We start from the raw sequence: 235,476 nt of genomic DNA, 5'->3' as shown, positions 1-235,476 counted from the left end.
ATGCTGAAGCAGAGGTTAGCAGCAGTCACTTTCCACTGCAGAAGGCAGCTCACTGCTGTGCTTGTCCAAACGCCTCCTCGCAGCAGGTGGCCTTCAGCCTTCTTTTCTTAGCTCTCCCTTGGCAGCAGACGGCCCTCTGAGGAAACCACCCGGGCCAGCTCTCTGCTTTTCCCCAGTAGCATCGCTTGTGTCAGACTCCCTTGGATTCTCGGCAGTGTTCTGTATCCCAGTTACCCGCCATTTATTCAGGGGGCAAATTGGAAAAAAATCAGTTCCACAACCCAAGCACCACCCACTCATAATGCTAACTTGAGCCATCGCTCACAGGAGGTTGAACAGACCTTGGAGGTATGAAGTCTCTCTCCCTTCTTGCTTACTTTGATTAGCCGTGAAATTGTTAACAATGGTAATGCAGTCATTAGGGTTCAGATTTAGCAAGTAACGTAGACAAATGCACATCTCCTTCAGACTCAGGCAGCACTGTTGCATTGGGGTACATCCGGGAGATGTTGAAAGTTATTTTCACAACCACCAGGGCTAAACACTTTATATACACAGGGATTCTAGAGCACACAATGGCAGCCTCTTCTCATTTGCTGCTCCCAGGTTTGTTTGTCTCTCTCCTGCCCTCTCCTCCCCTTCAGTAACTCACCCAGCTGTCACCCAGAGCCTCCAGAGAAAGACACACAAGGGTTTCGAGATGCACAGGCCTACCACTCAGTTCTTGTTTCCAGTTGCTCACTACTCAGAGTTTGGCATCTACACATGCTTCAGAAACTGCCTCAAAATCTCTCTAGCTGGAGTGGGCCTGGCTGCTGCTCTCATCCTTGTGGTGAGACGTCAGCTGGGCAGTGGGATGTTGTTAAGGAACTGCTGAATGTGCTCTGCCTTTGCAACCTAATCAGAGAGCTGGCAATTGGATTGTCCCTGGAATTTTGCAAATTTCTGATTTTAAAAAGTGTCCCCTGATATGTTTGTATAATCAGCAGTCAGTTGCCAGGAATATAGGGGTCAGACCAGTGGTCCATCTTCTTGTCTTAAACACTGGCTACTTCCAGATACTTCAGAGGAAAAGGAAAAGAAGTTCCTTCCTGAGTTTACAGAGTTAGTAGTTGGTTTATGTCATGATGTAAGAATGTTGATATCCCTTATAATACTTTGTTCTACCTTGTGTAACACAGATGATATTCTTATTATTCATATACACATCTAATTCTTTTGGGATACTTTTTAATATCTCTGACTCAGTGACATCTTGTGGCAGTGAGTTCTGCAGGTCAGTCATGCATTGCATAAAAGAATATTTCCCTTAACTGGGTACCCCAATGTTTTAGTATTCTGAGAGAGTAAATAAATGACTAAATAAGAACACCTGATTCCGTTTCCTTATGCCACTGACTGTTTTACAACCCTGTCATGTCCCCTGCATTTGTCTCATCTCTAACAACATTGTATACCCTCTCTCCAGGTCTTTCCCCATTTCCGGCACTGGTCTCTTCTGCTTTTGCTGTGTGGTTTGTGCAATGGGATGACTAGCTCAGGACACGTGATCAGAGCAAAGACAAGGCTGCGACTGGAGCATGCAGGCTGGATCTCAGGCTGGGGGTTAGGTTAGGTGTATGCTTTGGAACTACGTTGGATATGGAGCATTGGTGGACACTGTCAACAGGTGCTGAGCTGGCTTTGGATAGTCCCTAGGCTCTGTTTGCCAGAAGCTGGGAATGGGCAACAGGGGATGGATCACTTGATGATTCCCTGTTCTGTTTATTCCCTCTGGGGCACCTGGCACTGGCCCCTGTCGCAAGACAGGACACTGGGCTAGATGGACCTTTGATCTGACCCAGTAGGGCCGTTCTTCTGAGTAAACAGCTGGGCAGTTGGCTGGCAGAGGCACCTCTGAATAAAAGTGCCTCCAGTGAGCTACCGATACTGAAATGGAGCAGTGTTTCTTTAAGACTGAGCAGAGTAAAAGTGGGCTAGAAGGCAGCTGGGCCAGGATCTCTACTTCCCCTGCGAGGGCAGGAGTGAGCTGTGACCACAGGCAAGGAGGGGAAGTTGCTGTAGGGAGAGATAAGAAATATCAGAGCTTTCTCGGCAACCTGTCTGCACAGGCTGAGAAGAGCCCTTCCCCCGCACTGACTAATCCTTTGGCCCCTGCATTGACACCAACAGCTTTGTGCTGCCCACTGCCCTTCTTGAACCCTACCACTCATGTCCCCCCTGAGACCCATAGGAAGAGAGTGACTGGCCCACGGCCCAGTCACATGTGCTAAGAGCCATGCCATGCATTCCCTGTAGTTCAGAGGCTGCCGTGATATTATTTCACTTTAAAAATTGTCTTTAGTCCATATGCATGTGAAGAAAACTTCTGAATGGGACTGTGGTGACCTGATGCAATGCCTGTCTGCCTGAGTCTGCAGCAAGCCTAAAGCAATAGCGCTGAAAGCGGGGAGCCGTTCCACTCATCTCAGTGGGCTGGTAATTTTGGACTCTACCAAGGATAAAGGTACAAAGAACCCAGCTCACACTTACTGCACAGGAACTGAACCCACGAAAGTGGTGACTCTGAAAAGGATTTGGGGTGAAGATGGAAAGCGACTGAACGCATGCTTCCAGTGGGACGCGGCTGTAGATGTAGAGAGATGCAGCTGTACACAGCATTAGTGAGATCATAGCTGGATACTGTGTCCAGTTCTGGTGTCCAGACTTCAAAAAGGACATTGGACGACTGGAAAGGGTTCAGAGACCGGCGAAAGAATGATCTGGGGTCTGGAAAACCTGCCTTACAGTGCAACACTTAAGAAGCTTGGTCTGTTTAACTTACTGAGACAAGGTTACGTGGTGACTTGGTCACCGTGTATAAGTATCTCCATGGGGAAAAGATTTCTGATGGTAGAGGGCTCTTTAATCTAGCACACGAGGCAAAAAGACAATTGCCAATTAGAAATGAAGCTCAGAGACTAACCATCCCTTTGAGCAGCTCACTAAGGGCTGTGGTAGAGTCCCCATAAATGGGAGTCTTTACATCAGGATTGGGTGTCTTTTTCTAAAAGACATGCAGAATGTAGGGGCTTGATGTAATCACTGGGTTACAGTCTCTGGCCTGTGATCAGAATGGTCCTTTCTGGCCTTAAATATATGAATCTAAATGTAAATGGCAACACTGTTAACTGTTTCAATACTTAAGCAACTAGCTGTCATAGAATCAGAGAATCATAGAAAAGGAGGTTTGGAAGGGACCTCAGGAGGTCATCTTGTCCAACCCCCTGCTCAAAGCAGGACCAATTCCCAACTAAATCATCCCAGCCAGGGCTTTGTCAAGCCTGACCTTAAAAACCTCTAAGGATGGAGATTCCACCACCTCCCTAGGGAACCCATTCCAGTGCTTCACCACCCTCCTAGTGAAATAGTTTTTCCTAATATCCAACCTAGACCTCCCCCACTGCAACTTGAGACCATTGGTCCTTGTTCTGTCACTGCCACCACTGAGAACAGCCTGAGCTGCTGCTTTTGGGTGCAGTGGCCAACATTGGGAAGGGAGCAGTGAGGCAGACTCACTGTCAAGGGCTGCTGGGGTGGGGAACTAGGAGCTGAAGAACCCCCCCCCCCCAAATTTCAAATCACCTCTAACTCTGCCCACTAGGGCATGGGAAAGAGGAGATGCAACACTCCCCCCATTCTCTTCTTCCTGAAAATCCAAATCGACTCCCACATCCCTGTTTGCAGCGTTGTTCTAGCCGAGTGGGTCCCAGGACAGGAGAGAGACGAGGTGGGGGAGGGAACATCTTTTATTGGTCCCACTTCTGTTGGGGGCAGAGACAAGCCTTCAGGCCTGAAGAAGAGCTCAGTGGAGCTCCAAAGCTTGTCCCTGTCCCCACAGAAGTGGGTCCAATAAAAGATGTCCCCTCCCCCACATCTTTACAAGTATGAAAAGGCCCACGTGTCTCCTCCTGGGGCACTCAGCTCTCCAGCTTCCTGTCTGGCAATGCCTGCAGCGCTGTGTGGCAGCAGCACGGAGGGACAGTGACAACTCAATGGGCTGGAATGCCGTCCTATCCTGCTGGCATCGTTCAGCTGCAGTGAATGACGCCATGTTTGGATGTACTTGCCTCTGCTACTGACTGCCCAACTTGGCACAGGAACCAAGCAGGGGGGAGCTGCCCTATGGAGCGCCAGGGCACTTGGCTGGGAGCTGGGTCATCTCAGCTGAGCTACAGGGAGGCCCTTAGGCCTTCTGCCCCTCTTTGCGGGGCTGCCTGCAGTCCTTGCTCCCATTTGCACACCCATCCAGTGCACGCTCCCTCCCCAGGTCATGGACACCCTGGGCCTCCTTGGTGCAGAGCCTGCCCACCCCCAGGCTCTCGTGCCATGTGGCTTTGCCTGCCTATCAACCTCCTGGCTACACCACCAGGTTCAGTTCTGCTGCTGCTGCTGTTTTTGATCTACCTTCTCCCTCCAAGCCATCACCCCAGTAACCTTCCTTTCTGCTCTCATCTGACAGTGGCTGTCCAGAGTTTCTGGTGCCTTTGACACCACCCTCTCTAGCATCATCACCTTCAGGTGAACACCTCAGTAGGACTTGTCTCCAGAGCAAGAGGACCATCAACAAGGACATCTCCAGCTCCCCATGTGCTAGCACCATCCATCACTTCTGACTCGGAATCCCCTTCTCCTTGTGCAGTAGCTCTGCCCACTATCACTTCGATGTCACCAGTGTGCTTGACTGTCTCTAGTTGGAGCCTCACTCACATTCTCTGCCCCCAGGCTTCAGCAATTCACCAGCTCCCGTATCAGCCAGCTCAGAGCCACCCTCTTGGAGTTTAAATTAAATTGATGGAGATATCCCATCTCCTAGAACTGGAAGGGACTTTGAAAGGTGATCAAGTCCAGCCCCCTGCCTTCACTAGGCAGGACCAAGTACTGATTTTGCCCCAGATCCCTAAGTGGCTCCCTCAAGGATTGAACTCACAACCCTGGGTTTAGCAGGCCAATGCTCAAACCACTGAGCTGTCCCTCCCCTCATATCACAGCTCCTTGGCTGTCTGCTTCACGTCCTGCTACCTCCACTACAGGCTCCCCTGGCTTCTGCCCTCATCCTAGACTGCTGCCCCTCTCTCTCTTCTTTGAGCCCCAGGAGAGCTGTTCTGGATCGTCTTGTGGATACTGTGCCAGAAGTGGCCCCCTCCCCTGCTCCAGATTCCCAGCTCCCTCCAGCTGACTCAGGCCCCCTGGGGGCATTAGGCAGGGTAGGAAGCTGAGTGCTGCATGTCAGCAATCACTGTATCCGGGTCCCAGAGACTGATGCTTGGATTCCGGGCGATTTTAAGAGAAAACTGCTGGGAGGGATCAAGGTAAAGTGAAGGGCAGGAGAGGGAGGGTGGTGGCAGCAACAACAAATGGGAGGGTTTCTCCATCGCTCAGTTCATTGTGTCACTCTATTTAATTCTTTCCCCACAATGGCTACCTCCAGCCCACTGCGGGTTAGTGTTGCTATACCTGGACTCCCAGCATAAGAACAGCCATACTGGGCCAGACCAATGGTCCATCTACCCCAATGTCCTGTCTTCTGACAGTGGCAGAATGAGCAGGAATGAACAGAACAGGGCAATTATCTAGTGAGCCATCCCCTGGTGGTCAGTCCCAGCTTCTAGCAGTCAGAGGCTTAGTGACACCCAGAGCATGGGGTTGCGTCCCTGCCCATCCTAGCTAATAGCCATTGATGCACCTAGGAACTTGTCTTATTCTTTTCTGAACCCAGTTATACTTTTGGCCTTCACAACATCCTCTGGCAATGAGTTCCACAGGTTGACTGGCCATGCTGTGAAGAAATACTTTGTTTTAAACCTTCTGCCTGTTAATTTCATTGGGTGACCCCTAGTTCTCATGTTATGTGAAGGGGTAAATAACACTTCCCTATTCAATTTCTCCACCCTAGTCATGATATTATAGTTTGTTCCAGATCACATACTCCTGGATTTAATTCAGCCTAACTAATAAACACAACAGCAGCCGAGGCAGCTCTGCCAGAGCGGCTCTTTCCCCTCCTGCCCTGGGATGTGATGAACGGTCCCCCTGGCTTTTCTACACTGCCACATCACCTTGCAAAGGCGTCTGCTCAAAACTAAATGTTGGAATGTTCCATTTGGATTTGTGACCAGGGGGCGGGAGTCCGCAGTTTATCCACAGCATCAGGACTTGGCTGTGTGTTGAATAATTATGAAACTCCCAGTTGGATTGTCGTAGCAGATGCTTCACTTTCACAAAAAGTCTCCAAGGAGTAAGACTGAATCAGCTGGCCAGCCAGGCTAGCGAGAGTGACTTCCATAGGTAGGCTGAGAAGAGCTATCTGTTTAAGAGCTGGCTTTTCAAAGTGCCCCAAAATGCATCTTCTTAAGAGAACTGTCTTCACAGTGGTTAATTTAACACAGGTGCATGCTTGGTGCCAACATGTATCATGCCATGTGCAACAAATACAGATAATTAACTCTTTAGCTACTGGGCTAACATGCTGTTGAGAACACATAGTGAGCACTCATTGTCTCTGAGTTACACAGAACAAAACGCTTTTAGGTTTCCAAGTAAGGTTATAGTTATACTCTGAAAAGTCACCGGTGCTGATCTGCTCCTTACTTGTACTCAGAGGCAGAGCTGCCGATCTGAGTGACATCCATCAGTGAAGTTTTTTCCTCCTGCTATCTGGTACAGCTACGGGTAGGGCCCTACCAAAATCACAGCCATGAAAAATGTGTCAAGGACCGTTAAATCTGGTCTTCCCCCATGAAATCTGGTCTTTCTTTTGTGTGCTTTTACCCTATATTATACAGATTTCACAGGGGAGACCAGCGTTTCTCAAACTGGGGGTCCTGACCCAAAAGGGAGTTGAAGGGGGTATTGACACCCTTACTTCTGCGCTGCCTTCAAAGCTGGGTGGCCAGAGAGCAGCGGCTATTGGCCGGGCACCCACCTCTGTTGGCAGCGCCCCACCAGCAGCAGCACAGAAATAAGTGTGGCAATACCGTACCATGCCACCCCTACTTCTGAGTTGCTGCCTTCAGAGCTGGGCAGCCAGAGAGTCTTTCACTGTAAGGCCAGTTTTTCAAGAATTTTTGTAGCTCTTCTCTGAACCCTTTCCAATTTTTCAACATCCTTTTTGGAAGTGTGGACACCAGAATTGGATGTAGTATCCAGTAATGGTCTCGTCAATACCCTATACAGAGATAATACCACCTCCCTGCTCCTACTCAATACTTCTCTGTTTACACATCCAGGAATCATTTATCCTGCCTAGACACTGCATTGCACTGGGAGCTCATGTTCAATTGGTTCCCACCGTGACCCCTAAGCCCTTTCCAGTATCACTGCTTTCTAGGATACAGTCCCCATCGTGAAAGTGTGACCTACATCGTTGGTTCTTAGATATAGACATTTACTTTTGGCTGGGTTAAAATGCATATTGTTCAAATGAGCCAAGCTTACCAAGCAATTCTGATCACTCTGAAAAACTGACCTGTTCTTCTCTTTGTTTTCTACTTCACCAATTTTTGTGCCATCTGCAGTGCCATTTTACCAGTAATGATTCTACATTTTGTTTCAGATCTCAATACAAATATTGGATAGCACTGGGTCAAGCACCGATCCCTGTGGAACCCCCCACTAGAAATGTCCTTTGGATGATGAATTCTCATTTACAATTAATAGATTATAAAGCAAGAAGGGTCCAGTGAGCACCTAATCTGACCCCCTGCATAGCATAGGCCAGAAAATTTCCTTGAATGAATTCCTGTTTGAATAAAGCAGATCTTTAGAAAAAACATCCAATCTTGATTTAAAAATTGCCAGTGATGGAGAATCTATCACAATCCTTGGTAAATTGTTCTAAGGTTAATTATTCACTGTTAAAATTTTGAACCTTATTTCCTGTCTGAATTTGTCTGACTTCAGCGTCCAGCCATTGGATCTTGTAATACCTTTGTCTGTTAGATTGAAGAGTCCAGTATCAAATATTTGTTCCCCTCAGGAGGTACTTATAGACTGTGATTAAGTCACCCCTTAGTCTTCTTTTTAAGATAATAGATTGAGTTTCATGAGTATATCACTGTAAGTCACGTTTTCTAATCCTTTAATCACTCTTGTGGGTCTTCTCTGAACCTCTCCAATTTATCAACATCCTTCTTGAATTGTGAGCACCAGAACTGGACATGGGATTCCAGCAGCGGTCGCACCAGTGGCAAATGCAGAGGTAAAATAACATTCCTATTCTTACTCAAGATTCCCCGGTTTATACATCACATTAGCCCTTTTGGCCATGGCATCACACAGAGAGGTCATGTTCAGCTGATTATCCACCATGACCCCCAGATCTTTTTCAGAGTCCCTGCTTCCCAGGATAAAGCCCCCCATCTGGTAAGTATGGCCTGCATTTTTTGTTGCTAGACGTTGGCTGTATTAAAAGGCATATTGTTTGCTTGTGCCCAGTTTACCAAGCAATCCAGATTGCTATGTATCAATGACCTCTCCACATCATTATTTACCACTCATCCAGTCTGTGTGCCATCTGCAAACTTTATCAGTGATGATTTTATGTTTCCTTCCAGGTCATTGATAAAATGTTAAATTGCATAGAGTCAAGAGAACAGGAGTACTTGTGGCACCTTAGAGACTAACAAATGTATTTGAGCATAAGCTTTCGTGGGCTACAGCCCACTTCTTCGGATGCATATAGAATGGAACATACATTGAGGAGATATATATACACATACAGAGAGCATGAAAAGGTGGGAGTTGTCTTACCACCTCTGAGAGGCCAATTAAGTAAGAGAAAAAAAGTTTGAAGTGATAATCAAGATAGCCCAGTACAGACAGTCTGATAAGAAGTGTGAGAATACTTACATGGGGAGATAGATTCAATGTTTGTAATGGCTCAGCCATTCCCAGAGTCAAGACTGATCCATGTGGAACCCCACTGGAAAGACACCTGCTAGATTACACTTCCCTATTTACAATTACATTTTGAGACCTATAAGTTAGCCAGTTTTTAATTCATTTAATGTATGCCATTTAATTGATTCTGTATCATGCTAGTTTATTAAGCAAAATGTGTGGAACCAATCACATGCCTTACAGAAGTTTAAATATATTACATCAAGTTACCTCTATTACCCCTTCAGTTACTTCTTGAGATCTATTAGTTAGCTAGTTTTTAATCCATTTAGTATGTGCTGATTTTTTTTTAAATCAGTATGTTGTGCAGTGTTTACAAAAGTCTGAATATATGATGTCAAAAATTCCCTTTATCAAACACTAGTTTTAGTACATTGGTTGCAACAATACATTGTTTTGTATACCCAAGCTCTTTTAATAGCCAATAGGGACATAACCATCACTTTATGGCTTCAATGCTCATGTGCATCAAACTCAAAGATAATTAACCCTTTAGTTACTGGTGCAAAGCACATATTTAATATACAGCACAGGCAATGACAATAAAAACTTCCCCACAATGCATTTTCAATGTGCCTCAAACTTGACTTAAACAGGCCTCCTCTGGGGAAGGAAGAGTAGCTAAGTCTCCACTCCCATTCAGTCCTTGGCCTCTTTGCTGCAGATGTCAAGAAGGTTGCCAAATGGCACCAATTTTGTGATGTGGAATGTCCACTAAAATCTTAACTGAGATTATTAAACTGTCATGTGGGCTCTCCCTGTATGTCTTTCAGATGGTGACAGCTCTCAATCACTTCTAGCCTTGCATGGATTCAGATTGTGAAGTAGAAGGCTCTGTATCCCATTTCCAGTCCCCTGAACTTCCCAGTCCCTTTGCAAATCCATATCTAATTTGCTTTGTCTACTGTTGGCCCCAGGTCATTGTTCACCATTACGGGGTCCTGGATTTCATTCCTTTAGAACATCTGGGTTTTTCTATTTCCTCCTTGCTGTGTTGGTGAAAGCTCAGTCAGACAGTCTGGATCACTAGGAAATGCATTTAGGCCTTGCATTGTGCTGCTAGAAGTCTACTGAGGTGCTTCCAGCTCCCTGCCTAAATGACTATTACAGTAATTCATGTAACTGAGAGCAACAAACTCCTCCCCTTTCCCAAACATCACTCCTGCCATGTGGCTCAGAAATTCAGGAACCAGCATGGCCTCCTGACCTCTTTTGGGTGCTGGAATATCTCTCCGGTTCATCAATCATAGAACCATAGAATCACAGAAATGTAGGGTTGGAAGGGACATTAAGTGGCAGGACCAAGTATATCTAGACCATCCCAGGCAGGTGTTTGTCCAACCTGTTCTTGAAAACCTCCAGTGACAGGAATTCTACAACCTCCCTTAGAAGCTACCTTTATAGTTGAGAAGTTTTTCCTAATATCTCACCTAAATCTCCTGTGCTGAAGATTAAGCGCATTACTTCTTGTCCTATCTCCAGTGGACATGGAGAACAATTGATCCCTTTTCTCTTTATAACAGCCCTTATCATACTGGAAGACTGTTATCAGGTCCCCCCTCAGTATTCTTTTCTAAAGAATAAACACGCCCAGTTTTTTTTAATCTTTCTTCATAGGTCAGGTTTCTAAACCTTTTATCTCCAGTCCACTTCTGCCTCGGGTAGCCTGAGTACCTTTGGACACATTCAATAGGGGTCCAGTGTTGTCACCCATATTCATATTGACTAATACCTTACTCCAGAAGTACCCCATTGAAATCAGTGGAGTAAAGAATGGAGCCAGGGTGAGAGTGATAGACTGGGACCTCTGTGAGTGACATGCCATTGCAATCTACCTGCCCCATCTTCCTTGTACCCCTAAGTAATTCTGACCGCCAGCAATGGTGCAACATCCCCTTTGAGGCTGCTAGTCTGTGTTCTGGAAGATTGGTGCTCTGGCCCTCGTGCTAGCATTGCAAGCTCCTTCAGCTCTGTGCCAGGTGCACATGATTTGCAACAGGTGCATGTGCTTGAACTAGCGCTTCAAGTGCAAACTGATCTAAAGTTAACTCCAGCTCCCGGCTGGGAATGAGGAGAACTGGAGGCACCAGTGGAAAAAGGCCTTATCTCTAGCTTGCTGTGCTTCGTCTTCGTCACTGGAGGCCACACTGCAGGCTCTGCACTGCTCACCCACCTACGGGCCATGCTGCTCTGGCGAGTCATCCAGCTGGTGATTCTGTTGGGACTTCATAGGTCAAGGAAGGAGAATGCCTAGCTGGGGATACACACCCAAAAGGAAGGGGGAGTCAGTTACTAAGGGCCTGTGGAAAGCCGATGCTTGGAAAAAACATGTTTCTTGCTCTGAAAGGCAAAGTTCCAAAGAGCTTAAATGGCTGTGACTGCAACAGTGTTTCTTGCTTCCTGTGAGTCTTTTCTGCAGTAGCAGCGGTTCTGTGTAGTTGTCGCTCGAGAATACTCTGCGGTCAGACTGCTGGAGTGTCACTGGGTGGGACAGCTACACACGTTATCTTTCTAGCAGCTACGGCTCTTCCTGTGGTTGAACCCACGTGGGTAGGATGGGGTTAAAAGCAGCTCACTCTTTGGTGGGGGCGTCCATTCCTCCTGAGACACCATGAGTGCAACATGCTGCACCCTGAGCAGCAGCAGCAGAGGCAGCGGGTAGACAATTGACAGTCTTGTATTGTGGTTTTTACCCTGTACAGCTCATCCTGCACGAGGCGGAATTTGGTAATGTATTTAGAACTCTCCTAGTGACCCTGTCCACGAGGAAACTCCCTGGGCAGCGATGCTGCAGCTTCACAGGGGAAGGTCTGCCTTTCTGGGTGCTGCTCAGAGTCCAGACAATAGCCCTTGTAAGGGGTGTGTAAAGTGCGTGACTGTCTGTGTGTGCATGTATGTGCGTTTGCAGAGAGAATGAGCACACCAGAGAATGGGGACTGGGGAGCACCAATCAAGTGCAGTGTCTGGATCGCGTCTGCTCATTTACCCTTTAACTGTCAATTGTTCCCTCTGAAAGAGGCCACTTCAGTGCCCAGTTTCTGAGACCCAGATGTGAGGCAGTTGGACAGCACCTGACCAGGTAAGAAAGACCCCCCCCCCCCCCCCCCAGAGGCAGAGGCTGGCAGGCTCCCTGCTGAAACTCCGAAAGGCTTTATTTAAGTTAATGCTGTGAGCAGGTGGAATGGGGCCTGCCTAGGTGCTGCCAGGAGAGGGGCCTGCCTGGGTTGCCATGTGCCCACCAGAAGCTGCCTGGGTAGATGTGTGCCACTGGGGACTGTCTGGATGGCCATGTGCATGCCAGGAGCTGGGGCTGCCTCGTGGTCATGTGCCCGTTGGGTGTTGGGACTCAGGGGGCTCTTGGCTGAACTTATCGTACTTATCGCACTTATCCTGCACCACCTTCTTCGGTCTGGTTTAGACTGTGGGAAGGGGAGGATGGGCCCAGGGAGCAGGCAGTGAGGGAGGAAGTGTCAAAAGCAGAAGTGCAGAGTTCTGTCAGTGACTGTTGGAGACGGGTCCTAGAACCGGGGCGGAGCTGGGCTAGTGGGGGCCCCTTGCCCATGTCCCTGCCTCAGGCTCTTAATGCAGGTGCGTCCGTGAGTGAGGCTCAGCGAGGGCGTTTTCCCAGCAGCAGGGACCTGGTAACAAGCTCATTGGAGGCAGGATATTTCCCCCGAATTGATAAGGCAGAGTCTGTAGTGAAGTTAGTTCTGTCCCACGTCGTTAGGAACCCGGATTGGGGGGGAGGAGGGAGGCTGGCTGGCTGTGTGTCCTAGGTCGTTAGGAACCCGGAGCTGTCTGTTCCCCCACTGCTGGCTTCCAAAGCTCCTGCTCCAAGAGGACGCTGTGTGGGTTTGGTGCGCTAGGGCCTAGCTCCAAACACTCAGTTTGCTAATAAGGGGAATTTCCCAGTGTCGCCCCCTAGCGTAAGGGCTGCCTGGGGAAAAGGCCATCAATGAATCAGCAGAGCCTCAGCCACACCAGCTTTTTGGGGGCCATTTCCTCACGCGCAGGCAGAGCCCTGGTGGGAGCTGAGTGCGGGGCAAGCTCCGGGGCTCTTGGAAGGCCCCTCATTCCTCCCCTCCATGGAGTGGGCAGCTGCTCTGACGACCAGGTGGGTAAAAGGCTACCTGGGGCACCAACCCACGTTCCCACAACCTGCTGAGCTGACCTGGAGTTCGCATCAGTGGGAAAAGGTTTTGAAAATAGCCTTTTGCAGTCACAGCACATGAGGGGCTGGGATGGGGTGCAGGGCAGAGTCTCCTCTGGCTGGGACTGGGAGAGTGAGGGGCCAGGATGGGGGGTGAGTCAGTCTCCTGTGGCCAAGAATATCTTGATTCCTATGGGAGAATAGTTAGCCCTGGGAAAGCAGCCTCATAGACCTGTTGCTCCATTATAGAACCTAGCTGCCAACTGGAAGTGGCTGTAAATCTGCCCCTGTGATGGCCACAGGGTCTGTTTTCCTGTCTGAGTGGGGGATGGGTCCTGGCTGCCACTCAGGGCCTTGCTAAGGACCTGCTGGAGGAAGAGAGCCTGTGATGGGCTGAAGAGGAGCTGCACGGCGATTGAGAGACAGTGCAGTCACCCATAAAGTAGAAAGCACTACTAAACAGCACTGCAGGGTGTAGTGTTTCCTACTTTATGGATGAGTGTACTGTGGGCTACGGAGAAGAGAGCACTACAGTCACCAGGACACCCGACTGCCTGCACCCACCGCTGGAACGGATTGCTGCAGCCACGGCCATCATGGATTGGGAAGCCCTGTGTGCACTTGGGCTGCGCTCTGTGTGGTGCTGGGGGCTGCCACGGCCTGGAGCCTGTGTTAATAGTGCCCCAGAGTCCATGCTTAGCTCCTGAATCTTTCCACAGTCTCTTTTGCTTCCACTCCTTAAATATGGAGAGTTTGATCAGCTACAACTACTGCCCCGGGCAGAGCTGGGAGTGCACTGGAAGTGCTAGGGGAAGGGTATTCAGTTCCCTATGGGGTGGGGGGGGGGAGGTGAGGTGCACCCTGTACACACCAGGCTCCAGGAGTGAAGTGTTGCTGATGGGTTAGATCTAGGCAGACTTTAGAGATGTGAGCATAGGTGCTGCAGCTCCCAGGCAGGCTTTTGTGGGCCCAGAGCCACATCCTCCTGCTTTGACCGATGTTTTTCTTGCCCCTATTACAGTGTGACAGACTGAGGCAAACGCCTGGCTGCAATGGCAGGACACGGGCAACACACAATGTACTGCCAAGCACAGAAAGCAGAGCGATGTGTTTCCTCTGCTCTGAGCTGCAGCGTTCGTATGACTGCTCAGGGAGTACGCTGCAGGCTCCAAGGCAGGGTGGAAGCTGATTGGGTCTCTTTAAGGGCTTGTTTGATGTGTCTTTTGAATTGTTTTGAATTGTTTCATTATGCTGTACGGTGCTGGGATAGGAGGGGGTTAATCAATAAAATGATTTATTTTTTTGGTAGACTTTTTTGGCTATATTTGTATAAAACACAAAGCCAAGGTAAGATACTTACCAGCGTCAGTTCAGACACAAACGCTTGGGAATCTACCACGCAGGCAGGCACTGTGCCCCAGCTTGCACTATAAAGGGTCCAGTGTTTACGTGCCTGTTACCGAGTGTGGGCAGTTACTCTAGAGTTAAAGTTGCAATTGAGTTTCCACTAGAAGCCTGATTTTACTCCCTTTCTCTACGTCGCCCGTGAAAGGATTCTGGGCTCAGCCCTAATTAGGTTAAGTCTGGGGCAGAATTTTATTTGTAACCAAATTTGAAGTGAATTGGGCCCTCAGTGTGGACACCCTCCAGTGAGTGTTCTCCACAGGCTATTTTGCAAGAGCGTTGAAAGAAAGAGAGAGCTACAAAGTGGTTCACAGGTCGCTGCTGCCCCCCTCCACCTGCACACGCAGAGCTCCTTGGGAGCCCTGGCTGGTCTATACTGAATGGAAGCTGCTGTCACGATCTGCTCAGAGCTGCTCTTCTACCAAGAAGCCAGAGCAGAGTGGGGGGGAGTGGGGCATTCTGTGGGTGTGTTACTCTTCAAACCCTAGGGATGTGCCCCAAGAACTGTCTAGGCCTTGTCCTCTCTGGGCTTTATTCTGAGAACCCTCCCACTGTTGCTGCTCTGCCGATGACAGCCCTGTGAGAATGACTCTTCTGCCACTGTCACTATTTTGAATACAGTCTTGATTGCTCTGTAGTATTCACACGAGGCTAGAGCCACAAAGGGATGTAGACTCCCAACTGTTACTTCAGCCACCTAAGTCCAAAACGTAGATGGTAAAAGCCCCAGTTCAGCTGTTGCCTAACTCTATATTTCCAGCAGTAAAATCCCCTACATTTCTGCTGGGCATGTGCAAAATTCATTGGGCCAGACAGCAAGAGTGACTGTAGCCCAGTAGTTAGGGGACTCACCTGGGAGATTCAAATTCCACTCCCTGCTCCAATGACTCATAAGTATTTTATACAAAGTGGAACAGCCTCCACAGCGGGGATTCCCCCCCAAACACCCCGTAGCCCAGTAGTTAGGGCGGGTACATGGGAGAGCTGGGTTCAAACCTCAGGCAAAGTGGAAATTTGAACCTAGGTTTCCTACATGCCAGCCAAGGGCTTAACCTACTGGGTTTTAGGGTGTCAGTGCCTCAACAACCTGGAGTTTTCTTGAGAAAGGGCTAAGCTCCAGGAGTGTGCTTGTGGCTGTGAATCTGGCCCTCTCCCTCTGACCCAGACTTAGGTGCCAAAGTCCCTTTGAGGGGCAGGGCTTATGCCCACCCTTCTCAGCATTTTCAATTGGCTAGCTTAGACAGCTCCTTGCTCAGCCCATTGGCTTCTGTGACTCCCATTCGTAGGTGCCTAACTCTCCCCGGGTGTTGTGTAGGCACCTGGGCACCTAAACTGGAGGCTGTGGGTTCAACTAGGCAGCAGGGCACCTAACTGTTTGGTGTTCCAATTCTCAAATGCAGCCACCGTGGCTACCAGGGGCTTTTCGTGTGGCCATAGCTTCCGGGGGGCTGGGGGCAAAGCAGTGTTAACAAACATCACTTTTCACAGAAACAGACTTACTAGCTAGCAAGTCTTTTTAAAAAAGCAACCAAAAAGCATAAGAAACAACAACAAAAAAGACAAGAACATGCCAAGCACGTTATTTGTTTCTCTTCTGTTTAGGACCAGTAAAGAATAGAAACAACTGTACATTATTTTTATTATTGCGGCTGCTGTAAAAATCTACATAAAATACAATGATTTGGACATGTCTATATGCATATTTCTTTGTTTTTCCTAAAATTGATTAAGTATTTTAGGAAAAATTGTCAGAGCGGCACACTCTGAGGCCACCAAAAATTTTCTTGTGAGACCCCCAGTGGTCAAAGACCCTGACAGCTTCCTGAAGGCCGGCCTACAATACGGCGCTCAATGTTGTTGATGCAGGGGGAGCTGCATCAGAATTGTGAACAGGGAACAAAAAGACCTGACTTCTGGATCTTGCAGGGGAAGCACTGGCAGGGTTCACAGAGAACGTGAGTTTGTTACAGCCCCTTCTATGGAGTCTTTAGCTCAAGCTGTAGCAACTCATGTCTTCAGCTTTGAAGGGCTCAAGTTCAGTCCCTGCTGTGTTGGTTAACATGGTGGCTGTCACTCCACACAAGCATGGATGGGCGGAGGGGAAACCGCAGTCCCCAGCAGGGCCCTCAACTGGCAGTCCCATGTCCAGGAACACTAACTGCAGCTGGGAAAGCGAAAAGGTGGATAGGGCATTTTGGGAGGTTACGTGCACAGTGCTCGAGGGACAGGGCAGCACACTTTCATCTCCACAAGGGCAAAGGAACATGCAGCACCATCCTAGCAGTGCAACAGTGATATGACGAGTGCCTGAAGTGCAGCAAGCAGCCCCTGCAGAGTGGAATGGTGCAGCCTTTCACCAAGACACTTGCTTTATACATGGTGGTTTGGATCATTTGACAGCAGTGGCTGGCACCTGCCTGTGTGGGAAGCAGATGGGCCCTGTGTGGGAGGCCTTACGTGTTGCCCAGTAGCTGAGGCAGCAGCACAGCCCATAGACCTTGCCTATAATGTTACGTCTACATTGGAGCTGGAGGTGTAATTTCCAGCTCCAGGCCCATGCTAGCTCTGATCAAACAGGCAGCCTAAAAACAGAAGTGTGGCGGGAGCGGCTAGCCACTCCGAGTGTGTGCCTGTGGTCTCGGCTAGGGTCATAGCTGGGGCAGTTAGCTGCTCGTGACACCGCAGCCACACTGCTATTTTTAGCAGGCTAGTTAGCTCAGCGCTAGTGCAGGCATGTCTCCTTGATGTGGACGTTACACCTCCGGCCCAGCATAGTCATGCCCTCGGATGCTGAGGCCACAATGGAGGGATGCTGGGGGCACAGAGATCAGAGGATTGGGAACTGCTGGCAGCAAGGGAACTGATGTGAGGCGGGATGACCTGAGACAGGTATTAGACTCAGCCCCCTGAGCTCACTTTGTGGTGCTGTTGCCCGCAGTTAGGAGCACACGAATGGATGGAGGAATGGGGGAAGGGAGGAGGATGTTGGATTTTATGTGGTGGTGTCAAATGCTGTGAGGGACGTGGGTGGAGGTGGGGGAAGGACACTGAGGCTGGGCCCTGCACCAGACTCACAAGCAGCATGCTGGAGAGTATATCTGGGGCCAAGTTGGCCTCTACCACATCCAGGAGACGGCCAGACTATGACAAAGTGCATCTCTTTGGTTCATGATATCACAGCTGGCACCTCAGGCCATGTTCCAGGCAGCCCAGCCCCTCACACCTCCTGGGCCAGTGTGTCCACAGCCAGAGCTCATCTGTGGCTTGCATTTCCCCAGAGCACCGTGTGCTGTGTTGAGTTTTACACAAAGCACAGGGCGTGTGGCAATTTGTTGCAGACTCATCCAGCGTTGCGCAGACGTTGTCTCTGACACCGAAATGGGGAGGGGTCTCCCCACAGGGTAGTGAACTCAGTCTTGGAAGATGAGTCTGTGCACGATGGGACCCCTGTAACATTTCTGCCAATAGGCCCCCTTCACTCACTTGCTATATGGCCTGATAAACCCCCAGTTCCTGACTTGCAGGTCAAAGCAACCCTTGTTTTTCCAGTTTGCTCAGACAAATCCAACAGTCACAGGATACACCCCATCTGTGAGTGGAGGAGCTGCTACCGCAGGGCAAAGGTGGGAGAATCTACCAGGGGCTCCCCCGGCTCCAGACTCCAGCAGGGTGTGCACCACTATAAATGCTCCCTCCTGCCATGCAGGCTGGGAGAGGAGTGTCCCCGATTCCCAGGAGTGGAGCTGGACCTTAGGAGCAGGGAGCTGCTGGAAGGAAGTGGGCAGGAAAACCCAGCCACGCCCTCCACCCCCGACCCTCACATCAGCGCTCCCCGGTTTTGGAATTTGAACTTTTAGAATCTGCTGCACAATTGGACCAGGAATTCTGCAAGGATCCGCTCCACCCCCACCCTCTCCCCAGACCACCGGGCAGCAGGCCTAAGGAGAGGGCCCTGTCTGGGAGCGTGTGCCTTGGGTGGCAGCTGCCGGAAGAACAGGCAATAACAATGGCAGCCAGGGTCAGAGTCTACTGAGCAAATAAAAGTAAAAACAAACCAAAAGGAAACAGGCAAAGAGGAAAACAACAGCACAAGTCAAGGTAACTGAAAAATGAAACATGCAAGAGCAGGGGCTTCTAGACACACACTGTCTCTGCAAGCTGTGCACTGGCCTCTGCAACCACATGATCTTATCAGCCTTTCACTTCTCATCCCCTCCCTTCTCTAGCTGTTGTTTGTTAAAGCCACTTATTATGTCTTGTCTTAAAGCTGTCCGGGCAGGGCCTGTGCCTACAACACGTCTGTGCAGGGCCTGACACAGGGGGCCCTATTCCTGCTCAGGATCTCTGGGCATCACTGGAATAAAAATAATAAAAATCTGACAACAATTAGGCTGCTGCTGTGCTGAGACCACTACTCATCGTGCTGACCAATATGGGGGTTTGTTTCCTTGCATTCCTCCATCTGTCTGAACCCATCTTTGTCTCTTATACTGTGAGCTCTTTAGAAGTAAGAACGGTCTCTTTGTTCTATACAGTGCCTCGCATAATGGGGTCATGATCCATTGCTGAGATACCCAGGCACTACAATAATAATGTAACCCAAGTTAATGGGTCTGATGAAAGGGGGAACCACACTTGTTGCCGGGTAGATGAGAGATGGGGACGACTGCAGTGTGCTCATGTCGCCAAGGGTGTTGAGCCTCGTGACAGGGCAAACCCTGGGGGAAGGAAGGCTGACTAAGCCAGTCAGAGGGGGGATGAGAGGGGGACAGCTGTGCCTAAACGAGCACGGGTGACCCCCCGCCTGTCTCCCCTGCCTGAGGGGAGCACGGGCGACCCCCCCGCCTGTCTTCCCCCGGCCTGAGGGGAGCGCGGGCGATCCCCCGCCTGTCTCCCCTGCCTGAGGGGAGCGCGGGTGACCCCCTGACTGTCTCCCCTGCCTGAGGGTAGTGCGGGCGATCCCCCGACTGTCTCCCTTGTCTGAAGGGAGCGCGGGCGACCCCTCGCCTGTCTCCCCCTGCCTGAGGGGAGTGCGGGCGATCCCCTGCCTGTCTCCCCTGCCTGAGGGGAGCGTGGGTGATTCCCCGCCTGCCTCCCCCTGCCTGAGGGGAATGCGGGTGACCCCCCGACTGTCTCCTCTGCCTGAGGGGAGCGCGGGCGACCCCCCGCCTGTCTCCCCCTGCCTGAGGGGAGTGCGAGGGATCCCCCAACTGTCTCCCCTGCCTGAGGGGAGTGCGGGCGATCCCCCGACTGTCTCCCCTGCCTGGGGAGCGCAGGTGACCCCCTGCTTGTCTCCCCTGCCTGAGGGGAGCGCGGGCGACCCCCCGCCTGTCTCCCCCTGCCTGAGGGGAATGCGAGGGATCCCCCAACTGTCTCCCCTGCCTGAGGGGAGTGCGGGTGATCCCCGACTGTCTCCCCTGCCTGGGGAGCGCGGGCGACCCCTCGCCTGTCTCCCCCTGCCTGAGGGGAGTGCGGGCGATCCCCTGCCTGTCTCCCCTGCCTGAGGGGAATGCGGGTGACCCCCCGACTGTCTCCCCCTGCCTGAGGGGAGTGTGAGGGATCCCCCAACTGTCTCCCCTGCCTGAGGGGAGTGCAGGTGATCCCCCAACTGTCTTCCCCTGCCTGAGGGGAGTGCGGGCGATCCCCCGACTGTCTCCCCCTGCCTGAGGGGAGCATGGGTGATTCCCCGCCTGTCTTCCCCTGCCTGAGGGGAGCGCGGGCGACCCCCGACTGTCACCCCTGCCTGAGGGGAGCGCGGGCGACCCCCGACTGTCACCCCTGCCTGAGGGGAGCGCGGGCGACCCCCCGCCTGTCTCCCCCTGCCTGAGGGAAGTGCGGGCAACCCCCCGGACGGTCTCTCCCCCTGCCTGGGGTGTTGCCTATTTCGCCCTGAAAGGGGGTTTGCCAAACTATTCTGAGAGAGAGCAACTCATCTTAGAAACACTGAAGAGGCCCCCTACTCCATGGGGATTTTCCCCACTGAATCGCCTGTTGCTGCCGCAGAGAGGTTGGCCCCCTGAGCGAATTGGCACCCTAGTCACCTCGTCACACCCAAGCACCTTCAGGCCTGCAATGCCTCCTCAAGGTACGTGGCTTCCTCCACATCCCAGAGCCCACTGGTGTGGAATAAGCTGGATTCGTGAATCCAGGGAAATCCACGCTGGTGTTGTGCTAGTTGGGGGTTGTATGGTGTTACTGATGTACCCACTCCAAATGCATCTTCCCCTTCCCTTGATATGCTTCCTCTATATTTCCCCTTGTAAATAAAGTGGGCAGTTGTTGCTGGTTCATCCATTACAGAGCTTCAGAAGAGTGTACGTACGAGGTATCAGGCTAGTCACGGGGTAAGTACTGGGTCAGGGAGAGTGGAAACCACACAGGGAGGCAAGGTGGGTTCCTGATTCCCTTAAACAATCAGGTGAGGTGCCACCAGCTGGCAGCTAAGAACCCAGGCTGCTGAAACCCACTGCAGCCAAAGCAGAGGGACACTGAGTAAGGGCTCCTGATGATTAGCTGCCCTGGGGTATGGTGAACCCCGTGAAACCCGCTTACAATAATAATAGCAAGTAGTGTCTCTGTGGGGCCATACCATGGGATTCAATTAGCTGTTTCACTCCTCTGCCATTGGAAGCTTTGCTGATAGACTCATTTAGAGCAGCTCCTGGTACGTGGATTTCAGGGACTTTGGACCATGTTCTTCAAAGGTCTTTAGTTGTATTTTCAAAAATGCCCAAGCAGAGAAGCAAACAATCAAAACTGAAGGGTGTTCAACCAGCATGTAAAATGCCAAGATATTGGGAAGAACAAATCAGAAACATCAGTGAACTGGAGGGCTCCAGGTCTCTGCACAGAACAATCCACCTAGTAGAAACCCTCCACGGTGGTGTGCAAAGCTAAGGTTGACTCTCCCCAAACGCAGAATAGCGACTACAAGCTAGAGGTGGAAAGTGGAGACACAAAGCCTAGTCCAAATGAGCAGGGGAGAGACTGTGCAGTCACCAGGCCAGAGGAGAGACTGAGAGGATAGACTCCTTTGCGCCACTGTCCCAAGTACAAGAGAGGGCAAGGGAGAGATTTCCTCAAACTATCAGGAGCCATAAAAGACGCCTTGTTAAGGAATGAGGTGGCCTTGAGAGATGGCAGAGATGGAACTAACCTACAGAGTAATCTACCACTGAGTCAGGAATGGGCTCTCATCACAACTGGACCCCGGAGATCAGTGCTAAATGCAGCATGTGACCCCATCCTTGCGGAGTCGTACATGGGACTGACAGAGACCCGAAGGGACTGGCATTTTTCTTACACTTTTGCAATACCTGTATAGCTTTGTCCTGCCCATAAAGTTTCATTGAATTGAATTGTATTTGAAATGTATAGGTGGACAAGATAGATACAAGATCTGTCTGCTCTGCTATGTGATGTCTCTGAATAAGTGCTCAAAAATTGCAGGGACCTATTTTACTTCTGTGTTATACTGTGAGCTCCTGTCTAATTTGCAGTCCAGCATCCTCTAGGCTCTCTCTTCAGAACCCCAGCTTTCCAGGTTTCACCTTCTGAATTTCCTAATGTCGGGGGATTTCAAGCAGACCCCATGCCTTTGGTGGATGTGGGTGAATTGTGTAGCTAGCCTAGAAGACAATGGTTTAGGGTGCGTTGGTTAGTGCTGCTCTATGGTTGCCATAATTAGTACATGGGGTGGGCAGGAGTTTTAGCTTGCCAGAGGGGAAGATGAGAAGCGTCTGAATCTTCCCTCTGATTCGAGGATTAGAGCCATCAGCTTCATCAGTTTTATCAGGAGAGGCAGCTGAAGGCAGAGCTGTGCGGCTTCCTCCTGTAGGAACTGACCATTCATGCGGGAGCTGATCTGGGAATGCATTTTACTGACAACAGAGTAACTCCTGCTGTCATGCAGTGCATTCCCTGCTGAGTGATCTCTTTAAGGACTCTGTGTCCTGGACACATTCTGTACAGACTGCCAGACTGGGCTGTGGAGCTGTGACTGCTGGTCCAGTGGAGGTCTCTGTATTATTGGACTGCAGTTGCGGATACCCACACCTATCCCCCAGCTGTCAAAATGCAAAGCTGCTTCAGCCAAAGAGTTAGAAAGTGATTAAAGACTGAGATGACAGGTGGGAGGGGGTCTTTGGTTCTGAGTCCAGTAGGGATTCTGGGTGCACGCTGTCAATTTTGGTTCAGCAGAGGTAGCTGTGGATTAGAAATGCATGTTATCTGACAGCTCTGTATTGCAGTACCCTAACCTCTAATCAATAGGCAGCAAACACACCATTCCAGCATGATTTCCATGGAAACCAGAAGTCTCTTCCTATTGGAGGGCTCACAGGAGCTACACAGTCCTACTAGGTGCATGTCCCATTTTAATATTGATGACTTTGCACTATTTGTGCTGGTGATTTTGGTGATTCCACAGCTGGCAATGGAGCGTGCACTGGAAAAATCTAGCAAGCAGCACGGAAGGATTCCTTGGAGCTGTTAAGGGCTGACAACTTTACCAGCCCCTCCACTTACGTCATCGCTTCAGTGTGTGTGAGTATGAGGCAAGCACTAGATCGGACAAGGCCTCCGTAGCACAGAGCTGCCGATGAGCATCAGACCCTGAATAAATAAGCAGGCCTGCTGGATGCTGTTTGCTCTGGGAATGAGAACCGGAGACCCTGCTGAGTGATGACAGAGCCGGTGCATTGAGGATCTGCAGCTGAGAACACAGACCCTGATATTCTGCAGTTCATTTAGCAGTCTTTGTACGATGGGAAGGAGGGGGAGCTCACACCATGGATTTTCAGTCTGCAAAACCTTTGACAGGTCATAATGAGGATGATGCAAGGTAACCCTTTCCTAGCAGAGAGACTCTTCCATTTCCTTTTATCCCAGCAGTGAAGAAATGCAGCCCAAGATGTTCCCGGGATTCTCTCCGGTGCTCAGGCTGTGATGCCTTCAGGGTTTTTATCCTGTCCTCTGGAGCTTTGTGGCTGCAGAAAATTCCTAGCCATAGACAGGGTGGGCTCCGTGTTTGAGAGAAGCACATTGCCCCACAGAAAGACATGGAGAAACAGGAAGAAATGAAGCCACATGCTGACTTAATACAGCTGTCACCATGTCAGGGCTGTCCGGCATGGCACAGCAGCGTAGTCCCTGAAGCTCTTGTATGTCAGGACTCAGCCTTGGTGACAGATATGCAAGAAGGTGGAGCCCCTTTGGTGGATCCTGGCAATGGGGTAGTTCTTGAACTGACGCCTGAGGTGCCAGAGCCTGGTCTAGCGGAAGTCAGAAACCAGTCAGTCCTGGTGCAATCCCAGGAAAGCTCCCTGTGGGCCCCAGGCCAATGGGAGGTGCCAATGCAACCTCTGGAGAGCATTAGGCCTCAGTGTGCAATGGAGGGGCTCAGACACTACCAGACAGATGGATCCTCCAAGGTAAGGCCATTTGCTTTCAGGTGGGGACCTGCCGCATGCATTTCAGTTAAAGAAAGAGATTCATGTTGGTGTGTCAGCTGGGGTGCTTGTGAGATGAGACGCCAACACTGACTTGGTGTTGAGAGAGGCACAGGCTGTCTCTCCATGACTGAACCCGCTCGGTAAAGCTTTGCTGTGGGCTTGAGGTCAGTTCCAAGGAATGACTGTGTGCGTTACTTGGAGGACTGAAAGTGAAGGCACCTGTCTAGCTGGTTGCCCTTTTGCAGGGATCTCCAATTGGCTGTACTTTGGTCAGTGCTGGAGGATGGTTTGTGGAGCTTGGATGAGAGTTACCTGGGGCTGCTGACTGTGGGGGTGTGCTGGTTCTCAGCAGATGCAGTCACTGTGCGGTGCAAAGGGGAAGGTAGATCTTTTTGTCACTGCAGCCTCTCCTCGCTCCTGGCTTTCAGACTGGAGGGTGTGATGGGATTAATTGGAAGCTTCTTCCATGATATCCTTTATCTGCTGAGGTGATGCGGTGCGAGTCTAATGGCCCCAGGCACTTGCACCACAGTTTGCAGATAACCCCAGGCATCATTCAGCCAGTACAGTACCTGACTCCACCCAGCATCTCCCTGGGGACAGGGCAACAGTGTTCCACAGTTTGTAAGTTCCCTCCTCTCCCAGACAGGTCACACTCCCTCCATGTCCTCTTGGGGAATCCAGGAATTACTGTGAGAACCCCACCAATGGCAGCGCACGGGACACGGGAATGGCCCAGCCAGGCTTTCTGAAAAGGGGAAAAATAGAGTCTGGGCCCATTATTACAGTGATAGACAGAGAAGGCCTGAAAAGGGGTTGGGTGTTTTACAATAGATATTCAGGACATGTCTACCCTGTATTCCTGGAAAACTGTCTGGGGAAGTGGCAGGTTTGGCACATTAGAGAAACTGCAAGTGAAAACGAATTAAGTGCAAAGGGACATGGTTTTAGTTTAGACACTTTGAACTTGTTTGGTTTTTTTTGAATGTCCTGTTTAATGCAAACTCTTGAAAAGTTCATGTTGTTAGGGAGTCACACTCAAAATTGTAGTGTCACGAGTGTAGCACAGTACCCGTGGGGTGGGGACGGGTTTGTACTCATTCTGTCTTGCTTGTGCTACTGCTCTCTGCTGTGCAGCTATGCTACTGTTTTTAGTGCACTAGCTGAAAGAGAGAGAGTGTGAGTGTGAGAACATGAGCTGGGAATCACAAGCCCAGGTCATGCTGTAGATGTATTCTCAGAAGGGGAGAAAGGGCATTTGGAAGCTGCTGCTGGAAGCCTAGTTGCTGTGCTCACTGGAGTTGAGCACCTCTGGTGTGCTGTTGTTCCTCATTAGCCCCCGATCTGGCAAATGCAAATTGCCTGACTCCCTGAGAAGGTATTGGAGACCCTGTTTTCACAACTCACAGAGAGGTGGTTTTTACCTTGGGGTAGCTAATGCACTTGAACTATCCCAAGGTGACACATGGAGAAGAGCAGGAACTTTAGTTTACTGTGAGGTAAGATCGCTGACCATGGTGAGTTTACTTGCAGTAAAACTAAGGGTATATCTACACAGCAAAGAAAAACCCATGGCTGGCCTGTGCCAGGCGACTTGGGCTCGTGCGGCTTGGGCTGCGAGGCAGTTTCATTGCTGTGTAGACTTCTGGGCTCGGGCTGGAGCCCAGGCTCTGTGACCCTCCCACCTTGCAGGGTCCTGGAGCCCAGGCTGGAAGCAGAGGGGCAGTGAGGGTGCAGGGCTGTGTGTGAGGTGGGGAGGAGATGACTAGTTCTGATGTTGCCGTGGGTAATCCCTGTTCAGTGTATCTCACATCCATCTCGGTGCTTGCTTTATAGCGGTTCTGACTCTGCTCTGGCTCCTAGCAGGGGACTCGTTCCATTAGCTGCTGAGGAGGATCAGTGATAGCAGTCATTAAAATAAATAAATTAATGGAGGTATCCCATCTCCTAGAGCTGGAAGGAACCTTGAAAGGTCATTGAGTCCAGCCCTCTGCCTTCACCAGCAGGACCAAGTACTGATTTTGCCCCAGATCCCTAAGTGGCCCCCTTGAGGACTGAACTCACAACCCTGAATTTAGTAGGCCAATGCTCAAACCACTGAGCTATCCTCCCCCCAGACACAGTCCTGAACCCTCCCAGCCTTGTACGTTTCTGCAGACTACTTGCCTGGGTACCCCCCTAGGGATCCTGCAGACACTTGGCTGGGTGACCCCTTTAATGCCCCGTGTTCTCCTCCTCTCATGCACACCTCTCATTCTGGGAGTTGCCTCTCCTGTCCTTGGTTGTCAGTAGCCGTGGGCGCTGCTGCTGTGCAGTGAGTCAGAGTTCCAGCAGAGTTAGTGTGTCTCCCACTGGGAAAGAGTTAAACGTCTCACCCTGATGTCAAACACAAGATGGTTAAAGCTTATCAAGTGCGGCCCTGGATTGCTCCCCCGATGGCAGTCACAACTTAACATCCTAGGTCACTGGAGCTTAATTCACTATCAAGCGATAACAGATACTGATACTTGATTGGCCTGTGTGAAATGTGGTCTCTCAATCCAGTTCCTAGCAGGCAGGTGCTTGTGTCACAGAATAATGCTAGCGGAGGCTGGGAGGTGAATGGGCACAGACAGGATGCTACCCTCTTGTCTGAGGGCTGGTTCTTCCAGGTCAGGGCTGGGGCATGTGGGTGGGCATGGTGAGGTGAAGCTTATAATGCGGTTGTGTGTGCTGTGCTTGTTCTGGGAATAGAAGTTGTTTGTCCTCTAACAGGGCTGCTGTCACCAGCAGTAACCAGTGCCTTCTGCAAACCAAACATGTGCTCCTGCAGGGCAGGGTGTCCACCATCAGAGTGCCTGGCCCAGTAATGCACCCTGGGATGTTTTGTTGCTGGGGGAGCGCAGAAGTTGATTCTGTTCTGAAAACCTTGCAGTTTGGGTACCAGTTGTGGCTGGCATGGCTTCTGTGCTTGGGGGGGTGGACCTGGCCACTGTGTGCACTTCTTATTTTCTGGACGCCGACCTGAAACACCTCAGACCTGATTTTCTGACGTGCTGAGCACTCACAACTTCAGCTGAGGTCAATGGGAGCTGCAGGTACTCAGCAACGCTGTAAAATCAGAACCAAGGTCTCTCAGTCTGGACAGCCCACATCACTGGACATTGAAAAATTCTACTGAAAACTCTATTCACACTTAAGGTCTCCTAAAATCCTGCAATTACTGAATATCAAAAGATAAAAAGGTACAATTTGAAGCAGACATACCAACAGATGAATTTGAAAATGCTCTTAAAGCCTTTCCAAATGGCAAGTCTCCAGCACCAGATGGCTTTAGCAGTGAGTTGTATACATTTGTTCAGGAGTTTTTAGTGTCTCAGGTACTTCAAAAGTTCTATAATTTCCTTAAAGAGGGAAAATTGCCCACTTCACGTTAGAAAACCAGTATACCCACACTCCTGACAAAAGATAAAAGGCCAGAAGATTTACATATTGGGAGCAATATCATTAATCTAGGCAATAAGATATCAGCAAACCTCTCTCTAGCTCTGTCGTTATCCACCCACGCTGATGAAACATTTTATAAGGTTCTTTGGAACTATCTTTTTATAGTGCCGGAGACGTAATTTTGGACACCAGTTTATAACTCTTCTGCAGTTCTCCACATGAAGCTCTTTATTTGAACTTGGAGTCAGAGCGTTTATCTCTAAGGAGCAGCACAAGGGAAGGACATACTTCATCCCCTTTCTCTTTAACTTCTTGCAATAGTCATCCAGAGATTTAGGGCAACACAGTCCATGATAAAGAACATAACATTGTTCTCTTGACAGATAACATCCTGTTTTATATTGGTGAAATACATACTTCCATTCCAGATGTATGTCTCACAGGCCTTCAGCGCTGGAGGTAGTTCTTGAGTAATATGACCAGATCTAGTCAGTGGTGATTCTCCTATGAACCCAGCCAGCAAGGCTCTTGAATTAATTTGCAAAGTGGAGGATCCCCTCAGGGATTGCTGTGGGGACCAATACCCCTGTTTTAACTGAACTAACCCCAGATCTGCTCCCTAGTTACTATCCCTCATTTCAAGACCTGAGGTGGAATAACATACCAACATCTGGTAGGATTTTCACTAGCGCTGAGAGTTGGTCCCAAGCTGAGTGCTTTAGGAAATCACACCCATGTATGTTTGACTGAATCAGCGTAATAAAGAGGAACATCTGAGACCAAGAATCTGCTTGCTGAAGCTCCAGCGACAGAAAACAGGAGCAGGAGTTAACCTCCCCAAGTGGGGATGCTACAGCCGGGCAGCTGTAGTTCCGTGTTTGGAGCTGGTTATATTTTACTAAAACCAGGGGCGGCTCTATGTATTTTGCTGCCCCAAGCACGGCAGTCAGGCAGCTTTCGGTGGAGCGCCTGTGGGAGATCCGCTGGTAATGCGGATTCAGCAGCATGCCTGCGGGAGGTCCGCCGGTCCCCCATCTTCGGTGTACCTGGAGCCAAATTGCTGTTGAAACCGCGGGACCGGCGGACCTCCCACAGGCATGCTGCTGAAGGCAGCCTGAATGCCGCACTCACGGTGACCGGCAGGCCACCCCCGCGGCTTGCCGCCCCAGGCACGCGCTTGGAGCGCTGGTGCCTGGAGCCGCCCCGACTAAAACTCAGAACAACAGCCCCACATCACTGCATCTGACATAGCAGCAGATTAATGGATTAATTTCCAACCTGATTAATGGAGCAGATCCCTCAGGGGATCTGACAACACCATCCCATAGGAACCACGCTGCCAACATGGAGAAAGGTTACCAAGTACATTGGCTGTCCTAGATACATGTGCTTCCTTTGGGCCAGACTCTCCTCCAGAACAGGAAACTGCTCATTTTAAAAGATGAGCTACTAAAGGACTGTCAGTGTCATCTATGTCCAAGATATGACACTACTGAATTTTGAACAGCTCAAAACTAAATCTAATCTACCTTCTACAGATTTCCATATGTACCTAAATGCTAGACACTTCCTACGTGTGGGCACTAAACATCTCTCCCCCCCCCCCCCCCCCCCCCCCCACACACACACAACTGAGGAAGAACTGATTAGACGTAATATTTGTCTGGTGGCCTAACCCAGAGAAGTGCCTATTCTTCCTTGAAAACATTCACATGTGCATTGGCCAAGTTATATACCCTGAGCTTGAGATCATAAAATTCTTAATGTCCCCTTTCAGCTAATCAGTGGCAGAGATCACTTTAATACCCCTTTGAAGCCTCTATTGGCAACACTTGCGAGCAAATGCAGTACAACATACTGAATAGACAGTGTGATTTTTCTTAACCTTTCAACAAAATGACTCCAGCTCTACATGTAAGATGCTCGAATTCTGATTGCCCGTCACTGTCGCTCATACACTGTTATGGAGATGCCATTACATGCACAGATTTTTGAGCACTACTGCACCATTCCATACATTCCAAGTTGACAGCTGACAATGTAAATGACTCCTGGGAAGCAACCTTAGATCACTGAACACAGTGACTATGGGGGGCAAAAGGTTTACCCTGAACCTACTGGGTGTGCCAATACTCTCATATTACAGGTGAGTGTAATGTCAGTGAGTCCACACTGACCTCAGCCTGCTCAGAACAACACACTGTCTCAACACTCCTGAAAGAGGTAAACAATGGGGAGTGAAGGTGCTTGCCCCAGAGTGTTACTAAATGATAGATCTATTGACTGCCCCTGGGCTCCAGAGGATCACCCTGCACCCACTGATGCGACTAGCAACACTCCCGTTGACTTCCTTGGAGCAGTACCAGGCACTAGGTGGGAATGTCAACTCATCCTGCCGGGGGCAAGGGGGGAGAAATCTATTTTTATTGGTGGTCTGTGGGGCAGGGTGTACATTTAAGAGTCCTCAGACCACTGCGAAGCTCCCAGTGGGTCCATGGGTCAAAAGTCGGAACTAGCCTTTCAGAGCAGCACTTTACTGTGTAAAGAACCTCACTGAAGGAGGTACAGCCAACCCTTTAGCATTATTTCCTGTGTGGTAAGTAGCTCTTTGGGGCGTTAGGCATTACTCCCTGGGAAAATATTCTGCCCTTTAAAGCCCCTGCCCTTTGCTTCACTTCCTTCCCAGCCTCATCTCCCTCTGCTCTGTCTTTGAGTGTCTCTGTTCGATTCTTCCCACTCCACTCCCTTCCTCACAGTAACTCCTGTGCTATGAGGGCAAGTCTACACTTCAAATGCTGCATTGGCGCAGCTGCATCACTGTAGCACTTATGTGAAGATGCTCCTAAGCCATGACAGGAGGTAGCTCCGTCGATGGGAGAAGCTCTCCCACCAACATAGCGCTGTCTACACAAGGGTTAGGTCTGTATAACTACATTGTGCACCCCTGAGAGAGAATCATAGAAAATTAGGGTTGGAAGAGACCTCAGGAGGTCATCTAGTCCAACCCCCTGCTCACAGCAGTAGTGTAGACCTGGCCTCAGCCTCACTCCCACCTCCTTCTCCATTACATCCGCTAACAATTTAATGGTTAATGGTTACATTCAAATGTCATCAGGCCCTAGAGTTAACACTCCAATGAGATTAATGATCCGATCTCTCAGAGTCACCATTGCAGGCTGTCCGCAGACTCAGGGCTGGTCTACACTGGAAACTGACATCGGCCTAGCTACATCTCTCTGGGATGTGAAAATTACACAGCTATGTCAACCTAACCCCCTATGTAAGCAGTCCTAGGTTAGGAGAATTCTTCCTTTAACCTAGATACCACCTCTTGGGGAGGTGGATTAACTACAGCGACAGGAGAGCCCCTGCCATCACTGCAGCGAGTGGCTCCACGGAAGCGCTACAGCGGTGTAGCTAGGCTACTGTAGCGTTTGAAGTGAAAACCTACCCTAAGGGAGTGTCGCTGTGGTGGTTACACTCGGTTTGCTTTGGGAAGACTAGACAGTTGCCTGCTGTTTTAAAAAGAAACCTGAGATTCTGAAAATACGAAGCAGGCCATATAAATGCATCAAGTGAGCTGGACAGAGCCCGAAGGCCACGGATTTGATACCATTGCTCAGGGGACACCTGAGTTACACTCAATTTAATCAATCCATTGCCCAAGGTATTATCAGCAATTGGGTTTATAATGAAGATCAGCTGGAGGTGAAGAACAGTTTATTATCTATATTTATTCTGGATTAATTTTTCAAAAATAAAACAGAAAGAAACAAACAAAAAAGGAATATAATAAACCAGATATTTAGCTGATTCAACAATAGTTATTGCCAATCTCTGGATAAAGCAGAGCCAACATACAAGACTACTACTTTATGTTTTTTAGCTTCTGTTGTCTCTCTCTTTGTCTTTAAATTTTGACAGAGGAAAGGGCCAGTGTATGATCATAAGTTCCGTTTATATTACATACAAATGCAATCTGAAGAAAAAATGAGGATGTCATTTACGAATTATCTAGAATTTTTAATTCCTAAGTGTTTTTAATTTGTAAGAAGCATTCCTATTGACTGAGCATTTTAGCAGCCCTTTCCCCTTGTTACCTGATACACCATTCATATCCAGAGTTCCTACGATAGCTTAAACCTAAGGCTCTGATCCCACAAAGACTTATGTACATATTTAACTTCACACACTGCCCCTGGGAGGGTGCTTTCCAGTGTGGTAGACAGACACATGCTAGTGTACTAAAAATAGCAGCATGGCCATGGCGGCAGCTCATGGGGTCAGGCGGGATTGTACCCAGGCGGCTAGCCTGTGCCACCCCAGCCAGTGGAACTACTCACCAAACTCTGCATAATTCTTTGCATGATTGGTGCCTTAGTGGCATACGTTACTGCCCAGGCACCCAGCTGGATTTTCAGACCTTTATTATTGACCACTGTACGAGTGCTTGGAAGTGCAGTAAAACACATACTAGATATTAACTAATATGTCCAGGATTAATCTCAGATTTAAAGGCACAGCTGTTTCTGCCCTTTGGTCCTGGAAAACCCTATTGGAACAATGTTTTAAAATGGGAAAGCAATTTTTTTTGCTCACTTGGGGAGGGATAGCTCAGTGGTTTGAGCTATTGGCCTACTAAACCCAGGGTTGTGAGTTCAATCCTTGAGGGGGCCACTTAGGGATCTGGGGCAAAATCAGTACTTGGTCCTGCTAGTGAAGACAGGGGGCTGGTCTTGTTGACTTTTCAGGGTCCCTTCCAGTTCTAGGAGATAGGATATCTCCATATATTATAATTAATTATTATAACTCAAAAACTGGATAGATTTTGCTCAAATTTTACAAAAAAAACAACAACAAACAAACAAAAAAACCCACCTTGCGACAGAAACCCAACATGTAAAATTTCTGTTCAGAAGGCATTTCCAAGATGTATAACAATGTGAAAAGTGGCTATTGTAAAGGAAATTGTTTGGCATGCTTAATTATAGTATTTACTGTAATAATCCTGAGGTCATTTAAATGCTTTACTCCTCTCATCACCTCTTAATCATCCCTTCTCTAAATGAAACAATCTCAATTGGGTTCGCTTCTCCTCGTAGCTAAGTGACTTGTCCAGTGATCACATGGGAAATCTGTGGCAGAGGCAGGGGACAATCCATTTTTCCATTGCCTAAAGCATAAGACCAGCCTTGACCAAAGCAGACTTCAGCCTTTCATTACACACCTTCCAACTCTGCACTGAATTGGACAGAGGAACTGTTGGGAAAAAGCTATCTCTGATCAAACTTTCTCCTAATGGATACACACAAAGAAGTGGAATTAAGATTGTACAGGCAATGTTAATACTGGCATTTCCTAACTTTTGAGTGTTTGGCTTTGCAATGGAATTTTTTAGTGCTTTTTATTAAAGCAGACAAAGAAACAAAACCAACTGAATAGCTAAGTAGGAAGGTTTCAGATTGTAATGGTCACTGTCAGTAGTTTCTTATTGACAGGGCCGGCTCCAGGGTTTCGGCCGCCCCAAGCAGCCAAAAAAAAAAAAAAAAGCCGCGATCGCAGTCTGCGGCGGCAATTCGGCGGAAGGTCCTTCACTCCGAAGATCTGGTGTTGGAGCTAGATTGTTAACAGTCCAGGCATCTTGCTTCCTGTCAGAAGCAGCGTAGTCTACTGTGTAAAGTCCCATGAGGAGCTCACCCAAGTAGAGAGGCCTGCTCGTGTTCGGGGGTTAGGCAAAACTTGTTCCACTTGTGTGTATTCGGCTGGTAATCAGCAGTTGGAAAGAGTGTTCAAAGTACTCTCTGTCTCAGCATTGGATGACCGCAGGCTTGCCCGGTGGAGAAAGGAAACTGCTTGGGATCCTCAGGTCACCTCTTGAAATTGTTCTATTTGGGTCAGTTTGTGAGAGATGAAGCAGCACATAAAATGACACTTTAGGGAATACAGTGTGCAGTTCTGATCTGACTTTGACAGCAACCTTGAGGTGTTTCTGTGTCATTGTCTTTTTGCCTGACTGCTAAGACTTTTTCTTTTAGATTTGCTGTTCTAGTGTTTGGATGGAGAGGAATTGCTCCAATGTCAGTGAATTGGAACTGGTCATGGTTCCGGGTGAGATGTCCCTGTCTCCTAGTTCACACATTTAATCCTCCCTATTTGTCTCTCCCCCTCAGTTTTAGGGGCACATTAACTCCTCAGTCCTTTACCTGGACTCTGAACCAGCCTACCTGATCCTGAGCACGGCAAGGCCAATGTGGAAGAGGCTATCAGGTTGCCTTGCGCCCCTCTCAGGAAAGGACCCATTGATCTGTAGAAGAGGGCAGAGCAGTCTGCCTCTGTCAGCTCCCCAAGGGGCCTTTGCATCTTTACTGTGCCAGCAAAGCAGCAGGTGCTAAGGAGGCTGCTGGAGGTGATGTTTCCTGTGACCACATGTGAATAAGAAGAGCTTGTGATGCTTTTTGCAGAAGTAGGAACACAAACCCCATTGTCTTGGCTAAATGTCAGTGTAGGTTTTACTGAAATTCCCCGTTGATTCAGCTGAACAGAACTGGACCTTCCTCACTTCTGTGGCGAGCGTGACCTGGTCAGTTAGCTAGAAGGTGCTTGTGACAGGGGCACTGTGCTAGGACTCCAGGTGCACAAGGAATCTGAATTTGGGTTGCATGAGCAACCTTATGATGCGAGAATGGCAGCATTAGCCACCCCCAACTAGAGCTCTGCGACACTGGGAGTTCTGAATCAAATCGTTCCGTTTCTGACACTCAACATTTTCTGCGGAAAAAAACAGTTCTAACAATCAGTGTTTGAAGGCACCATGCTGTGTTCTTGAACGTTTCGCAACACGCCAGATTCATTTGCATATTGTTTCGCTTTTTTGTTGTTTATTGTATTGTTTGAAATCTGATTGAACTTTGTGGGGTTTTAACACAGTTATGATGATTCTTTATTTCACTGTCACCTTTCTGTTTGTTGGCTGGGTTTGTTTGGATCAGTGTATAAGGGACAGACACAGAAATACCAACTGGAAGGACCTGCTCCTACAATGTGAAGCAAGTGGACAGAGACCTGTGCCTACCTGGAGCATGGCTGAGGTTACTGGGACTCAGTATGGTTGCAGGGCTCTGCCCAGCTGTTTCACATGGCAGGAGCAGGGACTAAGATGGGGTGCTGGGATCCTTTGCAGATTTTGCGCTAACACTCCACAAATGGCTTTTAAAATTACATTGGAAATTTTGTGGGCTTTTTGGTTTTTGGCTGTAGTTAAACTATATTTTATGACCCATTTCTTGCTATAATAGGCTTCTTATATTTTTACTGATCCTTTTAGCTTTTGCTGGGCAACATTTTGCAAATGTTTCTTTAACTGAGATTTTTTTAATGACTAAATCAGAGATTTCATTTTTGGTCCTGTTTGCTGCAGAAATGGCGAAGTAACTGCATCCTGGCTTTTGTGATGAGTGGAAAAGGCCTGTGCTCCTTTTCGGGGTACACTGAATTGCTAAAGGAAGTTTCTGTTTTTGTTCCTTGCATGGCTGTGCCAGCTCTTTTGCAGAATGATTGTGATGTTTTAATTTGCTTAGAGGGCTGTGGAGAGTTTGCAGTGTGTAACTTTTGTATAGTGGTTAGTATTTTATACAATTTTGCTCTGGTTTTAGAAGAAAGGCTGAGAGAGGGTGTGTTCCTGTACTGCTGGTGATTACCCTAGAATTTCCCTGAGAACACACGCAGCTGCATTGCTGCACTCAGACACTGCTTCTTTCCCCTGCCCCTGCTGACCTGTTTAGTTCGCTGTCAAATTCTGAGACTGGGTGAACTTGAGATATATGCTCCTAACTCCCATAGGCAGATTGAAAATCCCAGCTTAATTCCTTTACGAGGCAGGGGTCTTCAAAGGAGCCTCAAGGAGGCTCTGGCTGCCTAAGTGTCTTCGGTTCCGTTGAAAAGCTTAGTCTGGAAGCATTTCTTGCCATAAACACTTAGGACTATTAGCATGGCCTGGAACGAGGCTGCATTATTGTTTGTGGTAAACAAAGGCGTGTGTAATAAAATAAAAGCCATTTCATTCTAGTAATGAATATTTAATAAGTGTAGCTTGAAGTCTAGCCAGTCCCTCCTGTCTTGGCAGGGCACACACATCCTCTTGAGAAGAGGATACGTCTGGGCCCTCTCAGCCCTGCAGTTCTATGGCAGGAAGGAGCCCCAGCCAGTGCACCCCAAAGAGGTGAATGCTCGTCTAGAACCTCCCACCCGGGCCAGCCTTAGCGGCTGCGTAGGACACCTGAAAATTTGGGGCACCTCTGGGTCTTAGTGTCCACTCCCTGCCTCTTCCTATCCCTGTTCTGACCCTTCCTGCAGGCTCCCACCACAGCTGGCTGCTGCAGCCTGGTGAGTCTTCCTTGGGAGGGGATCTAACCCTTCCAGCCTGCCTGACCTATCAGCACAACATTGAAACTGTTAAAGAGCCACTCAAGGGGCAATGAAGCCATTTCACGGGCATTTGCCAACCCCAGCTACATACTGTCAGTTTTTAACCAATTCTCCAGTAACTGAGGAACATTCCCTTAGCCCAGCTATGGACTGGCAGGGTGCTAGCTTTGTAACAACAGCAACCCAGCATTCCAAGCAACAAACAGAACCGCCTCCAAGTTCCTAGGTGCTGCTGGTAAAAGCGTTTGGGCAGATTTTCACGGGGCCTGTGCTTGCTGTGGTGAGCCAGTCAGAAGCTTGACGCTGACATGGTGACAGCTTGCATGCTCAGACGTCATTTTCAGGACATTGCTGTCTGTGGCATGCCTGCGGCTGGCTGCTTAGTAGCAGGAAGCCAAAACCACAGGGTTATCTCTATCCATATCTATACACAGATCTGCTGTTGTTTTCGACATTTTGAAATTCAAGTTATGTTTTGCAAATAATTCCTACATATTCCTTCTCTTCTTCAAGAATCCTCCAGCTACAGACCGAGCAAGGGGGCTCACCCCCACTGCTTGCCACAGACACATGCACCTTTTGCAACATGACCAGGGGCTGGGGCCAGGAAGCCAAGCTGAAGTAAAGCCTTTGCCAGCTCTCTCAATGAGCCCATGAGCTGGGACTGTCGTTTCCCAGCAGTGAGGTGGCAAGCAGAAGAGTAACAGAAAGACAGAAGATGCATTTTCTGCCTCGCATTGTCTCCCTGCTCCCCATTTTGTGTGTGTTTAGTCTGGTTTTGGTTTGAAGGGATCAACCACAGCAACTCAGGACAACGTAAACCAACTATCACTTTTCCCCAGCAACAAGAGTTAACGCCATCTTCAGTGCATCTCAGAGACTGCCGGGCACGGGGGAGTCTGAAGGGAATCACAGGCCCCAAACCAAACAAAATAAATGAGGAGTCCGGTGGCACCTTAAAGACTAGGATTTAGAATACCTTTGCCTTGCTGGGCCCAAGACACAGCCTTTCCCGTTCTTAGCAATCCCCCCCGCCCCAACAACAGCATTTCAGCTCTGCTTCCCATCGATTAAGACTGCATCTAGCCCCCCCTCAACAGCCCCAGGCCCGATTCCTGCGGGAGTGACGTTTAGAGGTCACATTGGCAGCTGGGGTCAAGCCGCTCCACTGAAGTCAAAGGAGCTGTGCCAGTTGACATCAGCTGAGGAGCTGCCCAGGCTGTTTTCATAGAAATCCCTGCTTAGCCCAACCTGGCATGGAGCTGCTGTTGGGGTCAGGAGGACATGCCCTCCAACCCAGGGCCGGCTTTAAGCCGATTCCCCGGAATGGGGCCCCGTGCCTAAGAGGGCCCCGCAACGTCCGGGGCTGCCGGCGGAGCGGGAAAAAAAAAAAAAAAGCCACGTCCAGCTTCTCCCCCCTCTCTCCCTTCAGCGTTTGCGCCGCCATACAGCTGATCAGCGCAAGCCTGGGAGGGAGGGGTGAGGAGGAGGAATGCGGTGTGTTGGGGAAGATGCGAGGCCAGGGCAGGGATTTGGGGAGGGATCCAATGGGACAGTGAGGGGCCGGGGCTGGGGGCGGGGCCAGGGCGGGATTTAGGGAGGGATCCAAAAGGGCAGGGAGGGGGCGGGGTTGGGGCAGGGCCAGGGCAGGGATTTGGGGAGGGATCCAATGGGGCAGGGAGGGGGCGGAGTTGGGGTGGGGCCGGGGTGGAGTTGGGGGGGGGCGCGAGACAATTCGCGTCCCGGTGTGGGGCCCCGCACCTGCTAAAGCCGGCCCTGCTCCCACCCCCCCGGATCGCTGCTCCCCCATGTCCTTATCCCCCATGCTCCCCATGCCAGGACTCTGCTCCCCCAGGAGTCACTGATCTCCCACCAGAGTCCGTGTCCAGGAGCCCCCACTAGAGCCCCATGCCCATCTGTGGGTCACACGGAGGGTATAACCTTCCCTCCGTCTGCCTGGCAGATCGCTGCTCCTGGGGGTGGCTCTAAGCGACCATGACAGAATTCAGGGGTGGGGATCAGGCTGTGTGGACACTGGCTGGGTTACATGGTGGAGAGAGAAGGAGCTTGTTGTGGAGCTGAGGACCCTGCTGGGCTGCTAGGAAGTCAGTGGGAGGTGCAGATGCTGCTCAAAGTGTGCTCAGCTCAGATTGGTTGAGCTGTTCCTCTGTTCTCAAGTCAGGGATGGCAGAGCCTTCCCACAAGTGGGGGGGCCAGGGCCCCCCCAAGACTCCACCCCTGCGCCGGGGGGGCAGGCTGAAAGCAACCCCCTGCCTGTGTCCCTGCCCCCGGGTCCCCCACCTAGGCCAGGTGGAGGGATCCAGGCTCCCCACAGCTGCCCACGTGGCTCTTACCATGGTGGGCATGGCTTCGAGGCCCCACCCCTCAGCTGGAGCCAGGTCGGAGTAAGAAGAGCCGCGTGGGCAGCCATGGGAAGTAGGCGTGGACCACAACTTTCCGGGCTCCCTGGCTGGGCTCCAGGGGGGAAGGGGAGGTGCAGGTAGGATGACCAGACAGCAAGTGTGAAAAATCGGGACAGAGGGTGGGGGGTAATAGGAGCCCATACTAAAAAAAGCCCCAAATATCGGCACTGTCCCTATAAAATTGGGACATCTGGTCACCCTAGGAGCAGGGGGCAGGGTCCCCCCTGCAGCCTCCCATCCCCCTCCCAGCTCCCTCTGCAGCCTCCCATTCCCTTCCCAGCTCCTCCTGCAACCTCCCATCCCCCTCCCAGCTCCCTCTGCAGCCTCCCATCCCACCTCCTCCCCCTCCCGCCTCCTATCCCCCTCCCAGCTCCTCCTGCAACCTCCCATCCCCCTCCCAGCTCCCTCTGCAGCCTCCCATCCCACCCCTTCCCCGTGCAGCCTCCCATCCTCCTCCAAGCTCCCCCTGCAGCTTCCCATCCCACCCCCTCCCCCTGCAGCCTCCCATCCCCCTCCCAGTTCCACCTGCAGCCTCCCATCCCACCCCTTCCCCCTGCAGCTTCCCATCCCCCTCCGAGCTCCCCTTGCAGCCTCCCATCCCCCTTCGAGCTCCCCCTGCAGCCTCCCATCCCACCCCCTCCCAGCTCCCTCTGCAGCCTCCCATCCCACCCCTTCCCCGTGCAGCCTCCCATCCTCCTCCAAGCTCCCCCTGCAGCCTCCCATCCCACCCCCTTCCCCTGCAGCCTCCCATCCCCCTCCCAGTTCCACCTGCAGCCTCCCATCCCACCCCTTCCCCCTGCAGCTTCCCATCCCCCTCCGAGCTCCCCTTGCAGCCTCCCATCCCCCTCCGAGCTCCCCCTGCAGCCTCCCATCCCACCCCCTCCCAGCTCCCTCTGCAGCCTCCCATCCCACCCCCTCCCTCTGCAGCCTCCCATCCCCCTCCCAGTTCCACCTGCAGCCTCCCATCCCACCCCTTCCCTCTGCAGCTTCCCATCCCCCTCCCAGCTCCCCCTGCAGCCTCCCATCCTCCCCCTCCCCCCCCTGCAGCCTCTCATTCCATCCCATCTCACCTCCCCCTACAGCAGAAGTCCCCAAACTGTGGAGCGTGGGAGGAACATTCATGGGCAGCTCTCCTTGCCCTACCCCCACCCCCAGCTGTGGCCCCAGCCTCGCCTTGGCCTCCTGACCCCTCTTTCCACATCCCCCACTCCCAGCCCCGGCTCCGGGAGGGGTGGGGGGGAAGGGCATGGACTGGAGTAAGGGAGGGCATGAGGTAAAACGTTTGGGGAACATCCCAAACAACCTCCCATCCCATCCCAGCTCCCGCTGTCCTTCCTGCCCACACCCATCATGCTATTCTTCAGCCTTTAGGAGGAATTCCTAGGACGTGAGGCTAGTGCAGGACAGTAGGGGTGGGCAGGTGTGCGTCTGAGCTGGTTGTAAAGTGGCAGTGATGTGCTAGCTTGTCTCTCCCTTCCTCCGTAGCGTTGTGCTGATTACAGCGACCTGGGGAAGCAGAACAGGAAGCTCCTGAGGGCGCTGGAGGAGTTACAGCACTGCTGCACCAGCCTGAAGGAGGAAAACTGCCTGCTGGTGAGCATGGGAGAGGGGCTTTGGGTAGAGTCTGTGGCGGCTTGGGACATTGTGCAGGGCCGAGGGTGCCTGGCTCTTGTGAACCTCCCCAGAACCAGTCAGGCCCACTGACAATCAGAGACCCAATCCCAGGCTGACAGCACTAGGGGTGGGGAGGAAGCAGCTGTTGGGAAGAGGCAATGTAGATTTGGCTGCTGACACAGCTTCCCTGAGCCAGGCTTCCGCCAGGTCAGATCCAAAGGCAACTCTCCGACCACATCAAACCATCACCCTGGGCCTGCATTGGTGCCACAGCAGCACTACAACTGCATTGTAACCCGTCTTCACACGCTCATCACCTCCTAGCTGCCTGGCAGGAGAAGTTCCACAAGAAAGTTCTTTAAGTGGTTTAACTACCGAGCATGACAAAGAGCCGCACTGTGTTAGTTCCCCATTGCGCCTGGCTAGGGAAGCTCGTCCCAAAGCTTCCGAGAACCACAGCAGTTCAAATCCCTCTCTGGGCACCATTTATAACAAGACTCGGGGGTCACCTGCAAGGACTGAACCCGAGACCTCAGGCTCCAAAAGCAGCCGCTGCTAATGCTTGAGCTGCCGAGCAGTGCCGCTAAGCCGGCTGCCGTAGTAGACTCATAAAGCTTTATAAGTGATCCAGCCACAAGAAGGAGAGAAAGAGCCACTGTGGGTTACAGTTGCCTCTTCTGAGGATTGTTAGGGACATCTGCACTGCAGCTTGGAGCCTGCTTCCCAGCTCAGGCAGACACACGTGTGCTTTCTCTGCGTGCTAAAAAGACCAGTTTGGCAGGGGTGGCAATGGGTGGCCTCTCGGGCTGGCTGACAAACCCACCCGGAACCGCTGGGTGTGTACTAGCCCAAGCAGCCACCTGGGCTACCCAAAGCCACACTGCTTTTTAAACATGCTAGCTGAAGCAGAGCTAGTGCGTGTCTAGCCGAGCTAGGAAACACGCTCCCAGCCGCAGGGTAGACGTACGGTTAGGCTCTCATCGCTAGTGCGAATATGTGTAGCTGAGTGTCAACGTCTGATCCAGTGTGTCAGCATCCAGCCTCATGAGTGCACAGCCTGCCTCAGAATCTGTATCATCTAGGGTGACCAGATGTCCCGATTTTATAGGGACAGTTCCGATTTTTCACATTTGCTGCCTGGTCACCCTAGTATCATCAGTAACATGATGTCAGCCTTGTCTACACTGCAAAGTTTTGTTGGCAAAAGGCAGCTTTTGCCGACAAAACCGGGGAGGTTTACACACTACATAGCTAATTTTGGTAGCAAAACTGCTGTTTTACCAACCAGATAAAACCACCTCAACGAGAGGCATAAAGCTTTTTGCGGTGAAGTTTGTAGATGCTGCTATTTGTATTGTTGACATAACTGGCTTCCACCAGTATCCCACAATGCCTGCCATGACCGCTCTGCTCACTGTTTTGATCTCTACGGCCCTGCAGGCATATGCCCCTCCCCTTTCAAAGCTCCAGGAATATCTGACAGCGGAGCCTGCTGCTCCTGGGGGGAACAAAGAGCAAATCACTGGAATGCTCCTGTTGTGCCTGGCACTGGGACCACAGGGGCAGGCAGCGTGGGGGGGACGGGGACTGCTGCCCTGCTTTGACCTTTCTCAGCACTGAGAGCTCACAGAGCTGCTGAGGAGGCTGTGGGAGAACTCGAAGGGAATCACAGACCCATAGGCAGGCAGAGCGGGGTGCTTTGGGAGAGACTGCTGTGCTGAGCAGAGCCGGGGACTGATGTGGGGATGTGTGTCCCCTTCCCCCTGCCTGAGGATCGGTTGGTCAGCCCTACTGTCTCCCCCGCCCCAGACACGCCACTCTCCTCTCCCCCCGCCCCACTTCAGTTGAAAAAGTGGCTGACGATCTACTTGGATGCCCCCGGAATCATGGGACTGCGAAACCTGCATCATGTGATGCTGTACTTGCCCCCGGAGGCATTGCAAACCCGTCCCAAAGCACCCTGCAGCCAGTTGCACAGTGGGATCACTACCCACAGTGCTCTGCTCTCTGTGTCCATGCAAGAGCTGCTAGTGCAGATGAGCTCTGCCAACACAAGGAGCTAGTGTGGACATGCAACAGCGCTTTAATGAAAGTGGCGTAACTTTTGCCGACAAAACTTTGTAGTGTAGACAAGGCCGTCCCTGTGTAACTCTTATGCCTGGAGCACTGTTAATGTGTCCACCCTCAACAGTCAAAAAAAAACCCTTTGCAAACCTTCAGAGGAGTAGCCTGCAATGAGCTGAAAGATTTACATTGGTCCAAACAACATGTACTAAACATTTGCTCACATTAATTTAATCCCTTATGCTGCTTTATTGTATTTTAAAAAAAGATCTGAAGAAAGCACAAACAATCCAAAATGGTGGGTTTGGGGACGATGATTAAGCCCGGGTTGTTTTTTCCCCTCAAAATGCCCTTAAAAATCAACCACTTTACAATCTTCATTAAGGATTTAAAATTAATCATCGTGTTTCAAAATACACAGATTTGGGATAGCCCTATCACCCCACCAAATAAAGAACCTGGCCAAACCCAGCTATGGTGTCACTCCTGCTCCCCCATAATGCCGGGCACGTGCACTTTAGTAAAGCATTTCTCAAAGCAGGTCTTGAGGTCTTACTCCCGACATTCATTCTGGTTTCGTCACTGAAGACCTGTGAAGGAAGGGCAACGAAAACAGTAGATATGCCGGGGAGCATCCAGTGGGGCAAGGCAGGAGTTTATTTTAGGGCTCATCTTACTTAACACTTTCTAAGAGAGGAGCAAACCGCCTGTGGCTGGCATTGCCAGATGACACTAAATCGGGAGCAGTTGCAGTTTATCGGTTTATCAGTGAGGACAGATAAATAATAAAAAAGGATTTAGAGAGAATAAAAACATGGGAAGAAAGTAAAATGAGATACAACTTGGAAAAATGGAATTAACACATGTGGAGACAAATCATTTGAAACATGGAGACTGCTTGGGATGGTGTGTTGGGAAAGCAGTGATCTCTAGAGAGACTGAGGGCAGAGGTAGATGCACATGAGAGACCCATGTGCCATGGCACAAAGCAAGGATGTGGTGTTGGAAGCTTGCAGTCGGTCCTGGGCACCATATGGTTGGAAAGCTGCAGATAAACTGCAAGGACCTCAGAGGAGAAAACCCAAATGGTTGAGGAGAATGGAAGGATTGCTATTTGAGAGGAGCTGAAAATGCTAAATCCTGGTTTGGCTAAGTGATGCTTCGGGGCACAGCGTAAGAGCCTGCAAATGGCTAAGGGATGTAAGCACAGCGGAAGGAGAATTGTGTAGGGTGGCATCCGGGGGCTTAACTGGAAGTCAATGGGATGAAATTAAGAAAGGGGCAATATTTAGGATGAATATCGGGAAAGACAAACTGACAGTGAGGCATAGGAAGCTGTGGAAGAGACTCAGGGAAACGGGGTAGAAGCCTCAATACCTGGGATGTGTAAAACTTGAGCAGACAAAATGCCAGAAAATGTAGAAATTGAAGAATCCTTCATTAGCCTCAGAGGATGGACTGGATCTTCTACTGCCAGGGCCCTCTGCCAGCTCTAGCTCTCTGAGTGTGTAGTTATAATGGGGGCCTTGCCTGGACAGGGTGAGACTGGAGATGGAGGTTTGGGGGGGGCTGGAGAGCTGTGAGCAGGGGGTGAGCAAAAGGGCCGTTAACCATTCCACTCATTATTTAGCGGAAGAACTACTTTCCCGAGACTGAGGAGAAGGTGAAGCACTTGAAGAGAAAGAACGCGGAGCTGGCCCTGATCGCAAAGCGCCTGGAGGAAAGAGCAAGAAAACTGCAGGAAGCAAACCTCAAAGTAGTAAGTGTTTAACCCTTTGCAGCAGCAGCATATGTCATGGCACTGCCTGTCCATCCCCCGCCCCCACCCCCCAGGCCTTCAGTGCCACTAGTGATTCCTAGCAATGATTGGGTAGTTGGAGGAGAACGCGAATTGGAGCAGAGTTGGCAGGTTATTTTTCCTGTACCTTTGTCTAACAGGAAGATACAGCCTGTGTCCCAGGCAGGCTTCCTTGGAGCCCCCCATGAGAGCCTTGGGGTGCCACAGACAGTTCCAGGAATGACAAAAGCCGGTATCTCACTGACCCCAGCGAAAGAGCAAATCACCACTCCGGCTGAGATTCTCCCCTCAAACTGCCCTGCTGCATTGGGTAACTCAGCTCTACACCCATCCCCATTAACACGCCAGCATCCTCCGAGTGTCTTCCCTATCTCTTTGGTGATAACTGCAGCGTGGCCATGGGATAGTGGGTGTGGGAACTGGTGGTAATTGTAACCACTGGCTGGCTGGTTTCCATGGGTTGTCTGCAGTGTGCATGTCCTCAGTGTGCTGGGGGAGGGGGAACACGTGCTGCTGGAGAGGGAGTAGGTATCAGATGGGAAATGAGAGGGGAAGTGAGGTCACGGTGGATGCCGGTGGGCGAGATTCCCATGGCGTGTGGGCATTGCCTGTCAGAACTGCCTGCCTGTTCATTACTGCGGGGCACCAGGCACTGGGCTATGTAAGTGACAGGTACAGTTGAAATGGACCCTCACCTTCTGAAGGTTCCACTGCTGCTGTAACTGGGATTTGTTCCCTCCTTCCTTAGGAGGATTAAAAAGACGGACAGGCCATTTCTGTGGGTAATAGAAGATCCCCAGTGACGTTGGAGGAGAGGAAGAGCTCAGAGCGAGATCAGCCCTTCTGCTTCAGGGCATCAGCCAGCCTGTCTGACAGGGGTAGGAAGAAACTCGTTGTCCCAGAGAGGATCAGGCACCCAGCCTCCCTGTGACAAGCTCTGCTAAGGAGAAGGAGCCAACCCAGCTCCACCTGTGGACAGGGATGTTGGAACAATGTGTATAGCAGGGGTGCTGAGAGCCATTGAACCAAGCTGCAAACCCTGTATGTGATGGAACCCCTTCAAGCCAGGGGGTGCTGCTGCACCCCCAGCCCCCCTAGTTCCAGCCCCCCTGCCCGTGGCTAGTTCACAGCCTAGGTAGCTAGGCAGCAGTTCATTAGGTGAGGGGCACCGGGGCCTAACACAGGTTTGTAGGGCTCAGTCAGGAAGCCCAGAAAAGAGGAAGGTGGGGAGGGAGAGACTCCTCAGGGGAGCTGGGCAGGAAGCTATTCCCAGTGGTGTCTCCCTAGAGAGCAGAGGCTCCCGGAGAGAGGAACAGGCCTGGAAAGAAAGTGCTCCAGAGGAATGAACTGGGTGTGGGACCTCCAGGGGAGCCACTAGGGACTGGCCTAGGGGAAGACGGGGATCTAGCTGAATGCCCACCAAGGTGCCAGGCCAGGAAGCCAGCTTTGGGGCTAAAGGGGAAAAACAGGGGTGGAAAGCTTCTGATTGAAGCTTTTGTGTTGCTCTTTCCTGTTAAATGAACAAGACCCTCTGAGAAGATGCTCTTTAGTACTGGAAAGCCTGCCTGGACTTGTTTATGCCCTGGGTGAGGGAAACTGAGGAAGGGTCTCACCTACCATGCTGCACCTGATCACAAGGGGCATGCTGGGGTGACCTCCGTGCCATTACACTTCCCTATGGGCAAGTTAGTCCAGAACTACTCACTGCAGGGTTTCTTGCACCTCTGCTGAAGCCGCTGTGGCTGCCCCCTGCTAGAGACAGGCCATTGGGTTACCTGGGCCACAAGCATGACCTGCTCTGGCAATGCCTTCCTCCCTTCCTGAGGCTGCCTGTGTGGTTTGCACCAGCCTGTGACCATGGTCAGGCTACAGCACATTCAGCCCCCACCTCAGGGTGTTCTCCAGCCCAGGGCCTTTTGCTGGGAAGAGCTTTTCTCTGACTCTGACACCCTGGCCTTGCTATAGCAAGGGGAACTCCAGAAGAGGCCAGGAAGTTAGAGTCTCTGACCAATAGGCCTGAGGTAGGCAGGTGTAATGCCTGTGCATGGGGGCCGGGCCTGGAGCCTGCCTGGGGCTGGAGGAGAGAGAGGCTGGATCCTGAATGGAGGAGAAGGACCAGGCACCAGGGGCTAGAGTCTTGCCCTGGCCAAGTGTGCCGGGGAACCGGGAGCTGGAGAGAGTGAGGGGCTGTAGGAACTGGAATGGGAAGAGATGTCCCATGCAAGCTGATGGGAGAGGACGTGATGACAGTGCTGAGCAGTGGGTGGGGTAGCCATTGGTTTGGTGTGGGGCATTAGGTGTCTGCTCCAGGTTGAATTTACTTCCTGGAACATGCACACACAAGTGGGGGTAGTGGCGTCTCTGCTGAGCATTCAAAGGCAAGCTGTGTGCTTCCTCCAGGGCCTAGCCGAGTGGGACCAGTTGCTCACAGCGTGCTAGCCCTCTGCCAGCCAGGTGACGCCTGGGGCAGGCGGGGTGGGGGAAAAGCCTTTCTCTCTGTAAGCTGCGGTGAGCTTAGTGACTCAAAGTCCTTTGCTGAGAACCTGCGCGGCAGCTCTGCCCACTTGCCAGGCAGGACACAAGGGGTATTACTACATGTCCAAGCTTCTCCGCCACTCAGAACCAGGCTTCCCCTTCCCCTCTCTCCTGGCCAGGGCCTTTCAGAGGCAGAGGTGCAGGCAGAAGCCTGGGACAGGGAGCACAAGGAGCACCGAGTCCAAATTCAGATGGTTGCACTGATGTGCTGTATGGGCCGAGGCAGGTCACTGCTCCCTCTCAGGGCCCCCGTGTCTCCCCTGGGAAATGGGTGTCACATAAGGCATCAGACACAAGCTCAGTGCTAGCCCTGCCCCTAAGCAAAACTACTGAGATCCCCTGCCAGGTCATAGCTTCGCATTAGGAGGAAGAGTCTGAGCCCTGGGCTACACTAGGCACTTACATTGGTACAGCTCTGGGAGAAATCCACCTCTGGGGAGCCTTAGCTCTACGGACCTTCTGCCCTGTGTAGACAGCACCAGTCTCCTGCTGACCTAGGGGGAGGTGGGTACCACGCTGATGGGAAAACCCCTCCTGCTCGCATATGTCGTGTCTACAGGGAAGTGCTGCAGTGGTGCCGCTGTAACTTTTAAGTGTAGATGTACCCTGAGGCCAGGTCTACACTACAGGCTTATAGCAGTATAACTACATCTCTCAGGGGTGTAAAAAATCCACCCCCCTGAGCAACACAACTACACTGCCCTAGCCCCGCGTAGACAGCGTTATGTCAGCGGGAGAGCTTCTCTTGTCGACACAGCAACCGCCTCTGGTGGGGGTGGATTAACTACACCGTCAGGGGAGCTCTTTCCCATTGGCATAGGATCGTCTGCACTTCAGTGCTACAGCGGTACAGCCGCAGCCGTGCTGATGCAGCGTTTGAAGTGTAGACTTGCACTCACTGAAAGGCAGGAGAACAGCCTTGATAGAGGGCTGCTTGGAGACCCACCTGCTCAGTCAGGGCATCTTCAGCCATTTGCAAAAGGCAACTGGCAGATGGTTATCTCCCCTGGTGTCAGTCTCCTGAGTACGCAGGAAGCCTTGGCATGGTTTGGGGGGAGAATCATAGAATCACAGGGCGGGAAGAAACCTCGAGAGGTCTTCTAGCCCAGTCCCCTGCACTCAAGGCAGGACTAAGTATTATCTTGACCATCCCTGACAGGTGTTTGTCCAACCTGCTCTTAAAAATCCCCAATGATGGAGATTCCACAACCTCCCTGGGCAATTTATTCCAGTGCTTAACCACTCTGACAGTTCGGAAGCTTTTCCTAATGTCCAACCTAAACCACCCTTGCTGCAATTTAAGCCCATTGCTTCTTGTCCTATCCTCAGAGGTTAAGAAGAACAATTCTTTTCCCTCCTGCTTGTAACAACCTTTTATGTACTTGAAAACTGTGATCAGAGAGCTCTCCTGTCGGCATAGTTAATCCAGCTCTGAAAGATGTGGCAGCTATGTCGACAGGAGAAGGCAGAACAGGCACTGTCTGGAGACCAGAATTGGGTGCTACTGGGCTTGGTGCCAGCTCTCCTTCTGCAGTCCCCACGAGAAGTGAGCCTGATCATTGCTATTGAGATAGTTGAAAAGCCCTCGTTGAACCACTCCAAGGTGCAGGTACAGTGGAGTGACGGGTTGCTGGAGCCCTCCCTGCTGTGGGGTTGTGCCCCTTCTGAAATATCCATTGTAAGCTCTCCCATGGGAGCTTTCTTTGCAAGTTCTCTGTGCAGCACCAAGCACCTTTCAGGGACTGGGCAAAGAAATCAACAGCATCTCATGGGTACTGTTGCCTGTCACTGTGGATAAAGTGGGGGATCTGAGATGCAGAAATAACATGGACCAATAAAAGTCCTCCTTTTCCTCCTACAACTGCATCAAAAATCTTCTATCAGAGGGGTAGCCGTGTTAGTCTGAATCTGTAAAAAGCAACAGAGGGTCCTGTGGCACCTTTAAGACTAACAGACATATTGGAGCATAAGCTTTTGTGGGTGAATGCCCACTTCATCAGACGCAAGTAATGGAAATTTCCAGAGGCAGGTATAAATCAGTATGGAGATAACGAGGTTAGTTCAATCAGGGAGGGTGAGGTGCTCTGCTAGCAGTTGAGGTGTGAACACCAAGGGAGGAGAAAGTGCTTCTGTAGTTGGAAAGCCATTCACAGTCTTTGTTTAATCCTGATCTGATGGTGTCAAATTTGCAAATGAACTGGAGCTCAGCAGTTTCTCTTTGGAGTCTGGTCCTGAAGTTTTTTTGCTGTAAGATGGCTACCTTTACATCTGCTATTGTGTGGCCAGGGAGGTTGAAGTGTTCTCCTACAGGTTTTTGTATATTGCCATTCCTAATATCTGACTTGTGTCCATTTATCCTCTTGCGTAGTGATTGTCCAGTTTGGCCAATGTTGGCATATATAACATTGGTGGACGTGCAGGTGAATGAGCCGGTGATGTTGTAGCTGATCTGGTTAGGTCCTGTGATGATGTTGCTGGTGTAGATATGTGGGCAGAGTTGGCATCGAGGTTTGTTGCATGGGTTGGTTCCTGAGTTAGAGTTGTTATGGTGCGGTCCGTGATTGCTGGTGAGAATATGCTTAAGGTTGGCGGGTTGTCTGTGGGAGAGGACTGGCCTGCCTCCCAAGGTCTGTGAAAGTGAGGGATCATTGTCCAGGATGGGTTGTAGATCACTGATGATGCGTTGGAGAGATTTAAGCTGAGGACTGTAGGTGATGGCCAGTGGAGTTCTGTTGGTTTCTTTTTCGGGCCTCTCTTGTAGCAGGAGGCTTCTGGGTACACGTCTGGCTCTGTTGATTTGTTTCTTTATTTCCTTGTGTGGGTATCGTAGTTTTGAGAATGCTTGGTGAAGATCTTGTAGGTGTTGATCTCTGTCTGAGGGGTTGGAGCAGATGCGGTTGTACCTCAGCGCTTGGCTGTAGACGATAGATTGTGTGGTGTGTCTGGGGTGGAAGCTGGAGGCATGAAGGTAGGCGTAGCGGTCGGTGGGTTTTCGGTATAGGGTGGTGTTAATGTGGCCATCGCTTATTTGTACTGTGGTGTCTAGGAAATGGACCTCCCGTGTAGATTGGTCCAGGCTGAGGTTGATGGTGGGGTGGAAGCTGTTGAAATCATGGTGGAATTCTTCCAGGGTCTCCTTCCCATGGGTCCAGATGATGAAGATGTCATCAATGTAGCGTAGGTAGAGAAGGGGCATGAGTGGATGAGAGCTGAGGAAGCGTTGTTCCAGGTCAGCCATAAAAATGTTGGCATATTGTGGGGCCATGCGGGTGTCCATCGCGGTGCCACTGGTCTGGGGGTATATATTGTCACCAAATTTGAAATAATTGTGCGTGAGGATAAAGTCACAGAGCTCAGCGACAAGTTGTGCTGTGTCATCATCAGGGATACTGTTCCTGACAGCTTGTATTCCATCTGTGTGTGGGATGTTTGTGTAGAGAGCCTCTACATCCATGGTGGCTAGGATGGTGTTTTCTGGGAGGTCACCAATGCATTGTAGTTTTCTCAGGAAATCAGTGGTGTCACGGAGATAGCTGGGAGTGCTAGTGGCGTTGGGTCTGAGAAGGGAGTCCACATATCCAGACAGTCCTTCAGTGAGAGTGCCAATGCCCGAGATGATGGGGCGTCCAGGATTTCCAGGTTTGTGGATCTTGGGTAGTAGATAGAATAACCCCGGTCGGGGCTCTAAGGGTATGTTGATTTGTTCCTGTGTTAGTGTAGGGAGTGTCCTGAGTAGACGGTGCAGTTTCTTAGTGTATTCCTCAGTGGGATCTGAGGAAAGCGGCCTGTAGAATTTGGTATTGGAGAGTTGTCTGGCAGCCTCCTTCTGGCAGTCAGACCTGTTCATGATGACAACAGCACCTCCTTTATCAGCCTCTTTGATGATAATGTCAGGGTGGTTTCTGAGGCTGTGGATGGCATTGCGTTCTGCACGACTTAGGTTATGAGGCAAGCGATGTTGTTTTTCCACAATTTCTGCCTGTGCTCGTTGGCGAAAGCATTCTATGTATAGGTCCAGACTGTCATTTCGACCCTCAGGAGGAGTCCATGAGGAGTTCTTCCTGTGTTGTTGGTGGGAGGGTATCTGTGTATCAGTGCGCTGTTCAGTGTTATCTTGAAAGTATTCTTTGAGTCGGAGGCGGCGAAAGTAGGCTTCCAGATCACCACAGAACTGTATCATGTTCGTGGGGGTGCTGGGGCAAAAAGAGAGTCCCCGAGATAGGACAGACTCTTCTGCTGTGTTGAGTGTGTAGCTGGATAAATTGACGATATTGCTGGGTGTGTTAGGGGTACCCCTGTTGTGGCCCCATGTGGCAGGTAGGATTTTAGACAGCTTACGGACCTTTTTCCTTTGTAGAGAGGTGAAGTGTGTAATGTAGATCTCCTGTCTTATTTTAGTAAAGTCCATTGGTGTGGAGGGTTGGTTATTTATGAAAGTCTCCAGGTTGGAGAGCTCTTTCTTGATGTTTTTCTGTTTGCTGTATAGGATGCTGATCAGGTGGTTCCTCAGTTTCTTTGATAGTGTATGGCATAATCTCCCACTGTGGTCTGTGCGGTATGTAGATAGCAATGGATTTTTCACCTTCAGTCCATTTGGTATAATGTCCACTGAAGAGAACTGAACAGCGCACTGATACACAGATACCCTCCCACCAACAACACCTAACCAGATCAGCTACAACATCACCGGCTCATTCACCTGCACGTCCACCGATGTTATATATGCCATCATGTGCCAGCAATGCCCTCTGCTACGTACATTGGCCAAACTGGACAGTCACTACACAAGAGGATAAATGGACACAAGTCAGATATTAGGAATGGCAATATACAAAAACCTGTAGGAAAACACTTCAACCTCCCTGGCCACACAATAGCAGATGTAAAGGTAGCCATCTTACAGCAAAAAAACTTCAGGACCAGACTCCAAAGAGAAACTGCTGAGCTCCAGTTCATTTGCAAATTTGACACCATCAGATCAGGATTAAACAAAGACTGTGAATGGCTTTCCAACTACAGAAGCACTTTCTCCTCCCTTGGTGTTCACACCTCAACTGCTAGCAGAGCACCTCACCCTCCCTGATTGAACTAACCTCGTTATCTCCATACTGATTTATACCTGCCTCTGGAAATTTCCATTACTTGCGTCTGATGAAGTGGGCATTCACCCACAAAAGCTTATGCTCCAATACGTCTGTTAGTCTTAAAGGTGCCACAGGACCCTCTGTTGCTTTTTAAAAATCTTCTGTATCTCTCCAGACCAGGAAAGGCTCAATGGGTTTTAGTGAGCACCAGGAACACATACCCCTGATTTCAGAGTGTTGAAACATGAAAACTCTGAGCTGCTAACCTCAGAGAAACAAAATGTATAATGGACAACTTGATTTCTAGCTGGTCTAGTTACAACACACTAGCCTTGTGTAATAAGGGAGTGTGTGGGCGGCATCTGTGCACGGTTGCCGTGGCAGGCGGATACTTACAGGGAGAGGTGCTGAGGAGTTAGCGTTTGGTTGCTAGAGGTGGCTTCAGTGCCCGGATATGCTGCAGCAACTGGGCCTGCCTAGTGATGCAAGGTCCCCTGAGCACCGAGATCCTGCTGCTGGATGATTTGCATATATGAAAAGCATTAGAAAGCAAGAGTTTGCCCTGCGTTATCTATCCCCTTTGCACTGACTGAGGAGGAAATTCACACCTGCCCAAGGAGCCAGGCTTTGTGCCGGCAGGGCACAGCTGGGGGTGGGCGTCACCCGTGAGCAGGCTTCTATTAAATCATGACCCTTGGGAACTGCCTTCATTTTGCAGTTGTGCAGAGAACTTTGGTTTTGCCAAGGCTGCCGCTTGTGTAAAGGCTGTTGAGCATCCAGAGAAGAGCAAAGGAGCCTGGCCATGACCGATGGCTGCTTTGCCAGCACTCTAGGGAATGTCACCATTGCTGACAATGGGCTCTGGGGGTGGGTGCAGTTGGGCGGGGGATGCATAGAATCATAGAATATCAGAGTTGGAAGGGACCTCAGGAGGTCATCTAGTCCAACCCCCTGCTCAAAGCAGGACCAATTCCCAGCTAAATCATCCCAGCCAGGGCTTTGTCAAGCCGGGCCTTAAAAACCTCCAAGGAAGGAGATTCCACCACCTCCCTAGGTAACGCATTCCAGTGTTTCACCACCCTCCTAGTGAAATAGTTTTTCCTGATATCCAACCTGGACCTCCCCCACTGCAACTTGAGACCATTGCTCCTTGTTCTGTCGTCTGCCACCACTGACAACAGCCGAGCTCCATCCTCTTTGGAACCCCCCTTCAGGTAGTTGAAGGCTGCTATCAAATCCCACCTCATTCTTCTCTTCTGGAGACTAAACAATCCCAGTTCCCTCAGCCTCTCCTCATAAGTCATGTGCTCCAGACCCCTAATCATTTTTGTTGCCCTCCGCTGGACTCTTTCCAATTTTTCCACATCCTTCTTGTAGTGTGGGGCCCAAAACTGGACACAGTATTCCAGATGAGGCCTCACCAATGTCGAATAAAGGGGAATGATCACGTTCCTCGATCTGCTGGCAATGCCCCTACTTATACAGCCCAAAATGCCGTTAGCCTTCTTGGCAACAAGAGCACACTGTTGACTCATATCCAGCTTCTCGTCCACTGTGACCCCTAGGTCCTTTTCTGCAGAACTGCTACCTAGCCATTCGGTCCCTAGTCTGTAGCAGTGCATGGGATTCTTCCGTCCTAAGTGCAGGACTCTGCACTTGTCCTTGTTGAACCTCATCAGGTTTTTTTCTGCCCAATCCTCTAATTTGTCTAGGTCCCTCTGTATCCGATCCCTACCCTCTAGTGTATCTACCACGCCTCCTAGTTTAGTGTCATCTGCAAACTTGCTGAGAGTGCAGTCCACACCATCCTCCAGATCATTAATAAAGATATTAAACAAAACCGGCCCCAGGACCGACCCTTGGGGCACTCCGCTTGAAACCGGCTGCCAACTAGACATGGAGCCATTGATCACTACCCGTTGAGCCCGACGATCTAGCCAGCTTTCTATCCACCTTACAGTCCATTCATCCAGCCCATACGTCTTTAACTTGGCGGCAAGAATACTGTGGGAGACCGTATCAAAAGCTTTGCTAAAGTCAAGGAATAACACATCCACTGCTTTCCCCTCATCCACAGAGCCAGTTATCTCATCATAGAAGGCAATTAGGTTAGTCAGGCACAACTTCCCCTTCGTGAATCCATGCTGACTGTTCCTGATCACTTTCCTCTCCTCTAAATGTTTCATAATTGATTCCTTGAGGACCTGCTCCATGATTTTTCCAGGGACTGAGGTGAGGCTGACTGGCCTGTAGTTCCCCGGATCCTCCTTCTTCCCTTTTTGCATGTGCAGTCAGAGCCAGACAGTGCCCAGCACTGGTTCAGCCATGCACGCACAGTTCAGCCAGGCTTCTGCATGGTGCTGGATATCGCCTGGTCCTGTCTGCGCTTACAGCTGACCTGTGCTCAGTACCACCCCAGCCACACCTGCTATTAACTCCGGCTGCGTTTCCTAGAGTAGACAGAGCTGCTGTGTCTCATGCACAGGGCATCAGACCTTCTCTCTCTGCTGCTCACTCCTATGGGCCATGGCATTTGGCCTCTTAGCAGGAAACGCAAATTAACCTCCATCTAGAGCTGATGGGTTCAAATCTCCCTCTGCCCAGCTGCCCCTCTGGTGTCTCTGGGAGCCCAGCAGTCATCTCCAGCTCACTCCCTCCAGAGTCATCTCTTCTCCCTCCACTCACAAGTTGACAGAGGAAGAGGCACCTTTAGCTCGGGGCACTTCTGGGCTGTGGGTAGACCCAGGTTCAGTTCCCCATACTGTGGAGCAGGGACTCCCCTGTGAGTGGTCTATCCCCCCGCCTCGAGTCATTTTGACTGACTAGGTGGGCACACAGTAGAACACAACCTGAGCCCAGACTACCCATAGCTCCCTGGGATGCAATGTGGGAGAACCAATTCAAATCTATCCGAAACAAGAGGCAGAGGAGGAGCCTTGAGCTTGGGTCTTTCATCTCATCCCAGGTGAGAGCCCTGGGCTAAAGCTTATAAGGGCACCACCTCCTTTGTGAAACAAGCCCTTCATTTCCTTTGCTTTTCTTTTTCCAAGTTCCCAGAGACGGAACAGAACATTTGGATATGAGTCAGCAGTGTGCCCTCGTTGCCAAGAAAGCCAATGGCATATTGGGCTGTATTAGTAGGAGCATTGCCAGCAGATCGAGGGAAGTGATTATTCCCCTCTATTCGGCACTAGTGAGGCCACACCTGGAGTATTGCATCCAGTTTTGGGCCCCCCACTACAGAAGGGATGTGGACAAATTGGAGAGAGTCCAGTGGAGGGCAACGAAAATGATTAGGGGGCTGGAGCACATGACTTATGAGGAGAGGCTGAGGGAACTGGGGTTATTTAGTCTGCAGAAGAGAAGAGTGAGGGGGAATTTGATAACAGCCTTCAACTCCTGAAGGGGGGTTCCAAAGAGGATGGATCGAGACTGTTCTCAGTGGTACCAGATGACAGAACAAGGAGTAATGGTCTCAAGTTGCAGTGGGGGAGGTTTAGGTTGGATATCAGGAAACACTATTTCACCAGGAGGGTGGTGAAGCACTGGAATGCGTTACCTAGGGAGGTGGTGGAATCTCCTTCCTTTGAGGCTTTTAAGGCCCGGCTTGACAAAGCCCTGGCTGGGATGATTTAGTTGGTGTTGGTCCTGCTTTGAGCAGGGGGTTGGACTAGATACCTCCTGAGGTCTCTTCCAACACTATCTTCTATGATTCCTTTGCTCCAAAGCACATTTTTGTTAACTTTTTTGATTCACCAAAATTTTTCAGAAGATTCAACTGATTTTTTTTCTTTCAATTTTTCGAAGCTGCCAGTGAACCAAAAAAGTCAGTAATGCCCCCACTCTGGTTATTTGCTCTGTACCTGCTGCTTAACTGTGCAATTATTAACACCACCACCACGTGTGTGGTTTCTCCCTTGCTGTTCTCTCCCTGTTGCAGGTAAATGCTCCAGTGGCTATGAAGGGCTCCAGCCTGGAGCTGTGTAAAAAAGCATGTGCCCACCAGCGTGCCAAGGACCTGACAGAACAGGCCAGTGCCCTCCTAGCGAAAGATAAACAGATTGAAGCTTTGCAGCAGGAGTGTCGGGAGCTACAGGCGAAGCTCACAGCTGGGAAGGTGAGTGTCTTTCTGGGGTTTTACTCATTGGCATGGACAGTTTTCATTTTTCAAATGTCTTCAGTATAATTCTTGGTGTCTCACTTGTTAGAGAGGGATAGCTCAGTGGTTTGAGCATTGGCCCACTAAACCCAGGGCTGTGAGTTTGAATCCTTGAGGGGGCCATTTAGGGATCTGGGGCCAAAAAAAAAACAACAGTTGGGGATTGGCCCTGCCTTGAGCAGGGGGTTGGACTAGATGACCTCTTGAAGTTCCTTCTGATGATTCTATGAATTACAAGCCTGGCTCAGACCCATGGTCCACCTAGCCCTGTCTCTGACAGTGGCCAGCCCCAGATGTGTCAGAGGAAGGTGCAAGAACCCTGCAGTGGGTAGATGTTTGATAACGTGCACCCCATAAAGTCTCTTATACTTAGAGATTGGCTTAAGCTTTGAAGCAGGAGGGTTTATTTCCCTTCCAAAATGTTTGTTAGTATTAACTAGGAGGATTTGGGATGTTGCATCTATATATATGTCCAGTCTCGCTTTGAATCTCACTAAATTGTCGGCTTCAAGAACATCTGGTGGCAGTGAGTTACATGGTCTAATTACACGCCCAGAGAAAAAGTATTTCCTTTTGCTGGTTTTGAATTTCTCACCTTTTAATTTCATTGATATTCCCCTGTTCTTGTGTTATGAGATGGGGAGAACTTCTAGAGCATTGACTATTTTATCACAACCCCTCTTATTTGTCTCCTGTCTAAGGTAAACAGCCTCAGTCTTTTCAGTCCCCCTTCAGATGAGTTTTCCAGGCCCTTGATCATTTTTGTTGCTCTTCTCTGAACTCCCTCTAATTTTGCAATTGAAGAACAGCTTGTGGTAAATATTTTCCTTTCAAAAGTCAAGCTGTTTTGTTTGGACATGTTGCTCGGCTTGTGTTCTCTGACTGAGTGAGGATAGCTCTAGAGTGGGTCTCCATCGTGCATACTCCCAGCTGCAGAGTCTACGTTTGGTTTCCATGAATATTCTGCATAACTGTTTGATAGCATTCACAGTTGTGGTTTTACCAAATGCAGCTGCCAGGGAATGTGTTTCAGTACTCTGGACAGCTTGCCCCAGAGTGAATTCCTTTCCCAAGCCAAATATTCATGGATCAGTTTTAGCTGAAGAACAAGTTAATTACTGCAAATACTTCATTTTTTACACATGATAATATTCCAGCGTTGTCAGATGTACTAGCAGTCTCTGAAGTTTGACAGTAACCCCGCTACTGCTCTGGCCCCTACTCACAGCTCGGTCGGTAATGGATTTATCTTCACAATCCCCCTGTGAGGCAGGGCAGGGCTAGTTTCCTCATTTGACAGAAAGAGAATTGACGTACCAAGAGACTAGGAGCAAGATTCACAAAGGGACTTAGGCATCATGCTGCTCATCATCACAATGCTACACTTTTAGGTGCCCAGCAGATCACTGGATCAATGGAGCCTGAGTCTGGCACCCAGGTTCCGTGTGCCATGCATGGGGAGCAACAGGTGTGGAAGAATATGATCCACAAAAGCCAGCATTCTAGGAGGGGGGGCTGCCTAATCTAGCCAGTGGGAGATGGTGACTAAGCCCTGCCCTCCCCCAGATATAGTAGATGTTTAAATCCAGGTTGCAGGGAGGCACCTATCTTTGCTAGTGATTCACAGGCAGGAACTACTCAGGCACCTAAGGTGTTTCTTGTGTGAATGAGTTGGGCAGGTGCCCAACTCCACACGAAACAGCCAGAGGAGCCACCATGCACCTGTTCAAATCCTTTCTCCCCCTCTGGCACAGAGGGGAAATGAAGCTGGGTCTCCCACATCCCAGGCCAGTGCTCTGACTGGGAGTTATAAGGTGGGCACTGCCATCTCCTCCCTCTTTGAATGGGCCCCTATCCAAAAGGGTGCCTCTGAGTGTGCCTACTGGATTGTGTCCTGCATACGAGCCAGGCAGAGGAATACCTGTCTTCCCTGGTTCATGGATCATCTTGCGGTTGGGGTTGGGGTTGGGGCTAGGGAGAGACAGGTGTCTGGACACCGAGAGGGAGGCAGCAGCGCATGTGTCCAGAGGCAGTAGGTGCTGAGGGAACTTTTACCCTGACAATGTAGGTGTCATGTGAATTTAGGTGCCTACAAGGTTTCGGTGGAAATTTTGAGTCTCAATGAAGCCTAAAATTGGGATTTAGAGGCCTAAACCCAGCTGGAGACACATAATTCTGGTGTTGAGGCACCTCAGTACCTTTGTGAATCTAGCCCTAGGTGTCTTGTGTGGGGCAGAGCAGGGAATTGACTCAAGTCCCAGGCTACTGCTCTAGTCTCTGGACTGCACTTCCTCTGAGAGACTTCATCGGACATCAGCTGTGCTGCCCACTGCTGAAAGCTAAGCACATGCTGCAGTGCTTTGATGGAACAGGGCTGGCGAGCTGAGCACCTCTCAGGATTAAGCCCTGATAGGGCCATTACTAAATCCAGAGTTCTATCATATATTAATTATTTTTTGAAACTGTATCAAAGGACCATAATTAGGGTTGCAAAGTCAAGCACTCAAAAGTTAGAAAAGGCCACAATTAAGGTTGAGCTGGCCAGAATGATACCCTGCCTTTCCTTCCGGAGTGATTAGCAGTGATTAGCATCCCAGCGAAGGGGATGAGTAATTCAAATGATTCCTTCCAGTGCATGTTACCTTGCACTTTTCTACGTGGAATTTAGTCAGGCAGAAAAAGGTAGAACAAGATTGAACAGCTGGAAGTTGAAGCTAGATAAATTCACACTAGAAATATGTTGCAAATGTTTAACAGTGAGGTGAGTTAGCCATTGCAACAACTTACTAAGGACAGTGGTGGGTTTTCTGTCATTTGAGGTCTTTAGATCAAAATTAGCACTTTCACAGCTCTGCTCTAGACCAGAAATGATGGACTTGATGCAGGAATCACTGGGTAAGATCCTCTGGCCTGTGTTACACAGGAGGTCAGACTAGATGATGAAATAGACCTTTCTGGCCTTAAAAAAATAATCTATGAATAACTTGCCCAAATCTGAATGAATTTCCATGGTGCCAGCCATAGGCAACTCCCTTAGTTCAGGACTACCCCCTTGGCAAATGTCAAGTTCATTCTGTAACCACAGAGACACTAGACTTTTCAAAAAACTGGCAGAAGAATGTTCATAATGGGAAGTTCAGGCAACATAAGCACAGGGGTCGACGGATGAGGAGGAGCTGCAGAAGAACCCAACAAAGCAAGGTGAACTGACAACACTTTGGCAGTTTAAAGTCTACGTAGATAAGTGCAAGGTAATGTACATTGGAAGTGTAGCGGGGTGGCTACCTGCTCCAGACCTGACAGGGTTAAAACCAGCCCGGGGAGAGGGCTGGAGGGCTGGGAGAACAGCCCAGGCTGAGTGGGAAGCAGGCCTAGCTGGCCCTATAAAGGCTTGAGCCTGGAGCTCAAGAAGACAGTCTCTCTCTGCTTGTAGAGAGAGAAGGGCCTGGCTGCAAGGGAGCTGAGCAGGGTACTGGGAGTGGAGCAGGGCTGGGGGAAGGCTAGAGGAGCTGGGGAGCTCTAGCCTGGAAAACCCCCAGGCTGTGGGCCTAGCTGAGGGCCTAAGACCAGTATCGGGGCTGCAGAGGGGCAGCCCAGCTATAGAGAGAGGCAGCAGGTCCAGCCCAACCTTGCCTGTGATGAGTGGCATATACTGCAGTCTGCCCCAGGGAGTGGGGCTAGATGGTGACTGGCAGTAGCCGTACACTGAGGCGAGGTGGGGTTAGTAGGTGGGGGCTCCTCTGGGGGGGGGGGAGACCCTGAGACTGAGGAGTTCTGCAAGGGGGGCAGAAACCCAGTGAAGGGGCACCGGGATCCTGGGAGGGACATGGGGGCCAGAGTGAAGTAAGGCGGATCACTGGCCTGCAGAGGGCGCTCCTGGCTGGAAAATGAGCTAATTCCCGAGGATGACCAGCAGGAGGCGCTGCAGGGGTGAGTCCAACTCCTTACAGAAGGAATAATTTGGACTACTCACACACATTGCTAAGCTCTAAAGGTGTGTCTGTGCTGGAACTGGAAAGTGTAATTTCCAGCTTGAGGAGACAAACCCATGCTAGCTCTGATAGAAGTAGCAATGCTAAAAGCAGAAGTGTAGTCACAGTGGCACAAGCTGTGGGAGCGGATAGCTGCCCCCTGTATGAGCCCATCTGAGACCAAATGTATGTACCCGGGGTGGCTAGCCCCTGCTGCTGCATGTATTGCCGTGGCTATCCTTCTGTTTTTATCATGCTAGCTTGGTCAGTGCTAACACGGGAGAACTGGGCTATAGACAAAAACATGAAATGCAACAAAGACAAATGTAAGGTGCTCATGGGTGTGGGTCCACTGCTCAGTGGAGAAGGTGAGCTGGTAATGGAAGATGATAGGAAGGCAGTGCTGCTCAATGCCTGCTTCGCTTCAGTTTTCTCACGAAAAATAACATGACTGGATGGATGACTAATGAAGTTACCATAGACAATAAAGGGGAAGGGACACATATCAGGGTATGTAAAGAACACGTCAGAGATCTTCTGATCAATTTGAATGAATTAATCAGCAGGGCCAGATGCTATTGACCCAAGGGTATTGAAGGAATCTTGGAGCCACAGGCAATAATGTTTGCAAACTCATGGATGACAGGAGAGGACTCAGAAGCCTGGAGAAGGGCTAATGTGGTGCCCATCTTTAAAAAGGGGAAAAAGGAGGAGCCGGGAAACTACAGACCAGTCAGCCTGACCTCCATACCTGGGAAGCTACTGGAACAATATATTAAACATTTAATTTACGAATACCTGGAGGCTGAAGAGGTGATCACTAGCACGCAGCATGGATTTACCAAGAACAAACCATGTCAAAGCAGCTTGATTTCCTTCTTTGATAGGGTAACTGTTTCGGTGGATAGGGGGAATGAGGTGGACATAATATACCTGGACTCTAGCAAGGCTTTGACATAGTCCCATATGACATTCTGATAAGTAAGGTGAAGAAATGCGAGTTTAGCAGAACTACTGTACCAGTAAGTGGATACGTAATTGGTTAAGCAACCTCAAACAAAGAGTCACTATGAATGGAATAATGTTGGATTGGAGGGAGGTCTCAAGTGGGGTTCCACAGGGATCTGTTCTGGATCTGGTGTTGTTTAACATCTTTATTAATGACCTGGATGTAGGACTAGAGAGCACACTGATCAAGTCTGCAGATGACACTTTGGAGGATAAAGCTAAAATTCAGAGGGGTAGTGATAAATTGGAGAACTGGGCTATAGACAACAAAATGAAAATCAGCAAAGACAAATGTAAGGTGCTACACTTAGGGAAGAAAGCCAAATGCACAAATACAGAATGGGGGGAACTGGCTTGGCAGCAGCACTGGTGAGAAGGATCTGGGAGTTGTGGTGGATCACAGCCCCAGCATGAGTCAGCAATGTGGTGCTGCTGCAAGAAAAGCAAATGCAATTTTAGGGTGCATTAGCAGAGGTACAGCATGCAAGTCACGGGAGGTGATGGTACCGCTTTACTCGGCTGGTTAGGCCTCAGCTGGAGTCCTGTGTCCAATTTTGGTCACCAGTGTATAGAAAGGATGTGGAGAAACTGGAAAGGATGCAGAGGTGAGTGACAAAGATAATCAAAGGGAGGGAACACAAGCCATATGAGCAAAGGCTGAAGGAACTGGGTCTGTTTAGTTTGGAAAAGAGGAGATCAAGGGCGGACATGATAGTGGTCTTTAAATACTTGAAAAGCTGCCATATAAAAGATGGAAAAAAGTTGTTCTCTCTTGCCACAGAGGCAGGACAGGAGGCAATGGATTCAAACTACAGCAGAGCAGATTTAGATTAAAACTCAGAAAAAAATTGCTAGCTGTAAGAACAGTAGGAAATGGAACAGATTGCACCAGGGAGGTTGTGGAAGCTCCTTCACGGGAGGATTTCAAAAGGAGGCTGTCTTGGATGGTTTAGACACAACAAATCCTGCATCTTGGCAGGGGGTTAGACTAGATGAATCTTATTGTCCCTTCTAACCCTCTGGTTCTGCGGGTATGTCTGTCTGAGTTGGAAATTACACCTTCAAGCTCCAGTGCGGGGAGAGCCTTAATTAGTTGTAATCACTCAGGAAAATAAGTGGAGGTCTCATTTTGGCCAGCTCAATGGAAATCTCTGCTCAGTGCACAGCAGCATGTCTAAAAAGCAAACCAAACCTTAGGTAGAAGCAAGAAAGGGATAGAGATTCTAAAAATATTACAATGTTGTTACATAGTAACAGCAGGCACCCTATGGGCAAGTCATTCCATACTTCCCAACTTAGGGGTTTCTTGCCCCATCCTCTGGATCATCTAGTAGCAGCTGCTTTCTAACATAGGATATTGGGTTAGCCGGACCACTGATCTGACCCAATAGGACAATTCCATGTTTTAATAAATGCATATTTAGTTATTAATTCTTCTATCTCATAGACTCGTAGACTTTAAAGGCCAGAAAGGACCATCATGAGCAACTAGTTTGACCTACGGTGACCAGGTGTACGGTTTTCAACCGGAACACCCAGTCAAAAAGGGATCCTGGGGGCTCCGTTCAGCACCACTGACCGGGCCGTTGACTGTCCGGTTGGCAGCACTGTGTAGTGGAGCTAGCAGGCTTCCTGCTAGCCTCTGCACTGCATGGCTCCTGGAAGCAGCCGGCATGTCCCTCCTCCAGCCGCCTGGAGCCTGCACACCTGACCCCCTCCTGTGCCCCACCCCCCTGCCCCAGCCCTGATCCTCCTCCCACCCTCTGAACCCCCGAACCTATCCTGGAACTCCCTCCTACACCCCAAACCCCTCAACCCCAACCCCACCCCAATGTCTGCACCCCTATCTGGATCCCTCATCCCCCCCTGCACCCCAAACCCCTCCCCAGCCTGGAGCCCCCTCCTGCACTCCGAACCCCTTGGCCCCAAATCCCTACTACATCCCAAACCCTCATCCCCAGCCCCATCCTAGAGTCTGCACCCCCAGCCAGAGCCCTCACACCCTCCCGCACCCCAACCCCCTGCCCTAGCCCAGAGTCCCCTCCTGCACTCTGAACCCCTCAGCCCTGCCCAGAGCCCCCCCTGCACCCCAATCCCTTGCCCCAGCCCAGAGCCCCCTCCCACACTCTGAACCCTCAGCTTGCTCAGAGCCCCCCCTGCACTCCCCGCCTCAGCCCAGAGTCCCCTCCCACACTCTGAACCCCTCAGCCCTGCCAAGAGCCCCCCCCCTCCGCACTCCAACTTCCTGCCCCAGCCCGGTGAAAATGAGTCAGTGAGTGAGGGTGTGGAGAGCAAGCAACAGAGGGAGGGGGGATGGAATGACTGGGGGTGGGACCTCTGAGAAGGGGCAGGCAGGAGGCGTGGCAAAGATGTTCGGTTTTGTGCAAGTAGAAAGGTGGCAACCCTAGTTTGATCTTCTGCACATTGCAGGCCACATTGCAGGCCCACCCACTCTGGCACTAGGCCCAGAATCTCTGGCTGAGTTACTGAAGTCCTCGAATCTTGCTTTAAACACTTCAAGTGGCAGGCAATCCATCATTTAATCTACTTCAAACCAGCAAGCAACCCATGCCTCATGCTGCAGAGGCAGATATTAAAAATATGCTGTGTGTAAGTGATTTGGGGGCTAATTTCACCACACTAGAAGAAACACAAGGCGACATTTGTAAGTCTCCAGTCTTCCTCTGTAACATCACAATCTCCCGAAGCGGCAAAGAGTAGTTGTCATGACCTCAGTATGGTTGTATGAGTTTCATCAGCTGCATTCAGGGCTGTGCTGGGAGGGAGCGGGAGTCTGAGCCGCCAGCAGGCAGCCCAGGGGTTCCCCGGGTCAGAGCTGCTGCACGGATCCCTGGGCCGGGGGGTGGGGAGCTGCTGCGGGGGGGTGCCTCAGGGCGGGGTGGGGTGGGGAGCTGCTGCACGGCTCCCCGGGCCAGGCAGGAGCTGCCGCGGGGGGGCACCTCAGGGCAGGGGGGAGCTGCCGCGGGGGGGGGAGGTGCCTCAGGATGGAGGGGATGCGGGGAGCTGCCGCAGGGCTGGGGGGGGGAGGGTGCAAGGTGGAAGTTTCGCCTAGGGCGCGGAACTTCCTTGCACCAACCGTGGCTGCATTACATAGCTTACTACACAGCAGCTTCCAGCCAGGTGAATGATGTCTGGAACAGAATTAGTTCTGTCCATTTCATGAACTTGCAAAGTATTATGAAAGAAAACTCCTTTCCCACAGCAGCAGATTCAGATTTAATACTGATGAAGGCCACAGCCATGTTGTAACAAGCACTCCATAGCTGGGGTGAGGGAGACCTCATCTGACACAGAGTGATAGTGCAGATCTTCTGCTGGTGAAAATTGTCATCCTTCCAAAAGCTTTGGCAATTTATATTGGCTGTGTGTCTGCTCCGTTGAGTCCACAGTGAAGAAATAAAGATGAAAACTTTTCCCCTCTATTCTTGCTTTTCCCCTCTTATCTTAAGCAATCAATTACAATCTAAAAATTCATCTCATTTGTTTGCATTAAGCTAAGTCTGTTAACTACAGTTTAAGCGCATCTATAACATCCATACTAGAGGTTTGCACCAGTGTAACTAGATAGATTTTAAATGGATTTGGTTACCCCAGTGCATGTTTTCTACTGCAGACAACCTTGGGTTCCAAATCTGTGAAATGGGACTAATAAGAGTTACCTGCTGATGGCTGGAGACATTGTGAGTCTGCTGTGATGCAGACATCACTCTCAGTACCCCCATTTTACAGAATGGCAAGGTTGGGCTCTGAGGGGTGAAGTGATTTCCCTGAGATATCCTGGTTTAGGTCAGCGGCTCCCCACAATTCTTCATCTGCAGTTAAAAACAAGTTGCAGTTTCTTGCCATGACCCAAACCCAACATTCTTTGTGATAATACAGGATTGTGGGACTGAGGTCCCAGCAAGATGGCATGGCTAGATTTGTGTGCAGAATGATGGGTGCAGGACAGGAGAGATACCCGAGGATTGGGAAAAGGTAAATATAGCACCTATCTATGAAAAGGGGAATAAGGACAACCCAGGGAAAACCAGTCAGCTTTGGTACCTGGAAAGACAATGGAGCAAATAATCAAACAATCAATTTGTAAGAACCTACAAGAAAATAAGGTGATAAGTAACAGTCAGCATGGATTTGTCAAGAACACATCATGTCAAAGCAACCTAATATCCTTCTTTGACAGGGTAACAAGTCTTGTGGATGGGGGAAGTGGTAGTTGTGATATCTCAACTTTAGTAAGACTTTTGATACTGTCTCACATGACCTTCTCATAAACAACCTAGAGAAATACAGCCTAAATGAACCTACAATAAGGTGGCGGCACAACTGGCTGGAAAACCGTACTCAGAGGATTAAAGGTTCACAATCAAGCTGGAAGGGCATATCCAGTGGGGTTTTTTAGGGATCTGTCCTGAGTCTGGTTCTGTTCAATATCTTCATTAATGATTTAGATAATGTCATAGAGAGTACACTTATAAAGTTTGTGGACGATACCAAGCTGGGAGGGGTTGCAAGTGCTTTGGAGGACAGGATTAGAATTTAAAATGATCTTAATAAACTGGAGAAATGATCTGAAATAAATAGGACTAAATTCAATAAGGACAAATGTGAAGTACTACATTTAGGAAGGAATAATCAATTGCACAAATACAAAATGGGAAATGACTGCCTATGGAAGGAGTACTATTGAAAAAGATCTTGGGGTTATAGTGGATCACAAACTAAATATCAGTCAACAATGTAATATTGTTGCAAAAACAAAAAAATCATTCTGGGCTGTATTATCAGGATTGTTGTAAGCAAGACACGAGAAGTAATTCTTCCACTCTCTGTACTCAGCACTGATAAGGCCTCAGCAGGAGTATTGTGTCCAATTCTGGGCACCACACTTTGGGAAAGATGTGGACAAATTGGAGAAAGTCCAGAGGAGAGTAACAAAAGTGACTACAGGTCTAAAATACATGACCTACAAGGAAAGATTGAAAAAATTGCATTTGTTTAGTCTGGAGAAGAGAAGCCTGAGGGGGGAACACAATAACAGTAGTCAAGTACATAAAAGGTTGTTATAAAGAGGAGGGTGATAAATTGTTCGTCTTAACCACCAAGGACAGGGCAAGAAGCAATGGGCTTAAATTGCCGCAAGGGAGGTTTAGGTTGGACATTAGGAAAAACTTCCTAACTGTCAGGGTGGTTAAGCACTGGAATAAATTGCCTAGGGAGGTTGTGGAATCTCCATCATTGGAGGTTTTTAAGAACAGGTTGGACAAACACCTGTCAGGGATAGTCTGGATAATGCTTCGTCCTGCCTCAGTTCAGGACACTGGGATAGACAACCTATCAAGGTCCCTTCCAGGGCTACATTTCTATGATGCTATGTGAGCTAGGTGGACAGACCTCTGGGCAGGGCTTGGTGGGCAGTGCTGTGGGTGGAGCTGCTCCTTCAGCTCTTTGCTTCTCCACCTGCATTGCATGCAGCACTGGGGAATTGTTGATGTTCTGGAAATAGCTAAGCACGGAGAGCATTGGGGTGCCATGCGGTCCAGGCAGCTTGTGTTATGGCATCTCCCAGTAGTGCTTTCCTGGAGCTGCATGTGGTGTAGGTAGAGAGCAGCAAGACAGCTGCAGCGAGGGTGGGGTGTAATGGCAGTAGCAACAGCCTAGCTGGGCCAGGCAGAAGGACTGAGCTTCTCCTTCCTGACGCCCCGGCCTTAGCAACTGTCCACTAGAGAGTTTGGGGGGTGGGGGGAGAGATTCTGCATAAAGCTGCAGCTGACCCATCGCTCTGCCAGCTAAAAATCACTGCCCTAGTGGACTCAACATGGGTCTAGAAGTCAGGAGAACGTGGCTTCTAATCCTGACTTCAAACCAGTTCCTGTAGTGCCAGGCCTCCCCCTTGTTGCATGGTGTAGCAAAGTCCCGCTCCACTGCACTGCCCTGTGGCAAGCTGCAATGAAGCTGAACCTCTGCCTCTGGATCCCCCACTGTCTTCTGGTCTACTCCAGCCATAGGAGTGACCAGGTCCTCTGGCTGATCACTTTATAGGGTATGTCTAGACTGCTTCTGGGAGCAGGCCTCACAGGCCAGGTCCACCTGTGTTAGTGGGGCTCCCACTAGTGCACTACAAATGGCTGTGTAGACATTGTGGCTTGGGCTGGAGCTCAGGCTCTGAAGCGTGGGGTACAGGGTGGGCACCTTGACTAGTCTAGTCTAACCCTACACCTTGTCCCAGGCTCCTGAACCTCTAACAACTCCACTGTGCAGGGTCTGGCACATTCTTCCCCTGGGTGCAGCGCATCAGGGTTCCTACCTCCAGTCAGGCTTCCAGCTCACCTGGGAGTAGCCCAGCTGGTCTTCTCAGCCTTCTCGCAGGCCGCTTTCCAGAGACACACCATTGCCCTCCTCCGGCATCACCCTCTTTCTGTTTTTTCTTAAGCCATCTCCTCATCTGACCAGACCCTCCCCAGATTAGAAGCACACTCAGGCTCCCGTAACCCTTCGGGTGCCTGACAGGATTTACTTTCCATCACACGTGGGGACAATTATATTTACCTGCTCTATAATTCAATCATGTTTATAAGGTGCAGAGTATTATCAGGGCCCTGCAGGGGAAGATGTGGGCACAGAGTCAAGATTTCCTGGCTCCCAACTTTTTGCTTAATCCAGTGGGTTATGGGCTTTTTGGAGGAATGGGCATTGCCTCCTTCAGCAACTCTTCCAAAACCCACGAGTGCAGCTTTTTACAGAACTGGCCTTTTGTGGTCGTTTTGACTGTCAGAACAATTCTGGGTCTCCTGAAATGTCATGTAAAACCCAAACTTTGACGGATGCAATATTAGGTGAATCAAACTGGAGAAGAATCTCACATGAATTTTTGTGAGAGAAAGTCTCCCTAGTTTCCCCTGGTTTAGCTGTGATAGCTGCAGGTTTTGCATCTGGAGTGTAGGGATGGGATGACCAGCCAGTGCCAGGGCTGTGGCCCAAACACACTTTCTGAGATCCAGGTTTGACCAGCTTCTAACTTTCTCTAAACATGAACAAACAAACCAGCCCTCTTGGGACAGATCCTTTCCTACCCCAGGATTTAAAATCCACATATGGAGAGCTGCCAAGAGCCAGAGCTGCTTCCTAACAAAAAGGGGTAAACAGTGAGGTGGTAAAATTTGAAAATGATACAAAACTACTCAAAGTTAAGTCCCAGGCAGACTGTGAAGAGTTACAAAGGGATCTCACAAAACTGGGTGACTGGGCAACAAAATGGCAGATGAAATTCGATGTTGATAAATGCAAAGTAATGCACATTGGAAAACATAATCACAACTCTATATACAAAATGATGGGGTCTAAATGAGCTGTTACCACGCCAGAAAGAGATCTTGGAGTCACTGTGGATAGTTCTCTGAAAACATCCATTCAATGTGCAGCCGCAGTCAAAAAGGTGAACAGAATGTTAGGAACCATTAGGAAAGAGATAGATAGTAAGACAGTAAATATCGTAATGCCACTATATAAATCCATGGTATGCCCTGTGTGCAGTTCTGGTCATCCCATCTCAAAAAAGATATATTAGAATTGGAAAAAGTACAGAGAAGGGCAAGAAAAATGATTGGAGGTATGGAATAGTGTCCATCTGATGAGAGATTAATAAGACTGGGACTTTTCAGTTTGGAAAAGTGACGACTAAGAGGGGACATGGTAGAGGTCTGTAAAATTGTGATTGGTGTGGAGAAAGTAAATCAGGAAGTGTTATTTACTCCTTCTCATAGCACAAGAATAGGGGTCACCCAATGACATTTATAGACAGCAGGTTTGAAACAAACAAAAGGAAGTACTTCTTCACACAACCTTCAGTCATCCCTCATTGCTAGGGGATGTTGTGAAGGCCAAAAGTATAACTGGGTTCAAAAATGAACTAGATAAATTCCTGGAGGACAGGTCCATCAATGACTATTAGCCAAGATGGTCAGGGAAACAACCCCAAGCTCTGGGTGTCCTTAGCCTCTGACTGCCAGAAGCTGGGAGTGGATGACGGGATGGATCACTGGATAACTGCCCTGTTCTGTTCATTCCCTCTGTAGCACCTGGCACTGGCCACTGTCGGAAGACAGGACACTGAGCTAGATGGACCATTGGCCTCACCCAGTATGACCATTCTTATGTTTTTAGTTTCTAACATTCACATTGAGTAAGTCAGACAGCCAGAATTCAAACCAGACCCTTGCTTTGCAGGGAAAATGAGGATAATTAATGTAATCCTGACTCGCTCCCTGCTGGGTGTTATCGTACATGCAGGAGTTCCCGTAAGTGCAGAATACAGGAACTTCCTTAAGGTCACATCAACAGTGAGGTGGTTGCATGGCTTCATGTGGTAGTGTTCTACCTAGGGGGAGCTGTTGTCACATATTGATGCAGGCGAATCTGAGAGTCACAGGCCTAGATTCACAAAAGTACATAGGTGACTATGTCCCAGTTTTAGGCTTCACTGTGATCCACAAAATTCTCCTGATCCCTGTAGGTGCCTAAACTCACTCAGCACCTACATTTTCAGGGTAAAAGTTCCCTTGCTGCCCATGTTTCAGCCTCTGGACATGCACACTGCTGCCTTGCTCTAGGTGTCTAAAACCTATCTCCTGTCTATGCCCCAGAGCGCGAGCTGGGTGGTGTGCTCGGAGGCTGCCTCCTGCATCAGGTTCCATTCAAAATCTGTCTGGAGGAGGTGGTGTTGCCCACCTTATAATTTCTAGCTTAGTGGTTAGAGGTGGGAGACCCAAGTTCAGTTTCTCCCAAGGCAGAGAAAGGAGTTGAACAGGGCTCTCCTACCACTCAGGAGTGTCTGCTAACCACTGGGCTATGGGCTATTCTGATGTGGGGCTCCCTCAGTCTCTTCCATTGAAACTGTTTCACTGTGGATAAATAATGAAAGAGTCCTTGGAGCAGAGGAACTAGACTGTGGGGCTCCCTCCTCCCAGCTGGGTACGCTAACCACCAGACTACAGACAACAATCTCTCTTTGGCCCAATAACTCTTTAGTTATTTATCCCAAGTGGAAAAGTGTCAATAGGAGAGATAGAGAGAGTGAGTCATTGGGTCAGAGAGAAAGGGCGAGAGAGAATGACTCTGTTGGCTGGTAGTTAGAGCAAACTTCCCCCCTCTCCAGCAGGTGCGAGACCTAGTGTCCAGCCCTCCTGCTCCAATGACTCTAATTATTTATCCACAATGGAACAGCTTCAGCAGGAGAAATTTAGAGAGCCCAACGTCAGAATATCCCAAGCTCAGTGATTAAAGCACGATGCTGAGAGGTAGAAGACCCCTTGCTTGAGTCCTGTACCCCCCTCAGGCAGAGGGGGGACTTGTACCTTAGTCTTCCCCATCTTAGAGGAGTGCCAGGCTAATAGTTATAAGGCGCATGGTTGCACCTCCTCCTCTGACTGTTTTGGGTAGAGTTGGGCACCTGCCTAAGTAATTCTAACAAGAAGTACGTTAGGCCCCTGAGCCACCCGACTCCAGGGGAGGATTCCTGGCTATGATTCAGTAGCAGAGATAGGCACTTCTATGCAGCCTGGACTCAGGCATCTATCTTGTCAAGGGAGTAGGACTTAGGGTAGGTCTACACTTACCTCCGGGTCCGGCAGTAAGCAATCGATCCCGGATCGATCCCGGAAGTGCTCGCTGTCGACGCCGGTACTCCAGCTCGGCGAGAGGAGTACGCGGCATCGAGAGGGGAGCCTGCCTGCCGCGTCTGGACCCGCGGTAAGTTTGAACTAAGGTACTTCGAATTCAGCTACGTTATTCACGTACCTGCTACCTTAGTGTGAAGTGGGGGGTTAGTGTGGACCAGGCCCAAGTCATAATTTCCCATTGGCTAGTTTAGGCAGCTTCCTGCCCAGGTGCTGGCTTTTGTGGATCATATCCTTATGTGCCTGTCTCTCCCCATGCATTGCATAGGGAGCCTGGGCACCTGACACAGGCTCTGTGAATCAGTGTGTTCTTGTGATTTTCTAGGTGCCCCAAAATTAGGCATGATAGTGAGCATCACTGGTTTGAGCATTGGCCTGCTAAACCCAGGGTTGTGAGTTCAATCCTTGAGGGGGCCACTTAGGGATCTGGGGCAAAATCAGTGCGTGGTCCTGCTAGTGAAGGCAGGGGGCTGGACTTGATGACCTTTCAAGGTCCCTTCCAATTCTAGGGGATAGGATATCTCCTTTAATTTATTTATCATGACAGCTAAGTCCCTTTGTGAATCTAGGTCACAGTCATTTTCTTCCTCCTTCCATCATGTTGGTCCTAGTGGTTTGCAAATAGAGCAGGTGTGTTTGTGCCGGTCTGTTGTCCATTGAACAACACTTTGGCACTTCATGAAAAAACCAGCAACCTCTATTTCCCATCCTTTCAACCACAGGGGCTACATCATGTTGTGTTTGCATTTCCTTAGGAGGGCCCTCATTGCCTGAACCTCCTAGACTTTGATCACCTGTTGCGGGAATCTCAGAAGGAAGTGTTACGGTTACAGAGACAGATTGCACTGAAGAATTTCAAGGAGTCTCTCCAGTCCTCTAAAACTGGTTCAAAAAGCTCTTCGTCAATTGCTGCCAATTGCTTGGGACCATCTGTGCCAACTCTAGATACCAGCATAAATTATTCATCTCTATCAAAGGGGGTGCAATTAGGAGAGCCAACACTAGCAATGGAAGCACATAGGAAGGTGAGATATCTGGGTCAATGATCTGAAGTTTTTGCTAATTAATCAGTCAATTAATGAATGTTCTTACAGAACTTTTACCACTGTGTAATTGCTAAGATTATTACAGTTATTATTATCTCTGCTAGAAATAGATATTACTGGTTTTTAAAATGACCTTTTAGATATTGAAAGACATCTATGAGTATATGATAATGTGTCAGATGTCATATAATGAAGAGAGAGAATGGTAAGTCTAGTTGCTATAGAAAGCCCAATAAGCATATCCCAGAGTGAATTCTATGGCAGTGGTTCTCAACCAGGGGTAGGTGTACCCCAGGGGTACGCAGAGGTCTTCCAGGGGGTTCATCAACTCATCTAGATATTTGCCTAGTTTTACTACAGGCTACAGAAAAAGCACCATCGAAGTCAGTGCAAACTAAAATTTCATACAAACAATGACTTGTTGATATTGCTCTATATATTATACAGTGAAATGTAAGTAAAATATTTATATTGCAATTGATTTATTTTATAAGTATATGGTAAAATGAGAAAGTAACCCATTTTTCAGCGTGCTGTGCCACTTTTGTATTTTTATGTCTGATTTTGTAAGCAAGTAGTTTTTCAGTGAGGTGAAACTTGGGGCTACACAAGACAAATCAGACTCCTAAAGAGGTATAGTAGTCTGGAAAGTTGAGAGCCACTGGTCTATGGCATCCTTAAGCCTTGCAAGGTGACAGTGGTGTAGGTAGAGATAGGCCTAGGCCAGTTCTTTTTGTGCTTTGATTTTGCAAAACTTCCATTAAAAGGTATAACTTTATGCAACATTTTTCCATTTGTGAAATTGGGCAAAACATATGTCTCACATTCTGGAAGCCTCTGAAAACTGTATTGAAGCTGGGTGAATAGGGCAGCTGTGTGTGCATGCGCACACACGAATACCTGGTATACAATAAACAGGTTAGTCTGACAAGACCTATTTTCCATAAAACCATGTTGATTGGCATTAATTATATTACCTTCCTTTAATTCTTTATTGAGTCCTGTATCGGCTGTTCCGTTATGTTGATCAGGATTAATGTGTGACTGACAGGCCTATAATTACCCAGGTTATCCTGTTTAAGTATTGGCACAATATTAGCTTTCTTCCACTACTTTGGAACTTGCACAGTGTTCCAAGACTTATTGAAAAGCAACCTTAACCAACCAGTAAGCTCCTTGGCCAGTTCTTATAAAACTCTTGGATGCAAGTTATCTGGACCTGCTGATTTAAAAATGGCCAACTTTAGTAGCTGCTGTTTTACATCCTCATTAGTCACTGTTGGAATGGAAAGTATTTCATCATCATATGATGTGAATATATCACCTGGCTTTTTCCCTAATCCAGAACAGAAATATTTACGGAATATTCTGCCTTTTCTGAATTATTACTGAAAACTACCATTTCCATCTAGTAATGGACCAATACCACATTTAGGATTCTTTTTGTTCCTAATATACTTAAAAATGCCTTCTTATTGTCCTTAACGCTGCTAGCATAGAGTTCATCTTGTGTCCTTTTGCTTCCCTTATCAGTTCTTTATAGTTCCAGGCTTCTGATTTATATTCATTACTAGAAACTTCCTCTTTCTTTCATTTGTTATATATTGTGTTTTATTTTATTTTTTATAATGGCCTTTACTTCTCCTCTAAACCAGGTTGGGTTTTTTTAACCAGTGCAGCCTTCTTTCTCAATTGTGGGATTGTGGCTTTTTGGGCATCTAGTAAAATGTTCTTAAACAATTTCCAATTATCATTCACATTTTCTGTTTAAATTCTTTTCCCCAACCGATTTGGTCAAAATTGTTTTCAGCTTTGTGAAATTGGCCCTTTAAAGGACCAAGTATGTATATATATAACTAGACTGGACTTTATTCTGTTTGCACATAACAAATGTAATCAAGTTATGATCGCTTGCACCTAAGCCTCCACTAATTTTTAATTCTGCAATCAATTCTTTTCTCTCTCAAGATGAGGTCTAATATCGAATTCCCTCTTGTTGGATGCAGCATTTTTTGAGTAAATTGTCACCTATAATTTTTAGTCATTAGTCAATTTTAGTCAGCATGAGACCTCCAGCACATCACTGAGACTGAAGCCCCCATGATAACACCGTTTTCTCCCCTACACATTACAGATAGGTGCTTAAGGAGATTTTTGTCCTATTCTCTAGTATGATTTGGTGGTCTGATCTTGTTCTTTATTTGTAAGGACTTTGATCCATAAGCATTCAAAATCATTTGTTTCCAAGTTGTCAGTGGCTGGAAACAGGTAAAGCCATTTTTGACACGGAGTGTCTCTCCCCTGCCTCTTTTGGCCACTCTGCAGAAGAGAACTGAATGTTTTATAATAGTAAAATATTGACTAACTTTTGCAGAGCAAACATTAAGACTGAGAATCTAAACGTATTTTTGCCTCCCCATAGACTCACAGTCCCCCAAAATTTCAAGCATCACACAAATGTATGCACACACACGTGCTCTCTTAAGGTCTCAGAGACAGGTTGCTTCTCAAATAAAGGCTTTTTGCCTGTTGCTGTCATGTGCTGGGACCATCTGTGCCAGTGATGGATATCTGCTGAAATGACTATCAAACGGGGTGCAACATCCTGACAATTTAGCTCAACAAATAAAAGCCAGTGAAACGGCCCAGCTCCTCCAGCTGTGTCTGTTCTCCCAAGCTGCCTCCCTGCCTCACCAGTGCCCCTGGGCAACTCCTCAGCCTAGAGAATGTTTTATCTCTATTCTTGCCACTCTGTGTACTCTATTTACCCATTCCCTGACTGATGGCAGCCTGGACCCAGAAGGCAGGCTAAGGGAATTGCCTTTACCAAGTGTCCCAGAACAGGTACCATTTTCTCCCCAAATGCCTATCACAAGAGGTCATCTTCTCTTCAAGATGCACTGCAGTGACTTCAACTCACCCTACCTCTCCATTTGTGCTGGGTCTGCATTGCAGATGATACACTGCTGTAGTGCAGACACTTACTACAGTGATGGAAGGGACTGTCATAAATCCCCTCTCCGAGAGGTGGTCAATGGAAGAATTCGTCTGTTGACCTAACTGCCTCTTTAGTGGAGGTTAGGTCGACCGAACTACATCACACAGGGCATGACATTTTTCACAGCTCTGAGCAATGTAGCTAGACCAAGCGGAGTTTTAGGTGTTGAGCAGACCTTCTGTAATTTGGGCGCCAATTTCTGTAGAAGAAGGAGAAAGAATCAGACTGAAGCAAAGGAAGCAGTTGACATGGTGCCTTAGTTTGATACTCAGTGAGAGTGAAGCTGGGGGCTGCCCCTTGGCTTGGTACCATGAAGTTACTGCCTTAGATATCTCCTGTTCTGTGCTAAGCGCACCCAGCTCAGCCTGATACACCCATCTTTATCCATCACAGCCCACATGTGTCTTTCAGGTTCCTTTGCTATGCCTGGCTGATTATCTCATAGGTAGTGCTCCCTGGGGCTGTCCCCAGATTCATTCACTATGTGGCTAACCTGTCTGTCTGTTTCACATTTGCATCCTGCCACTCGGTAAGATTCTCTACCTTGCTCCCTTCATGCCCACATTTGGAATGAGGGGCTAGGAGATGGTGGGACGGGGGAGAGGTGCATCCAAATTTCCCTGGAAAATGGAGTTTGCAGCTCTGCTAAGGGGGCAGCTTCTCTTCCTGGACATGTTCCTGTGGTGCCCCTGAGGGGAGCTCATTTCCTCTCCAGCCCTGCATGTCCTCTCTGCTGCTTCCATTTTCCCTGGTGCATTTCCTAGGTCAAACACCTCTTCTACCTCCCCTCTTCCCAGCACTGCCGCCTTCCCCCAAACACATTCTAAAAAGCCATGGAAATACCCACACAAAGAAACTGGGTAACTCGGAATTAAAGTTGCTGAACTGGGTTCAGAGGACATTGCTAGCTACCCCACCCCTCTGCCCCTCCTGCCATGGCTCACCACTGTGGTCAGATGTTGGCTGCGTGTGTGTTTATTCAGTGCGTTGTCCCAGCTCTGCGCAGGTAGCGGAAATAGCAAACCTCAATTAAACTGCCCAATAAATCCACAGACTCAGTTTTCAGCGAAGGCACCCGGCCAGGTTTACTGTCAGCGAAGCCTGGTGATAGCACCTGGCAGACTCTCCGAGGATACTAAGACATGGATGCCCGTGACAATGGACGCAGCTCAGTGAATGGCAGGACTTTCCATTCCCCCCTCGGCTGGCCAAAGATACTCCCTCTGAGATACATCTTTATACCCCGATACAAAAAAGTTAGTACTGCCCCTTTGACATAGTTACTGCCCCCTGATGTCACTAGTTATTACCCATCACCTTGTACATGTTGGTTTGATTAAAACATTTCTGTTACGTACTGTCACCCTGACCTCATCTTTAGGAGGGGTCAGTGTGTTCCTGTTATCCTTGGGGAATGGTTTTGTACCATCCTTGATATCAGGATGTTCTGGTACCACTGGATATCGGGATGTGTTTGCATGAGCACTCTGTGACTAGCACGTCTTAGGAAAGTGTATTTCTGCAATATCAGCCCTGTTCTTGCCAGATTCTGTGAGCAGGTCCTGCCTCATACCAGGCCTCTGATACAAGGGCTTATGTCTCAGGCTTTCTTCTTATTACATTCCCCTGCATTTTTTTTTTTTGTTGGGGGGAGAATGTTTACAGAAAAGCATAATGCATGGACTGAAGATCGCCCAATGGGCTAAACACTGTTATGTGGCCACCTTACTGTTCCATCCACACATTCATGCCCCATCTGTCCCTTAGTTTGCACATTCCCTTATACGACTGATGGACGGATTTTATTTTCTAATCTGTGTAGTCCCTTATGGTGGGCCTGGGAATGTTAGGCCTGGGACTTTGATTGAGGAATGTAGTTTTATGATTGAGCCTTGGAGGCACTACCAGATAATTAATACAATATGGATATGATGTGTACATTTGTAGTGTGTATGGGTATATAGGTATACATGGGCGGCAGGCGGAGCCCTCCTTTGGGGAGGCTAGCCCCTGGCTCCGCCCCTTCCACTCACACCCTCCCCACGGCCAGAGCCCCGAGACCCTCTGTCCCCCGTATGACCGGAGCCACAACACCCCCACTCGGAACACACTCCCCTGGCCACAGGACCCCTGAGTGCTCTCTGCCTTGGCTGGAGATGCCCCGGGCTGGCCACAGCCTGGAGTATGCCCCCCACTCGGCTGGAGGAGCTTTGGGCCCCTCCCCTTTGGCTGGCCAAAGCCGTGCCGTGCCTCCGCTCCCTGGACCCAGATCACCTGGGGAAAAGCTTCTGTTACAGAAAATGCTTTTGATATACCCCATGCAGGCATTATGTGACTCCGCCGCCGCCCTGGAACCCGCATGGGGATTAATAAAACAAAAACTTCACCACCAAACCCCGCAACCGGGGGTCCGGTCGCCACCATGGCAGTGCCGGGAGAGGCAGCCTCCCCTGGCCTATTATACCTGCTGCCCATGTATGTATAGGATGTATGTGTATAGATGACACCATCTTATATTGAAGCATAACAATATTTTTGAAATATGGTGTTGTAGTTTGGCCCTTTTACTTTGGTGCTGCAGATAGCAACACGCTCCTATTAGGGCAATTACAGTTATTAACTGTATGATTATTGGTAGCAGGTGGAGTGTTTTGAAATACTGGGATAGGCATTGTTATAGCGTGTCCCACAGTGCTATGTATATGAGAAGTAAAACAAATTTGTAGTAGTGACATTACAACTGAGGCCTTTATATATACATTTTCGTGTTTAGTTAGTACAGAGTACAGAGTACTAACTAAAAACCGATCATCATCGGACACCAACACACAGCTCCACAGCAAACTCCCTTTGCACGCCGCCCTACCCAACTCCTCCCCATGTGAACTCCAGATGCAGAATTTCCCAGACACAAACCAACCATCCCAAACTTTATTCTCTCTAGGGAATGTGGCACAGTGTGGCCGACGTGGGAGTCTGGGTGGTGTGACAGCAACTGCATGAGTGCAAGAGAAGAGAGTAGGTTCAAAAGCATAAGGCGAGTGGCACTGCAAAGCGGGTCGGCCATGGAAGGGGGGAGTGGGCATTGTTGGGAAGGGTGAAAGTGCTGAATCCACGGACAACATTTCGGTCACCGAACTGGAGCAGGGCCGGGGAATGGGCTGGGGGGGTGTGTCATGCCCCCGACCCTTGGAGAAGTTCCCTGTGTTTTGTGTGTTGGGGGGACACTGCCCTGGGACCTCTGGGCTAGCCAGGGGGCTACTGGGTGATACTGGCAGAAGCAGCGACGGATACAAATCTCTCGCAAGAGCCCGTTGTGTGCCAGTCCCACCGGGCGTGGCTGCGTTAGGAGAAGTTCTGGGTGTGGAACAGGACCCCCCCAGCACCGGGCCCGGGGCGGGAGGGAACAGCTGGGGGGTCACATCCAGACCCGGTCCGGGCTCGGGGTGCTGGAGCCAGGCGCTGCCCTGGCACTGGCTGGGAGCCGCTTCCCGGGCTACCCCGAGCGCGTCTCCTGGGGCCCGGGGGTCGCTGCCCGCCCGGCCCGGCCCGGCCCGGCTCTGCTCCCCCGCACTCCGGCCGCTGCCGCCGGCAACACCTGGCGGCCGGCGGGGGCCGCGCCGCGCCCGCTGCCCAGCGCCCCCTCCGCCGGGCCAGTGGTACGGCCCGCTCGGTCCCGCCGCCGGCCAGGACGCGGCTCCGGCTCAGGTAGGCGCGGGGCCCGCTCCGGGGCCAGGGGCGGGCCGGGGGCGCGGGGCCCGGGCTGGAGCAGGTGGCTCTGGGCCCGGCCCGGCCCGGCCAGCGCCCCGCTTCCCTGGGGCTGCGGCGGGCCTGGCACCGGTCCGTGCGCCCCGCTCCCTGCCGGGGCCTGGCCCGAGCGGCCCGAAACAGCCCCCGCCGCCGGCTCCTCCCCGGGCTGGGGCCCTGCGGGGCAGCGCCTTGGCCCCCCGCTCGCCCCAGCTTTGCGCCTGCAGCAGCCGAGGCACATCCCGCCGGAGCCGCCCCTTGCCGGGCCGCGGCGCTAGCAAGTGTCGGTTCTCCGCCGAGTCCCCCCGTCCCCAGGTCGGGTTATGTCTGATGGGAAGCGGGGCCCGGGCTAGGCTGGAGGGCCCCATAGATGTAGCCAGTCCAAGGCAAGCCGGGACCACCGGGCTCCCCTCGCCTGGCCTCCCGGGGGAAAAGCACTCCTAGGGGGAAATCCCATCTTGATTTCAAAACTGGCCCTTGTTAAGTTGTTCCAGTGGTTGAGTCCTCTCACTGGTAAACATTTATGCCAGATTGCCAGGCTGAATTTGCCTAACCTCCAGCCACTGGACCACGCAGATGTTGTGGAAAAAGCTGAAATACTCAATGCTTTTTTTGGCCTTGGTCTTCCCAGACAAGGTCAGCTCCCAGACTGCTGCACTGGGTAGCACTGCATGGGGAGGGTGACCAGACAGCAAGTGTGAAAAATCAGGACAGGGGGTGGGGGATAATAGGTGCCTGTATAAGACAAAGCCCCAAATATCGGGACTATAAAATCAGGACATCTGGTCACTCAAAGTATGGGGAGGAGGTGAGCAGCCCTGAGTGGTGAAAGAACAGGTTAAGGGCTATTTAGAAAAGCTGGACGAGCACAAGTCCATGGGGCCGGATGCACAAGTCCGAGGGTGCTGAGGGAGTTGGCTGATGTGATTGCAGAGCCATTGGCCATTATCTTTGAAAACTTGTGATGATCAGGGTTGGTCCCGGATGATTGGAAAAAGGTGAATGTAGTGCCCATCTTTTAAAAAGGGAAGAAGGAGATTCCAGGGAACTATAAACCGGTCAGCCTCATCTCAGTTCCCAGAAAAATCATGGAGCAGGTATTCAAGGAATCCATTTTGAAGCACTTAGAGGAGAGGAAGGTGATCAGGACCAATCAACATGGTTTCACCAAGGGCAAGTCATGCCTGACCATCTTGATTGCCTTCTATGACGAGATAACTGGCTCTGTGGATGTGGGGAAAGTGGTGGATGTGATATATCTTGACTTTAGCAAAACTTTTGATACGGTCTCTCACAGTATTCTTGCCAGCAAGTTAAAGACGTATGGGCTGGATGAATGGACTATAAGGTGGATAGAAAGCTGGCTAGATTGTTGGGCTCAACAGGTAGTGAACAATGGCTCAATGTCTAGTTGGCAGCCGGTTTCAAGCGGAGTGCCCCAGGAATCTGTCCTGGGGCCGGTTTTGTTCAATATCTTCATTAATGATCTGGATGATGGGATGGATTGCACCCTCAGCAAGTTCGCGGATGACACTAAGCTGGAGGGAGAGGTAGATATGCTGGAGGGTAGGGATAGGGTCCAGAGTGACCTAGACAAATTGGAGGATTGGGCCAAAAGAAATCTGATGAGGTTCAACAAGGACAAGTGCAGAGTCCTGCACTTAGGACAGAAGAATCCCATGCACTGCTACAGGCTGGGGACCGACTGGCTAAGCGACAGTTCTGCAGAAAAGGACCTTGGGATTACAGTGGATGAGAAGCTGGATATGAGTCAGCAGTGTAACCTTGTTGCCAAGAATGCTAACCGCATGTTGGGCTGCATTAGTAGGAGCGTTGCCAGCAGATCAAGGGAAGTGATTATTCCCCTCTATTCGGCACTGGTGAGCCACATCTGGAGTATTGCGTCCAGTTTTGGCCCCCCCCACTACAGAAAAGGATGTGGACAAATTGGAGAGAGTCCAGTGGAGGGTAATGAAAATGATTAGGGGGCTGGGGCACATGACTTATGAGGAGAGACTGAGGGAACTGGGCTTATTTAGTCTGCAGAAACGAAGAGTGAAGGGGGATTTGATAGCAGCCTTCAACTATCTGAAGGGGATGGAGCTCGGCTGTTCTCAGTGGTACCAGATGACAGAACAAGGCGCAAAAGTCTCAAGTTGCAGTGGGGGAGGTCTAGGTTGGATATTAGGAAACACTATTTCACTAGGAGGGTGGTGAAGTACTGGAATGTGCTCTTGGGTGTGCGGGGGGCAGGCAGGTATAGCACTTGTGAAACTAACAGGGAAAAGGGGTACTGTTACTTCCTTAGAAGCTGTTTTGTCTGAGTAAATGTTACATCAGCCCCAATTTCTCCCTTAAATGATACTGCAGTTCCATTTATTTAGTGACTTTATTTTATTTTGGGGTTTCCTTCTATTGCATCAGACAGCAAACAGTCTCCAGCAGAAATTCAGCTAAGTTGTTCGAGAAATCCAGCCAGACACAGACCAGAGTTGAGCTGCAGACAGCTAGCTGAAAATTAACAAACTGTGAGGGGACAGTGTAAGCTGGAGACTCCAAGCAGTAGCGGGGGAGGGTGCAGACTCTGCAGTGTGCCAAACACTCTCCCCCAGCTACTGCTTGGAGTCAGAAATAATAGTAAATGTTACATGACTGTGAATGGGATGTTGTGAAGGCTGAAAGTATAACTGGGTTCACAAAAGAAATAGGTAAGTTAATGGTGGATGGGTCCATCAATGGCTATTAGCCAGAATGGTCAGAGATGCAACCTCATGCTCCGAGTGTCCCTAAATCTCCCATCTGCCAGAAGCTGGGGCTAGATGGCAGGGGATAAATCACTCAAAATTGCCCCATTCTGTTCATTCCATCTGAAGCATCTTGCCCTGGCCCCTTGTCAGAGTCAGGACCCTGGGCTAGCTGTTGCTAGCCATGTCTAACCCAGCATGGCCGTTCCTGTGTTCTTACATACAAGATTGAGTCAATGTTTAGAAAACCTGTCGTACAATAAAGAAATTCAATGCATGTAGTGTTTCCGTAGGAACATTAAGAGGGGACTGGATAACAGCGTAGAAGTACCTACATAAGGAGGAGATTTCTGATAGGAGATGGCTCTTTAGTCTGGAAGACAGAGGCAGAATGAGATCCAGTGCTTGGAAGTTGAAGTGGACAAATTCAAACTAGAACCGAGGGGCACATTTTTAACAGGGAGGAGAATTAACCATTGGAACAGATTACCAAGGGATGTGGTGGAGTCGCTATGTTTTAGAGCCTTTAAATCAAAATTGGATGTCTTTCTAAAGCAGTGGTCTCCAACCTTTTTACGCACATGATCACTCTTTGAATTTAAGTGCAATCCAGGATCTGCCCCGCCCCTTCCCTGAAGCCCCAACTCACTCACTCCATCCCCCCTTCCCTCCGTTGCGCGCTCTCCCCCACCCTCACGCACTTTCACCGGGCTGGGGCAGGGGGTTGGGGTTTGGGAGGGGGTGCAGATTCTGGGCTGGGGCTGAGGGGTTTGGAGTGTGGGAGAGGGCTTCAGGCTGAGCCTGGGGCAGGGGGTTGGGGTGCAGGAGGGGCTGAGGGGTGCAAGCTCTGGGAGGGAGTTCGGGTGCGGGGGGGGGCCCTCCAGGCTGGGGCAGACGGTTGGAGTGCAGGAGGGGGTATGGAGTGCTGGCTCTGGGAGGGGGTTCAGGGCTGGAGTTGGGGTGCGGGCTCCCACCGGGCAGCAGTTACCTGGGGTGGCTCCTGATTGGTGGTGCAGTGGGGCTAAGGGAGGCTCCCTGCCTGCCCCGGCCCCACGCCACTCCCGGAAATGGCCAGCATGCCCCTGCAGCCCGTGGGTGGGGACGGCGGGCAGGGGTCTCCGTGCGCTGCTCCTGCCTTCGAGCACCGCCCTCCGCAGCTCCCATTGGCCGCAGTTCCCCGTTCCCGGCTGTCCCACTATGCCACTGGTCTTTTAGCGGCCAGAGATCGCGGTCGACTGGGAGAGTCTCCAGGATCGACCAGTCGATCATGATCGACCGGTTGGTGACCACTGTTCTAAAGGATATGTTGTAGCTCAGACAGAAATTATAGGCTTGATGCAGGAATCACAAGGTCTCTTGCCTGGGTTACACAGGATGTCTCCTCAGAGCTGATCATAATGCCCCATTTTAAAACGTAACCCTAAATATGGAGTGGCTCTGCGGTGTTTCCATAATTATCTATTATACTTGGTAGTGTGGTGTGAGCTGGTGGTGGTTCCACCATCGAGGGAATAGACATAAAGCTCCTAGCCTGACTTCTTTAAGGCCCTTTCCTCAGGGCTTGTTTATTAGTCACCAAACTGACACAAAAAGCAAATCAACTGAAACACGGGAAATCATTTCCCAAGGCTTCCTGCGCTTAAGCTAGTCAGGAGGGGAGAAAGCACAGCTTACCCTTAGATGCAGCTATGTGACAGGAGGCTTAAAAATGAAGTGGAAAGGAGATCACATTCTGTATTCAATTCTGTAGCTATTTAGAGTACATTTCCATCGCACTGTATTCGTTTGATCCATATTAAATGATATGGGATTTTTCCGTGATGGTAACTCAATGAGAAAAGCTCAAACCTTGGCTGGGACAGAATGGATGGATGGAAGGAGAATGTGTATATTGAACTTTGCTAAGGACAGCAAAATACCAGACACCTTTCCTGTCCCACACTGGAATCCGCTGAGGACATACTTACCTTCTGGTGAGAAATGCCAAGACCCACAGCTGTCATTAGAAAGGCCTCCTCAGCCATCACAGCATCCACTAACACCTTACTGGGGCCGTGGGGTCAGATGATTCAGAAGGAAGAGCTTCTTCTAGTGAATCACCAGCACCACTGTCTGCAACCCCTGGATTTTCTTAGGAACTCTCTCATCCATGAAAAATCTCACTAAGCTCCAGGAAGGTGTGCAATGTGATATAATAGATACACTTATTTTCCCGTATTGACATCTCTAGCATGACTCATTCTGCTGGCTGATTTCAGAGAGAAAGAAAATATTTTCCTGGGCTGTAGGTTAGACTGGGCTGGAAGCAGAGCTGCCCTTCCCTTGACAAGCAAGTTGTGCTGTTACCCTGATTCTCTCTCATATCCCTCTGGGATCACTTTCTTCCCTTCCAGGTGGAGCCAGGAGTGCTACCTTTGGGACATGCCTCTGAGGAGTATGAAAACTTTCCTCCAAAAAGTGTGGTAGCAGACCCAGAGAGCAGTCAGCAAACACAGCAATTGGTGAGTTGCAGTCCCTTTCCACAGGCTCAAAAGAGGACTCCACCTATGGGCCTTTCTCCCTCAGAGTGAAAGCCAGGCTTTCTTGGGATGAAATGCTACAACTGTTTCAGTTTTTACATCTCTGATTTCATATGTGGGATTTGGGATGAAGTCTTCCAGGTGCTTGCTGGTCTCAGAGTGAGATGTGGGGAACTGGCCTGTGCCAAGAACCAGCTGCAAAACAGGTAGTCAAGGAGTGATAGGTTCCCCGGGCTGCAACTTGGAATTGGGGTACCGCTGAGCCCTCTGTCCCACCAATCTGGGCTCCTTCTCACTCTGTGATGCTGTGACAAACGACAAACCTCTGGCAAGTACTGCACTTACACAGACATCCACAGTGTACGTTTATTACCCAGTCTGCCACTTCTACAAAGGAAAGTGGACGTGCACCAGCCCTTGCACCCTGAGCAGATTTCCCAAGCACTTCAGCCAAAACATACTGTTAGGTAAATTGTAAAACAGATTTATTAGCAACAGAAAGAGAGATTTTAAGTGATTATAAGTAAGAAGCGTACGGATCAAAGTTGGTTACCTAAGAAATAAAACAAATTTGCAGTCTTAGTTCTATAAACTAAACAGGATTTGAATCAGGCAGTGTCTCATCCTGATAGATGGTAGAGTTCCTTAATACACAGGCTGGGATTCTCCTTTCCAGCCTGGGACCGCTCTCCCGTTCAAAGTCTTTGTCCTCCAGACGTGCTTTCAGGTGTTGAGTTGGGGGTGGGGGAAGTGATGATGTCACTTCTCTTTCATAGTTTCTTCCTTCTTGCTGGAAACATCTATGTTTGTGAGGTGGGTCAAGCAGCCTCCATTGTCTATGTGCTATCTCTGAGAAGTCTCCATTGTATAGGTTCCTAGGACAGTCCTTGTGAGTGTGGATTTCCTTTAATGGGCCATCAGTTCATCTGGCTCCTCCATTGTTGCACCTGAAAGGCTGGTTGCGGGTGTTCCCAACCTCACAATATCTTTAAGTAACACACACATAGCAAAACTTCATAACTCCATATACAATGATAGCACATACAATCCAACAAGATATTAATGTTCAACAAATCAAGCCTTTTAAAATAACATAAGAACAGCCATATTGGGTCAGATCAAAGGTCCATCTAGCCCAGTATCCTGTCTTCCGACAGTGGCCATTGCCAGGTGCCACAGAGGGAATGAACAGAACAGGTAATCATCGAGTGATCCATCCCCTGTCCCCATTCCCCATGATACCTCACAAGGCATACTTTGTACAAAACAGATCATAATTATATCAGCATGGTAAATATAGGGGTGACAGGGTACTGCTTTAGAGCACAGAGTACCACACAAGGGCATAGGCACTCGTGACCTCCCTCATTCACTGATGCCCTGGATGTACACAGCTCCAAGGTGTTTTGATCACTGCTGGCTGAATGAAATATATCAGATGCATTACTGAAGCATCAACCACCTCAAAACTAATTGAAAGTGAAAAAAAGTGAACATCTGTTTTGCTATTCTAGGCTTACGCTTTTTCTAAAATGGGATAGGTACATCCTATCGGGCATAGTAACACTCATGTCCCTTATGAGTTATCCCAACAAACCAGGCTTGTTCATAGCGTATTCTAAGTTTAACAGTCTGATAACGTTCATAGTTATCCAGGGGAGCCAAAAAAGGTAGCAAGTAGCTAGAGGTGTCAACACATATTGAGCATATTTGTGCCGGCTGTTCGATACAGTCTGGATTTGAACCATAGCTGAGTTAACACATTTTTTGCAGCTCAGGTTGATCCTTCTGAATAGTGCTAGCCCGTAGCTCTGTGTTTTGCATGACGGAGCGTACAAAGCTCCCCACTTGTGCTTCATGTCATGCCATGTACTGCTTGTCATCAGCATGATGCAAGTGGGAAAGCAGAGAGCCGTGTCCGGAACTGAAAAGGTGGGAGGAGGAAAGGGGCCTGTAAAAATAGCTGGTTGGCTTATTGAGTTTTGTTTGGGCATTTCTTGTCTTCTTAAGAACTGTCATTAACTTTTTTCAAATAATTTTCACAAAGAGACTTTCATGTGGAAGAGAAAAAGCTTGTGTGGTGTTAAATCAGGGAAGCTGTTTTGAATTTCACATGCACCATGAGACATCTGGGATGCTGGTTTCTGTGTGGTCCAGTGTTTCTTCATAGCTTTCTTTGCTTTTCTTGTGTAGGAATTTGAGCTCAGGAAAAAGCGTAAAAAATGTGAAAACCTTGAACATGAAGTGAGGAAAAAGCACAAAAGATGCAAAGAATTGGTAAGCATTGTCTCTGTCTACAGCGGTGAGTTTGATGTTAGATGAATGGTTAGATTGCTGCATTCTTATATGGGATTTTTTCCTTGTTTAACTAAAGTAATTTCTTTTCCAGCTCTGATTTCTCATTTCAACAAAATCACAAATTCTGGGTTCCAACCCTTAGAGTCTAAAGATTAGTTCATTTAGTGTTTCAGCTGGTTGCAGGCCAAATGTGTAGATTCTTCTGCATTAAATTAATATTAATATATGTAGTAGGGAAAAATAATTCCCTCCACTTGAAGGATTGTTGGGTGAAATTCCCCATGTGTTATGCAGGGGGTTAGGTTAGAAGATATTATTTGCCTCTGTCTTCACGAACAAGGTCAGCTCCCAGACTGCTGCACTGGGCAGCTCAGTATGGGGAGAAGGTGACCAGCCCTCTGTGGAGAAAGAAGTGGTTCGGGACTATTTAGAAAAACTGGATGAGCACAAATCCATGGGGCCGGATGCGCTGCATCCGAGGGTGCTAAAGGAGTTGGTGGATGTGATTGCAGAGCCATTGGCCATTATCTTTGAAAACGCATGGCGATCGGGGGAGGTCCCGGATGACTGGAAAAAGGCTAATGTAGTGCCCATCTTTAAAAAAGGGAAGAAGGAGGATCCGGGGAACTACAGGCCAGTGAGCCTCACCTCAGTCCCTGGAAAAATCATGGAGCAGGTCCTCAAGGAATCAGTTCTGAAGCACTTGGAGGAGAGGAGAGAAAAGTGATCAGGAATAGTCAGCATAGATTCACCAAGGGCAAGTCATGCCTGACTAACCTAATTGCCTTCTATGATGAGATAACTGGCTCTGTGGATGAGGGGAAAGCAGTGGATGTGTTATTCCTTGACTTTAGCAAAGCTTTTGATACGGTCTCCCACAGTATTCTTGCCAGTAAGTTAAAGAAGTATGGGCTGGATGAATGGACTATAAGGTGTATAGAAAGCTGGCTAGATCGTCGGGCTCAACGGGTAGTGATCAACGTCTCCATGTCTGAGTTGGCAGCCGGTTTCAAGTGGAGTGCCCCAGGGGTCTGTCCTGGGTCCGGTTTTGTTCAATATCTTCATTAATGATCTGGAGGATGGCGTGGACTGCACTCTCAGCAAGTTTGCAGATGACACTAAACTGGGAGGAGTGGTAGATACGCTGTAGGGTAGGGACAGGATACAGAGGGACCTAGACAAATTAGAGGTTTGGGCCAAGAGAAACCTGATGAGGTTCGACAAGGGCAAGTGCAGAGTCCTGTACTTAGGATGGAAAAATCCCATGCACTGTTACAGACTAGGGACCGAATGGCTAGGAAGCAGTTCTGTAGAAAAGGACCTAGGGGTTACAGTGGACAAGAAGCTGGATATGAGTCAACAGTGTGCCCTTTTTGCCAAGAAGGCGAACGGCATTTTGGGCTGTATAAGTAGGAGCATTGCCAGCAGCTCGAGGGACGTGATCGTTCCCCTCTATTCGACATTGGTGAGGCCTCATCTGGAGTACTGTGTCCAGTTTGGGGCCCTACACTACAAGAAGGGTGTGGAAAAATTGGAAAGAGTCCAGCGGAGGGCAACAAAAATGATTGGGGGCTGGAGCACATGACTTATGCGGAGAGGCTGAGGGAACTGCGATTGTTTAGTCTGAAGAAGAGAAGAATGAGGGGGGATTTGATAGCTGATTTCAACTACCTGAAAGGGGGTTCCAAAGAAGATGGATCTAGACTGTTCTCAGTGGTACCTGATGACAGAACAAGGAGTAATGGTCTCAAGTTGCAGTTGGGGAGGTTTAGGTTGAATATTAGGAAAAACTTTTTTACTAGGAGGGTGGTGAAGCACTGGAATGGGTTACCTAGGGAGGTGGTGGAATCTCCTTCCTTAGAGGTTTTTAAGGTCAGGCTTGACAAAGCCCTGGCTGGGATGATTTAGTTGGGAATTGGTCCTGCTTTGAGCAGGAGGTTGGACTAGATGACCTCCTGAGGTCCCTTCCAACCCTGATATTCTATGATTCTATGAAAGGTCCCTTCCAGCCTTAAAAATCAGCTGGGAGGAAAAACGTTATCAGAAAAATTTGAATGATGATTCGACTTGTTTAAGAATTGTTTAAGAATTCTTTAAGAGAAGCCTAAAAAGCCACAGTAAAGGAAGAAGGCCATATTGGTTAAAAATATGACCTGGTTCAGAGAGGAAGCGAAGGCAGCTATAAAATATATATATATAAATCAGTAGCAAGGAATTGTAGGAAATTGATGAGGGAAGCAAAGAGACACAAGGAGAAATCTATGGCCAGCAGAGTTAAGGACAATACGTTTTTTCAAGTACTTTTTTTTTAAATGGAGATATACCTATCTCATAGAGCTGGAAGGGACCCTGAAAGGTCATTGAGTCCAGCCCCCTGCCTTCACTAGCAGGACCAAGTACTGATTTTGCCCCACATCTCTAGGTGGACCCCTCAAGGACTGAACTTACAACCCTGGGTTTAGCAGGCCAATGCTCAAATCACTGAGCTGTCCCTCCCACCCCTATTTTTGGGAACAAAAGGATCCTGACAATGGTATTGGTCCATTATAAGGTGTAAATGGTAGAATTATCAGTAATTATGCGGAAAAGACAGAAGTGTTTGTTAAATATTTCTGTTTTGTATTTGGGAAAAATGATGATATAATCATATCATATAATGACACTTTTTCCATTCCACTTGTTATCTCAAGAGGATGTTAAATAGCAGCTAAATAGTTAGCCATTTTTAAATCAGCAGGTCCAGATAACTTGCATCCAAGGCTGTGAGCCTTGCTGGACCATTAATGTTGATTTTCAATAAGTCTTGGAACACTGGGGAAGTTCCAGAAGACTGGAAGAAAGCTAAATGTGCCAGTATATAAAAAGAGAAATGGGATGACCTGGGTAATTATAGGACTGTCAATCTGACATCGATCCCAGGCAAGATAATGGAGTGGCTGCTATGGGACTTCATTAATAAAGAATTAAAGGAGGGTAATATAACTGATGCCAATCAACATGGTTTTATGTAAAATAGATCCTGTCAAACTAATTTGATATCATTTTTTGTATGTTATAGTGTTTTAACAGCAAATTAGCCTGGGGACAGTACGCAAAAAACAAAAGTTATTACAATAAAACTTAAAGCTAAATCCAAGGTTATAAAATGTTACAATATTTATAAGGATTAAAAAGGAGATATGTCATTAATCTGTATATGATCATAGAATATCAAGGTTGGAAGGGACCGCAAGAGGTCATCTAGTCCAACTCCCTGCTCAAAGCAGGACCAACCCCAACTAAATCATCCCAGCCAGGGCTTTGATCCCTGTGCCACCTGCCTTTTCCTTATATCAATGGCTGACCATGCCATATCCAATTACTTATTAATATCCTCTATTCTCCACCAGATTAGGGATTTCACATTTTTAAACTTAAATCTAATTTCTGATTAGACGAGTGGCTGGAGTATTATTTGGGAGACCAAGGATCTTTCTAAGAAATTTGTTTTGAATCACGTCCAGTGTCAGGGATCAGACGATCCCCACATTTCTGCTCCACACAGAATTTGAGTGCAAAACTTAGCCTCAAACATTCTAAAATGGGGGGAGAGATAGCTCAGTGGTTTGAGCATTGGCCTGCTAAACCCAGGGTTGTGAGTTCAGTCCTTGAGGGGGCCATTTAGGGAACTGGGGTAAAAATCTGTCTGGGGATTGGCCCTGCTTTGAGTAGGGGGTTGGACTAGATGACCTCCTCAGATCCCTTCCAACCCTAATATTCTATGATAAAGGCTGGTGCAACTAAGTTGCCCCCATGAGTCCAGGTAAAATATAACAGCACTTGTATTGAATTTGAGGCCTTCTCTTTTGTTACATGAATATTTGTATGCCGCAAACCATTTTGTGAGAACCAGTAGGGGAAAAGAGCTAACCTGTTCAGTATATTGTCCATTGATCCTCCATTTATGCAACCACAGTCTCTGATGAAAGATACTTTTGTTAGTTTTGGAGTAATTTATTGAAAGGCCTTTCCATTGACCATACCAAACACATTCTTATTTGATTTACAAATATGTGCCTCCTAAGGGGAGAAAATTGTACGCAGTTTTTGTTGATCTAAAATCGGCCTTTGAATCGATTGTTAAGGACCATCAGTGGGGCAAATTGGAGATTGCTGGAATAGACCCTTAATTACTTCTTCTTTTAAGAGCTCTTCACAGACAAACAGTGGATAAACCTGGATAGGGGACTAACTGATTCCATCCCAGTTAGAAAGGAGGTTTGATGGGGGTGTCTAGTAGCCCTTTTTCTTTTTCTTTTTTATGATGTGGTTTTAGCATTAAAAGGGGATCAGTATTTTCCCCCTAAGATCATGAATCACCCTGTGTCTGTCATATGATATGCAGATGATATGGTTCTAGGATCACAAGTATCTTTAGCACTGAAGTGTTTATTACATGCATTTGGTATCTTTTTTTGATGAGACTACTATTTTGGTTGATAAAGGTAAAAGTGTTGATGTTATGTACTTAGGACTTGTCTTCACATACAACACTACAGCGACACAGCTACACTGGTACAGTTGCACCGCTGTAGTGCTTTAGTGAAGATGCTACTACACTGACAGGAAAGCTTCTCACGTTGGTTTAATTAATCCACCTCAGAGAGAGGCGGTAGCCATGTTGATGTCCCACCGACATAGCGCTGTCTACCTGGGGGGTTAGGTCAGTATAACTACATTGCTCAGTGGTGTGGATTTTTCACACCCCTAAGTGATGTAGTTATACCAATATAGGTCTGTTGTGTAGACCTGGCCGTAAACATCTGTAAGGCATTTGACTTGGTACCACATACCATTTTGATTAAAAACATTAGAAAAATATAAAATTAACAGGCTGTTTGCAGTGCTGTTGTAGCCGTGTTTGTTGCAGGATATTAGAGACAAGGCGGGGGAGGGAGTATCTTTTATTGGGTCAACTTCTATTGGTGAAAGAGACTAGCTTTTGAGCTACACAGGGGGAGGGTACTTGGAGCATCACAGCTAAAGGCAAGGTGGAACAGATTGTTTAGCATAAGTAGTTAACACCTATTCTATGAGACCATTCATGGTGAAATGGCCCGTTCACATCTCTCCAGTCATAGGACAAAACAGGGGGATAGTGGGTTATATGTTGTTGTAATATTCCATAAAATTCAGTATCTTTATTGAGTCTATGATTTTTAGTGTCTAGTAAAGTCATGAATTTAAGCTCCCAAGATCTTTTGAAGGTGTTGTTCATTTTCCCTTTGAGGATGAGGACTGAGAGGTCAGATATAGAGTGATAGTTTTGTGAAGTATTCACCCACAGGTGACAGGGTATTTTTTCTTTTATCATTTTTCGGTGTGAATTCATTCGAAAGCATAGTGATTGTGGGTTTCACCCACAGAGTTGTTATTGGGACAGTTAGTGCATTGTGTTGTGATAGGTGTGTGTAGGACCCATGGAATGAAAGGTGTGTCGTGGGGGGTGTTGATTATTGTAGCAGTGGAGATATGTCTGCAGGTTTCGCATCTGTTGTTCTGACAGGGTCTGGTGCTGCTTTGAGTTGGTGGGTCCTGGTTTGCTAAACAATCTGTTCCACCTTGTATTTAGTTGTGACACTCGCAAGACCTTTCCCAGACCTGAGGAAGGGCTCTACAGAAGTTGGCCCATTAAAAGATATTCCCTCATGCACATTGTCTCTATAAAATTAACATGGCACACATTAAATGAATTAAAAGCTGGTTAACTGATAGGTCTCAACATGTAATTGTAAATGGGGAATCGTCATTGAATGGGTGTGTTTTTAATGGGGTCCCGCAGGGCTTGGTTCTTGGTCCTGCGCTGTTTAATATTTTTATCAATGATCTGGAAGAAAACATAAAATCAACCCCTGCTCCGGGCTGCTGCACTCTCCCCGGCTCTGCCTTACTCTGCCCTGGCAGCCCCAGCTCATGCAGAGCATGGGCTCTGAGCTCTTGGCTCCATCATTGACTTGCCCACCCTGACAATCTGGCTGACTTGGAGTGCTGGCCTCTCCCCATTGGCCCTGGGGACCTGTCAGTCCCAGGATTCTGACTCCTTTCAGCCCTTCCCCTTTCTCTTGGTATTGCGAGGGGACCAACCAAAAAGCCACAACGTTTCAGTAAGGGGCCAACAGCCCCCTACACATCTCCCAGCAGAGCCTTGGCTATTGCACTGCTAATGGTGTGATCGCTGGGAACGTGAAGAAAAGTGCCCTGTAGGAACAGGGATGCAGGAGCCACTGTTACCCTCATGGGGTCTATTTTGATCATGTCTTGACCACAAATTGATTTACACATTTAGGGCCAGATTCTGGTCCCCTGACTCATGTTGGGTAGCACCAAGTCACTGAAGTCAGCAGGGTTGCTTGTACATAAGAACATAAGAACGGCCGTACTGGGTCAGACCAAAGGTCCATCTAGCTCAGTATCCTGTCTACCGACAGTGGCCAATGCCAGGTGCCCCAGAGGGAGTGAACCTAACAGGTAATGATCAAGTGATCTCTCTCCTGCTGTCCATCTCCACCCTTTGACAAACAGAGGCTAGGGACACCATTCCTTACCCATCCTGGCTAATAGCCATTAATGGACTTAACCTCTATGAATTTATCCAGTTCTCTTTTAAATGCTGTTATAGTCCTAGCCTTCACAACCTCCTCAGGCAAGGAGTTCCACAAGTTGACTGTGCGCTGTGTGAAGAAGAACTTCCTTTTATTTGTTTTGAACCTGCTGCCCATTAATTTCATTTTGTGGCCCCTAGTTCTTGTATTATGGGAATAAGTAAATAACTTTTCCTTATTTACTTTCTCCACATCACTCATGATTTTATAGACCTCTATCATATCCCCCTTAGTCTCCTCTTTTCCAAGCTGAAAAGTCCTAGCCTCTTTAATCTCTCCTCATATGGGACCTGTTCCAAACCTCTAATCATTTTAGTTGCCCTTCTCTGAACCTTTTATCTGCCAGTATATATTTTTTGAGATGAGAAGACCACATCTGTACGCAGTATTCAAGATGTGGACATACCATCGATTTATATAAGGACAATAATATATTCTCCATCTTATTCTCTATCCCCTTTTTAATGATTCCTGACATCCTGTTTGCTTTTTTGACTGCCTCTGCACACTGCATGGACGTCTTCAGAGAACTATCCACGATGACTCCAAGGTCTTTTTCCTGATTTATTGTAGCTGAATAAGCCCCCATCATATTGTATGTATAGTTGGGGTTATTTTTCCCAATGTGCATTACTTTACATTTATCCACATTAAATTTCATTTGCCATTTTGTTGCCCAATCACTTAGTTTTGTGAAATCTTTTTGAAGTTCTTCATAGTTTGCTTTGGTCCTAACTATCTTGAGCAGTTTAGTATCATCTGCAAACTTTGCCACCTCAGTTTTTACTCCTTTCTCCAGAGCATTTATGAATAAGTTGAGTAGGATTGGTGCTAGGACAGACCCTTGCGGAACACCACTATTTACCCCTCTCCATTCTGAAAATTTACCATTTATTCCTACCCTTTGTTCCCTGTCTTTTAACCAGTTGTGGGATACGATGCTGTTCATTCAGTGTGCGTAAGAGTGTCAGAACCTGATCCCCAGTGATTAGGATAGGACTGGCTGACCCTAGATTATTTGGTGACTGCAGAGGAATTGGATTGTGAGTCTCTCTGCAGAGGGGATTTGTGCCGAGTGGCTGTCCAGGAGATATTTGATGGTCAATAACCTCCTGTTTCCCTTCTCTAGAGTTTTTGACATCTACCACAATGTGTGTTTGTGAGGGGGAGGGAATGAAATTCGGTAAAGTTCCTCCATTACTATAGAGACCACTCACCATTCTGTGGTGATCACCCGGCCCGGGGAAAATTTTTGTCTCCACATATTTTTGTCTCCACCACTCACAATTATGTGAGCTGCATCTCCTAGGTCTGCAACAGTGGGCATCAAGGCACAGAACTATAACCTGCAATCAGCCAGGTGCAGCTCAGCCTCCTAGTCCCCTCTTGCCTGGGGAAAGCAGTTAATCAGAGAACCTTGGGGTAGTAACAAGCTCATTCTCTCTGGACAGGAAATCCAGCTGCAGGTGGTGCAGGGTGAAAATGCACGACTGGCTCAGGAGAACACTCAGCTGAATGGGAAGGCTGAATGGGCACGACAGGTAACCAGGGAGACTCTTGTTCCCTCAATGGAGCATTAGCTTTTATTTTATGTTTATGTCGACATTGCAAAACTCCTCTACCAAGCAGAGCTTATCACAGGACTAAGACAAAGCAGTGGCCCAGATTCAAATTGTAGTTATCAATGGCTGGCTGTGAAACTGGGAGGGTGTATGTAGTGGGGTCCCATAGGTGCCAGTCCCCTGGGTCTGGTACTATGTAATAGTTTTATTAATGACTTGGATAATGGTGTGGAGAGTGTGCTTATAAAATGTGCAGGTGACACCAGGCTGGGAGGGGTTGCTAGCACTTTGGAGGACAGGATAAGAATTCAAAACGACCTTGGGAAATTGGAGAATTGGTCTGAATTCAACAAGATGAAATTCAGTAAACAAGTGCAAAGTGCTACACTTAAGAAGGAAAAAATCAAATGCACAACTACAAAAAGGGGAATAACGGATTAGGTGCTAGTACTGCAGAAAAGGATCTGGGGCTTATAGCCTTGGGCGGAAGAGGCAGGGAAGGGGGCTAGCCTCCCTGAACAGGGGGTGCACGCGCTGCCCATGGCCTCAGCTGGAATGCTGGGTCCCGTTCTGGGCACCACACTTTAGGAAAAATGTGGACAAACTGGAGAGAGCCCAGAGCAGAGCAACACAAATGTTAAAAGGTTTAGAAACCCTGACCTATGAGGAAAGGTTAAAAACAAAACAACTGGGCCTGGTTAGTCTTGAGAAAAGAAGACAGAGGGGGACCTGATACCAATCTTCAAATATGTGAAGGGCTGTTATAAAGAGGACAGTGATCAATTGTCCTCCATATCCACTGAAGAGAGGATGAGAAGTCATGGCTTAATCTACAGCAAGGGAGATTTAGGTTCGACAATAGGAAAAACTTTGTAGCTGTAAGGGTAGTTAAGCTCTGCAACAGGCTTCCAAGGGAGGTTGTGGAATCCCCGTCACTGGAAGTTTTTAAGACCAGGTTGGACAAACACCTGTCAGCGATGGTCTAGGTTTACTCGGTCCTGCCACAGCGCAGGGGCCTGGACTTGATGATCTCTTGAGATCCCTTCCAGTCCTACCTTTTTATGATTCTGTGATTCCCCATGGTGATTTCTGCTGTTGTAGTGCTTGATGAGGGGCCTTGTCCAGGGCTGGTGGAGTCCACCATGGGGTGGTTACAGTGGAGGAAAGTGGCCATAAACTTTTTTCCATAGCTGGGGCATAAGGAGGAGGGCAGTGCTGCCCCCCAAGTGGGTAGAGCTGGCTGAGGGCAGGGTGTACCCCAGGAAGCAGGGAAGAGACCCAAGTGGAATTTACAGCTGCCTTTGCCTGATGGAAACCCTGAAGCAGGACAGGAGGCAGCAACACCAGCTCACTCCTGGTGTGAATCCCCCTAAGGGTGCAGGGCCGGGTAATTATGGTGCCAACTTTGGAGACTGGCTTTTTAGGACGTGACTGCGCTCTCTGGCATTACTCCGAGTAAATAACTGCACAGTGGTCATAACAAACAGGAAAATCAAAATCATACAGATGCACAGAGCAGCAAGGAAAAAAGAAAGAAAATAATTCATCATATTGGCTGCAGGCATTAAGGTAACCATAAGGCACACACTAACGAGTAAAGGAAAGATTTAAAATGTGCATAAGTGGGTGGGAATTGTTAAAGGGGATTTGTATAGGGGGCAGGATCCCTCAAAGATGTGGTTTCTTAACTCAGCTCCTTCTCTCGGCATGAGTGAGGCAAAAAGCCAAACTTTGCACTGGGTTTCACTCTGAAGACTGGTCATTTTCCCCTGGGTAGGACTTCCTAGATCGTCACAAGCCATCTGTCAGAAAGGGAGCAATAACCTTACACTGGTGATCTTAGTTGCTCATAATACCCAAGTCATAGTTCATTCTGATTAGATCTAAAGACTAATCATCAGCACTTTATATGGTGAATGTAGGGGAGAACACAATACATCAGGTTACAGTTCCGTTCAACCCGAAGCACAAATCTCGGTGTTTATTCTTGTTGTGTCCAGGTTGTACAGCCTGGCTCTCCACAGTCTCTCCAGCATAAATCATGTTCAGAAAGCCCCACATATGAGACGGGAGATGACTTCAGTAGCAAATGCAGGCTGTGTGAATAACCATTAGTCATAATTAAGAAAGATACAAATATGTGAATATTTTCCTAATGTTATGTTTGACCACAAATGGGAGGAGCGGTGGGTTCACATGACAGCCAATTGGATGGAAGGAGATGTAGTGGTCCCGTGGTTGCCAACAGGAGAGTAAAAGGCATAGGTTCATGTCCCTGCCAATGGAAGGTGTGTCTAAGTTTAAGATGTGGTTCAAACTGTGAAAAATGATGGCCCTCTATTATTTATACAAAGTGTGCCTGAGGCTAATACACTATCCTCTCTCCACAGGTGGAATTTGAAAATGCTGACCTGAAGTTGCAGGTTGTTTTAGTTACTAAGGAACGGGATTCTGCTCTTCAGAAGAGCCAAGGACTCCAAACCAAGCTGGAGAATCTAGAGCAGGTGCTGAAGGTTAGTCAGATCCAGAGCCTTTGAAAAGGCTAAACACTGTTTTGATTGGTTTGATCAGGAAAGGACATGAAGTTCCCCCTGTCTTACAGCGTTTGGTCTATCTAAGCTAGTGATCTAGTTAATTTAATGCTATTTCAAGAGGGTCTGTTAGAGCAATGTCTAAGGTCTGCCATAAGCAGCAAGAAGAGAGACTTATGAATGTGTCTCCTTGGGTGTGGGTAATATGGGAGAGAAGTGATTGCTATAATTTCTTATTGCAGTTGGAGATTTACAATGCACCATGATTCCCTGGTGCTCCTTGGTCACCACAGACAATAGACTCTCAGGCTGGGAGCCCACCTGGGCTGAGATACAGTGGAAGGCAGCCAGGTTGGAGGGGTGGCAGTTGATTTCCTGCAGTATGTTCGCATGATTTGTTTGGGTCACCTATGTATAGTTTCATAAGAACGGCCGTACCGGGTCAGACCATAGGTCCATCTAGCCCAGTATCCTGTCTACCGACTGTGGCCAATGCCAGGTGCCCCAGAGGGAGTGAACCTAACAGGTAATGATCAAGTGATCTCTCTCCTGCCATCCTTCTCCATCCTCTGACAGACAGAGGCTAGGGACACCATTCCTTACCCGTCCTGGCTAATAGCCATTCATGGATTGAACCTCCATGAATTTTTCCAGTTCTCTTTTAAACACTGTTATAGTCCTAGCCTTCTCAACCTCCTCAGGTAAGGAGTTCGCTGTTGGTGGCTTTCCCTACTTAGGGAGTTTCTCAAACTGGGCTCCTCTGGCTTCTACAAGAAGATTCTCATTTCAGATATCTGGTTTTTGACAAGTCCCTTGTCTGTTGAGAGTGACTCTAAATTATGCTGGCTGCTGTGATCCCACAGGGACTGCTTTGCCTGCTGAGGACTGGCCAGAGTGCTGTGTGTGATGGCCCTGCCCTCTTAGCATACCTGGCATGCAACTCCTCTACATGCACTCTGCGTCTGAGGGAGAAGCTGGTGGTGTAAAGCTGCATGAGGCCGCTATGAACCCTGTTCATGTTGCTGGAGTGGCTCGGAGAGCACGTTGGGAGGCCAAGGATCTGCCCAGTCTGTGCTGGAACTCCGCCCCCTGAAAGTAACCTCCCCCTTTTTGAATTAGTCTGTGAAAAACACACGGTCTGTTAATTGCCATCAGGCAAGCATGGAGGATGAGGCCCTCAGTAGAGCTCCGAGAGGCAACGCTTCGACAATGCCTCCCCTAAATTGTGTGTGACTTCTTCTCCAGCATATGAGAGATGTGGCTGAGCGAAGGCAGCAGCTGGAGGCTGAACACGAGGAAGCCCAGCTAGCACTGCAGGAGAAACAAGAGGAAGTCAGATGGTTGCAGCAGGTATGCAGCGAGTGCGAGACAATGAGAAAATGGACACTTTAACTCTCTGAATCCCCCCTGGAAAGAGATGGAACTCCTGCATTGTCTCCTTGGCGGGACTGTGCAGGGAGGAGGTATGTGTGAGTTTACCAGATAAACTAATCCAGGGAAGTGTGTCTGTGCCAGGGGCAACTCTGATACCTGGGCACTACAAGGGGCTGTTCTCATGCATGACCATTCTAATCTGCAAAGGCTCTTTGTCCATAGAGCAAGGATGTCTCTGGTCCTGTTGTTCTATTCAGGCTTTTAAATCTATCTTGCTGCCTATTGAGATGCTGACAGCGGAAGTGAGCTTTCTGAGGGGTGTTTGATCAGTAACTCCTTGTCTCTTGTTTGACTTCAGGCCCAGGCAGAGGCAAAAAGGGAACATGAAGGAGCAGTACAGCTACTAGAGGTAAGATGGAAAGGCAAAATCAGGCAGGTGTCTGCAAACTTGGTCTCTAATAGCTTTAACACTTGGTTTCTCTGTGGGCTGATGTTCCTGGGTCAGAATGTTCCCTAGCAAACACTGCAAGTGGTAGAGCGGTCTCACTCCAGTGTGGCACACGCTTATCTGTCAGTCAGGCTGAGTAGCCATTAGGGCCAGAATTTCAAGAGCTTGACACCTGGCATCCTGATCCTCTTGGAAACTCTGCCCTAGGACTGTTTACTCAGTTCAGGTTTTCAGACAATGACCATCACTGGTGTCTGTACATCTTCCAATGATGCATTAAGCAACATAACTGTCATGTCTGCACCCTTCTCCATGACTTTCTGCATATGGGTTTTTGGTTGGTTGGTTTTTACGTTATGTGGTCTATGCTGTTATTACAGGAGACATGGCAAAGATGCGGCTTAGCTCTTGGAACGGAAAGTGGTGAGGTTTGAGGTAGTTCTTTCATCCGGCAGGAACGAATGCCACAGTCCCCCAAAGTGCCAGTCCCCCCCAGTGCTCTGCCCCCTGCACAAACAAGCTTTATCGTTGTGGTAGCCAACTCCATTATGCCAGTGGAGAGAAGTGATGACCATAGTTTTGATCCTACGCATGAGGTGATCTCTTAGATAACCTGGGCCCAAACTATTTAGAGGCATGATGACAAAGGACCAACAGTTTCAACTTGATGTGATGATTTAGGGGAATCCAGTGCAGTGAGTGAGGGTCAGGTTTGATGCCCAGGGAGTGAGCTGCTGCATTCTCCATCAGTTGTAATTTTCTCAGTGCTGAAGCTTCCAAGCCCAAGTAAGCTGCTTTCTTACAGTGCAGTTGGAGGGTAATGAAGGCATGTGCTGTTGAAGCCAGCTCTTCCTCTCCAGTGATGGAACACAATCAGAAATGGCAAAATACATTTCTTGTGACCTCGACTCTGTGAGAGCTTGGTGTCAGTGAGGAGTCTATTTGAAACTGTGAAGTCAGTTGAGCAGGTATGGGTATGTGTCTTCGACTGGTGGAGACTGCTCCATGGCTGCACCCTTCACAGAGTTCTCCTCTGCCAACCAGGAGCTTTAACTAACCCTTTTTCATCTCAGTTCTGGGGCATCTAGGTTAGCCTGGTGACAATGGCACTGTTGTCTGTTGTAAAGAGTAAACAGCTAGAGCTATGTCTCAGCTGCCTCTTGTTGACATTTGACCGTGTGATGTCTCACCAGTTCAGCAGGCTGCTGCATTTTGAGTTGAATAGATCATTGTGGAGCTCCACAAGCGAGAGGCCTGGCGGTGAAGGTGCAGGTTCACATAATGACCCTTGGGCATGTTCCTCCAGGAAGCGGTCAGACTATTCTAGTTCTTTCATTGGCCCCTGCCACCTTGCTTAGATGGGACAGCCATGTCTTGTGGCTGACTGTGTTGAATGCTGCAGAATCCAGAAGTTTGAGAATGGACATCAGCGTTCCATTGACACAAGAGACTGACCACCAGTGCTGCTGTCTGTTTCCTTACCATTTGCTGACCTGAATCTGGATTGTGGCATGTCTAGGATAAAGCTTCTTGTTTAGGGAAGAAAGGTTTAATATTTGCAATAGTTAGGTAGGTCCACTAGCTCCAAGCTGCCGTTTTTCAGTTTGGGTTAGACTATTGCATGTTTGAAGGAAGAAGGGGAGATTCATTCTTTATTTAAGATGTTGGTTATGCCTGTCAGGAGGCTCCAGCAGTTGGTGATCCTTTGTCATAGAATCGTAGAAGATTAGGGTTGGAAGAGACCCTAGAGGCCACCCCGTCCAACCCCTGCTCAAAGCAGGACCAACCCCAACTAAATCATTCCAGCCAGGGCTTTGTAAAGCCGGGCCTTAAAAGCCTCTAAGGGTATGTCCAGACTACCCGGTAATCGATCTATCAGGAATCGATATATCGCGTCTCATCTAGAGGTGATATATTGATCCCCGAACGCGACCCCATCGACTCCAGAACTCCACCAGCGCGAGTGGTGGTAGCGGAGTCGACGGAGGAGCGGCGGCCGTCGATCCCGCGCCGTGAGGACGGGAGTTCAGTCGAAATAAGATACGTCGACTTCAGCTACGCTATTTTTGTAGCTGAAGTTGCGTATCTTACATCGACCTCCCCACCCAGTGTAGCCCAGCCCTAAGGGATGGAGATTCCACCACCTCCCTAGGTAATCCATTCCAGTGCTTCACCACCCTCCTAGTGAAATAGTGTTTCCTAATATCTAACCTAGATCTCCCCCACTGCAACTTGAGACCATTTCTCCTTGTTCTGTCATCTGCCACCACTGAGAACAGCCTAGCTGCATCCCCCTTCAGATAGTTGAAGGCTGCTATCAAACCCCCCTTCACTCTTCTTTTCGGCAGACTAAATAAGCCCAGTTCCCTCAGCCTCTCCTCAGAAGTCATGTACCCCATCCCCCTAATCATTTTCATTGCCCTCCAGTGGACTCTCTCCAATTTGCCCACATCCTTTCTGTAGTGGGGGGCCCAAAACTGGATGAAATACTCCAGCTGTGGCCTCACCAGTGCCGAATAGAGGGGAATAATCACTTCCCTTGATCTGCTGGCAATGCTCCTACTAATGCAGCCCAATATGCCGTTAGCCTTCTTGTCAACAAGGGCACACTGTTGACTCATACCCAGCTTCTTGTCCACTGTAATCCCCAGGTCCTTTTCTGCAGAACTACCACTTAGCCAGTCCGTCCCCAGCCAGTAGCGGTGCATGGGATTCTTCCTTCCTAAGTGCAGGACTCTCTACTTGTCCTTGTTGAACCTCATCAGATTTCTTTTGGCCCAATCCTCCAATTTGTCTAGGTCACTCTGGACCCTATCCCTACCCTCCAGCGTATCTACCTCTCCCCCGAGCTAAGTGTCATCCACAGACTTGCTGAGGGTGCAATCCATCCCATCCTCCAGATCATTAATGAAGATGTTGAACAAAACCGGCCCCAGGACCAACCCTTGGGGCACTCCGCTTGATACCGACTGCCCCTAACTACACATCAAGCCATTGATCACTACCCATTGACCCGACGATCTAGCTAGCTTTCTATCCACCTTATAGTCCATTCATCCAGCCCATACTTCTTTAACTTGCTGGCAAGAATACTGTGGGAAACTGTATCAAAAGCTTTGCTAAAATGAAGGTATATCATGTCCACCGCTTTCCCCACATCCACAGAGCCAGTTATCTCATCATAGAAAGCAATCAGGTTGGTCCTCCAAGTGTTTCATAATTGATTCCTTGAGGACCTGCTCCATGATTTTTCCAGGGACTGAGGTGAGGCTGACTGGTCCATAGTTCCCCGGATTCTCCTCCTTCCCTTTTTTAAAGATGGGCACTACATTTGCTTTTTTCCAATTGTCCGGGACCTCCCTCGATTGCCATGAATTTTCAGAGATAATGGCCAATGGCTCTGCAATCACATCAGCCAACTCCCTCAGTACCTTTGGAAGCATTGCATCTGGCGTCATGGACTTGTGCATATCCAGCTTTTTCTAAATAGTCCTTAACCTGTTCTTTCACCACTGAGGGCTGCTCACATCCTCCCCATTCTGTGCTGCCCAGTCAGCCCCGTCCCTACCAATTATGGTGTCCTACGCAGCCCAAGCACCTGCTGCAGCCCGCTGAGGGTCTGGGCTGCGCTCAAGGTCTGCAGGGCCATGGAGGTAGGAGCTGTGGGGGGCCCCACAGGCCCAGAGCTGCCCCGGGGATTAGTGGGGGGCCTGGTGCTGGCAGCAGGAAGCGGAACGACCCAGCGCCAGCCTGCTCCGCTCCCCCCGCCCTAGCCATGTCGCTTGGGGGAGGGGTCCGTGCCCCCGCACTCACCAGCAGTGGGAAGTGGAGTGACACAACGGGGAGTCAGAGGAGTGGAGCAGGCTGGGGCTGGGTTGCTCTGCTTCCCGTCACCACCGGTGGGTGCAGGGGTAGTCCTGACTCCTGCTGCCAGTGCCAGGCCCCCCGCTGTGGGAGGGGGCTTGGGAGAAGGGGTGGAAAATGGGGACAGGGTGGGGGCAAGAAGAGGCGGGGCAGGGGTGGAGGGAGTTGTCCTGGGTCCCCCAGCCTGCCCCAGGAATGTCCCTGCCCCTTGCAGTGGGCGCACCCCATAGGGGGGCCAGCTGGGGGATGGGGGCTGTTCGCTGGCACTGCCACATGCGAAACACACAGCTGTGTAGGGCACCACGAAATTTGGGGCAATTTGATGCCCCAAATGTTGTGGGGCCCTATGCAGTTGCGTATTCTGTGTATGTCTAAGGATGTCCCCTTGCCCAGTGCAGCAGTCTGGGAGCTGACCTTGTCTGTGAAGACAGAGGCAAAAAAAGCATTGGGTACTTCAACTTTTTCCACATCGTCTGTCACTAGGTTGCCTCCCCCACTCAGTAAGGGTCCCACACTTTCCCTGACCACCTTGTTGCTAACATACCTGTAGAAACCCTTCTTGTAACCCTTCACATCCCTTGCTAGCTGCAACTCCAATTGTGCTTACACCTCTGCATGCTCGAGCAATATTTTTATATTCCTTCGTAGTCAGCTGTCCAAGTTTCCACTTCTTGTAAACTTCCTTTTTTTGTTTAAGGTCACCGAAGTTTTCACTATTAAGCCAAGCTGGTCGCTTGCCATATTTGCTATTCTTTCTGCACATCGGGATAATTTGTTCCTGCGCCCTCAATAAGGCTTCTTTAAAATACAGCCAGCTCTCCTGGACTCCTTTCCCCCTCATATTAGCTTCCCAGGGGATCCTGCCCATCAGTTCCCTGAGGGAGTCCAAGTCTGATTTTCTGAAGCCCAGGGTCCATATTCTGCTGCTTTCCTCTCTTCCTTTTGTCAGGATCCTGAACTCGACCATATCATGGTCACTGCTGCTCAGGTTGCCACCCACTTCTCCTTCCCCTACCAATTATTCCCTGTTTGTGAGCAGCAGCTCAAGAGGAGCACGGCCCCTAGTTGGTTCCTCCAGCACTTGCACCAGGAAGTTGTCCCCAACACTTTCCAAAAACGTCCTGGATTGTCTGTGCACTGCTGTATTGCTCTCCCAGCAGATGTCAGGGTGAGTGAAGTCCCCCATGTCTCTACCTGACAGATGAGGAGCTGCACTGCAATCCAGTGACTCTAGGAAGGAAAAAGAGAGAGAGAGAGAGAGAGAAAAAAATCTGTTTTAAAAAACCATTTTAATCTAATCCAGGGCCACAAACATTAAAAAGCTATAAACATAATTATCGCTATTGTCTGGTGTCACTGCAGGGCAGAGTTAATGCTGCTTGGGTGCCTTAGCAGTGTGTTCCCAAATTATAATATGTGTGTATTGCTTTTCAGCATAGCCTTAATTCTGAACAGAGATTTGTCCTCACTTCCCTGCGGTAAGCATGCGCTCACTAGTCAAATGATATTTAGAAGATGGCTCCACTGTGTAGATTATTGCCTGTCTTTACTCTTTCTCTGGCTGCTAATGAAACTTCAGTTCAATGTCTGTTCCATAAGGCCAAGATCTTGAGCTAATAATTCTTCTTTGAGTAGTGTCCTGATGGGTGCTCCACTCTAGGTGTGCTAGCACCCCCTGTGCCTGTGTTTGGAGATTTCTCATAACAGTGGCCATTTGGCCTGTACATGTGTGTACAGTCTCGAGTCCCGTGCTGCTGTTGTATAGCACTGCGCAGGAGAAATGCTTTCAGTTCCTTCTCGATCACCTTGGCCTGAGACGGAGCTCTGGCAGTTGTCCCACAGAGATTTCCTCAACTTTATCCTCTTTTCTTATTAATAGTTAGTCAGAGTATTAATGTTAGTTTCAATAGTTAGTAAATAGTAGTAGTATAGCTTCTTATCTCTTCTTTTTTTGAGAATTTTTTTCTTTTATTTTCTCTTGTATTGCATTTAGATATGTATTACTTAGTTAGTAGTATTCTTTATGGGGAGGTTATGCCCGGTTCTCCTGGCTTCAAATGTTGTCAGTCTTGTGAGGAGGAGAGCCCGGTCAGCGACTGGCACTCCCGCTGCATCTGTTGCCTCGGGGAATCACATGTTGCCTAGAAGTGCAACTGTTGTCTGGCACTGAAATCAAGAGCCAGAAAAAACAGAGAGATAAAGCTTCACCTCCTCATGATGGAGAGCTCTTTATGCCCGGCTTCTGACCCAGTCCACCGGATCCCCGCACTGTACGCCGGTCTCTGAGCAAGTCTGTTGCCTCCATGGCTTCTAAGACGAGGACACATGACTCCTCTCATTAACCCTCAAAGGAATGTGCCCCTGGCTCACCAGGTAGAGAATCTACCTCTAAATGCCGAGATTTTTGGTTTCTTCAGCTACCCCTGTGCCACTGGCTCTCCAGTTGGGTACCCACAAGGCTGCTGATTCTTCAGGTACCCAGGGCATGGCTAGACCAAAAGTTGGCAAAGCCTTGGGCCCAGAGAGATCATGGATATCGTTAATGGATGGAGGCTGCGAGAAGAGCTCTTCCTCTGCAACAAACTGCTCTGACTGCACTTCCCTCAGAGTGCGCAAGACCTTCAGTACTGTCAGCAACTGTGGTTCTCTCCAAACGCCGAGACCTACGGTACCGTTAGCGCCTTTGGCCACGATCACCTTGGGGCAGACTACAGGCTCGGTACCAATAACACTCTTGGTACCACAGGAGTTGTATTTTCCCTGGAACCTGGCTGCATCTGAGATGTCCGATTCTCTGCTGCTCAGTTGAGATGTGCTGTCAGTACAGAGAACATCAAGATTGCCTGAAGTTTGCCCAGTACCGATGGTTTAATCTCAGGTCTCTCCATGCTCTCCACCATTTCAGAGTGAGCTTGAGGAAGAGGATTCTGATGAAGATCTTACTTTGGTGTCTCAAGTGTCAATTCAGTGTTCTTCCCCTCACTCCTATAAAGGCCCCTTTCCAGAAGCCTCTGCTGAAGCTGCAACTGCTTGTGGCCCAGGATTGCCACCAATGCCTTGTTGGTATGAGCACCCTTGGGTGTCTCCTCTTATGCCTTATGCACCTCCTCATTGGCCATATTGGGACCCTTGGGTGGCTTATCGCTAACAATTTTCCAGAGCATTGAGCACCACCTGTCATTAGAGAGATGCAATCTGCATCATCTCCTCCCTCCAGGAGACCTGACACTCAAGAGGAATCCTTTGAGGAGCATGGCCAGCATCTTTTCATCTCTGGATGAAACAGTCATGCCGCCTCCTCCTCCATCCCTGGCGGATGATTTTAAGCACTTCCAGGACCTGGTCAAGAGAGTTGCAAACTCCTTGCAGATTCCTCTTGAGGAAATGAAAGAGCTTCATCATAAGCTACTTGATATCCTCCACTCACCCTCATCGGCCCACATAGCCCTGCCTGTTAACGAAGCTCTTCTGGACCCAGAGAAGATCATCTCGCACAACCCAACTTCTATTCCACCTACATACAGGAGAATGGATAAGAAGTATTATGTCCCAACAAAGGACTCAAATTTTTATTTTTCTATCCCTCACCTAACTCCTCGGTAGTTGACACAGTTAATGAACATGGAAGGCAGCATCATGCTAAAACCACACCTCATGAAAAAGATCATAAGGGTCTAGATCTACTGGGGAGGAAATCATAGAAGGTTAGGGTTGGAAGAGACCTCAGGAGGTCATCTAGTCCAACCCCCTGCTAAAAGCAGGACCAACCCCAACTAAATCATCCCAGCCAGGGCTTTGTTAAGGAAGGAGATTCGACCACCTCCCTAGGTAACCCATTCCAGTGCTTCATCACCTTCCTAGTGGAAAAGTGTTTCCTAATATCCACCCTAAACCTCCCGAACTGCAACTTGAGACCATTGCTCCTCGTTCTGTCCACTGGTAACACTGAGAACAGTCTAGATCCATCTTCTTTGGAACCCTCTTTCAGGTAGTTGAAAGCAGCTATCAAATCCCCCTCATTCTTCTCTTCTGCAGGCTAAATAATCCAAGTTCCCTCAACCTCTCCCCATAAGTCATGTGCTCCAGCCCCCTAATCATTTTTGTTGCCCTTCGCTGGACTGTTTCCAATTTTTCCACATCCTTCTTGTAGTGTGGGGACCAAAACTGGACACAGTACTCCAGATGAGGCCTCACCAATGCTGAATAGAGGGGAATGATCACGTCCCTCGATTTGCTGGCAGTGCTCCTACTTATACAGCCCAAAATGCCGTTAGCCTTCTTGGCAACAAGGACACACTGTTGACTCTTATCCAGCTTCTCGTCCACTGTGACCCCTAGGTCCTTTTCTGCAGAACTGCTACCTAGCCATTCAGTCCCTAGTCTATAGCGGTGCATGGGATTCTTCCGTCCTAAGTGCAGGACCCTGCACTTGTCCTTGTTGAACCTCATCAGATTTCTTTTGGCCCAATCCTCTAATTGGTCTAGGACCCTCTGTATCCTATCCTACCTTCCAGCGTATCTACCACGCCTCCCCATTTAGTGTCATCTGCAGTCTTGCTGAGGGTGCAATCCACGCCATCCTCCAGATTGTTAATGAAGATATAGAACAAAACCGGCCCCAGGACCGATCCTTGGGGCAGTCCGCTTGATACCGGCTGCCAACTAGACATAGAGCCATTGATCACTACCCGTTGAGCCCGATGATCTAGCCAGCTTTCTATCCACCTTATAGTCCATTCATCCAGCCCATACTTCTTTAACTTGGCGGCAAGAATACTGTGGGAGACCGTATCCAAAGCTTTGCTAAAGTCAAGGAATAACACGTCCACTGCTTTCCCCTCATCCACAGAGCCGGTTATCTCATCATAGAAGGCAGTTAGGATAGTCAGGCATGACTTGCCCTTGGTGAATCCATGCTGACTGTTCCTGATCACTTTCCTCTTCTGTAAGTGCTTTAGAATTGATTCCTTGAGGACCTGCTCCATGATTTTTCCAGGGACTGAGGTGAAGCTGACTGGCTTGTAGTTCCCTGGATCTTCCGCCTTCCCTTTTTTAAAGATGGGCACTACATTAGCCTTTTTCCAGTCTTCCGGGATCTCCCCTGATCATCACAAGTTTTCAGAGATAATAGCCAATGGCTCTGCAATCACATCTGCCAACTCCTTTAGCACCCTCAGATGCGGTGCATCCGGTCCCATGGACTTGTGCTCGTCCAGCTTTTCTAAATAGTCCTGAACCACTTCTTTCTCCGCAGAGGGCTGGTCACCTCCTCCCCATGCTGTACTGCCCAGTGCAGCAGTCTGGGAGCTGACCTTGTTCGTGAAGACAGAGGAAAAAAAGCATTGAGTACATTAGCTTTTTCCACATCCTCTGTCACTAGGTTTCCTCCCTCATTCAGTAAGGGGCCCACACTTTCTTGACCTTCTTGTTGCTAACATACCTAAAGAAACCCTTTTTCTTACTCTTAACATCCCTTGCTAGCTGCAACTCCAAGTGTGATTTGGCCTTCCTGATTTCACCCCTGTATGCATGAGCAATATTTTTATACTCTTTCCTGGTCTTTTGTCCAATCTTCCACTTCTTGTAAGTTTCCTTTTTGTGTTTAAGATCAGCAAGGATTTCACTGTTACCCTTCACCACTGTCCTAGTGAAATAGTGTTTCCTAATATCCAACCTAGAGCTCCCCCACTGCAACTTGAGACCATTGCTCCTTGTTCTGTCATCTGCCACCACTGAGAACAGCCGAGCTCCATCCTCTTTGGAACCCCCCTTCAGGTAGTTGAAGGCTGCTATCAAATCCCCCCTCACTCTTCTCTTCTGCAGATTAAATAAGCCCACTTCCCTCAGCCTGTCCTCATAAGTCATAGAATCATAGAGGTTTGGTAGGGACCTCAGGAGGTCATCTAGTTCAACCTCCTGCTTAAAGGAGGACCAATCCCCAACTAAATCATCCCAGCCAGGGCTTTGTCAAGCCTGACCTTAAAAACCTCCAAGGAAGAAGATTCCACCACCTCCCTAGGTAACTCATTCCAGTGCTTCACCACCCTCCTAGTGAAAAAGTTTTTCCTAATATCCAACCTAAACCTCCCCCAGTGCAACTTGAGACCATTGCTCCTTGTTCTGTCATCTGCCACCACTGAGAACAGTCTAGATCCATCCTCTTTGGAACCCCCTTTCAGGTAGTTGAAAGCAGCTATCAAATGTGCCCCTTAATCTTATTCCTCTGCCTCTTTCTAACTTAGAAACACCAGTTTTCAGTTGTTAATGGCAAAGTACAATCATGAATTATACCAAGCTGAACTATTTTGTGGATCACCTACTGACAGAGCCCAGAGAGCTGTTCCAGACAGTTATTGTGCAGGGCCAACTACTTGCCAGAACAGTCCTACAAGCCTCCCTTGACGCCACTGATACTGCTTCCTGTTTGATTGCTACAGTGATAGTTATATGAGTCGCTTCCTGACTCCAACTCTTTGGATTCCCAAAAGAGGTCCAGAATACAGTAGAGGGCCTTTCTTTTGATGGGTCTAAGTTGTTCGCAGATAGCACAGAAAAGTCTCTGCAAATATTAAGGCACTCTAGAGCTACCTTACGTTCTTTTGGTACAGGTCTGTGTCATCTTATGCGGGGGTTCCGTTCCACGGTTAGCGCGTAAAGCAAAAACCGCGTATAGCCAAAACCCCATTGAGTTCAATGGCGGGCGAAATCGCCTGCACTCCAGGTATAGTATTAAAACTGTTTTTCTCTCTTTTTTTTTTTTTGCCAACCGCGTAAAGTTGAAATCGCGCATGTTAAATGCACGTAAGATGCGACAGACCTGTATTTACACACTCACCTATAAGAGAAAGTTCAATAAGTCCCAGAGGACCCAGAGATCCCACCCTGCCCAATTCCTTTCCTCCCAGAGGTCGTATGAATGGCACCAGAAGAGGCAGAGATTCCAGAGAAGGAACCAGTCCACTATCCACGTCCAAGCAGCAATTTTGACGGGTTGGTCGTGGGCTTAAATTACCATCGTCATCCTCCTCAGCTGCACCAATTCACCAGCCTTCCTCCCTTCGGTGACTGCCTTCAGCACTTCAGGCGGACTTGGGAGTTGATCACTACGGACAAGTGGGGTTTTGTGATCATCTTCACAGGATACACTATCCACTTTACTACATTTCCATCAAACCTCCCTTCACTGTCCATCTTCAGGGACCCCCTCACAAGAGCTTGCTTCTTCAAGAAAGAGACACTTTGTTGCGCTTGGGAGCTATAGAACCAGTCCCCATGCAGCACAGAAGGAAGAGGGTTTATTATAGGTACTTCCTGGTACCAACACCTGTGTGAAGGCACAAAAATTCAAAATGGTGACATTTGCAGTGGTAATTCTGTCACTAGAGCAAGGGGATTGGTTCTCTGCACCTTGACCTTCAAGATGCGTATTTCCATATCGCTATCCACCCATCCCACAAACGATTCCTATATTTCACTATCGGCCAGAATCACCTTCAATACCGAGTGCTCCCCTTTGGCCTGTCATCTGTCCCGAGGCTCTTCTCGAAAATCATGTCAGTAGTACCAGCGCAGCTCTGCAGGAAAGGTATCTTAGTATTCTCTTACCTGGACAATTGGCTACTGAAAGGCCATTCCCTGGAACTGACATCTTGAGCAACCTCCAAGGCCACAGATCTCTTCTTTCACTTGGGACTGCAATTGAACATCCAAAATCCACTTTGACCCCTGTGCAAAACTTCGAGTTCATAGGGGCACACCTTTATTCGGTAACAGCGAGAGCCTACCTTCCTCTGCACAGGTTTGTGGCCATTTCCAGCATAGCCAACACAGTTCAGCTCAGCCCTCAAACTACAGTCAGGAACTGTCTTCAATCACTATAGCACATAGCAGCCACCACCTTCGTCACAGAACACACAAGACTTTGAATGCGCTGCCTTCAAGGGTGGCTCAAAACTGTTTATTCACCAAACAGAGACAGTTTAAATATGCCTCTTTCCAGACCTACCTCTGCAAAACAATCCCTCAACTGGTGGAAAGACCATCACAGTGTGTGCACAGGAGTTCTGTTTGCACATCCTTCCCCAACGGTCGTCCTAATGATGGACATCTCTCTGTTATGGAGGGGAATGCATCTAGACACTCACATGACCCAGGGCAAGTGGACATCACAAGAGGTGATGCTGTACATCAACCTCCTGGAACTCAGATTGGTCAGATATGCCTGTCTTCATTTCCTACCACTGCCCAGAGCGAACACATAAAGATCATGATGGACAATACATCATGCATGTTTTACAGCAGTCACCAAGGAGGGGCAAGATTCCCCTCCTTCTGCGCCAAGGCTGTCAAGCTTTGGAATTGGTGCATATGCAACCGGATTGTCATCACAGCAGCCTGTCTCCCAGGGGTCAGAATGTGACCGCAGATGCATTCAGCAGGCACATCTTCGAAGACCACGAGTGGGAAATAGACCCCAGTAAATTACACCTTGTGTTCTGTCAATGGGGACACCCCTCCGGAAGACTCCTTTGCCACAGAGTTAAACAAGAAATGTACCCACTTCTGCTTGAGGGACAGACTGACTCTCCAGGCCCTGTGGGATACTTTTCACATTCAGTGGTCATCAACTCTCCTGTGCGCATTCCCACTGACTCTCCTAATAGCCAAAGCTATGCTCAAAATAAAGAAAAATAAAGCCAGAGTTATCCTAATAGTTCCAACCTGGCCCAGGCAAATGTGGTTTCCTTACCGGACACAGCTGACCATTTTGCTCTCCGATCATTCTCCACGCTGCTCCTCATCTCCTGTCCCAGGAAGGCAGGCAGATTCTTCACCCCAATCTCACAGTGCTACGTCTCTGTGCATGGTTGGCTGATGGCTAACAGGACTAGAGGCAACCTGCTCAGACAACGTAAAAAGAATACTGACACATAGCAGGAAACAAGCTACTCACAGCATGTACTCTAAGAAATGGACGAGGTTTGCCAGTTGTGACCTCAGGCATGCTTCACGGATGACCTCATTGCTTCCGGATATACTGGACAACCTTCTAACTCTAAAAATCTCAGGACTATCGATGAGCTCCATAAGAGTCCACCTGGCAGCAATCACAGCTTTCCACCGCCCGAGAGGATTATTCTGTCTTTGCCACCCACAGTGAGATTTCTCAAAGAATTGGAAACAGTCCAACATCCTACTCCAGTATGGGACCTCAGTCTGGTCCTTAAATGCCTCACAAGGCCATTGCTCCATTTGTCAATGAAAATGGCATTCCTGATAGGCGTCACGTCGGCATGATGGGTTGGAGAAATGGGGACCATGGTGGCATGCCCCCCTTTCACTGTATTTTTTAAGGACGAGGTCATGCTGAGGCCCCGACCCAAATTCTTACCCAAGGTTTCTTCCGAGTTCCATATCAATCAGCCCATTCACCTGCCTATCTTCCACTCCAAACCACATCTAGGTAACCAGGAGGCACTTCTGCACACCCTTGACGTCAGGAGAGCCCATGCCTTCTGTCTGGATAGGACGGAGTCCTTCAGAAAGACCCACAGGCTGTTCGTCTTGCTAGCAGATAGAGCAGAAGGGTCTGCAACCTCTAACCAGAAGCTTTCCAAGTGGATATCTGCCTGCATTGACTTTTGTTACGAATCTCACAGTATTCAACCACTCATTCTACAAGGTCCATTGCCTTTTCTTTGGCCTTCCTTAAGAATGTGCCCATTATTGAGATCTCTAAAGCAGCTACTGGGGACTTACCTCAGTTGGGGTTGTGCTTGGAGGCCAGCCCAAGCAACCACTGCTGTGGCTCCGCTGCCATTTGTAGCGTTGTAGGCAGAGCTAGTGTGTGTACGTCTGCCCCCCTAGGGAATGATCTCTCTCAGCTGCGGTGCAGACATACCCTTGGAGCAGCCTGATAGCTGCTCTAAGTTGTGTCAGGGCTGGCTCAGCTCCAAGAATAAGGGCATTGTAACTTGCTTGCTGAACCCCTCTGTCTTTCCAGCACTGAGTGGAGCTCTGATGCAGGAGAGCAGCTAGTTAAGGGAATTGTCAGCCACCAGTGGGGGTGGGAGAAAAGGGTTTGAGATTCATAATTAAAAGGCCCTTGATGGAGGCCCTTGGAGAGTGTGAGTGTTTCTGAGGTAGCAGCAATCTGATTCATGCTTTCAATCTGTGGAATTTCTTTTAGCAGCTGGGGGGAGGGGTGTCTCAGAGGAACTCAACACTTATTGTGTACTAATTGGGAGAAGAATGTTCCCTAAACTGAGGATTTTGTTATGCTTTGCAGTGTCTTGATTTTTGGTTAATGAAAATGCTGATATGTGGTTTTAAATCTCTGTTTGCTCTTTTCCTTGCTGACAGAATACCTTGGATTGCATGCAGGTACTGAGATAACTGAGCAGGGCATTTTCCTCCTGCTGCTGCTTAACTCTGACTCTTGTGTGGGGTGTATGTTAGACATGGATTCCTGTCATGTTCGTATGGTGTCAGCTTTAACAAGTAGAGCTAAAATAATTCAAAGGGTGCTACTGCTGCTGCTTTGATAGAGCAGAGCATTTACCTTTTCTTTCTCTGACAAAAATCCTACACGATGGCTTGGTTGTTTTTCAGTTTTTGTGAGCTTTTCCAGGTTTTCTATTTTTTTCAGCTTCTCTGGCTTGGTTTACATGCAGAGTTAGGTTGACATACAGCAGCTTATGTCAACCTTTCTATGTCAGTTTCTACACTACAGCCGTGCTCCCGCCGATGTAAGTGCCCTCCTACACCAACATAACTCCACCTCCACAAGAGGCGTAGGGCTTATGTGGGTGTAGTTACCGTGATCACTGTGTTTCTTAAATCGGTTGTTGGCTGTCTTGTCAATTTCATGACTCCACTTGAGCTGTGAAATTGACAAGAAAGCCGCCTCTCTGCTCCTCAGATGGGCTGCTGCCTGGTCTCCACTCCAAGCTGGGCTGCCACCCGATTTTCCCTGCTAGGAGCCATGCTGCCTCCCGGGGTCTTGGCTCCCTGCTCCTCCAGTCTGACTCCAGGCATGGCTCTCCCTGCCTGAGTGCTGTAACTATATAGACCTATGATTTAAGTATAGATCACACCCTACAGGAGAAGGGGAATTGGTGGGATAACTTATGTTTACAGATAAGGGGTTAGCTAATGGGTGGAATGAGCAGTCTTTGTGCATGGAAGAGCAGGGAAAAGGCAGAGGTATGAATAGTTAGCAGTCTTTGGTTTGTTAGAATCTAAAAACTTCTGTAAGGTGGGCAGGGCATCAGATCACCTGGCTCAGTGCAAAGCTGACTAGCTCTCATTTGTTAGTCTTAACAGTGTTGAATAGCCTAGGGGTGGTCTCTCATGCTCACTGTATTCAGTGTGAAAGCTGTTGATCCAGTGATGTGAGGCAAGTAACAGAATGGACTCAAGTGCTGCAAATGGTTAATTCCTCGAAAGTAAAATGCAGACATTGTCAGGAGTTCATAGAATCATAGGGCGGGAAGGGACCTCGAGAGGTCATCTAGTCCAGTCCTCTGCACTCAAGGCAGGACTAAATATTATCTAGACCATCCCTGAAAGGTGTTTGTCCAACCTGCTCTTAAAAATCCCCAATGATGGAGATTCCACAACCTCCCTAAGCAATTTATTCCAGTGCTTAATCACTCTGACAGGAAGTTTTTCCTAATGTCCAACCTGAACTGCCCTTGCTGCAATTTAAGTCTGTTGCTTCTTGTCCCATCCCCAGAGGTTAAGAACAATTTTTCTCCCTCCTCCTTGTAACAACCTTTTATGTACACCTCTACCCTGATATAACGCTGTCCTCGGGAGCCAAAAAATCTTACCGCATTATAGGTGAAACCACGTTATATCAAATCTGCTTTGATCCACCGGAGTGCACAGCCCCGCCCCCCCGGAGCGCTGCTTTATCTCATTATATCCGAATTTGTGTTATATCGGGTCACGTTATATAGGGGTAGAGGTGTACTTGAAAACTGTTATCATGTTCCCTCTCAGTCTTCTCTTCTCCAGACTAAACAAACCCAATTTTTTCAATCTTCCCTCATAGTTCTTGTTTTCTAGACCTTTAATCATTTTTGTTGCTCTTCTCTGGACTTTCTCCTATTTGTCCACATCTTTCCTGAAATGTGGTGCCCAGAACTGGACACAATAATCCAGTTGAGGCCTAATCAGCGTGGAGTAGAGCGGAAGAATTACTTCTCGTGTGTTGCTTACAAAACTCCTGCTAATACATCCCAGAATGATATTTGCTTTTTTTGCAATAGCGTTCACTATTGACTCATATTTAGCTTGTGATCCATTATGACCTCCAGATCCCTTTCCGCAGTACTCCTTCCTAGGCAGTCATTTCCCATTTTGTATGTGTGCAACTGATTGTTCCTTCCTAAGTGGAGTACTTTGCATTTGTCCTTATTGAATTTCATCCTATTTACTTCAGACCATTTCTCCAGTTTGTCCAGATCATTTTGAATTTTAATCCTATCCTCCAAAGCACTTGCAACCCCTCCCAGCTTGGTATCGTCCACAAACTTTATAAGTGTACCCTCTATGCCATTATATAAATCATTGATGAAGATATTGAACAGAACCGGACCCAGAACCGATCCCTACAGGACCCCACTCGTTATGCCCTTCCAGCATGTGTGTGAACCACTGATAGTTACTCTCGGGGAACGATTTTCCAACCAGTTATGCACCCACCTTATAGTAGTTCCATCTAGGTTGCATTTCCCTAGTTTGTTTATGAGAAGGTCATGTGAGACAGTATCAAAAGCCTTACTAAAGTCATGATATACTACATCTACCGCTTCCCCCCATCCACAAGGCTTGTTACCCTGTCAAAGAAAGCTATCAGGTTGGTTTGACATGATTTGTTCTTGACAAATCCAGGTTGACTGTTACTTATCACCTTATTATCTTCTAGGTATTTGCAAACTGATTTCTTAATTATTTGCTTCATTATCTTTCCGGGTACAGAAGTTAAGCTGACTGGTCTGTAATTCCCTGGGTTATCCTTATTTCCCTTTTTATAGATGGGCACTATATTTGCCCTTTTCCAGTCTTCTGGAATGTCTTCTGTCTTCCATGATTTTTCAAAGATAATAGCTAGAGGCTCAGATATCTCCTCAGTCAGCTCCTTGAGTATTCTAGGATGCATTTCATCAGGGCCTGCTGATTTGAAGATATCTAATTTGTCTAAGCAATTTTTGACTTGTTTTTTCCCTGTTTTAGGCTTGATCGTTCCTCATTTTCACTGGCATGCACTATGTTAGATATCCAATGAGTTTTAGATCATTGAAGATCTCCTGGTTAAGCCAGGGTGGTCTCTTATCATACTGCCTATCTTTCCTACGCTGTGGGATAGTTTGCTCTTGTGCTCTTAATAATGTCTCTCTGAAAAACTGCCAACTGTCTTCAATTGTTTTTCCTCTTATACTTGCTTCCCAGGGGAGCCTACCTATCAACTTCCTGAGTTTGCTAAAGTGTGCCTTCTTGAAATCCATTGTTTTTATTTTGCTCTTTTCCCTCCTACCATTCCTTAGAATCATGAATTCTATCATTTCATGATCACTTTCACCCAAGCTGCCTTCCACTTCCAAATTCTCAACCAGGTCTTCCCTGTTTGTCAAAATCACATCTAGAACAGCCTCCCCCCAGTAGGTTTCTCCACCTTCTGAAAGAAAAAATGGTCTCCAGTGCATTCCAAGATCTTGTTGGATAATCTGTGCCCTGCTGTGTTATTTTCCCAACAGATGTCTGGGGAGTTGAAGTCCCCCATCACCACCAAGTCCCGGGCTTTGGATGATTTTGTTAGTTGTTAAGAAACTGAATGGAAAGGTCTTGTGCTCATCTGAACAAGGACAGGAGATTCAAATGTATCATTTTTAGAGTTGGTCAAAAATCAGAATTTCTTTTCTACAGAAAATTCCAGCACTTTTCATTCCAAAGTGTGATGAAAGTTTGACATATCAAAAATGTTCACGGAATGGAAAGCTTTGAAAAATATTGATTCAAAATTTTTCATTTTGATGTTTCTGATTTAAACTAAATGTTCAGAGGGGAGACTGTAGTGCCTCATACGTAAGGCTACGTTTTAGTCACAGACAGGTCACGGGCGGTGACAAAAACTCATGGCCCGTGGCCTGTCCATGACTTTTACTAAAAATACCTGTGACTAAAACTTGGGTAGAGGGGCTGTCCAGGCGCCCCGCGGGTGCTGGTGGAGGGCAGCCTGGGTGCTGGGGGGAGGGCAGTGTGCGGCCCAGGATCCCTACTGGTGCTGGAGTGGGGGTGAGCCCCGCGGCGCTAGGCCCAGGACTCCCGGTAGTCACGAAAAGTCACAGAATCTGTGACTTCCATGACCTCCATGACAAACTCGCAGCCTTCAGCCTTAATCATGAGAGACGTAGTCCCACAGGGGGGCCCAGCCCATAGAGAAGAATAGATGTAAGGCACCCAAACGACAACTCCTCCCATGAGGCACCACTGCCTCTCAGGCAGACCCAGATTAGTGTTGAACTGACCTGAAAAATTAAAAATTTGGGGGAAATTGGAGATTTTCTTGTGGAAACTACATTTTCTGTTGGAAAAGTATTTAGACGGGACATTCCTGACAGGCTCTAATACGTTTTGTTTGTTTGTTAGGAGTTAGGGGTGTTAAAGGACAGGTGGTGGTTGGTTCCTGGAAGCTGTGTGGGCTTGGGGCATTGAGGGAGTGGGGTGGGGGAGCTGCAGTAGGTTATGTTGGAGGTGGGTTATGTGTATTTTTAAACCCATTGGGGCAGGCGTACAGGAAGGGGAGGCACTCTGGGGCCAGAAGCCAGGGGAGTGCAGGTGACCCTCAAGTGATCCTCGTAGCCCCCACATCTCCCTCTGGAGAATCACCTCCTCTGCTTTCCTACTTCTGCTGCAATCCACAGTCCCCCATGGAAAACAATTCTGGGAGGTGGGTTGTGTGACATCAGTGGGGCGTGTGCAGGTTCTTGGATAGTCCAGGGGCCTTGATGCTCTGTTGCTCCCTGGAGTCTCTCACTCGTGGATGAACTTGGCCCAGGAGGGGAATGTTAGGGCTCCTGCCCCCAGTGGTTTGGCGGGGAAGCTGCTGGAGGCCTCATGTCCCAGGGAGGCTCCCTAGATTAGCTAGGTCTGGTGGAGTCCCTTTTGGAGATATGACTTTGATGTGAAAAGCCTTCCCATCTCCCCGATCTCAAAGGGCCTTGTTTGACTCGCCTCTGGCCCCTCCTACATTTTCTCCTGTATGGGAGTGAGTAGGGGAAATTGCAGGCCCAAAGCAGCTTTCCAGTGATGGCTCATCTTGGGTTTAGAGTGGAACCAATCCTAAACTTGTCTGTTGGGACTGGGATTTTCAAAGGGCCTATGACCTGGGGGCTGCCATCCCCTACTGATCATCTCTGGGATCTGGGCAACTCCATCCTTTCATCCTCTGAATATCCCAGCTCCATTACATGGAAGGACACAGCAAAGACCGCTGCTATTAGAGCCTTGTCCCAGTTCAGGCCTGTGTTTGTACCTCACTTTGCTTTGCTTCCCTGCCAGGCCCAGGTGAGAGATCTGGAGGATCAGTGCCGCAGCCACATCGAACAGTTCAGCCTCCTGTCTCAGGAACTCAAACGATTCCAGCTACAGACAGGAAAGACTGGCCCTCTGACCTCAACATTGGTGACTTCTGAGCTCCCGCTTATGCCCTGCTGTTCCATCCCTCAGTCCCAGTGCCGCCCGTGGGAGAAGGGTAACTGCTGCCAGAAGTGGATGAGTTAATACATTGTCTGTTGGCTTCCTTGAGTGCAAATAGAACCAATTAGGATCAATAACGGGAATAATTCGCTCATCTCTTTAGTTCCTTGTAAAACCCCACTAACATATGTCTGAGACTGACTTAGAGCTACACATACTTAACACTTCAGTTGTTAGAGGGAAATATTCCACGGACACTTTATATTTACAAAAGGGGTATTTAATTCCTAGCCCCAAACTACTAAACATTTGCTTGGAATAATTTCCCTGATAATTAGGTCTATGCCCAGCAGTAAATGGTGTTAGTTGGGGAGGAGGAGGGTACAATAGCTAACAATGGGGGAGGGATAGCTCAGTGGCTTGAGTATTGACCTGCTAAACCCAGGGTTGTGAGTTCAATCCTTGAGGGGGCCATTTGGGGATTTAGTTGGGGATTGGTCCTGCTTTGAGCAGCGGGTTGGACTAAATGACCTCCTGAGGTTCCTTCCAACCCTGATATTCTATGATTCTCTAAATGCAAATTTCAGCACAGCCTTGGCTCTGGAGCCACTAATGATGCCTCCATAATATTTGTGTTTAAATGCAAGGTAACATGCAAGCAGATTAAGGGAGAGCATCTGGGCCCTTTGTAAGAATTGCAGGTGCAAGCCCTGATCAAATGCTGTCCTCATCCATTGAAACAACTTACCAAGGGATGAGGTGGATTCTCCATCCCTTGGAGCTTTAAATTGAGCTTGGGTGTCTTTCTCAAGGATACTTTCTAGTTCCGCCAGCAGTTGTGGGCACTCTGGGTGACACTTTCTGGCTGGAGTCATGCAGGAGATCAAATTGAATTATCATAATGGTCCTTTCTGGCCTTGTAAATCTATGAATTTATGCACTTTAGGCAATCATCAAAGCAATTTCCTCAGCTGTGCATCTTGTGGACTCTCTCTGTGAGGGATGAAATTCACCCTTGTACAGAGGATCTTCACAATACTTGTGCACCACTTAAATCACACTTAAGGCATCATAAATTTGAGACGGGCAAAAAATCATCTTTGGTTGCTAGCAATTGAAAAAATTGAAGAAAAGCTTTATTTTGGGTCAAATGAAAATTGAACTTTTTCAAAGTTTGTAGTGAATCGAAAAAGTCCAAGAACATTTTGAGTCAGGTCTAACAAAATGTTTTGTTTGCTCTGATTTGAAAGCTTTTGTTTCAGTTTCACCATTTCACTGAGTGAGGGAGGAGGTGATGGTGCGCCTTGCAAGTCTTAGCCTGGAATGTTTCAGCATTACTGAAACATATCAATTTTTCGATGGGGTGGAAATGGTTTAGCAAACTCTGCACAAAATCACAGCTGGTTTAGGGTTGACTGAAACGGCATTTTTCTGCGAATAAACTATTTGCCAAAAATTTGCCCAGCTTTACTTCGGTCCTTGTGTTGTTCCTGTGCCTAGGGGCAAATTCATCCTAGCGGTGCAGAGTTCCATGCAAACCAACAGAAGAGAATAACACTGTCCTGGTGTCACTGATATTTTTGCTTGCATTCCTGGTGCAAAGGAAACTAGCTTGGCTCCCAGAGGAGCCACATCTGGGTATGGAAATTGAATGGTGGGCCGTGAATGCTCATGAAATTGGGGGTTGGGGTGCAGGAGGGGGTGCGGGTTCTGGCTGGGGGTGCGGGCTCTGGGGTGGGGCTGGGGATGAGGGGCTTGGTGCAGGAGGGGGCTCTGGGCTCGGGCTTAGGGGTTCGGAGGGTGGGAGGGGGCTCAGGGCTGAGGCAGGGGCTTGGGGCACAGAAGGGATTCAGGGGTGCAGCTCCCGGAAGCAGCGGCATGTCCCCCCTCCAGCTACTATACGGAGGCATGGCCAGGCAGCTCTGCCCCGTCTGCAGGTGCCGCCCCTGCAGCTCCCATTGCCTGCAGTTCCCAGCCAATGGGAGTTGTGGGGGCAGTGCTTGGGATGGGGGCAGCGTGCGGAGCCCCCTGGCTGCCCCTACGCATAGGAGCCAGAGGGGGACATGCTGCTGTTTCTGGGAGCTGCGCGGAGCTGTGGCACGCATGTGTGGAGCAGCCCCCGACCCTGCTCCCCGGCTGGAGCATGGGAGCAGGGCAAGCCCCAGACCTTGCTCTCTGGCTAGAGCTCGAGGGCCGGATTAAAATGGCTGGCAGGCTGGATGTGGCCCACGGGCTGTAGTTTGTCCCCCCCCCCGCTGACCATTGATTTATGTAGGCCAGATAGAGTCCCTAGTGCAGTGGTTCTCCCCCTCTTTACCATTGTGGGCCACATATGCTGCTCTCCATATGTTATGTGGGTCGCATCCACACAATATATATTCTTCTTTGAGTGCTTGCGCATGCCGATTCCAATTAGGTGTGTGTGCGCCACGTGCACAGTTGTTGGAAGGTTTTCCCCCTAGCAGCACCCGTCATTTTGGCCGGGGAGTCCTCTGGGTTGGCGCCTTCATGGCGGTGAATATAGGTCCCTGCCAACCTGCCGCTTCTTCAGTTCCTTCTTACTGCCAGTGACATTTGTTGGAACTGTGGTTGCTTGCCTTAGTAAGTGCTCCCCCTAGTGTTTGTATTTAGCTCTCTGTAAATAGAAGAACAGGAGTACTTGTGGCACCTTAGAGACTAACAAATTTATTAGAGCATAAGCTTTCGTGGACTACAGCCCACTTCTTATGCATCCGAAGAAGTGGGCTGTAGTCCACGAAAGCTTATGCTCTAATAAATTTGTTAGTCTCTAAGGTGCCACAAGTACTCCTGTTCTTCTTTTTGCGGATACAGACTAACACGGCTGTTACTCTGAAACTTCTCTGTAAATAGTTATTCCTTAGAGTAAGTTAGTTTAGTTGGTTTGTTTTCTAGGAGTGGAGGTCCTTCTCCCACCCTAATTTGTCTCCCCTTTGGGGTTCGGGACATGCCTCGATCCCAAAGATTTAACCCTGCGGAACCTGCCTCAAGCCCTTGCCAACGGGCGACCCCCACAACTCTTGTCTCGAGTGTCTGGGGGAGGTGCACCAAACAGAACGGTGCAAGATTTGTAAAGGGTTCCGCCCGAGGACTAAAAAAGAACGGGACTTCAGGCTGAAGTAGATCCTGATGGAAGCAGCTCTTCATCCCCAGCTGGCTCCATGCCGACAGGATCCGGCACCAAGCACCTCCGTGCAGAGCGCTCTGGCCTCTGTGCGAGAAACGGTGTCGAGGAAGGATTCTGGCCATAGAGATCCCCGGCGCCGACATTCCCCGGCGTCGAAGCTCGCAGAGGCAGCACGGCACCACTCGCACTCTCCAGTGCCGCATAAGCGGCACAAGAAGGTGGACAGGTCGCTCGCCTGAACCAAGAGCAGCTGGGTCGGACAGTGCAGGAGCACCCGGCGCCGACATCACAGAGCCGGCACTGTCGACTTTGGTCCCGCAAGGGGGTCTGTCGAGTCCGGTGCTGTTGGACTCTCCTGATTGAGAGTGCCAGGTGGATGAGCTAGAGCTCCCTTCCACCCCGGACACTTTTGAGGCAGCGAGGGAATTGGTTGCCATGACGGTTCCGCCGTTCCCCGTCAGCTGGGATAGACCTCCGATGCTGCAGCACACGGCACCATCCAGAGGCAAGCTGGCAATGATGAGGCCCCGCTCACCATCTCCGTGGCATCGCTCCCCATGGCACTGCTCCCCACAGCACCGGTCTCCAGCACTGTCCGCGCGGCACCTGTCCCCCTGGCACCGGTCCTCGGCATCGTCATCCCGGCACCAGTCCCTGGCACCGCCACAGCAGCACCGCTCTCCGGTACCGTCCCCACAGCACCGCTCTCTGGCACCGTCCTGCTCAGCGCCACTATGGTCTTTGTGCTCAAAATCCTGAACATTGGACTCAGAGGTGGAGTCCTATTACTCGATTGGACCGCCACAGACATAGGCAGGACGTGAGGCTAGTGCCGTGGTAAGTGCAGTGTCAAGGGCCCGTGCAATGGCCATTTTGGACCCCGTGGGCGTACCACCAGGCCCAGGGCATGCACTCCAGGGGTTCTCACTCTGTGGTGTTGGAAGCCTGGGTGCCTCCGCCAGCCACGGACCATCCCACCTCTTGGGGCTCCGAAACTGCGTCGCGGCACGGCATGGAGCTGCATCCAGATCCCGGGCCCACCACCAGCCCGAGCCTGCGGTCAGCGACGAGGAACATGCACCGAGCAGGACGAGTCCAGAGGGCAAGGAGGGCCCAGTGCCTCCTCTGGCCTCGTCGTTGTCCTCGCTGGATGAAGTGGTGGCGGGGTCTTCCTCCTCTGGGCCACCCCCCGTTGACAGTAGAGCACACCAGGACTGCGTAGGGTTGCTCACAATATGGGGCTTCAGGCTGAGGAGGTAGTCGAATCGGAGGACCCGATGGGTCCTAACTTCGGAGGGGCCATCTAGGGTGGCTTTGCCCCTCATGAAGACTATTCAGGCCACTACAAAAACCCTGTGGCAAACCCCTGCCTCCATTCCCCCTACAGTGAAGCGTGTGGAGAGGAAGTATTTCATCCCCTCTAAGGGGTATGAGTACTTATTTAATGATCCACAACCCTGCTCACTTGTTTTGGCCACGGTGAATGAGAGAGGCAAGGGCAGCAAGGGCCGACCCCGAAATCTAAAGACTCAGAAAAGCTGGACCTTTTCGGACGGAAAGTTTACTCGACCGGAGGGCTCCAGCTCAGGGTTGCTAACCAACAGGCAATCCTGAGTAGATCTCATTTCAACTCATGGAACTCCATGATGAAATTCAAGGAGTTGGTCCCATCTGAATCCAGGGCAGAGTTTGCGGCCATCGTGGACGAGGGCAAGGCAGTGACACAGACCTTTTTACAGGTCTCACTGGACGCTGCAGACTCGGCCACGCGAACCTTGTCCTTGAGCATAGCCATGAGGAGGAGTTCACGGCTCGAAGTGTCCGGCCTTCCTCCTGAAGTTCAACGGACAATTCAGGACCTGCCTTTTGATGGCACGGAGCAAACAGATTCCAGGCTTCACAGACTAAAAGATTCGCAGGGTACCTTAAATTTGCTGGGCCTGCACACCCCTGCTACCCAGCGAAAACATTTTAAACCTCAGCCCCTGCAGCGCTTCTACCCTCCTCGGCCCAGGCAGGACTTCTTAAGGAAGCGGAGTAGGAATGGCAGGCCTAAGCCTCCCCATCCTCCACCCAGCCAAGGCCAGGGCTCGGCAAGGCAGGCATCGGGCTCTCTAAGCAGGCCTTTTGAAGGTGCTCCTGGGGACGACGCACCAGTCTATTCACTGGATCCTTATCCCGGTTTCCTGAATCATCTGTCCCACTTTTACCGTGCTTGGTCCCAGATAACTTCAGACCGCTGGGTCTTTTGCATGGTAGAAGTGGGATATTTTCTCCAATTCTGCTCCTCTCCTCCCTCCCATCCCCCTTCCCGATCCCTCTTCAGGGACCCTTCTCATGAGCATCTCCTCATGCAGGAGGTCCAAATGCTCCTCATTGCAGGAGCAGTGGAGGAGACTCCTCAGGAGGGATAAGGGGCAAGCGGTTCTATTCCCATTATTTCCTAATACCCAAAGCCAAAGGGGGCCCCAGACCCATCCTCGATCTGCGAGGCCTCAACAAATTCATAAATAATTTGAGCTTCCTTATGGTCTCTCTAAACGCAATCATTCCGTCTCTGGATCTGGGAGACTGGTATGCCGCCCTCGACCCCAAGGACGTGTACTTCCACATAGCTATAATTCCAGCTCAGGTTCGTGGTCAACCACAACCATTACCAATTTATGGTCCTCCCCTTTGGTCTGTCAGCGGCCCCTCGAGTGTTTACCAAATACATGGCAGTCATCGCCGCCTTCCTATGATTGAGGCAGATGCAGATATTCCCATATCTTGATGACTGGCTGCTCAGGGACTGCTCCAGGGAGCAAGTGGAGGGTCAGGTCAGCCTGATAAGATACACCTTCAACAGATTGGGTCTCCTTCTCCACGAGCGCAAATCAACTCTATCCCCTTTGCAGAGAATAGAATTTATCGGAGCAGTGTTGGACTCAGGTCAGGCCAGGGCATCCCTGCTGGAATCTCAGTTTCGGACAATGACAGACATCATAGAAAACTTCAAGTGGTACCCCACCACCACAGCAAGGAACTGCTTGAAACTCCTCAGCCACGTGGCAGCACATACGTATGTGGCATACATGTGAGACAGAGGCTCAGATTTCTCCAAGCCTGGCTGGTGTCAGCCTATCAGCCAGGGCTCAACAGTCTAGACAAGGTGATCACCCTCCCGGTGCCAGTTCTCGAGTCTTTCCACTGGTGGCTCAACCCACAGAAGGTATGCATGGGAGTCCTTTTCACAAAGCCCTATCCCTCCCAATCCCTGGTGACAGATGCGCAGTGTTGGGATGGGGTGCACACCTGGGAGACCTTCAGACCCAAGGTCTCTGGTCACAAGAAGAGCTCTCACTCCACATCAGTGTGAAGGAGCTGAGAGTGGTCCTCCTGGCATGCCAGACCTTCCAGGCCCACTTGCAAGGGAAATGCGAGGAGGTGATGATGGACAACACAACTGCGATGTTTTATATAAACAAGCAGGGTGGAGCTCGTTCCTCTCCCCTATGTCGGGAAGTCTTCAAGCTTTGGGACTTCTGCATAGCCCACTCCATTCACTTGGGAGCTGTGACAGACCCAGACCAGTGGGGTACAGGAGTCTGGTAGAGGGCAAATATACTGGTCACTGGATGAGTAGTTTTCTGTTCCCTGAGTGAGCCAGAGCAGGGGCTGCACTAGAATAATCAGGAACCTACTAGAACCAGTTAAGGCAGGCAGGCTAATTAGGACACCTGGAGCCAATTAAGAAGAAGCTGCTAGAATCAATCAAGGCAGGCTAATCAGGGCACCTGGGTTTTAAAAGGAGCTCACTTCAGTTTGTGGTGCAAGGAGCTGGGAGCAAGAGGCACAAGGAGCTGAGAGTGAGAGGGTGTGCTGCTGGAGGACTGAAGAGCACAAGCGTTATCAGACACCAAGAGGAAGATCCTGTGGTGAGAATAAGGAAGGTGTTTGGAGGAGGCCATGGGGAAGTAGCCCAGGGAGTTGTAGCTGTCATGCAGCTGTTACAGGAGGCACTATAGACAGCTGCAGTCCACAGGGCCCTGGGCTGCAACCCGGAGTAGAGGGTGGGCCTGGGTTCCCCCCAAACCTCCCAATTGACCTGGACTGTGGATTCTTCCAGAGGGGAAGGTCTCTGGGCTGTTCCCCAACCCACATGGTGAATCTCTGAGGCAAGAAAATCCGCCAATAAGCGCAGGACCCACCAAGATAGAGGAGGAACTTTGTCACAGAGCATTTTACCTCCCAGGTTTCCAGAACGAGTTGGCGGACTATTTTAGCAGATCCTTCCACAATCACAAGTGGTCCAGCTGCCTGGATATGGTGTACAACATTTTCCAAAGGTGCGGGTTCCCCAAAGTGACCTGTTCGCCATGGAGAGCAACAGCAAATGTCCCCAGTTCTGTTCCTTCCAGAATCACAGTCCGGGCTCCCTCGCGAATGCGTTCCTCCTCCCCTGGACGGACCATCTGTTGTACGTGTTCCCATCGTTTCACTCATCCACAAGGTTCTGCTCAAGATCTGCAGGGACAAGACTACAGTCATACTGGTAGTGCCAGCCTGGCCTGGCCAGCACTGGTATACCATGCTCCTGGAGCTGTCAGTGGACGCTCCAGTCTCGTTGCCCCTGCTTCCGGACCTGATCACCCAAGACCACGGTCATCTTCATCATCCTGACCTCGAGTCTTGTCACCTCACCGCTTGGAAGCTTCATGGCTAAACCCAATGGAGCTGATGTGCTCGGAGCCCATTAGGGAGCTTCTGCTGGGCAGCAGGAAGCCCTCCACCAGGGCTACCTACCTGGCCAAGTGGAAAATGGTTGCAATCTGGTGTTCTCAGGGTTGTGCTCTCCCGATGCAGGCGCCTATGCCACTCATCTTAGACGACCTATTACACTAAAACAGCAGGCCTCTTGGTTTCATCTCTCCAGGTCCACCTGGCAGCCATTTCAGCTTTCCACCTGGGAGTGGCCAGCTGTTCAGTCTTTGCCAACCCGATGGTCAGTTGCTTCCTGAAAGGTCTAGACAGGCTATACCCGCAGGTTAAGCAACCAATCCCGGTGTGGGACCTTAACCTGGTCCTTTCCAGACTAATGGGGCCCCTGTTTGAACTCCTAGCAACTTGTTTATTGCTCTACCTATCATTGAAGGTGGCTTTCCTAGTCGCCATTACGTCAGCACAGAGAGTCTCTGAGCTTAAAGCCCTAACCTCCGATCCTCCTTATACCATTTTTTATACAGACAAGGTACAACTTAGGCCTCATTCAGCCTTTCTTCCAAAGGTTGTCTCCCAGTTCCATGCCAATCAGGACATTTTTCTACCCGTCTTTTACCCTAAGCCTCATGCGGATGGCTGGGAACAAAGACTACACTCCGTGGACGTTCAGAGAGCTCTGGCTTTTTACATTGAACACACAAAACCGTTCTGTAAGTCAAACCAGTTGTTTGTGGCGGTTGCGGCTAGAATGAAAGGCCTTCCGGTGTCGTCACAGAGAATTTCATTGTGGATCACGTCCTGTATCCCGGCATGCTACGATCTAGCAAAAGTTCCGGCCCCTGCACTAACGGCTCATTCAACTAGAGCGAAGGCTTCCTCGACAGCATTCCTGGCCCATGTCCCGATCCAGGAGATCTGCAGGGCAGCGACATGATCCTCGGTTCACACCTTCACCTCTCATTATGCCATTAACCAGCACGCCAGGGACGATGCTCCATTCAGCAGAGCGGTGCTTCAATCAGCGATTCCACGAGCTCCGACCCCACCTCCTAGTTAGGGCTTGGGAGTCAGATAATTGAAATCAACATGAGCAAGCACTCGAAGAAAAACGGTTACTCACCTTCTCGTAACTGTTGTTCTTTGAGATGTGTTGCTCATGTCCATTCTAAGACCCACCCGCCTTCCCCTCTGTCGGAGTAGCTGGCAAGAAGGAACTGACCAGGCGGCATGTCAGCAGGGACCTATATACACCGCCATGAAGGCGCCACCCCAGGGGGCTCCAGAGCCGACCCGACGGGTGCTGCTAGGGGAAAAGCCTTCTGACAACTGTGCATGTAGGCGCGCGCACACCTAATTGGAATGGACATGAGCAACACATCTCGAAGAACAACAGTTACAAGAAGGTGAGTAACCATTTTTACTATCTGTATGGCCCTGAGGATGTCATATGAGCTGCAGCTGTGTGCTGATTGGGCTGCAAGTGGCCCACGGGCCATGGGTTGAGAACCACTGCCCCAGAGAGACAAGGTGGGTGAGGTAATATCTTTTATTGGACCACCTTCTGCTGGTGAGAGAGACAAGCTTTCAAGCTACACAGAGCCCTTCTTCAGTCTGAGAAAGTGTCACAAGGTTGAACAGATTGTTTAGCATAACTAGTCAGCACATGTTCTAAGGAACCATTCAAGGTGAAGTGGCCTGTTAACATCCCTGTGGTGTAAGTTAATTCACAGTGGGGCTGGTGCAGACAAGCCCACAGGTTCAGCAAGCCCTAACGAGCTCCCTAATAGCTCCCCTACCTCCTGTGCAGAGTGGACCTCCGTGAAGCAGAGGATTTGGCCCACAGCAGCATGCAGGGCTGAGTATTGCATGTCAAGCGCCTGATTCTCCCTCCCTTATATCAGTTCCATCCGGTAACTTGAGTGTAACTGTTCTTGGTGTGGGTGCAAGGAGAAACAGGGCTGAACGTGTTTCCACAGCTCGAAGCTAAGCCTCTGGGTAGATCCCTGCTATAGAGTGTGTCCGCACCCTGGTGCAGCACCCTGGTGCCCACAGCAGCTCTTGTTCTGCTCTGCTGGCTGCTTGGAGTAACAAATGGAATGTTTGGTTTCAGATCCAGATGTTGCCCCTGCACGTCCTGCTCTTCAGTGCACTAAGAAGATTCACGATGAAGGGAGTAAAGAGCTGGAATCATTACCTCAGATCCCTGATCCCATGTCTAGTGTCACCAAAATTCCAGGCTCAGGTGCTGCTGCCACATCTCAGAAGCAAGTCAAGAGACTGGAGTCCCAGTCAAGCTCTTCGAAATCAGAATCCATGCAGAACAGTCCCAAGTCCTGCCCCACTCCAGAGGTCAGTGCTGTTTCTGGTGTCCCTTGTCATTACCCAGGTGGGGATAAGCACATCTTGGGATCAATGCATTTACTAGCTCTGCTTCCCTCCGCTTGCAGCTACCTCTTAAACCTGTGTCTGGGAACTAGCGAATCCTGTGGGAAAATAATAGAAAACTTGCAGAAAACTGTTGAAGGGATTTGCTCCCTCTTCACTTGGCAATACCCTGTGATGGCCATTTGTACAGATCATTGCAGTCTGAGAGGAACGCAGACAACCCGAGAAAAGCCCTAGGAAATGTATAGCAAGTTTCCTGAATGTTTTCAATTTGTGTTTAGTTCTGGATAGTCTTTTGTTGTGACTTCACAGCCCTGGGTTGCCACACGATATCTGGGTATTGCAGCTTGTAGTAGTGGTTTAGCAGCATGAAGGCATGTGCCTGTGCCCTGCTGTCCTTGGCATAGAGCCAAGAGGGGCACGTACTGGTGCAAACATCGCTGTTAGACTTATTAGCAGCTGTTGGTGCAGGAGATCATGAAGGGCTGCTGAGCTGGTGACGGCAGATGCGGACAGGTTTTATTGACTTTGCTTTCCCCTTCCTCTCAGATCTCAGAGATGTGATGGCAGCTGCTCCCTCTGCCCAGTAGGTCTCGTGTATGGATTCCTGTGAGGCTCAGTCCTGTCCCCTCCCTTATTTAATGTTCCCTTTAGAACATGAAAATCTAGGTCTGGTAAGAGAGTGCCTCTTTCTTCTTCTGATGCTATGTCCACTCTCCGATGTACTCTCTTAGCCAGCAGAGTAGGTTCAGGGCTAAGAGCCAGGAGAGCCTGAGTTGTAGGCTCCCCCTTCCTGCTGACTATCTCTCTTAGTACTGTGAACTTCACAAGCCCTCTTTAAGCTTCACAACATTCCTACAAGGTGAACAAATATCATTATACTGACAAGGTGACTGAGTCACAAACAGATCAGCTGATGTACCCAAAGTCATAACTAGGATTGGAACCCAGATTTCCCGAGTATGAACTGTATCTCAGTTTCAGGGTGATTGCACCTGACTTTCCCCCTCCATGGTCCCCGGAGGGCACTCACTTAAGGTTTCTGGCTCCCAGCCTTCACCTCTCTTGAGAGGAGACCGTGTCTCTCTCCCTGCTGACCCGGGTTTTAAGGCTGCACAGCTCCTTGCCTTACACTGTGTTATCTCCAGCAAGCCAGTCCATCTAACAGCTAGTGCTGGGCATTGCTTTCTCTCCGAGGGCTGGGAACAGTGTATTGGCAGCAGTTACAAGTGAATGCCCAGTTCTTCGTCACGTAGTGTCCCTATGGGTGCGCCACTCTAGGTGTATCTGTGCCCCTGCACCTCTAATCGGAGATTTTTGGTAGCAGTGTCCATTGAGCTTGCACATGCCCTGTCCCTCCCTTGTGGTCTGCCTCAACGCTATCTAACACTGCTTGGGTGAACCCCCCCCACCCCAGTTCCTTCTCAACCGCCTTTGGCCTCAGAAGGAGCAAGCAGTCAGCCCTTCCTTATCTGCATCATTAGCATAAGTAGTAGTTGTTTTGGGGTTTTTTTTTGTTCTCCTTAATAGCTAGTTTTTCCTTTTTACTCTGTTGGGATTAAAGGGAAAAAAAAGAAAAAGAACTTTAGTTTACGTTTCCTGCCCTGTCTGGGGGGATTGCCCCTCATCCCCCTAGGCGTTTAGAAGACTATGGGCTTGTCTACACTGGCAAGTTTTTTCAATGAAACTCATGTTGCCAAGGAAAAATGAATAAAAGCAAAGTTGCCAAAGCGTGTCTACATTTGCTCCCTCTGTCAACAGATCGTGTCCACATTCGGGGCACCTTTGTCGACAGTGAGAGCAGTGGACTGTGGGTATGTATCCCACAGTGCCTGGCGACACCATCTGTCGCTAGGTGTTGTGGGAATGCGGAAACGGAGCGCGGCGCATCCTGGGATGTGCAAAATGTACCGTCATGCACCACATGTCCCACCCCATCAAAGGTCTCTGGCTTCCTTTCGCGCCGTTTTTCCAACTCTCATTCTTTTGTAGTGTGCGCCAGCATCTGCAGTCAGAGAGCATGGGTCCTGCACTTCTCTCCTATGCGCTGTTAGCTGTCGTGAGGACATCACTCATGGCAGCACAGTTACTCGCAGAGTTACTCGCAAAGTTAGCAGAGGATGAATCGCATGCACCTGAGTGTGATATGGATGGCAGCAACTTATCAGTGCTTTGTATCAAAGGGGTAGCCGTGTTAGTCTGGATCTGTAAAAGCAGCAAAGAGTCCTGTGGCACCTTATAGACTAACAGACGTATAGGAGCATGAGCTTTTGTGGGTGAATACCCACTTCTTCAGATGCATTCATATAGATTCATAGATTCTAGGACTGGAAGGGACCTCGAGAGGTCATCGAGTCCAGTCCCCTGCCCACATGGCAGGACCAAATACTGTCTAGACCATCCCTGATAGACATTTATCTAACCTACTCTTAAATATCTCCAGAGATGGAGATTCCACAACCTCCCTAGGCAATTTATTCCAGTGTTTAACCACCCTGACAGTTAGGAACTTTTTCCTAATGTCCAACTTAGACCTCCCTTGCTGCAGTTTAAACCCATTGCTTCTTGCTCTATCCTTAGAGGCTAAGGTGAACAAGTTTTCTCCCTCCTCTTTACGACACCCTTTTAAATACCTGAAAACTGCTATCATGTCCCCTCTCAGTCTTCTCTTTTCCAAACTAAACAAACCCAATTCTTTCAGCCTTCCTTCATAGGTCATGTTCTCTAGACCTTTAATCATTCTTGTTGCTCTTCTCTGGACCCTTTCCAATTTCTCCACATCTTTTTTAAAATGCGGTGCCCAGAACTGGACACAATACTCCAGCTGAGGCCTAACCAGCGCAGAGTAGAGCGGAAGAATGACTTCTCGTGTCTTGCTCACAACACATCCCAGAATCATGTTAATACATCCCAGAATCATGTCTGCTTTATTTGCAACAGCATCACACTGTTGACTCATATTTAGCTTGTGGTCCACTATAACCCCTAGATCCCTTTCTGCCGTGCTCCTTCCTAGACAGTCTCTTCCCATTCTGTATGTGTGAAACTGATTTTTTTCTTCCTAAGTGGAGCACTTTGCATTTGTCTTTGTTAAACTTCATCCTGTTTAACTCAGACCATTTCTCCAATTTGTCCAGATCATTTTGAATTATGACCCTATCCTCCAAAGCAGTTGCAATCCCTCCCAGTTTGGTATCATCTGCAAACTTAATAAGCGTACTTTCTATGCCAATATCTAAGTCATTGATGAAGATATTGAACAGAGCCGGTCCCAAAACAGACCCCTGCGGTACCCCACTCGTTATGCCTTTCCAGCAGGATTGGGAACCATTAATAACAACTCTCTGAGTACGGTTATCCAGCCAGTTATGCACCCAACTTATAGTAGCCCCATCTAAATTGTATTTGCCTAGTTTATCAATGAGAATATCATGCGAGACCGTATCAAATGCCTTACTAAAGTCTAGGTATACCACATCCACCGCTTCTCCCTTATCCACAAGGCTCATTATCCTATCAAAGAAAGCTATCAGATTGGTTTGACATGATTTGTTCTTCACAAATCCATGCTGGCTGTTCCCTATTACCTTACCACCTTCCAAGTGTTTGCAGATGATTTCCTTAATTACTTGCTCCATTATCTTCCCTGGCACAGAAGTTAAACTAACTGGTCTGTAGTTTCCTGGGTTGTTTTTATTTCCCTTTTTATAGATGGGCACTATATTTGCCCTCTTCCAGTCTTCTGGAATCTCTCCCGTCTCCCATGATTTTCCAAAGATAATAGCTAGAGGCTCAGATACCTCCTCTATTAGCTCCTTGAGTATTCTAGGATGCATTTGATCAGGCCCTGGTGAGTTGCAGGCATCTAACTTTTCTAAGTGATTTTTAACTGGTTCTTTTTTTATTTTATTTGCTAAACCTACCCCCTTCCCATTAGCATTCACTATGTTAGGCATTCCTTCAGACTTCTCGGTGAAGATCGAAACAAAGATGTCATTAAGCATCTCTGCCATTTCCAAGTTTCCTGATACTGTTTCTCCCTCTTCACTAAGCAGTGGGCCTACTCTGTCTTTGGTCTTCCTCTTGCTTCTAATGTATTGATAAAAAGTCTTCTTGTTTCCCTTTATTCCTGTAGCTAGTTTGAGCTCATTTTGTGCCTTTGCCTTTCTAATCTTGCCCCTGCATTCCTGTGTTGTTTGCCTATATTCATCTTTTGTAATCTGTCCTAGTTTCCATTTTTTATATGACTCCTTTTTATTTTTTAGATCATGCAAGATCTCGTGGTTAAGCCAAGGTGGTCTTTTGCCACATTTTCTATCTTTCCTAACCAGCGGAATAGCTTGCTTTTGGGCCCTTAATAGTGTCCCTTTGAAAAACTGCCAACTCTCCTCAGTTGTTTTTCCCCTCAGTCTTGATTCCCATGGGACCTTACCTATCAGCTCTCTGAGCTTACCAAAATCTGCCTTCCTGAAATCCATTGTCTCTATTTTGCTGTTTTCCCTTCTACCCTTCCTTAGAATTGCAAACTCTATGATTTCATGATCACTTTCATCCAGGCTGCCTTCTACTTTCAAATTCTCAACGAGTTCCTCCTTATTTGTTAAAATCAAGTCTAGAACAGCTTCCCCCCTAGTAGCTTTTTCAACCTTCTGAAATAAAAAGTTGTCTGCAATGCAGTCCAAGAATTTGTTGGATAGTCTGTGCCCTGCTGTGTTATTTTCCCAACATATATCCGGATAGTTGAAGTCCCCCATCACCACCAAATCTTGGGCTTTGGATGATTTTGTTAGTTGCTTAAAAAAAGCCTCATCCACCTCTTCCACCTGGTTAGGTGGCCTGTAGTAGACTCCTAGCATGACATCTCCCTTGTTTTTTACCCCTTTTAGCCTAACCCAGAGACTCTCAACACTTCCATCTCCTATGTCCATCTCTACCTCAGTCCAAGTGTGCACATTTTTAATATATAAGGCAACACCTCCTCCCTTTTTCTCCGTCTATCCTTCCTGAGCAAGCTGTACCCATCCACACCAACATTCCAATCATGTGTATTATCCCACCAAGTTTCAGTGATGCCAACAATGTCATAGTTGTGTTTATTTATTAGCACTTCCAGTTCTTCCTGCTTATTCCCCATACTTTTCGCATTTGTATATAGGCATCTAAGATACTGGTTTGATCTTTCCTCCCAGTTTTGTCCTGACCCTCCTTTCTCTCTGCCAATATAGCCCACACTCCCTCTCGTTTCCGACCCATCTCCCAGGTCTCCATGTTCCCCACTTACCTGTGGGCTTTGCTCACCTGTCCCCGTCGAACCTAGTTTAAAGCCCTCCTCACTAGGTTAGCCAGTCTGTGTCCAAATAAGGTCTTTCCCCTCCTCGAAAGGTGAACGCCATCTCTACCTAGCAGTCCTTCCTCGAATAGCATCCCGTGGTCTAGGAAGCCAAAGCCCTCCTGGCGACACCATCTTCGCAGCCAGGCATTCACCTCCAGGATGCATCTGTCTCTGCCCGGACCCCTACCTTTGACCGGAAGAATCGAAGAGAATACCACCTGTGCTCCAAACTCCTTCACCCGTACTCCCAGAGCCCTGTAGTCACTCTTGATCCGCTTAGTGTCACACTTCGCAGTATCATTTGTGCCCACATGGATGAGTAGCATGGGGTAGTAGTCAGAGGGCCGGATAATCCTCGACAATGCCTCGGTAACGTCTCGGATACAGGCTCCCGGCAGGCAGCATACCTCCCGAGATGAAATGTCAGGGCGACAGATGGGCGCCTCCATCCCCCTCAGCAGAGAGTCTCCGACCACCACTACCCTACGTTTCCTATTCGCAGTGGTGGCAGCAGACCTCCCAGCCTTAGGGGTACGAGGCTTCTCCTCCTTTATTGTAGGGGGTGATTCCTTCTCTCCTGTATCAAGAAGAGCATAACGGTTACCTATTACCATGGCAGGAGGGTTAGGAGAAGGGGTGGAGCACTGTCTGCTGCCAGAAGTAACCAGCTGCTAGTGTCCACCCTGAGCCATCTCCTCCTCCACCAGTGGTGTATCAGCAGTCCTGTGTACTGGGACAGCTACCTCAGCTGTCTCCACATGGACACTGTTGAGGAATTGCTCGTGGATTCGGATGCTCCTCAACCTAGCCACCTCCTCCTGTAGCTCTCCCACCTGCTGCCTGAGAGATTCCACCAGCAGGCACCTCTCACGTTGGATGGTCCCCCCCCAGCCTGGATATCAGTAAGTGGAAATTGCAAGTTACAGTCTCTGCAAAACCACACCAAGATCTGGGTAGAAGCATCCATGCTCAGGCGCTCTGGCTGGCTACAGGCACAGGTGGAGGAGACAGAAGCAGTGCTGGCACAGGTAATGCGGGTCTTCCTAACCATCGTAAGCCTCCCTCTGTCAAACTCCCATCTGCAGCCCCCTGTCCGCTGAAAGGGTTGTTAAGCAAGAAGTTTTGAATGTAGTTGGTTTATAGGTTTTAAGGGGAATAAAGGGAAAACAGATAGAACTGGCAAGGGACCCTCGCCCCCTTCCTGCTCCCCTTCCAAATTCCCTTGCGAAACTCCCTGTTAGCAGCCCCTGTTCGCAAAAGTGAACCACGAATGCTCATGCTCCTATACGTCTGTTAGTCTATAAGGTGCCACAGGACTCTTTGTTGCTTTTATCAGTGCTTTGTGCATTCACGGAGCAGCTGCATATGGTAGAGTGTCGCTTTTGGGCTAGGGAAACAAGCCCTGGTTGGTGGGATCGCATTGGCAGGCAGGTGTGGGATGATGAGCAGTGGGTACAGAACTTTAGGATGCGTAAAGCAACCTTCCTGGAGCTATGTGCTGAGCTGGCCCCCGACCTGCGGCGCAAGGACACCAGATTGAGAGCTGCCCTTCCGGTAGAGAAGCGTGTTGCGATCGCTGTGAGGAAGCTGGCGAATCCAGCTGCTACCAGTCAGTCACAAATCAATTTGGAGTAGGAAAGTCCACTGTTGGGGCTGTATTACTCCAAGTGTGCAGGGCAATAAAACACATTCTGCTGCATAGGATCATGACTCTGGGAAATGTGCATGACATAGTGGCTGGCTTTGCAGAGATGGGTTTCCCTAACTGTGGCGGGGCGATAGATGGCGCACACATTCCAATTTTAGCGCCAGACCAGCTTGCCTCTGAGTACATCAATAGGAAGGGATACTTCTCCGTGGTGTTGCAGGCACTTGTGGTCACCGGGGGCGTTTCACGGACATCAATGCAGGCTGGTCAGGAAAGGTGCATGACACACGCATCTTCAGGAACAGTGGCCTGTACAGAAAGCTGCAGGCAGGACTTCCGTTCCAGACCACAAGATCACAGTGGGGGATGTGGAAATGCCCATAGTAATCCTGGGAGATCCGGCTAACCCCTTACAGCCCTGGCTCTTGAAACCTTACACAGGGCACCTGGACATCAGAGTGATGGGGAAACTCAGGAGTGCTGTGAAGTGAAAAGGATAGTGGGGGCATAGAGGGAGTTGGGGTTGGCAAAGAATTGTGCATCTGCGGCAGTGGCACTCGAACTCGGATTTGCTCAGTCTGCAGCTGTATCAATGACTTGCGCAGCTCTGTCTGATCCTCCATAACTTTTATCATCCGCTGCGTCGCTTGCCTAGCAAAATCAGCATTCTCTTTCTGTCCTGCCTTTCAGCTTCCCAGCGCTCTCTGTGTTCCCTGGTCTGTCTCTCATCGCGCTGTATAACCCCGCAGAACATGTCGTCTTTGCTGTGCCTAGGGTTTTTTCTTATCTGCCGCAGCCGGTCGGCGAGGGAGTGTGAAGCAAAGTCTGTGCTGAACAGAAGAGGGATTGTTACATTCCAGAAAACGATGGAAACATTTTAGTAAAAAGGGCATTTTGCTGGTAGAAATCACTTTCTCTCTGAGATTCTAGGCAGGCACACAGCTCTGCGAACACCCCAATCATGATGAGTTTCGGGAGTGGGGGGAAGGCAGTTGTGTGTACGGTCAAAACGGTCACTGCTGGCAGGGCAGCTTTGCAGGGAACTCATTCTAAAAGGATCCCACACTTTTTCACAGGTGGCCACCTGCTGGCTGACATCTCGTTGCTGAGGGTGACCAGAGAAACCAGGGCTCGGCTGCTGAATGCTTGCGTCTTTCACCCTGGTCTATATGCTGCTCAGCTATGCGCCGCTTTGGTCCCAGCTCCAGTGATTGCTAAATGGCAGGGGACAGTTTCCTACAATGGGGGAACTAACCAGGCTGCAATCCCTTGGAATCTGCGGCAGAGGATTAACAAGTACCTCTTGGAAACTTTCCAGAGCCTCTCTCTGGCGGATTCCCTGCAGGTCTCGAGGTCCATCTACACCCTGCTTGGCTGTGCAGATTAGCTACACAGGGCAATGTCCAGCTCACAAAAAACACTACCTGCCTCCCACTTTTCGATTCCCTACACAAGCCACAGCAACTTATCTGGAGTTTCATCTACTTCCTGCTCCCCGTTGAGCACTTCTGAAGTGGAGAAAAGTTGCAGTGGGGGAGGTTTAGGTTGGATATTAGGAAAAACTTTTTCACTGGGAGGGTGGTGAAGCACTGGACTGGGTTACCTAGGGAGGTGGTGGAATCTCCTTCCTTAGAGGTTTTTAAGGTCAGGCTTGACGAAGCCCTGGCTGGGATAATTTAGTTGGGGATTGGTCCTGCTTTGAGCACGGGGTTGGACTAGATGACCTCCTGAGGTCCCTACCAAACCTTCTCAAAGCAGGACCAATCCCCAACTAAATTATCCCAGCCAGGGCTTCGTCAAGCCTGACCTTAAAAACCTCTAAGGAAGGAGATTCCACCACCTCCCTAGGTAACCCAGTCCAGTGCTTCACCACCCTCCCAGTGAAAAAGTTTTTCCTAATATCCAACCTAAACCTCCCCCACTGCAACTTTAGACCATTACTCCTTGTTCTGTCATCTGAGAACAGTCTCGATCCATCGTCTTTGGAACCCCCTTTCAGGTAGTTGAAAGCAGCTATGAAATCCCCCCTCATTCTTCTCTTCTGCAGACTAAACAAGCCCAGTTCCTCAGCCTCTCCTCATAAGTCATGTGCTCCAGCCCCCTAATCATTTTTGTTGCTCTCCGCTGGACTCTTTCCAATTTGTCCACATCCTTCTTGTAGTGTGGGGCCCAAGACTGGACACAGTATTCCAGATGAGGCCTCACCAGTGCTGAATAGAGGGGAGTGATCACATCCCTCGATCTGCTGGCAATGCCCCTACTTATAGCTCTAGCTCGACTTCTTCATCCTACAATTTCAGCCTCCGGGTCATCCCCTCTTTCAGCTGCATGTGAAGTATCCACGGGGCAATCGGCGATGGAGGTGGGGTCACAACCGAGGATAGCATTCAGCTCCTTATAGAAGCGGCAGGTCTTAGGTGCACCACTGGAGTGATGGTTCGCCTCCTGCGCCTTATGGTATGTCTGCCTTATCTCCTTGATCTTTGCTCTGCACTGCTGGGTGTCCCAATCACAGCCCTTTTCGCACAAGCCTCGAGAAATTTGCCCATGCGTGTCCCGATTCCTACGGGTCACTCGCAGCTGTGACTGAACAGACTCCTCTTCCCCTATATTGATCAGATCGAACAACTCCGCAGTGGTCCAAGCGGGAGCGCGTTTGGTGCAATAGGCAGCCATGCTCACCTGGGAAGCTCCTGTGGGAAGCCAGCAAGCAGGAAATGAGATTTAAAATTCCTGGGGCTTGGAAGGGGGAGGGGTGGGTTGGCTGCAGGGCAGCGGAGTTCAAACCGCTGACCAGAGCGGCAGCATGGGAATTGTGGGATACTTTCCTGGAGGCCAGTAAAATTAAAAAAAAAACAGTGGTGTCTACACTGGCTGTTTGTCGACAATAAAGGGAGGGGAAGTTTTTTGTCGCCAAATCTAGGCGGCTTTTTTTTTTTTTAAGTGACCTTGCAGTATGTACGCTATCGCTGTTTTGGCGCCAAAAGCCAGGTGTAGGCACAGGAGTTATTTATGGTGAGGAAGACCTAGAGACTATGATGATGGGTGTGGGATAAACATCTAGACAGACAGAGAAGAAATGGAGATTGGGCAGGGGTAGAGTGCTAGAGATCTCTCCCCACCACTCCTCACTGCTTCCTGGAGGCCAGGGGAGGTAGAACAGGCGGGACCTGCCCCACTTGCAACATCCAGGAGATTCTCAAGAGGAGAGAAGAAAAGAGAAAGTTCCTCCACCCTGCCAGCAGGCAGGGGGCTACACAGGTATAAAAGACTGAGAGTGAGATGTTGGCTCAATTGAAAACAGTGGGCCAGTCTGTATTTTACCTTGGTTCCATGGCCCGCCAGAGATATTAGTTGGCAGATTCTTCATGGAGCCGTGAGCATGGATGTGTTCTTAGTGCGGTTCACCCCGTCCCTGACGCCTGCCCTTTCTGCGGCACAAGGAGGACCCTGGTGTACAACTACCTCAAGTGCGCCAGGTTGCAGTCCCTTTTCTGGCACCTCCAGAATCTTCTCCTCAGGTTTTGGCTGCCCTTTTCCCTGCACCTCCTGATCTACGCACAACCCATCTCACAAACCTCCTCATCAGACTCCTCCTGGCACTGGCCAACGTGGCTGTCTACCATACCAGGAAGAGAATGCTGAATGGGGAGGTTCTCTGTGACTGTGGGCTCTATTTCCGCTCCTCCCTTCGATCCGTGTCTGGGCTGCGTCCAGGGGCTCCCTGGATGCCTTCAAGGAGCAGTGGGCACTGTTTGGGGTTCTCTGCTCCACGTCCCTCTCTGGCTCCCTGATTTTGACCATATGACCTCATTCCCATCCCTGTTTTTCATTATTTGTCCCCAGAACTCATCTGAGCTCTGGTTTTGGTAGCTCCTCCCCTTAGGCTGGGGGGAGGGGCCTTTAGATGTGGGCTCTATAGGTGCTCAATAGGTGAAGACAGTGGCAAAACTCCTATACACTTCAATAGGGCCAGGATTTCACCCTTAATATACAGAGGTGGCTACAAAAGATGGGGCAGGGTCCAGGGGTGGCACTTGCCCAGCTGCTGGGGATGGCAGAGGTTTCAGGCTTCTTACCAGGAACTTGCCCCCTGACCTCTCTAGAGGTCCTCTGTCACCTCTTCTTTCATATCTACCTTGGACTGTAGATTTAGTCCTCTGACTACTAGGTGCATTTTTATGTCCTGGAGCCAAGAATGTGCATCTGTTACCAGTTCTAGCTCCTCAGAGCAGTTCCTACAGACAGTTTAACCATTCTTTGTTTCTATGTGTAGTATAGTACTGGTGTAATCAGACTGTACACACCAGCTCAGAAATAAGATTTCTGTTGCTGCACTGCTGTTGTGATCTTTCTGCCACTGTTCCTTTAGTCAGAGCTGTAGCTTCTCTCTCCTTATTTTTGTGTTTCTTAGGTGGACACTGCAAGTGAAATGGAAGAACTGGATGTTGATAGCATCTCTTTGATTCCAGAGTCAGAGAGCCAGGGCCCTGCAAAACTCCAAGTCTTCCTAGCTCGTTACAGGTATTGAACTACACCCAAGGGCCTTTGTGTAAAGGGAAGGAAGAATCGAGGGGATTTTTGGCTACAGGGTTGATCTGTGGATCAGGCTATCCCATAATTGTCCACTCTGGGGTTTTTGCTCCTTTTTATGAGCATCTAGCACGATCCACTGTTGGAGATGAGATACTGGAGTAGATGGAGCATGCCTCTGATACAGTTTGGGAATACCTATCTTGCTAAGGATCTATACAAACAAAAATAATGGTTGCAAACTCACAAGTTGTATAACCAGTAGGGCTGACTGAAAATTTTCCTTTGAAACTGTTTTGTTTATGAAAATTGGGTTTTTGGTTATGCATATTTTTTTTGTGAAAGTGCCTTCTTTCTGGGGAAAATGTCACATTTTCATCAAAAAACCATAAACCTAAAAGCTGAACAGTGTGTAGCTGGAAAACTAAAACTTCCAGTTTTTGACCAAAAATATTCTGGTTTTGGCGGAAGTTTCGGTTTCAATTTTTTTCAGCAAAAATTCAAAAATTTCCACAGAATAAATCACCATTTTCTGGTCAGCTCTGATAATGATTGTGAAACGTTAATTCTGACACCCAAGGCAGTTATGGGCAAGCATATGTACCCGTTTACTGTTAAGGATATGCAAGTACAGTTTTAAAGACACAAAATACTCTTAGTTGCAAATGGCTTGGGACAATTACTTGCTCACCATGAATGGATCTAATGTGTACCACGGGATCTGAGCCCTGGGCCAGGAGGTAGCCAATGGACTCAAAAAGTTTGGGTCCACGGATCCAGGAAGCAGCTATGCTTTGGCCTTCCTCGGAAGCACTAACTATGCCCAGAGGCAGGATACCAGCCTCAGTGGACCAGTGAGCTGATCTAGTGTGACCAATGCAAGTTGCTGTACAAAGTACATTTTATTGTTGCGTGTGTTTCAGCTATAATCCTTTTGATGGTCCTAATGAGAACCCGGAGTCAGAGCTCCCACTGACGGCTGGAGAATATATTTACATCTATGGAGACATGGACGAGGATGGCTTCTTTGAAGGTGGGTTTGATGGAACGAGATGTGACCAAGATGTGTATGAACCTGGCATCATGAAAGAACAGAGAGGAACTTAATGATTTGTACGGTTATAAGGAAACAAAAGATCATAAGGTCAGCAGCATAAGCGAGTGCAGCTCTCATGACTTAATGGGGAATTCATTTACTTACACCAGGGTTGACTTAAGACCCGAGGGTGACGTCCTGGCCTCACTGAAGTTAATTGGAGTTTTGCCATTAGCTTCACTGGAGCCTGGACTTCACCGAAAGTGTTTTACCTGAACTCTTTCTGACTCCTTAGCTGTAGGCATCACACTTTTCTCTCAAAGAGTTGACAGCTGGTAATGCCATGATGCAACCACTGGTGCCAAGGGTTTAAGACATTGCCTTGCACTTATCCTGGGCAAATAGCTCCCAATACACTCGTTACAGCCCTGGTGTGTTGCATAGGGGACATAGCCGCCGCGCCCCCCCCCCCCCCCGGTGGTGTTTGGCGTTCTCTGTGCACTCAGGAATAGAGCTGAGCAACTACTAGATGTTTCAGTTCTGGGGCTGAATCAAAGCATCCAGAAAAAGCTGGTTGGATTTGAACCAAAACAACATTAAAACATTTTTTTTATTGAATTGAAAACTCAAAAAAACTGTTTTGAATGGAGTTGACTAGAAATTATTGTTCATGTTTTTGATTCTTTTCAAATCGACCAAAACATTTTTGGTCAACTCAAAACAAAATTTATTTCCATTTTAAAGCGTCCTTTATCCTTATTTGTGTGTGTTTCATCCAGGTTCTGAGAGTTCCCTCTTCTAGATCAGACCAAAGAGTGATGTGAACACTGATGATTGTGGCTCCTACTAGACCCCTCCATGTCAATATGGTGTTTACATTTGCCCTTTGTTTTAGACAGATTTATATCCTCAGTATATTCCTGCAAGCCAATTTGAATGAATTTTTCAATGTTAAGGGAATAAGTGATTCAGTTAGTTCTTCGTCGAGTGCTAGCTCACGTCCATTCCACTGTTAGTGTGCATGCGCCGTGTGCACCATCGCTGGAAAGATTTTCCCCCAGTGGTATCCATCGGGTCAGCTCTTGTGCCCCCTGGATTGGCACCTTCATGGCATGGTATATAGGAACCTGCCACCCCGCCGCCCCCTCGGTTCCTTCTTATCGCTTCTGGAGGTGCTACTCCTCAGTAGACTTTTGTTCTATAACTAGATTGTAAATAGTTAGAATTAGAATAAGTTAGCACATAGTCAAGTAGCCTAGTGTAGTTAGAAGTACTCCCTGCCCTGTGGGGCTAGCCTAGCGTGGGCTCCTGGGGTATGCCTCGGTCTCAGGGTTTCAAACAGTGTGCGGTGCCACAAACTGATGCCGGCGAATGATCTGCATGATAGTTGTCTGAAGTGCCTGGGAGAGGGCCACGTGCAAGTTCGGTGCCAGATCTGTAAGAACTTTTAAGTCGAGGACAAAAAAGGAGAGGGACAATAGACTTAGATTCCTCCTCATGGAGGTAACACTTCATCCCTCCTCAGACCCACAGGTGGAATCAACACCGAGTACCTTGGTATCGGTCAGTAGTGCCCCGGCCTCCTTGAGAGAGGTACTGTGACCCCGCATCCCCGGCGCCAATGAAAGACTCTGCTCCCCAGTACCGCCACAGTTCTCTGGTGTGCAAGAAGTCAGCGCCAGCTCCGGCCTCCCGGCACTGCTCCCCATTGCCCGTGCTGAAAAAGAGACAGAAGAAGTCAGACCAGGGGCGCTCTCTGAGCCCAAGACATAAGGCCACTGAAAGAGTGCGACCTGTGCCGGGTCACTCTGAGGTGCCCATGGACCATGCAGCACCATTGACTCTGGCCATGGGAAGGGGACCATCGAGTTTGGTACCGGTGGACTCCCCGCCTAGAGAGAGCCACCAATGGGATACAGCCCTGGCTTTACAATTGATGTGGAGGCTTTTGAGGCGGCCAGGAGCCTCCTTGCTCTCCCAGTACCACCATCCCCCTCAGGTTGTGGACTGTTGATGACCGCTCCAGCACTGCGGGATGCTTCAGCATCAAAGCAAATGCTAGTAGAGGGAAAGCCAGCAATGGTGGTGCAGCACCACCATCCATTGAGATCTCCCTCACTGCACTGCTCTTTATCGCAGCACTGCTCTCCATCATGGCACCAGTCCCCATCGCAGCATCGCTCCACCGTGATCACCAAGGAGTGGGTCCTTGCGCTCTGAATTGGAGGCAGACTCATACACCTCCCGGAGGAGCAGGTACCAAGCTGACCATAGACACCCGGCAGCTATGGCACAAGGACACGTACTGATAGCATGGTCATTGGCACAATGGCAAATGCCAATGTGGTACCCTTGGGTGATCCATCCGTTCCAAGGAGGATAGAACAAGAAGCAATGGGCTTAAACTGCAGCAAGGGAGGTTTAGGTTGGACATTAGGAAAAAGTTCCTAACTGTCAGGGTGGTTAAACACTGGAATAAATTGCCTAGGGAGGTTGTGGAATCTCCATCTCTGGAGATATTTAAGAGTAGGTTAGATAAATGTCTTTCAGGGATGGTCTAGACAGTATTTGGTCCTGCCATGCGGGCAGGGGTCTGGACTCGATGACCCTTCCAGTCCTAGAATCTATGAATCTATAAGGTTTTCACTCCAGATGCTCTTGGCATCATTGGAGGTGAGAGCGCCTCCGCCTTCCCCACCTGCCTTTACATGATGCCATCTTGCAGCCCGTAAAGACTCTGTGGCAGACTCCTGCTTCCCTCCACCCCACAGCTAAGTGGATGGAAAGGAAATATTTTGTGCACCCCAGGGGATATGAGGACCTGTTTACTTACCCTCCACCGGGCTCGCTGTTTGTCCTGTCAGCTAATGAAAGGGAGAAACAGGGGCAATAAGGGCCATTGTCCAAGGTGAAAGAGGCCAAGAAACTGGACCTACTGGGCAGGAAGGTATACTCAACGCGGCGCCTCTAGCTGAGAATAGCCAACCATCAAGCCCTCTTGGGCCACTATGATTTTAATTTGTGGTCAGCCATGACAAAATTTAAGGAACTCTTACCTTCGGAGTCCAGGACTAAATTCTTGGCCCTCGTAGAGGAGGGTAAGGTGGAGGTCAAAGCATCCCTCCAAACTGCCTTGGGCACAGTGGACTTGGCAGCCTGATTCATGGCCTCAGCAGTGGTCATGAGGCGGAGCTCCTGGCTTCAGTCCTCAGGACTATCCTATGAAGTCCAACAGACTATTCAGTACCTATCCTTTGAAGGGAACTCCCTTTTCTTGGAGCAGACTGATGCTAAGCCCCATAGTCTAAAGGACTCAAGGGCTACTTTAAAAACCCCAGCCCCGGCTCAGAAACACTATGCACCCCAACCTATGGGCCATCTCTATCCTCCACAGCATCCTCAGTAGAGGCAGATTATAGCCACAGGAGGAATTAGAACTACAGGAGGAGGCCTACACCTCCCAATCCAGGACATCTAAAGAATGTGACCTGGTTGCTGATCCACAAGTTTACCTCACGCTACGCCATCACTCAGCACGCTAGAGATGATGCAGGCTTTGGTCAAGCGGTGCTAGTCTGCTTGTCAGTGAAACTCTGATCCCACCACCTGACCAATTGCTTGGGAATCACCTACATTGGAATAGACATGAGCAAACACTCCAAGAAGAAAAGACGGTTACTAACTTTTCCGTAACTATTGTTCTTCGAGATGTGTTGCTCACGTCCATTCCCAAGCCCATCGTCCTACCACTCTGTTGGAGTTGCTGTCAAGAAAGAACTGAGGGGGTGGTAGGTTCCTGTATACTGCGCCATGTAGGCGTCACTCAAGGGGGCCCCAGAGATGACCTGATGGATACCACTGGGAGGAAAAATTTCCGGCGACAGTGCGCACACCTACATTGGAAGGTTAGTAACTGTTTTTTCTCCTTCTGCACTGCCCCAGGCCATGAACTCTTGTTTTGGGTATTTGTACAAATCCTCTTATACAAAGATTCCACCCCATGCCCCAACTGATATAGATATTGGATTGGAAAGGCTGGAGAAGATGGTTTAAGGTAGTAAAAGGAGTGTGACTAGATGAAATAAAAGGAAAGAAAGCTTAGTCTATCTAGAAATCGTTCCTAGTTCCTAGGCTGTGAAATACTGGCCAAGGGAAGTAGTGGAGACCCCATCCTGTGGGACATTTAGAACCAGATGGGACAAAGTGTGAGGAAATGGAGGGCAGTCCTTTCCCGGCAGAGTGCTGTGCTCGCTGGGGCCTGACAGGGCCTCTCTCTTCTGATTACGTTGGGATAGTGATTGGCCAGGGATGCTGCTCCCTTTTCTCTCTACCACTGCCAGGTTTGGAGTCTGAAGGGCAGGTGTGGTGATAACGGGTTTCCTGTTTCTCATCTAGGGGAGCTAATGGATGGCAGGAGAGGGCTGGTCCCCTCCAATTTTGTTGAACGCGTTTCAGATGATGACCTCATGACCTTTCTGCCTCCAGAGGTAAATGATCTCACCCAGAGCTCGTGCCGCGAGAGGAGCTTTGTCGGTGCAAGCACTAGCAGTGGAGAGAGAAGTGATCGCTCTGCTGACGAGGCCAGTGTCAGTCCATTGCCTAGTAGACCAGAAGACCAGGAGGAGCCTGTCAATCACACAGCAGTGCCTTACCCGAGAAAGCTGACTGTGATCAAACAGCTCAGCAGCAGCATAGTTGTAGGCTGGGAGCCACCACTTTTGCCAGCTGGCAGTACAGACATACAGAGCTATAACGTCTACGTGGATGCAGAGTTATGCCAGAATGTGAAGAGTGGCTCTCAAACTAAAGCTGTGATCGAGAAGCTGGACCTGGAGCTGAAAGCCTATCGCATCTCCGTGCAAAGTGTGACAGAGCAAGGAAGCTCTGATAAGCTGCGGTGCACTTTCTGTGTAGGGCAAGATTTCTGCATAGCACCAATGCTGCTGAAAATCAGAAGCATGACAGCGACCTCAGCAGAGATTACCTGGCTACCATGCAACAGCAACTACGTTCATGCAGTGTACCTCAACGAGGAAGAGTGTGATACCACAAAGCCAGGTGTCTACTGGTACACTTTCCACAGCCTGCGGCCTAGCACTCAGTACGTTGCCAAGGTGGAGGCCCGGCCCCCCAGGGTGCTCTGGGAGTTGCCCCAGGAGAGGCGTGAGCAGAAATCAGCAGCGATACACTTCACTACTCCCTTAGCAGGTACTGGGGACGGAGAGGGACAGTTTTACTAGGTGGTTTCTCTGATTTCCAAAGAGTACCACTTGGAGCTGGGGCTGGGATTCCCAGTTTGAGAAGACATCGCCTCACTAGCTCTCCTTGAGTTACCCTGCTAAAACCAGCCTGTAGCGGGAGCAGTGGGAGGGCTAGCCACCCCGAGTGCCTGCCCATCAGAGACACTAACTATGGACCCAGGGTGGCTAGCCCTTCCCACAGCTCATGCTGATGCAGCTACTCTCTGTTTTTGGCACCCTAGCTTTATGGAAGCTAGCCGGAGTATGGCAGAGCCCCAGCTCCAAGTGTAGACAGACCTAAGCTGGTTTGTCATTTGGTTTTAACATTTTCTTGTTTTAGTTTTACAAGATAAACTCTTCTTGCTGCAAGTTGCTGAGTGAAAATAGCAAATGTCCACCTTCACTGAAGTGTGTAGTGTGCCTTCCTGGGGGAGAGGTGACATGTATCATCATTAAATACACGCACCATGCTGCAGGAATCACTTCACTTCACCCTCATCTACATTTGCAAAAGCCTGATTTCCACATGGGGAAATTCACAAAGCAAAAGCATTGCATTTTCACTGCTCTGATTCGGTCTGTTTTCCCCAAGTCTGGAGATGAACCGCTCGAGTGATTTCTGCTCCTGTAGCTTTCGGGTGAGAGAGCTTCACTTCCTTCCTTCTACTACTTACTTGGATTTTGTTTGGCAGTTATGCCACTGTCATGACAAATACAAGGGAAAATCTCATTGATCTCTCCTAGGAACTCCTGATGCACCACTTGATGTCCAAGCAGAGCCTGGCCCCTCAGCAGGCATTCTGGTTATCAGTTGGCTACCTGTCACCATTGATGCAGAAGGCTCATCGAATGGGGTCCGAGTTACCGGTTATGCCGTGTATGCCGATGGACAGAAGGTAATATACATGCAGTCACAGGCTGGATGCTGGGGTGCAGAGGGATGTAGGATGGGGATATTGAAGTGGAGAGTGGGTATGTTATTATAGAGGCTCCATATGGTTCAGTGAAGTCACACGGATGATGCCAATTAATTTGCTGTTGCAGTGGTGCTCAGATGCCCCCATCAGAAGTGAGGGAGTCCCTGTCATGTTAGTGATGTGCAAACACGAAGGAAGACAAGGTCTCTGCTCCAAAGAGCTTAGGGCTGAAACGTCAGCTGCAAAAAGACATTCTCTAAGGACATCATTCAGTATGGTGCATGTAGGGAAGTTCCCAAGTTAGCTGAAAGTTCCCAATTACACATTTGGCGTTTTCAGACACACCCACAACAACAGATTCAGAGGCAACATGTGGGGGAGACATGGAGGGACACGTCCCCCCTCCTGATTTGCTGCTTGGTGTGATGGGGTGCGCTCACCGCTCTGGCGCCTCCTGTTGGTTGTCTTGGGAATTAGCTCTGTGTAGTAGTGCGCCCCCTTCTGGTGGTGCCTCACTGCTGTCACTCCTGCTCTAGGACCCACGTCTCTCCAAGGACCGTGGTGGCCTCTTCAGCAACAGTGCCCTCCTGCCATGCCACACATTGTCCTCCCCCTCTTTTGGGGGACCTGCAATCTCTGTCCAGCCACTTCCCACAGTGGCAACTGCACCTCCAGCACCCTCTTCTGCCCTTACCTCAGGGCCTCAGCCCGCAGGCCCTAGCAGCCAGCCAGGAGCTCTCTCTGGCTTCTCCGGTCCCTGCTTGCAGCACTGCTCTGTCCAGGGTGCTGGCAGTTCTCTCAGCCCTCCAGAGACACAGTCCTTCCTCCCTGGGCTCCAAGCAGAGAACTGCCTTCTTCTGCCCCGCAGCTCCCTTTTTATATGGGCCTGTTTGGTCCTGGTTGGTTGCTCCTTTCAGACCTTCTCTGATTGGCTGCTCCGGTGCAGCCTCCTTAGGACTGCTTTTAACCCCTTTTCTGCCAGTGGGGGGCAGCTGCCCCATCACACTTGGCTTGCACTGAGCATGCTCACACGGACTGAGCATGCTCAGTAACACTGCTGAAGCTGGCTGCCCTCACTCTGCCTCACCTCTATCGGCAGGCATGGGTTGTCTCTGAACAGATTGAGAACTTTTGGTTGATGCTCGACACGTGATGTCCTGGGTGAATAGGATGTCCTGGAGAAATGGAATAATGTCCGCCGAGTTATTTTTGAATATTAGGACCAACGGAAATAAGAACTTGCACTATTCAGGCACTGTTAGCTCTGCCAGCTTAGAATTGTGCAGGGAATCGAGTAGCTACTCCAGACAGCACGGGCTGAGGAAGTGCGTGCAGTGCTGGGAAATGGAGTTCTCTGCCACTGGCTCTCTGTGCACCCTGTGGCAAGTCACGTCCCTCTCTGTGCCTCCCTTTCCTTGTTTGTCAAGTGGGTTAATTCCATTGGGGGTGGGAGCTTGTCTTCCAGGTAAGGTTGCATAACTAGCGTGTCACCCACTCTGTTCCCTAGACAGGCGGAGCTGGTGGGGGAGGGAGGGTCAGGAACGGCCGCTCTATCCCAGAGCCTGGAGCAGTTTGACAGGATAGTGTCACGAACCCGACATTTGTCTGTTAAGTCCTCTTCTTCTTCATATCAACAACTGCCTCTTGACAGGGCCCCTGTGGCTCTGCAGGCAGAGGAGCCCGACCAGTAGCTTTGGAGTGTCAGAGGTAGCTCAGCCAGTCATCACTCCCTCCCTCCAGTAACCCTGCTCCAGCCTGGGCCATCTCGCCCCTTGCCATTGCCCAGTTGGTGCTGCCGGGGAAGGAACTGTTTAGATGAAGAAAAACAATTTTGCCTGGGTGAAGGTAAATGGGCATAGCGTGGGGGGAGGCACCATGCAAATCTCCAGCCTCACTCGTACTCAGCCAATATGGCTCGGGTTTAGACATGCCAAACGTGCGGAAAAACGCAGATATTTGAAATGGGATTAGCTTGATTTTTGGCTTATTGTGAAAGTCGGGGTGTTTATTTACCACGGATCTGCTATTCCACTCCTGAGCCCCTGCGCCCCCAGTGCTGACAATACACCTCAGTCCTGATCTGCAGTTTCATTGGCTGACTCTTTTCAACCAATGAGATTGAAATATGCAAATAAACTGGAGCGAGTGAGTAATGACTGGCTGAGTTACCTCTGATATCACAATGCTCCTCTGCCGGCAGCACTAACAGAGCACTGTATGGAGATCAGGTTTCCTGGTGTTTGGGTGTTCCAATTGTCATCAAAATCAATGCACTTTGTGGGAGTCACATCCTGTGTCTTGCTAGGCAACTTCATAGAAACTCTGTTAGGGGAGCTTGTGCCTGCCTAAGTTATGAGCATCCACAATCCTGCCTTGGGACTTGGTTCTCCGCCTTTCTCTGTCTCAAAGCATCATTTAAGGACCTCCAAGTTAAAAAGGCGGAAGGGGGTCAGGTGGATCTGCAGAGGCAATGCATTCAGAGAACTCCATTTACTTCCCTCTGGAAGTCTCTACTGCAGGAGGTTAACTAGCCGCGTCACACTCCAGGAGGTGGACTGAGGAGTGCTCACTTACCTGAGGATTGCAGTACTGCCCTCCCAAATTGAGATCTGATCTGGCTCCAGAGTAGAATGCCTGGTTTGTGATGAGAGAATAAAGAGCTTTGTAACAAGGGCAGAGGCAGTGGCCATACTGCTCACAGGATCATGGGTGGCATCCTGCTTTCTGCTCTCAGTCTGGACACATAGCTCCTTAAATATTATCCGTACATACACTGTGCAGTGATTGTGATGTCCCGTAGGCTACTAGCCCTCGGTAGAGACCTCACATAGCCCTTTAGTGAATTATTATGCATATATCTGACCCAGCGGATCCCTGTAAATCTCTATACCCCCCATGCCCTCTGCTAGTTTGCCCCAAAAGGGTCCCGGATCACATCTCATCCCTTACATTGACACAATAGGCTAGCCACTGACTACTCTGTCTGCATTGGTTCGGAACCCCATAGCCTGGACTATGCCACTGCAGTTTCCTTACCCTTCATATGTACGATTTCTGTATCCTATTCCTTCAGCGCTACACTCCGCACAGCAGCCTGGAGTGGTACCTCATACCAGAGAGTGGTCTGTTGGAATCATGTGGCATCTCCCTTTAAAAAGACTGCAATAATTAGAGAGAATGCAAACAGCAGTGATAAATGAACTGGAAGGCCTCTTGGACCCGGAAAAGTTTAAGGCAGGCCTTGCAGAATCCACTGACCTACTTGCCCATGATGGGCAGCACATGTTCCAGAGAGAGGTCCATCAACTCCTTTAGGATCTCAGCTTTTGTTTAATGATTTAAGTTTGTAGTCTTCATTGTTGAGTAGAAATCCTGCTGAAGAATGACCTGAGTGCTGGCAAAGTAGTGACATCTGCAGGAGACCACCCTAGTACCTCCAGTGCTGCTCAAAGCTCTGCTCAGCTGCAGCAGACAGAACACTGACCAGAGTCTTCTCAGCTTCATTGCTGCTATTCAGAACCCTATCAGCAGCAGTGAAGCTGGCAGAGCTGGGATAATTGTCACTTGCTTGCTGTTTGGGAAGTGGAGGTGGATGCCAGCACTGTTGTCTATAGAGGAGAGATTAACAGAGTAGTGGAGATGCCCACAACGCATTGTAGCAGCCTGGTAGAGAATGGAGTATTGAAGATCCTGCCACTGCCAAATAGCAGCCAGGAGGAACTTTCTGCCTCAGACCTGACTCCTTGAGTCCAGGCCGAAATCTGGGCCTGCCTCTGGCATCTCCTGATGAATGTTCAGATGCCAGATTAAGGCCAACGCAGAGTTCTTCATCTTTCCCCCCAAATCTTCCCCCTTCCCTCCTTTCTTCATTGCCAAGGACAACACCACCATCTTCCCTGTCACTCAGGCTCATAACTTGGGTGCCATCTTTGACTCAGCTCTCTTGCTAGGGCCTCCCATTTATGCTTTGTCTAAATCTTGTCAGTCTTCAGTCTAACATCTCTAAGGTCTGGTCTTTCCTCTCCATTCACGCAGCTAAAGGCCTCATTCTGAGTCTCATCATCTCATGTCTTGACAGATGCACCTTCCTCTTCTCTGGCCTTGACAAATGCCACCTTGCTCCACATAGCCATTCAAACTTCCACTGCCAAACGAATGTAACTAGCTCGTCATTTTGAGCACATCACCCCTTTCTGTGCATCCTTCCACTGTTCCCCTTCATTCTCCATCACGTCAAACACAACCTCCTCAGCTTCACTTTCAAGCCAGTTCACAGATTCTCCCCATCTGTCTTGTCTCCAGGCTATCTATTGTCACTCAGACACTACTGAGATGTCAGCTCGCACCTCCGCTCGGCCAATAACACCAGCCTCTGTCACCCACTCATTACATTGTCAAATAACAGTCTTCATGCTTTGTCCCAGGCTGCCCTTCACCTATGGGGGGAGCTTCCTGTGAACGTCCACAAAGCCACCCTGACTGTTGTCTTTCCAATCCCTCCTTAAAACTCTCCTTTGCCATGATGCCTAAAGAAACCTTGACAACAGATAGGGCAGCTGCTATTGTGAGATCACTGCCAATCAGGTTGCCAGGTGTTATTTTCTTGTGCTCCCTCGGGGGTCTGTCTCCTGTATTAGAGCTAGAGTGTAAGCTCTTTGCAGCAGGAACCATCTTTTTGGTATCAGTTTGCACAGCGCCTAGCAGAATGGGTCCTGGAAGGGAGCCGCAGATGCCAGCACTCTAACCAGGAGTGAAATGCAGAGGCATTTAGGCACCTAAGTGTTGTTCGTGCTGCAGTGTTGTTAATGCAGCTAGTGCTGCCGTTCTTGGAGTGCCTATCTCAGCTGCGCTAGCAGACAGTGCAGCATGCGGATTCAGCAGACTTCGATGTTATCCATAAGAAAGGCCACAGGCTCGGTTCGGTGGTGAAGGCGCTTGGCCGGGTTTGTCGTCAGCAAAGCAGGGTCCTAACGCCCCATAGGAGCTACAGGGACACTAACACATGGATGCTTGTGACAAGGTACTTGCTCAATCAGCATAACAAGGGACGTGTTACACTCCAGACGTGGTTAGTTACCACCCTTCTCTTTGTACCTGCTAGTACCAGCAAAACATCCTCATCCGTTATCTGTTGTTCCCTCCTTACCTTTACGCAGGGTCGGTGTGGTCCTGTACCACCTCTTACAAATGTGTTTATGTAGGTACTTGAGAACTCTGGGTGTTCTTGTACCGTCTTCTCCGGTCAAGACTGTGCTTACCTGGGTAGCTGACACTCAGTGTGTTGCTAGTCTGCCAAGGCCAGGCCTGCTGTGGTTCACACGGCTAGTGATGCCTAGGGCTCCCGCAAGGCTGCACTAACTAGCACTGGTGAGGGCCTCTAGGCCCCTGGGTGTTGAGCAGGGGGAGGTGCAGCTCTCTGCTCAGGACTCGGCAGTGACCCTCTCCTGGAGTTAGGCATCTCAGCCAGGTCAGCCGTGCTGTAGCAGGAGAAACTCAGGCCTTTCTCATGAAAAGCCAGAGAGAAACCTACCGCATGGTAGCCTATAGCCCAGGCCCCCGGAGGTCTGGGAGAGCTGCTCTGCCTGATGTGGAGGGGAGACTTTAATCTAGGGCTCTTACATCACTTCGGAAGCCCTATCCGCTGGGCTATTGGGTATTCAGGGGCAGGGAGCTCTCGATTTTGCCTGTTGAAGTTGTTCCACTTTGTATCAATAATTCACTATTCATTGGAACAAGGACTAGAACCGAGTTCTCCACAACACTGGTGTGCGCCCTGACCCCCTGGTTATTCAGGGTGGGCCTCTCACTTTCTCCTGTGGACGTTGTCCCTCTTTCCTAACCACTAGGCGGAGACACACACCCATGAAAAATTATCGCGCTGCTCGTCCCCGGTTATCTGTTGGGTGAGATCTGATCCGTGCTCTGAGCACACCTGCTCAATTAGACCCTCTTGGTGACATATGTGGGGTAATGTCTAGTTGGGAAATCCCGCTTCGGCACGACTCAGGCTTCGGCTTGGGCGAGGACTGCAAGGAGCTCACTAGCTGTGGGGCGGCGTCAGGCGCACACCGACCAACAGAAATGGAGCCGCTGAGGGTACGTAGAGGCCCAAGTTTGATGCTGCAATAGCCATCAAACAATAAAAGTTACTGAGGTCAGGACCTCCTTAAGCACACACAACAAATAAGATTTTGTAGGTGTACCACAGTTGGCATGCAAGGTAAAGCTGATTTGGACTTAAACTAACATTCAGTTGCTAAAATGTTGCAGAATCCCCTATTCCTAACAGTTGTTCTCAAGAGGTCTCTGGGGACCTGAAAGATGGGGCCCTGCAATCATGGGCCAAGGTCTTACAGGTTATGCAGGCCCAAGAACTACCCTTCAGGGCTTGGGGAAGTAGAACCAGAGTGCATAGAGGAAGGTGTGGAATTAACAATACAAGTAAATGTAACTGACAATACAAATGTATCAATAACAAAAATTAACAACAAAATGACTATTAGAGAACCTAACAAAAAATAAACCTGATGCATTGGGGACCAAAGTTTTTTGGACACAAGTGGTGATTGATAATTTGGTTGGAGATGGGGGAAGTAGAGAGAGGAAATTTACCCTGTCTAGTGTAGTAACCCCTCTCTCTCTGGACCCAATGCTAGCACAGGACACCCACCAGATACAGACACAGAACACTGAACACAGACTTTGTCGCGACACTATAACCATGGTATTTTTATAACTCTTCAGCTGGTACCAGCTCTCCTGATGTTCTGGTTTGGAGGCTGAAAGATAGAAGCTTAGAAACAAAATTAGCACAGTGCTCCCACCACGGCAGACCCTGCTCAGTCTCTGCCACAGTGTGTTCGGTACTTGGGGCTGCACACATGCTCATTAAGCGGTGCATTTCTTGTGAGTGTAAATCCTCCCTTTCTCCCAGTAAAAGGGCGGTAACACTCCATCTAGAAAAAAATTCCCGTTTTAAAATCCCCAACCATTTTGCCATGGCCTGGAGATCTGAGGCAGAAGCAGGCACTGTTGTTAACTGTTTCACTTTTCAGAGTAGCAGCCGTGTTAGTCTGTATCCGCAAAAAGAACAGGAGTACTTGTGGCACCTTAGAGACTAACAAATTTATTAGAGCATAAGCTTTCGTGGACTACAGCCCACTTCTTCGGATGCATACAGAGTGGAATAAATATTGAGGAGATATATATATACACACATACAGAGAGCATAAACAGGTGGGAGTTGTCTTACCAACTCTGAGAGGTCAATTAAGTAAGAGAAAAAAAACTTTTGAAGTGATAATCAAGCTAGCCCAGTACAGACAGTTTGATAAGAAGTGTGAGAATACTTACAAGGGGAGATAGATTCAATGTTTGTAATGGCTCAGCCATTCCCAGTCCTTATTCAATCCTGAGTTGATTGTGTCTAGTTTGCATATCAATTCCAGCTCAGCAGTCTCTCGTTGGAGTCTGTTTTTGAAGTTTTTCTGTTGTAATATAGCCACCCGCAGGTCTGTCATTGAATGACCAGACAGGTTAAAGTGTTCTCCCACTGGTTTTTGAGTATTATGATTTCTGATGTCAGATTTGTGTCCATTAATTCTTTTGCGTAGAGACTGTCTGGTTTGGCCAATGTACATGGCAGAGGGGCATTGCTGGCACATGATGGCATATATCACATTGGTAGATGTGCAGGTGAACGAGCCCCTGATGGTATGGCTGATGTGATTAGGTCTATGATGATGTCACTTGAATAGATATGTGGACAGAGTTGGCATCGGGCTTTGTTACAAGGATAGGTTACTGGGTCAGTGGTTTTGTTCAGTGATGTGTGGTTGCTGGTGAGTATTGGGTTGTCTGTAAGCGAGGACAGGTCTGTCTCCCAAGATCTGTGAGAGTAAAGGATCATCTTTCAGGATAGGTTGTAGATCTCTGATGATGCGCTGGAGAGGTTTTAGTTGGGGGCTGAAGGTGACAGCTAGTGGTGTTCTGTTATTTTCTTTGTTGGGCCTGTCTTGTAGGAGGTGACTTCTGGGTACTCGTCTGGCTCTGTCAATCTGTTTTTTCACTTCAGCAGGTGGGTATTGTAGTTTTAAGAATGCTTGATAGAGATCTTGTAGGTGCTTGTCTCTATCTGAGGGATTGGAGCAAATGCGGTTATATCTTAGAGCTTGGCTGTAGACAATGGATCGTGTGGTGTGTCCTGGATGGAAGCTGGAGGCATGTGGTAAGTCTCAGTCTCCTCTCTGGGAGCCTTCTTAAAAGACTGCTTACGTTTAAACATTTTCTAGTATACCCAACCGCCTATTGGGACTAAAACAGCAATGTTTATCCTCTTTACTCTTATTTACCAATACTTCTTTCCTGGAGCGAGAAAGCTACTTCTCCTCCCTTCTTTCTAATGCCGGCAACTCTACAGACCGGGGGAGTGAGAAAGCTACTTCTCCTCCTCTCTTTACCCGGGCTTCTACCACCGGGGGTGTGCACACCTTAATAATCGATTACTTATTAATACTTTTCAAGGTTTGTGATCACTTTTCCATTACTCAATATCAAAGTTTCTTTCATTACTCAATAAATGCTCGAGATACCTTTCCCCCTTTCACAATTCTCCACCAAAATGTTGTACTTAAAGTACTGCACAGGATCTTTTCAGGGGGAATAAGGCAAAACGCCACATTTATTAGTAATACATGTATTAATTAACACTGTATCATATGCATAGGATATATATATTACACTCACACACACACAAGCACACTCCGTCTTGTTGTTACCAACTAGTTGGTCCCCTTAACTTAGGGTTACCATTCGTCCGGATTTACCCGGACATGTCCTCCTTTTTGTTCTAAAAATAGCGTCCGGGGGGAATTTGTAAAACACTCAAAATGTCCGGGATTCCCCCCCTCCCCCGGCAGAGCAGAGCGAGCAGCTGGGAGGGCTGCAGGAAAGTCCCGGGCTGGACTCTGGAGCAGCTGTAGAGGAGCCGGATCCGCCCTGCATTCTGAGCCGGCAGCTCTCCCCTGCAGCCCGGTCCAGCAGCACTGTGCAGGGCCAGGGACCGGGTTTTGTTGTGCTGGGGAGCGCAGCCATGTGTCCGGCTCGGCTTGCACAGAGCCCAACACCCTGTTCTGAGCAGCAGGGTAAGGGGGCCAGGGAGGTTCTGGAGGGGGCAGTCAAGAAACGGGGGGGGGGGGGCTTTTTGGGGGGAGTGGAGAAAGTTTTGGGCAGTCAGGGTACAGGTAGGGGGTAGGGTCCTGGGGGGCAGTTGGGGGGGGGTCTTAGGAGGGGGCAGTTAGGGGACAAGGAACAGGGAGTCTTAGGTAGGGGGTGGGGTTCTGGAGGGCAGTTAGGAGCAGGGGTGCCAGGAGGGGGCAGTCAGGGGACAAGGAGCGGGGGGGGTGTTTGGGAGTTCGGGGGGGGGGGCTGTCAGGGGGCAGGAGTGGGGAGAGGGATTGGAGCAGTCAGGGGACAGGGAGCAGAGGGGTTTAGATGGGTTGGGAGTTCTCGGGGGGGCTGTCAGGGGGCAGGAGTGCGGAGAGGGATCGGAGTAGTCAGGGGACAGGGAGCAGAGGGGTTTAGATGGGTTGGGAGTTCTGGGGGGGGGCTGTCAGGGGGTGGGGAGTGGTTGGATGGGGCGTGGGAGTCCCAGGGGTCTGTCTGGGGGTGGGGGGGTGGATAAGGGTTGGGGCAGTCAGGGGACAAGAGGCAGGGAGGCTTAGATAGGGAGTGGAGTCCTGGGGGGCAGTTAGGGGCAGGGGTCCCAGGAGGGGGCAGTCACTTCAGCAGGTGGGTATTGTAGTTTTAAGAATGCTTGATAGAGATCTTGTAGGTGCTTGTCTCTATCTGAGGGATTGGAGCAAATGCGGTTATATCTTAGAGCTTGGCTGTAGACAATGGATCGTGTGGTGTGTCCTGGATGGAAGCTGGAGGCATGTGGTAAGTCTCAGTCTCCTCTCTGGGAGCCTTCTTAAAAGACTGCTTACGTTTAAACATTTTCTAGTATACCCAACCGCCTATTGGGACTAAAACAGCAATGTTTATCCTCTTTACTCTTATTTACCAATACTTCTTTCCTGGAGCGAGAAAGCTACTTCTCCTCCCTTCTTTCTAATGCCGGCAACTCTACAGACCGGGGGAGTGAGAAAGCTACTTCTCCTCCTCTCTTTACCCGGGCTTCTACCACCGGGGGTGTGCACACCTTAATAATCGATTACTTATTAATACTTTTCAAGGTTTGTGATCACTTTTCCATTACTCAATATCAAAGTTTCTTTCATTACTCAATAAATGCTCGAGATACCTTTCCCCCTTTCACAATTCTCCACCAAAATGTTGTACTTAAAGTACTGCACAGGATCTTTTCAGGGGGAATAAGGCAAAACGCCACATTTATTAGTAATACATGTATTAATTAACACTGTATCATATGCATAGGATATATATATTACACTCACACACACACAAGCACACTCCGTCTTGTTGTTACCAACTAGTTGGTCCCCTTAACTTAGGGTTACCATTCGTCCGGATTTACCCGGACATGTCCTCCTTTTTGTGCAAAAAATAGCGTCCGGGGGGAATTTGTAAAACACTCAAAATGTCCGGGATTCCCCCCCTCCCCCGGCAGAGCAGACCGAGCGGCTGGGAGGGCTGCAGGAAAGTCCCGGGCTGGACTCTGGAGCAGCTGTAGAGGAGCCGGATCCGCCCTGCATTCTGAGCCGGCAGCTCTCCCCTGCAGCCCGGTCCAGCAGCACTGTGCAGGGCCAGGGACCGGGTTTTGTTGTGCTGGGGAGCGCAGCCATGTGTCCGGCTCGGCTTGCACAGAGCCCAACACCCTGTTCTGAGCAGCAGGGTAAGGGGGCCAGGGAGGTTCTGGAGGGGGCAGTCAAGAAACGGGGGGGGGGGGGCTTTTTGGGGGGAGTGGAGAAAGTTTTGGGCAGTCAGGGTACAGGTAGGGGGTAGGGTCCTGGGGGGCAGTTGGGGGGGGGGTCTTAGGAGGGGGCAGTTAGGGGACAAGGAACAGGGAGTCTTAGGTAGGGGGTGGGGTTCTGGAGGGCAGTTAGGAGCAGGGGTCCCAGGAGGGGGCAGTCAGGGGACAAGGAGCGGGGGGGGTGTTTGGGAGTTCGGGGGGGGGCTGTCAGGGGGCAGGAGTGGGGAGAGGGATCGGAGCAGTCAGGGGACAGGGAGCAGAGGGGTTTAGATGGGTTGGGAGTTCTCGGGGGGGCTGTCAGGGGGCAGGAGTGCGGAGAGGGATCGGAGTAGTCAGGGGACAGGGAGCAGAGGGGTTTAGATGGGTTGGGAGTTCTGGGGGGGGGCTGTCAGGGGGTGGGGAGTGGTTGGATGGGGCGTGGGAGTCCCAGGGGTCTGTCTGGGGGTGGGGGGGTGGATAAGGGTTGGGGCAGTCAGGGGACAAGAGGCAGGGAGGCTTAGATAGGGAGTGGAGTCCTGGGGGGCAGTTAGGGGCAGGGGTCCCAGGAGGGGGCAGTCAGGGGACAAGGAACGGGGGGAGGGTTGGGGGTTCTGGGGGGGCGGGAAGTGGGAGGGGCAGGGGCGGGGCTAGGGCGGGGCTCCTCCCGTCCTCTTTTTTGCTTGCTGAAATATGGTAACCCTACCTTAACTGCACTGGCCAGGTGAGTTAGATGGGGGAGGGGTGGAGCCGGGCTTCTGCCGATCCGGATCGATGCTCCCATGTTGACAAGACGAGACCCGGGGTCCTCTGCAAGACACCTCACTTTTATAGCAGCTTCCCTCTCATGCAAATCTGTACCAGCTTCAAAATCTGTGTCTGTGTCCATTGGTCCTTTGTGCTGCTTCCCTCTGGGTGTTGTCCCAAGCTGCAAAGAGGGTGTTTCCAAAAGAAGGTGCTTGCTTCTAACCCCTGAGGCCCTCAGTTTGTCTGCTCTTCTTTAATGAGCCCACTTGACAAGTTTGATTGTCCTTGGGTCTGGCTTCCATTCCCTCTCCAAGGGTTGCAGCTGTCTGGAGGTGCTGCCTTCCAAGCCTTTACTCATTCACGCCTTGTTCATTCAACAGGGCAATTGATTAAGAGTGTGTGGGGGAAAGATCTTGTTCTACTGCCAGCAAAAAGACATTTTTCTTCTATCTTACTCTATCCTTAGGGGCTATAACATTATACCAAGGTTCAATGCAAAGTTTCTATATGAGGCTTTGATACAAAGTCCCATGAAAACAGAGGTCACATGTGGATAGACCCACTACAAGGTTATATGAAGAGACACAATGTAAAGTCATATGAAAATTATCAGAGATTTATCTACACATAGGCAAATTTTCCAAACCATCTAAGCAGGTTAGGTTCCTAATTTCCATTGATTGCAGGTTAGGCGCCGAACCTGCAGAGGCTCTTTTAAAATTCCCATTAGTCACTTGTCTAAATCTTTAGGTGCCTAAGTCCTTTTTGAAACCTGGCCCTCAAGCACGCAGGTCACTTAGGTACTTCTGAAAGGTTTTTGTGCTAGTAGGCGTCAGATGCATATTTCAAGCCCTTGGTGAGGGGATTCACCCTCTACCTTAGAAGCAGGAAAGGAGAGTGGGGTATGAATGCTCCACACTCCAGTACAGATGCTTGCAGAGAATCCCTTAGAGCATTACAAGCTGAAACTGACCTGCAGCATACTGTACCTGTGGGAAACGCAGCCGCCTCGAGTACATTTACATTGCAAGAAAACCTGTGGCAGCGAGCCTCAGAGCCCTGGTTAATGAATGGGGCTTGCAGGGTTCGCTCTACGGGCTAAAACTACCAGGGTAGACATTCAGGATTGGGCTAGAGCCCAGGCTCCAAAACCCTCCCCTCTCACTTGGTTTCAGGGCCCAGCAGGAGCCCGAATGACTACACTGCTGTTTTCTGCTCCAAAGCACGAGCGCCACACGTCCGTTGACCCGGGCTCTGAGTCTCATTGCGCTGGGTCTGTGCAGTGTAGCCGTGCCCCTGTAGGGTGAAACATAGCAACCAGGAAAAGTGCACAGCACAGACCAGTTCGGACAGGAAATGGCAAGTCTGGTCCTTTCCCCAGGCCAAAGCCAAGGAGCCTGGAAGACTGTCAGGGCTTGGGAGGGAGGGAAGCAGCAGCCAGTTGGCTTGGCTGGGAATGATGCCAGTATTAGGAAACAAGAAGAGTCAGAATTTGGTTCCGAGGACTCAGATGGGGGAGGGACTGGAAAAAGGGGAGATTATAGTTCTAGCTTGTAAAATCTCCACATTTCTCATGCAATTGAAGGTAACTAAATCTGGGCAAAAGAGAAAATCTCAACAGCTAATGCCATATGGATGTGCTAAAATTGGAGAGGGTTCATTGGCTCTCATTGCTGCTTTTAACAGAGCATTTTGCCAATTCTGGTTTTGCCAGCAAGGGCTTCCCACAGCCATCTACCCCTTCCCCCCTTCTTTGGGACTTGCCCTTTGTCCTGGGGCAGCCCAAGGAGTCCTTTGTGGGGCTGCAGTCACAGTTGGAGAGTTGGGTTCTTGCTGGGGTGACCTATTCTCTTTTCTCTGTCTGCTGTGACTTGCCTCATCTCCATCGCAGAAGAGCTGGACAGCTGCAGTTTCTTGCTACCACTCAACTGCCAGGAGCTTTGAAAAATGATAGAAGGAGAGTAGGGTTGGACGCTGGCTGCTTGAGTCCACACGCCTAGGGTCCTGGGCAGGCTTTACAGCCCCCGCTGCTGCCCAGGCTACCACCGTGTCATTGCTGTTGATTCTTGAGCTAACTAGGTCAAAGCTAGCCTCAGGTATGTCTCCACATGCTACTGGAAGCTGTTACCTGTGCACAAGAAAGAGACTCTTCCTGTTTCTCTGTTGCAGGTGATGGAAGTTGCATCTCCAACTGCTGGCAGTGTCCTAGTGGAGCTGTCCCAGCTGCAGATGTTCCAGGTGTGCCGGGAGGTCTCTGTGAGAACTATGTCTCTGTATGGAGAATCAGCTGATTCAGTGCCAGCCCAGATCCCCTCAGCCTTGCTGAAAGCTTCTAGACATTCCTCACTATCACAGGCTGTTGTTTCTACCAGTCTTACTTCCAGACTGCTCTGTGGGGAACCCAAGGGCTCTCATCCCAAGCGAATGCCAGTTACACACTGCACAGCTCCGCTCTTCCCTCCACAGAAGTGTTCCACTGACAGTTCAGATGCCAAATTCACTGTCCACACCACTCCCAGCTGTGACGGCTCAGTGAATTGTCTGCCAGGGAAGATCTCCCCACACCTGCGCCTCTCCTCTCCCTGGGTTTCCTCGGTGCAAGTGTTGGGCACATCATCCCCAGTTTCAGACACTGCAAGAGATGAACAGTGTCTGATTTCCCTTCCGCAGCCTACAGGAGTGGGCGAAGAACCCGAGCCGTCGAGGGCAGCAGCATTGAAGGGCCCTGGTGAAGACATCGAGGCCCAGGGGACGGTGAGTGCCTGGGAATGCTGGTCATGAAGTCTAAGACACTGGAAAGGGGAAGGGAAACAGACCTCGTTGGGGGGAGCAGAGAGAATGTACAGGGAAATGACACAGTGCCGTTTTTCTCCTTGTCAGGTGACACACTGTCTTTGAGAGTGTGTGGCTCACACTGGTGGCAGAATAACAGGGGAGTATTGCCGGCTTTGCTGTGTGCACAGAACAGGAGGGGACAAATGAACCTCATTGCTCAGCTGCATGTGCACCAGCGGACCAGAGAACTGCACCCGGGAGGCAGGAGATAGGAAATGGGGGTGATGGAAAAGGCACCATCGTCATTCTTATAGGTGGTGATGATGGTGTTTGTACGGCATTCGCCATCCAGCCATCTCCTATCAGTGCAGGCCTCTGCACACTGCGGGATTGGTCGCTGTGAGCTGTGCTGGGTACAGAGGCAGTCTGTACAGGCAGCCAGCAAAACATGTGCAGGGGCGGTAGCCGATCTGGAGTGGGGGTTCCCATAGCACTAAGCAGTCTGGGGGAATCTGCACTCAGAGGCTAGCTTTGGTCTAGCTAAATGGGATAACAATAGGAGTGAAGCTGCAGCAGCTGGGTCCTGGGCAGGCTTTACAGCCCCCGCTGCCGCCCAGGCTACCACGGTGTCATCGCTATTGATACGCGAGCTAACTAGGTCAAAGCTAGCTCAGGTATGTCTCCACATGCCGCAGTCCCATCTCTGACTGTAATGTAGACAGGTCTGATCAAGGTGTGCTAATCAGCCCTTCAGGGGTGCAGAGCACTCTGTGAGGGATGGTGGCTGGTAGTCTGAGGAATTCAGGCAGCAGGCACAGGGCAGAGGAGGCCTGTTAACCTGTGTTGTGCAGTCACAACTGTGGAGGAGAATCTTTGTCTCTTTGACACTCAGGACAACTCTTTAGGCTTCTCCTTTGGGATAGACTGCGGCATTGGGGCAGGCTGAGAGGTGTAGTTAGCAGGAAGGCCCAGTGGTGCCCATCGAACTATTGGCCTATGTACTGATCCCAGTTTCTTCTCTTCCATAAGCCCAGTCTACTTTGTGCCTTTGCTGTCAGCCTGCATCTTAAAACCAGAAAGAGTCAGTCACTAGCAATGGGTGAGGTCACTCCAGTGTAATGCCAGCCCCGGTCACAAAACGCTAGAAGGAACTTGCTGCAGTGCCAGCTGCAGCACGGAGTGTTTCCAATGCAAAGCAGAAAGGGGCCACATTAAACGCTGCTCCTGCACTTGCATGCCACATGGGCTGAATGGGGGATTGCTTTCATCTTAACCATGAATGGATGTTTCACACCCCAAATCACCACTGTCTTAGTCGCGGTCTGTAGTTTGCACTGAAGGGTGCAAAGGATTGGAATAGAGGGGAAAGAGATGGGGGCCGGCAAGCAGGGTGGAGGGGCACAGGCAGAGCTGTGTGGGGAGCCCAGGACTAAAGCAGCAGGTTTTGCTGCAAGTCAAGATGGGGGTGCTTTGCACTGCCAGGGCTGGGTATGACTAGAGTCCCTTGGCAGGGCTGGGTAGGGGAAGCCTCCTGCACCATGACTGGCTATAGACAGGCTACCCGACTTTTAGTAGCAGCAAAACTCCCTGCAAAGTGTCAAGCTCAAGGTTGTCTGTGTCTTGCTCCCCACAACCCCTGATGGCTGCAAAGGCATTTGTCCATCACCCTTTTCCGCAAAGCTGCTGAGATAGGGAATGTGTGAGCCAGGGCCTGGGACTGAGAAATAATCATGCAGCCTCCGCTTCCTGACCCAGCCAGTTTCTTTTCCAGGAGGAGCTCTCTGTGAGCAAAGAACCGGAGCTAGAAAGCAGTGACGGGAAGATGCCCATGGAGACCTGCCACGCATGCTTTGTGGAGGAGCGGTTGCAAGAGTCAACCATTGACAGAGAGAGGAAGGCAAATGAGCAGTGCTTGAGTCCAGAGCCTCAGCTTTCCACCCACCAGGCTGAGCTGGGTGTGGACAGTTGCAGAGACTCAGACAGGAATGGAAGCGTGTCCCCTGGAAAGAAACTGATGAAAGAAATTTCCCGAGGAGACTCTTCTCTGATGGTGCCCAAAGTCAAAAGAGAGGTTTGTGTTACTGTGGGAGAGTTTCTGCCTAAAGGGGGCATTGTTTTTGAACCCCAGAGCTGCGAGTGAATCATGCAGAGTCCTGTGCAATGTATAGGAGCCCAGTTCTTCCCCCCCAGATACGACACGCTGAGTGATTTTTCCTTTTGCCCACATAAATTGCTCTCTATCCCCGTTCTGCTCTCGTCTCCTGCCATACTTAAGATTGCTATCCTTAGGCAGAATGGGAAGTGCAGCGTTCTACGTTGCTGAAATGGTGAGCCTGTCTCCGAGGTCTGAGTTCTACATCAGAGGTTTTTCTTTTCAATAGCAGGAAGAGAAAATAGCAGAAGCAGGAAAACGGCAGCTGAATCTGCTTGCTGAGCACAACCGCAGCTCTGACCTGTCAGATATTTTGGAGGAGGAGGAGGAGGAGGACCTATGTTCAGACATGCAGGGAGAGAAGCAGTGGGACCCAAGGGCTTACTGCAGCGGAGAGAACGGGGGAAAGGTAACTTCCAGCAATGTCACCTGACTGGTGCGTTTGAGTGGACTCATTCCATTCCATTAGCAAGTAAGAGGGGCCACCTCCCTGAGCCCAGATGCTCTCAGCAGCTGTTTGCTAATCTCCTACACTCAGAGCTCTCCGTCTTACAGGCTCGTGTCCTCTCTCACTAGCCGGAATACCCGTTTGTTGTAGAAGGGAAGGGATGGGTGTGAGAAATAAACTCTGGAGTCAGATGGGTAAGTAGTTCAAACATGTACTGCAAAGGTAACGCTATAGGCTGAAATCCTGTCCCCATTGGAATCAATGGGAAAACTCCCATAGACTTGGGGCCAGGATTTGACAGTGAACGTTCAGTAAATCCGTACTCAAATGTGTGTAAAAATACAAATAATCTGTAATGTTCACATATGTATAGAGCCCATACAAAACTGATATGAAGGTGGCATTAAAGGTCCAATCCTGCAAACACTCATGCACATAATAACTATCTGCACGTGATTACAGTTGGACTTCTCCTGGGCATAAATAGATGTCTGCAGGCTTGTGGCCTGAGGTTAGACGGGTGAGCTCTCAAAAGTGAGGGAATGTCAGCTAAGTTCACACATGATATGAGAAGTAGCATGTGATGCTGAAATTAAAGACTCCATTGTAGTAATACACCCTCAGCAGGGAAGAGAGTTAAGATTGTGTCTGACTGAAAAATGGCATTTGACCACATAAATGATTGAAGTAATGAATAAACACAAAGGGGTAGAATTATGGTTGTGCATGCAAAGTGTGTCTTCAAGCAAGCTGGAAAGACTTGCAGAGAATGCTCTTTGGTGTCAGTGCCTGAGACTGTTTGAATTCCTTTTACAGTTCCAAAAGATAGCTACAATGAGCTGATCTGGGGCTACGTGACTGGCAGCTTGCATTGCTGCTCTGATGAATCTGCTGAGGAGAAATAGTTAGCAATGTGATGAATCTGCTGAGGGTCCATCTGCTGCTGCTGTTTTCCTCCTGCTCAGGAGGGACATAGGTGGCTAGGTGGGAAGGGTCAGGACAGCTGGCAGACCAGTTGGGAAGAGGTGTGTCTAGCTGACTCTAGGGCTGGTGCAGTAGCTGGAGGCAGTGGGCCTGCCTAGGAAGGTGCACCTGGGGTTTGGCTTACCACAGCAGTCTGGCAGCTCTATGCCGGAGGAACAAGGCTCCTCCTGCTGAACATGGGTTTGTACCACTTCAGGGTAAATTGTGAAGCAAAGCACTTTATTTGTGCTCTGTCCAGAACTTCTGTAATATATAAACTGGGCCTCAAAGTGTTGCTCTTTTTAAAAAGCTCTGCTTGGTGTTTTCATTAAGAAACTAGACAGATACAAAACCAACCTGGTACTTACTCATGGTTTACAAACTGACTAACTGACAGATCTCAAAACGTAATTGTAAATGGGGAATCCTCATCAAGCAGGTGTGTTCAAGGGTACCGGAGCACTCCCAAAAGTGGGGGTGGGGGGCAGGAGCCCCTACCCCTGGCCAAGCCAGAGCGGGGCCAGGGAGCCCACCCCAACCCCCCCCCCCCCCACCTGGAGCAGGGTGGGGCTGAAAGCAGCCCCCTGCCTGCACCCCTGACACTGCCCAGGGCAGGTGGAGGGACCCAGGCTCCTCACAGCTGCCCACACAGCTCTCCCCAATTCAGCTCTGGCTGAGGGATGGTGAATGTGGGGGAGAGGGAGGTTCGGAGCTGCAGCCCGGCCATGATAAGTAGGGCCCTACCCAATTCACAGTCCATTTTGGTCAATTTCATGTTCATAGGATTTTAAAAGTAGTTTATTTCATTATTTCAGATATTTAAATCTGAACTTTTATGGTCCTCTAATTGTAGGGGCCCTGACCCAAAAAGGAGTGGTGGGGGGTCGCAAGGTTATTGTCGGGGGGGTTGCAGTACTGCTACCCTTACTTCTGCGCTGCTGCAGACGGCGGCGCTGCCTTGAGAACTGGGCGGCTGGAGAGCGGCAGCTGCTGGCCGGGAGCCCAGCTCAGAAGGCAGAGCCACGACCAGCAGCTGCGCAGAAATAAGGATGTGTGGTACAGTCCTGCCACCCTTACTTCTGCGCTGCTGCTGGCGGGGTGCTGCCTGCAGAGCTGGGTGCCTGGCCAACAGCCGCTGCTCTCCAACCCCCCAGGTCTGAAGGGAGTGCAGACGTAAACCCCCCTAAAATAACCTTGGGATGCCCTGCAACTCCGCTTTAGGTCAGGACCCCCAATTTGAGACACGCTGGTGTCCCCGTGAAATCTGTATAGTATAGGGTAAAAGCACACCAAAGACCAGCTTTCTGGGGGAGAGACCAGATTTCAAGGTCTGTGATGCGTTTTTCATGGCTGTGAATTTGGTAGGGCCCTAATGATAAAAGCCGAGCAGCCCCTGGCCCATATCCCTGCCCCCAGGGCCGGTGGAGGGTCCGTGCCGTGCCTTCTCACAGCTGCCTGCACAGCTCTTACCGGGGCTGAGCTGCGGTTCCAAGGCCCCCCCGCCCCTCGGCCAGAGCTGGGTCGGGGAGAGCCGAGTGGGCAGCCGGTGTGGAGTCACGAAACCTCCACCTGCCCTCGGCCAGGCGGGGACACCAGCCAGGGGTTGCTCTCACCCCCCTCCTCCCCACATGCCAGGCAGATGGAGGGTCCACGCAGCTCCCCACAGCTGCCTGGGCTCTCCAGCTGGGCTGCATGCTGGTCTGGCTGAGGGGTGGGACAGGGCCTCGGGGGAAGAGGAGGGGAAGGGGGTCCGTGCTGGTGAAAAATGCCCCCCCCCTCCAGTTCCGGCACCACTGGGTGAGTTTCTAGTGGGGTCGCACAGGATTTGGTTCTTGGCCCTATGCCGTTTAACATTTGTATCAGTGATCTGGAAGAAAACATAAAATCATCACTGATAAAGTTTGCAGATGACACAAAGATGGCGCAGTGGTAAATAATGAAGAAGACAGGCCACTGAGGGAGAGTGATCCGGATCGCTTGGTAAACTGGGGTCACACACACAATATGTTTATCAATATGGCCAATTGTAAAGCACACATCTAAGAACAAAGAATACTAACAGGATGGAGGAACTCCACCCTGGGAACCAGGGACATGGAAAAGACTTGCAGGTCATAGTGGACAATCAGCTGAACATGGACTCCCAGTGGAATATCAGTTAGGAGTAGGTAGGTTATTTCACCTCTGTATTTGGCACTAATGTCGAATACTGTGTTCAGTTCTGGTGTCCACACTTGAATAAAGATGTTAAAAAATTGTAGTGGTAAATTCAAGGAGTTCTATCTATTTAGCTTATCAAAGAGCAGGTTAAGGTGTGATTTGATCACAGTCTATAAATACCTACATGGGGACCAGAAATTTGATGATAAAGAATTCTTCAATCTAGCAGAAAAACGTGTAACATGATCCAGTGGCTAGAAGTTGAAGCTAAGCAAATTTAGACTGGAAATAAGGTGCAAATTTTTAATAGGGTAATTAACTATCGGAATAACTTACTAAGCGTCACGTGGAGTCTCCATCACGGACAATTTTTAAATCAGGACTGTTTTTCTAAAGATTTGCTCTGGTTCTAGCACTATCACTGGACTTGAATCAGGCATTAATGCAGGTAAGTCCTATGGCCTATGGCTTGCCGGCTGTCAGACAAGACGATCACAGTGGTCCTTTTTGGCCTTAAAAATGTAATCTATGGAATACCCTTTCCCAACTGTCTTCTTTTTGGTGAAGGATTTTAGCACAGTCTGGAAGCTTTGGATGGTGGCATCACAGGAACCATCTGTGTTGCACTTCTCAGAGCCCCCCAGTAGAAAAGGAAAGGGGATGGATACTGTTAACGTTAAAAGTTAAAACGCAGTAAACCTGTAATGCCCCATCTGTATTGGCAGCTGTTGGGTCAAAAGAGCAAGGAGAGCCTCGCAAGTTGGCTGCTCAGAAACAGCCTCTTGTTTTTAGAATTTTTTTTTTAAGGGAGCCTGAAACAGCTGCTTTGCGGGGGAGGGGGCACCACGGATTCTGGAGTATCTGAAGTGGAGCATGAGCATGGGATGGCTTTGCAGGGGTGGGGGGCAGCAGGGGAGATCAAGCAGCAGCTTCCCCTCTGGAACGCTGCTGTGAGCTGGTGGAAACAGCTGGTGGAGTCTGGAGGGAGACCACCCAGCATTGGGAGACAGGCCAGTAGCGAGCAAGGCAGCAAATGGCATTAGAAAAGAAGTGGGGAGCCAGTGGATAGGGACCCCAGTGGCTGAGCTGTGTCATCGCAGGGACACCAAAAACAGAGCTGAAAGGGAGAACATCCAGGTCAGGACACACAAGAAAGAAAGAGATGGTAGGAATAGTAGGGACAGTCACAAAAGGGACTGTACCTAGGAAGAGGAAAGACAGTGGTCGAAGGCGAAAAGAGGAAAATTAAAGGAAGAGCAGTATAGTTAAACAAGAGGAAAAATAACTAAAGAGTCTCTAAGTAACATAAGCAATTATTAGAAAAATATTGTTAAAAACAGTGAGAAAAATAAAGACAAAGGAAATGTGAAGGAAGCTGTAGTAAAAGAGAAATAGAGTTAAGAAATATGGAGGAAATGAGCTGCAGTGAAAGTAAGAAGATAGTAAGGACTGTAAAACAAAACATCCAGACAGCATCTTAAGGCATGTGGGAATAGAGCAATTGTCAGAGAGCAAAGGGACTGTAAACCAGAGAGAAGTGGAGGAATAACTGTTCCATCAAGAAGCCATCACATCACATCAAGGCATACATGTCTTTCTTTAAGCTGGAACTCAAAACCGTAAACAAAGATTGCACAAGAGGATTGCTCAAGATATAACTAAACACCCTAAGAACTTTCCCTCCAAAGTCTGGGCTTAAAGAGGGTAAAAACTGAGAAACTGAAAAGGAAACATATAACAGTGGGGTTTATGTTCTAGTGCATTGTATTTTCTAATTCAAAATTCTGTTATTTCATAAATGTATATTGTGACCTATAAGAGGAGTTTAATTAAGATACTAGGTAATATACAGTAGATAACAGTAATAGTTTACAGGAGTTTATGGTGTAACCCTAAGTAGTAGTTCTTCTTCGAGTAGTATCCCTAGGGTGCTCCACTGCAGGTGTGTCTGCGCCCCTCTGCTGCTGATCGGAGAATTTCAATAGCAGTCTGTCCTGCCCACGCATCTCTCTGCCTACCACGAGGTTAGCCAGCGTGCTTGGGCATTCCCTCCTCAGTTCCTTCTCAACCACCCCTGGTTAGAGATGAAGCTAAGAGCTGTCCATTCACGGATTGTTAACTCCCTTTAGTTTTGCAAAATTTTAGTTTCCCTTGAAGCTTTTTTCTTTGTTTTTTGTTGACCATGCCAAAAAATTCAAAAAAGAACAAAGAAGAAAGGGTTCGCCTCGCCCCCTGGACAAGGGTGTGCCTGGCTATCCAGGCTTCAAAAAGTGCCTTAGCTGCAATCCATCCCAGTGACGGATGGACACTCGCAGTGCGTTCGCTGCCTACAAGAAAAGCACAATCCACAAAAGTGTGATTGGTGCCAGCAGTTAAAACCCCGGTCCAGGAAAGACAGCGAGTTAAGGATCAAAGTCCGGCTCATGGGGTCGGCCCTTCAGCTGCCAGAGTCCTGGTGAGAGCTATCACCGCAACCTTCAATGTCGAAGGCAGGTGATCCCAAGGAGACAAGCCACTCACTCAAGACTGCTAAGAAAAGGTCTGAGAGTCCCTATAGCGAATCCCGATCGAGCCAGAAATGGTCTCCGGCTCCATCGATGTCATCAATACTGATGATGTTGAAGCTGTCTAAAGTTGGTACCCAGGACATGTGCGATACCGAGTCAACAGAGTAAGTCAGTCTACCAAAGATCTGATGGGCACAGGCAAAGAAATACCGGTACCGCGGGGGGCATGAAAGACATGAAAGATGCACCCCAGGGAAGGCTATGTTGGCGCAGTCATTGGCACCTGCACCAACCCCAGCGCAGGGTTGTACGACTGGGTCCGTATCTCCGACTTCATCAGTACAAATCTCTTGGCACCGATAACCACCGGTAACAACGACATCCACATTGCGGATTTCCAGTGCGCGACAGATCTCTTGATGTTCGATTTACCGGATTCACCCCTACTCAGTACTGGGATTCCATTGCCAAGTTCTCCCAGAACAATGGACTCGATGACATCTCCATGCCACACCCCACCTTTCTCCTCATTGGAGTTGGATAGTGAGCTAGAGCACTTGGGTTCTCACCACTCATCTTACCCGCCATACGGGACCCAATTTCACCATGAGCACCAGGCATATCGCCCACCCAACCCTCAACCTCCATGGTTTGGGCAGCCATGGTACCACTTCTCCCACTGATCAAGGACGCACACATGAAGGTCATAACAGACAATATGGCCTGCATGTTCTACATAAACCAACAGGGAGGTGCCAAATCTCATTCCTTGTGTGTAGAAGCACTAAAACTATGGAACTGGTCCATCTCCCACAACGGCCTAATATTAATTTCCTACCTACCAGGAATACACAACACGACAGCCAACTGTCTCAGATGCAAATTCCCGCACAACCACGAATGGGAGATAGAGTTGACGATTCTATATGACAATTTCCGACAATAGGGGATGCCAGTAATAGACTTGTTTGCTACTCACCAGAACAAGATATGCCCACAGTACTACTCCAGGGCAGGGATTGGACGACACTCCATGGGAGATGCTCTTCTCATTCCTTGGGAGAAGGGACCTCTTTCCCCCATTCCCTCTATTACTGAAAGTCCTGTCGAAAATAAAAAGGAAAAAAGCAAACATGATTCTGATTGCCTCCACCTGGCCCAGGCAGGCCCTGGCCCTTATCTGTCGCAGCTGGCATTATGTCCACTGATGACTCTCCCGATCACTCCTTACCTGCTGTTGCAGAATGAGGAATGCACTCTCCATCCCAATCTACGGATCCTGTGATTCAAAGTGTGGCTCCTTCGTGGTTCTAGCACATAGAAACATCTTGCTCTGAGGAGGTACAGGAGGCGCTATTACACAGTAGAAAGGGCACTACTCGTCATACCTACCTTCAGAAATGGAAGAGGTTCCAGATCTGGTGCCAGCCCAAGGGGGTCACCCCTACTGCAGCCACTTTACCGGTGGTCCTAGACTACCTGTTGACCTTTAAGAAATCGTGTCTGTCTATTGGCTCGCTGAAGGTTCATCTAGCAGCAATTGCAACCTTCCACTAACAGGTAAAAGGCTACTCAGTCTTCTCCCTCCGAACTACGAAGAGGTTTCTTAAGGTCATAGCAAACCTCTTCCCTCAACCCAGTCTCCCACTCCCCAATGAGACCTCAATCTAGTGTTAAAAGGACTGACTAGAGCGCAATTTGAACCCATGGCCACTTGTTCACTAACCCAACTTTCCATGAAGATTGCTTTCCTCCTTGTCATCACTTCTGCCAGAAGGATAGGGAAGATAGCAGCTTTGATGACGCATCCCCCTTTTACTGTGTTCTTTCTTGACACGGTCACACTCAGACCACATCCAGAGTTCACTCCTAAAGTGACTTCTGCATTTCATATGAATCAACTTATTCAGCTTCCAACATTTCATCCCAAACCTCATGAGGAAAACATGGAAACCGTCCTTCTCACGTCAAGTGTATGTAGAGCTTGGCCTTCTATTTGGACAGGACAATGACTTTTAGAAAATCTCCAAGACTCTTCCTCTCCATTGCAGATAGGTCTAAAGGTACAGCAATCTCAGCTCAGAAGCTCTCAAAGTGAGTTTCCAACTGTATTAAACTCTGTTACCAACTGCATAATTTAGCACCCCCACCTTCAGTATGCACGCATTCCATGAGGTTGGTCTCCTCACCCGTTGCCTTCTCCAAGGGTATCCCTATATCAGAAATGTGCAGAACAGTTACCTGGACATCTGTGCATACCTTTGTAGAGCAATATGCCATCCTGGGGGATTCGGCTTCAGATGCCAAATTTGGTGAGACAATATTGTCATCCATATCAGACTTGACTCTGAAGTCCCAGTCTCCATTGGTGGGTACTGCTCGGGAGACACCTACAGTGGGCACCGTAGGGACACTACTCAGAGAAGAAGTTACCTTGTGCAGTAACGAAGGTCCTTTGAGATGTGTGTCCCTATGGGTGCTCTACAACCCATCCTTCTCCCCTCTACTTTGGAGTTTCAGTGGTTGACTCTGTGATAGAGAAGGAACTGAATGCCCACACACACTGGCTAACCTTGTGGCAGATGGGGAGCTGTGCGGGCGGGACAGACTGCTATTGAAATTCGCTGATCAGCAGCGCGGGGGCACAGACACACCTACAGTGGAGCACCCATAGGGACACATATCCCAAAGAACCATTGTTACCGCACAAGGTGAGTAACTTCTTCCTGCTAAAACAAGTAACTCTGATTTACTTCTGATTATTCGCCAATTAACTGATTTCTACTTTGCCCCCAACTGATTGAGATAAAAAATAATTTGGCCTCTAGATTGCTCCTGCACCTCTTTATTGCTCTGATTCAGAATACCCCTTCTGTCTTGGAGTGCATTATGTCAGATAAAGATAAATTAATCACTGGACTGAAAGTTGCTGGTTGCCTAGCAACCACTGATCATGAACAAATTACATTAAATGTTTATTTAAACAGAGGACAGTCCCAGCCAGTTTTTATATATATATAAACACACACACACATATACTTGTTGTTTCAGAAGAGTTATTTTCCCAAAGCTGAGGGAAATTATAAGTTAAATTGATTCAGAGGAAAAATTTAGACAGAAAAATATGAATGAAAATGGGGAGTTGTTTAAGAAGAGTTTATCTGATGGCCAAAAAGCCACGATTCCATAATCATGAAAGATGACAACTTTGGCTAAAAGCACATCCTGGTTCAGTGGAAAAGTGAAGACAGCAATTAGAAATAAAAAAAGCAACATATAACAAATAGAAATAAAGGGGAATATAATATAAATTAGAAGTTATGAAGAGTAGAAAATTGATAAGGAAATCTAAAGACATCAGGGAAAAATCCATTGTTGACAGGGCTGACAATAAAAGGTGTTTTTAAAATATATTGGGAACAAAAGAAATCCTAGCAATGATATATGTCCACTATGAGATGGAGATGGCAAATTGTTAATAATAATGTAGAAAAAGCAGAAGTTAAATACATTTTGTGTTCTGGTTTTGAAAAGAAGCAGGATGATGTGATTGTATCACATGATGGTGATGAAGTACTTTCCAGTCCATTAGTAACTAATGAAAATGTTAAACAACATCTACTCAGTATAAACATTTTAAAATCAGCAAGCCCAGAGAACTTGCAGCCAAGAGTCCTAAAAGAGTTGGCTGAGGAGATCTTTGACCTACTAATGTTAATTTTAAATAAATCTTGGAATACTGGGGAAATTCCAGAAGACTGGAAGAGTGCTAATGTTGAGCCAATATTCAAAGGAGACCGTGGGAACTGTAGGCTGGTTAACCTACCATGAATCTTGGGCAAAACAATGGCAAAGCCCATGTTACTTGTGTATTTTTAAATTAAGGATTGATTCTGTATGTAAGTAAACCAAGTCATATGGGTCATGCTTTATGAGTACATTTATAAATAGGTTATAGAGGGCTAACACGTGATTACCAGATGTTTTAATAAATGGTTGATCAGTTGTTGTGGAGTCCAACTGGTCAATAGGTTGTTTAGATCCATCTAGAACACCTTCTGTTGTGGTGTGTATAACTATCTATCCCACAGAATGCTCATATCTAGATCATGCTTATAGAATATGTTAATTGTTGAGTAGCCCTTTATAAACTATTTGCAAATGAACCCCTAGTACCAGTGTGACCATTTTATTTTGTTACTAAAATAATAAAAAGCAAGACATAACCCACCCTTAGCATCAGTGGTTAAAACCCAGCTTTATTACAAGCAGTGCAACATTTCACCAGCCATTTGCATAACCAGTTCAATGTGAATGTCTTCGAATGCATGTCTGAATGGAACACAGCTCTGTAGGATCAAGTGTATCCATTTCAGTTTAATGTAAGGAAAGTGATTGCCTCGTCTGGCTAAGGGAGTGTTGTGTGTTCATCTGGGTTTGCTCTTGTAGCACAGGGATTCCTTACTTCTGCTCCTCTGCAGGGAGAAGGATGCAGAAAAGGTGGTGGGGAGGAGGCAGGGCCTTGTGCCTGTCAGCAGGGGCCAGCATACGAGGAGCAGTCTGATCTGTCCCTATGGATGGAGTGAATTGCTGATTCCTGTGTACAAAGGATGGCCTTGGAGAAGGCGTACCTGATCCCAGCCCAGCCAGTTTCCTCCTGTAGCTCTGAGTGCCTCTGTGGCATCCAGAGGATGCAGTCGAAGGTGCTGCAGATGCAGACACATCTGTGCAGATTTGGGAGGGGATGACAATCCCACCCAGTGGCCTTTCTTGTTGTCTCATTGTATCGCTAGGTTATCTAATCGTTTTCTTTAACCCGAAGAACCATCTCCTCCAGTCTTCTCTGCAGACTGCAATCGCTCTCTGTCACGGTGTGCTGTCCTAGTCCTGACATTGGATTGTCCTGTTGCAAACACCGTGAGGGGGCGTCTGTAGCTTTCTTTGTTAATGTTTATTTCCTCTTTCTCTCTGCTTATCCCCTCTGTGCCTTGTCTTGGGGGCTGGGCTGCAGCTGGATCCTTGTGACACCGATAGCGATGAGGAAATTCTGGAGAGGCTTCTGGAGCTCCCACCTCAGCAGAACTGCAGCAAGAAGTTATTTAGCATTCCCGAAGTGACAGAGGAAGAGGATGAAGAGGAGGAGGAAGAAAAGTGTGTTCATGTGGAGAAGAGAGAATCCCCAGACTGCTTCCCGGAGAGACATTCATACCATGCAGAAAGTGCCCCTCAGGCATTTCCAAACACAGATGATAATGACACCTACCAAAATCTTTCCATGCAGGCTCCCCAAGAGGCTCCTGTTCTTCAGAAGACCAGAGAAGACTCTGACAATGAGAATCCTGCCTATCTGGAGCTGAGCTGGACTCAGAAGAGGGGTAGCTGTAATTGGGGTTACCAGGAGAGTAGAATGAAGCCCACTGCAGGCACAAGCCCCCAGTCGGGCAGAAAGAAAGGAGGTAATTCTCAAGAAAGGGCCCATGATCTGCCTGAGGTGAGCAGGAAGAAACGGAGCGATGTCAAAGAGCATTGTAGTCGCCTGCTGAACACCTGCAGCCTGACAGGAGGCAGCTTGTACAGAGCCCACAGCCTCAAGGAGAAGCTGAATGTCGTAAGCAGTGCTAGTGGCAAGGGCGGGTCAGAAATCTGTGGTCATGCAAGACCAGGCACCTTTAGAAAATCCCACAGAAAGTTAATGCCTTCAGACCTAGCAGAGCCCGCTGCATTGACAACCCACTGCTTCAACACAAGGAGCCTCGAGATCAATATTGAATATGACTCAGAGGAAGATCAGGATCTGACCTTCCCTTCCAGCCCCGGGAGCAGTGAATGGCCAGATGGCAGCGTGGAGGGGTCCCAGACTGGCTGTGAAGGGTGGAGTGATTGCTCCAGTCAGTCTGAGTCTGTCCACTCTGATGGGAGAACCCCGCTGAAGAAGCAAGAGTTTGGGGAAGAGAAAGGAATGGAGTGGGCTGGGCCTCCAAGCCACCACCCACAGTTACCTTGCCCAGAGAAGGAAGCACTGAGGAGTGAAGGCAGCTCAGAGGAGCAAGGCTGGGAACGAGAGGATAGTCCAGCTGGCTGGAGGAGGATGCCGGAGCGCCCTTGGAAGGGGATACACAGTGCTGCGTTGCACGCAAGGGTCTGGGTGACTTTTCCTCTTCTGGTTTTGAAGCAGCTTGTAGTGACAATAGTTTCCTCCCCTGCCCGTGCCCCCAGCCTGCCTGTGTGCTGCTTTGCTGTGTGCTGTACAGAAACAGACTCTTCAGCTGTATGTCTGGGAGAGCTTTTAGAGCTTGTAGATCTGTGCTGTTCTGAGGCTTTTCTTGTATTCTCTGCTTATGCTTGTGCTGTGGAAAGTCAGAGGAGAATCATTGCTCTGCTGCTGAGAATCATGGATGCAGTATTCCTTTTCTCCACTGGGACCTCCTCCCTAGGCCAAGATGCTGTCCAAGTTCAAAGACCTTGGGACCTTAGTGAAAATTCCTAGTAAATTAATGATGATCCGTGATCATTTCTACTTTTTCTTGATGTGTCCTTCCACCCCTCCTCACAACCACAATGGAGTTGTTACTGGCCTCCAAGAAAAGCACCTGTCCATGTTGACTTGCTTCAGTTTTCCACAGTGCCACATAATTCTCATCTCTGGAGTGTCCCAAAAGAGGAATAGTGCATTTGAATGCATTGCTTTTTGTGGTGTGCTTAGTGTCGCTGGTGAGGGGTGGAGCTGGGTCCATGCTAATTCAGAGTTCAAAGCACGGCCATTAGTAACTCTCCAGTGGTTTCTGTTGCAGGCTTCTGATAATGAAGATCTGAGGTTACAAGAGTTACTTGGCTCACCAGCTTGGCAGACTCCAACCCGAAAAGGGAACAAGGCCTTGAGAAGAAGCCGAATCTTGAAATCTTCCATCTCCAGTTCAGGTGAGCTTGTCAGCGTTTCTTGAGACTATTTTCCATCTGAAAAGGAGCGCATAGTACAGGGAGGGAGAGACCGACAGAGGGATGGAGCGAGAACAATCTGTTTTGAAATGTTGAAAGAGAAGCCAGTAACTTCTGCCCTGAAAACATGTCGATTTGGAGGTGTGAGCTCCCTGGAATGTGGTGCTAACCTCATTTCTCTTGCTTGCAGGCTCAGCTTCAGAGGCTGTTGTTACAGACAACTCAGTAAGGATATTTGTGGCCCTTTTTGACTATGACCCCATTTCTATGTCACCTAACCCTGATGCAGCTGAAGAAGAGCTCCCATTTAAGGAGGGGCAGATTCTGAAGGTAAGAACAGTGCTACATGAGGTTGCTGCTAACCTGCCATGTCCCGGCCACAGATGGCTGGGACTTTTGGATGCAGAATTCAGTTGAACAGGCTGTTGTTACCTTCCTTAAACTGCTTTGCCTGCAGAGCATCCCTGCTTTCATTACATGGCTCACGCTCCCTAATGTGAACTGATGCAGATGCTGTTTCTCCTCTTCTAGGTGTGTGGCGACAAAGACGCTGATGGGTTTTACAGAGGTGAATGTGCAGGAAGGGCAGGGTACATCCCTTGTAACATGGTGTCTGAAGTTCAGGTGGACAGTGCGGAAGTGAGGAAGGAGCTGTTAAAGCAAGGTTACATTCCTGCTGCCACATCGGTGGAAAGCATAGGTACTGTACCTCCTCCCACACCTACGCAGTTTCTGCATGTGGACAATGCGTTTCTTTCCTGACATTCAGGAAGCTCAGCACTGCTGTCATGCATTGCACTGCAGCTGCACGCCAACTGCACCTGCCAAGGGGGTTCTTGTGGCCACCCTCAGGAGCGTCAGCCACCAGAACCCCTGCTGTTATAGCGAGCAGCAGGGGCCCTGTGCACGTGAGCTGAGTGTCCTGGCCTGAGGCTGTAACTGCTGTAGTATCTCAGTTCAGAACCTGCCCTTCCAAACTGCAGCATTGTTCCAAGCCGCCTCCCACATGCGGCATTGAGCGTGGACATGCAAGGGAGCGGCACGTGGGGAGGATGCTGTCTCTGGATGGGTTTTAATGACGTGTGCTTTGTGAGAGCTAACCCTGGGCCAGCTGCTGTGCAGTGAGGAGTTGAAGTGGGGTCTGCTCCTTGCTGAAGTACGTGAGAAGAACATGGCAGGGAGCAGCAGGAGGGAGCAGAGTAGTGCCTCAGCTTCAGCCGATCATGGGCGCCTCATGGTCTGCAGCTGACCAGCCCTGGGGCAGGGGAGGCACTACTTTTAGGAGAGCACAGTGTGTAGACAGGGAAGGAGGAGGAGGAGACGGGTGGGTGGAGGTGGGGAAGAAAGCCAGGGCAGAGAGGAGAATAGTGATGAGGGAACTCTGAGAGAAGGGAGCCCGATGGAAGGAGAGAAAAGAGAAATGGGAAGGAGAGAATGAGGGGAAGAGAGAAAAAAGAGCTGAGTTTTACAATTAACAACGCTGCTTTGACTTGGCCTTGTTGCATAGATTGTAAGTGAATGCGGGACTACACATACGTGGCCCTAGAGAAGCCAAACGGTGGTGCCACTTGGGCTCCTGGTCCGTGCCAGCGAGTGTCTGAAGCATGGGGCCTTAGTGCTTTATGCACAGCAGATGTCTTTCTGCCTCCTGCATCTCACGTGCATGAAGCTGAGCCTGAGAAGGGCAAGAATCCCTCTGTGTTATCACAGCCACCAGGGGTCTTAGTGAACTGCAAGATCTCAGCTGACCCTGGGTGGGAATTATGGGCTTGGCGCCTGCCACCAGACAGAGTCCCAGGGAGAATACTGCCATCTAAGCACTGGCATGTCTTGCAGGCCCTCCGGACACCCTGGCTGCTCAGAGTGAATCCCAGACATGCTGAGTGCCATGGGTGACAGCAACACTGGAAGGTTAGATCTAGGGCTGGGGTAGTGGAGTGACGTGCACAAGAGGCTCCCAACTTCACACCCAAATGACAGAGCAGTTAACCGAACTCTAAGTCTGCCCAGTGCTTTTGCCACGTTGTAGCTGACAGTGGAGACAAGGTGAGAGAGGAAGCGTATTTCCCTGTCTCCCCAGGCTGAGATCCAGTGTCCAATGACAAAGGCTAACATGTATTTTCAAAAGTTACTAGTTCTTAAATATGAATCACTTTTGATCAATGATTCAGAGCTTAGGGACTGCAGGAGCCATCTCTGTCCCTATTCTCTGCAGAGATCGAGCTCCGAGCATCACCCCGTCACTAGGGAACCTTGTCAGCAGAAAAGAGCATTTCCCCTTGAGAGCCTCACATGAGGGTCTGGCTGGTGAACCGCTCCTCCCCAGGCTCACTGGGGATCTTCCTCCCTGCAGAGCCTCAGGAGAAGAGAGGGAAAGACCCTGATCTCCTCCCCTACCAGCCTCTGAAATCCCCTGTTCTCTCCCAGTCTCCCATCCTGATCTTCTTCATTCACCTGCCTGCAGAGTGGGGAAGAAGGAAACTGTGTTCCTGCAAGGGCAGGGTTAATGTGGGTGGCTTGTTTGAGAAGTGCAGCCCTAAATTTGCTTCTTTTGGGTAGTAATCTGTTAGGGTTTGGTTTTACTGTGACTCTAATATTCCTGAAAGGTGATGTGCAGTCACAGGCAGGGAGGGATGGACAGGCAGGACATGCTTTGTTGCATTCTTGATGAGCGCATATATATAAAAACCCATGTGTCTGTGTGTGGGTTGTACAGTATGAGAGTCCCCGTGTGGTCTCGCTTCAGTATATAAATTGCAGAGTCTGCTTCCCAGTGGAAGTTTCTTCATGCTGCTGTGTTGCTTACTCACTCTCCAGGAAGCTTTTCACTTTCATTTGCTGTCTTACTGTTCTCTTGTCTATTTGCTTTTTTTCTTGGATTTTATTAAGGAAATGGTACATTTGCTCCACCTCCACGCCGCCTCACCGTCCCTCCTCCGAAACCCAGACGTGCCAAGAAAGGTCTGTCACGCCTGCTGCTTGCGTTTGATTTTGGCATTTGGGTTGCAAACTGGGTTGAGTTTTGACTACCTGCTCTCAGGATCTCCAAGTGGTCAGACTGGCAGCAAGTGGACAGAGCACCCTTTCCTTCCAGTTTGGCACCATTTGTAATCACTCCATGCGGGGCCCCTGGCCTGAGTGTTAAATGTTCTCCAGGACAGATAGCTCTTTTTGTTTCTTGAGCTTGTTCCAGTGTCACTGTTACTGTCCTAGACTTTGAGCCGCATGAACAGGATGTATGATCTGCTTGTGGTGTGTGTTTGTTGGGCCTTGGCTTGATCTTTGCTGTTCATGAGGAGTGTTTTGTTGTTGTTTGTCAGGTGTCTGTTTTTGTCAGTGTTGAAAGCTGAATACAGACTCATTAAATCTTTTCTTCCACAGCAGAGCTGGAGAAACAGGAAAACTACAAGCCTCGTCCAGGTGAGAATTGCTCCTTCCATGCTCAGATACTACAGGGAAAGGGCCCATAAAAGTAGGTAGATGCTTTTCAGCAACACACCTCAGGGAGCAGCCGCATCACTTCCTCATAAGAGCCCTTCAGAACCCATGTGAGCAGGTTTCTCTCCCTTCCCTATGTGGAACCTTGTCAGCGTGACCCCAGTAAGCAGAGTCCTGCTACCAGCTTGTGGTTTCGGAGTGTTCAGTCTTACCCAGATCCTCGCTAAGCTGTGGCAAGGAGGAACAGGCTGTTTATGCAGTGAGCAGTGTATGCTGGGGGTTGGTATTGGGGACGTGGATGGTGAGTGAGGTGAGCATGGGGAATGGCAGGCTGTTGTCAGAAGAGCTCACTAGAGAAGAGTCGGGCTTGGGCTGCTTGTCATGGAAGTGTGCATGGTCCGAAGGGGTGACAGGAATGAGGACAAGGGGGTGAGGTTTGAGAAATTGTTCCTACAGCAGGAGAGATGGTTACCCTGTGCCATTTGGAAAGCATGTTGTGATACCAGAGGGGTTGCAGTGTGTGTAGGGTCTCACTCCTATTTGGATGGTGGCTGTTGGACCTTCGGCTACACAGTGGGAATCTGGGGACTGTGGGCTTGTTTTGGGTGGCTGGTGGGGCTGGCCTGAGTAGTTGTAGGATGTCTGACTCGTCTGATGATGATTTATTTGTATTACATGGTGCCGAGGAGCCCCCGTCAGAGATCAGGACCCCCGTGTGATAGACCCCATGGGCTTACAGTGCCACAGCTAGAGACAGCAAAGGGCTTCTTGCTGTGGGGGAAGTTCCAATGACTTATTGGGCGGATTGCTTAGTTCCATGACAGTCTCTCTGGTTCCGGGGACACATGTTGGGCAGGAGTAGGGTGACCAGATGTCCTGATTTTATAGGGACAGTCCCGATTTTGGGGTCTTTTTCTTATATAGACTCTTATTACCCCCCACCCTCTGTCCCAATTTTTCACATTTGCTGTCTGGTCACCCTAGACAGGAGTGGGTGGACCTGCAGCATTTGATCGGGCTTTCCTGGCTGTGCTGGGAGCAGCACAGAATGGAGATGGATCTTTGGTACTCAGCAGCTAGTGAAAATTAGCATGAGGAGATAGAGTCGATTATTGAGGCCTGTTAGTGGTTTCCATTTAGAGGGCAAGATTCTGGGCTGCTTGAAACAAGCAGTGGTTTAGTGGATTGAGCATGGGTCCGGGAGTCAGCAGGACTAGGTTCCATTCCTGAACTTGCCACAGACCTGCTGGGTGGCCTTGGGTAAGTCTCATCCTCTCTCTGTACAGATGGGGAACCAGAGGCACAATGGTGACGATGGTACTTACCCATCCTTGGAAAATGCTTTGAGACGGATGGTACCAAGTGAGATGTCGGGTGGCACTACATCCTGTGAGGTCAGGCGGTGTGATCCTGGCTTTACAAAGTGCCCACAGAGAAGCAGTCTAAGGTCACACAAGAAGTCTGCTGCAGAGGGTGGAATAGAATCAGATTGATTGAATTCCTTACCCCACCTGCCCTGATTTCCATTTACTGTTCTTCATACTGGAAGCAGCAGGCTCCTTGCTTTCCCAGTTAGTGCCAAGCTAAGATCTTTGATGAAAGCTGGATGTGTTCAGCTCAGTTTAGATAAGGCAGGGGAAATGCTGCTGAATGGGGGAACACCTGGAGGAAGGGTGCGGACGGCGGTATGCTTATCATTGACCTTTATGGGCCAAGCTATTGAGATCATATTGGAGCCATTGCTGGTCCTAGGCACTTAGGTAAAAATAGGTGCTGGCAGTGCCCTTTGCCATGTTCGGCTAGGCCATAGGCTGCAGCCTCTCCTTTTGTGAACCCACTGTCATATATGCCTCTGTCAGCACCATTGCTCCCTAACTCATAGTTTTCTGCACTGTTAGATCACCCATTCCTACAGAGGGCAGCTCACTCACTTACCAGATTAGTTGTCAGTTGTTGGCTGTGTGTTGTCAGTTGTTGGCTGTGTGTGTGTGTTCTCTCTGCCTGTGATAATGGACCAGCTCAGTCAGTGGTGGGACTTTCCAGTGCCCCCTAGGCCAGACGAAGGGTTAAAGTGAGGTATCCCAACATTTATAGACTCGGATAAACAACTTACGTATCACCTTATGTGTTTCAAGACATGTTTGTTACCTCCCCTTGTACTTTCCTCCTGAGGTTTCAGACAAAACATCCCTATTCGCCACTTGTCTTTTACTTTTACTCTGTTTTAGACGAAAGATCGCTATTCATCACTTTTGTCGTGTGCTAAGTTAGGGTGTTCTTGCACTGGCCTGCTGGAATGTGTTTACACATTCAGTGTGTTTTATCAATACTAGCAGTACCAGTGCCCAGTTCGTGTGCCAGTCACTGACTTGCAGGCAAGCATCTGCTTTTGACAGGGCCTGACTGTAGCTTGTAGCATAACTTTTGCTGACTTAGGTTCAGGCCTCAGGCCTTGCACCAGGCCCATGCTTCAGGCTCTCTCTCTACTACAGGCTGGAGTGCTGAAATATATTTTACTTTGATTTGCTCTAGATGACCACTCGGAAGCTTCTGCTTCTGCAGAATGTGGTCATCCGTTTGTTTAGCGGGACAAACAAATGTGAGCATGTTAACACCAGCCACCAAGGTCTGCACGAGCTTCCCATGCCCTTCCAGATATAATGCAAGGGATTTGTTTATCCACAGAGCCCAGGACCAGACTAACCCCTAGACCAAATTGCCCTCTCTACCTGATTGCAACAACAACACGTAGTGGGAAGGCTCTTGTTGTCTGGCCCCAGAGGGGAAGTCTTATTTTGGTATTCTCAGTGAAGGACTGTGAAACTCACTCCTCTTGTGGGGTGAATTCCTGGTCCCACTGGAAGTCTACGGCAATAAAACCATTGACTTCACCCACAGTCTGGGGAAGCCTGAGCTGGGTGATATATACCACAAGATGAAATATTCTATGTATAGAATCATAGAATACCAGGGTTGGAAGGGACCTCAGGAGGTCATCTAGTCCAACCCCCTGCTCAAAGCAGGGCCAATCCCTAGACAGATTTTTGCCCCAAATGGGCCCCTGCAAGGATTGAACTCACAACCTTAGGTTTAGCAGGCCAATGCTCAAACCACTCAGCTATCCCTCCCTGCCAATGTAGTATTGTCGTATTGTAGCTGTTTGATTGTTATTTCTGCGAGGCAGGAGTCATGTGAGTTTTCTCTGGAGATGAACGATCTTTTGTGGCCATCTTGTCTGGCCATTAGCAATATTTGGTTTAGCTTTAGTCTTAGTGCTTAGGTACAAGCCATTGTAGGTGCTTTGCAAAAAATCTAAAGTTAATTTTAAAATCTCTCTGTGAAGAGCATGTGATGGAGGGAGGTTGAACACTTGTTAAGGGGCGAGGAGATGCCCCCAGAGCCCTCTTGCATTCCATGTGCACTTTCCTGAATGAGCTGCTGCCATTCCCTAGGACACTGCTCTCCCCACACCCACTGCTTCTCTCCCTTTCCACAGCCCTGGCCAGTGTTAAACACATGCAGTGGAAGGCGTAGATCCATGAGGATCTGGGGACAGCACAGCAGCCAACAGCTAGAGACTGGACAGTTTGCACCTCCTGGACTTCCCAGCTCTGCTTTTACACACTGACAGGCTTAAGCAGAGCTTGGAGCTCTGCCAGGGAGGCACGTGTCATGGAGTCCCCGGGCGATGCTCTGGGACTGCTCCCCACAAAGCCAGTCAGGACTTTGGGGACCTCCTCTCCCTCGGAGCAGACCATCTTCAGGGCAAGAAGCTCACATGGCTTCACCTCCTGGGTCTATCCTGGGAGCATTCAGCATATGCCCCTCCGTGAGCTTCCCACAGCGAGTCCGCTCTGGCGGGGTCCTGGGGAAGCCAAAGGGTTCTGCACCCCCCACTTCGCAGTCAGACATGACTCTCAGCCAGCCAGTAAAACAGAGGTTTATTAGATGACAGGAACACGGTCTGAAACAGAGCTTGTAAATCCAGCGAATGGGACCCCTCCACCGGGTCCATTCCAGGGACCAGCGAGGCAGACCCCCGTCTGCCCTCCCTTCCAGTCCCCAGCTAGCTCCAAACTCCAACCCCCCGTCCAGCACCTCCTTCTCTGGGCTTTGTCTCTTTCCCAGGCCAGAAGGTCACCTGATCCCTTTGTCTCCAACACCTTCAGTTGGCACCTTTGCAGAGGAGGGGCCCAGGCCATCAGTTGCTAGGAGACAAAGTGTCGAGCATTTATGTACCCTGGCCCTTTGCTCTGCAGCAACCATACACCCTTATCCCACCACCTAGATACTTAAGAACTGCATAGGGGAAACTGAGGAAAACATTAAGAACAGTCCCACTTCGTCCCAGCATGTTCTGGAGCAAGCTGCCCCCTCTCTGGCCCCTGACTGCGCCTCTCTGTCACTGCTCCATTGCACTCCAACGAGCAATTCGCAGATGGTGCTGTGTGCCCTGCTGATGTGGCCCAACCCAAATGGGATTTCAGTGGGACTCTGAAAGGTTCTTTTCTAGCCTGCTAAGGGGGCCACATTTCAACTCTCTGCCTCAAACCAGGAACACTGTTCCTGGGCTCTCTCAGCTGGGGCTGGACCTTGCTACTGCCTCTCTTCCCAGAAGGGTCTGAACTGCTTTGGCTCAAACTTTCAGCAAAAAGAAATGCCTTTGAGTAGAGACTAGCTCTGGAAAATGTCATCCCAGAAGGGTGAGAAAGGTGTCCGTGAGACCCAACCGAGAGAGGTGCTTTCACAGGACGGCCTCAGCCATTAGCTGTGCCCTGTCATGATAACTGGGGCAGTTGGTCCCTGTTTGGGAGGGCTGACTGGCCTGGTTCAGCCAGGCCCCTTTGGAGAAGAGGAGCAGGAATTGGAAGGGGTGGTCACAGTTAGCGCTCGTCCCTTTTTACGCATTGCAGCCTGAGTGGCTCTGCGTGGCAGCATGTTGGACAAATGCTAACTGGGCCCCGCATTTGCTGTCTAAGCTAAGGAAGGCAGCAATCCTTTGATCATAGAAGGAGGTGGCTGAGGGACCAGTGCATTCCCCAGCGGGCTCTGCAGGACCTTCACCAGCTCCTCATCCCCCTCCCACGTAACCTTGTCACATTGACTCCTGCCTTCCCCAGTGCTCTGCCATTAGCAGAACAGGAGCTGCGCACCAGCCAAATGGCTTTGCGGTTCCCCAACTCCCCAGTCTGGCTGCAAGTGGCAGGTGCTGGCCTGGATGATTCGTGGGAGCACAGACAGGTCAGGAGACAGACAGAGAGAACTGGTGAGGGAATCCTGGATATATGAGGAAGTGGGGGAGGTGAGAGAAAAGGTGGCACCTTCTCACCAGGTTCAGCTGAGTTGTCTTTCCAGTCACCCAGCTGGACCCTACAAATGTCCTTCCCCCATTTAAGATACCCATTGAGACCTGGTGCTTGCATCTGCCCCAGGGATAGCAGAGAAACTGTTCTGATTTGAGGTTTCATCCTGGATTTTCAGTCTCACAAATGTTTGTTTTGTTTCTGTCCCTCAGGGTCCAGCTGGCAGGACCTTGGGGCTGATCTGATCACACCTAGGACCATGGTGGCTGCTTTTGACTACAATCCTAGAGAGAGCTCTCCAAATGTGGATGTGGAGGTAACCAGCACCAGTCACTTCCTGCCTGAGGCTTACTTCTCTTTCTCTCTCCTCCTCTGGTTTACCTTCTTACACTGGATCCCTTTGGCCTGACCCTGCATCATCATCTTTCTGAGTGCTTGTGAAAGTCTGGGAATAATAGCCTTGGAGACAGAAGTTTTCCCTTTATCCACCGAGCGAGGTCTGGTGCTTGACTGTGCAGACTTCCCCTACTCTGATAGGAGCGTGAGACCCAAGTTCAATCTATTCAGTTCAGTTTTGACTGCAGCTGCAGTGTGGAATCAGGCCCTGTAAAACACAGTTATTGGTAGCTAACGCGTTTGCTAGAGCATTCCCAGACATTGGGCCCACACAGAGGCCGCATCACTGTTTAGATATGACCCAATGTTCATGTTGCTCCGTTCATGACAGTTCCTTGCACTCAGACATCTCTGGGCAGAAGGCTGACCTGTTTCTGGTGTTTCCTTTTATCTTTACATCCAGACAGAGCCTGCTTCCCTCACTGGGAGTCGGACTCTCACAAGCCTGTCACAATGGCCTGGGGAGTCAGGGCACAAATCCCAAGGCCTCGGAATATTTTATCTCCCAGAGAATTTCTAAGATGGAAATGAAAATGGGAAAGGGGTGCAGAAGCTTGCGAAAGGCAGGTCCCAGGAGCGTTGTTTGTGTCTAACCATTTCCTTCCCAGCGCTGGGCTCTCTTAACCACGTCCTTACTGTGCCTCCTTTTAGGCTGAGCTGACATTTACTGCTGGAGACGTTATCACAGTGTTCGGGTCCATGGATGATGATGGATTCTATTATGTAAGTACTGTGTCCAGAGAGTCTGAGAGACATGCAGCCCGAAGGGCTACTCCCAATCGTCTGTCAGAATAGGAGAGACTGGGAAACAAAATGGAGGCCTGTCAGCAGGGACTGTCCCAAACACAATGAATTCCAACCTTTGGTTTCTTACATAATCCCAGTTTGACACATTCCAGCTGGGGTTTGTTTTCTGCATTTTACCTTTAAGCCATTCTCTCTCTCTCCAGCCTCCGGAGGAGGGGAGCCCCCCCCCCCCCCCCGCTTTTGTTCTCCTAGTTCCTTTCTTGGCATAACCCTAATACAGCTATTGCCAAACTGGAATCTATGTACTGTGCACATTGTGTACATGAACAGTGCTCAGCAAGCACACCACATCTGCTGCAGGCTGAGTTGTCATTAAAGAAGTGCCATTTCTTTACGGCCATTTCTATTTCTCTCTCTGTTCCTTGTTTTCTTTATCCGTGCCATGGCCTAGTTTAATTATAAGTGATACGTTTGCTGGGAGCCTGGAGGGCTCGGGAGAGACCCATGGGCCTGGTTCAGATCCAGTTAGGTTGGCAGTGACTGAAAGCTGGTGATGTCCACAGGCTCCGTGGTGGCTTATTTGAAATGAATTGGTTCTTTCAATCTGGTTCCCAGGTAGGGGACATCCCAAAGAAACCCCTTTGCACTAATGACATAAAGGGGTGGTCTGAATTCGGAGCCTGAGAACTGAATGTGCTTTGAGCAGGGGGTTGGACTAGATGACCTCCCGAGGGCTCTTCCAACCCTGATATCTATGATTCCATGATTCAGGCAGCTCTAGGTGTTACCAGTCTGTTCTTGGTACAAAACCAGACCCATTCATTTCGGTTAAGCATACTACGTGACAACAGTGTACTTGCCTATGATATCATTTACACAGGAACTTGGGAATTACCAGACACTCCTGATGTTGTCAAAGTTTCACTGTAGCAACAGAGTGTCACAAACATTTTCTACTAAATGCAAACTCTCTGGTTGGTGAGGAAAGAAAGTCCCTGTATAAAAGACACATTTAATTTAATTCTCTCCCAGGGCTATTACAGGTGCCCAGGAATCTTTCAGGGTGTTTGCAAGAAATTGGGTATTTATGTTACACAGTGTTGGGCCAAGATCCCTGTCTTGCCTACAAGATTCTGTTTTCAAGTTTAGTTCTGCACTCCATTTACTATGGCTCTATATTCCTGGGTCCTGTTGGATAAAGTATCTTTGCACCTGTTGTTATTCAGAGAAGCTTTAGTTAAACCCCCAATGCCAAATAGAATCAAAAGGATTAAGAAAGTCACCAGAACAGGCAAATCATTTCCTTTTGTTTCTCCAAAGTCAGTTGCTGTTCGTCCAGGTGTCAATATGCTCTGTAGCTTTATGGTGATCAGTGTCTATCTATCCATCTGGCTCCATTGTTTGTCCCTTTACTCTGCTCCTCACACTGACCTGTTCTTGTAGTGAGAGTGGAACGGGTGTTGGTAGATCTGCCCATGCCGCCCCCAGCATAATACTAATGACAGGAATCCCCAGCTCCTACATAGTGCTTTTCATCTACCCCACCCTTTGTATTCCCCGGAGCCCCACTGTGCTAGTATTCTACAAACACAGAACAAAGAGACAGTCCCAGCTTCAGAGTTTAGCTCTCAAAGCGCTTTACAATGGAGGTCAGGACCATTATCCCCAATATAGAGATGGGGAAACTGAGGCACAGGAGGGGACATGACTTGCCTAAGGTCACCCAGCAGGCCAGAGCCAGGAACAGAACCCAGGCTTTGACCTCCAAGCCTGTGGGAGCAAGGCAGGCCACATTTCCTAATGACCTTAGCCGGGTTTAGCCACAGGCTGCAATCTGCCCAGCCCTGTGCAATGGGGTTGTCTGCTTCATTTCTCAAGTCAGTCTTTCTTAGTGGCGTATCTAAGAACTACTCCTCTGAACTTGCAGGGGGAGTTAAACAGACAGAGAGGCCTTGTCCCATCTAACTTCCTGGAAGCTGTCTCTCTGGACGGAGGAATGACTGAGGGGCTTCATTTGGAAGACCAAGACACATGTGCAGTGAATGCCGAGAGTCAGGTAAGGTGACATGGTAGCTGATCAATGCAGAGGACTCTTGCGACAGACACTGTTGTTACCATGTCCATATAAAAGGACGTCCAGTAGTTGAGAAATGGGAGAGATACAAAACTCCAAAGTGACCAGAGGTGGAGTGGAGGGCATGAGTGCAGCCCACCCCATCTCCTGCAGCCACTCAGGTCACTGCACTTTGCCTAGTGGGTTTTATCACCCGGAGCAGCTCAAGTGTTTGGAGGGAATTATTAGGGCCACTTGTTAAAGGAGGGGAGAAGCCTCTAGGCAAGACAATGCTTTGAGGACTTGCTCCCTCACTGCTGCATGGTGGTGAGTGTGACACACCTGAAAACCCTCTGGGACATCCCCACACACACCTCTGTGAAAAGGATGTAAGGTCACGAGAGCGCCTCTCAAACCCAGGAAACTCACAGCCAGAAAATCCTGGCTCAGCCGCTCCCTCCCCTGCTTCCTGGCACAGCCAGCCTGCTCTCCCCAAAGCAGACCCCATTCTGTGCTGCCTTACCCCCCTGCAGTGCCTTAGCCACAGTGATTGCCAGGGGAAGTCCACACTTAGTTGGGCCCTAATTCTCAAATGGATCTCAGAGCTGTCAGCTACCTTTGGGAAATTACCTCCATAGCTCCCCACTCCCTGAGTGCCAGAGATGTCAGAACTGTGCATTAGCCACAGGCCTAGTCTGGCACCAAGCCTCGGTCTGTGAACAGGCACATACCCCTGACTGCCCCAGTTCCTAGGATTTTCTGCCTCTTAAAAGAAGCTGGAACTATTAGTGTCACCCTAACTAAATCCTTCCTGGCTTCCCTGCCTCCTGCTAGTCCTGCACCAGCCCCCCCAGCTCCTGCCCTCCTCCATCCCTCTCCCTCACGCTCAGCCACCCCCTGCTCATTTGCCTTTGCCTTCAAACACACTAGAGTCTCCACAAGCCTCCCTCCCCAGCTACTGCACCATCTCCCTCATTCTGTAATGTCTGTCTGCTCCAGTGCCTTGATTTCCTCCCCAGTCAGGGAAGGTGCTGTGCCTGCTTTGCACAGGCTAATTGCCCCATCTTCTAAAGCCAGCCCAAAGCTGGGCCACCTGAGCTGCTGGTCATGGATGTTCAGATTCCTTTGACCCTGATTTGAAGGGCTTGTCTGCTTGGGAAACGTTTACCAGTTGTAGCAGTTTAATTTTACAGGTATCGTTAGAGAGCTGTAGTTACACTAGTACCACTCCCCTTTGGCTTTTTCAGTTTAGCTTAAACCACTTCCAAAGTGACGAAAGGTAAACTGAAAATACCTACTCTGACCCTGGAAGAAGGGTGCCCACAAGGGGGCTCCGCTAGTTACGGATATCAGTTTAAATTCACAGTACAACTCTCCTTAGTCTCTGCATTCCCCAGTGTGTGAATGGACACAGATTAGGGTAGAGGGCTCTGCATAGCTCTCTTAAACAGATGTCCCCGTGCATCAAGGCATACTAATCCCAATTAAGGTCCAGCTGTTTTTAATGGCTCTGTATCTATGTGGCTTGGCACGTGATTCCAAAGCTGGGGTAGATGGAAGCTGTGTATTTGGGGAATCAATTGTTAGTGATTGAACTTATTACATTCCAGGATTTAATTTGTAATAGGCTGCCTGCTGTACACGGACATGCTTCCCACGTCTACCCATTCCAGTTCCTCCCTGATATACATTCCTCCCAAGTGGACCAGTATTTACCTTTGTTCCCCTCAAGGGCTGATGTCAGCTCACATTTATATCAAGCTCCATACATTTTTGAGAAAGTTACCCCAACATCCTTCCCAGTTCCCTGCTGCGTTTATTAACATGAACATTGAGTATGACCCGTTTCGAGGTCAGGGCACCATGTGCTAAGAACTGTGTATAAATATACAAAGACATGGTCCCTCTCCTGAAGAGTTTATGTTCTCCGGGTGTTTCTCATTTGAATCTTTGTCACACATTGTATAGCTTGAGTGAGTGATTACAGAGGGGAACCAGGAATAGGACACTGAATTCTATACTTGCCTCAGCTTCCCCAGGTGTGGGTATAAGTTCTGATCATAGCGTAAGTGCCTAGATAGGTACGACAGAATGACCACCTTCCTCCCATAGTTAGTGTCTTATGAGGCTAATTAATGAATGCACTTGAATTGCCCCAGGACCTTCCAGTGAAAGGAACTAGAGAGAGACACGTATGAATACAAAGTTTGACTCTTGGTGGTTGAGAACTTGAATCCTGAAGCTGCTTATGGCTGCCTGCCACATTCAGTGATGTCACAGGCAGGTAGCCGTGACCACACCTTCACTTGCATGGCTGAGACTGCACTGGAGGAGGAGCCAATTAGAAAGCTCACCAATGGAAAGAGGACATTTGGCATGAGTCTGACTGGTGGCCCTGATGGATTAATAGTTATGGACCCTGCTTTGTCCTTTGAGAAGCAGTTGCTGGCTGTGAAGTAGTAGGCGACAGGGTTTGTCTCACTACCCTAGTGTTCCCTTAGCATTGTCTCTGCAGAGTGCCCACCTCTCACTAAACTCAGAATTTGTATATCCTGACGGTTGTGTCCGTTGCAAAACAACGTGGTATCGGATTGAAAGGGCACTGCTGGGAGGCTCCTGGCAGTGACTGTCTTTACACACTCCCCTAAATTACCAGAAGAAATATAGCAATAAAGCTTCGGTCCAGGACCCTTGAGCTGCATTCTTACTCCGATTACATAGTATAGCCTCCCCAAGCTCCCCTTTCCCCGCCTCCCCCCGCCAGGTATAGCGTCATTAAAATGAAATAGTGAGCACCAAAAGGCAGGCAAGGTAGAGGTGAAGGTTCTCCTAGTAGCACTGAGCTGCCTACATTGCGTGTATTCTGTGGGCTCAGTCCTCACCCCTTGTGAATCAATGTAGTCATTGACATCAACCCAACTACATCTGGGGGAACTGAGGATTGACCGTAACCAGCTAGCATATTTTTATAGGCCTACTCTTGTGTTGGTTAAAAAGGGTTAGCTGGCATGGCTTTAAACACAGCCCATTTGCTGAGGCTAGACCTGGCCGGGGAGAGGGAGTGGGTGCTGGGGAGAATGAAGCTCTCGCATTTCCTGCTACCTTTGTTCGTTTCCTGCAAAGCTGGGTCAGCAGAGCTGAAAAAGCAGCAGCGAGACAGCATCACTGGACTCTTGGGGATGAGATTCCTCCTGCCAGGTTGCCTAGCTGCAGCTCTGAGCCATTCTGCCGGCTTGGGCGGGGTCACTGGACACCATGATGTCACCACAAAGCTGTGAGCTTCATTCGGCCCTACTCAGATCTTAGCAGCTCATTCAGAAGTGATTTTCCAATTGCTTATAACTTTCTGCATTAAGCTCCCCCGCCCACCACCAAGCAGGGGCCCAGCCCCTCCGTGAGGACGGTTTCCAGACAAAGCAGAGGAAGGAGGATGAGTTATGTGAATCACTGGTGATTAAACGGTTCGTACAATTCTGCCAACATGGGGGATATTTTTAACTCTCCAATAACTGAAAGAGATGAAGGGATTTTGCTTAAACTTTCAAACAACTGTCACTTCTGGACTCAGGCTAAGCACTGAAAACTCATCCTCAAAGGGAAACTCCCTGAGAAGTCCTGAGTAGGTGAAAACAGGATGCAACCGTGAAAATCCCATGGTGACGTCAATGATAGTTGTTGCTATCAAGGAATTGCTTTAATGGGTGTACTTTGCATCAGTAATATGCAGATTCTGTCAAAGACTGAGGTTTGTAAAGCACCTTTAGAAAGTATTCCATTCTAATTGATTTCATCTATTTATTTCTGCCCATATTATGCACCCCTGGCGGTTATATTCTTCAGAGAATGAGGAAGAGAAGAGTCCAGTGATAGATAAGAATGATACATAGAGAGAGAGAGCAACCATGTAAGTGTATGGGAGAAGGTCTCCTTAATCCCTTGCCTGGCCTGCCCTGCAGCCAGACTTCTCTCCTTCCCCTGCTGTGGAGTGGCTGGCTGCATGAGGCTTATTACCAAAGAGAAGCCATGCTGTGAAGTGCAGTTGTTTGGAACAATTATCTGGTGGTTTTGGGGACTGTGGTATGATGCTGGTTTCTTAGAAATAAGGGATAGAAAGGGCCTGCTTTGTCCTTCAGGCTGGCCCCTGCGAGGGCAAGGTTATTCTCTGCACAGTAGTTTATGGTGCTTTACCCAGACTGGGGTGTAGCTGTCCCATGTGATGGGGCTCCTACCTCCGCCTGCAGGCTGATCGTTTCCCATATTCAGCCTGCATTGTCCTTTGCTCAGTCTTCTCCTATTCCTCCTCATTGTGTTCCCTGGGGCTCCCGTAAACAATCCAAAGACTAGCAAATTGACTAAATAGGTCATGTGGGTGGTGCTAGTCCCTAAAATTAACCCCGGTGGATAATTGTTCTGTTTGACAGCACTCACAGAAAGGATTGCAGCTGTGGGGTGTGACTTCCTGCACTCCGCCATTTGAAGGGTGCAGGGGGAGCAGATTTATTGTGTTTTTCCTTTTTAACATTTGATTTATCATTTCAGAAAAAAATCATGAGTAACAGAGAAGAGAAAAGGCTAACATGATTGTTCGTTTTTGCAACACTAACACTGTTTATCAAGATCTTTCCAGAGTAATTTTTCTTCATATCTTTTCTTGGAGAAATATCCAGAACTGAATTTCCATTTGTTACTTACCAGTTGAGTCCACTGCCTCTATGTAAGTGTGTGTGTGTGTGTGTGTGTGTGTGTGTGTGTGTGTGTGTGTGTGTGTGTGTGTGTGTGTGTGTGTGTGTGTGTGTGTGTGTGTGTGTGTGTGTGTGTCAGTCATTCACCAGAGATGGCAATCAGAAGGACTTGTGACCACAAAGACAGTTAGTCATGTCCTTCTAACTGATGGAGATTTGATAATTGAATTGATCTATTCAAATATAGTACAATAATACTGTTGTTATACCCCATTGTCTATCAGCCCTACATGGCGAGAAGACGTCCTACAGTATAGGGTCTTTATTCTATAATTTAACGGACAAGGGCAGAACAAGATCTAATGGCTGGAAGCTGAGGTTAGACAAATGCAGGTTGGGAATAAGATGCCAATTTTTTACATTGAGAGCAGAGAACAATGAGGACAAGTTACCCAGGGATGTGGTGGATTGTCCATCATTTGGAGTCCTTACATGAAGACTGAATGTTTTTCTAAAAAATATGCTGTAACTCAACCAAATATGTTGGGCTTGACAGGGAGATGTTCCCTGGCTTGTGTTATGCAGGAGGTCTACACTAATATAATGGTCCCTTGTGGCCTTAAAATCTATTAAATCCATGAACAGCAACAAGCCCCTGGTTATCTGGGATGCTGGAAAGCAATGTTGTAGTCACGGTGCTTGCTGTTAACTCATTGGATTTGGGAGCAGACGTGCATTTTGCATCAGTACCAAACCAAATTCTCTAAAAGGTTCATTTAGCTCTTTCTCGGGAATACTGACTCCACTTTTGTCACACCCCCTCCTAAACAATGGCCTCTTTCCATGTAACACACCCCACCCCACCCCACAAGATGTTCAGGAGATCTGACTCCCTAGAAGTTGTGTTTCAGCTCATCTTATAATCTGTTCTTCTTGGAAATGAATGAAGTGTCTGGAATAACTAGAGGTGAATTTAACTCTAAAGAAAAAGAGACCATGGACACCTGCCTTTCCGGTTAACTGTTAATGGCGCAGAGCAGTTCAGCAGTGGGGTGATGCAGGGATGCTAAGTCTGTTATTTCGACACAGGAAACAGGCTCAAGACTGCCAGTCATATGAGCCTCCATTTCTGCTTTTATGCAGCAGCAGAGGCTTTTTTTGTAACATGCTCCTGGTAGCAAAGTATTCCCGTGCCCAAGTGACACTAGACAACAGCATTCTACGAACAGTCTTCTAGTCGCATTTCCTCTGCTTGTCTCCAGAGACAGCCTCTGTGCTCTTTGCTAGTAGAACATCGTGCTGTCTAGATCACTGACTCATGCTCTTCCCAGGCAGAGCAGGATGATTTAGTTGGGGATTGGTCCTGCTTTGAGCAGGGGGTCGGGACCTCCTGAGGTCCCTTCCAACCCTGATTGTCTATGATTCTCTGATTCTGTTAGCTAGACACTTCTAGCCCCCGATTCATGAAACCACTTGTGCCTGTGCTTAACTCCCATTGACTCCTATGGAACCGAAACTCAGACTGGGGGCTGTCCTGAATAGCTAAGCTTTCCTGACCAGAGCGTCTAGTGATGCAGTTTCAGAGCAGCGTGCTGGTGACGAACCCACCTCTGCTCCTGCCTGCAGCTGCTCTTTGGGTGACTATGCTGTAGTGAGTACAACTGGAAGCTGGAAAGATGATTCTCAGACCTGACAAGTCAGTGGCGATGTTCAGTGCCCATCCAGGAGCCGTAGACAGGGCAGAGGAGGGCAAAGGCTGGTTTATTGTGATAGGCTCCACAATGCATTAGCAGCCCAGGACGGCTAAGGGCATGGCTGAGCTGGAAAGCTTCCTGATTTTGGAAGCAAGTAGTTTTTAAGTGAGGTGAAACTTGGGCTACACAAGAGGAACCAGACTCCTGCAAGGGGCATAGTCGTCTGGAAACTGCCTTAGCGTCTGTCTACACTGCAGCGTAACCCCGGGCGTGGACTCAGAGTTGAGCCCAAGCCCCCCTTCCAGCTACACACAAATTGTCTTGGACTCAGGCTCAGACCCAGGATCCTAGGACACCGAGAGGGTGGAGGGTTCAAGCTTGAGTCAAGCTGGGATCTAGGGTTCAAGCCCTATCATTCTGTAGTGTAGATGCAGCCACCCCAGACTCGGGTTCTGGGAGTCTGCCAAGAGTATTCCATAATCCCATAGGCCAACTTCCTTTGTTCTCTCTCTCCCAAGAATTGCCAGTTGACTCCAGGGAAATGGAAGCAACTCCCCCTTGTTGTATTACAGCAGCTCAGGAAATCAGAGTTTAACCCTTCCATTTTATTCTGATCGCCAAGCTCCAAATACCCCTTCAGAGAGCCTTCTGCGTTTGAAATGGACACTGACCAGAAGCGCGCTGCTTCATGCTTGTGGGAGCATGACCAGACGTGGGAAATCTCTGCTGTGGGGCCAGCAAAGCAGTGGATTTAGGAGATGTACCAGGAATGACCACGCATAGCAGCAAATAGCGAAGAAGCTGGCAAATTTACTGGCCGGTGACCAGGGCAGGGAGAGGACTACGCAGCTCAGGACTGAGTACAGGGAAACCGGGGACCGGAGCGGCACCTTGGGCAACTCGCCGACATCATTTTATGAGGCATTTAACCAGGTGCTGGGCACGGAGCCAGCCTGGGGGCTGATGGCAGCCAGCGGCAGGCAGCAAGTGAGGCCACCAAAGCTGACACTGGTCCCAGAAGAGGCTTTGGAGCAAAAGCAGCTGCAATACAACCTGGGCTGTCCTCAGAGGAGCTTTTTGGTGCCACAGGAGGAACCACCGTGGCACCTGCAGCTGAAACCGAAGAGGTAGAAGCCGTCCTGGAGCCTGGTAAGTTTCTGGCTCCATGTTAATGTCTATTAATATAGGAATGGAATGGATTTCTATTCTGTGAACTAATGCAAAAGTTATTACTAGCCCTGGCTATCAGCGTGTATCTGCTGATGGCAGATTGTATGGCAGCACCTTGGTGTCTCACCAGCAACCCTCGTCCTGCCCCGCCATGTGGAATTCAAAATGGTAACCGCAAAGTGCAGACAGTAAAAATACCTTGAGAAGTGACTTTCTACTGGAAAGGTGCACAGTTTTGCTAGTGCTTTGCTGTGTGTTGAAAATAATAACCCTGTAAGCACTCAGGGGTGTAATGAGCCACCTGAAAACCGCGAAGCGGAGGCGTGTGGAAACGTATTCCATTTACAAATCTAGTCCAGTTCAGTTTGAGGGCGTCCATGGGCGCTGAAATCATTTGTCCCAAATACAACTGGGGGTTGACATTTTCTCCAGGGAGGGGGATGGCCATGGAGTTCTGTGTGTTTGCATTGAGCCGTAACAGGCTAAGCTGCGTGGAAGCTAATGCAGCATCCTGTTGGTTCCCTCATGAAGCAGGAAGTCACAGAGAAGGTTGTATTTTCCCAGCCCACCTCAGTAGCTGACCAGCCCACTGCACTCGTAGAGTCACTAGACATTTACACACTTCAGTGGCATACACGGCCGGATTCCCATTAACACCTCTCTTTGCCAATCAGGCACCACAAGAACTGTTCCGTCCTCCAAAATGCGGAATGCCAGAAATGATAGAAAAACCTTGTGCAGTGTATGGCCACCGACCTCCCCTGATAACTCAAGTAGTTCTGCAATTTTAAGGCGGGGGGGAAGCAGCTGTGATTTTTAACTGATCGTTGTCTCTGGACATCTTCGCTGGGATTAACCAGGCTGTGTTCAGGGAGCGTCTGTGGTCTGTAGCATCCCTCTCACAATATACTGAAGTTCAGTTTGGAAAAGTAACATTTTATATCCTTGAAATTCACAAGGATTCTTCCTGTGCTCCTGCATGTGAGAAGAAAACCCTCGGTGTCTGGTCCTCTGCCAGGCCCCTCGCCCCCTACTGGCTGCAGCACCTCCACAGCTTGCCCACAGTGCAGCAGAAGCCTGGACCAACGTACCTCCACAGACCGTTCCAAGAGGGACTGTTTCCGTGATCAACTGATGGCTGCAGTTCTGGACAGGGCCCACAAGCAGGTCCAGAACCACGGGCAGAGGGACTTGCGGCAAGAGGCAGGGGGAAAGGCTCAGGCTGCCTTTGAGGACAGGTTTGCAGCTTAGGAGCCGGCACTTTCTTTGTAGTTCCTGGACGAGAAACGGCGGCTAAGGGAGGAGGACGGAGCTCAGCAGAAAGAACGTTTTGAGTGGCTGCTATCGCTAACAGGCTCCTGCTTCATCCCCCACACCAAGGCCCAAGTCTCCTCGGCAGTTCCCCATGCAGCAGTCCAGAAACAACTTGGACAACGCCACGGCTGGGTGGCCCATGCAATTGGGCCCAATGAGCGGCAGGCCAGGGCAACTGTGGCACATGCAGCCCTCCGTATTGCCCGTGGATGCCTCTCCCACTCCTCCCCCACGCCAAGTGTGCAGCACATGTGGAAGGAAGGGAAGGGGGTATGGAGAGCCAGGGGATATGCAATGGTAGGGGGATTCTGTCTTGAACATGGTTTCACTGTTTGCATTGTTCATGCACTTTGTTCTCTTTTTTAAAGGTTTTGTTGTTGCTGGTGTTTTGGTGTGCTAATGGCAGCCGGGCCATGTTTATAAGTTTATTTCTATCACTGCATCACATCATACCGTGTGTATTTCACATAATAAAAGTAACACACGATCAGGGACAATTGCCAGACTTTCTTTATCAGTACAGTTAGCTACATCAGTCACCTTACATCAGTGGTTTTCAAACTTTTTTTCTGGGGACCCAGTAGAAGAAAATTGTTGATGCCTGTGACCCAGTGGAGCTGGGATGAGGGGTTGGGGTGTGGGAGAGGCTCAGGGCTGGGGCAGAGAGTTGAGGTGTGGGGGTGAGGGCTGCGGGATGGGGCTGGGAATGAGGGGTTCAGGGTGTGGGAGGGGGCTCTAGGATGGGGCAGGGGATTGGAGTGCAGGAGGGGGTCAGGGCTCTGGGCTGGGGTGCAGGCTCTGGGGTGGGGCTGGGGATGAGGGGTTTGGGGTGCAGGAAGGGGTTCAGGGTTTTCGGGGGGCTCAGGGCTGGGGCAGGGGATTGGGGCATGGACTTACCTCTGGTGGCTCCCGGTCAGTGGTGCAGCTGGGGTGCAGAGGGTGGCTTCCTGTCTGTCCTGGCACCGCGGACTGCGCTGCGCCTGAAGTGTCCAGCAGCGGGTCCGGCTCCTAGGCGGAGGCGTGCAAATGGCTCCACGCAACTCCCGGCCAATGGGAGTGCAGAGACGGTGCTTGGGGCACGGAACCCTGTGGCCCCCCCGCCTAGGAGCCAGACCTACTGGCCGCTTCCGGGACGCAGCGCAGTGTCGGAACAGGTCGGCACTAGCCTGCCTTAGTTGGGCAGCACCACCAATGGGACTTTTAACATCCCAGTCGGTGGTACTGACCAGAGCAACCCAGTGCCTGGCATGCTGCAACCCAGTACTGGGTCATGACCCGAACTTTGAAAAACACTGCCTTACATCAACCCACACTGTGTATCAACCCCCTACCCCTACCCCCATTTGATATTGAGTGAGGTCATTCATAAGTACATTGCATGGCAGTCAACCCCCTCCCCCCACACACACAGCTCTGAAACCCTCCACAAGCGATGAATCTTCCACCCCACACACACACAAGAACAATCATACAGGTACCATCCCCCTCTTCCATTGGGCCAGGCAAGCCCACGATGTGGGAGCACAAAGCATCCCTGCCTTCTGGTGCCCAGTACATCCAGCTCCAGCGTTGGGAGCTGCACTTCGTGGCTGAGTGTCCCGATTCAGCAGCCCCTCGCTGTCCTAGGCCCATTCTGGGGAACTGGCTCCCTCTGGCTTCACAAGGGTTGTGAAGGGCACAGCAAGCCTCTGTAATGCACACAGCGTTGATGACACGGGTCTGTAGACATCTCCAATGGGATTTCAGTCTGCCAAATGCACATTCAGCAACCACTCCACACCTGCTGACAGTGTAATTAAACCGTCTTTTGCCAGGGCCTCTGAGATCAGAGTATGGATTTATAAGCCAAGGCAAAAGTGGGTACACGGGGTCCCCCAGAACACCGATGGGGACAGTAACTCCGTTCATGACAATGTAATTTGGTGGGAATAGTGTCCCAGCCTGTCCATGAATGTAGACTCCCAATCAGCAAAAAACCCTGGCATCATGACCTTTCCCAGTGCAACCTGTGGTGACACTCATAATTTGCCCTCTGTGGTCCACCAAGGCCTGTATAACAATGGAGTAGAACTCTTTGTGGTTTATGTGCTCGTGTGCTCCTTGAAGAGGGCAAACTATGAGCACACGAGTCCCATTAACAGCCCCAGCACAGTTTGGAAACCCCATTTTCTCAAAGGCAGCAACTACTTCAGGAATATCTTTAATGCCCGCCACCTTGGGGTAAACCACACATCTGATTGCCTCAGATATCTTTACCCACAGTCGACTTTCCAACCCCAAGCTGGTTTGCAACAGACCTGTAGTAGTCTGGGGTAACCAGCTTCCAGATGGTTATAGCAACCTGCTTCTGGACCACCTTGGCTGCCCTCATGTATGTGTCTTCACACTGGAGAGCCGGGGCAAGCTGCTCACAGAACACTAGAAAAGTAGCATCCTTCATGCAGAAGTTCTGGACCCACTACTGGTCATCCCAGGTCTGCAAGACAATGTGGTCCCACCAGTCTGTCCTTGTGGACCTGCTCCAGAAGTGCTAGTCTATAAAAGGGATATCAGTGGATGTACTGAGCGTTATAAGCAGCATCAGCCACTTTGAAACTTCCATGTCTGTGTCCTTCTCCATCATTTACTCTGTCAGGTGCCTTCAATGGGTCAGAAAACACCACTGAAATATCCACCAGTGTCTCACCGAAGCTGTGCATGTTTCCTGAAACAGGAGTGAAAGTGCAAGTGAGAAAAGTTCTTCAAACAGCACCCCCTCCATGTTGCTGGGACTGCACAGACAGTTGGGCAGAATGTATTGGTGGGCAGTTCAAATTTCCTGTAATGTGCAGGGTAGACAGTCAAGTTTTCCCCTCAGGGTACCATCAACAAAGGTCTAGAAGGCCACATTTTGGGCGGGTGCTAGGAAGTCTGGAATGCTGTTGGATGGACTCAGATCTGCGTGTTGCAGTGTGGATGCCAGAGCCCCAAGTTCACGTCCAGGTTAAAGACCTAGGTTTGGCAATCAATGTAGCCACTTGAGCTCTGGGGTCTGAAACCCGGGTCTGCTAACTCAGGTCCCATTGCCGCTGGGCTTGTGTTGCTGTGTAGACATACTCAGACCGCGCTTCACAGAAGCCAGCATGCTAGGCAGGGAACTGCCTACGCTAGCCAGTGGGAGATGCTGTGAGAGGGGTGTGCGCGGTGCCCCTCCTTCTCCTGGAGACAGGCACCTGTCTCTGCTAGTGATTCTCAGCTGGGACCCCACGTTGGAGTTAAGCACCTAAGGTGATTTTTGCAGGAAGCTTGGTGGGGGCAGGGAAAGGACGACCTCTCGTAATGTTTAGCCCAGTGGTTCAGCTACTCCCCCTGGGATTTGGGAGAGCCCCTGAGAAGGAGAAGGGATTTAAACTGGGCTCTGTTACTACTGAGGGAAGGGATCTAACTCTAACCTATGGGATATTCTGATGTGGGAGCCCCACAGCCACTTCTGTTGAAGCTGTTCCACTGTGAATTAAATCATTAGACACCTCTGGGCGAGAGAGCGCAGGCAAATCATGGGACTGACTCTAGCCTTGTGGTCAGTGCGCTCCCTCGGGATGTGGGAGACCAGGGTCCAGGTCCACTGCTCCAGTTGCTCTTTAATGATAGAGCCAGTGTGAAACCATTTCAACAGGAGAGAGGGAGGGCGGCCACCCCTCCCCCCATCAGAGTATCCCGTAGCCCAGTGGTTAGAGCTCTCGTGTGAGAGGTGGCAGATTCCGATTCAAATCCCTCCTCATCAGGTGGAGGGTGGGGACTTGAACTGGAGGTCTTCTGCATCCCAGATGAGAAGCTGAACCACTAGGCTAATATCTGTGGGGGCCTCCCCTTGCCCCATCCCACTGGTTTGTGTGATCTCCCCTGAGGGGCTGGTCTGCTGGGCAGCCTGTAAGCACACACTGAGTTCCGCATGTAATTTAGGCAGACGAATACAAGGGGCAGGCAGCAGCGTGTATGCTGACAGGCAGAAACCAAGGCACCGAGGGAACGTTTTACTTCAGAAACAGAGGCGCCAAGTGAGTTTAGGCACATAGGGTCAATGGGAGTTTTGCAAATCACACGCCTAAATCTGGGACTTTGTACTTTTGTGACCCTAGGCCAGAGTGACTTAGGAGCCCACATCCCATTGTCAAAAGCCCCGTACGGGTTTTGGAGTCCATGACTCACCGTGAGACCAGCTGCCAAGACATGGAAGTGCTTTTGAAATGTTACCTCCATAATTTCTCTTTGCATGAAGGACTGGAGTTTCCTGCTTGAAGGGGGCGGGGGGATCTCGGCCTGTGAAGGGCCTTACTCGTTCTTAGGGGAGAGGCTCCAGGAGCCAGGATTGCCCCCAATGTTTGCTGTGATTCTGTACATTGCAGTAATGCCCAGAAGGCCAAGCCCCATTGTACAGTGTGCTACACACCCGATGTGCTTGGCTGAAGTTGGGCGCCTCTTTGTGATTGTTGCTGATTGCCCCTTCCTTACTGCTGGAAACTCAGTTGCTTTACTGTCACTTGCTCCAAGGATCCCCTCTATGTCCAGGTCCATGATTAACTCCTCCCTGCCCATCATGTCGTATGCTGCTTCCCATAGTTACTATTGGCCATGGTTGAGCTGTGATTGGTGCTGAGGGACCCTGAAAAGGCTCAGAGCTCAGGTTTGGCCCAGCAGCTGCTATTATGGGAGAGTTCTAGCTGTCGCACATGCTTGGCCAAGCAGTTTGCCCCTGCACAGGCCCCACATACATCTCTCCCCATCAGGCCCTGGGCTCCCCAGTCTGAGGAGAGGCCTAGTGGCACACCCTGTGGCCCAAATATTTAGTGGGTAGCCCACAGGCTGACCCCCTCAGCAGCCTACTCTGGTATCTTTAGGGCACAGCCTTGAAGGCCTGCTTCCCACCACCGCCACCCACAACCCTCTGTTCCTGTCACCCAAAGGCAGATGGCTGCATTGTCTCCAACTCTCAGCGTGTAGCCCAGAATTTACCAAGGGCTGTGCAAAACCTGATCCCATGCATGGTCTTGGTTGGCACTGGGGAGCATTTTAAAGCCACTTGAAATGGCCTGGCTGAATTTGCTGGGGAGGTGGCCTTTGCTGGAAGAGATGACCAGCTCTAGACATGGGCTGTCAGGGTTTTCTCTCATTGTACGGCCTTTCTGTGGCAATGATGTCACTGCTGGGGTCTAAACTCTTCTCTCTCTTTTGTTCACTCTTTTCCTGTTTAGCTGAATTCAGATGGGCCTGGTGAACAGAGGGACCCCTTGCCTAACATTCCTGAAGTGCCACCTTCCTGCACTCTCATTTGTGACCCGAGTCCAGACCAAGCATCACTGGAGACTCTTGAATCAAGTGACCTGTCCACTCAGAGTAAAAAGAAAAGAAGCTTCTTCTGCAAGGGGAAAAAGCTCTTAAAGAAACTAGGGCCCAGTAAGAAGAACTAGAAAAGGATGTTGCTGATCTCTGGAGGCCCAGGCGGGGAGATTTCTGACAAGGCCTCTGCAGCAAACTGACCACCGCAGAGAATTGGAATAAGGAAAAGTGAACTTTAATTATTAAAGACTTGGAATGGCTCCAGCCCGAGGCCTCCTTCACCTCATCTTCACATAGAGCCCTGCCGCTGTGGGACTGCACACTCAGTGTAGCGAGTGTCTGGGCAGAGGTAGTGCTCCTGCAGCTGGGGCAGTGCTGGAAGGGGCCTGGGAGCTCGGGTGCAGGTACCTGGGAAAGGGGCCTGGGCGCTCGGGTGCAGGTACCTGGGAAAGGGGCCTGGGACCTCGGGTGCAGGTACCTCGGAAAGGGCCTGGGACCTCGGGTGCAGGTACCTCGGAAAGGGCCTGGGACCTCGGGTGCAGGTACCTGGGAAAGGGGCCTGGGAGCTCGGGTGCAGCTACCTGGGAAAGGGGCCTGGGAGCTCGGGTGCAGCTACCTGGGAAAGGGGCCTGGGAGCTCGGGTGCAGCTACCTGGGAAAGGGGCCTGGGAGCTCGGGTGCAGGTACCTCAGAAAGGGCCTGGGACCTCGGGTGCAGGTACCTCGGAAAGGGCCTGGGACCTCGGGTGCAGGTACCTCGGAAAGGGCCTGGGACCTCGGGTGCAGGTACCTGGGAAAGGGGCCTGGGACCTCGGGTGCAGGTACCTGGGAAAGGGGCCTGGGACCTCGGGTGCAGGTACCTGGGAAAGGGGCCTGGGAGCTCGGGTGCAGGTACCTGGGAAAGGGCCTGGGAGCTCGGGTGCAGGTACCTGGGAAAGGGGCCTGGGAGCTCGGGTGCAGGTACCTGGGAAAGGGGCCTGGGACCTCGGGTGCAGGTACCTGGGAAAGGGGCCTGGGACCTCGGGTGCAGGTACCTGGGAAAGGGGCCTGGGACCTCGGGTGCAGGTACCTGGGAAAGGGCCTGGGACCTCGGGTGCAGGTACCTGGGAAAGGGGCCTGGGAGCTCGGGTGCAGGTACCTGGGAAAGGGGCCTGGGCGCTCGGGTGCAGGTACCTGGGAAAGGGGCCTGGGCGCTCGGGTGCAGGTACCTGGGAAAGGGGCCTGGGCGCTCGGGTGCAGGTACCTGGGAAAGGGGCCTGGGCGCTCGGGTGCAGGTACCTGGGAAAGGGGCCTGGGCGCTCGGGTGCAGGTACCTGGGAAAGGGGCCTGGGCGCTCGGGTGCAGGTACCTGGGAAAGGGGCCTGGGAGCTCAGCACCAACTCCTTGTAAATATTTTAATGTCAAAGAAGATACTCTGGCTGTAATTTTGCTAACCGTCCCGACGCGTAGGAAGCACTCCTTTGTTGCAAGACTGAGACCCCGTTGACTAGTGGGCCCTGGCGTTTCTCTCTCCCGTTCAGATGAGGCTGTTGGCGACTCCTGCACTCCCTGAAATGAGGGTTTGCACTTGACTCTCCCCCGCCGGCCCCTTTTGCTGCCTCTGGGCTGATGCGTTAGACATTTGTACTGGAAACCTGTGACTATGCAGCTGTGCCTGGGAGCCTCCTGCCTGTCTCAGTCGTGCTGCGCTGCGACAGTTCACCAAGAAGGGAGGAGTAGATTGGGGGGAGGGCAGAAGCTTCCGGAAAATGGGGGGGGAGGGGACAGAGTGCTAGGAAGGGGAGTGAGGGGTGGTACTGAGACTTGGCAGGGAAGGGGAGGGTCAGCCATGTACAGGCTGGGATGGAGGGTCCTGGGTGCACCTGCTGGCTTCCAGGCCCATTCCAGCCCTCTGGGTCCCATTCTCACCTCAGCCTCCCTTGCCCCCTCCCCCCCCCCCCCCTCAGCATGCACAAGTTTACACGGGGTGGCACCACCACAGTGTTTCCATTGTGAGGGCACTAGTCCCTCCCCACCCCCCCTCGGTTCCAACAGCCCTGGAGTTAATGCCCCAAAGCATTTTGCAGTAGGGGATACATTAAATAGCTTTGCATCTCGGCAGGGCTGCTGGCAGAGTTAGCAGGAGTCTGCTGGAGTCACATTCCTGGCGTTTGCAGTTGGTGCATGGCAATTGCAGTCAGCCGGGGATCCCGCCTTATTTGACTTGTCTGCTTATTTAACTATTGACTGGATTGTTTCGATGTTTGTGTGATCCTGACGGTGTGTGTGTCTGGCGAGCGGAACTGGGAGCAAACCCCCGCCAGCGAGTTTGCAGCTGTTTTCATAAGAGACACCATGTTCTTTGCATTGGGAATGCATCCCTTTCTACCGCCAAGGAGAGTTTTGTAATACATGGTTCTATCCTTTTATGGCAGCGTTCATTCCTTTGCATGTTTCAGGTGGGTATTTGTTTGAGCAAGGCAGTTATGTTTGGTATTTGAATGACACTCAGCCACGGGTGTTGGTGATACAGTATGTTTGTATTTAAAAGCAAAATTTATTATAATAAAATCTATTTTCACAAAAATACACTTTTTCTACAAAAAAGGGTAAATTCACTACTGCTTATTTTTCCCACCCAACCCCCCGCCTTCCCCTTCCAAAACAAGAGACAATGGGGTGCTCAGAGAAAGGTTGTCCAGAGATGCACTTGCTACCCCTGAAATCAGACCAGCTAGCCCTGCCCTGAGGAGAGGACATGCTGAGGTGGACATGATGCTGCAAGAGGCTAAAACAACAGTAGGTGGGTCGGGGGAAGCACTGCTGTATGTAGCACTCAGCGTGGACAGGGGCATGGCATGAAGGGGGGGCGGAGTTTGTTCTTTCGTTTTCTTTGATAATGGCTGTCTGAGCTGTCCAAGTTCATGTCGGTGTCACAGCAGAAGTGAGTCTCTGCGAGGGACTTGAATGAGGAGGGGGTGGTGGGTTCTTGTGGTTCAGCTGTGGGACGGGCGTTCCACTCATAGGGTCAGTGTGGAGAAAGCATGAAGATGTTTGTGTGAACACAGGTGACTGGGGGACCTGAGGTTGGCATCATGGATTGGAGGGTGGGGTGTGAAGTGACAAGAAACAAGGGCCCAATGTGGGGCAGTTACATGGCACTTTTGCAGGGCGGTGAGGGGGAGGGGTTGGGTACAAAGCTTAAACTCAATACTGGGGAGGAAGGGAGGAAAATTCCGAAAAGGGAGAAAGGGTCAGGACGAGGCAAGGACGGTGGTGTCATCATTAGCGCTTGGGATGGAACTGGAGCGGGGCAGTGTGGATGTTAGGGAACTTCCTGTGATCAGGATGAAGAACAAGGGACCTGAGCAAGAAAGGAACGGCGGTTCTTTCTCTTGAAAGATCTGTGGAAGAAGCATGAGGACCTGGACCCTTTTTGGCTATGAGGGACACAGGAATCTGAAAACACACCTTGGACACCTTCACTCAGAGCCAGCGCCACTGGGGTGCATTTCTACTGGCTCACTCACTCAGGAATGAACTCGATGCCTTGAGCCTGCACTGGATTCAGCGACTTGTAAATGGGTGCAGGAGGTGTCCAGTGTTCTCTCTAAATTTTTCATCCACGTGCGGAATGAATTGTGCTATGGGGACCAGATCGAGGTGATGTGCGGATCTGCGCCACCAGTAGAAACAAAAAACCTAGATATGTGGCACCTTAAAGACGAACAGATTTATTTGGGCATAAGCTTTCGTGGGTAAAAACCTCACTTCTTCGGATGCATTTAAACTTTTTAAAGTTACCATAGGGATAATTACTCCAGCAGGACAGGTTAGGCATTTTAGAACTCACTACTCAAAGTATTAAATGTAAGCGTACAAGAGAAATAAAAATTGTGAAATGCATTGACCAGTCAAAAAACTAAAACAACACACTTGCAAGAAATATCAAGTAACAACAACAATATAAGTATGTGTTAGGAGGTGATTGTGAAAGTCAATGTGTAAGTGTGTGTGTGTGTGTGTGTGTGTGTGAAAGAGAGAGACTCTGTGTGTGTGTGTGTGTGTGTGTGTGTGTGTGTGTGTGTGTGACAGACACACACATTGTGTGGGTATGTCACGGAGTTACTAGGGCGATGCTCTGGAACTACTCCATATAAAGCCAGTCAGGACTCTGGGAGAGCCGCCTCCTCTCTCTGAGCGCACTGTCACCAGGGTAAGAAGCTTACACAGCTTCGACCTTCCTGGGTCTGACCTCGGAGCATTCAGCATCCCCTTCCAACTGCAAAGGAGAGAACCCCATGGATTCCTGGGGCACTTCCCTGTACACGAACAGCAGGAGGGGTAAATACTTGTCCCCGTCCTGCAGATGCTGGTCCATGAAAGTCTTCAGCATCATCTTCAGGGTCTCATTAAACCTCTCCACCAGCCCGTTGGACTGAGGGTGATATGCTGAGGCCCAGGTGTGCCGGACCTCACACTTGTCCCACAAGCGCTGGAGCAGGGTTGACAAGAAATTGGACCCCTGGTCTGTAAGGACCTCCCAGGGACCTTCTGAAAAGGCTCCTCTATGACAGGCAAGTGTCTCAAGGCTGCTTTACCCTTGTCCCGGGCCTTCCCCACCCTCTGGCAGAGGTTGCAGGACCTGCAGTATTGCTGGACGGCATCGCAGACTCCGGGCCAGTAAACATTCTGTAGCAACCTCTGCTTGGTGCGCTGGATCCCCTGGTGTCCTGAGAGCGGGACATCGTGGGCCAGGTACAGTAGTCTGTGGCCGTACTTCTGGGGGACCACCAGCTGCTTCCAGATCCCCCACAGTTCCACTTCCCCTGGGGGAGCCCATTCCCGGTACAGGAATCCCTTCTCCCACAGGACTCTGTCCCTGCAGCCTTCCCCATGGTCTGTGCAGCACTGAGGCCAGCCAGGTCCCTCAGCTTCTCTAAGGAGGGATCCTCCTGCAGCTCGGTCTGGAATTCAGTAGCTGGAGAGGGGAGTCAGCGCGTAAAGCGAAAATCGCATATAGTCAAAATTACATTGAGTGTAATGGCGGGCGGAATTGCCCGCACTACAGGTACAGTATTAAAATTGTTATTTTTCTTTTTTGTTTATTTTTTGTTTTTGCCAACCGCGCAAAGCTGAAATCACGCATGTTAAATGCACGTAAGAGGCGACAGACCTGTATTTCTCTCTTGCTGCTTACGGTCACAGCCCTCCAGACAGGAGCGCTTGGATTCACACTCTCCTGGTGAAGAGCCCCCCTCTGGGCCTTGGCCACCCTCTGACCACGAGCAGCCCCCTTTTAGCTGCTTCCCCCTTTCCTGAGGCCTCTTGCACCGCTGGACAAGCAGCCCTGGTTGGCAGCTGTCCCGCCCTGGCTGTGTCTGCCCACACTTAGGTGGGGTCTCCGATCCCCTGGGCTCAGCGCTGCCCTGGCTGTCCCAGTGAGGGCAGGCAGGGAACTCACTGCTTTGCTCACAGCATCAGAGCCAGTGTGAGCCGCCTCCCCGGTGTGCAGGGGGGCAGGGAGCATCTCTCCCTCCCACTCAGCCCCAGGGCTCTGGTTACAGGCAGGCAGGTATCCTGGGCCTAGCAGCTCCTCCCCCCTGCCAGCCAGGTCATTTGCATTTTCACTGACTGTTTCAGTCTCAGCCGATTGGTTCCCTGGATTCAAATTAAAATCCTCGTCCATTACAGGAGCTGGGCCTGGATCCTGTCCCAAAGAGACACAGTCATCCCCCAACAGGACCTCACAGCCGGTATCCTGGAGAACCCCAACGACCAGCCAGCCTGACCTCTCCTGTGTCTGCACAGGTATCCGGGCCATAGGCAGGGTGAGGGCCTTTATCCCGGGGACCTTCACCCAGGTCACACAGCCCCTCAGCCTCTGCGGCTGCACCACCCGGGGCCTGACAACAATTCTCTCTGTCCCAGGATCTCACCACCCCATGAATGTCTCCCCATTGACCACCACCACCTGCTCCCACTGGGAGTCCGAGGGGCCTGAGCCCGGGAGAGTCCATGCAGACATATGTGCTGGGAGGGACCAGGAGTGAGAGCCAGTCTGCCACCCCGCCCATCTGGCTAAACAGCTCTATGGCCTTGGGGTCCAGGAAGGGGACTAGACACCAGATCCTTTCTGCAGGGCCAGCCTGGTTCCAATTGCCAGCCTTCCCAAAGGCCCTGAGACAGGCATCTATATCTCCCACTCCTGAACCTGGGGCCAGGGCCGGCTTTAGGAAGGGCGGGGCCCAATTTGAACATTTTTGGCGGGGCCCCAGCAGGGATGACTAACAAAAAAAATAATGTAAAAAAAAGCCTTTCATTTCTTCCATGTATTATTTACTTTCCATAACTATATAAATAATAAAATTATATATTATGTACTTTGCATCATATATGCTGTTGATCGGTTATTAATGAGCTCCGTTTCACGTGTGTGGGTCCCCGCCACTCCCTGGGGGTGTGCTAGGGTGACCAGATGTCCTGATTTTATAGGGACAGCCCCGATTTTGGGGTCTTTTTCTGATAGGATCCTATTATCCCCCACCCCCTGTCCCGATTTTTCACACTTGCTGTCTGGTCACCCTAGTGGTGTGCACATGTGTGGGTCCCAGCTGCTCCCTGCCCCCCTCATTGAAGCAGGTGTGCAGGGTTAATGCCCTGGGAACTGCAGGGCACCAGTGGACATGGGGCTGGCTGGAGGCAGGGCAGGGGCTCACTGGAGGTAGGGTCTGGCTGCAGGCAGGGCAAGGGGTGCGGGGCTGGCGGGAGACAGGGGTGTGTGGGGCTGGCTGGCTTTGGGCAGGGCCGCAGGGGGGTGCGGCAGGGGTTGCCTGGAGACAGGGCAGGGGGTGCGGCAGAGGCTGGCTGTGGGCAGGGGGTGCAGGGCTGGCTGGAGACGGGGCTGGCTGCGGGCAGGGCAGGGGGTGCGGGGCTGGTGCGGGGACGGGGTGCAGCAGAGGCAGCTGGAGCCCCGGCTCTTTAAATAGCCCCCGAGCCCCCCGCTATCCCAGGGCTCTGGGGGCTATTTAAAGGGCCCAGGGCTCCCCTGCTTCTACCGCCCCGGCCCTTTAAATAGCCGCGGGAGCCCTGGGGAAGCAGCGGGGCTGGGGTAGGGGATTGGGGTGCCGGGTGTGAGGTCTGGGAGGGATTAGGGTACAGGAGGGGGTTCCGACCTGGGGCAGGGGGTTGGGGTGCCGGGTGTGAGGTTTGGGAGGGAATTTGGGTGTGGGAGGGGGTTCCGACCTGGGGCAGAGTTTCTGGGTGCGAGCTCCGGCCAGGCGGCGCTTACCTCAGCCAGCTCCTGGTCAATGGTACACCGGTGCTAATGCAGGCTCCTGACCCCTGGTCTCCCTCCGCTGGCAGGCTCTGAGCAAGGCCTGCCCAGAGAACATGGATGACGAGCTCTCGATCCTGCTGACAGCACCCCCCAGCACAGACAAACTCCAGCACATCTTGGAGGTGAGCAGAATGGGGAGGGGCAGCAGGGGTTTTACCTTAGCCCTGGGGACTCCTAGAAAGAAGAGACTGGAAAATCCATGTTTCTATTGGATCCTTCCGAGTATGCATTTGTGATATAAACTCACTGGGTGATCTTGGGGTAACTCACTTCCCCCTTACGGCATCAGTCTTCTCCACTATCAAATCTACACTGGGGAAGAAGGACAGAAGCCCCGACAACCACCTTCACCTCTGGGTGTCTGGTCCTGGGAGCCAAAACCAACTGGACTATCTGCCCCATCTCCTAAACTGCCCTGTCTTTCCCTCCTAGGGCCTTGTCCTTAGTGCTCAGCCTGGCCCCTTCCCAGCTTGTCCCTGACCTTTAAAGGACTCTCCAAGCCCCTCCCATGCCTGCTTCCCTTGGGGTCTCTCTCCTGGCTGAGCACAGGCTGCCCTTCTATCTCTCAGCAGGCCTGGGTCCTAGTCACAGGCTGGGTCTTGTCACGTGACCCCCACACTTATTCCCTTCGCCCTAGGGACCTGCATCACCTGGGCCAGGTGCAGTTGAGCTCCAACCCCTTTCCTGGCCATCTCACCCTGGGACAGGTTGAAACTGGACACCTGTGGGTAACAGTAACTGGTTGCTCCCAAAGGTGCTGAAGACACAATGGAAGAGGAAATCCTTTGGCCTGTATGGAAATTATTCTGACTGAAAGTGAATGAGAGAAAATAGGTCCAGAGTTCTCTTCCTAGCAGCAGAAAATGTAGCGATTGATAGAGGTTCAGGTCAGAAAGGACCATTCTGTGCATCTAGTCGCCCCTCCTGTATAACTCAGGGCCTAGAATGTGACCAAGTGGTTCCTTCAGCCAACCATAGCATGGGACTGAGCCAGAGCACGTCTTTTGGAACGACATCCACATGCAGGAGAGCCTCTTTACTGAGGAGATTGGACAGGCCTGTGACCAGGGCAGACCCAGAGAACAGGAGGGTGTGCTGTCTACCGGGCGCAAAGATACGCGATGTGGACCTGCGGTTGAAAAGGATCCTAAAAGGAGCAGGTAAAAACCCCTTGATAATCCTTCATGTAGGAACGAATGACACGGCTAGGTTCTCGTTAGAGAGAATCAAGGGAGATTATGCCAGGCTGGGGAAGACGCTCAAGGAGATAGAGGCTCAGATTATCTTTAGTGGGATTCTGCCTGTTCGGAGGGAAGGGCAGCAAAGGGCTGATAGGATTGTGAGAATAAATAGTTGGCTAAGGGTGTGGTGCTATAAGGAGGGCTTTGGGATGTATGGCCACTGGGAGGCTTTCGGGGACAGACACCTGTTCTCGCGGGATGGACTTCACCTGAGTAGGGAAGGAAATAGACTTCTGGGAGGGAGGCTGGCTCATCTTATCAAAAGAGCTTTAAACTAGGAAGTTTGGGGAGACGGTTGGGAGATGCACAGTTAATCTCCACGCCAGATTCCAGTATTGAAAAGGTGAGTAAAATGAGAGGAGACATAGCCGGGGAGATGAGATTGGACATAGGAAGGACAGGGGGGACGGACACAAAGAGGCCCGCAACATATAGTGCTACTAATGGGAGACAGGCTAAACGACATACATTAGGGTGTTTATACACCAATGCCAGAAGTCTAGGTAATAAAATGGAGGAATTGGAACTCTTGGTCTGAGAATTGAAACCAGATATCGTAGGAATAACTGAAACGTGGTGGAATGGCAGTCACGACTGGAACGCAGGTATGGAGGGGTATGCGCTGTTTAGGAAAGACCGGGACAAAGGTAAAGGTGGGGGGGTGGCATTGTATGTCAATAGCGAAATAAGCTGTAAAGAAATAATAGTTGATGGAATCGATAACACAGAGTCCGTCTGGGCAATACTCACACTGGGTAAAAGGACTACTAGAGCCTCTCCGGGGATAGTGCTTGGGGTGTGCTATAGACCACCGGGATCGACCCAGGATATGGATAAGGAACTATTTAATGTGTTTAGAGAAGTAATTACTAATAGAAACTGTGTAATTATGGGGGACTTTAACTTCCCGGATATAGATTGGGGAACAAACGCTAGTAGCAATAATAGGGCTCAGATGTTCCTAGATGTGCTTGCTGATCAATTCCTTCATCAAGTGGTAGCTGAACCGACGAGGGGGGAGGCCATTTTAGATTTGATTCTGGTAAGTAGTGAGGACCTCGTCGAGGAAGTGGTAGTAGGGGACAATTTGGGCTCCAGTGATCATGAGCTAATTCGGTTTAAACTACATGGAAGGAGTAACAGAATTAAGTCAAAGACTAGGGTTTATAATTTTAAGAAGGCCAATTTTAACAAATTAAGGGGGCTGGTAAGGGAAGTGGATTGGGCAAACATATTAATGGATCTAAAGGCAGAAGAAGCCTGGGATTACTTCAAGTTGAAGATGCATGAGCTGTCGGAGGCCTGTATCCCAAAAAAGGGAAAAAGATTATTAAGCAAGAGATTTAGACCGAGCTGGATGAGCGACCGACTCAAAGGGGCGATTAGGAAAAAACAGAAAGCGTACAAAGAGTGGAAGAGGGGAGGGATCAGTAAGGAAACTTACCTTAGTGAAGTCAGAGAATGTAGAGATAGAGTGAGAAAAGCCAAAGGCCGTGTATAGTTGGACCTAGCGAGGGGAATTAAAAGCAATAGTAAGAGGTTTTACAGCCATATAAATAGGAAGAAAGCAAAGAAAGAAGAAGTGGGACCGCTGAAGAGACCGTTAGAGCATCTAATCTGACCCCCTGCATATCACAGGCCTCCTGTCTACCACAATAGCTACTTTTGGGGCAAACACATTCCGGAAAGGCATCCAGTCTTTATTAATGACATCAAGAGATGGAGAATCCACCACTTTCCTTGGTAGCTTCTTCCTGTGTTCAATCATCCTCGCTGTTGAATATTTGTGCCTTATTTGTCATAGGAATTTGTCTCTTTTCACCTTCCAGCCATTGGGTCTTGTTCTGCCTTTCTCTGCTTGATTAAAGAGCCCTTTAATACCCAATATTTTCTCTCCATTAAGGCATTTCAACACTTCAGTGAAGTCCCCTTCAATCTTCTTTTGATAAGCTAAACAGGTTGAGCTCTTTCAATAGCTCACTAGAAGGCATTTTTCTCCAGCCCTCAGAATATTTGGTGGCTCTTTGCTACCCCAGCTCCAATTTTTAGGACCATCTTTTTCAAAGGAGGACACCAAGACTGGAGGCAGTATTCCAATAGCAGTCTCACTGCTGCTGTGTCACCTCCCTATCCTACTCACGGGTCTGCTCCTACGTCTAATGATGGCTTTAGCCCTGTTCACCACTGCATCACACTGGGAGCTCATGTTGAGTGGCTTCTCCACTATGGCCCCTAAATCCTTTTCAGAGTCACTGCTTTCCTGGATACACGTCCCCATTCTAGAGGTGTGGCTGGCGTGCCTTGTGGCTACGTATAGGACCTTGCATTGGGCTCTGCTCAAACTTGTTTTCTTTGAATGGGTCCAGCTGGCCGAATGAGCCAGATCGCTCTGTATCACTGCCCTCTCCCCATCAGGAATTACCACTCTGCCTGTATTTTGTCACACCCCAATCTTATCCGCAGTGATTGTATGTTTTCTCCCAATTCATTGATAACAATTATTTTAAAAAATTAGTCCTTGAGAGCTTCTTCAGACCCTCAGTACCCAGGATCTGCTCCCCACAGCACAGTGAGAAAGGCCGTCCAGCCCTGCTGGTACATAGGGGATAAGCACAGAACAAACGTACCTTTAGGAGCTGTGTTGTCCATAGGCTCTGAACAACATGTGGGGGTCAGCAGATTACAAATGCACGACAGACCTGTAGTGTAGATAGGTCCCAACTGTGTCTCGGTTTCCCACCCTGCTCTAAGTTTAGTCACAGCCTCCATGTCTTTTCCCCCGTGTCCCTTAACCCCACGTCACTGCAGAAGAGAGATTTTCTGGTAGCCAGCTGGCTCTCCTGCATGTGGATGTCGTTCCAAAAGACGTGCTCTGGCTCAGTCCCATGCTATGGTTGGCTGAAGGAACCACTTGGTCACATTCTAGACCCTGAGTTATACAGGAGGGGCGACTAGATGCACAGAATGGTCCTTTCTGACCTGAACCTCTATCAATCGCTACATTTTCTGCTGCTAGGAAGAGAACTCTGAACCTATTTTCTCTCATTCACTTTCAGTCGGAATAATTTCAATCCAGGCCAAAGGATTTCATAGATTCATAGATTCATAGATTCTAGGACTGGAAGGGACCTCGAGAGGTCATCGAGTCCAGTCCCCTGCCCGCATGGCAGGACCAAATACTGCCTAGACCATCCCTAATAGACATTTATCTAACCTACTCTTAAATATCTCCAGAGACGGAGATTCCACAACCTCCCTAGGCAATTTGTTCCAGTGTTTAACCACCCTGACAGTTAGGAACTTTTTCCTAATGTCCAATCTAGACCTCCCTTGCTGCAGTTTAAACCCATTGTTTCTGGTTCTATCCTTAGAGGCTAAGGTGAACAAGTTCTCTCCCTCCTCCTTATGACACCCTTTTATATACCTGAAAACTGCTATCATGTCCCCTCTCAGTCTTCTCTTTTCCAAACTAAACAAACCCAATTCTTTCAGCCTTCCTTCATAGGTCATGTTCTCAAGACCTTTAATCATTCTTGTTGCTCTTCTTTGGACCCTTTCCAGTTTCTCCACATCTTTTTTAAAATGCGGCGCCCAGAACTGGACACAATACTCCAGCTGAGGCCTAACCAGAGCAGAGTAGAGCGGAAGAATGACTTCTCGTGTCTTGCTCACAACACACCTGTTAATGCATCCCAGAATCATGTTTGCTTTTTTTGCAACAGCATCACACTGTTGACTCATATTTAGCTTGTGGTCCACTATAACCCCTAGATCCCTTTCTGCCGTACTCCTTCCTAGACAGTCTTTTCCCATTCTGTATGTGTGAAATTGATTTTTCCTTCCTAAGTGGAGCACTTTGCATTTGTCTTTGTTAAACTTCATCCTGTTTACCTCAGACCATTTCTCCAATTTGTCCAGATCATTTTGAATTATGACCCTGTCCTCCAAAGTAGTTGCAATCCCTCCCAGTTTGGTATCATCCGCAAACTTAATAAGCGTACTTTCTATGCCAATATCTAAGTCGTTGATGAAGATATTGAACAGAGCCGGTCCCAAAACAGACCCCTGCGGTACCCCACTCGTTACGCCTTTCCAGCAGGATTGGGAACCATTAACAACAACTCTCTGAGTACGATTATCCAGCCAGTTATGCACCCACCTTATAGTAGCCCCATCTAATTTGTATTTGCCTAGTTTATCGATAAGAATATCATGCGAGACCGTATCAAATGCCTTACTAAAGTCTAGGTATACCACATCCACCGCTTCACCCTTATCCACAAGGCTCGTTATCCTATCAAAGAAAGCTATCAGATTGGTTTGACATGATTTGTTCTTCACAAATCCATGCTGGCTATTCCCTATCACCTTACCACCTTCCAAGTGTTGGCAGACGATTTCCTTAATTACTTGCTCCATTATCTTCCCTGGCACAGAAGTTAAACTAACTGGTCTGTAGTTACCTGGGTTGTTTTTATTTCCCTTTTTATAGATGGGCACTATATTTGCCCTTTTCCAGTCTTCTGGAATCTCTCCCGTCTCCCATGACTTTCCAAAGATAATAGCTAGAGGCTCAGATACCTCCTCTATTAGCTCCTTGAGTATTCTAGGATGCATTTCATCAGGCCCGGGTGACTTGCAGGCATCTAACTTTTCTAAGTGATGTTTAACTTGTTCTTTTTTTATTTTATCCGCTAAACCTACCCCCTTCCCATTAGCATTCACTATGTTAGGCATTCCTTCAGACTTCTCGGTGAAGACCGAAACAAAGAAGTCATTAAGCATCTCTGCCATTTCCAAGTTTCCTGTTACTGTTTCTCCCTCTTCACTAAGCAGTGGGCCTACCCTGTCTTTGGTCTTCCTCTTGCTTCTAATGTATTGATAAAAAGTCTTCTTGTTTCCTTTTATTCCCGTAGCTAGTTTGAGCTCATTTTGTGCCTTTGCCTTTCTAATCTTGCCCCTGCATTCCTGTGTTGTTTGCCTATATTCATCCTTTGTAATCTGTCCTAGTTTCCATTTTTTATATGACTCCTTTTTATTTTTTAGATCGTGCAAGATCTCGTGGTTAAGCCAAGGTGGTCTTTTGCCACATTTTCTATCTTTCCTAACCAGCGGAATAGCTTGCTTTTGGGCCCTTAATAGCGTCCCTTTGAAAAACTGCCAACTCTCCTCAGTTGTTTTTCCCCTCAGTCTTGATTCCCATGGGACCTTACCTATCAGCTCTCTGAGCTTCCCAAAATCTGCCTTCCTGAAATCCATTGTCTCTATTTTGCTGTTCTCCCTTCTACCCTTCCTTAGAATTGCAAAGTCTATGATTTCATGATCACTTTCACCCAGGCTGCCTTCTACTTTCACATTCTCAACGAGTTCCTCCCTATTTGTTAAAATCAAGTCTAGAACAGCTTCCCCCCTAGTAGCTTTTTCAACCTTCTGAAATAAAAAGTTGTCTCCAATGCAGTCCAAGAATTTGTTGGATAGTCTGTTCCCCGCTGTGTTATTTTCCCAACATATATCCGGATAGTTGAAGTCCCCCATCACCACCAAATCTTGGGCTTTGGATGATTTTGTTAGTTGCTTGAAAAAAGCCTCATCCACCTCTTCCACCTGGTTAGGTGGCCTGTAGTAGATGCCTAGCATGACATCTCCCTTGTTTTTTGCCCCTTTAAGCCTAACCCAGAGACTCTCAACACTTCCGTCTCCTATGTCCATCTCTACCTCAGTCCAAGTGTGTACATTTTTAATATATAAGGCAACACCTCCTCCCTTTTTCCCCTGTCTATCCTTCCTGAGCAAGCTGTACCCATCCACACCAACATTCCAATCATGTGTATTATCCCACCAAGTTTCAGTGATGCCAACAATGTCATAGTTGTATTTATTTATTAGCACTTCCAGTTCTTCCTGCTTATTCCCCATACTTCTCGCATTTGTATATAGGCATCTAAGATACTGGTTTGATCTTTCCTCCCAGTTTTTTCCTGACTCTCCTTTCTCTCTGCCAATATAGCCCACACTCCCTCTTGTTTCCGACTCATTTCCCCGGTCTCCATGTTCCCCACTTACCTGTGGGCTTTGCTCACCTGTCCCCGTCGAACCTAGTTTAAAGCCCTCCTCACTAGGTTAGCCAGTCTGTGTCCGAATAGGGTCTTCCCTCTCCTCGAAAGGTGAACGCCATCTCTGCCTAGCAGTCCTTCCTCGAATAGCATCCCGTGGTCTAGGAAGCCAAAGCCCTCCTGGCGACACCATCTTCGCAGCCAGGCATTCACCTCCATGATGCATCTGTCTCTGCCCGGGCCCCTACCTTTAACAGGAAGAATTGAAGAGAATACCACCTGTGCTCCAAACTCCTTCACCCGTGCTCCCAGAGCCCTGTAGTCACTCTTGATCCGCTCAGTGTCACACCGCGCAGTATCATTTGTGCCCACATGGATGAGTAGCATGGGGTAGTAGTCAGAGGGCCGGATAATCCTCGACAATGCCTCCGTAACGTCTCGGATACGGGCCCCCGGCAGGCAGCATACCTCCCGAGATGAAATGTCAGGGCGACAGATGGGCACCTCCGTCCCCCTCAGCAGAGAGTCTCCGACCACCACTACCCTACGTTTCCTATTCGCAGTGGTGGCAGCAGACTCTCCAGCCTTAGGGGTACGAGGCTTCTCCTCCTTTACTGTAGGGAGTGATTCCTTCTTTCCTGTATCAAGAAGAGCATAACGGTTACCTATAACCACGGCAGGAGGGTTCGGAGCAAGGGTGGAGCACTGCCTGCTGCCAGAAGTAACCAGCTGCCAGCGTCCACCCTGAGCCATCTCCTCCTCCACCAGTGGTGTATCAGCAGTCCTGTGTACTGGGACAGCTACCTCAGCTGTCTCCACATGGACACTGTCGAGGAATTGCTCATGGATACGGATGCTCCTCAACCTAGCCACCTCCTCCTGTAGCTCTCCCACCTGCTGCCTGAGAGATTCCACCAGCAGGCACCTTTCACATTGGATGGTCCCCCCAGCCTGGATATCAGTAAGTGGAAATTGCAAGTTACAGTCTTTGCAAAACCACACCAGGATCTGGGTAGAGGCATCCATGCTTAGGCACTCTGTCTGGCTACAGGCACAGGTGGAGGAGACAGTAGCAGTGCTGGCACAGGTGTTGCGGGTCTTCCTAACCATCGTAAGCCTCCCTCTGTCAAACTCCCGTCTGCAGCCCCCTGTCAGCTGAAAGGGTTGTTTAAGCAAACAGTTAGAATGTAGTTGCTTTATAGGTATTAAGGGGAATCAGGAGAAAACAGATGGAACCGGCAAGGGACCCTCGCCCCCTTCCAAACTCCCTTGCGAAACTCCCTGTTAGCAGCCCCTGGTCGCAAAGCTCCCTGGTCGCTTGTGCGCTGCTTTATAAAGCCCTGGCCTGTATGAATGCCCCACCCACTGATTAAGGCTCAGCCACTTACCAGAGGCTTCTAGCTTTCAAACCTTCCTTTGAAGCTCACAGCTTCCAACTGCCAGCCACAGCACACGGTCCTTCAAACAACCAAAACAAACAAACAGACTGACAAACACAAGCTCAGCACACAGCAAGTAACCCTCAAACACAAACAAACACACACTACAGACAGTCACTTACCCCAAAAGGTTGCTGTATTGCTCCTCCTTCACCTGGAGAACTCCCTTGCGAAACTCCCTGTTAGCAGCCCCTGTTCGCAAAGTTTCCTCTTCCATTGTGTCTTCAGCACCTTTGGGAGCAACCAGTTACTGTTACCCACAGGTTTCCAGTTTCAACCTGTCCCAGGGTGAGATGGCCAGGAAAGGGGTTGGAGCTCAACTGCACCTGGCCTAGGTGATGCAGCTCCCTAGGGTGAAGGGAATAAGTGTGGGGGTCACGTGAAAAGACGCAGCCCGTGACTAGGACCCAGGCCTGCTGAGAGATAGAAAGGCAGCCTGTGCTCAGCCAGGAGAGAGACCCCAAGGGAAGCAGACATGGGAGGGGCTTGGAGAGTCCTTTAAAGGTCAGGGACAAGCTGGGAAGGGGCCAGGCTGAGCACTAAGGACAAGGCCCTAGGAGGGAAAGACAGGGCAGTTTAGGAGATGGGGCAGATAGTCCAGTTGGTTTCGGCTCCCAGGACCAGACACCCAGAGGTGAAGGTGGTTGTCGGGGCTTCTGTCCTTCTTCCCCAGTGTAGATTTGATAGTGGAGAAGACTGATGCTGTAAGGGGGAAGTGAGTTACCCCAAGGTCACCCAGTGAGTTTATATCACGAATGCATACTTGGAAGGATCCAATAGAAACATGGACTTTCCAGTCTCTTCTTTCTAGGCGTCCCCAGGGCTAAGGTAAAATCCCTGCTGCCCCTCCCCATTCTGCTCACCTCCAAGATGTGCTGGAGTTTGTCTGTGCTGGGGGGTGCTGTCAGCAGGATCGAGAGCTCGTCATCCATGTTCTCTGGGCAGGCCTTGCTCAGAGCCTGCCAGCGGAGGGAGACCAGGGGTCAGGATTATGGAACCTGGGGTGACACCTGCCAGGATGACAGCAGGCTCTGTAGTCCTTGCCCAGAGCAGCTCTCTGCAGAGGGCCTGGTGCACAGTAGTGTAGGGAACAGCCAAGCTGCTAGGGATGGGAGCTGGGCTTCCTGGCAGAGTCCAGCACCCAAAGCCCAGCATCTGCAAGGAAGGGATTCCCCACAGAGGGGCAACATCATCTCCCACACACAGGGAGTCTCCCCCTGACACTTGATTCATCCTATGGCCTGTTCCCATCTCTGCCCACCACACTCCCAACTCAGCAGCTCCAGCTACCGAAGGGAGCACGAACCAGAGGCCTTCCTGCTCCTGGGACAGAGGAGTAGGTTGATGATCTACCTGGATGTGAGCGTTGGCCTTCCCCATGCCCAGGGTCTAGACTCCATTCAGGGCAGCGCACAGGAACTGCGATTCCTATTCTGGATCTAGTGGCAGCTTCAGTTTGCTGGCAGGAGACTGTACATGAGACCTTGCAGTTGCGGGGGTGACACAGGCACTAACATGTGCATGGGAGTTTGAGCAACAGGGCAGAGGCCTGTGTGGGGCAAGGAGGGCAGGGATTTGGGAAGCAAGAGCAGAGGATCAAACCCTTTCTTAATGTGGGTCGGGATGATCCCCATTTCAAAGACAGAGAAAGTGAGGCACCAGGTGGGAGAGTGACCTGGCCAGGATCACGTTACCGCTCAGTGGCAGGACTGCAAACAACCCATTCCCTGATCTCCTCACTGGACGCTGCTGCCCCTCCTGTATGACCCCTCCAGCCATCCTCGCCCACAGGCCATCCCCACCACTCTCCAATACCAGGCTCTTTCCAAAATGGAAGCAGGCTTGTAACAGAGTTCACTCACCGATAGGTGCCCCTTCCTTCAAGGCCTGGGGTCACAGATTTCTTGGGCTAGCACGCCCGCCAGCAGGTTTTGGGCTGGGAACTCAGCCGTTTGGCCAGGCGACCATCTTTTAGTCCACTCCTTCCTGGGTCGCGCTCATCCCAAACGAAAAGTCAAAAAATGTCTTGAACTGAAACAAGATCCTCTGTCCCTTGGGGGCTTTTCCTCAGCCTGACTTTGGCTCGGCCTGCCCTTGCTGGCCTTGGTAGCCCTTTCTATGGCCCTGTACATCCCCTTCCTTAGAGACCGTGGGAGAACCAGTCCTACCCTGGATTCTAGGTTCTGCCCCAAGGCCCTGTACCGAACAGCTAGGCCTGCTCCTGTACCTTTGTTGCGGTTTCCCCTGGTTTCCCGTCAGCTGGAGCTCACCCTGTAATCCATTTGGCCTAGCTCCAGGCTTTATAGCCCACAGGCCAAGCCCCCTGTTATATACCCTCCTCCTTAGAACCTGGCCCACGCGGGGGCAAGTTCTATTCTTCTCCAAGCTTCATCCCTCCTCATCTCATCGCTGTCACCGGCTGCGCGCTTGTACAGCCTGTGCGCAGTGTCTGGAGCTCCACTGCCAGCTCACTCGGGGCAAACCTTCTCTTCTGCAGTATCCCGACGCTCTTCCTGCAGCCACTCAGTCTCATGAACAGCTGCTTGCAGAGCCTCTTCTGAAGCCTTTAGCGTCTTCTGTTGCCTTTTTGCTACTGCCGCTGCATCTGCCAAAACCTTTTCGGTCAGGCTCTGAGAACCCACCATGGACTGCTCCACCCTTGTGTTTGTCCCTCCTCCAGTCTGCTTCATCTCTGGGCCAATCATTTCATCCTTCATCTCCCTGCAGCACCCGACAGGGTGTGTTGGTGGAGGGTCTGCAAGGTCCATGGCCACCCCAGCCACCTCCACCTTGCCTGCCTCTTGGGGGTTTGTGTCAGAGGACACCTTCTCCTTTCTTTCTAACTTCTTAGGGCCCTGGCCCCTCGTTCAGCCACTCAGCAATTTCCTAAGCAGGCCGTGTCTGTTGATATGGCCTGCTTCTCTGCCCCCAAAACAAAGAACTCTTGCTCCCATCTTGGCATTAGGCCACGCTTGTACACTTTCTCATTCCCTTCTTCCTGGGCTAACCTTCTCAGCACAGCCCAGGCATGCTCTCCTTCTCTGCTCTTTTTGTCCATGGGCATCGCAGACCCTGGGTTGATTTCCCTTTGCAGGATCTCTCACAGGTATTGCTGCTGCTGCGTCTGTAGCTCCACCTGCACTTCCTTCTGCGTCTGTTGGTTTTCTAGGAGCTGCTGGAGAAACCCCTAGATCTGCTTTGGCTGCTTAGCCCGTCCCTGGAACTGAAGTGGGAAATCCAGCGACCAGCTTGGTCCCTTGATACACCTGCTTGGGGGAGGGATAGCTCAGTGGTTTGAGCATTGGCCTGCTAAACCCGGGGTTGTGAGCTCAATCCTTGAGGGGGCCATTTAGGGATCAGGGCAAAAAACTGCCTGGGGATTGGTCCTGCTTTGAGCAGGGGGTTGGACTAGATGACCTCCGGAGGTCCCTTCCAACCCTGATATTCTATGATTCCTTCAGCAACCAAGACTTCCCTCACGGATCACAGGGGGAACTCAATCCTGCCGACTATGCCAATCATAAATGAATCTACTCATCGTTAGGTGCCCCCCGGCAGCCAGGCATGGCATCACAGCCCTCTCGCTGGGCTAGCGTCCCCCATCCATGGTCGCTCCAGCACCACGGCAGTTTCTCTGCCTGGTAACTCCGGCCAGGTCACCACCTTTAGTCCACCCTTCTGGGGCCCAGCTTGCCTCACACTAAAAGTCCAAAGAGGTCTTTCCACAGACAGAAGTCCTTCTGCCATCGCTGGGGCACTTGCTCAGCCTGTAGCCCACTTGCTGGGCTTGGGAACCCTCTCCAGGTGCGTGTACGCCGTCTCCTCTGGGGCCGGTAGGGGAACCCAGTCCCACCCTGACATTGATAGCAGCTCAGGGCCCTGGACCCAACAGCTAGGTCTGCACCTTTCTCTTTGTTGCACTTTTCCAACCTCTCTTCTCAAGTTCCCCTCCAGGCTTTCCTTGCTGCTCTGAACTTCCTACCTCGTTCTCAATCCTGTTGCTACCCCAGCTGGGGTGTATCACCACTGAAGTCTGGCTCTTTAGGGTTCGGGCTCATTCTGTAATCAGCTTTCTGTGAGTGCCAGGGGGCTCCATTTCCCCTTCCACTAGCGCCCCATTTACAGAGAGCCAGAGCAGTACCTGCAGCAGGGAGCGGGAGTTGCTGGTGGCCTCAGAGGCACAGGCCCTGCAGCGCCTCGGGCACCTGGCGCAAGTGCCGCATGATACGGAGCTGGCGCATCACATTGGCCGTGACGTCCTCCTGCTGCAATGGAACGAGAACCTGTCTGAGACTCAGACGCCTCCGAGGAATCAGGGGGGATTAACGGCCCCTGGAACCAGCAGCATTTCCATCCAGCCCCTGCCCACCTCTGAGGGATGGATTCCCCCTGCTGACCCCCAGGATGGAGTCTTGTTGTCCTTCCTAGTGACCTCCAGTGGCAACCCCCCTCCTTGTACGGGGAGCTCCTGCCACTTCCCCCTCAGTGCCCTTGACAGCTGTTCCACCTCCAATCCACAGCTCAAGTTCTCAGACCCCTCTCCTCCAGCCTCACCCAGGTTGGGTAGGGAGGGGACTGTAGCAGGGGGGGCAGGAGGGATTCTGGCAGCAGTGAAGTGGGATGTGGGGAGGTTGAGACCTTTCCCCAAGTCACCCCAGCCACTAATGCTGAAGCCGCAGGATGGCAGCCCTGGTGAATGGGACGGATCGGCAGCCCCTGCTGACTGAATCCTCCTGTTCTCTCCAGCAGGGCCGGCTTTAGGAAGGGCGGGGCCCAATTCGAACATTTTTGGCGGGGCCCCGGCAGGGATGACTAACAAAAAAAAATAATGTAAAAAAAAGTCTTTCATTTCTTCCATGTATTATTTACTTTCCATAACTATATAAATAATAAAATTATATATTATGTACATTGCATCATATATGCTGTTGATCGGTTATTAATGAGCTCCGTTTCACGTGTGTGGGTCCCCGCCACTCCCTGGGGGTGTGCTAGGGTGACCAGATGTCCTGATTTTATAGGGACAGCCCCGATTTTTGGGTCTTTTTCTTATAGGATCCTATTATCCCCCACCCCCTGTCCCGATTTTTCACACTTGCTGTCTGGTCACCCTAGTGGTGTGCACATGTGTGGGTCCCAGCTGCTCCCTGCCCCTCTCATTGAAGCAGGTGTGCAGGGTTACTGCCCTGGGAACTGCAGGGCACCAGTGGACATGGGGCTGGCTGGAGGCAGGGCAGGGGCTCACTGGAGGTAGGGTCTGGCTGCAGGCAGGGCAAGGGGTGTGGGGCTGGCTGGAGACAGGGGTGTGTGGGGCTGGCTGGCTTTGGGCAGGGCCGCAGGGGGGTGCGGCAGGGGTTGCCTGGAGACAGGGCAGGGGGTGCGGCAGAGGCTGGCTGTGGGCAGGGGGTGCAGGGCTGGCTGCAGGCAGGGCAGGGGGGCGAGGCTGGTGCAGGCAGATCAGGGCGGGCGGGGCTGGAGGTAGGGCAGGGGTGCAGCAGGGGCTGGCTGCGGACAGGGGGTGCAGCGCTGGCTGGAGACGGGGCTGGCTGCGGGCAGGGCAGGGGGTGCGGGGCTGGTGCAGGGACGGGGTGCAGCAGAGGCAGCTGGAGCTTTAAATAGCCGCGGGAGCCCTGGGGAAGCAGCGGGGCTCCAGTGGCTATTTAAAGGGCCGGAGCGGTAGAGGCAGCGGGAGCCCCGGACTTTTTAAATAGCCCCCAGAGCCCCGCAGCCCTACCCCAGGGCTCCAGCAGTGGGGGTCTGGTGGCAATTTAAAGGGCCTGGGGCTCCGGCCCCTGCTGGGAGCCCTAGGTCCTTTAAATTGCCCCCTGGGGAAGCCGGGCCACCCTGGTACTGCGCAGCAGCTCTTGCCGGTATACCGTACTGGGGCTTGGGCCCGGGGCCCGATTCAGGGGAATTGGTTGAATTGGCCTAAAGCCGGCCCTGCCTGGGGCAGCAATTTAGTGTTGAGGTTCCCTGCGGAATTGGCACCCCGGGGTCCATCCCCACTCACCCCTGGATGGGTCCTTCAGCCTCTCAGCTCAGCCATCACTAGTTCATGCTGCCGCTGTCTCTCCTGCTGTTCTGCCTCATGCCTTCCTTGTCTCTTATGGTCCTCTGACTCCTTCATTCTCAGCTCCAATTCCATCCATCTCAGATCCACTGACGGGGAACCCGGTGGAGTCCTCTGGCTGGTCAGGGACACAGATCTCATGAACGCCCGGCTGCTCCCAGCCTCTCTCGCGGCTCCACCTGGGTCAGGAACCGGCTCCTTACAGCAATCATTCTCCTCCAACTGAGCAATTAGCACTCCACCCCAGAGATATTTTCCATAATGATAGCTAGATTTACATACACCTGGGAGATTCTCACATCAGCAAGTGCTGCTCACTGTCATGTCCCTGGTAAAACGTGTTAATCTGTGTATTCCTGTTTAATAAAAACTGAGTCTTACAAAAACAGTGGTTGCAACAGAAATTCAAACACAATGGCAATCACACATTTGCAGACTACAATTAACGCTCAGGCAGGAATCATTGCAGGGGTCGTTCAAGGTGGCAAGGAAACAATGCCTGGCTCAATTCGTTACAGAAAGACCCAATGGAGCTCGTTGTCAAAGTGCTGTTTCAAAGCCTCCCTGATTCAAATAGCCCCCTGTAGAGCCCCTCTAATAGCCCTGGTGTCTGGCTGCTCAAAGCAGCTGCCAGGTGATCCACCTCAATGCTCAGCCCTGGGAAAACATTTCCCCTTTGGCTTCACAAATGTCATGCAGAGCGTAGCAGGCTGCTATGACTATGGGAATATTTTACTCATTTAGGTCTAACCTGCCACAAAAGGCAGTTGCAGCATGCTTTTAATCTGCTCAATGCACATTCTAGGGGTCATTCTGTACCTGCTGAGTCTGTTGTTGAAGCACTCCTTGCTGCTGTCAAGTTTTCCAGTGTATGGCTTCATGGTGCGGGGATGGGAGGGACGGTAAGGGGTAGGCTGGGTCTCTCAGGATCACTATGGACATTTCCAAATCCCCCGTTGGAAGCTTTTGGTCTGGAAAAAAAGTCCCTACATAGCTTTCTATACAGGCCAGTGTCCTGAAGATGTATGCATCTTCCATGACCATCCTGCGTTGACATCAGTGAAATGACCCCAGTCAGCCATCAGTTACCAGAGAGAAGTAACCCTTTCTGCTGATGTATTCTCTTGCAAGATGGTCAAGGGCCAAAATCGGAATATGTGTGCCAACTATCACCCCACTGCAGTCAGGGAATCGCATAGCCACAAAGCCAGCCACTATTTTCCACACATTGCCAGAGTCACAGTCCTTTCTAGCAGGAGGCAATTAATGGCCCTGCACACTTGCATCACTGCAACCCCCACAGTGGACTTCCCACCTCCAAACTGATTTGAACTGACTGGTAGCAGTCTGGAGTTGCCAGCCTCTACGCAGCGATCGCCACCCACTTTTCCACTGGAAGGGCAGTTCTCGTTTTGTGCTGCACGGCAGGGGCAAGCTCCTCACACAGTTCAAGGAAGGTGGTTTTGCTCATCTGAAAGTTCTGCAGCCATTGCTCACCATCCCAGACCTGCATCAGAATCCAGTCTCCCCACTCAGTGCTTATTTTCAGAACCCAATAGTGACAGTCCACTCTGTGCAGCTGCTCCATGAATGCCAACATCAATCTTGAATTGTTTCTTTCCATGGCACACAGCACGGTAGGCAGCATGGATCCCTGTTCAGATTTGCAGCTCATGAAATACTGCAGGACCAGCCACGATGTGTTCATAATGCTCAACACAAGACTGGAGAGCAGTGCAGGATCCATGCTTTCAGGCAGAGATGGCAGGTGCAAAGTTTACAGAGGCAGTTGAAAAATGGCATGGAACAGAGTCAGAAGCCCTTGGAATTATTGGATGGAGAACATTGTATCATGATGGCGGTGATCCCACCCCAGGATGCACAGTGATCCATTCCTAGATCTTATAGTGGGAGAAGGGGGCAATTTGCACAGTGGGACAGCTACCCATGGTGCAATGCTGTCTCTGTCGGTGCTAGAGCACCAAGTATGGATGCACTCTGCCGACACACAGAGCATTGTGTGAACATGCACAAGTGATGATTATTGGAAAAAGGCAACTATAGTGTCCATCTTTAAAAATGGGAAGAAGGCGAATCCGGGGAACTACAGACCGGTCAGCCTCACCGCAGTCCCTGGAAAAATCATGGAGCAGGTCCTCAAGGAATCCATTTTGAAGCACTTGGAGGAGAGGAAGGTGATCAGGAACAGTCAGCATGGATTCACCAAGGGCAAGTCATGCCTGACCAACCTGATTGCCGTCTATGATGAGATAACTGGCTCTGTGGATATGGGGAAAGCAGTGGACGTGATATATTTTGACTTTAGCAAAGCTTTTGATACGGTCTCCCACAGTATTCTTGCCAGCAAGTTAAAAAAGTATGGATTGGATGAATGGACTATAAGGTGGATAGAAAGCTGGCTAGATGATTCTAGATTGTTGGGCTCAACGGGGTAGTGATCAACGGCTCCATGTCCGGTATCAAGCAGAGTGCCCCAAGGGTCAGTCCTGGGGCCGGTTTTGTTCAACATCTTTATTAATGATCTGGATGATGGGATGGATTGCACCCTCAGCAAATTTGCAGAGGACACTAAGCTGGGGGGAAAGGTAGATACACTGGAGGGTAGGGATAGGGTCCAGAGTGACCTAGACAAATTAGAGGATTGGGCCAAAAGAAATCTGATGAGGTTCAACAAGGACAAGTGCAGAGTCCTGCACTTAGGACAGAAGAATCCCATGCACTGCTATAGGCTGGAGACCGACTGGCTAAGCGACAGTTCTGCAGAAAAGGACCTGGGGATTACAGTGGACGAGAAGCTGGATATGAGTCAGCAGTGTAACCTTGTTGCCAAGAAGGCTAACAGCATTTTGGGCTGTATAAGTAGGGGCATTGCCAGCAGATCGAGGGACGTGATCATTCCCCTCTAGTCGACATTGGTGAGGCCTCATCTGGAGGCCTCATCTGTGTCCAATTTTGGGCCCCACACTACAAGAAGTTTGTGGGAAAATTGGAAAGAGTCCAGCAGAGGGCAACAAAAATGATTAGGGGGTTGGAGCACATGACTTATGAGAAGAGGTGGAGGGAACTGGGATTGTTTAGTCTGCAGAACTTTTGCTATTTTGGTGTTATCCCCTTACACATACAAAGTTGGCAGAGCCTGTTGTACAGGGGTAGGGAAACACATTTCTTTTACCCTCCCAAATGTCAGAAGTAACTACAGGGATTTTTCTCCAGCTTGCCAGAAATATTCACCTACAGGCAGAGACTGGGCCTCAAAAGTGTCAGGGAAAAGTTTAGGGAAGTTCTGAACATTATAATGCAAACGTTCTGCCTCCTTTAAGTAAACGATCATGAGTGGCACAGTTCATGTGGTGAAGTTTACAAAAATAAAGCTGGTTTACTCCAGAATGCTGAGAAGAACCAATTCTCAAAACTCTTCAACCCGAGTACTGACGTGCTCAATGGAAGGGCAGTGGTCTCAGGAATGGCTGGATTTAACTCTGTGAAGCACAAGGGACCTTGTGAATGAGGCTGGATTTTTTTTCTGAAGCTAAACCTGTAGTATGAGTATCAGTGGCTGGGAAAGACACCGTTCCAGTTCTGGCAATCCTCCAGAAACTCTCCCTCCCCACAGTGCAATCATGCTTAATAGTTGCCAGCCTCCTTAGAGGAAGTTGGTTAGCAGTTATAACTGAATATACAGACGATGGTTTCTCAAGTGGGTTGTTTAAGGTCTTTTGAAAAAAACGGAACAGTGTCGCAATTGTTGTTAACCTTTCCCTAGCAAGGCCACTTACCGGGCCTGTCCATTCTGCTTTGTTACACTGGAGCTTCAGGGAATAGGTCGACACTGCAAAAAAACAACAACCCCCAAACCCCACCCTTGCAGTGAGGCTCCAGGAGCTCACACCACTTGGGCTGGAGCTCGGGCTGGAAACCCAGCGAGGGGGGATTCAGAGCCCACGCTCCAGCTTGCGTGGGAACGTTGCTATTTTTAGTGCTGTAGTGTGAGCCCTGGTAGACCCAAGCTCTGAGATTTACTGCTACAGAGGGTTTTTTTGCAGCCTCTCCAAAGACCCCGTTAACATGGTGGAATGTGCATGGTACGAGGAGCTCTAGCCACTTGTCTTCACTTGCGTGCGTTTAATAATTCTGTGCCTTGCACAACTAGAGCTGAACAAATCACTGATGTTTCAGTTCAGTGGTTGGACAGAAAATCCCCCCCAAATTCCCTGAAATGGAATTGTTTCCGTGTTTCTTGACAAAATGAAAACATTTAATTCAGGTTGAACAATGACATTTCAGAACAAAATGCCTCAAATTGCAATGACATTTCTGACATGTTTTAAGGGTTTTTTTTCCAGCCAAACCTCTGTGATGACTGTGCGGAAACCTTTCGGTTTGAAATGTCAGTTCAGCCGGAATGAACTTTTTTTCATTGTTTTCATTTTGTCAAGAAAAAACTAAAAAAACCCCATTTAGGTTCAAAACGCACTGAATTTTGGGGGGATTTTCTGCCCGCCACTGAACTGAAACATCAGTGATTTGTTCAGCTCTAGTTGTGCAAGGCACAGAATTATTAAACGCACGCAAGCGGAGACAAGCTCCTTGTGCCATGCACATGTCACCATGCTAAAGGGGTCTTTGGGGTGGCGTCGTGGGTGGCAGTCACTCTTGCAATCATTGGACCTACACATTTACCTAATGGTGAGGTCAAGTGCAACAAGTGAGTGAAAGTTCATGACATGTCACAATAGCCTCTAACAACAAATGCTGATATAAAAAGGTGCAAAAGGGAGGCAGACTGACTGAATTAGTACAAGCGAAAAGGCCTCCTGATATAATTCAAGGTCTGTGTTAAGATTATGCCTGGTAAACGAGAACATGGTGGGATTTGAAATCAGTGACCCAAAATTGGTGTGCTGGAAATTAGATCTAAATTGGTGACCAAAAGAATGGGCTGTTCTGCCCATCACTCCCTTTTGGGGTTCTTAAAAAGAACAGCCTTTGGGGCGAAAAGTAGCAGTCTGCTAACAACCACTGCGCTGAGCTTTACTGTCCTGGTGGCCACCCCACCATCTCCTGGGAGATGACATCGCTGGGCTTTTGTGGTCTACATCCTGAGAGATGTCATGGCCAGACTGGGCCAGAGAGAGGGATCCAACTGACATCACCTCCACTGGATCTGGCTAAATCCCAACCACCACCTGGGATGTAAGAGAGACTTTGTTACCTTCCCTCCCTACCATGTCCTTTTCCTTCCCTAACTTATTTCTTCTCTTTTGTACCCCTCTTTTTTCCTTCTGCCTACTAAGAGTCTGGCTTAGCCAGCCGGAACTGCAACAGCACTGCAACGGTGCTGTCAGACTCTGGCCATAAAGAGGCAGCTAAAAGCAATGTTCTAAACAGCCCGATGGTCATATGAGTTTGCCAGGTGTTGGAGGGGCTGAGTGGGGAGGGATAGCTCAGTGGTTTGAGCATTGGCCTGCTAAACTCAGGGTTGTGAGTTCAATCCTTGAGGGGGCCACTTAGGGATCTGGGGTTTAAAACTAATAATAATAAAAAAAACTGTCTGGGGATTTGTCTTGCTTTGAGCAGGGGGGTTGGACTGGATGATTTCCTGACGTCCCTTCCAACCTTGATATTCTATGAGAAGACCTTATGCTGTGTCTCTATTTCTCCAGCAGTGAGGGTGCAAATGAGTCAGTGCTAAAGACAGAAGCTGCATTTTCTCTTTGCTGTTCTTTTCTCGCCCCTCTTGTGCGTGTTCCTTGTTTTGTCTTCTAGGAAACGGGATCGGACTTTAACAACAGCAGCAGCAACAACAGCTCCATCTATGTCAACTGACTCTTCTCTATCCCCCAAAGCACAGCTACTGCCATTTTTAATACCATCTAAGAGTCTGTGTGGAGGGGTCCCTTCTAAAATCTCCCGCCAGATAAAGCAAAAGGGAACAAGGGATGTTGTGAAAATGAAAATCTTGCTTAATATTTTACATTTCAGATGCTTTTACTGTTTTTTCTTCTTTTCTGTCTCTTTAATTAAATGTGTGTTTGCAATGGGATGGAGCAGGCCGAGTTCTCTGTATAGCAAACCCCAAAATCGTGTTTAATGTTGGTCAGTGATCACTTTTGACATTTTTGGCCCATATAGTCCATCTAAATTAATACAACACCACTCCCATTTGTTGTATCCATGCCCCGTCCAGACACTCCACACTGCCAGATGCTGGGAATGGATGACAGGGGATGGATCACTCGATAATTGCCCTCTTCTGATCCTTCCCTCTGAAATGTCTGGCACCAGCCGCTGTCTGAAGACAGGAGACTGGGGCAGATGGACCTGGTCTGACCCAGTGTGACACTGGCAGGCCAAATGCCAGCCCTTGCCCAGGTTGCTAAGAACTGACAACCTCGCAGCTGGAGACCAGACTAAGTCACCTGGATGTCAGTTTTGCTCAAAATAGGTATTGATCATATAAGAATGTATTTAGTGTTTAGACTTATGAAATGCTTGCCTGTGTTGCTGCCTGCATTAATCTCACTTGTAATGTCTATATCCCATGTTATTAGGTAATATTGAAGTGTTTGCTTTGTAACTGTAAACCCCCACAGTCGGGAGAGAAACATGACCAAGTGTGAAATACGAGATTGCCACAGGAGGTGTTATAACCTGTCCAGCCAAAGACACCGAACTAACCCTGGTGGAACATCAGAGGACATTGCTCCCCCTCCACCCATGAAGGAGACGTGCACATGAACTCATCCCATCATCTTGGACTCTGGGGGAAGGGATAAAAATCCCTGACAAGAGAAACTGCATCTTTTTGGCTGTTTGAACTCTGAATCACTCTCAGGATTTAGACGTATCTCATTGGTGTGTATACATTTGCTTGCTTGAACCAGTAAATAACTCTCATATATTCCCTTTTCCTAGTTAATAAACCTTTATTACAAGATTGGCTCCAGGCATTGTCTTTGGTGTAGGATCTAGAGTAACCTGGGGTAGATGATTGGTCTCATGGAACTGGAAGCAACCTGAATATGGTGTAATTTTTGGTGTAAGTGACCACTTTTCACTACATCTGGTTTGTCTGGTTGGCAAGATAGACTGGAGAGTCTAAAGGGACAGTCTGTGACTCCATCATCAGACTGTTCTAGCGAGCCAGGAGTTCACATTTGTTAATGGTTTGGTGAAATCTAATTATAGAACATACCACCGGCTTGGGGTGTCTGCCCTGCCCCGAGTTAGGCACTCACAGTTGTGAGCCACGCCAGACTTTGTGATACCCAGTGTGGCTGTTCTTATGTTCGGGTTGCTGACCTGAGGCCCCCCCAGGCAGTGAATGGGCTGGGCTAATAGGTCACTGAAGGTATGTCTACACAACAAAGAGAAACCCATGACTGGCCCGTGCCAGTCGACTCGGACTCGGGGCTTATTCCTTGCTGTGTAAAACACACAAACTCACTGCCCACTGGACCATGTCTAGCAGCCTCAGCTGAGAGGCCAAACGACGTGTGGGACCCCCTGGAAGAATTAAGGGGAAGCAGGGTGACATGTCAGAGTGTGGGGGAAACCTGTTCTGCTGCTTCCCTGTAAGTAACAAGTAGCCTTGATTCACCAGCACTAAATCCCCATGTCGTTTTAAGCTGAAGTTTATTGTTTTATGCAAATTATTTGGAAATATACAAATTAAATTGAAAAAATTGCATCCAACGTCTGGCATGGTCCTGCCCAAAAGTTGGTGGCTCTGTGTCTGTCTGGAGCTGGTGCAGACAGTCAGCTCCTTGAAGCAGGGAGCATGTCTAAAGAGGCCATTGCACACGGTGGGTGCTGGAGAAGCAATAATAAAGAACTATACCTAGGAGAAATCTGTCAGAGCTGAGAGTTAGCCGTCTATGGATCAGCACACACTGGCCACTGGGTTACAGATGGTTGTTGTGCAGTGTTTGTTAGTAAAGAGCAGGTACAGGACCCTTGCCATGCTGGACATGGTCTGTATTTTAGTGCCATATTCAAAGTATTGATCATCTAAATGGTCTGGCACCCAAACCATGATGGCGAAGAGGTGCAGGCCAGTCCTGCGGTATTCTCCTCCTCCTCCTAGCCTGGGGATATCTCAGCATGGGTAACCGCCTTCACTAAGGGACACACGCAGACCCCAAATAGAAACACCATTCAGTTTTTTTCCAGCTGCATTGCTGTCTGTATTGTTGGGGTGTCTAGAATGTTTAAAGCCTGACATTCCCATGAACATCCCTTCAGCTCATGAGACCAGGGAACCCCCCAGGGGCTAGGCAAGAAGTCGCTGCTCTGGGAGTGTTGCCACGTTTCCTGGTGTCACCTCAGCCTGGATCAGTCCTGATTCCATTTTGGTGGAAATGGCAGCAGTGAGGGCTCTGGGGCTCAAGGTGATGTTTGGCAGACAGGTGCCCCAAAACAAGGGAATCTCAGATGCCTGCTTCTGCAGAGTGTTGTTCTGTGGGCAGCCCTGGGAGAAGTCCACATGGGCATGGACAGGAGCTTTCAAGAGACGAAATCTGCCCCAGAAGATCCAGTTCTCATGGGAGCAGGCACTGGTTTTTAGTGGTTTTTAGTGGGGTTTAATAAGTTCTTCAACTGTCACATTCACGCTTACAGTGGTGGCACAAGGGGGAATCCACCTGGCTACTCCAGCAGCATTCGATTGGCTTTTGAATTGCAAGATTCAGTTACAATTCCAGCCCATTGCTTTTCAAATGCCATAGGAAAGAATTCAGAGTAGCAGCCGTGTTAGTCTGTATCCGCAAAAAGAACAGGAGTACTTGTGGCACCTTAGAGACTAACCCGTTTATTTGAGCCCACGAAAGCTTATGCTCAAATAAATGTGTTAGTCTCTAAGGTGCCACAAGGACTCTGTTCTTCATATGAAAGAAGTAGTTCTTCATTGCATAACACATAGATCACCATAGGCCAGTGGCATCTTCTAAAGACTGATCATCATACAAAGGGCAAGGATATGAGGCTGCAAAGTAAACGCACAGATAACAGGTTGAGCCATCTGCCGGCTCAGCTGGTTTGCGTAAGAACGGCCGTGGTTGTGCAAGTCAGCTGCGGTAACACACACGGGGACATTCAGGCTCTATCTTGCCATGAGCAGATTTGACTGTGGATTTTGCGAAAGCACCTGGTCTAACGCCTCCTGTGAGAAGATGAAGACTGGTTTCGGCTAGTGCAGGAATAATACGTTCTATTAGTAGGAAGACAAGAACCAAGAGCGTGGAGCGGAGGAAGGACAGGGCTAGGTCCAGCATAGGAGGAAAGGCATTTAGAGCTAATGGCACAGACTCCCCAGGGACGGGGGGGGCGGGGGGGGGAAGGGGGAGGGGACGGACACACAGCTTCAGCATAAAGAGTCAGGAACAGCAGTGAGGGATTAACAGAACTAATGGGGAAGCAAATGCCAGACAGCCCCTGGGGTCGTCCCAGCCCCTCAACTCTGCCACTAAAACCACCCTAAGAGTCAGTCCAAGCTCGCCCTGAGAAAACCGACAGAATCACGGCTTTAGCGCCGGGCATAGGGCTGAGGGGTGGAGCTTCACCTTCAGACTCACTGGCATGCTCTGGTTGCACACACCAGCCAGGGCGCACCAGTGACACGGCCCCTTAGCCTTGGTGCTTTCAGCATGAGGAGTTGGGAGGTGGCAAGAAATGGGCAGAGCTTTTTCTTGGCCCTGCCCAATTCATGCCAACTGGGCGTTTCCCAGCCTGGCCAGTCCCGCCCAGCAGGAGCTGCCCCTGCCTGGAGATAAAAGTGCAGGTGTCCAGGCTGCCCTGGGAAGAGGAACAGAAGATGGCAGGTGAGATGCTGCAGGTTTAATGCTTGTATGTGCTTGCGCAGAACTGCTGCTAAAATAGCGCGGTTGTTGTGTGCAGGGAGCTGCTTGTGGAAAGCTCGGTTAAGTCCCTGCTACTTGTGCTTCGCACTGTCTATGTGGCAGCCTCTGCCGCACGTGCCCTGTGCTAGTGCTGGGTACTGTCTCTGTGGGGTGGTAGTAACACCTGCCTGCCTGGGCCGCAGCGTGGTGAGCTGAGTCAGGCACTGTACCAGGGATCTGCTGGTTCATTGCTGGGGTCGGGGCAAAGGGAAGCAGCCAGAGATCTGAGTTGCTTGGTTGTGTTTTCCTTTCATCCATTGTTGTGCTTGTGAGGCTGCCAAGCCCTGTGCCCCCAACCCAGGGCCTGTCCGCTGGGTGTGCTGGAATAGTCTCACCAGTCTGGAGCAGCCGCTGCGGGAGAATTAAACGCCGTGGTGAGGGCTGGGCAGGAAAGGAGCATGTTCAACAGTTTGAAATTTTTTCCTGGCCTGGATCTGGGACAAAAATCAAAAGCTTGAACATTTTCAAAAACCAAAAATTAGAAAAAAAAATGGGTTTTTGTCAGAGACATTTTATTTTTATAAATTGGAAACATTTTGTCTTGATTTGGACTCTTTCCTTTTTTAAAAAAAACCCTTTTTTAAGTGTAAGGTTACTAACATTTTAAAATGAAAAGTCATTTTAACTAAAAAAAAACAAACTTTCCATTCTGACACTTTCAAGACTTTTTTTATCTTTTTTTTTTTTTTTTTTTTTAGCCAGGTGTTTTGTCAAACTTGAAACTGTTTTGCAAACAGTTTGTTTAATCAAAAATTTCCCCCCTGCTCCAGTTATCACCAGTGCTGCCAATCCAGAACATTCGGGATTCATGCGTCAGGCTTCAGAAATCATGAGATTGGCTTAAAATAATATACGTCTTTGGCTTCTGTTTCTGGAGTTTTATTCTGCACTCCTGTCATGTTTTCAAGCTTTTCTCTACCACAATTAGTGTAGAAATTTACACTTTTTCAACCTCATAGGACAGCTGAGATTCTCAGATAATCACATGATTCAGGAGCTGGAGGCTAGGAAAAGCCACAGATATCATGAAAGTTGGCAGCCCCATGCCACACACAGCTTTCAGCCATAGCTGGTACATTGCTTGTGTTTGGAGCCATCACTGACCTGACTTGGCCTCCACAGAGAGCCCTGGCCACTGGCTCTGCAGGCCTACAGGAAATGCAAAGCCAGGG

General features: G+C 49.6%; 2 protein-coding genes across 2 annotated transcripts; one reads left to right on the top strand and one right to left on the bottom strand.

Annotated features, from left to right (window-relative positions):
* The first annotated feature begins 23,066 nt into the window (after window positions 1–23,066).
* Window positions 23,067–202,413, top strand: TSPOAP1 (TSPO associated protein 1). Its single transcript, XM_054008163.1, has 31 exons — window positions 23,067–23,925; window positions 39,705–39,812; window positions 43,528–43,656; window positions 55,255–55,431; window positions 70,900–71,169; window positions 83,073–83,180; window positions 85,392–85,475; window positions 93,589–93,678; window positions 96,090–96,212; window positions 97,476–97,580; window positions 97,963–98,013; window positions 112,279–112,299; window positions 117,484–117,700; window positions 127,578–127,816; window positions 139,247–139,356; window positions 140,289–140,398; window positions 144,797–145,609; window positions 146,386–146,537; window positions 160,384–160,968; window positions 162,761–163,060; window positions 163,371–163,550; window positions 174,231–175,364; window positions 176,011–176,137; window positions 176,346–176,485; window positions 176,687–176,855; window positions 179,045–179,116; window positions 179,537–179,575; window positions 185,109–185,212; window positions 185,944–186,015; window positions 187,967–188,095; window positions 202,184–202,413. The coding sequence occupies exons 1-31, from the start codon at window positions 23,554–23,556 to the stop codon at window positions 202,397–202,399; spliced, it is 6,546 nt and encodes a 2,181-aa protein (XP_053864138.1). The 5' UTR covers window positions 23,067–23,553; the 3' UTR covers window positions 202,400–202,413.
* A 144-nt stretch (window positions 202,414–202,557) lies between these two features.
* On the bottom strand, window positions 202,558–208,069 carry LOC128825866 (uncharacterized). The gene is made up of 6 exons (XM_054008704.1): window positions 207,997–208,069; window positions 207,158–207,226; window positions 206,847–207,074; window positions 202,974–203,634; window positions 202,815–202,904; window positions 202,558–202,711 (listed from the first exon to the last, which is right to left on the bottom strand). The coding sequence occupies exons 1-6, from the start codon at window positions 208,067–208,069 to the stop codon at window positions 202,558–202,560; spliced, it is 1,275 nt and encodes a 424-aa protein (XP_053864679.1).
* Between the last annotated feature and the right edge of the window lie 27,407 nt (window positions 208,070–235,476).

This window comes from Malaclemys terrapin, chromosome 18 (assembly GCF_027887155.1).
Source record: "Malaclemys terrapin pileata isolate rMalTer1 chromosome 18, rMalTer1.hap1, whole genome shotgun sequence".
NCBI lineage: Eukaryota > Metazoa > Chordata > Testudines > Emydidae > Malaclemys > Malaclemys terrapin.
Note: the sequence above shows the minus strand (reverse complement) of the source record. Positions and strands in the feature narration are given on the sequence as shown.

Bases quoted from the DNA above. Each gene is read 5' to 3' on its own strand.
- TSPOAP1 (XM_054008163.1), top strand. From the start codon at position 23,554: ATGGAGAAACAGGAAGAAATGAAGCCACATGCTGACTTAATACAGCTG. The intron at 55,432-70,899 runs GTGAGTGTCTTT...GCATTTCCTTAG, and splicing joins CGAAGCTCACAGCTGGGAAG to GAGGGCCCTCATTGCCTGAA. The intron at 188,096-202,183 runs GTAAGGTGACAT...TTTCCTGTTTAG, and splicing joins CAGTGAATGCCGAGAGTCAG to CTGAATTCAGATGGGCCTGG.
- LOC128825866 (XM_054008704.1), bottom strand. From the start codon at position 208,069: ATGGCCCGGATACCTGTGCAGACACAGGAGAGGTCAGGCTGGCTGGTC. The intron at 207,075-207,157 runs GTGCTGCACAGA...GGGCTCCCCCAG, and splicing joins GAGGGACCTGGCTGGCCTCA to GGGAAGTGGAACTGTGGGGG. The intron at 203,635-206,846 runs GTAAAGCAGCCT...GTTGGTGCTGAG, and splicing joins GGGGAAGGCCCGGGACAAGG to CTCCCAGGCCCCTTTCCCAG.